At 44.8% G+C, this 210,736-nt stretch overlaps 4 protein-coding genes, 3 long non-coding RNA genes and 1 other non-coding gene across 22 annotated transcripts; 4 read left to right on the top strand and 4 right to left on the bottom strand.

Moving 5' to 3' along the window:
• Positions 1-4,786: 4,786 nt before the first annotated feature.
• LOC114680027 (small nucleolar RNA SNORA11) lies at positions 4,787-4,915 on the top strand. The gene has a single exon (XR_003732103.1). It is a non-coding gene; the product is annotated as a small nucleolar RNA SNORA11 (small nucleolar RNA).
• Positions 4,916-11,291: 6,376 nt separating this feature from the next.
• Positions 11,292-27,504, top strand: SLC10A1 (solute carrier family 10 member 1). The gene is made up of 5 exons (XM_001110268.5): positions 11,292-12,229; positions 17,402-17,612; positions 23,990-24,168; positions 24,830-25,026; positions 26,972-27,504. The coding sequence occupies exons 1-5, from the start codon at positions 11,874-11,876 to the stop codon at positions 27,076-27,078; spliced, it is 1,050 nt and encodes a 349-aa protein (XP_001110268.1). The 5' UTR covers positions 11,292-11,873; the 3' UTR covers positions 27,079-27,504.
• A 3,800-nt stretch (positions 27,505-31,304) lies between these two features.
• On the bottom strand, positions 31,305-36,178 carry SRSF5 (serine and arginine rich splicing factor 5). 12 transcript variants are annotated; one of them, XR_013396383.1, is made up of 8 exons: positions 35,940-36,178; positions 35,039-35,183; positions 34,655-34,725; positions 34,433-34,531; positions 34,077-34,146; positions 32,769-33,814; positions 32,205-32,315; positions 31,305-32,118 (listed from the first exon to the last, which is right to left on the bottom strand). XR_013396383.1 is itself a non-coding variant. In XM_015143975.3 (8 exons), the coding sequence occupies exons 2-8, from the start codon at positions 35,162-35,164 to the stop codon at positions 31,851-31,853; spliced, it is 819 nt and encodes a 272-aa protein (XP_014999461.1). In that variant the 5' UTR covers positions 35,165-35,183; positions 35,940-36,178; the 3' UTR covers positions 31,305-31,850. The 12 variants fall into 12 exon arrangements, 6 of the variants coding, with proteins under 6 accessions (XP_014999461.1, XP_001110146.2, XP_014999460.1 ...); XR_013396386.1 differs by having other exon boundaries at positions 31,305-32,115; XR_013396382.1 differs by having other exon boundaries at positions 36,065-36,178.
• A 32,134-nt stretch (positions 36,179-68,312) lies between these two features.
• On the bottom strand, positions 68,313-82,194 carry LOC144330341 (uncharacterized). The gene is made up of 2 exons (XR_013396408.1): positions 82,016-82,194; positions 68,313-70,099 (listed from the first exon to the last, which is right to left on the bottom strand). It is a non-coding gene; the product is annotated as an uncharacterized LOC144330341 (long non-coding RNA).
• Positions 82,195-85,206: 3,012 nt separating this feature from the next.
• SUSD6 (sushi domain containing 6) lies at positions 85,207-190,608 on the bottom strand. 4 transcript variants are annotated; one of them, NM_001194447.3, is given in 6 exon segments: positions 85,207-89,370; positions 91,226-91,653; positions 95,550-95,688; positions 96,689-96,886; positions 143,050-143,250; positions 190,373-190,608. In NM_001194447.3, coding segments are annotated over 5 exon segments (912 nt in total). In that variant the 5' UTR covers positions 143,171-143,250; positions 190,373-190,608; the 3' UTR covers positions 85,207-89,344.
• Positions 93,242-95,017, bottom strand: LOC144330335 (uncharacterized). The gene is made up of 2 exons (XR_013396401.1): positions 94,232-95,017; positions 93,242-93,799 (listed from the first exon to the last, which is right to left on the bottom strand). It is a non-coding gene; the product is annotated as an uncharacterized LOC144330335 (long non-coding RNA).
• LOC144330348 (uncharacterized) lies at positions 122,673-142,249 on the top strand. Its single transcript, XR_013396416.1, has 2 exons — positions 122,673-122,903; positions 140,121-142,249. It is a non-coding gene; the product is annotated as an uncharacterized LOC144330348 (long non-coding RNA).
• LOC144330327 (uncharacterized) lies at positions 178,270-190,623 on the top strand. The gene is made up of 3 exons (XM_077941292.1): positions 178,270-179,421; positions 182,412-184,419; positions 188,089-190,623. Exon 3 carries the CDS (start codon positions 189,680-189,682, stop codon positions 190,457-190,459), a length of 780 nt encoding a protein of 259 aa, XP_077797418.1. The 5' UTR covers positions 178,270-179,421; positions 182,412-184,419; positions 188,089-189,679; the 3' UTR covers positions 190,460-190,623.
• The last annotated feature ends 20,113 nt before the right edge of the window (positions 190,624-210,736 follow it).

Raw genomic sequence — 210,736 nt, 5'->3', positions numbered from 1 at the left:
ACCCCACCTTTCAGCATTTTTTTTTTTTTTTTTTTTTTTAGATGGATTTTGCTCTTGTTGCCCAGGCTGAAGTGCAATAGCATAATCTCAGCTCACTGCAACCTCCACCTCCCAGGTTCAAGCGATTCTCCTGCCTCAGCCTCCCAAGTAGTTGGGATTACAGGCATGCACCACCACACCCAGATAATTTTTGTATTTTTAGTAGAGACAGGGTTTCACCATGTTGGCCAGGCTCATCTCGAACTCCTGACCTCAGGTGATCCACCCACCTCAGCCTCCCAAAGTGCTGAGATTACAGGCATGAGCCACCTCACCCAACCACTTTTCAGCATGTTTTATGCCTACTTTGGAATGGGATTTGTCCTCTAAGAGCTTGTAAAAAGCAACTTGTATGCTATCTTCACTGAGTTAGTAGTTTGTATACACATTTCCCAACCACTTGTTAGAACCTTGGATCAGTACCATTTTGCTTTAATTTCGACAGATACCTAAGAGACAATGCATAGGATTGTATGAACCCATTCTCTTCATCCCCCTTCTCTAACCCACCACCCCCCAGCTAGTCTAACCCTGGAATCCCAGGTTAGAAAATAACTTGGTAGTCTCCTTGTCCGGCTCTCTTCTTGGTACTTGAATCGCCTGAAAAAATGGTCATCTCTTCTTGAACGTCTCCCACCCACCTGAGCCCCAGTAGCAGGTACTTCCAAGGGGCTTCATTCCCTTTTTAGACAGTTGTAGGTTGAAATTTTTCCTTATGTGGAGCCCAACAAAAAGTCACCTTCCCAACTCTGAAATATCCTAAATCCAAAATGTTCTGATTTCTAAACTTTTTTTGGTAACTCCTTTAACAGCAAATTCTGTTCTAAACTGATGTGAGACTAGTTATGGTTTTTGCTTCCCACATCATATGGTTCACTGCAGAAATATCAATGTGTTTCATTATGAACCCCAATTAAGATATGACATAATATTCAGTATATGTACTATATCAGCTTTCCAAACTTTGAAAAACTATAGAGAGTTTTGGAAAAGATATTGTAAACCTGTATCTGCTTTTCTAAATATGATATTTAGGTTTTCTATATCCTAATTTTTTTTTCAGTTGATCTATCATTGACTGTGATGGGTGAATTAAAGTCTCCTACCATCTGTTTGTCTGTTCTTACCCCCTGTATCTCTTATAATTTTAGCTTTATGAATATTGTGCTTTGTTATTTGGTACATAGATATTCAGAACTGTTATATTCATTGTGGATTCCATCCTTAAGTATCATAAAGTGACTTTTTTTTTTTTTGAGACAGAGTCTGACTCTATCACCTAGGCTAGAGTGTAGTAGCTCTATCACGGCTCACTGCAGCCTCAGTCTCCCAGGTGCAGGTGATCCTCCCAGCTCAGCCTCCCGAATGGCTGGAACTACAGTCATGTAACACCACACCTGGCTTTTTTTTTTTTTTTTTTTTTTAATGTTTTGTAGAAACAGGGTCTCTCTATGTTGCCTAGGCTGGTCTCGAACTCTGGGCTGGAGTGATCCTCCCACATCAGCCTTCCAAAGCACTGGGATTACAAGCATGAGCCACAGCACCCCACCTTAAAGTGACTTTCTTCATCTCCATCTAGTGTCACGTTAAAATTATGACCTGGGCTTTCATTTTTTTCTTTGTCTTTTGTTTTGTTTTGCATTTGCCTCACCTATCTTTGTATGTACTTTTATTTTCAACCTTTCTTTTTTTTTTTTTTAAGATGAAGTCTTGCTCTGTCACCCAGGCTGAAGTGCAACGGCAATCCCAGCTCACTGCAACCTCTGCCTCCCGGATTCAAGTGATTATTCTGCTTCAGCCTCCTGAGTAGCTGGGATTACAAGCATGTGTCATCATGCTTGGATAATTTTTATATTTTTAGTAGAGATGGGGTTTCACCATATTGGCCAGGCTGGTCTCAAACTCCTGACCTCAAGTGAGCCACTCACCTCGGCCTCCCAAAGTGCTGGGATTACAGGTGTGAGCCACCACACCTGGCCTATTTTCAACCTTTCTGAAAACATTTATTGTTTCACTTGCTTGAGCTCAGCATGAAGGTGAATGTTGCCTAAGAATACTCTGAAATATTATTTCTTTTAATAGGTGAGTTAAGCCTATTTCAACATCTATTCATATGTCAAATAGATTAGCATTAGTTCTAACATAGTAACATTATGTTCCATTTTTGTTTTTATAGTTTTTTAAAAACAGTCACTATGTAGTCTGTTGTCTTTGTTGCTGTGAATAATTCTTTTCAAATGTCAATAGGTTTTCATTTTTGCTCTGTTACTTTTATAATAAAACTTTTAAAAATACCTCTAGTTTTCTATTATTCAATAAATGTCGATTAGTGCCTAGGAACAATGAAAAAATAAGCACACTTCCTCTTCCTCTCTTCCTCCTCTCTTCTACCAAAGAGAACATCTTTCTCTGAGTTTAATTTTGTATTATTAAAAATGCGTATGCTTCTATTACTTGGTTTTTCAGTCTTGAGTAATATTTTTTGACTCCCACTCACTACAGATGTAGCAATCAGTAACCTTAATCTTCCTCTCGCCTACTTTCCCCCTTCCTCCACCAGTATTTGTTCAGTGCAGTATTTGACAGTATACTGTCAGGACATGTCATTTTTATATTCTTTTCAATCACTCTAAAGTGTGGAATTATTTTTGCTTTAGTCTACATTACATATATTCAAAGTTTGCTTCCAGTCTTTTTTCTATAATGTCCTCAGTTATCTCTTAGTTGGCTGGCATCTATCCTCTGATTGTTTCTTCAAGAAAGATTCAAAGAATCAACATCCCCTGAATTATTTTGTGATCAAGGCAATCTGTAGTCTTTATGGATGAAGGATAATTTGGCTGGATTTGAATTCCATGTGTAACACTTTTTGTTTCCTTGGACATATTTTTTAAGTATTGCATGACCATCTTCTGACATTGAATATTGCTGCACAGAACTCTGAAATAATCCTGCTTCCCCTGCCCCTCAGTGACTTGATCATTTTGCTTAGTTATCTTTGAAGTTTAATAACTTTACTAGGACACATCTCCAGGTTGGCTCTCCTGCATTAATTTTCTCTGATACATGATATAAATTAATGTCTCTATTTCAAAAATTATGTTTTTGTCCCTTGCTGTGGTTTTGTTAATTGCCTATTCTTTGTACCCTTTCCATTTCATCTTTATTTCTCTGATACTTTGATCTGAGTTCTGCCCGCTCATGTTTCATCTCATTCTGTTATCTCACAATCTCATCCCTGTGTTCTTTTTCCCTTCAATCTTTCATTTTGAAAAATTGCAGAGCTACAGACATGTTGAAAGAATAATGCAATGAGTAGTCATATACCATATACTTCACATAGATTCACCAATTATTATTATTTTGCTATATGTGCTTTCACTGTCTCTATATTCACAAACAGTACATATATGCATTTTTCCAAATCATTTTTAAATAGATTGTAGACATCAGAACACTTCAACTATAAAAACTTTAGTCTGGGCTGGGCGCGGTGGCTCAAGCCTGTAATCCCAGCACTTTGGAAGGCCGAGACGGGTGGATCACGAGGTCAGGAGATCGAGACCATCCTGGCTAACACGGTGAAACCCCGTCTCTACTAAAAAAAAAAAAAAAATACAAAAAAAAATCTAGCCGGGTGAGGTGGTAGGTGCCTGTAGTACCAGCTACACGGGAGGCTGAGGCAGGAGAATGGCGTAAAAACCCGGAAGGCGGAGCTGGCAGTGAGCTGCGATCCGGCCACTGCAGTCCAGCCTGGGAGACAGAGCGAGACTCCGTCTCAAAAACAAAAACAAAAAAAAAAAAAAAAAAAAAAAAAAACTTTAGTCTGCATCTCCTAAAATAAAAACATTCCACTATATAACCCCTATCTTAGACCATTTGGTTTGCTAGAATAAATTGCCATAGACAGTGTAGCTTGTAAACAACAGAAAATTATTTCTCACAGTTCCAGAGGCTGAGAATTCCAAAATCAAGACACCCACAGATTCAGTGTCTGGTGAAGGCCTACTTTCTGGTTCACAGATGGTACCTTCTTGCTGTGCCCTTAGATGGTGGAGGGGGCAAGGCAGCTCTATGGGTCCTTTTTTGTAAGGCCACAAAACCCATTCATGAGAGTTCTGCCCCCATGACCTCATCACCTCCCAACACCCCCACCTCCCATCACATTGGTGATTAGGTTTCAACATATGAATCTCAGGGGGGCACAAGCAGTCAGACCATAGCAACCATAACACTAATTTAACAATAATTTTATAGTATCATCTAATATATAATCTATACTCAAATTTCCCCAATTACCTCCAAAAATGTTTTTAAATACTATTCCAACCCAGTATCCAATCATACATTGCATTTGCTTGTTATATCTCTTTATTCTCTCTTTTTTTTTTCTTTTTGAGATGGAGTCTTGCTATGTTGCCAGGCTGGAGTGCAGTGGTGAGATCTCAGCTTACTTCTACCTCCACTTCCCAGGTTCAAGCAATTCTCCTGCCTCAGCCTCCCAAGTAGCTGGGACTACAGACACACACCATAACACCCAGCTAATTTTTGTATTTTCAGTAGAGACGGAGTTTCACTATGTTGGCCAGGATGGTCTTGATTTCTTGACCTCATGATCCATCAGCCTCGGCCTCCCAAAGTGCTGGGATTACAGGCATGAGCCACCACGCCCAGCCTTTATTCTCTTTTAATCTAAACTAGATCTCCAACTTTTGTTATGACATTTACTTCTTTAAGAGTACATGCCAGGGTTTGCTTAGAGGAGGGCGGTTGAAGAGTGGCTCCTCTGTTTACAATACACCAAACAGGAATCTGGGGTCATTGTGACAAGGGGCACAAAACTTGTGTCCTCCCTACATGTGAAAAAAAGAGAGAGAGAGAATGCATGCCAGTTGTTTTATACAATATCCCATAGACTAGATTTGTCAGGTTGTTTCTTTATATTTCATTTGTTTATCTAGCACTTGTATTTCTGATAAATTGCCAGCTAGGTCCAAAGACTTGATAAGATTCAGATTAAACATTGCCTATAATGATGTTGTGAATTTCATATTGCATTCCATCAGGAGGCATATGAGTTTAGGCTGTCTTGATATCAGTAATTCCAAGTTTGACCACTTGGTTAAAATGGGTAACTGCCAGGTTTCTCCAATGTAAAGGTATATCTTCCCTCTATAATTACTCCATGTGGTGATACTTTATCACCATGAATATGCTATTCCCTAATTGCCTTTTACTCAAGGGTTTTCACATCTATTGATGATCCCTACCTAAACCAATTGCTATATTAGGGATTGCAAAATGGTAATTTAAAAAAATCTGTTAATATATTTCTGTTTTGTGGTCTTTCTTCATAAAAGCAATTACTGCATTCACTTTTTAAAATTGAATTGCCTAATGTTCGAACAGTTTTCAGCTGCTGTATGTCAATGTTTTTCTGGTAAGTATTCTTCAGTTGTTGGAAATGTTTGCCACTCTTTTCCTCCTTCACCTTATAGTGGATTTAATTTGATGCCATGTGTCACTCATTATTGAGTGGACAAGTGATTTGCATGAAGCTCCATTGGGGGGCAGGGCAAGGTATCCTTTTAGGATAGCTGGCTTCCTTCCACCACCATCAGCCATAGACACAGACTGCTTCATACAACTACTGCTCATCCATTTGACTTTTTGTGTAGCCCCATGTGGACAGTTAATGATGGTCGTAAATTATTTGCTACTCTTCCCATTTAGAGGTGGAGTCTATTTCTCCCATCCCTCAAATCTGGGACACTCTTAGTAAATTGCTTGACAAAATATAATGTGCTGAAAGTGACATTGTAGGGCTTCCATACTAGGTCATAAGATGCCTTGCAGCTTTGACTCAAGCCTTGTGGAACAATTGCTCTGGGGTCATCAGCTACCAGATAAGAAGTCTGACTACTCTGAGATCACGATGCAGATGACTAATTCTCAGCAACCATATGAGGACCCCAAGCAAAACCCATCTGCTGAACCTGTCATATCCCAGAACTGTGAAACAGAATAACAAATAGATGTTTAAAATCACCGAGTTTGGAGGTGGTTTGTTATACAGCAATGGATAGCTAAAACATCCACTTCTACGGGCCGTGTGAACCTGAGCGGGGTGTGAGCTGGCTTCTGCTGTCAGCCTTGCTCACCCAGTTCCCATAGCTGTTGTTACAAAGGAAGGAGATCTCTTTTGCATTTGAGGTTGCATCCTCCACCTGCAGGAGGTGTACATATTCCTAGAGCTTCCCGACATCCACCCCCTCTGCAACCTCTCTTTCTCCCTAGTGAGTGCTGGTTAATGGTGACACTGGCAGCCTTCTCACATATTCTGGAGTCTACAAATGATATGCGTCCCCTAGTTTCACCAAAAAATTATTGTCTGTGAAGTTTTCCCCATTTTCCTTGTTGCGTTTGAATGGTTTCCAGAAAAGGAAGGGAGAAATAGCCTCTTTCTTTCTTTCTTTCTGATTTGTTTGTTTTAGACAGCGTCTTGCTCCGTTACCCAGGCTGGATGCAGTGGTACAATCACAGTTCACTGCAGCCTCCACCTCCTGGGCTCAAGCAATCCTCCCACCTCAGCCTGCCAAGTAGCTAGGACTACAAGCATGCACCACCACACACAGCTGATTTTTAAAATTATTTTTTGTAGGGACAAGCCCTCACTATGTTGACCAGGCTGGTTTCAAATTCCTGAGCTTGCGTGATCCTCCCACCTCAGCCTCTCAAAGTGCTGGAATTACAGGCATGAGCGCCTGAGCCCAGCCATCCAGTCCTTTTTTTCTTTTTAGCATCAAGTTTCACTCTGTCACCCAGCCTAGAGTGCAGTGGCGCAATCATAGCTCACTGCAGCCCTGACCTCTCAAACTCCTGGGCTCAAGCGATCCTCTTGCCTCAGCCTTTTAAGTAGCTGGGGATATAGGTGCATGCCACCACACCTGGCTAATTTTTTATCTGTGTAGAGACTAGGCCTTATTATGTTTCCCAGGCTGGTCTGGAACTCCTGGACTCAAGCAATCCTCCTGCCTCAGCCTCCCAAAGTGCTGGGATTACAGGCATGAGCCACCATGTCCAGCCTCTACAGCCACATTTATACCATAAGTCATGACCATATTTTTTTAATGGCTACATTCTTTTAAATGGGCCATAACCAATCACCTATTAATAGATACTTAGGTTATTTCCAATAGTTCACTATTACAAAGCAATGCTGCAGTGAAAATCTCTTTACATAGATCCTCAAGCAATTATTTCTATAGGATAATTTTCTACAAGTAGAATTCTGGTGTCAAGAGCAATGGCTGATTGAAGGCTTTTTATGCCACTTCAGAATCTGGGAAAACAGCTCACTTTTGCCAGAGGTGACATAAAAATGTCCCTTAAGTAAATTTACTCAGCCACCACTACCCTCATGATTGTTTGGATGTTATGTTTGTTGTGTTGTTTGGTACAGCCTGTGAAAGAACGAGTCTAGGCCAGTTTGGAAAAAATATGCAATCACAGGAGCTTTTCCAGTCAAAGCTTTCAGGTCTCCAAAAGCAGGTTAACTCGGGAGACAGGATGAGGCAAAAGAAGGAGCAGGTCAGAAGAGCAGCTGGGGCGCGGAACCAGGCTGGGTGTGAATACCAATCGTACCACTCACTAGCCACGTGAATTGGGCAGATTATTTAACCACTCTAAGCCTTTTCCTAACCTATAAAATAAGGATAGAAATAGCATCATATCTCATAAGGCTATTATGAAGACTAAATAAGAAATGTGGGCATTTAGTGCTATAAATTTCCCTCTTAACACTGCCTTCGCTGTGTCCCAGAGATTCTGGTACGTTGTATCTTTGTTCTCATTAGTTTCAAATAACTTCTTGATTTCTCCCTTAATTTAATTATTTGCCCAAAAGTCATTCAGGAGGAGGTTGTTCAATTTCCATGTAAATGTATGGTTTTGAGCAATTTTCTTTGTATTCAATTCTATTTTTGTTGCATTGTTGTCCAAGAGTGTGAATGGCATTTTTTTTTTTTTTTTTTTTTGATGGGTGGAGAGTTCTATAGATGTCTACTAGGTCCATTCAGTCAAGTGTTGAGTTCAGGTCCTGAGTATCTTTGCTTTTGATTCATCTTGCTTTGGCGATCTGTCTAATACTGTCAGTGGGGTGTTGAAGTCTCCCTCTGTTATTGTGTGGGAGTCTTAAGTCTTTTCATGGGTCTCTCAGAACTTGCTTTATGCATTCATCCCCTCTGGAGGATGCAGCAACAAGGCATTATTTGCAGAGAGCAGCCCTCATCAGTCACTGAATCTGCCAGCACCTTGGTCTTAGACTTTCCAGCCTCCAGAATTATAAAAAATAAATTTCTATGATTTAATTTTAAAAAGAACTTGCTTTATGAATCTGGGTACTCCTGTGTTTGGTGCATCTATATTTAGCATAGTTAGGCCTTTTTGTTGATTTGAACTCTTTGCCATGATGTCATGCCCTTCTTTGTCTGTTTTCATCTTTGTTGGCTTACAGTCTGCTTTGTCTAAAATTAGGACTACAACCCCTGCTTTTTTCTGATTTCCATTTGCTTGGTAGATTTTTCTCCATCCCTTTATTTTAAGCCTATGGGTGCCATTGCATGTTAAATGGGTCTCTTGAAGACAGCATGCTGTTCGGCCTTGCTTCTTTATCCAGCTTGCCACTCTGTGCCTTTTACTTGGGGCATTTAGCCCATTTACATTCAAGGTAAAGGGGATACTTATACACTGCTGGTGGAAGTATACATTAGTTAAACCATTGTGGAAAATAGTGTGGTAATTTCTCAAAGAACTAAAAACAGAACTACCATTCAACTCAGCAATCTCATTACTGGGTATATACCCAAAGGAATATAAGTCATTCTGCCATAAAGACACATGCACACGTGTGTTCACTGCAGCACTATTCACAATAGCAAAGACATAGAATCAACCTAAATGCCCATCAACAGTAGGCTGGATACAGAAAATGTGGTACATATACACCATGGAATCTATGCAGCCATAAACAAGAATGAGATCATGTTCTCTGCAGGAACATAGATGGAGCTGGAGGCCAATATTCTTAGCAAGCTAATGCAGGAACAGAAAACCAAATACTGCATGTTCCCACTGATAAGTAGGAGCTAAATAATGAGAACTAATGGGCACAAAGAGGGAACAACAGACACTGGGGCCTACTTGAGGGAGGAGGGTGGAAAAAGGGAGAGAATCAGGAAAAACAACTACCAGAATTATCAGGTACTATGCTTAGTACCTGGGTGACAAAGTGGTTCGTGCACCAAACCCCCATAACACAAGTTGGCCTGTAACAACAAACCTGTACATGTACCCCTAAATCTAAAATAAGAGTTAAAAAGAAATGTGATTTAAATCACAGCATCCATCACACAGCATGTGCCCAGCAACTCCCAGGTATCATTAACATAATACCAAAAGATCTTCCTGTCCCCAAAATTGTATGAAATTAGAGTAGATTCAGAGGGGAGATGGGGAAAAGAATGGAGGGTGTCAGGTTCCTAGAAGAGATTTTTCCATTCTCTGCAAAGGCACATTGCTAGGAACAGAGCGAATGGGGAGGAGTGGGAGGAGGAGTAGCCAGGGCAAGAAACTGTGTTTTCTCAAAGGGAAAAACTCACAGTAGGAGGTGGAAGGATTTGGGGTTTCTGAGAAGAGGTGAGGAGGGAGAGTTGATAGAGACTACATGATTTAGAGTCCAGGTTATGAATGTGTTCATGGGAACTCTTCCCTTTGGATGTGCACAATCGGATCAATAGACACATGCCCAGACCCTACTCTTTAACAGATATTGGTCAATTCCTCGTCACCCTTTGGCACCAGGCAAGTGTGTAAAAAGCTAACTTCTTCCTTTGACTTTAAGGCCTCATGTACGGTTGCACAAGACATCTGTAGAGTGGCGTCCCTGGCATTGTGCAGTGCCCAACCTGAACAGGTGTACTTGGCAGCCCTGCATGGCCTCCACCCTCACGAGCTTCCATATTGCATTGTGTACCATCTGGCTACCTGTGGTCTTACACAGACCATCAGGTCCCTGAGAACAGGAACATGAATTATATCATTTTTGGTTTTTGGTTGTTTTTTTTTTTTCGCCTCCCATGGTGACTGGTACTCAGTTAGTGACCAATATTTCTCCCCTAGCCACTCTGTTCCCTTCTGATTAGCCCCAGAGAGAGGAAGCAGACTCCTTTGAGACTCAACCCTACCCTGTGGGAACACTCAGTCCAGGCATCACATCCAGTGCCCAGTCCTCTGCCTGCCCTCCCTTTGATACCAGCCCAACTCAAGCACCTGAAAATCATTAGCAGAGACTCTCAAAGGAAAAGGGGCTTCAAGTTCATGTCACCCAGGGCCACAGTATACGGCCCTGCAAGCTGTCCACCGCGCAAGCCCAGGGAGCACCCTTTTCTTGGATACGATGCAATATGTATGGATCCTGCCATCCAACCCATCCAAGCAGGATTCCAGAGACCTCAAGGCCATCCTTGGAGAGCTCTCATTTTCAGGTAGTTCCTTGCACCAAGCCAAAATCTGTCCCCACATCCACCCAACAGTGGTTCACACCCTGGTCCCTATTCTGCCCTCTGGAGTCCTACATACAAAGCCTAATCACCTGTTTCAGACCCCACCCAGGCCTCCTGGGTTCCAACCAAGCCAAGAGGCAATTGTGTTTCTGAAGGAGACCCCTCCCTTGTCCCCCCTCTGCAGTGGGGATAGATGGAAAGAGCAAGGCTTAGGATAACCTCACACATAGGTGGCCCTGCCCCTGGCATGCCCACCTCTCTCTGCTGCTGCTGCACACCTCAAGCCTGTCTCCCAGCCTGAAACACACAGGCCCAGTGCAAAAGTAAAGCAGTCAGGAAGTCAGGGAGAAAACACTGCATTCCTGCTTCCTTCTCAGCAAGTTTCCCAAGCAGTGGGCCTCCTCGGGCACAAAGCAATCTCCACGGCCAGGGTTCCCTCAGGATGCTCTTTGGGGAAAGAGCCTCCAAGCTTCCTGAGAGCCCACCCACCATCCCAGCTGGTTATTCCCTCTGACGGTAAGCATTCCAGGGAGTGTGGAGCAGCCACCACCAGTATTCCTCCCTGGGACTCATACAGTCCCAGTTTGGGGATAAGACAAAAGTTTCCCTGGGAGGATGCCAGGGAGGACACTGGCATCCTCTCAGCTCCCAGGAAAAGGGTCATGGACACATCCCCTCCTGGAGGCCAGTGACATTTGCCTGTCCCACACCCCCTTGGGCTATGCTACCTATATCCAGGAACCAAAGGCAACACCCAGCTCCTTTCACTGTCATGGGTTCTGGGGACAAATGATAACCCACTGGACACAGGCAGGACGCCTTTCCCCAACCAAGAAATTAAGGAATCAAGGGCTGAGCTGGGAACAGGAGCTGCAGGGAAGGAGATGGACTGGACCTGGATTCAGGTGGGCCCTGGGCAGGTCCCCAGGAACCGAATGCCTATGAGGCACACTCAGTGGAGGGCAAAGGGGAGAAATAAGCCCAGAAGCAGCAAAGTGACAAGAGAGGACTACGAGTAGCATCCAGGAATTCAGCAGAGGTCAGCGAGCTTGGGAGAGCTAGGGCAGGCAGATAAGGTTCTGGGCTGTTCCTCTTTGGGGCAACAGCCAGAGAAATAGCTCAGCTAGTTGCATAACCCTTCTATTTGCCCAGAGCTTTTGTCCAGAAACTCTCTGTCCTGAGAGGTGATTAAAGAAGACATTCAGCAAGAACTGCACAAGAAACGGAGTCAGCCGGAGAACAAGGAGTGGTCTTCCACTGCCTCACAGGAGGATGGAGGCCCACAACGCATCTGCCCCTTTCAACTTCACCCTGCCACCCAACTTTGGCAAGCGCCCCACAGACCTGGCACTGAGCATCATCCTGGTGTTCATGTTGTTCTTCGTTATGCTCTCGCTGGGCTGCACCATGGAGTTCAGCAAGATCAAGGCTCACTTATGGAAGCCTAAAGGACTGGCCATCGCCCTGGTGGCACAGTATGGCATCATGCCCCTTACGGCCTTTGTGCTGGGCAAGGTCTTCCAGTTGAACAACATTGAGGCACTGGCCATCCTGGTCTGTGGCTGCTCACCTGGAGGGAACCTGTCCAATGTCTTCAGTCTGGCCATGAAGGGGGACATGAATCTCAGGTAGGCCTGGGGATGAGGAGGGAACAGCCTGGGACAGGAGCTACATTAGAGATGTCACAATTGAGGGGAAGAGCTGGACTAAAGCCAGGAAGGAGTGAATGCAGGCTGGGTGGAGGCTAGGGCAGGGGGAGGCTGGCATTTATTGCCAAGAGCTTATGCTGGGATGGGGGCAGGAGTTGGGGTATGTCTGGTTTAAGCACCAAGCCAAAGGGACCATACTGGTCCAGGAAGCTCGTGGTGATCTCCTTGCTTCCAGAGGTGTCTCAAGGATTGTCTTAAAGGAGCATTGATTTAAGCGAAAGGAACCTCTGGAGAACTGCATCCACCTACAACAGTGGACAGGTTGCCTGCTTTGAGCCCAGAGATTTAAAAGGCAGTGTGATTCGTTCCAAACATCACCAGGAAGATCAAGGTGACTTGGAAACAAATGAGCACCTCAAATTCCTGCAAAGCAGGCAAGAATTTCCAAAAGGTCCTCCCAATTACCTGGTCATCTGAGATGTTTTCTCTTTAAAGTCCCTCATTCCCCATCAGATGCAGTGACATTTCCATGCAAAGGCACAACCAGGGAGATCCCAGCGTTTCCCAGCACCCACTCAGGATATGCCAGCCCCATCTCAGCCACCCTGGTAAGGGGAAGACAGCAGCACCCCCTAACGCCCTGCCCAAAGCATTATAAGCAGAAATCAGCAAGGGCTCGCTCCTGCAGACACAGTATGCAGGGGCTGGTTGATGCTCATCCTTGCAAACGGGGGGACTCTAGTCTTGAACATCTGCCAGAGGAGCTACTTCAGACCCGCTCCAGCTCCAGCAGCCTGTGCTGAAGCTAAAGAAAACTCACTAGCAGAAGCTCTTGCTTTTAGCGAAACCTCAGTCTCAAGCCAGTCCCTCTAACTTTTTACCATTAAGTTTAGTGTTTAATATACTTTTCTAATAGATTTCCTTTCAAGTTAAGGAATTTTCATTCTGTTGCTAGGAATTTTCATTCCGTTCATTCAAAATCATGCTAAATTTTTATTATGTAAGAACATTAAATTTTGTTGAATGACTTTTCTGTATCTACAAAATTATACCATTTCTTTAATCTAATAATACAGTAGTATGTATTAATAGATTATCTAATGTTAAGCCATTCTTATCTTGTTCAATTGTATTGCTTTTTTAAAGCACTGCTTGATTTATTTGCTAATATTTTATTATTTTTGCTTCTATGTTCATAAATAAGAGTGGCCCCCAATTTTCTTTTCCCATATCATTCTCCAGCGTTAGTTCCAAGATCATATCAACCTTATACAATAAATGGGGGCATGTTTCCACTTTTTATATTATCTGGATAGATTTGCATAATATTGCTGCAATCTGCACGTTGCATGTTTAGTAGAACACTACCGTAAGACAGTATAAATCATGTGGGGTTCTAGAAGATAGGTTTTGAACTGCTTATTAAATGTCTTAAATAATTCTAAGTTGAATCAGGTTTTTGGCTTCATATTGACTTGGTTTTGTAGGTTATATTTCTCATGAAATTGTCCATTTAAGTTAAAAATGAAAGTATGGCCGGGCGCGGTGGCTCAAGCCTGTAATCCCAGCACTTTGGGAGGCCGAGGCGGGCGGATCACGAGGTCAGGAGATCGAGACCATCCTGGCTAACACGGTGAAACCCCGTCTCTACTAAAAATACAAAAAACTAGCCGGGCGCGGTGGCGGGCGCCTGTAGTCCCAGCTACTCGGGAGGCTGAGGCAGGAGAATGGCGTAAACCCGGGAGGCGGAGCTTGCAGTGAGCTGAGATCCGGCCACTGCACTCCAGCCTGGGTGACAGAGCAAGACTCCGTCTCAAAAAAAAAAAAAAAAAAAAAAAAAAAAAAAATGAAAGTATGAAAATGTCTGTAGTTTATTTTATTACTTTTTAAAATCTTCATTGTCTCTGTAATTACGTTCCCTTTTTCACACTAACATCAATTTGTGCCATCTCTCTTTGCCCTGGTCTGTCTTGCCAGAGGTGTCTATTTAACTGGCCTTTAAGAAAAATAAGAAAAACAAACAAAAAAAACCCTACTTTTGGTTTTACTGATCCTCTCTAACAATTTACAAAACTTAAAAAATTTCTTCCTTTTCTTTGTATTGGGTTTTTCTCTTTCTAACCTCTTGAGTAAGGTGCTTAACTCATTAATTTTCAGTCTTTCTTCTTTTTCGATATAAATATGTAAGGCTATAAATTGCCCTTTAATAATTGCTTTATTTACTCCTGGCATGGTTTTTAAATTACTTTTTATTGAGATATAATTCACATACCATAAAATCCATTCTTTAAAAAGTACAATGCCTTGGTTTTTAGCATATTTCCAAGGCTGTGAAACTATCACCATTATCTAATTTCAGAACATTTTCAATACCCCAAAAAGGAACTCCATCCCATTTAGCAGGAGTCCCCATATTTCTCTCCCCTTCTAACCCTTGACAACCACTAATCTACTTTCTGTCTCTATGGATTTCACATAAATGGAAGCATTCAGTATGTGACCTTTTGTATCTATACTTCTTTCACTTAGCATAATATTTTCAAGGTTCATTCATGTGACAGCATGTCACAATACTTCATTTGTTTTTGTAATTGAATAATATCCCATTGTATGGATATAATACATTTTGCTCATCCATTCATTCAGCTGATGGACATATGGGTTGTTTCTACTTGTTGCCTAGTATGAATAATGTCTATGGAAGCTCACAGGCAAGTTTTTGTGTGAACGTGCTTTCTGTTCCCTTGGAATATATACCTAAGAGTAGAATTGCTGGGTTATACGGTGACTCTGTGTTTACATTTTTGAGAAACTGCCAAACTATTTTCCAAAGCACTATTTTACATTCCCACCAGCAGTGTATGAGGATTCCAAATTTTCCACATACCCTGCAACACTTGTTATTGTCCATCTTTTTAATTATAGCCATGCTAGTAGATATTAAGTGGTATCTCATAGTGGTTTTGATTTGCATTTTCCTAATAAGTAATGATGTTGAGCGTCTTTTCATGTGCTCATTGGCCATTTGTATATCTTCTTTGGGAAAACATCTCATTCAAATCCTTCGCCCATTTTTTACTTTTTTATTATTGCATTATCAGAGTTCTTCATATATTCTGAATACTAGACCCTTATCAGATATATGACTTGCAAATATTTTCTCCCATTCTCTGGTTGGCTTTTCACTTTCTTGATGGTGTCCTTTGAATCACAAGTTTTTAATATTAATAAAGTCTGATTCATCTGTTTTTTCTTTGGCTGTTTGTGCTTTAGACGTCATATATAAGAAACCATTGCCTAATCCCAAGTCCCCTCACCATGTTTTTTAAATATGTATTTTACTATTTTTATGTTCTAAATACTCTTTTTCCACCATGATTTCATATTTGATTGATGATATAATTAGAAAGTTCCCTTCCCCCCACCCCATGATCCTTTTATTATTGGTTGCTCAGTTTCAATGCTCCTCCCATCCCAGGTCTAAGACCTCAATTCTGGTCCCTCCCTCGGGCATGAAAGAGTGCCAAGACTAACACTCCACTCCCCTCGATAACCCCTCTATACAGTGAAACTGTTTGTTCGTTTGCTCGTATGTAGAGATAGGAGTCTTACTTTGTTGCCCAGGCTGGTCTCAAACTCCTGGCTTCAAACAATCCTCCCTCCTCGGCCCCCCAAAATGCTGGGATTATAAGCATAAGCCACTATGCCACACTTAAATGTTAATTTCTTACAAGCTCAAGTGTGTATTTGTTCATGGGGGTTGGGGAGTTCCTATTATCTAGTTCACAATTTTCTTTGAGGGACTCTCCTCACCTCTAACAGCTCTTATCCTTATGACATGTCTACCTATTGTTCTTGATAGCTACGCTCTGGAACCGTTGATATAGGCTGCTCTTGATGCATATTTAAGCCATATTCCATCTTTATGGAAATAATGAAAGAAGTGTAGATGGAGGGTGGGACTGTGGGGAGGAGGAGGGACACACTGAGTGTGGTTTTCCTAGGGTCTTGCCAAGCCCTCACCTCCCAACCACCTTCCCACTGGAATAAAAGTCAGAGTCATATATTTTTAATGTGAATGTCCATAAATCCAAGGAGATGCCCTATCAGCTTCCTTCTCAGTTGACCTTTCCGGAGGGCCTCTCCCTAGACAGGGTCCTGGGACTAACATATATAAGATTCCAAATGGAAAAGGAAATTGAACAAGTAGGATACATATTAGAGCTGGAAGGATATATTATTCAGGCTCTGAGTATCACACTCAATTTATTTTAAATAGTATCAGGAGGAACCAGAAAGTAAAGAGCATGAGAACACCAGAGTTGGGGACTGGAATACTATCCAAGATGCAAAGCAAGTCTGACCAAGTTATCTTGTCACTTACTCAACATGGGTATCTATTACTGCCTTCTCTACTACCCCACCATTATGGCCCTTCAATTATTCTGTTTCGTACTGCTTCACTATTTCTTTTACAGTCCTTTTAATCATGGTATCTGTTTACTGATTTTTCTTAGTAGGGTTTTTGGCTTCTGCCTGACCATCACTCCCATGCCACCCATCTCCAAAGACCAAGTGCCCTGTCATTGTGTCTCACACTCAGACTCCCCACAAGGTAAAATGTGCTGATATAGCTAATCGTTATTGTCTCCGTTGGACAAAGCCACTACAACCAGCCATTCCCTAGGCTCTAAACCAGACATTTAGTAACTGTGGGTCAGGTGCTATTCCCTGGTCCAGTGGGCTAATGATCAGAGTAATGGGATCACACAGTTAGCTTTCTACAAAATGGGCTTGGCATGGGGAAGGTGCTCAATGCAAAAAGGGTTCTATTACAGAGAAGGAGATCAGAATGGCTCCTTCCACAATGAAGCACACAGGGATTGAAGCAGTTGAACCAGCCTAAGTTCAAATCCTGCCTTGGCCACGTACTACCTTGTGTGATTTCGAGCAGGACACAACTCTTCTAGTCCCCAGCTTCCTTGTCAGCAAAAAGAAGATAGTATGCTTACTGCCTAATGATATGGGGGAAAGGAACTGAAGTCACATATGTCAAGCACTTAGCACAGTGACTGGCACTTAGCAGGCACTCAACAAAATAGTCTGTATTTATGGGCTCTCTTTCTCCCCTCTTCCCATGTCTCCCACCAGCATTGTGATGACCACCTGCTCCACCTTCTGTGCCCTTGGCATGATGCCTCTCCTCCTGTACCTCTACACCAGGGGGATCTATGATGGGGACCTGAAGGACAAGGTGCCCTATGGACGCATCATATTATCACTGGTCCCGGTTCTCATTCCTTGCACCATAGGGATCGTCCTCAAATCCAAACGGCCACAATACATGCGCTATGTCATCAAGGTAAGAACCTGGGGGCTTGACAAATTATGGCAAAAGAATAAAAACACCATATGCAACTACACGGTATAATCACTATATTAATAATAAACACATATATGCTCCTACTAGATGCTAAGTTTTATGCCACGCACTCTGAGGATTCATTGTCACCAGAGTCTGATGTTTGCACAAAGTGAAGTAACACATGAGGCCGGTGCAGTGGATCACACCTGTAATCCCAACACTTTGGGAAGCTGAGGTGGGTGGATCACTTGAGGTCAGAAGTTTGAGACCAGCCTGACCAACATGGCAAAACCCCATCTCTATTAAAAATACAAAAAAAAAAAAAAAAATTAAAAAATTAGCCAGGCATAGTAGCAAGTGCCTGTAATCCCAGCTACTCAGGAGGCTGAGGCAGCAGAATCGCTCGAACCAGGGAGGCGGGGGCTGCAGTGAGCTGAGATCGCGCCACTGCACTCCAGCCTGGGCCACAAAGCAAGACTCCATTTCTAAAAAGAAAAAAAAAAAAGAGAGAAGATCCAATTCCAGTGTACACACAAGTATTTGCAGAAGGCAAGGAGATGGGAACAGTGAGGGCGGGAGTGGTAAAGGAGGCTTCTTAAAAAGGAAGGGCTTGAGGCATTTAGGTAAACCTGGGGAGAAGGCTGAATAGAGGAGTTGAGAGGGCACCAAGGTCAAATTTGGCTGATGTGGCAAGAAGCTAGAGGAGAAAGGTAGTATACCCATTCCCAGCATTTCAGGAGAGGGATGGGGTGGGAAGCAGAGTGAATTAAGGCCACAAAGGTTTTGAGGAGCACTGTGGTCACAGACAGGGCATCATGCCACTGCCTTGTGTGCAGAAAAATCCCGGACTCTTAGAGTGCAGCTATGGTCTCTCCACCAACATTTTCAACGTTGGAGTTCAGTCTCTGCCAGCCTCCCGCTTGGCTCACTGTTCATCCCACAGAGCCAGGGGGTCATCCTGGTCCTCAGGAAGGACTCGGTCTCCTGACATCCTGTACTGTCTCTGCCCTTGCATCAATGCCTCTGGCCTGGTCTGTAAGGCATGCTGCTGAGAACCCCAAAGTTTGGCAGCAGCTTTGGGCCTGGAACAAAGAAGCCAAGAGTCCAGTTTTCAGGGGGGGTTTATTTTCACACTACTATTGTCTCAAGAGTAGTTTTGCCCTTTCCCTGTCCCAGTGCCATGGCCGCTTCCCGCCTGCTGGAGGACATGGAGGAATCATCCCTCCTCCTTTCCCTGGCCGGTCACCCCACCTCAGCATCATTCTCTCCACCCTTGTACTCAGAGACCTCCTTTTATTGATTATGCCCCTGATCCAGCAGCCTCCCCTCTCTCACTCTCATTTCTAAAACATCTCTGTATTGGTTCTTCACAGTCGGCTTGGACACAGACTCACATATCTCCTATCTTCAAAAAAACAGAACAAAAACTATCTCTCACTGGAATTTCTTGTGGAATCCACCTCCCATTCCACCTAATACCTCCCCCTTTGCTCCCCTTCCTAGCCAGGCTTCATGAAAAATCACCCTCACTCCTCTCTCTCTCTCTCTCTGTGTCAATCGCTGCCTCTCAGACATCTTCCATTTCCCCCATGCCACCACCAGAGCTTTCTCACGAGTGACCAGGCCCTCAGCCATTCGTTTCCATTATTTGAATCCCTCTCTTCTCTCCTCCTTGGTCTCCCATCCACCCAGCATCTTGATGACCACCTGCTCCACTTTCTCTGCCAAATCCAATGGACATTTCTCAATCCTTTCTTGACCTTCTAGCAGCATTGGACAGAATTGACCACTGCCGCCTCCTCAAAAGCCTTCTCTGTCAGCTTTAGTGACTCTAAGCTCTGCTGCTTTCCTCCTGCCTCTTGTGACCTCCTTCGGACTCCCTTATGAGTTCCTCTGGTCAAAGGCACTTCTCTGCATTCAGACCAAGCTTTCTGCCTTTCTCACCAGACCTCTCCTAGCCCAGGATCTGATCCCTCTCAGGTCTGCAATTACCATCTGCAAGCTGAGACTTTCAGAACAGCATCATCCGACCTCAACTCTCTCCTGACTCCAGAATCCATTTATTATCTACCGATCTTTCTATCTGAATATACCTCTGGCATTTAAAACTCAATATATGTTAAATAAGTCATCTCCTCCCCCTGTGTGGTTATCTCAGTCGGTGGCACTGTGTGTGTGCCCAATTGCCTCAACCGGAAACTGGAAGTCATTCTCAACGTTCCCTTCTCCCTCACCACTCACACCTATCTAATTAGTGACCGTCGATTCCACCTTCTGTTGCTGGAATCCATTCATTCCTCTCCATCCTTACCTCTCACTAGACAACTCAAATGGCCTTCTCATCCAACCTCCTCACCCAGTTTTAACCTGAGGGTGAAGATGTAAAGTACAAACTCTATCATGTGTCTCCACTGCTTAAAGCCTCTCATTGGCTCCTTCCCCCTAGGATAGAGTTTAAACTTCTTAATGTGGCACCAAATCAAATTGAGATTTGGTCTCAATTGACCTTACCAGTCTCAGCTCTTTTCTCTTTGCACATGCCCTTCCCTTCACCTGAAACACTCTTCTTCCCAATTCTCACCCCACTCACCATCTTTCACTGGGTCACTCCCACTCATCCTTTAAGTCTCAACACAAATAGCGCCTCCTCCAGGAAGCCTTCCTTAAACCTCTTAAGCCGGAGTAGGATGCTTGTTCTATTCATTCCCACAGCACCCAACACTCCAGCCAACCCCTGTAGAAATTATTATACTGCATTAAAAATGTTCATGTTTATTCCCCACTTATTTCTCAAGAAGCAAGACCATAAGGCTATGTCTTAATTAACACTGAATCCACAGCACCTATCACAGTGCCCCCATAGCCAATGCCTGAGAATAAATAAAGGAATGAAGGGCAAGTCCTGTCTGCTGCTCTTCCACACACCAGCAGAAAAACAACGTACACAGAGAAACATGTTTGTGTGCATCATTTCATTTCTTTAAGGTAGTTTGTAGGGTGCATAAGATTGCTTTTTTAAAAATCCTATACACCCACAAACGATCTTAAAGAAATGCATATAAAATATAAAGAATATTAAAATGTGAAGTGACCACTACTATCATTTAATGCTACTCTACCCTCCCGTTTTATAGGTGGGAAACTGGGGACCAGAATACCAAATCACAGTGCTAATGACAACTGATGCAAGAGCATGTCTCCTTTCTACTTCAGAGTAGCTTTAGAAGTGTTTCTCTGAGGTTGCAAAAAGTGGAATCTCAGATTTTAAAACTGGAGAAGCCTTTAAGATGAAGTTCAGTCTCCTGCCTTATTCTCAATTTGCAGATAGAGTAACTGAGGCCCGGAAAAGGTACTTGGCAGAGCCAGGATTATCTCAACCAGTCTCTGTTCCTGTTGTGTTGCACATCCACTACTCAATGCCAAAGAGGAAATGAAGTCAAAATGAAGCCAGAGAACATTAAAAGGGCTAAGAAATACCTTGGCTAGAAAGACAGAGACTAGTAATAAGGGACTACATAAAAGGTGATCTAAAAAACCCAGGCATGCCCTGGACCCATTTTGTCCCTGGCTAAACCTCCAGGGTTAAACAACCACAAAGTCAACAGCTACACTGATTTTCCTATTTTCCAAAACTGGAATCACTCCTGTGAGGATGCAGAGACGAACATGTGGGTCAAGCTGCAAAGGCTGAGGTTCCCTTGTTTCTATGGCTCTTTGAGGACTATGTTCATCCTTTGTCACCCTGTCCCATAAATAATACAGTGAGTGCCACACTGGAAAATGAACAAATGATTGTCCTGGCCTCTTTGCACACTTAACCCTCCTAGGACCTTGCAAATCAAAATAACCCAACTTTCAATAACTAGCTCTGGCAGCAGGTATCTGCTCACACTGGGTTCAACCAGTTGCATTCGCTGGTGGAAGGTCACATTTAGATATACCAAGATACGATTTCAGGGATGCTCATTTTGAAAGGCAATTCAAGAAATTAACTTAAGGCTATGTGGTTAGAAGGCTGATGAATCTGAGAATGACATAGTCCACAAGCCACTTTCACAAGCCATCCACTATTCTTTAATAAGGATCCCACCATTTCATTGACTCAACACTCTACTCATGCATTTCCCACACCTGCTGCTACTGATGAACTGACCCCTAACTCTCCTTTGTCTTATAGTTTCTGCCAACTTGTGGCTTCTGTTCCTCCCAGGCCTCTGTGTGTTTTGACACTTGTCCCTGCTATTGCTTCCCTCTCTGTAATCCTGCAAACTTCCTAAGTGAGAGAAACTGATTATTTCTACTACTCACCAGCCTGTGCAGGCCACCTTTGTGGGTAGCGTGTGGACATGTCATCTCATGTGTCACTGGTAAGCCAATGGATTGGCTGCTTATTAATGGACACTCATCCCAGTTGTGAGCAGGGCAATGAAGTCAGGTGGTACCAAACATGGTGGCCTATGGAGAAGCAACTACCGAGGGCCACTTGTCTCAGCAGGGGTTGTAGACAGGATAAATTTCCAGAGATGGCAGCGGTGAGAGTGATGAAACTCTAGAATGTTACATTCCTCCCCTTTGAGTAATAATAGGAGTTAGTTTAGTGAATGCTTCTTATATGCCAGGTCCTATGCTGTCAACCTCACTCAGGTTGAGTGACTCCCCAAAGCTTACACACCTGGAGACTAGCAGAGCCAGCTTTCCCACCTGGATCATATCAAAGTCTGTGCTCATAACCACAACTGTGCAGCCCCCAAGAGTCAGAGACCATGAGTGAGAGAATAAGAGTGAATGCCTATACAGAGGAATAGGGCTTCAGGATTCGTGGACAATTCCTGTAGCCCAGTGCCTCCTAAATTATCCACTACACTCTTGATGGAGACAAAAACTATTTGACTGTTGGGTGGAGGGCAAATTCGAAAGACAGAAATCCAAAAGGGGAAATCAACTAAAAATGCAAAGGTAAACTGAGAAGCTCATTAGCTAATAAGACTTTTAATAAAACTTGAAGCACATGGTTATTGAAGAGATGTGTGAAAGTCCTTCCTATGCTGGGATAGGACCACTAATTGGTATAGGTGATGTTTTATATGATCGTATCAGTTGCAACAAGCATTAAAAACAGAAACACAAAGCTGTGCAGCTGAAATGTGAGCAACACAAATGTTAAAATGTCATTAGGACATTATGAATGTACTTAATGCCACTGAACCGTGCACTCAAAAGTGATTAAAACGGCAAACTTTGCTATGCATATTTTACCACATTTTTTTAAATGTTACTAGGAAATATAAAATGCAACACATGTGAATGAACCAAAAAGTGAACCATCACATATAACTATTACAAAATAACATGGTATGTTTGAGAAACATTTGCAAAGGAGATAAAAGGGACAGTCTTAAATTTACACATACCTGTTTATCATTTTGGAGCATGCAATTCTCTAAAATGCACACTGGAAAGTACAAAGTGCACGGAGGTGCACTTTGAAAGGTTGCATCCTATGTTGCACAATGAAAAATCCTATAATTTCATTCAGAGTAGACCCGCGTAGTTTCCAATGATGTTGTTATTACCCAAGACATTTCTGAAAGTTATTTTGGGAACTTCCTTCATATTCAATTTGCAGATCACTCAAGAAAGTAGGTTTATCCCCTTATTATTAGACATCATTTTGGGTTTAAAACCGTATTTACGGGCTTGATCATTTACCTTGACCAGCTTTGTTTCAAATGACTCTTGGCAATTTCCAGAAGTCAAATTGATCCTAAAATGGATAAAATCCCTATCTGTAACAAAGGTATTTGAGACAAATATGTATGACAAGTTCTAATGAGTTTCAAAGTATGTGGAACAATGACAGTATTGTAGGAATGTGTATATAAGTTCCAAAAATACTTTGAAACTTTTAATATATGCATTTTGCAGGAGGCCTGAATAGCCTCATATAACACTTCACTCAGTTTGCTATCTAGAGATGTGTCAAAAGCAGAAACTGTGCTTGGTTGAGTTTGTAATAATCAAAGTGTTAATCAGCTGTCCCCAGGCTTCCTAGCTACTGATAAGAAATCTAAAAAGATGGGCTGGGTGCAGTGGCTCACACCTGTAATCCCGGCACTTTGGGAGGCCACGGCAGGAGGACCACCAGAGTCCGGGAGTTTAATACGAGCCTGGGCAACACAGTGAGACCCTGTCTCTAATATTAATAATTTAAAAAAAGAAATCCAAAAAGAAGATAAAGGTCTTTCATATTCCCTTCCACTCCATGTTTTATTGCAATGTTTCCCACTTCCAATTTCTACCTGTGCTTCCCTCCTCTCTGTTCCTTTCTATCCCCAACTCTTCTAATTGCCTTTTCTTCTTGTCTTCATTCCCAGGGAGGGATGATCATCATTCTCTTGTGCAGTGTGGCCGTCACAGTTCTCTCTGCCATCAATGTGGGCAAGAGCATCATGTTTGCCATGACACCACTCTTGATTGCCACCTCCTCCCTGATGCCTTTTATTGGCTTTCTGCTGGGTTATGTTCTCTCTGCTCTCTTCTGCCTCAATGGACGGTAGGTATTTTTTTTTTTTTTTAAGAAAGGGTCTCACTGTTTCCCAGGCTGGAGGGCAGTAGCACATTCTCGGTTCGCTGTAGCCTCAACCTCCTGGGCTTAAGTGATCCTCCTGCCTCAGTCCCCCAAGTAACTGGGACTACAGGCACAAGCCACCATGCCCAGCTGATTTATCTTTTCTAGCGATGGGGTTTTACCATGTTGCCCAGGCTAGTTTTGAACTGAGCTCAAGTAATCCGACTGCCTCAGCCTTCCAAAGTGCTAGGATTACAGACGTGAGCCACCACACACCTGGAGATAGTATTATTTTAGGTCCCACTGTCCCACGGGCTTCATTCTTGTCCTAGTCTTTCAGGAAAAGAATAACAAGCTAGGAACCTGAAACCTGGGCAAGGCATTTTCCTGGCAATATGTTCAGATGCACTAACTGGACAAGAGACTTGACTAACTGGCCAAGAGACTTGAAAAAAATTGAGGAAAGGTATTGAACGGATTAAAAAGCCAGACACTAAAGGTATCCAAACACCAATAGCAACAGCAAAGTACCCCTGTCTAGGGTCTAGATTCCATCTGCTGACAAACTCCTTGGTAGCGGCACTGGGACAAAGTTGCTCCCTCCAGTTCCTTCTGAGTGTATGTGGCATTTTCTTCACCAACACAGGTGCCGACGCACTGTCAGCATGGAGACCGGATGCCAAAATGTCCAATTGTGTTCCACCATCCTCAATGTGGCCTTTCCCCCTGAAGTCATTGGGCCACTTTTCTTCTTTCCCCTCCTCTACATGATTTTCCAGCTTGGAGAAGGGCTTCTCCTCATTGCCATGTTTCGGTGCTATGAGAAATTCAAGACTCCCAAGGGTGAGTACTGAATGATCCCCACTTCAAGTTCTGCTCCAGTATTGGACCTGAGCCTGCCAACAAGCAAGTTTCTAGTAGGGACTTTTTGGATAGGGCTTTAGCTTTTATCAAGCCACTAAGAACCAGGTAGCCCCAAGAAGCATCCAAGAAGCTTTAAAGATCCAAGGCTACTTCCATCAACTGCACTCCATTTCTTCCTTCTAGCTGGGAGAATGAAATTGTGGATGCAGTTTACCTCATGAAACTGAAGGAATTTGGGCTGCTTTGTCTCAGTAGGGAGACATCATAGGACAGAACTGCCTTGAACAACTGAGATTATTAGTTGTGTGAAAGACCTCTACTCACAAGAGTTGGGGAAGTTTCCATTTCTCAGGACTAGGCTCTCATCTCCTGGAACCAGGTCAGAGCCACAGCACCACTGGCACCCCCATATGAGGTAAAACATATGAAAGCATTGCAGCCTAATATAACCCAGAAGAAAAAAAAAAAAAAGATTCCTCAACTCCAGTTACACAGTAAAGGAAACTTAAGCATAAGATTGTTAAAACAGTGACTACCTCCATAATAAACTTGATTAATATGATTTATACTTTACTCTGATCACTATGGGGTTAACATAGCATCTCTTCTCTAAAATGCTCAGAGCATAACCTTTCAAAATAAAATTGAACCTCAAGACAGACCAGAGACCAGTGTCTTCCTCAAAGTGTACTTTAACACCAATTTAAAAAAAAAAAAAAAAAACCGGACATTCAAACATCCAAACCTACTTTATAACACACTTCATTGTAACGCTAAACATGAGTATATTCTTCCTAAGTACTTTCCAAATCCTTCAACTGTCCCTTCAAATCCATGAATTGAAGTCCCCTTCAAAACCTTGTCTAGACCCTAGGGACTGTGATTTACACCCTAGGAGAAATACACAACTTTCCCTGTTGGAATTTGTTACATTATACTAGCAAATACCGATTCTCTTTCCCTTTGCAATTAGCTAAGATGTAATTAGGTTGCCAAGCAGCCAACAGGAAACAAGTACAGGCTGACCATACTCTAGAATCATTTTTGAAGCTTTGGTTCAAAGCTACAGTGGAGTTGTGAAAAAGAATCTAGTCTGATGCTTACCTGAAACGAACGCATGAGATTTGCTGCCCTCTTACAAAAAGTGCACAGAAGTTTCTAGACCAACCAAGTTCCCAGATTTGAGGTTTTAGTGCCAGAAAGGCCTGGAGTGACCTCAAAGGACAATACTCTATGGATCTTTAGCTCTCAAGACTTATAAAGAACTTTCCTCACAATGTATCTCAGAAGACCCCAGTGGAAACACTAAATCAAAGCAACTTCTTTGGACCTAATGGCCCCAAGAAGCTATTCTCAGGGGAAAGAATCTGTCAAGTTTTTATACTTTTGATTCTTGTACCTTTCTATACAGATGGAAGCACTCTGTATAGGGAACTCTCCCATCTGTATAGAAAGGTGCAGGAATCAAAGCTATCTTCAAATTTGCATCACCACCTACACGATGGGCAAGAAAAGAGGCAGAACAATTGGGTGTTGGGGGGAAGAACTGGAAACTCTCTTGGTTAGACTCTCTCAAAGATCTTTCCTCCCTGCCTCCTCATTCCCTGAATGCGACACAGTCCTTGCATACATAAACTCATCTCCCCTGTTGTTTTACTGTTATGTACAGAGAAGTTAGAGGTGAAGTGATGATGAAGACTCAACAGTCTAATTCATTAAGACTTTTATTACTAGTACTACCATTAGGGAGATTGAAGGGAAAGTGAGTTTAAAGAGTAAACCACGGGAGAGATGACAGAGATGGAAAATATATACATAGCACACCCTAGGGCTGAGTTGGTATTCTTGTACTTTCCAGATTAAACAATGTTCATTGTTCACTCCTCTTGTTCTGTCTCTACATCTATGACCCTTAACTTTACAGATAAAACAAAAATGATCTACACTGCTGCCACAACTGAAGAAACAATTCCAGGAGCTCTGGGAAATGGCACCTACAAAGGCGAGGACTGCTCCCCTTGCACAGCCTAGCCCTTCCCCTGGTGGCCTGGATTCTGGTCCCAAAGCAATTCTGAAAGCCAGTCTGGTCAACTACAGAGAGCAGCAAAAACAACAGTCTTGCCTGAGTCTCTCTCCAGCATTTCCAGTACATCTATCAGAATCATCAAGCCTTGGCCGGGAACACAGACAGGGTGTCTGCCCAAGAAGCCTCAACTATCCCCAACTTAGAATTTGCTACTTATTTCAAAGACTTGTTCAGTGACTGGAAATTCTATGAAACCAGAAACCAAATCTGCCTCTTGCCAGGATCTCTGAAACAGTGCCTGATAAGCATCTTAAGTCACTCAATTCCTGAACTAATCAATATATATGTTTAACCCATTACTCAAATACCCAAATCCCATTCCAAGTTTTGTGACCCAAAAGAGAAATAAATAAATGCTCAAGAATGCTGTAGAATTAGACTTCAGAAGTTCTAATCTAAAAAATTCAGATCCCATTCCTTCCCTTTTGACATGATTGGGATGACGCTCCCAAAAAGTCAAATTTGACATCAAGTATGCAAAAGTGAACACAGTAAGATGCAATTAGGCAAAACAAACTCAAAAATAGCTAATGAAATGAAAAAACTGGGCAAATGCATCATGTTAGTAGAGGAGAAAAACCTTTGACAAGGAAAAACCAGGAAACAAATACATACAGTAACACAATGTCACCTAAGAATCTCTTTTTTAAGTTCAGTAGATATCTGGTTTTAACACAAAGCACCCCCAAAACTGGGTACAGCAAACTAAATGAGTGGTTTCCCAATTCAAAGAAAAATGTTCAAATACCTAGAATTCACAAATTTCAAACTGTCTCTAATAAAATTTAAACATTTTGCATATCATATGCAAATAAAGATCAAGTAAATGATTAACAACGAATATTAACACTTACAAAAAGTCAATCATGCTTAGTTACTTGGGATTTTTATCATTTTGTATGGTCAGGTACGAATGAAACCAAGACAATATAGTTTTCAGGTGTCAGTTTGGCAAATGTGCAGGACTAACAAATACTCCCAACACCAAAACGAGAATCACAGATTTGGGTCACTAACATCCTCTTAAAAAAGCAGTTTTTGAAAAGGCTACTATCATTTTTACTAATTATATCCATATATACCTAACTGTTCAAATTGTTTTCTCTATTATCTAACCAACATCATCTGCTAGGAGACTTGGTTACATACAAGTTATATAAGAACACATTTGTTTAGCTTCTGAAGATAGGGTTGGCCTCAAACTGCCCTTAGAAAGGAATAAACATGGCCAGACGCAGTAGTTCACACTCGTAATCCCAGCATTCTGGGAGGCCGAGGTGGGCAGTTCATGAGGTCAAGAGATGGAGACCATCCTGGCCAACATGGTGAAACCCCATCTCTACTAAAAACACAAAAATTAGCCAGGCATGGTGACACACGCCTGTAGTCCCAGCTACTCAGGAGGCTGAGGCAGAAGAATCGCTTGAACCCCAGAGACAGAGGCTGCAGTGAGCTGACAGAGCGCCACTGCGCTCCATCCAGCCTAGCGACAGAGCAAGATCCCGTCTCAAAAAAAAAAAAAAAAAAAAACAGTAAGGAATAAAGATGAAAGAAACAGAAAACAAAGGTTACACCGTGCCCTACAAAGGCAGGTCCTAAACCTTTCCTTAGGATTACATCCACACTCCTCATATCTCAAGCCTGGTTTTGCGAGTCCCTTTTTGAGACATAATCGTTATCTCCCTGCCATTTTTTCAAAAGAAGGAATTTATTGTATTCCCTAACACAAGATTAAAAGTAGCTTAAGTCTTGGCTGGGCACAGTGGCTCACTCCTGTAATCCCAACACTTGGGAGGCCAAGGTAGGCAGATAGATCATTTGAAGTTAGGAGTTCGAGACCAGCTTGGCCAACATGGTCAAACCTCGTCTCTACTAAAAATACAAAAATCAGCCAGACGTGGTGGTGGGCACCTGTAATTCCAGCTACTGGGAGGCTGAGACATGAGAATCACTTGAGACTGGGAAGTGCAGGTTGCAGTGAGTCACCACTGCACTCTAGCCTGGGTGACCAAGCAAGACCCTGTCTCAAGAAAAAAAAAAATTAAAAAAATAAAGACTGGCAGAGTAGTTCATGCCTGTAAACCTAGCACTTTGGGAGGCTGAGATGGGTTTATCACTTGAGGTCAGGAGTTTGAGACCAGCCTGGCCAACAGGATAAAACCCAGTCTCTACTAAAAATACAAAAAAAAAAAAATAGCTGGGCATGGGGGTGGGTGCCTGTAATCCCAGCTACCCGGGAGGCTGAGGTAAGAGAATCACTTGAACCCAGGAGGCAGAGGCTGCAGTGAGCCAAGACCGCCCAAACTGGGCAACAGAGTAAGACTCCATCTCAAAAAAAAAAAAAGTTTGTCTGATTATTTAGAGGTAGACAGGAAAAACAGCAACCTACCACACTGCCCTGAGAAGCACATTCTAAAAGCCCAAGGGGGTAAAGTTGCTTTTGATAGCAACTTCAGGCTGACCAAGTACTGCCTTCAGAGACACTGAGAAAATCTAGAATCCACCATTTATTAAAATAAACCTGGTTCCCTCAACTAATTCAACAGGTATATACCAACTCCTAAACCCAGCCTCTTATTACAATTAGCAGCTTTAAACGTCCATAACCTGTTCTAGTCTTAGAAACAGCCAGGGAGTGATCTTTTAAAAATTAAGGATATCAAAAACCTTTCAATTCTCCCAAATGGAGATTCCCACTTCCCAATCCCCACGCTTTCGGGAAGCTAAAAGCTTCTAATTCTTTCTAGTGCTTCTAATTCTGCCGTTTTCCAAATCCCTGGACGGCTAGAGGCAAAAATCCTTGTCAACAGTGAGTATAGTGTGGGGGTCTTGGAATCAGACTTCCTGGATTTTAATACCAATCCATCCCTTCTTTGAAGAATTCCTGAATTCTCACCAGTAAAATGGTATTAGATTCAGTCCATACAGAGATACGGCACTTAAAACAGTGCCTGGCTATTAGCATCAGAAGCTACATAGATGTTATTCACTGTTTCCCAGTATTTATGTAGTCTAGCCCCCACAGAACTAAGAATATATCTAAGTGTCTTGAGACTCCTGTATTAATATAGCTCCTTTTCTACACATCTAAGGCAGGGCTTGAAAGCTCAAATATAGAAGTCTAAGGTTAATATGGATATAGGACCTTAGGCATTTTACACTACTGTTTTCCCTTAAACATGTACTATCCCATACGTATCTCAAGACAAAAAGTACCATGTCAAAGTCCCTTAAGCATTCATGTTACCCGACCACCAAACTGCATCACAACTGGACACAGCAGTTCACACCTATAATCCCAGCACTTTCGGAGGCCAAGTTAGATCATCACTTGAGTCCAGTTCAAGACCATCCAGAGGAACATAGCAAGACCGTCTCTAGAAAAACATTAGCCACACGCAGTGGTGCACACCTGTAGCCCTTACTCAGGATGCAAAGGCAGGACGATTGCCTGAGCCCAGGACATCAAGGCTGCAGTGACCACTGATCACACCCCTACCTTCCTGCCTAGACAACAGAACAAGATCCTGCCTCAAAAAAACAAAAACAAGGCTGGGCACAATGGATCATGGCTGTAATTCTAGCACTTTGGGAGGCCAAGCAGGTGGATCACCTGAGGTAAGGAGTTCAAAACCAGCCTGGCCAACAGGGTGAAACCCCCATCTCTACTAAAAACACAAAATTAGCTGGGCATTGTGGCACATGTCTGTAATCTCTGCTACCTGGGAGCCTGAAGCAGGAGAATCACTTGAACCTGGGAGGCAGAGGTTGCAGTGAGCTGAGATCGCGCCATTGCACTCCAGCCTGGGCAGCAAGAGCAAAACTCCATCTCAAAAACAAAAAAACCTATCATAACCTTTAAGGTAGTCAAGAAACACTGCTTCCCACACTATCCTCCTCTTGACTCTAAGTAACCTGATGCCAATAAAGTCAGGAGATAAAGGAAACACATGGGGGGGTTGGGGGACCCATGAACACAAAGAAAACTCAATTGTGATTTTAGCATTCGCTTACATCTTTGTATTTTGAATAGCGTGGAGACATCAAAAACACTTTTTAAAAAGAGACCATAACGACTCCAGGATTCTGGATGTGTTTGGTGTTTTAAATGTACTGTATGATGATAAGGATGAGAAGTAAACAGCATAGGACTTCTTCAGACAGACAAAAGGAGTTTTATAATATTTTATTATCAATAACAAACAGCTGCTTTAATGTGTCTGTCCCGCAGCTGTTAAAGAGTGAAGGACACCCTTGACCCTAACAAGGAAAACAAATTAAGCCTTTATGTACAAGCAAATTTAGAGCTCTTTTAAGTGTCCAAAGCTATTAATTAGTTTAATTGAGGCATTAAACTAATTCTGAATTAACATATTTTAATAACCAGGAACTAAAATGTTCAAATTTTTTTCTAGTACAAAAAAATTAAATTTGCTTTAGTTATAAAAGAGCTCTGTCAATATACACAAACTATATACTTCAGACATTCACAAAAATGTGAGCAGAAGGCTTATCAAAAGACATTTAATACAATTAGTTTTCAACAACCCCTTGGTGGTCCACATCTACAAAGATATCCAGCCCAACCCAACCCCCCTTCCAAATCCCACCCCCACAGAAAAGCACATACTTACCAGAATTTTTAGCAAGTATGGTTTGGGAATTTTTGGAGTTTTTGTTTTTTAAAAAAAGGCCCCCAGGGCAAGTTATTTACAGTTTAATTGCCACTGTCAACTGATCTGGACCTTGATCGGGACCGGGACCTCTGACGATCCACAGATGCTGGAGACTTAGATCTACTTGAAGAACCACGTTTCTGGCTCTTCTCAGGCACGGGAGACCTACTAACAGAACGGGACTTGCTCCGGCTCCGGCTCCTGCTCCTGCTTCTTGACCGGCTGTAAGATTTGCGACTACGGGAACGGGATCGGCTACGAGACCTAGAGGAACTTCTGGTCCGGGATCGAGACCTACTTCTTGACCTACTATGAAAAATGAGAAGAAATTAGCCTAGGTAAGACTCTACAGCAAACCCATTAAATACAACTTTTGACTTAAAAATTAGAAATACCTGTGCCTTTTGCTGCCTTCAATTAATTTTATTTTTCTCCCATTTATTTCCTTTCCAGAAAGTTTTTCAATAGCATTCTTTAAGTCACCATAAGAGGCAAACTCAACCACCCTAAAATGGAAAAAAGCCACTTTTAAAGTATACACATCCTGTAGTCGCACACATTGCACATAGCAGTCTAGGTTAAGTTGTTTCTATGTTCACTTTAGCTATCACTACTGAGTCTCATTTCTGCATAATGCAGTATTAAAAGAGCAAAGTTTTGGCACTGTTATACTTTGAGCCAATTAATTGTTGGGGAGGGTTCCCTATGCATTGTGGGATGCTTAGCGGGATGCCTAGCCCCTAGCGACTAGATGCCAACAGCATCCTCCCTCAACCAGTTGTGACAACCAAACATGTCTCCAGACACTGCCAAAGGTGTGGGGGGGAGAGGGGAGGCGGCAAAACTGTCCCTGGAGAATCTCTACATTATAACATGTTCAAATTTTAAGTCCTCAACACTAAGTTCACAGTAAAATTTTCAGGATATTTTTAAAGAGTTTCACAATTTCCAGTACATACCCTTCATTTAATTTAGGTCGGTGTGCATCCGCAAACGTTACTTCCCCAGCTTGTCTCATGAAATCTTTGAGATCCTTAACACAAGATAATTGTGTTAAGCAAAGAAGAGGAAAGGGGACACACAAACAATCACATGATATAAAAAAAAACAAGACTACTGAAAGAGAAGATGTTAGATAAAGTACAAACATGGCATTTACCACACTTGTATTCTATCAGAATTCAAAAATTATCTATGTCAGGGCACGGAATAAGGAAATAGCATATTGCTTTTAAGCAAAATGCTAAAGGAAATTCAGATTTTAACATTAAGGTAGTATTAGTCTATGCTGAGCTCAGTACAAAAGAAAAAAAACAAACAAAAAAAACAAAAAAGGAAACAGTACATATTTTTAAAGTAAAGACTAAAGTAGAGAAGTTTTATTTAAAAAAAAAAAAAAAAAAAAAAAAACAGAACATTTACAAGACACCAGTTATTTTGTGCCCCATATGTCATTAAAAAAGTTTACTTTACCTTTATTATTATTTCCCTAGGCTAGTCAAGCAGCAAACCATTAATCGGTCGGAGAAACCTTCATGACATATGCCCGACTGGCTCTTCGCCACCCACTTGAAGGACACTACCCAATCGATGGAAGCCTTTAATCGCACAGCCCTCCCTATTAGCAGACTATTGGCGGATGCAGACATGTTCTACTCGAGCAGTTACCAAGGACCACTTTACTGCGATCAGGATTCCAACGACCACCTAATTTCGTATCTTTCAACTCTTTTCGACCGGACCTCTTATTCGGAAGCGTTACAGGAAGACAGGTCTCAACTTAGGGATCAGATCACGTTATCAACGCTCTGGGATCGCTGCAACCTGGCACTTCAAGGAAGTGCACCGATAACGTCTAGACCGGCAAACACAGATCTAGAGGTGGCCAACTGATCACTGTAGGAGCTGACTGGCAAAGTCAACCAGGCCCAACCAAGAGTGACCAAGACAACGATTAGGATAACCCACAGGCACTCCTCGTCATAAGGCCAACGACACAGACAGGCTGGCAAATAAAGGGTTTAATATTTGGTTAAAAATTGATTTTAAAAAACAAGAAAAATATCCTCAAAACATTTACATTTGATCACTAATATTAAAGTTCAAAATATCCCCCAAATTACATTTAATTAAATGTTTAAAATTACAATTCCATTAAATCCATTAATTTAAGATAAAACTACTTTTAATAAAATAAAACATTAGCTACCCATTAACTTTTTTTAAAAAACCACATTAAAATAACTCAAAACTGTATTTCAACAAACCTGCCAGCTGACTCTTGAGGATAAATTCTCAACTATAAGCCGATTTTCTGTTCTTACAGGTGGAGCATTTCTGAGGAAGAAAATTCGTATTCACAATGGAAGAAATGCAATGACAGCACTTGTGTTCAACTGTGGGCAAGTTCAAGCCATCAGATATGACAAGCCATCCTAATGACTTCCGTCAACAGATTCTGTGTTCTACGACTCATATAGATTCATCAAGAACAATGGGCTTACGTGGGAATAGAAAAACACATTATATGGCAGGACCCCGAATCATCACTGCTAATGTCTCCTGAACCTTAAATGCTACCCCTACAATAATTGTTCAATGCAGCCGTCCCCCCTTCACATACCGTCTATCATTTCGAGGTCTGCGACTACTAAAACGGTCAGAGTATCGTCCTCTACCTCTTCCACCTCGTGACCGAGCCCTAGCATGTTCAATAGTAACCCTACAAAAGAGGAAGAAAAATCTCCGTTACACACTTAAGTTATATAGATCTACTTAGAAAAATATGCCAGCAGACCCAGTCTGCTCTATGTCCCAAAGCTAACTAGTTACACAGGAGTCTCACCTTTCACTACAGAGTTCTTTTCCATCAAGCTCATACACAGCATCATCTGCATCCCTCGGATCCTCAAATTCCTAAAATGTAAGTATAAACATGGGCTTTAGAAGAGTATTCTACAACATAATGAGCATTGAAATCAGGAGACAGAATAGGAAAAGAAGTATCTTAACAACACTGCCACATAGTCAAACCTAATCAAGGAGCCACTAGGAGTGGGTTCCAGTGAGCCGGCAAGTTCAAGTTGTTTTCAGCCTCAATAAAACTCACACACAAGGCTGGGTAACATTTTCTGAACGCAAATATTCTACCTGGACTCAAGATCGAAAACAACTGCTTATCAAAACTCTACCTACTTAGCAGATAATTCACCCAGTTCTAAATACTTACCACAAAACCAAAGCCTCTTTTCAGATCAATATCTCTTATCCGTCCATATCCCTTGAAGAATCTTTCCACGTCCTTCTCCCTGGCCGCTGGATTTAGTCTCCCGATGAATACTCGACAGCCACTCATGATGTCCGGCTAGTACTTCCTATTAGAAAGTAATTCAATCGAGATAACAGCAATGACTGTCACAGAGAAACGCCTGATCAAAGAATCAAAAACATAAACAGCGTAAAATGTTTACCCAGTGATGTTATAAACGGGATTGCCAAGAGTGTCTCTAATGAAGCCAGGTTAACTTGCAGACAAAATTAAAACCCAGCTCCCTCCCAACACGGTCCGTTACTGGGCCCAGACCGCAGCAACCGCAACGCCCACTGCCACCTCTCCAACTGCGCAGCCGCACACTCTCCACAGCTCTCCGACCCCCTCCCATCTGCCGCAGTTAGGAAAGGCCGAGAAGTGCGGGCGGAGCCGCCCCCGCCCTCCGCAAAGCCAGCCCAATGGCGGCCTCGCGGGCGCGTCACAGCGGGTGGAAGCCGGATTCTCGCGACGCCACGACCGCGCCTGCGCCAACGGGGCGGGCGCTCTGCGGCCACAAAATGGCGGCGGTGGAATCAGCAGCAGCACAGCCGCGCGTGCCAAATTCCCTTTTCCCTCCTCCTCCCAACTCCACCGTTCTTGGTGTCACTGCGGCCGCCCTCCAAAAGGCCCAGCCGCATCGCCAGTCAGGGAGATCCCGGCCCACTACTCTACGGGTCTAGGAGATGAAGACGTTAAGACCGGCAGGGAGGGGCGCACAACCGCTGTGTAAAAACGTAAAAACCACCCTAACAGTGACCGCCCTTCCACCTCAGTACCCCTCAAACAGTATGCCAAAAGGGAGACGTGCCCCAGCGCCCACCTCGAATCAACTGCGCTCATTAGACGCCGTCCTCCGCAAAGAGAGCAGCCCCAGCCGCTCACGAATTGAGCGGCCATGAAGAAGCCTCGATCCGAGAAGGCTTGCCCTCAAAGTGAGCCACTCACCTACCGGACGGGGTCTTTAGCGGCTGAGACCCAGACAGGTCCGTAGTCTGCCACGGAGTCGTCGGCCTCCACGCAGACCAGGACTTAACTCGTCTACGCCTCTCCACAACTGACGCACTTAGCAGCTCTGGCACTCCACAAAATGGAGGCCACGTCTCTGCGTCACTTCCGGGGACGCCCCTGGGCCTTGGGTCCACCCTGTTGGACCCAGGGAAGACGGAAGTTTTGGGAGGGCCGGAAATTTCGGGGAACGTGGGTCTCCTTATCTTGACACTGTGAGTGACCGACCCTCCGCCCGCGGTGGGTGGGGCCGGGGGCGGGAACTCGCTTGGGCACTGCCGGCAGGTGCCGGAGTCTGGAGGGACATCGGTTGAAGTTGTTCGCCCCTTCTAAGTCCTTGGCGTTCGGTTCATCATCATCTCTCCCAGAAGAGTCTCCTGGGACAAGTATCAGCCCTTCTTGTATCTAAAGTTTTTCTTAGACACACACAAGATTACTAATTAGAAGAAACTTAGCTTTGCAGAAATACCTGGCCTTTCCTTATCTCTCGCCCTCAAAGCAGAGAGCTCCTAGATGTTCGAGTTCTTTTTTCAGCCATGCCACAGCTCTATGGTTTTGTTGTAGTGAGAAGACTAAGGAACTGAAGTATTTTTTTAAATGAAAGGGTTTTGACTGTTGAAATGTTGAAAATGGTACTGCAACTAGAAGGCTGTCTTGAATTGAGGCTGGAATACAGATTTCTGCATTTCCATCACTCTGGGAGAGTGGCTGGAAGAGGTTTCAAGCTGCTTTTTTTTTTTTTTTGAGACGGAGTCTCGCTCAGTCGCCCAGGCTGGAGTGCAGTGGCGCCATCTCGCCTCACTGCAAGCTCCGACTCTGGGTTCACACCATTCTCCTACCTCAGCCTCCCGAGTAGCTGGGACTACGCCGGCTAATTTTTTTTGTATTTTTAGTAGAGACGGGGTTTCACCGTGTTAGCCAGGATGGTCTCGATTTCCTGACCTCGTGATCCGCCCGTCTCGGCCTCCCAAAGTGCTGGGATTACAGGCGTGAGCCACCGCGCCCGGCCTCAAGCTGCTTTTAAGTCGAAATGGTATTTGGTTAATCCTCCCCGTTGAGATTTCTGTAATGTAACACATGAAAGTTTGCAATTCTTTTTTTTTTTTTTTTTTTTTTTTTTTTTTTGAGATGGAGTCTCGCTCTGTCGCCCGGGCTGGAGTGCGGTGGCCGGATCTCAGCTCACTGCAAGCTCCGCCTCCCGGGTTCATGCCATTCTGCTGCCTCAGCCTCCCGAGTAGCTGGGACTACAGGCGCCCGCCACCTCGCCTGGCTAGTTTTTTGTATTTTTTAGTGGAGACGGGGTTTCACCGTGTTAGCCAGGATGGTCTCGATCTCCTGACCTCGTGATCCGCCCGTCTCGGCCTCCCAAAGTGCTGGGATTACAGGCTTGAGCCACGGCGCCCGGCCGAAAGTTTGCAATTCTTTAGAAACAGAGAATGCCGTGCTTTCAAAGTGGGTGTGAAACACAGCCCTCCATATTAACTCCCCCGAGGTCCCGATAAGGTTGGTAGACCTAGAAACTTAGGCATAAAGAGATTGGTTAACTTTGCTTTAATGCTTTTATGTAGAACCCAGTGCACCCGATTTTTGAGAAGTGCCTGGAATGTGGAGTTGCATGCTTGCAACTAGAGTTAAACAGAAAAAGTAGTTCAGGAAGAAGGAGACAACTGACACTTAACTCTGACCTCAGGGGCCCTTAGGCACTCAGAACTGAAACTTGGATAGTTTGTATCGGTAAGTTTGTCCATTCATAGTTATATGTGCAAATAAAAAGAGTCTCAGTGGGTACATGACAAAATTGTAAAGTTAGTTACCTATGATGTGGGAGTTAAGGATGGGTTTATAACACAATATGTATTTAATGTATTTGTTCAATTAAAAGAAAAAAATGTTATCTAGTTGTTGGCCTGATGAACATTGGCATTTTATAATGCACAAATTGTCCCAGACCAGTTTGTATTTAATTACATTTGTTTGGTTTCCGCATAATAAACAAGTCTTCCCGATTACTTTCTACATTTTATGTTTACTATGAAAGCAACTCTTTTTATTTCACTCACTACCACTTTTTTTGTTTTGTTTTTAAGGCTAGTAAAGCAGTGGGACTGGAGAAGGAACTAACAACTACATTTTATTTTGGCTGCAATAAGAAAAAGTAATCTGGAAAAGGTTTTCTGGGGGTGAAAAGTAAAAAAGATGGTGCTGTACACCATGAAGAAGTTGCTACTTTCAGCTCATGTTGATTTTCTTCAGGACCAATTTTTTAATGAACACTTTTCTCTGATTTATTTATTATTTAAAAGTTTATGAGTTCCACAAAAGTAATTTTTCTTTAGTAGTGCCTAGAGACAATATTTTAAAACACTTGTCTTCTGCATTGTTGGCTTTTGCCATGACAACCATCTAATCTCAAGTCTCCCTATTTGTATTAGTCCGTTCCCACACTGCTATAAAAAAACTATCTGAAACTCGGTAATTTATGAAGAAAGGAGGTTTAATTGACTCACAGTTCCATAGGCTATACAGTAAGCATCACTGGGAGGCCTGAGGAAACTGAACAATCATGGCAGAAGGCAAATGGGAAGCAAGCACCCTCTTCATGCACGTGATGGCAGGAGAGAGAGAGAAAGCAAGGGGGTGAAGAGGGCTTCACTCACACACTTTTTTTTTTTTTTTTTTTTTTGAGACCAAGTCTTGCTCTGTTGTCCAGGCCGGAGTGCATGGTGCGATCTTGGCTCACTGCAAGCTCCGCCTCCCGGGTTCACATCATTCTCCTGCCTCAGCCTCCCCAGTAGCTGGGACCACAGGCGCCCACCACCATGCCTGGCTAATTTTTTGTATTTTTAGTGGAGACGGGGTTTCACCGTGTTAGCCAAGATGGTCTCGATCTCCTGACCTCATGATCCGCCCGTCTCAGCTTCCCAAAGTGCTGGGATTACAGGCGTGAGCCACTGCACCCAGCCGTGCCTCACACTTTTAAAAACCATCAGATCTTGTGAGAACTCACTATCACAAGAACCGAATGGGGGAAATCTGCCCCATGAGCCAATCCCTTCCCACCAAGTTCCTCCCCGAACACTGGGTATTACAACTCAACATGAGATTTGGGTGGAGACACAGAGCCAAACCATATCACTATTGGACTGTTTCTTGCCAATTTCTCTAATAAATACAAAGTCATCTTCCATGATCAGAATTACTCTTCCCCTATGTGATCTTACAATATTCTGGATTTTTTTGTTTTTTTGTTTTTTGTTTTTTGAGACGGAGTCTCGCTCTGTCACCCAGGCTAGAGTGTAGTCGCAAGATCTCTGCTCACTGCAAGCTCCGCCTCCCGGGTTCTTGCCATTCTCCTGCCTCAGCCTCCCCAGCAGCTGGGACTACAGGCGCACGCCGCCACACCCGGCTAATTTTTGTGTTTTTAGTAGAGATGGGGTTTCACGATGTTAGCCAGGATGGTCTCAATCTCCTGACCTTGTGATCCGCCTGCCTCAGCCTCCCAAAGTGCTGGGATTACAGACGTGAGCCACCATGCCCAGCCTACAATACTCTGTTTATACCCCTGTTATACAGTCATCACTGATTCATGTATGTTATTCATGTTTTCTAGAAATGCATAGCACCAAAAAGACTCAATATTTATAGACCTGGATTTGCATGAGCATTTTTTTCAGGTCGTCCTATTCCTATATGAATGTTTCAACAAAATGGCTTGGCATCCTTTTCCTAAGACATCCAAATTAGAAGCAATCTTTTTTTTTTTTTTTTTTTTTTTTTTTTTGAGATGGAGTCTCTCTCTATCGCCCAGGCTGGAGTGCAGTGGTGTGATCTTGGCTCTCTGCAACCTCCGCCTCCCGTCTCAGCCCCCCGAGTAGCTGGGACTACAGGCACACGCCACCATGCCTGGCTAATTTTTTGTATGTTAGTGGAGACAGGGTTTCACCGTGTTGTCCAGGCTGCTCTCTTGATCTCCTGACCTCATGATCCACCCGCCTCAGCCTCCCGAAGTGCTAGGATTACAGGCGTGAGCCACTGCGCCCAGCCTAGAAGCAAATCTTTAAAGGAAAAAAGATGCAAAGAAATCACAGATTGAAATAAATACAAAATTTACTGGCATCTCTCTTGGAGACTTTCAGTGTAGCTGTGGTGTGTTTCATTCATTGCCATCCTGATTTCATCTAATTCGGAAATGAGCAAATTATGGCCTATGGGCCTAATCCAGCCTCTTATCTGTTTTTATATAGCCAATGAGTAATTTTACATTTTTAAATGGTTGTGGGGGAACAGAAGAAGAAGAATATCTGAGCACATGAAAATTACATGAAATTTAAAGGTCAGTATCCATGAATAAATAAATTTTTGGAACATAGCCACTCCTGTTCATTTACTTATTGCCTATATCTGTTGTGCTACAGAGGCAGGGCTGAGTAGCTATGGTAGAGTCCATATGGCCTGAAAGCCTAAAATATTTACTGTCTGGTCCTTTACAGAAAACATTTGCTGATGGGGTGGGGGAGATAAGAGATTAATAGGTACAAGCATACAGTTAGATAGGAGGAGTAAGATCTAATGTTCAATCACAGAGTAGGGTGACTATATAGTTAATAACAATGTATTTTATATTTTAGAACAGCTAGAAGAGAGGACTTAAAATGTTCCCAACACATAGAAGTAATAAATACACAAAGTAATGAATATCCTAAATACTCTGATTTGATCATTACACATCCTATGCATGTAATAAAATATTTCATATGCCCCCATGTATAAATAATATGTATCAATAGAAAAATTTTTAATTATTTTTAAAAATCATTTTCTGACCCTTGAACTGATTCCTAGATTTTCAACTGCTCTATGAATGCTCCACCCAACCCCCTTTGTCAGATAATAAAACTGTAAACAAAAACTGAAAACAAAGAAACATGATTTGATCTTTATTTTTAAAGTTTGATTCCTGTTATGAAAAAGAAGTATACATATATGCTTACTATTCAACAGGAAGATATTGAAAGAGGAAAACACAATCCTGTCTCACCAACTCAACCTCTGATTGTAGTTTGCTGTATTTCCCTCTTGTGGGCTTTTTTTTTTTCTGTTTAATGTTTTTCAGTACAAAAGTAGTACCTCATCTTTTTTTTTTTTTTTTTTAAAGACAGATTGTCGCTCTGTCACCCAGCTGGAGTGCAGTGGCACGATCTTGGCTCACTGCAACCTCCACATCCCCGGTTCAAGCAATTCTCCTGCCTCAGTCTCCCCAGTAGCTGGGACTACAGGCGCCCACTACCACGCCCAGCTAATTTTTTGTATTTTTCAGTAGAGACGGGGTTTTACCGTATTGGCCAAGCTGGTCTCGAACTCCTGACCTCGTGATCCACCCACCTCGGCCTCCCAAAGGTCTGTGATTATAGGCGTGAGCCACCATGCCCGGTCAAAAATACTGAAAGAGGAAAACACAACCCTGTCTCAGCAACTCAACCTCTGATTGTAGTTTACTGTATTTCCTTCTAGTGGGTCTTTTTTTTTTTTTTTCTGTTTAATGTTTTTCAATACGAAAGTAGTGCCTCATCGTTTTTTAAAACACAGATATGAGATTTTTAAAAGTCATCCCTATTCCCAGCCCTTAAGGGAAAACTACTTGGCATTATTGAACTTTCCCTTTCGTGTTTTTCTATAAGAACAATTGTATTTTCAAAATATGAATCATCATCATATATACTTGGTTTTATGAGGGCTTCTTAATTCCTAAAACTTAATCATGTACATTTTCCATGTTTCTTTGTCTTAATATTTTATGATCATGAGTGTATATTCAAATTTTTACCATTATTTTCACTTAACATTACACAACTACGTGCTTAGGGAAAATATTCATTCTGACCAACTTTTCTGTTTTTCAAAAATGTTCTAAATATCACCAGATGCTTAAAAATTGCTATCCAAAAAAATTCCAACACGAAGAAAAAGTGTTACTTCCTTGCCTCCACCTTATAATTCTAAAGATTTTTCAAAAGAATTAACTATACTTAAGTAATTTCTCTTAGAAATATATGGATTTTTTTTTGTTTTTTTTTTTTTTTTGAGACGAAGTCTTGCTCTGTCGCCCAGGCTGGAGTGCAGTGGCCGGATCTCAGCTCACTGCAAGCTCCGCCTCCCGGGTTTACGCCATTCTCCTGCCTCAGCCTCCCGAGTAGCTGGGACTACAGGCGCCCGCCACCTCGCCCGGCTAGTTTTTTGTATTTTTTAGTAGAGACGGGGTTTCACCGTGTTCGCCAGGATGGTCTCGATCTCCTGACCTCGTGATCCGCCCGTCTCGGCCTCCCAAAGTGCTGGGATTACAGGCTTGAGCCACCGCGCCCGGCCTATATGGGGTTTTTTAATGTCCAGTTTTTTACTCAGGTTCACCTTTATATACCTATCTGACTTCCTTAGGTTGTTACATTCTGATTTTTGCTGCTGTTTAACTTAGTGTACAATATTTAAAATACCTCTGAACTTACTAATTTGAGTGCCTAGATCAGAAGGCATCCCATAGCAAGAGAGTGTGTAACAGACAGGGCAGGAGAAGGCCGAACTCACTTTCATGAGAAACCCACTCTCTCAATAACAAACCCATTCCCATTATAATGGCATTAATTCATTCATGAGGGCAGAGCCTTCATGACCTAATCCCCTGGTAAAGGTCCTACCTCTCAACACTGTTACGTTGGGGATTAAGTTTCCAATACACAAACTTTAGGGAACACATTCAAACTGTAGCATTCAAGGCATTTATGAAAAAGGGAAATAACCAGACAAGGGCCATATCTACCCAAGAACTACCCCCTAATGCCTACCCTCTAAACCCCCTCCACCCCCACAAACTCTCAGGAACTGGAAACTGACTAATTACTGGGCTATTTCCTTTTTTGATATCAAGAAGGAGGCCTCAAAAGCATGAACTCCCTAAAGCAATTCGTAACAGTGCCATTGTAGTGACCCTGCCAAATCAGCCCCAATCCTGGAAATTATTCCTTCCCTGATATAATTATTAGGGGCAAGGTACACAGAATTAATCCAGTGAAGAACATTTGATATCTTATCTGTTCTATAAATCAGACCACCCACAAGTGGGCCATGTTTAGTCCAGAAAAAAGTGGCTTACTCTTGCACAAAAAGTATGGAAGGGAATGGGAAGCTCTACCATATTTTTCTTCCTGGCTACTGTACCTAAAACAAACAGTCTCCTCTTTTAAAAGCTTGGATATTAGGGCTGGGCGCAGTGGCTCAAGCCTGTAATCCCAGCACTTTGGGAGGCCGAGACGGGCGGATCACGAGGTCAGGAGATCGAGACCATCCTGGCTAACACAGTGAAACCCCGTCTCTACTAAAAAATACAAAAAACTAGCCGGGCGAGGTGGCGGGCGCCTGTAGTCCCAGCTACTCGGGAGGCTGAGGCAGGAGAATGGCGTGAACCTGGGAGGTGGAGCTTGCAGTGAGCTGAGATCCAGCCACTGCACCCCAGCCTGGGCGACAGAGCAAGACTCCATCTCAAAAAGAAAAAAAAAAAAAGAGCTTGGATATTGAGTACTCATCCAAATGGGCCATGGCTTGGGTTAAGGAGAACTGAACTAAGATATCCCACTGCTGAAGCAATTAGACTATCCTATTGAGCTCTGTAGAGAATTGGTTGAATTCACAGCAAAATACCCTTAGGAATACAGGGCTACAGAAACTTGGAGCCTGACTAAAAGCCAGTATCTTAGTCCTGCCATCACAGAATACCACAGACTGAATAATTTATAAAGAGCAGAAATGCATTTCTCACAGTTCTGGAGGCAGGAGTCCAAAACCAAGGTGCCAGCATCTGATGAGGGCTACTCTCTGTTTCCAAGATGACACCTTGAATGCTGCACCTTCTAGAGGAGAGGAAAGCTGTGACCCCACATGGCAGAAGACAAAAAGGCAAGAGGAGTAAGTTCCCTCCAACAACCTCCTTTATAACATCATTAATTCATTCATGAAGGTGGAGCTCTTATGACCTAAACCCTCCCAAAAGGCCCCACCTCTCAACATTGTTGAATTGGGAATTGCATTTCTAACACATTAATTTTGGGAGCTGCTTCAGACCATAGGTACCAGTGACCCGGAAAGGCCCAGCGTCTCCATCATTAGCACATAAAACTAAGACAGCTTCTGGGTCTAGGTCTGGGGCATATAGCTACCTTGATCAGGCTGGGTGTAGTCCACTCTCACGGCTTCTACTGTGCTAATTCCTGATTAAGCCTCATGAGCTCCCAGCCAAAGGCTCTGTTTCTAATATCAGGGTATATGGTATAAATAGCTGAGTGTTGCTCAAAATAGAAGCAAGGAAAAAAGAGGCCGAAGGTGGACATTAGGAGGATGGTAGTAGATCTCGACTACCATATTAATGAGCTTGGACTCTACCCAGTGGGCACCGAGTAGATGCCACAAGATTTTTCACAAGAGATAACATGATCAGATTTACATTTTAGGCAGGAAAGGCTGTGCCGGGGACAGTGGCCAAAACCAGTTAGGACTCTTTATATAACAAGGAACAGAATCCCAGTATAACCACCTTAAGAAAAGTGTTGGCTGGACATGGTGCCTCATGCCTGTAATCCCAGCACTTTGGGAGACCAAGGCAGGCAGATCACCTGAGGTCAGGCGTTCAATACCAGCCTGGCCAACATGGTGAAACTCTGTCTCTACAAAAATATAAAAGCTAACCGGGCACGATGGCGGGTGCCTGTAATCCCAGCTCTTGGGAGGCTGAAGCGGGAGAATCGCTTAAACCCGGGAGGCGGAGGTTATAGTGAGCTGAGATTGCACCATTGCACTCCAGCCTGGGTGACAGAGTAAGACTCCGTCTCAAAAGAAAAAAAAAAAAAGTTGTATTTATTGGTTAGTATAACTGAACATTTTATACACAGGCACACTGTGGGCTTGGCTTGAGAGAGAGCTCAAGTGGCAATGTGGGAGGGGTTGTTTCCCAAAGGAAAATCAGTGATTGTTTTACCAAAAAAGTGAATTGACATTGTGGTGGCCAAACCCCAAAGTGACCCTAAGGATCCTCACATGCTGGTCTTCACACACACCCTCCCACATGCACTAAAGTTTACTCTATGTAGCCAATAGAATATGACTGAAGTGAAAACGCTGGCAATTAGGTTTTAAAAAACTATGGCTTTCCTGTCTGTCTCGCACTCTCTCTCTCTCTCTCTCTCTCGCACACACACACACACACAAATATATACATTACTCACTTGGGGAGAAGCCAACTGCCATGTCATAACACTCAGGCAACCTACACAGAGGCTGACTGAAGCCTCCAGCCAACAGCCAGCAAGGAAGAGGTCCTGCCCACACCATGTGAGTGAGGTTGGAAGCAGTCTCCAACCCCAGTTGAGCCTTGAGATGATGGTGGCCCCGGCTGACAGCTTGACTGTAACCTCACAAGCAACCCTGATGCAGAACCATCCCACTAAGCTGCTCCCAGATTCCTAACCCCCAGAAACCATGTGAGATAATATGATTGCTGGTTAAACTGGGGGGTAATTTGTCACATAGCAGTAAGTAACTAACACAGACGGTGAGGCAAAAATAGTTGCGCATTAAGTCAATAATGGGATTGATGGGGCAGCAGCAAAGGGTGGAGACAAATTGGAGAAATATTGAGAAGACCAATTACAACAACTTGGTGATCAACTTGACATAATAGATAAAGAAGAGATAAGAATAAAATTTCAAGCTAGGCACAGTAGCTCATGCCTGTAATCCCAGCACTTTGGGAGGCCAAGGCCGGCAGACTGCTTGAGCCCAGGAGTTCAAGACCAGCCTGGGCAACATGGTGAAACCCCATCTTTATAAAAACTACAGAAAAATTAGCCTGGCATGGTAGCACACCTGTAGTCCTAGCTACTGGGGAGGTTGAGGTGGGAGGATCGCTTGAGCCCAGGATGCGGAGGTTGCAGTGAACCAAGATTGCGCCACTGCACTCCAGCCTGGGTAACAGAGTGAGACCCCATCTCAAAAAAAATTTTTTTATTTAAAAAAAGAATAAAATTTCACTTCCAGGCTGGAGTATGGGTATGTAGCATGGGTGCAATAGAGGGGTCAGAGAATAGAGAATGAATGGGTAATGCCCATGAGTTCCCTCAGGCTCACCGATTTGGAAGTTCCTGGGCCATACTAGGAGAAGATTCCCTCAGGCAGTAGGATGCATACGTTTGAAGCATAGGAGACAAATATGAGCCATTTTTTTAAAAAATTGAGAAAAATCCCCATATATGTGACAGTTGATACCATGAAACCAGATAGTCACCCAGGTTTTCGTTGAGGCAAAGATTTGAAGGGAGAGCTGGGCACAATGGCTCATACCTATAATCCTAGCTACTTGCGGGGCTGAGGCAGGAGGATCACTTGAGTCCAGGACTTCAAGACTAGCCTGGGCAACATGGCGAGACCCAGTCTCTAAAAACATTTTAAAATTAAAAAAATTAAAAATAAGTTTTTTAAAAAATTCAAGATGTGGAGGGAGTATTCTGTGCACAGATTAATAATGTGTTTGCCTTGGAAGGAGCTTTCCAATGACCAGTGCACAAAGGGCCATGAGCCCAGAAGAGCACAAGCATAAATACTATGCGGGGTGAGAATTCAGGGAAGACAAGCTGACCAAAGGCTTATAATTAGGGCTGGGACTAAGGATCAAAGGAATGTGATTAACTTGCCTTAGAATTCAGACAGAACCTTGGCACAATTGGTTTGTGTCCACTGTTGACCTGGTATATTCGTATATGTCAGTGTGGCTCACATGCTATGGATTAGTCCATCAAAAACACATTCCTGCTTTATTGCATTTTACATTTAATTTTAAATAAATGCTCCTTTTGGCTGTTATTACAAGGTATGGTAAGTGCATATTTAGTGTTTTATTCCGGAAGCCATTTGCCAACCATGACCTGGTCTGACATCTGGGCCATAGTCACCACTCCTCAAACGTATCTCCCCTTTCTCTAAATTCCTGTAGTACTTTATGCTTGTACATTTCCTCTAGCAGTTATCACAGACTTTCTTGGAATGTGATTATTTGTAGACAGATTATAAATTCTTTGGTGTTAGAGACCCTGTTTTACAGATCTTTGCACCCCTCTCAGTAAGAAGCACAGTTTCCTGCTCATAAGTTATAAACAAGTGCACAAACAAGATTGTAGAGGACGTCACTTGGACTGGCTGACCAGTGCCACTCGCTGTCCTTGGGTAATGGCATATCCTGTTCTCATGGTTAAACTCTCTTAAGCAGCTATATCTCTGCTGTCTGAAGCTACCCCTACCCATTACTAATTGTCTCATCATAGAACAATGAGATTCTCTCTACCCTAATAATTTGCAGTTTTTAACTGAGAAGCCCAAAGGTGAAGCATCTTAATGACAGCAGGTCAGAAGGAAGGTGACTTTCCCATCTGTGGCTGAAGTACCCAGGGCTGCCCTTGTACCAGCACCTCCTAAAACTGGGTTGTTTAAGCCTCCCAGATCTCACGAGATGCCCCCAACACCTTCCACTAATTTCCTCTCTCTGCATAAGATGGCTCAAGTTGGCTTCTGTAACTTGAGAGCAAAACAGCTTAACATACAACATGATCCAGTGTAAGCAATCAAAAATGGATTTATCATTAAGGATTCAGAAGTGTCTCATGAAATCCAAAGGTCAGAATGTGCTCAGGCCTGAGGAGGAGTCTGAAACAGGAAGTGGGAACTGTCAAGAACTCAGATATGTACAATTTCCATCTCCCTCTTCTGTTTTTTTATGTCATTTGCTCACCTTCTGCAGTTTGGCTTTCCTCGCCTCTCAATCTATATGGGAGAAGGTGACCACACCCTATCACCCAGTTTTCATATCGCTTCCATTAAAAAGTAGATCCCGGCTGGGTGCAGTGGCTCACGCCTGTAATCCCAGCAGTTTGGGAGGTCAAGGCAGGAGGATCACCTGAGGTCAGGAGTTCAAGACCAGCCTGGCCAGCATGATGAAACCCCCTCTCTACTAAAAATACAAAAATTAGCTAGGCATGGTGGCAGGCGCCTGTAATCCCAGCTACTCAAGAGGCTGAGGCGGGAGAATTACTTGGACCTCGGGGGCGAAGGTTGCAGTGAGCTGAGATCACACCACTGCACTCCAGCCTGGGTGAAAGAGCGTGACTCTGTCTCAAAACAAAACAAAACAAAACAAAACAAAAAAGTAGATCCCAGAATGAGCATGGAACCTGTGAGTCTCAATTCCAAGTTCCCTGGAAAGGAAAATCTGATTGGCTACGTTTGGGTGAGGTGTCTATTCTGGTCCAATCAAAGGTGAGGTCACATGATACAAACGTGGCTGCCAAAGAGCTCACCTCATAGATAAGGATGATGTTTCTGAGGATTATTGTCAACAAAGGTGAAACCTCAAATGTTGAATAAACAAGCAGCTCCACTTCAAAATGGCCCTGACTGCCCTAGATTAAATTCCCAACCACCCACCAACCTTTCCCCAAAGTAGGCCAAACCAGCTTATCTTCCAGCACTAGGCTTTGCTTTGGCAAAGACATGTGAAGCCATCTTATCTGCCTGGGTCATGCCTATCTTCCTCGCATAACTAGGCGCAAGAAGATATCCTAATGGTTACCTACTGTAATTGTAACATTCAGGAATAATCAGAGGCCTGCTATATGCCCAGGTACTGTTCAAGGAGTTCCATAGGCTTCTTTCATTTGACCCCCTCAACAGCCCTAAGAGAGGTACTGCTAATCCTATTTTATGGTAGAGGAAATATATTCTGAGAAGTTGGTTTCCCAAGCTCAATAACTATTAGTGACAGTGTAGGATTCAAGCCCAAGAGCTCTTCCAGTGGGCCAAGGTCAACTCTGGGATGGAACAGAGGAGTGAACAGAGTGGAGTTGAGTGCCTTGGCCAGGGAAGCAGAGGCTAAAATGGATACCGAGTTTAGGCTGAGGGGCTCAGACACTGTGGATGCCCTGCTTAGTTTCTGAGGCTCTGACACTGCCCACAGTCCTAACTCAGCATATGCCTCTCTTACTCAACCTTCCCCAGTAAAACAGGGCTAATAAGGAGCAGAGCAGCATGATGATACAGTGACTTATCTTTTGAGTCTCAAAGCATTTTATAAGCATTGCCTGTCCTGGGGAGATTTAAAAGATAGACCAAATTTAGACGACATACCAATAATAATAACTCACATTTATCATGTGCTTACTGTTCCTGACACATGCTCAGAACTTTGTGTGCATTAAACCACCTACTTCCCCAAAACACAACAAGCTTTCATAAGAGGAGACTGAGGCTTAGAAAATAACTTCCAGGCAGGGTGTGGTGGCTCACATCTGTAATCCCAGCACTTTGGGAGGCCAAGGCAGGCAGATTGCTTGAGCTCAGGAGTTTGAGACCAGCCTGGGCAACATGGTGAAACCCCGTCTCTACAAAAAATTAGTCGGGCGTGGTGGCACGTGCCTGTAGTCCCAGCTACAGGGGAGCTGGGATAGGAGGATTGCTTTGACCCAGGAGGTTGAGGCTGCAGTAAGCTGAGACTGCACCACTGCACTCCAGCCTGGGTGACAAAGTGAGATTCAGTCAAAAAAAAGAGAAAGAAAGAAAGAGAGAGAGGGAGGGAGGGAGGAAGGAACTTTCCAAATTTCAACAGCAAGTATGCATTTGAACCCAAGCAGTTTATCCCAAAGAGCCTCAAACTTTTATCGTATTTCAAACAAATAAATATTGGATGTAGGGCTGAGCACAGCGGCTCTTGCCTGTAATCCCAGCACTTTGGGAGGCCAAGGTTGGAGGATCACTTGAGCCCAGGAGTTTAAGACCAGCCCAGGCAACATAATGAGACCTCATCTCTACAAAAAATTCAAAAATTAGCCAGACGTGGTGGTCTGCACCTGTGGTCTCAGCTACTCAGGAGGCTGAGATGGGAGGATCGCCTGAGCTCACGAGGTCGAGGCTGCAGTGAGCTGTGATCATGCCACTACATTCCAGCCTGGGTAACGGAGTGAGACCCCGTCTCAAAACAAACAAACAACAACAAAAAAAAAAAAAAAAAAAAAACACTAGAGGTAGGCTGAAGAAAAACTTAAGAACATATCCAGAGAAGTTTAAGAAAGGAATTTGTTACACAAGAGGAAATAAGGCCAAGGAGACATTCTCTCTAAAGGGAACCAGCAGAACGGCAAGGCAGCTCTGGGTTATGAAGAGCAGCTTCCACCTCCTCCAGGAGGTCAAGGTTATCTTTACATCAAGCTCTTAACCATGGCACCTGCTCTGCTCAGCGTGCCTCTGTGTGAATGCGGGGGGGATGTGAACCCCTGGGGAACACAGCATGACTTTCCAAGGGGTATTTGGAATTCCATTTTAAGAGACCCACCTACCATTCTAGATCCTCCACTTCGAAAGAATGCTTTCCTAATTTGATTTGATGGTGAACTCTCCCGTGGTCCAGGTGTCTTTTTTTTTGAGACAGAGTCTCACTCTGTCACCCAGGCTGAAGTGCAGTGGTGCAATCTCCGCCTCCCAGGTTCAAGTGATTATCTTGCCTCAGCTTCCTGAGTAGCTGGGATTACAGGCGCATACTACCATGCCCAGCTAACTTTTGTATTTTTAGTAGAGATGGGGTTTCATCATATTCAAGGCCAGGGTGATCTCGAACTCCTAGTCCCAGGTGATCTGCCTGTCTTGGCCTCCCAAAGTGCTGGGATTACAGGCATGAGCCACTGCGCCTGACCCAGGTATCTCCTTTTTAACAGCCCTTTCCCCTCTAGACAAAGATTCAAGATGACTGAGAGGTTACCTTTCTTTTTGTCAGGTGAGAAAGAAGCACCTCGGAGGCCCCAAACAAAGGGACACATTGGGTGGCATTGAGAAAGCCAATGAGTCTCATGATGAGATAACAAATCCTTTCAGAAATCAAATGGTTTTCAATCTTTTTTCTTTTTTTGGAGACAAGGTCTTGCTCTGTCAGCCAGGCTGGAGTGCAATGGCACAATCATGGCTCACTGCAGCCTCAACCTCCAGGGCTCAAGCGATCCTCCCCCTTCAGCCGCCTGAGTAGCTGGGACTACAGGTGCATGCCACCATGCCCAGCTCAAAAAAAAAGAAAAAAAAAAGAAAAACATACATAACCAAGTTGCTGGCTACTGTATCAAGTATAATTTTTTATCATTCAAGGAATTTTAAAAATCGAGTGACTTTGCTTTAACAAAACTCCATCCATCCCCACATCCTTGTTTATATTAATATAAATGTTCCTTAGCACTTACATGTATAAATATCTTTCTCCCGATGAATATTATTTATCCACAGTTATATTTTAAAAGCTCTATCTACCTCATTAAGACATGTATTTCTAGTAAAATTACTTTGGAAATGAAATAATTCTCAAAATTTTTATTATGTTTATGTTGTTTTGCTCATAGGCAATTAAAATTCACTATATACATTTACAGATATAATTTTAATGCATAGAATATGAAAGGGTGTTTTAAAACACTTTCAGAGATAAAAACATTATATTGTGATAAAAGTCTGCGAGTGAAGTAGAATGACAGTGAGTTCAAATGGAAAAGGAATGATATAATTTCTGTCATATTAGAGAGGCTGGTTTCTATGTATTAAAATGAATCTGCCGGGCACAGTGGCTACACCTGTAATCCCAGCACTTTGGGAGGCTGAGGTGGATGGATCACGATGTCAGGAGTTTGAGACCAGCCTGGCCAACGTAGTGAAAACCGGTCTCTACTAAAAATACAAAAAATTAGCCAGGCATGGTAGCAGGCACCTGTAATCCCAGCTACTCGGGAGGCTGAAGCAGGAGGATTACTTGAATCTGGGAGGCAGAGGTTGCAGTGAACCAAGATCACAGCATTGCACTCTAGCCCAGGTGATAGTACGAGACTCGTCTCTGAAAAAATAATAAAATGGATCATCATCAGTATCAAATTGTGATAGAGGCCAGGCATGGTGGCTTATGCCTATAATCCCAGCATTTGGAGAGGCTAAGGCAGGAGGATCATTCGAGGCCAGGAGTTGGAGCCTAGTCTGGGCAACATAGCAAGACCATCTCTTAAGAAAAAGGAAAAAATGGTGATGGTATGCAGGTTTCAAGGGATTTATCTAAAAGAGTGATATAATGGCTTTATTCTGAAATGTCAATACTGTTTTGTTTTGTTTTAGCCTTCTGGTAGCCTGAAGCCCAGGTTTTTAGTTTCTGTCTCTAGTGATAAGCAGAAAAGAGGGATGAGGAAGGGGCTTTACTGGCCCAACCAGAAACAGAAACTAAGAACCCGTGATTATATTATCTCTCGGACACTTAAAAGGTAGGTGAACAGTAAGATTGGAAGAGCACAGGCCTGAGCTAAGGAGCTCAACACATTAACACAGGGAAGTGGGCTTAAAAGGGTGAGTGTTATGGGAGTTACCCTGGCCCAGGGAGAGTGTAGACACTTGGCCTCACATTAAATCCTGTCCCTGACTTCCCTCATCAGATGACATTCTGTGAAGCATATGGCTTTTCTTAAAGGGCCATTTCATGCCCTCTCTTGGGCACCTCTCTCCTTCTTTGCAGTGGGTCACTAAGCCTATAGAAGCACTTTCAAAGTCACTGATTCTCTAACTCAGAGAACCACCAGAGTTGGACCTGTCAGGCCTCTGAGCCCAAGCCAAGCCATCGCATCCCCTGTGACTTGCACGTATATACGCCCAGGTGGCCTGAAGTAACTGAAGAATCACAAAAGAAGTGCAAATGCCCTGCCCCGCCTTAACTGATGACATTCCACCACAAAAGAAGGGAAAATGGCCGGTCCTTGCCTTAAGCGATGACATTACCTTGTGAAAGTCCTTTTCCTGGCTCATCCTGGCTCAAAAAGCTCCTCCACTGAGCACCTTGTGACCCCCACTCCTGCCTGCCAGAGAACAACCCCCCTTTGACTGTAATTTTCCTTTACCTACCCAAATCCTATAAAACGGTCCCATCCTTATCTCCCTTCGCTGACTCTCTTTTCAGACTCAGCCCACCTGCACCCAGGTGATTAAAAAGCTTTATTGCTCACACAAAGCCTATTTGGTGGTCTCTTCGCACGGACGCGCATGACAGGACCCATTGGAAGGTCTGCTTAACAATGCGATTTCCAGGTCTTCCTTAAACCCATGGAATCAGATTCTCTGAAGTCTTTGAAAGAAACTGTCCCAAACAGAAGCTGGAGTAGAGCGCTGTGGTTGGTGTAAATAGCTGTTGCTTCCTGGAAGAACTTTGCATTCCCAACAAAACTGAGCAAATTTCTAACAGACTTTAATGAGTTTAAGATCCCTTTCTAGGAGCCTCACCCAGCTCCTTGTGGCCTTGGGAGGGGCCTAAGGACCTTTCACCAATTCTAGAAGGCCTCTGATAATCTTTAACCAGACATTCTTTTTTTTTTCTCCCTGGTCTCTAGTCTAGCAATGATTATCTAAACTACAACTGTCCAATGGCAACATAATGCAAACCACAGAGGCAAGCCACATATATAATTTTAAATTTTTTAATGGCCGTATCTTTTTTTTTTTTTTTTTTGGAGACAAGGTCTCACTCTATTACCCAGGCTGGAGTGCAGTGGCACAATCTGGACTCACTTCAGCCTCTGCCTCCCAGGCTCAAGAGATCCTCCCCCCTCAGACTCCCAAGTAGCTGGGACTACAGGCATCTGCCACCATGCCCGGCTAATTTTTGTATTTTTTGTAGAGATGAGGTTTTGCTACATTGCCAAGGCTGATCTCAAACTCCTGGGCTCGAGCAATCTGCCTGCCTTGGCCTCCCATAGTGCTGGGATTACAGGCGTGAGCCACTGCACCCAGCCAGCCATATCTTTTAAAAGGTAAAATAAAACTAGTGAAATTAATTTTGAATAATATATTTTACTGAATTTGATATATCTAAAATATTATTATTTCAACATACAATAAATATCGAAGTAACAGATGTGATACTTTACATTTTTACCAATTAAGTATTTGAAATCTGGTGTGTATTTTACACTTCTAGCACATCTCAATTCAGACTAGCCACACTTCAAGTGCTCAAGAGCCACATCTGGCTTGTGGTTCCATATTGGCCAGCAAATATTTAAACATTCTTATTTTTTCCTTTTAAAATGTCTCTGCCCACACCAGGCAAGGTGGCTCATACCTGTAATCCCAGCAGTTTGAGAGGTCGAGTGGGGAGAATTACTTGAACCCACGAGTTTGAGAACAGCCTGGGCAACATAGCGAGACCTCATCTCCTCAATAAATAAAAAATTAGCTGGGCATGGTGGTATAGGCCTATAGTCCCAGCGACTTGGGAGGCTGAAGTGGGAGGACCACTTGAACCCAGGAGGTCGAGGCTGCAGTGAGCCTTGATTGTACCCTTGTACTCCAGCCTGGGTGACAGAAATAGACTCTCTCTCTCAAAAAAAAAAGTCTCTGCCAAGAGAGAAATCTTTGAGTTCGTTTCTTCTCCTTTTAGAAAGCCTCCTGCCTTGCAGCAAGTTTGAAACAAAGCTTCGACATGTATTTGTAATCAGTGTGTGGGAAAAATTGCGGGGCTGGCTGGGAGAGGGGTGGGTTCCTAGAAATCTGACTTTTAACAGCTGCCCCAGGTGATTCTTGTGCACACTTCAATTTTTGGATCACTCTTCTAACTAGTCCATGTCACATTTACATCCAAGTTGGTGGCTAGTTGTGCGTGGTGGCTCACACCTGTAATCCCAGTACTTTGGGAGGCCAAGGTCAGTGGATCATTTGAGCCTAGGAGTTCAAGACCAGCTGGGAAGCATGGGGAGACCCCATTTCTTTTTTTTTTTTTTTTTTTTTTGAGGCGGAGTCTCGCTCTGTGGCCCAGGCTGGAGTGCAGTGGCCGGATCTCGGCTCACTGCAAGCTCCGCCTCCCAGATTTACGCCATTCTCCTGCCTCAGCCTCCTGAGTAGCTGGGACTACAGGCGCCCGCCACCTCGCCCGGCTAGTTTTTTTGTATTTTTTAGTAGAGACGGGGTTTCACTGTGTTAGCCAGGATGGTCTCGATCTCCTGACCTCGTGATCCGCCCGTCTCGGCCTCCCAAAGTGCTGGGATTACAGGCTTGAGCCACCGCGCCCGGCCCGAGACCCCATTTCTACAAAAAAAAAAAAAAATTAATTAATTAGGCAAGTGGGGTGGCACTTGCCTGTAGTCCCAGCTTCTTTGGAGGCTGTGATAATTGGATTGCCTGAACCTGGGAGATAGAGGTTGCAGTGCGCCATGATAGTGCCACTGCACTCCATCCTGGGCGACAAAGCAAGATTCAGTTTCAAAAAATAAAATAAAATAAAATAAAAAGCTGGTGGCCAATTCTTCCCCAGTTGTCTCTATAGAAACCTGTTTGGGCCGGGCACGGTGGCTCATGCCTGTAATCCCAGCACTTTGGGAGGCCGAGGCAGGGGTGGATCACCTGAGGTCAGGGGTTCAAGACCAGCCAGGCCAACGTGGTGAATCCTATCTGTACAAAAAAATACAAAAATTAGCCAGGCATGAAAGGCTGGGCGTGGTGGCTCACGCCTGTAATCCCAGCACTTTGGGAGGCTAAGGCGGGTGGATCACAAGGTCAGGAGTTCGAGACCAACCTGGCCAATGTAGTGAAACTCCGTCTCTACTAAAAATACAAAAATTAGCCGGGTGTGGTGGCACATGCTTGTAGTCCCAGCTACTCCGGAGGCTGAGGCAGGAGAATTGCTTGAACCTGGGAGGTGGAGGTTGTAGTGAGCCAAGATCGTGCTCTCTAGCCTAGGCAACAGATTGAGACTCTGTCTCAAAAAAAAAAAAAAATTAGCCAGGTATGATGGTGGTGCCTGTAATCCCAGCTACTCGGGAGGCTGAGGCAGGAGAATCGCTTGAACCCGGGAGGCCAAAGTTGTAGTGAGCCGAGATGGCACCACTGGACTCTAGGCTGGGCAACAGAGCAAGACTCCATCTCAAAAAAAAAAAAAGAAAAAAAAAAGAAAAAGAAAAAGAAAAGAAAAGAAAAAAAAGAAACCTGTTGGTCAAATTCTTTCATACTTGGGAAGCAGTGACAGATATAGGAGCTCAATGTACTACTTCTCTGGGAGTACTGGCCTCAACAAAGGAGTATCAGGGTCCTGACTCTGGCCCTGCTACATGTCTCAAACATAAAACCTTTAAACATGTGCCTTGTACATAGAAAAGACTCAGTAAATGGCATCTGGTTGTTTTTTGTTTGTTTGTTTGTTTTTGTTTTTTTTTTTGAGACAGAGTCTTACTCTGTCGCCCAGGCTGGAGTGCAGTAGCGCAATCTTGGCTCACTGCAAACTCCGCCTCCCAGGTTCAAGCAATTCTCATGCGTCAGCCTCCTGAGTAGTGGGATTACAGATGTGGACCACCATGCCCAGCTAATTTTTGTATTTTTTGTAGAGATGGGGTTTCACCATGTTGGCCAGGCTGGTCTCAAACTCCTGACCTCAAGTGATCTGTTCACCTCAGCCTCCCAAAGGGCTGGGATTATAGGGGTGAGCCACCACACTGGGCCATGGCAAAATAGGCCAGAGCCACCACACTGGGCTATTTTTAGGTAGTCTGGCTTCAGAACCAGGTTCTACCATGTATAGTTGTGATCTGAGCACATTACTTGACTCAGAGTCTTCATCTTTACTATGGGGATAACATCATTCTATTTCACAGTGTTGTGATAAGACCCATTAAACCCCACTGGTGCATACCCATAGTTTATTTATTTATTTATATTTTTTTGAGATGATGTCTCATTCTGTCACCCAGGCTGAAGTACAGTAGTGTGATCTCGGCTCACTGCAGCCTCCACTTCCTGAGTTCAAGCAATTCTCCTGTCTCAGCCTCCTGAGTAGCTGGGACTACAGGCATGCACCACCACGCTTGGCTAATTTTTGTATTTTTAGTAGATACATGGTTTTGCCACGTTGGCCAGGCTGGTCTTGAACTCCTGACCCCTGGTGATCTGCCCACCTCGGCCTCCCAAAGTGCTAGGATTACAGGCATGAGCCACTGCACCTGGCCAACATACCCACAGTTTAAAAAGGTAGGGTGATAAGGAAAGACACATACTATGACCATCCCTGGGCATCTCCTCATAAGGGAGTGGGAAAAGACTTTTATAGGGTTCGGAGCTTATGCTGAATGATTTGGGGATGGAACAAGGGGAAGCAGGAGCAGCTCTGGATTGAGTATCACAGTGAAGCAAGGACAGTTTGGCAGCTGGGTTTGTCAGGAATATTTGTTCAGGAGGCAGGAAGAACCACGGTATCACTGGTATAAAAAAATGTAATAATGGGAAAGGAGAGAGGTTGTGTGGCCTTGGCCACAGACCCTTAGAAACACTGGTTGAGGTTCTGTTAGAAACTTTGACTGCCAGCAGAGCTAGGAAGTGAATTCAGGACCATCTTTCCCGGACAATTACAGAATTAAGGTACATGTGGAATGCTGCATCAAAAACCCCTTATCTGAAGCTCTGCACCTAGGTTGAAAATCGAAGTTGCTGCGTGTGACAGTGACCTGCACAGCTCAGAACTTTCAGGCAAGAATGGGATGTTCCATGTTCATTGAAAAAATGTCTAGTAGCAACACTTCTCATTGTCCATGATTTTAGAGAACAAGGTTTCTCAGCACTAGGTCATTGATGTTAAATAACAAAAACAGCCAGGCACAGTGGCTCACACCTGTAATCCCAGTGCTTTGGGAGGGTGAGGTGGGTAGATTGCTTGAGCCCAGGAGACTGAAACCAGCCTGGGCAATATGACGTAACCCCATCCCTACAAAATATACAAAAATTAGCCAGGCATGGTGGCATGCACCTGTAGTCCCAGCTACTCGGGAAGCTGAGGCGGGAGGCTCACCTGAGCCTGGGAGATTGAGGCAGCAGTGAGCCACAATTGTGCCACTGCACTCCAGCCTCGCAACAGCATGAGACCCTGTGTCAAAACAAACAAATAAAAAAAGCATCCTAGAGGATCCTGTCCTAAGACTCCCAGCAAATTTCCCAGAGCTAAAGATTCTCTTTTTGGCCCGGCACAGTGGCTCACGCCTGTAATCCCAGCACTTTGGGAGGCCGAGGCAGGCGGATCACAAGGTCAGGAGATCGAGACCATCCTGGCTAACACAGTGAAACCCCATCTCTACTAAAAATACAAAAATTAGCCGGGCGTGGTGGCGGGCGCCTGTAGTCCCAGCTACTCGGGAGGCTGAGGCAGGAAAATGGCGTGAACCCAGGAAGTGGAGGTTGCGGAGAGCCAAGATCACGCCACTGCACTCCAGCCTGGGTGACAGAGCGAGACTCTGTCTCAAAAAATAAGTTAATTTAAAAAAAAATAAAGAGGTATCTTTTGTGGTAAGAAAGCGTAGAGAAATAATTTTATAATAAAGAGGTATTTTTGTGGTAAGAAAGCTTAAAGAGAAATAATTTTATATGAGAAAGAATCTTGTATGATAAATTTAATCCTACTTAAGAAGGAGGGATGTTCAGGACAAACCAGAAAGTCCAAGCATGTCACGAATGGTCAGTGTAAGTCACAATCAGAGGATTTATATTAAAAAACAAAAACAAAAACTTTAATATGGTCAAGTTGTCATATTATTATTAAGTTTTGGTTCACTTAGGAAAAAAACTGAGATAAAATTTTTCTTGCCTGGGTGCAGTGGCTCACGCCTGTAATCCCAGCACCGCACTTTGGGAAGCCAAGGCGGATGGATCACTTGAGGTCAGGAGTTTGTGACCAGCCTGGCCAACATGACAAAACCCCATCTCTACTAAAAATACAAAAATTAGCCAGGTATGGTGGTGTGTACCTGTAATTGCAGCTATTTGGGAGGCTGAGGCAGGAGAATCGCTTGAACCTGGAAGGTGGAGGTTGCAGTGAGCCAAGATCACGCCACTGTACTCCAGCCTGGGCAATACAGTGAGATTCCATCTCAAAAACAAACAAACAAACAAACAAATTTTCTCAATTAAGGTTATTACATCTATGTATCTTCCTGTATGTGCTTTTAAAGTTCTTGCGACATTGGGTTACAGGGCTTTGATTCCTGGGTCTGAAAAAGATACCAAGCCCTGCTAAATCTTAAACACTGACAGCAATTAAAGCCTCATCTTCAGGCCCCATAGAAGTTGCCAATCAAAGTAAACTGCATTCCTGAGACACAGGGCAAGAAATTAGTTATTCAACTCCTCAAGGTCCAGGGACTATTGTGGAAGAGGTAAGCACCTAAGATTTTAAGCACCAATTTTGAATGATAAAATAAGTTCAGCTTCTCTATAAATTCATCATTAATGTCAAAGGCACACTGATGCAAGACCAGCATATGGACCATGTCAGATTAACAAGATTTTCTTGGAGCATTAACCAACTCCTTAATAAAGGTTATAAAGGGTATCAAAGGTCTATGTAAGTTATCTTATGGTCAAGATTAAAATTTTATAGATTGTTTATAAAATTTTGGCTTCATGCTGGTTTTTGGTTTTTGTTTTTTTTTTTTTTAAGACAGAGTCTCTCTCTGTCACCAGGCTGGAGTGCAGTGGCTTGATCTCAGCTCACTACAACCTCCGCTTCCTGGGTTCAAGCGATTCTCCTGCCTCAGCCTCATGAGTAGCTGGGACTACAGATGTGCACCACCACACCCAGCTAGTTTTTGTATTTTTTTTAGTAGAGACAGGGTTTCACCATGTTGGCCAGGATGGTCTCGATCTCTTGACCTTGTGATCCTCCCGCCTCAGCCTCCCAAAGTGCTGGGATTACAGATGTGAGCCACTGTGCCCAGCCCATGCTGTTTTTATTAGGGCTTATTGTTTGGAAAATTTAGTTGTGTGTCTCAGAGAATAAAGGTTTTCTCTTTTCTTTTTTTTTTTTAATCCTTGAGTTATCACTTTGTTTAAATGAATGACTTATTTTACAATGACCTGTGATCCTATTTTGTAATATCAAGTGTTTAAAACCTTTGATATTTGACAAACTTTCCAAAATTGGATTATAAATTATGTCTTTTTTCTAACCTAATTAATCCTTTAAGATATTTAGTTTCCCTAAAGTCCAAAAAAACCCATAATTTGGCTTATTTGGTATAAAAATTATACAGGAAGCATTGCCAAATATGAAATGGTGTTGGGTTTTCTTTGAGCTGTATTTGCATAAATATGTTATTGGTATGTGTTCAAAATTAGGGAAAACTCCTATAATTTTGATATAATTTAGTGTACATTATCAGTAATAATCATAATTATTATGTTAAAATTATTGTGTGCCACAGAAGTAACAAATTTCTTCATCAATTGTGTCTTTGACTCTGACTGCCCTAAGACTTTGTTCATCCATGGACAATTGTTGTCTTGTTTTGCTTCTCTTTAGAAGGTGGTCTTATAATCAGCTATAAAACTATAATAGGTGCTCTTGAATGGAGATTTCTGATAACTTTGGAGATTGTGACATTAGAATAGAGGAAAAACTTTCAGGACTAATGGAGAGCTAAAACGTTCATGAGTATCAAGCAGAACAGGAATTAACTGCCTGGACTGAACTAATCATACTGACTTTTTGCTTAAAATGTTTGCTGATCCTTTGTTTTGTCTTTCAGAGCCTTAAAACTTTTCTTTTGAGCTACTGACAGCTTTTAACGGTTCAGTATAATTCTATGAACAAAATTTGGAGCATACTTGTTTCTCTCTATATAATTTCTCCAGAATTTGGAAACTATTTGTAAGTATTTTTAATTTATGGTAGTATGTTATTTGCATAAGTATAATAAGAATATGTTTTTATTTGTAACAGGACACAATTGGAGAAACTAGTTATTATACCAAGGCTTTGACTGGAGTGGCATGCTTTCCTTTAAGGAATCAAACTTGACTTACACAGTCAATAAAGCCCTTGGGAAACTGGCCTCATATTTTGTGTACACAGTTCAGGTACAGGGTTTCTGTCCTGTGGTAAATAAAATATGTCACTTTCTGACAGGCGCAGAAGCCCCAGGTTTATCTGGGAATGTCAAGAGGAGAGAAAATTCACTCAACTCATAGATATTTGATGACACAGATTCATGGCTGGGCTTGGCTGTAGAAAGTCTCACCTGAGATTCCTCTTATGGAACAAGTTCCATCAAAGCCAATTTAAAAGCCTATGAAAAAAATAATTATTCTCATTGCACTGTATGCAAATAATTAGGCTGAGTGTAATAAAGCAAACCAGTTCTACCATGATTTATCTTTAGTAAAAATGGGAAACTGGAGAGAGAAAAATTGTGTTTCAAAACTATAGTACACCTATTGTTAGATTCTAGTCTTGCTTAATGTTTTTTCAATTTTTGTTATTTTCTACAGTTTGAAACAAATTCTAATTTTTCTTGGCTACAAGTCTTCAAAATAATATTTTCAGATTTTTTTCCTTATTTTTTTTTCCATTTTGCCTAACTTGGCGTTACTGAAAACTCAGCTGTGCTTTCTTAAAGCCCTGTGAACTGAAGCTAGACAACTTAAACTTCAGAAGAAAATAACAGCAACCTATTTATATACATAATCCACTTTCATACCTGCGTACTAATATATGAACTTCAGTGTAATGTGGCCTATCTCAATTTTTCGAGGATTGTTCTTTTGTTCGTTGTTGTTTTTCTCCCTTCCTCCCCGCATTTTCTTTTCACAGCACATGAGACTTCACAAACTGCTAAAAATGAGTTTTTGAGACCTACCCATCTAGGAATAAACTGTCCTTGCCATGAGAGATCGGATGAAACCTGAGACCAGAGACTCATTTTCTTCTAAATACTTTCTCCAAAAGATTTTGAAAAAGAAAAGGGGTGAAATGTGAAAGGAAAATATCTTGGCCCCCTCAAACTGGGAACCACTCAGGGCAAACCTGTCTTCCATTCTATTCAAAGTCATCCCTCTGCTCACAGAGATAGGTGCGTATTCTGATTGCTTCCTTTGGAAAGACTAATCAGAAACTCCAAAGAATCTCCCATAGACCTGTGACCTGGAAACCTGGGGGAGCGGTTGGGGTGGGTACTAATGTACTACTTACATATATTGATTGATGTATCATGTCTCCCTAAAATGTACAAACCAAGCCTCTGCCCCAACCACCCTGGACACATGTCATCAGGACTTCCTGAGGCTGTGTCATGGGCACGTCCTCACCCTTGGAACTAAATTTTCTAAATTAACCGAGACCTGTGCAGATTTTCTGTGTTCACTCCATGTACAAGCTGCTTAAAGTCTCCGTGGGGAATGGAACCTTGTTTTACGAGGAGCCAAGCACTCATTTCAACCCTGCTGCACTAGATTAGGGCCATTTGCCCAAAGTGCCACTCTCTTGTGTGTGCGCATGCACAAAGGACTCCCTAGGTTCTATTGGGTGTTTTGTTTTACCTGTGCAATGCCCACACCTGTAACCCCATCTCCACCCTCTCTGACATCTGAGGAAACAAAGCCATTTCCAGTGTCCTCCCTCAAACCTGTCTGACAAAGACAGGTTTTTCATCAGACAGGTTCGTCCTCAGACAGGTTCTTCCAGCTCAGGACCTTAAGTAGAGCACCCAGTTGCACTTCCTGCTTTCAGATACAATGACACTGAGATTCATAAAATAAACCTTTATTTATTTTGGATGTTTAAGTTGCTTTCATTTTTCTATATGCACCGCATAGGAAAGAAAAGTAGACTATACAGATAAGCAAGAAGAATCCAAGCTATTACAGAAGCCCAGCCCACATAACAGCACTGCTAACCTTTTGGCATCCATCCAAGCCTCCTTCCTATGCTAATATTTTATCAAAATCAAAATTAGGATCATCCAGTTGATGGCATTGTAACTTTTTTTTTAATTTAGCAAGAATATCCTGCAGACATCTTAGTCAGTCAAATATATTTTGACACCATGACTTTCAGGGGCACCTGGCATTTATGAGTTCAATCGGCGGTATTACTGAAGCCCCAGTCGCTTTCTGTCACAGTGCTGTTTTCTTCAACACCAGAAACATAATGCTGAGTGGGTGAATGGTGGTTGGCAGAGTGTTTTGAAGCAGGCGACAGACAGCTGTGCATCTCTCTGCCAGGACAAGAGACTGCCTCACCCTGTCCCTCTAAACAGGACACATTCTTTTAAAAAAAATAAGCTGCCAGAGGCTCACACCTGTAGTCCCAGCACTTTGGGAGGCCAAGGCGGGTGGATCACGAGGTCAGGAGATCGAGACCATCCTGGTTAACATGGTGAGACCCTGTCTCTACTAAAAATAAAAAAACTTAGCCGGGCGTTGTGGCAGGCTCCTGTAATCCCAGCTACTTGGGAGGCTGAGGCAGGAGAATGGCATGAACCCAGGAGGCAGAGCTTGCAGTGAGCCGAGATCATGCCACTGCACTCCAGCCTGGGCAACAGAGCGAGACTCCGTCTCAAAATAAATAAATAAATAAAATTAAGAAAAATTTTAAAAATAAGCCACCAGAACAAGTCACAGATACTAAGTACTCAGCAGTAGTCCATCAAGCACATTTACCTTGTGGTAATCTGCTGTTCCAAATGTCTAAAAGTGCATTTTAATATGACTGAAATCACACTACAATAACTATTAATATTTCATAAACTGTCTTTTTCCATAAACCAAGAAGATCTTTCCCTGGCAGTAAACATAACTTCAAAAGCTCATTTTTTAAAAATGGCACAAAATTGGCTGGGCGCAATGGCTCAAGCCTGTAATCCCAGCACTTTGGGAGGCCGAGACGGGCGGATCACGAGGTCAGGAGATCGAGACCATCCTGGCTAACACGGTGAAACCCTGTCTCTACTAAAAAATACAAAAAACTAGCCGGGTGAGGTGGCGGGCACCTGTAGTCCCAGCTACTCGGGAGGCTGAGGCAGGAGAATGGCATAAACCCAGGAGGCAGAGCTTGCAGCGAGCTGGATCCGGCCACTGCACTCCAGCCTGGGCGGCAGAGCGAGACTCCGTCTCAAAAAAAAAAAAAAAAAAAGGCACAAAATTAATAGAATATTGATAACCATTGAAGCAGAGCAATGGGTACATGAAGGTTCATTGAACTATTTTCTGTTGTGCCTATTTGAAATTTCCCATAATAATTTTTTTTTTCTTTTTTTCTTTTTTTGAGACGGAGTCTCGTGTCACTCTGTCACCCAGGCTGGAGTGCAGTGACGCAATCTCAGCTCATTGCACGCTCTGCCTCACGGGTTCACACCATTCTCCTGCCTCAGCCTCCCAAGTAGCTGGGACTACAGGTGCCCGCCACCACACCCGGCTAATTTCTTGTATTTTTTAGTAGACACGGGGTTTCACCGTGTTAGCCAGGATGGTCTCCATCTCTTGACCTCGTGATCGATCTGCCCAACTTGGCCTCCCAAAGTGCTGGGATTACAGGTATGAGCTACTGTGCCCAGCCATAATTTTTAAATAGGATATAGTTTGCTTTTACATTGCATCTTTTGTTTTCTGAGACCACACCCCAGGGTCAGGGAGATTAAGGAATCCTCAAATTCAGTAGTTGAGTGGCAGTATTCTTCCCCAAGCTGTCACTTGGAGGAGAAAACCAATCACGAGGTATGGGAGCTGGCGTTTCTCACTCTAGAAAAACTATTGTACGATCAGCAGGGCATGAAGAAGAGGAGGACGCAGAGGTGGAGCTGGTTATACTGCGTAGCTGCCCAGGTCTCTTCCTGGGAGGAGCCACAGTTGCTTACTTTCTTCTGCCTCCTGAGTCAGCCCAGGCTTCAGATGCCATGATCTGTCATTAGCAGCTGGGCCCTCTGGGAGGAGCTGCCCTGTGCACCCACTGGAGGCAGGCCATGGGTGACCCAAGGATGCTTGGGGATGGGGATGAGGTGGAAAAGATGTTCCCAGGGAACACTTTTCACCTTCTGCTACTTAAAGCACCCTTTGCCTCCAGTGACTCCGTGGTTACAAAGCTAACCCAGATATGCTGAGTGAGGGAAGCGTGCTTGCAAACAAGACTGGGCTGAGGAGTGGATCTGGAGGTGAATTAAGCAAACACGCACCCTCTTCTAGGCACAGGGGTCTTTCTGGCTGTGATTCTGCTGAACTGATTTGGTATAGGACAGGCCGGCAAAGGTGAAGAAAAAGAGGATTGATAATTTACACAGATAACTAAACCTCTGGCTATATAAGTTTCTCTCTCTCCCTCTCTCCCTCCTGCTATCGCTTGCTTGCACAGTATTCAAAAATCAAAATGACAAACTTTTTATATTGGATTTAAAACCAGAGTTAATACCTGCTAACTATTAAAAATGGGGAGTTATTTCACCTAAGACACTGTGATTTGGGCTTGTTTAAAAGCATCTGGAGATCTGCCTTCTAACCTGCAGGCTGTAGAGGCCGCCCAGGACATCACCCCTGCTTCCGCCCTGCCCACCCCTTCATCTGTCAGGCCTGGCCCTGGGGATCTGAGCTCAGGGCCATTGGTTACAGACCCACAGAATGTCAGTGGATCATTTAGCCCAAAGATTTCCAAACTGGGGGTCTCAACCCATTGGTGGCTCTTGAAATCACTTTAGTGGGTTTCAACCCATACTTTATTTTTAATGAAATAAAATAGAAAGAGGAAAAGGGAAGAGGGGGTTGGAGCAGAGAGAAGAGAAAAAGAAGGGAAGGGGGGATGGGAATGGCGGGGGAGGAGGGGAAGAGAAAATAATCTAGGCTATTAGAACACATTCTTTAAAACTGTGTAAAATATATGTCTTACAGTGAATTACAGTTAAAAATAAAAAGGAAGGTTTGAGAATTGCTGAATGAGCCTAATTCTCTTGCTTCACAAATAAAGAAATTAAGGACCAGAGGTGAGTAACTGACCGAAGTCACACAGCTACCTAGTAAGAGAGTGAGGAGGAGAACCTGGGGGTCCCTGACCCCAGCCCACTCATCTTGCCTAAGGAACAAGACTACTTAAACCAACTCTAAAGTCAGTGAGGCTCGAGGTAATACCCTTGATGTCTTAAGCAAAATCAAAGCTCCCAGTGTATTGTAACACAGTATTAGGGTTAAAATATAATGTATTTTAACAAATTATTTCTCCACAGAAGAGACCACCTGTACCTGAATCACTTAGGATGCTGTGAAAATGCAGATTGCAGTCTCAGCCACTTTTTAACCATAGCCAAGTTCCCCAACCTCTCTAAACGCATTTCCCATCAGTAAAATGGGGATAATGAGAACACCAGCTTCCCAGGAATGCATGGAAGGTGCTCCCGTGCAATTTCTGACATAATGGTGGTTACTATTACTTCTTCCCAACTACAAGCCAAGCACTGTGCTGGACCCCGGAGAAGAGGTGTACCAGGCAGTCTGCCTTCTTCGGGAGCTCACCATCTAACCACTTACACACTGAGTCCTCTTTCTTCAATCCAAAACTCCAGCTCCTAATTATCCAGAGGACTGTGCTGCTTATAGTTTCCCCAGAACAAAAAAGTATGTGCATCAAAGAAATGAGCCTCTGCTAGGAGGGGATTCTGTGTCCTAAAGATAACAAAGTCCTCCTCAGAAATGGGCTTTCTCAGTCCCCAGGTGGGGAGGACAGGCATGACTGAGCTATGCAGAAACCTGGAGTGCTCTCCAGGAAGGTGGCACTGGCAGGAACGAGAAGTCACAGAACCACACTCTGGTTCCGCCAGGAAAAGCCCAGAGAACCCAGGACCTGGTCTTGGCCAACAAAGCCAACTAGGTGGGAAACTCAGGGGCGCTGGAGAAGAGTCCCAGCCCTGAGGCTCCGCCCAGCCCACCTGGCCAGTCAGGGCAGGAGACACCTGGCCATCCCCAGGAGTTGCTTCCCCCCGCCCAGGAGTTGCCTCCCCCAGACATGCCCCTATCCCCGGCACCAGCAACAAAGTCATTCCTGTTCCCCACAGTCCTACAATGGCTTCAACTATGGGTGCTGTTCAGAGAAAAGCCTGGTTTATGCTTCCAAATGGAAGATGTGCTTTTCTCCTATGGCAAGCTTTCTTAATTTAAGGCATTTAACTTTGAATGAATGTCAAGTGATCATTTTAACTAATATATGGCAAATCATTCAACTTAACCCTCACATAGTCCTGTTCTTATGTTCAGCTGAGAGCAGAGATCCCCAGGCTGCCAACAAGAACACATCCGGTACATGTGACCTCCAGAGAGATCATTTTTCAACGCTATCCTCCTCCATACAACAAAATTATTTGCAACAACAATCATGGAATGTGAAATAATTTGGCTCTGTGACCCCACCCAAATCTTATCTTGAATTCTACTCCCATAGTTCCCCATGTTGTGGGAGGGACCCAGTGGGAGATAATTGAATCATGGGGGGCAGTTTCCTCTATATTATTCTTGTGGTAGTGAATAAGTCTCACGAGATCTGATGGTTTTATTAGAGGTTTTGCTTTTTTTTTTTTTTTTTTTTTTTTTTGAGACAGAATCTCACTCTGTCACCAGCCTGGAGTGTAGTGGCTCCATCTCAACTCACTGCAACCTCTGCCTCCTGGGTTCAAGTGATTCTCCTGCCTCAGCCTCCCAAGTAACTGGGACTACAGTTGTGTGCCACTATACTTAGCTAATTTTTTGTGTTTTAGTAGAGACGGGGTTTCACCGTGTTGGTCAGGATGGTCTCAATCTCCTGACCTCGTGATCCCCCCACCTCAGCCTTCCAAAGTGCTGGGATTACAGCTGTGAGCCACCACGCCCAGCTGGTTTCTGCTTTTGTCTTCTTCATTCTCTCTTTGCCTGCTGCCACCCATGTAAGATGTAACTTGCTCCTCCTTGCCTTCTGCTGTGATTGTGAGTCTTCCCCAGCCAAGTGGAACTGTAAGTCCAGTTAAATCTCTTCCTTTTGTAAATTGCCCAGTCTCAGATATGTCTTTATCAGCAGCATGAAAATATACTAATATAGTAAATTGGTACCAGTACAGTGTGTGTTGCTGAAAAGATACCCGAAAATGTAGAAGCGACTTTGGAACTGGGTAACGGGAAGAAGTTGGAACAGTTTGGAGGACTCAGAAGAAAACAGGAAAATGTGGGAAAGTTTGGAACTTCCTAGAGACTTGTTGAATGGCTTTAACAAAAATGCTGATAGTGATATGAACAAAAAGGTCCAGTCTGAGGTGGTCTCAGATGGAGATGAGAAACTTGTTGGGAACTGGAGCAAAGGTGACTCTTGTTATGTTTTAGCAAAGAGGTGGCAGCATTTTGTCCCTGTCCTAGAGATTTGTGGAACTTTGAACTTGAGAGAGATGACTTAGGATATCTGGTGGAAGAAATTTCTAAGCAGCAAAGCATTCAAGAGGTGATTTGAGTGCTATTAAAAGCATTCAGTTTTAAAAGGAAAACAGAGCATAAAAGTTTGAAAAATTTGAAGCCTAACAATGTGATAGAAAAGAAAATCCGATTTTCTGAGGAGAAATCCAAGCCAAGTGCAGAAATTTGCATAGGTAACCAGGAGCCAAATGTTAATCCCGAAGACAATGAGGAAAATGTCTCCAGGGCATGTCAGAGATCTTCACGGCAGCCCCTCCTATCACAGGCCCAGACGCCTTCGCAAAAAACTGGTTTCCTGGGCTGGGACCAGGGTCCCTAAGCTGTATGCAGCCTAGGGACTTGGTGTCCTGTGTTCCAGCTGATTCAGCCATGGCTGAAAGGAGCCAATGTCGAGTTTGGATTGTGGCTTCAGAGGGTGAAGCTCCAAGCCTTGGAAGCTTCCACATGGTGTCAAGCCTACAGATGCACAGAAGTAAAGAATTGAGGTTTGGGAATCTCTGCCTAGATTTCAGAAGATGTATGGAAATGCCTGGATACCCAGGCAGAAGTTTGCTGCAGGGGCGGGGCCCTCATGGAGAACCTCTGCTAGGGCAGTGTGGAAGGAAAACATGGGGTCAGAGCCCCACACAGAGTCCCTACTGGGGTACCACCTAGTAGAGCTGTAAGAAGAGGGCCACCACCCTTCAGGCCCCAGAATGGTAGATTCACTGACAGCTTGCACCATGTGCCTGGAAAAGCCACAGACAGTCAACACCAACCCATAAAAGCAGCCACAAAGGAGGCTATACCCTGCAAAGCCACAGGGGTGGAGCCTCCCAAGACCATGGGTACCCACATCTTGCATCAGCATGACCCAGATGTGAGACATGGAGTCAAAGGAGATCATTTTGGAGCTTTAGAATTTGACTGCCTCACTGGATTTTGGACTTGTGTGGGCCCTTTATCCCCTTTGTTTTGACCAATTTCTCCAATTTGGAATGATTGTATTTACCCAATATCTGTACCCCGATTGTATCCAGGAAATAACTAGCTTGCTTGTGATTTTACAGGCTCGTAGGCAGAAGGGACTTGCCTTGTCTCAGATAAGACTTTGGACTGTGGACTTTTGAGTTAATGCTGAAATGAATTATGACTTTGGGGGACTATTGGGAAGGCATGATTGGTTTTGAAATGTGAGGACATGAGATTTGGCAGTGGCTGGGGCGGAATGATATGGTTTGGCTCTGTGTCCCCGCCCAAATCTCATGTTGAATTGTACTCCCATGATTCCCAAGTGTTATGGGAGGAATGCAGTGGGAGATAATTGAATCATGGGGGAAGTTCCCCCATACTGTTCTCATGGTAATGAATAAGTCTCATGAGATCTGATGGTTGCACCAGGGGTTTCCGCTTTTACGTCTTCCTCATTCTCTCTTTGCCTGCTGCCATCCATGTAAGATGAGACTTGCTCCTCCTTGCCTTCCATGATTGTGAGGCTTCCCCAGCCATGTGGAACTGTAAGTCCAATTAAACCTCTTTATTTTGTAAATTGCCTAGTCTCAGGTATGTCTTTATCAGCAGTGTGGAAACAGACTAATACAGAATAAAACAAATAATAAAATGGCCAGAAAAGGCTGGGCACAATGACTCATGCCCATAATCCCAGCACTTTGGGAGGCCAAGGTGGGGGGATCACTTGAGGCCAGTAGTTTGAGACCAGTCTGGGCAACATAATGAGATCCCTTGTCTCTATAAAAAATAGAAAAAAATTAGCCAGGTGTCGTGATGGCACCTGTAGTCCCACCTACTCAGGAGGCTGAGGTGGAAGGATCACTTGAGGCCAGGAGGTCGAAACTGAAGTGAGGTATAATTGTGCCTCTGCATCCTAGACTGGGCAAAAGAGCAAGACTCTGTCTCAAAAGAAAAAAAAAGGCCAGAAAATAGACAGACAGTGAAGTTTTTCTTGTATTAAACTTTGTATAAACAATCATCCAAGGCTGGATTACTAAACAGCAATGTGACCTTGGCAAGTCCTTGGTGACACTCAGTAAATACCGGATGGATGGATGGATGGATGGATGGATGGATGGATGGATGGATGGATAGATGCATGAACCAAAGCATTTGTCTGTTTCATCACTCTGGATTGATTATCTCTGTAAAAACAAGCAAGTCAGTCCAGGCACAGTGGTTCATGCCTGTAATCCCAGCACTTTACCCATCCAAGGCTGGGTAAAATAAGGCTGAGACCTACAGGGCTGCATCCCCAGACAGTTAGGCATTCTAAGTCACAGGATGAGATAGAGGTTACAAGATACAGGTCACAAAGACCACACTGATAAAACAGGATGCAGTAAAGAAGCTGGCTAAATCAGCTACTCAGAAGACTGAGGCAGGAGAATCGCTTGAATCGGGAGGCGGAGGTTGCAGTGAGCTGAGATCGCGCCATTGCACACCTACCTGGGCACAAGAGCGAAACTCCATCTCAAAAAAAAAAAAAAAAAAAAAAAGAAGCCAGCTAAAACCCACCAAAACCAAGATGATGATGAGAGTGACCTCTGGTCATCCTCATTGCTCATTATACATTAATTATAATGCATTACCATATTAAAAGACACTCCCACCAATGCCATGACCATTTACAAATGCCATGGCAATGTCCAGAAGTTACCCTATATGGTCTAAAAGGAAGAGGAACCCTCAGTTCCAGGAATTCCCACCCCTTTCCTGGAAATCTCAAGAATAATCCATGCCTTGTTTAGCATATAATCAAGAAATAACTATAAATATACTCAGTTGAGCAGCCCATGCCACTGCTCTGTCTATACAGTAGCTATTCTTTCATTCCTTTATGTTCTTCATAAACTTGCTTTCACTTTACTCTGTGGACTGGCCCTGAATTCTTTCTTGCGGAAGATCCAAGAATCCTCTCCTGGGGTCTGGATTGGGAGCTAATAACATATTTAACTCAGATATTAATGGATAGAATGTATCAGACCAGATTACAGTCCTACACTGTCTCAAAAAATAATAATAGTTTTTATTTATAAGATAGGATAGTCTATGGACCTCTGTTTCATGGGTCTCTGCCTGTTGCACCTTCTCCACCCCTGGTAATTATGACACCTAGCACATGCTTTAAAACCTTCTAGGGTGCCCACCTACAAGATACTTCAAGCCAAGAGAATGGCTCTAAAAGCCTTTCACCATAGAGCCACAGTCTCCAGGTCTGAGCCATTTGACAGCACCTTGCCCCCACACCCTCCCTTCCAACCACACCCGGCTCCCAAACTCCCCAACCTCACGACACCACTCTCAACTGGGCATTGCCCACCTGTTAGCTCTGCCTAGAATGCCTCTCCCCCTGGCCCATCTCTTCTGCCTGGCAACTAAACTGCTATTTGTTCAAGACCCAGCTCCAAAAGCACTTGCTCTGTAAAGCCCTAGCCAACTGCTCTGCACCCACTTCCCGGCTGCGTGGTCTCCCTGCATCATTCCTGCAACCCTTCTTTCCTCTCTCCTGCCCTCCTCCATCCTTCCTTCCTAATTCAATGAAATACAGGGCTTCTGGGCCGGCCCTGCTAGGCACTAAGGAGTCAAGGTTGAAGAGGGACATGGATCAGTGATAACACTATTAGTGTCAGTCGTGAGAACCTCAAGGACAGAGCAGCTCCGTGTGCCCAACCCTCAGCACCAGCCTGGCACCTTGCAGGTGCTCCAGGCACATCTGTCGAGCGAAAAGATTCTATGGAGGGTGTCCTAACCTCTGGTTCCTCTGAATGTGATCTTATGCGAAAATAGGCTGTGATCAGGTTAAGATGAGTCCTACTGGATTGAGTGGGCTCTAATCCTATAACTCATGCTCTTATAGGAGGAGGGAGATCGGGGCCTGGACATACAGGAAGACAGAAACTGCAATGAGGAGGCATCTGTAAGCAAACCCACAACAAGAACTGCGGGCAGCCGCCAAAAGCTAGAAAAAGGCCAGGACAGACTCTCCCTAGAGCCTGAGGAGGGGACACGGCCCTGCCCAAGCCTTGATTTCAGACTTCTGGCCTCCAGAACTGTGACAGAAGACACCTCTGCTGCCTCAAGCCACCCAGTTAGTGGTAATTTGTTACCGCAGCTCTAGCAAACAGAATACAGAGTCCAAGCAGGACTGGCTGTCACACCCCCGACTCCCCGCTGATCCCCGTTTTGATAACCTGGAGGCTAACTCACCCCAAGCCCAAGCGTCGCCTCCAGCCGCAGAAGGCCGCCTCCTCACTCGACACTAGATGGCGCCAGCGGGCTGAGCCGGCCCGGCTTCGTGGGCTCCTGGTGGGTGGGGTGAGTCGCCCGCAGGCCGAGACCCCAAATCCAAGGTGAAGATCAGACATCCAACTTCTTCGAGTTCTTCCCAGGGAGAGCGGCTTTTTTTTCCAGTCAGAGGGAGGAAATCGGACCCTCTGCCCTGGCCCTGCCTGCCCAGCGCGCCCTTGCGCCCTCGGGTCTGAGCTGCCCGTGGTGCTTCCTCCGGCCTCTGCTGCAGGCCCGGGCGCTGCTGAGCCTGCGTGAGGACGCGCACGCGGACCGCGAGGGTGGCGAGCACCCCGGCCTGCGCAGGCAGAAGAATTTGCCCTCGTACTCCGAAGCTGGGGCTTTCTGGGCGTGAGGACGGCTGCCTGCCAAAGGGCATGGCAGCGGGGAAGGAAGACGGGGTGGATCCACTCCTCTTCGTGGATCCTGTATTTTCTTCTTTTTTTTTAATTTTAAAATTTTGCATCATTAGTTTTGTTTTGGTTTGTTTTTTGTTTGCTCGTTTTGAGACAGGGTGTCATTCTGGCGCCTAGGCTGGAGTGCATTGGCGCGAACACAGCTCCCTGCAGCCTCGATCTCCTGGGCTCAGGTGATCCTCCCACCGCAGCCTCCATACTCTATCCCAGGAATGAAAAACTAGGCCTGCAACAGACCCCGCAGAGCCGTCGGCATGGTGCCCCCAAGATCTGGCCATGGAGAAAAATGGGAGGGGCTAAATTACTGCCTCTCACAGGTGGGCTGTACTCTGGTCCTTCAAGTTCCCTTACATCTTCCTGTGGGAGACACACCACTTCTATTTCACCTCAGAAGCAATTTCCTGAAACAGGCTTTGGTCCTTCCCTCTGAACAAGTGTGGTGGACCCTGCTCCACGTCCTGGTCACAGTCCACAGACCCATGCGCTCCAGCCCTCTGCACAGGTTCCCTGCACACACTCTTCCAAATCAAAGCAATTTGTTCATTTCTCTGTCTTTCCCGCCTTTCTTCTCCTTGCTATGCATAGAGATAAGCAGCCTTTTTGATCCCTTTGTTTCTCATTCCTTTCCATACAGTCAGCCACAAAGCTCAAGACGCTTCACCTGAATGATTTTCCCAAATACATGAGCAATTCTGTGAATTCTAACTAAGTCAAGCCCCCCTTCTGCTCTCATCACCTGAGGGCTAATGAACATCTTTTACCAGATGCCTGCAGCGGTCTTTCCAGTTGGTGTCCACTCCAATCCACTGTCCATCAAGCTCTTTCCTGATATGTTACACTGAGAGCACACCATTCTTCTCTTCAGTATCCTTCAATGACTCCCATTTGCCTGCAGAATCACATCCATATCCTTAGTATGGCATTCAAAGTCCTGCCCCACTGGGTGCCTTCTTCCCTTTCTCACTAGTTCCCTCATCAGCTCCCTCCATGCTGGCTGCCTGCCCATTCTCTGAATGTGTTCTTTTTTTTTTCTTTGACAGAGCCTCACTCTGTCACCCAGGCTTGAGTGCAGTAGCACCATCTCAGCTCACTGTAACCTCCACCTCCTGGATTCAAGTGATTCTTCTGCCTCAGCCTCCCGAGTAGCTGGGACTACAGGCAAGAGTCACCATGCTGGGCTAGTTTTTGTATTTTTAGTAGAGACGGGGTTTCATCATGTTGGCCAGGCTGGTCTCAAACTTCTGACCTCAAATGATCCGCCCACCTCAGTTCTCCCAAAGTGCTGGGATTACAGGCATGAGCCACCGCACTTGGCCTGCATGTGTTCTGGTCGTGGGAAGAAGCCCTGGTCCAACCCCCACTTCTGAGACTGAATGTATGAGTTTGCTAGGGCTGCCATTACAGTCTTCCATAGACTGGGCAGCCTGAACAGTCCATAGACTGTTGTTTAAACAACAGAAATTTATGTTCTTACGTTCTGGAGGCTGGAAGTCCAATAGCAGGATGTCAGCAAGTTTGGTTCATCCCCAGGCCCGTGAGGGCAAAATCTGTTCCAGACCTCTCCTTGGCTCATACAAGGCTGTCTTCTCCCCGTGTCTTCACATCATCTTCCATTTCCTCTTCTTGTAGGGACACCAGTTATATTGCATTAGGGCCATCGGGTGACCTTATTTTGACTTAATTACCTCTTTAAAGACCCTATCTCCAAATACGATCACATTCTGAGGGACTGAGAGTTAGGACTTCAACACTCCAACATATGAATGGGGGGAAGGGGGAACAATTCCATCCATAATACTAAAAGTCCCAACAAATAATTTTATTTTTCCGGATAAAGTAGATGAAAATAGCAGGCAATGAGAATTGTTTATTGTTCTTAAGCAAGGCCCTGCAGGTAGCTGTGTGACCTGTCCCATAAGGCAGATTACTAATTTGCAACAAGAGATCAGATAAATTTTTAAAATTTCTTGTTAACTTATTCCTTCTATTCCTTCTGTATCTAGGTAGCATGCCCTTTTGTTTGTTTGTTTGTTTTTTGAGAAGGCGTCTCGCTCTGTCACCCAGGCTGGAGTGCAGTTGTGCGATCTTGGCTCACCACAACCTCCGCTTCCCGGGTTCAAGCAATTCTCCTGCCTCAGTCTCCCAAGTAGCTGGGATTATAGGCGCCTGCCACCACATCCAGCTAATTTTTCTGTTTTGAGTAGAGACAGGGTTTCACTATGTTGGTTAGACTGGTCTCAAACTCCTGACCTTGTGATCTGCCCGCCTCGGCCTCCCAAAGTGCTGGAATTACAGGCGTGAGCCACTACGCCCTGCCCTTTTGTTTTGTTTTGTTTTGAGACAGGATTTCTCTCACCCAGACTGAAGTGCAGTGGTGTGAACCCAGATCACTGCAGCCTCAACCTCCTGGGCTCAAGCAATTCTTCCACCTCAGCCTCCCAAGTAGCTGGGACCACAGGTGTGCACCACAATGCCCAGCTATTTTTTCTAATTTTTGGTAGAGATGAGGGTCTCACCATGTTGCCCAGGCTGCTCTTGAATTCCTGGGTTCAAGAGATCCTCCTGCCTCAGCCTCCCATGGTGTTGGGATTACAGGCATGAGCCACTGTGCCCAGAGCGTTTCACTTTTTAATATATAATTTTAGTTTAATTAATTTATTAAACAGGTAATACATTCACTTGCTTAAAAATTCTGAAGTACAAAAGGGTGTAGAAGATTCTTCCTCCCATGTCACTCTCCCAAGCACCAGAATCTCTCTCCAGAGTCACCCAGTGCTCTCAATGTCTGGGGTGTATTTACAGACATCCTCTGTGCATACAGAAGCAAGCACATTGACACTGTTTCTCTCTTTTTGTATACAAATGATTGCATTTCTATACTTGGCCTATTCTATACCTGGCCTATTTCTTCTATTCCTCCATACTTGGCCTTTTTCATACAATGTATTCTGCGATTGGTGCCAGGCTGTATTATTCTTTTTTTTTTTTTTTTTCTGTATGCCTTTTATGTTTGGATATATCATATGTATTTAACCAGCCCATGTTGGTGATTATTTAGGTTATTTTCAAATCTTTGCTTTATTAAACCATTGCACTGAGTAACTTATATGTAACACATATGAACAAGATATCTCTAGGAAAAATTCCTGCAAGTAGAATGCTATGGTTTGAATGTATGCGTCCCTCCAAAATTTATATGTTGGAACTTAAACCCCAAGGTGATGGTATTAAAAGGTGAGGCCTTTGGAAGGTGATTAGGTCATGAGGGTTCCACCTGGGAGAATGGGATTCATGCCCTTATGAAAGTGCTGGAGGGCACTAGCCAGGCCTCTTTGGGCCCTTCCATCTCTTCTCCCACGTGAGGATGTAGGAATCAACCCTTTTGCCCTTCCACCACAAGAGGATGCAGCCAGAAAGTGCCATCTTGGAAGCAGAGAGCAGCCCTCACCAGACACCAAATCTGCAGGTGCCCTGCCCTTTGACTTCCCAGCCTCCAGCACAGTGAGAACTTTCTATTGTTTATAAATTACTTACTCTAAGGTATTGGGTTATAGTAACAGGAACAAACTAAGTCATACAATTTCTAGGGTGAAAGAATTTCATATCATTTCAAAGAGTGCATTATCTACATAATGTTGTTTAGAAATAATCACAAATTTACAGAACATTTCCTGAAGCATTTGAGAGTACTTTTCCCAATCCCCTCCCAATACTTTAATGTGTGTTTCCCACCGGCAAGGATATTCTCCTACATAACCACAACTGTCAAATCAAGAAGTCAACATTGAGACATTACTACCATTGAATCCTCAGACCCTATTTGAGTTTTGCCCCAGTAACATCTTTATGGCAAAAGGACCCAGTTCAGAATCATATGTTAATTTCTTTTTATTCATGTCTCTTAGTCTCCTTCAGTCTGGGACAGTTTCTCAGATTTTCCCTTTTCATGACCTTGACATTTTCAAGATTACAGGCCAGTTATTTTATGAACTATCACTCACTTTGGGTCCGTCTCATTTTCTTTTCCATTATTAGTGTAGGTTGTATTCTGTAGGAATATCATGGGAGTGACGCTGTGTTCACTTGGTGCCTCCTGTCAGGTGGTACACGATTTTGATTTGTCCCACTGATGAAAGTAATGTCTGCTGGGTGTCTCCACTGTAAAATTTATCTCTATGGATTCATGGTCTTCTGTTTTATTCAATGGATTATAATCCATTATAATCATTATTTATTTTGATGCTCAAAATGTCCCTGATGTGGCCAGAAGAAGCCCCTTCAATGGGAGCCTTTCGGGCATGTCCCTATCGCTCTTTGAGCACTTTCTTGCTTTCTGATACCATATGTTCCAGGTTCATCTCACAGTCTTCCTGCCTGGAATCAGCCATTTCTCCAAGGAGCCCTGGGTCCTTTTCAAGGACAATATTAATTAATTAATTAATTTACTTATTTTTTGAGATGGAGCCTCTGTCGCCCAAGTTAGAGTGCAGTGGCACCATCTTGGCTCACTGCAACCTCCACCTCCCAGGTTCAAGTGATTCTCTTGCCTCAGCCTCCCAGGTAGCTGGGATTACAGGCATGTGCCACCACTCCCAACTAATTTTTTTTTTTTTTTTTTTTTTTTTGTATTTTTAGTAGAGATGAGGTTTCACCATGTTGGCCAGGCTGGTCTCAAACTCCTGACCTCAAGTGATCCACCCGCCTCAGCCTCCCAAAGTGTTGGGATTACAGATGTGAGCCACCACACCCGGCTGAAAATACTATTTTAAAGCAAAGATCTGAATGCCAGGTGTACTCACTGCTATTGGGGTGTCACTGCTAGCAAGTCCTCTGGGAAGAGCTGGGGAATCTGTGTGTGTGTGTGCATGAGTGTGACTGTGTGTATACCAGCAAACCCACAGTACTCTATATTTATTTCTGTATCAATTATGTATATTGAAAACCATAAGTTCACATCAATATCTCCAATTCCAATCTGGTATTGTAGGGTTCATTCTGTTTGTTTTGGTTGGGGTCGTTCCCTCTTTCTGAATATGTAACTCTCTGCTCTGCCCTCATTTATTGTCTTTAGGACTAAATGAGTCCAGTAAGGGAAGAAGATAAGGAACTACATTGTAATTTTTTTTTTTTTTTTTTTTTTGAGACTGAGTCTGTCTCTGTCACCCAGGCTGCAGTGCAGTAGCGCAATCTCGACTCACTGCAACCTCCGCCTCCCAAGTTCAAGCGATTCTCCTGCCTCAGCCTCCCCAGGAGCTGGGATTACAGGCACGCGCCCCCACACCTGGCTAATTTTTTTGTATTTTTAGTAGAGACGGGGTTTCACCATGTTGGCCAGGCTAGTCTCAAACTCCTGACCTCAGGTGATCTGTCCGCCTCGGCCTCCCAAAGTTCTGGGATTACAGGCGTGAGCCACTGTGCCTGGCCCTACATTGTAATTTTGATGATTATTGCCAAACTGCCCTCCATAGACAACGTACCAATTTACACTCCTACTGGATACTTTTAAGCCTTTTCTTTTCCCAACCTGAGGTGAAAAAATATTATTTCTGATGTTTTAATATGTATTACTCTTATTATAAGATAACTTGATTTTTTTTTAATGTTTCTAATAAAAAATAGAAAAAGTTAACAAGGAGAGAATGCTGTAAATGGGTGTAACTTCTGTCTCTCATTTTCCGCCCTATGGAAAACATTAAAAAGGGTCAAAACATTTCTGCATTAGAATAGCTGCCTGCCTGTGGCTGGCAGGAACTTAGTTATGAGTTGTGGGCGTCCTTCTGTTGTCCGCCTGGAAGAACAAGTGCATTGGTGCCGTCCTGGAGACTTGAACAGCTCACGCGATTTCTCAAAACGCCTCCCGCAGTCAGCCGGCAGGAGCTGGCTCATGGTAACCAAAGAGTCAGCTACGCTCAGTGCTCTGTTACGGTGGGGCATAGGCTCCAGGACAAGAAGACTTTGGACACTTTGGGTGTCCTGGAATTTCCTTCTTGTGATTAAAATAATTAAAATGTAGTCTCACTCAGAGAAGAAAGGCATCCCTAATTTGAGCAGATCTTAAGACAATTATATGTTAGGTTAAAATTGCCCATATCTGAACTTTTTTTTTTTTAAACCTGCAAAAATGGCAGTTTCATGTGGTTTATATTTTAGATGTTAGTACATCTGGCCGGGCACAGTGGCTCATGCCTGTAATCCCAGCACTCCGGGAGGCCGAGATGGGCAGATTGCTTAGGCTCAGGAGTTCAAGACCAGCCTGGGCAACATGGTGAAATCCCGTCTCTACCAAAAAAACAAAAACAAAAACAAAAAATTAGCCGGGCATTGTGGTGGGTGACTGTGGTCCCAGCTACTCGGGAGACTGAAGCATGAGAATTCCTTGAACCTAGGAGGCAGAGGTTGCAGTGAGCTGAGATCGCGCCACTGCACTCCAGCCTGGTAACACAGCAAGACTTTGTCTTAAAAAAAAAAAAAAGATGTTTGTACATTTGCTTCTATGGGTCTCTACAGCCTGAAAAGTCCTCTTCTTCCCATCCCACGCCCCTCATTTACTTACTTATCTATCAATAATATCGAAACACAACAATTTAGACCCAATGCAAGCGGCACCTTTCTAGGGAATCTTTGCTCATACCCTAAAGAAATTAGCTCCTTTCTCATCACTCCCAAGCACTTTTCTGGTGTATCTTTTTTTTTTTTTGAGGCAGAGTCTGGCTCTCTTGCCCAGGCTGGAGTGCAGTGGCTGGATCTCAGCTCACTGCAAGCTCCGCCTCCTGGGTTCAGGCCATTCTCCTGCCTCAGCCTCCCGAGTAGCTGGGACTACAGGCGCCCGCCACCTTGCCCGGCTAGTCTTTTGTATTTTTTAGTAGAGATGGGGTTTCACTGTGTTAGCCAGGATGGTCTCAATCTCCTGACCTCGTGATCTGCCTGTCTCGGCCTCCCAAAGTGCTGGGATTACAGGCATGAGCCACCGCGCCCGGCCTGGTGTATCATTATAGGTTTGTTTTTTGTTTGTTTGTTTCAATTTTAAGTTCTGCCTTAACTTTTAGAAAGCTGTCTAATCTCTTTCTCCCCTATTGGACTACAAACTCTTTGAGGGCAAAGACTGAGTCTTGTTCATCACTATGTTCCTAGAATCTAACAGCAGGCTTTGTGTAAAGTCCTCAAAATGAATATGAATCAACAAATAAAAGTTTGTTGAATGAATTAGCAAACGAGTCAATGAATGAGGACTGCAGCAGGAATGGGGAATGGGCTTCCCAGAGAGAGGCTACAGTGCCAAAAGTCCCTAAAAGTCTCTGGAGCCCAGCTGCTCAAGGCCCTCAAGAGGCCAACCCCAGAAGCCAGGGCAGCCCCCATGCTGGGTGCATTTGTGTTGAGCCATAGTCTCGTCGCATACCCCAGTCCCTTCAGATGCTGAGCCCTGCTGGCACGCTTCATCTGCAATAGGCTGCCTTTGCTGCAGGCAGGGCTGCTTACTCCCCCAGAAAACCTCTGCTATGGGGGAAGTCCACACTTGCCAAAAGCTCTGCAGGAAGAACCATAGAATCATCTACTCCCCCAGGTTCAGAACAGTGTACGCTGTCCCAGACAGCCTGCTCGGGACATTCCTAGCTTGTGAAATTTCCTTTTCTAGGGGCACTGGAGCGTCACAGGAAATGCCAAGCAGCTGTTCGCCTCTTGGGTGTGGGATTGGACGGTCCCCAAGCCCGGTAATGCTCCTTCATCATCAGGCAGCTTGAAGGACGAACCTAGGCTCAACTTGGGAATGTGTCATGTCTCACCCCAGGTTCACAGCAGATGAAATTCCCTTTTCAGTAACAAAGAGAAAAGCCTGGCAAGTGCCCCCAGCTCTAGTGCCAAGGAGAAGCGGGAAGACCTGAGAATACAGAGCGTTCTCCTCACCTTTCAGAAGCAAGGCCCAGGGAGGAGACATGGGCTGCCTGGGTCTCCTGGCTTTGCCTGATCTTTCCAGGGACCGAGAACCCATCCTGACTGCTGAGACTGTTGAGCACCTGGGACTGCATTTTTCTAAATGGCTTGGTGTCCTGGCTTTGGGCATTGCCGAGAGGGATTCTTGGGTAGGAGAGTAGGTGTGAAGGGGTCAGGTGAACCCAGGGAGAAAAGCTGGGGAGTAGAAGAGGAGAGTGAGTCAGCAGTGTGAGGTGAAGAGGCCCGGAGTGGCACACCTGAATTCAAACCCCAGCTCAGCTGAGGATTCATGACCTATGTGGTCTTGGACTGTACTTGAATCTGTCTGAGCCTTACTGTCCTCACCTATAAAAAGGGCAATGACATCTGCCTTGCAAGACTGGCTGAGTTGATTGAGTAAAAGAACACCTCTCTCTCTTTTTTTTTTTTTTTGGTTTTGGAGACAGGGTCTTGCTCTGTTGCCCAGGCTGGAGTGCAGTGAAGCAATCATAGCTCACTGCAGCCTCAACTTCCTGGGCTCAAGCAATCCTCCCACCTCAACCTCCCGAGCACCTGGGACTACAGGTGCAAACCACCTCACCTGGCTAATTTTTAAAAATTTTTGTAGAGATAGGATCTTGCTCTGTTGCCCCGGCTGGTCTCAAACTCCTGGCCTCAAGTGATCGCTCCCACCTCAACCTCCCAAAGTGCTGGGATTGCAGGCATGAGCCATTTCTCCCGGCCTAAAATAATATCTTTAAAGCACCTTACCCAGTCCTGGGAACCTATTAGGTGCTCAGCAAACATCAAGGAAGGTTGGGGAATGGGAAGATGTGTGGTAGATGTCCTGTGGAGCCGACACTCCCCCACATGCTCCCCACCAGACCGAAGCCCCTATTGGGGCACAACTGCATTTGCTGCTGTCACCTCTCATCTTGAAGATAGACCGTGAGACCCACTCCATATGTAGCTTGGCTTCTGGGATCACTTGAGTGGGGAAGGTTGGGACAGTGCCATTTCCCCCACCCTGGGCGGCTACCATGGACTGGGCCACTCAGAATCTCCCTGTGATCCCTTCTTCCCATTCCAAAGTCTGTGGAGAAAAGAAGGAGTCTCCTTTCAGCTGGGCCTTGCCACTATCAGAGTGGAGGATTCAGCAGCTGTGCCTCTGGCCAGCCACTACCCGTGCCTCTGAGCTCCCTCCTCTCCTGCCACTTCCAATGCAGGGGAAAGAGGCTGCCTGTCACCCAGTGAGGAGGAAGCAGGTGATAAAGGAGGCAGCTGTCTTCCTTCCCCAGTCTCCTCTCCATAGTCTAGGCTGCAGATGGGCCACAGCCTCAGGTTGAGATCAAGACAGGAAGGAAAATAAAGTGCTGCCCCAGGTCTTGAACTCTGGGAAGTATTCCCTATTCATACTGGGGCTCTTTTCCTTGCCTCCTGCCCAGGCCCTGATCTGAAGGAACTAGGAAAGGAGTGAAGAGCTTCTCAGAACTTCCCCTAGATACCTAGGCTGCCTCAGGAGGTGGTATGGTTTGGCTCTGTGTCCCCATCCAAATCTCACCTTGAATTGTAATAATCCCCACGTGTCAAGAGCGGTACCAGGTGGAGGTAATTGAATCATGGGGACAATTTCCCCCATGCTGTTCTCATGATAGTGAGTTCTCACAAGATGTGCTGGTTGTTGTTTGTTTTTGGTTGTTTTGTTTTGAGACTGAATCTCGCTCTATTGCCCAGGCTGGAGTGCAATGGCGCGATCTCAGCTCACTGCAACCTCTGCCTCCCGGGTTCAAACAATCCTCATGCCTCAGTCTCCCAAGTAGCTGGGATTACAGGCATGAGCCACCACACCTGGCTAACTTTTGTATTTTTAGTAGAGACAGGGTTTCGCCATGTTGGCCAGGCTTGTCTTGAACTCCTGACCTCAGGTAATCCACCCGCCTTGGCCTCCCAAAGTGCTGGGATTACAGGCATGAGCCACTGCGCCTGGCCGATGTGATGGTTTTATAAGGGTCTTCCCCCTTCACTTGGCACTCATTGTCTCTCCTGCCACCCCGTGAAGAGGTACCTTCCCCCATGATTGTAAGTTTCCTGAGGCTTCCCCAGCCATGCAGAACTGTGAGTTAACTAAACCTCTTTTCTTCATGAATTACCTAGTCTCATGTTATTTCTTCATAGCAGCATGAGAATGGACTAATACAGGAGTTTGTCCTCAGGTGTTGCTCCTCCTTCCAACCTCCCCAGGAGCAGCATTCAGGGCCAAGAAAGCCACAGTGACTCTGGCATACTCTGACACAATGAGTCATGGGTGTTCAGGAGGCAGAGGGAAGCTGTGTTGGAGAACAGGATGGGGCCGGGCTCCAAAGCCAAGCAGAAGAGAGTGGACTTGTGAAGATGGTGGGACAGGGACACACACTGGACCCGGACTAGGGGCTTGGAATTTCAGCCCAGCTCTGCCACCAACTAGCCGTGTGGTCTTGATCAAATCAGAGTACAGCCATGCACATCAGTGCCCTCATCTGTAAAACTGGGCATTTGAAACAAATGACTACTGAGGGTTTGTGATTTCTTTCCTACTCTAAACAATAAAGCAAGACTCATGAAGAGTTTCTGAGAAAGAAAATGATGTCATTCAAGCCAAGTCTTGGTAGAATTAGCCTGGAAGTGGGGTGCTGGGTGTTGAATCAGCTGCGCATTGTGGTTTAAGCCAGTGGGGTTTTCTGTTCTTGCAACATAAAGAAGCCTGCATGCTGGGCGCAGTGTTCTTTAAGGCAGATATTAAGACACTGGGCAGTGAGACAATCATGTTTGAGTCCCAATTTCCATATTTCAGAACTGTGTGACTTTATAATAAAGCTTCACTACACTATTTTGAGCCTGCTTCTTCACCTGCAAAGTCAGGGTTAATCAGAATGCCCATCCCCTAGTGCAGCTGCCAGATCTGGAGTTACTGCAGGCCAAGAGCCTAGAAGGGCGCCTGGTACATACGGAAGCACTCAGTAGACACTGGCTCGCGTCAACATGAATCCTGGCATGTTGCCAGCTATCTTTTACTTTTGGCTTTCCTGAATGCATTCCCACCACTTCTCCCTGTGTTCCTGCCCTCCTCACTGCTCCTGCCCACTGAATTGCCAGCAATGCCTACTGTTGCCATAGTTTCCCCAGATAAATAGAATGCTTCCCTTATTTTAACTTGGGCCTCACTGCCTTCTTCCTGAAACCCTTGGTGTTTTGGGAGCCATCACCACAGTTCCTTCTCTCTTCCCGTCTGCTCCAAGACATCTGCTCTTTCCAGGAATATAATCCAAGCAGCCTTGATTCTGTGAGCTCATTTCAAATGCCCTCCTTGCCACACTGAAGCCGTGGTGGCTTTCTGTCCGGTTTGAACCTCCCTTTGCTGTCATCCCTCCCTTGCCCAAGCACCCGCACCCCACCATACTGAAGATTTGGTGGCCAAGACTTTTTTTTTTTTTTGAGACAAGAGTCTTGCTCTGTTGCCCAGGCTGGAGTGCAGTGGTGTGATCTTGACTCACTGCAAGCTCTGCCTCGCCAGGTTCACACCATTCTCCTGCCTCGGCCTCCTGAGTAGCTGGGACTATGGGTACCCGCCACCACACCCGACTAATTTTTTTTTTTGTTTTGTATTTTAAGTAGAGACAGGGTTTCACTGTGTTAGCCAGCATGGTCTCAATCTGTTGACCTCATGATCTGCCTGAATCGGCCTCCCAGAGTGCTGGGATTACAGGCATGAGCTACCGTGCCCGGCCAAGACTTCTTTTTTACATTTATTTATTTTTTGAGACAGTCTCGCTCCGTCACCCAGGCTGGTGTGTAATGGTGCAATCTCAGCTGGCTGCAACCTCCGTCTTCCGGGTTCAAGCGATTCTCCGGCCTCAGCCTCCCAAGTAGATGGGATTACAAGCATGCACCACTGCACCCAGCTAATTTTTGTATTTTTAGTAGAGATGTACTTTTGCTATGTTGGCCAGGCTGGTCTCAAACTCCTAGCCTCAAGTGATCCAACCACCTTGGCCTCACAAAGTGCTCTCCATCCCGGCTCCTCCACCTCTTGCCAGGCACCCTCCCTACAGAGCTAGTGCCTCATCCTTCCATGACCTCCGGCCCACATATCCTCTTTCAATCTAAGGTTTCTGCAAAAGCTTTCAGGAAGGATTACATTTCCCATAATTGCCTTCATAAGAACTTTTTTTTAATTATTTAGAAATGCAGTTATATACATAGAACAATTAAAATTAAATTAAACTTTGTACAAATATTAAAATACTATCTTCACACCCACTGCAATGTACAGGATACCAAAAAATATATATATATATAAAATAAAATAAAGCAAACCCAAACTGATTGAGTGACATCCTGCACAGAGCCGATTATGAATGTGTTGTTTTAAACCATTACATGAGTACCATTCTGCAAAGGATTCCATAGTGGTGCGATAACCTGAAGAAGCCAGGGCAGGGTGTGGGGACTGCCACACAACCCACGTACATCTCTCCTCCTTGCTTGGCAATTGAGTGCTTTGCCCCTGCATCCCCTTCTGCTACCTCTGCTGCTTGGCAGAGGGGCTCAACTTTGGGGTTTTCATTCACAATTCTACTAGGGTTTCAATGGGAAATTAAGAGCCATTTCCCAGCAAAGCTGGGCCTGCCACCTTTTCCTCTCTAGGGAACCAGCAACTATATCATTCAGACCAAACATATGCCAAGCAAAATATTCTCCAAGTCCCACCTTGGGGCACCAATAATGACTGTCCCTATTCCAAGAGCCTAGAGACCCAGCAGGCCTAAAAGAAGCTCCCAGCCTCACTCGCTGTCCTTGGCATTAAGCTGTGAAGCCTGCATGCTGCTTCCCTGCTAGGCCTTTTTTTTTTCTTTGGGGGTGAGGAGTAAGGATGCAGAAATGTTTGCAGCATATTTCATTCTCTATACAAGGATGTTCCTCAGAAATGGAGGCGACAATGTTATGTGGGAACCAAGTGGTTTGAGTGCTCAGCTGGGACTGGGAGGGAAAGGGCTAAGAGCTATCTATTCCCGTGCCACCACCCATGAAGCAGGAAGAGTATACCTTTGTCTGAATTGCCATCTGGCTTCTCCACTGAACTTTAAAGCTGGCGGGAGGAGGAGGAGGGCAAGATGAATGGGAAAGAAAATATTAGCTTAAGATCTGTTTGCAAATGGAGTGCTTGTATTTATAGAATGTACATTGAAATGCCTTATAAAACCAAACTCATAAAGTGGCCAGGATTCAGTCCATTTCACAGTTCATACCCAGTGAAACGGGAACACAGCACATATAATACAGAAATGGCAAAAGATAGAGCCCACCTGCTAAACGAAGGCATGGAAGGGACGGATATTTTAAGTGATTTTCACCATATTCTGGCCCTTGAAAGTCATTAGAATGTGACTGCAAGTCACCAGGATATTAAACCGTCAGCTCAAGTGTGCAAAACAAAACAAAACAAAACAAACAAAAACAAACCCAAAAACTCTTTTAAATGTCCTTTGGTGCTGGCCATTCTCCCGCATCAGCCTTCTGCTGGAATGCCCTAGAGGTGAGCCTGGGAAAGCAGGGCTGTGGCCGGTTTCTACCACCTGTTTCCACCTGCTCCGGGCTCCTTAGGCAGCCTCTCTTCTAACAGCCTGCCACCTGCTGCTGCCCTTGTCTCTCAGCCAGGCCCTACCTCAAGGCAGCTGTGGAGTCCCTAATCCCTCAGTAAGGGACAAAGCCCAGAAGCCCTAGAAATAGCAGCACATGGCTGATGGTTAAGAAGAAATTGCTTTGGAAGAAAGAGAAATAACTAGGGGAAGAAGCTGTCACAGACTTCAGCAGCGAGGGGAGAATGAGCTCCTGTACTCACAGGCCCAGGAGCCTCTGGGAAGTGGGCCTCATCAAAGCCAGTGACAAGAAGGAGGGGAGGAGCCAAGGCTCCCATTGTTCTGATTTCCTTTCCTACCAGGTGGGCAAGCCTGGGCTTGCCCTCCTCAGTGTTGTTAAGTGGAGGGCAGGGCGGAAAGAGGTTTCAGGAGAAGGAAGGCTTTTCATTTCACCAGGGATCAAGCTGGTCATCTATGCAGCTGAATAAACCCCAAACAAAAAGTGCAATCTCTTAGTGGGGAAAAACCCCAGAGTAACAAGATAGAAAAAGGCAAGATCTTCCATTTTAAAACCATTCTAGAATAGAATTCAGGTTTTGAAACAGTGAAAAACAAAAGCTGAAGGCTCAGTAGTGAGTCTTCGGACTACCACCCCTCCCCCATTTGTCCCTGCTTTCTTTTTTGGAGGAAGACAAGGGCACTGCTGTGGGTGTGGTAAGGGGACTGGGGCCATTAGGGACACCTCTCCAGGTGGGCCAATGCTAGTCTCATCTGCCTTCTGGTTCTAGCACCTTCTCCAACCAGCTCCCTACCTACCTATGCTTTCCTGGACTCAGCACAGCAGATGAGGGCTCCTGGGGGAGGGGAAGTGTGGGAGTGGCCAACAGGCACAGCAGGCACTGCCCTTACCCTGAGAGGAAGGAAGGAAGACTACAAGTGGCAGCAAGAGGCCAGGGAATGACTGGGTGGTAAAGTGCGTGTGTAAGCGCGGAGGCAAGAGGCAAGAGGGTAACAGGCTGGGAGAAGACCACTCCCCCTTATCTTCTAGGCCACCCACGCCTGGAGCCAACCCTGTTAGGTAAGGTACTGAAAAATATACTGGGATTTTTATTATTTTTACCACCCCCAAGCAGAGAGGCTCAGGGGAGGAGCAGACATGCAGCACAGGGTCCGCTTCGAAGTTTCCCAGCCACAGTGCTTCAGAAAATTTCAGAAAAAAGCGAAACAAACATTCCTTACTGCTGCGTCTATCTTCTGAAGATGATAGCAGCTGGCAGAGTTCGTCCACCCCAGCCTAGTTAGCATTCAACACATGGCTATGGGAGAGTGCCCCTCATCAGCGGGCTCCTCCCCCAGGGCCCTGTACTCCAGGCTACTCCACACCCCTCTGCCCACCTCAGGCCAGTAAGGTCAGGGTGCACATGGACTGTTTCTCAGCCCTTCCCCCAGGGGGCCAGGGAAGACAAGGAATCGTTTGTCAGCCGTGACATGCGAGTGGTGGCAGGGAAGGGCAGGAGTAGGAAAAGCAGCAGCACAGCAAGCAGCAGGCCACTTCCTGGGCACAGTTACTAAGGCACGTGACCATGGTGAGGAGGATCCTCAGGACTGGGCTAGAGCTGCCTGCAGCCACCCGGGGACTCAGTCTGCGCCCCTCGGCCTCCCCTCCGTCACCACAAACCCAGAAAGGGGCAACCTGGCTAGATTGCCAGTGACCAGATGGGCACTCCATGGCATCTCAGCAACTCTCCTTCCTGCCCCAGGCCCCTGTGGGTAGCAAGAAAGCCAGAGCTATCTGGGATAAAACCCAGGAGGCAGCATGCAACTTCCCCTTATACTCCAGGGAAACAGAAAAAAGACAAGGCCAGGAAGGCCGACGCTGGAAGTAGGAAGTGAGAACTTGCATATTAGGAAGACAATCATTATCAGCCATTTTCCTTCTCTCCCTTGGGATCTTCTGGATGCTTCTTGGAAACACTCAACAAGGCCAGGAGCTTGCGCCTTTGGGCCAGATGGCTGGGTCCTGGGCCAGCTTGGGCATGATTTTCCAAATCTTCCATCCTCGGCCAAGGAAATGTGCCACCAGGGTCAACCCAGGGCAAGCCCAGGGACTACACTCTCACCCCAGTTAGAGCCACTTCTGCCACTCCTGACTCAAGAGCTCTCACACCTGGATCTGCTCCTGCAAAGGGCAGCAGGGGCAGCCCTCAAAGGAAACAGGATAGACCCAGGCCTGGCCCCCTATGTGGCAGGGGGCAGCAGTGCAGCCACTAAGGCTTGTGGACAGCAACAAGCCTGCATGACAGGGAAACTGGACAGGGTGGGGGAAAGGCACAAGTAAACACAGCAGCACTCAGGCCCACAGGAGCTGGTGGGGGCTGCTGCCAAAGAGCTGGCTGGAGGGGACCCAGAGGCTTAGGAAAAGGGAGGGTTCGATCCAGCACATTCAAATATGTCTCCAACAGACGGGAAGGCTGGGCCAGGCAAAGAGCCAATTCCTCTAGCTGTCCAACAGGCAGATGGTGAGAATCTTCCTTGAGTTTCCAGCAAGGTGGGCCTATAGGGCCCTCAGAGATACACAGGTACACAGGTGGCAGCTCAGGTATCCAGGTAAGGTGGCTGGAGAGTACAGGGTGCTCAATCCCACAGGGAGAGGGAGGAAGGGCTGAGAGAACCTCGCAGAGAGGAAAGGCTAGCCGCTGCCCTCATGCTTCTTTCAACAGTGGAATATCTGCAGGAAGACCAGAAGAAAAGCACAGTGGTTACCTCGTGTGGGTCTCCAGAGCACTCTCGACCCCACTGCAAATTAGGGGCTATCCCACATAGCCCGTAATTTAAAGAAAGTAAATGTCCCACTCATACACTTCTAGGTAGGCAAAAACTCCCTACTTCCTTTTTATGACTTTCTAGCTTATCTTTCTCACTGCCTATGTGAAACAAAACTGAATGTTCAGCCTGGTATTCAAACCACCCTCCTCTCTGCTCTCTGCCTTAGCTCTGCTGGTCTAGTCCCTTCCCTTTCTCTCCTAATTCCACCCTATGAGGCTACAAAGCCCTGTGAAGTCCCACTGCCTCCTAAAGCAATCTGCCAGTCGTGTGACTTTGGATAAATCATTTCCCCTCTTTTGGTTTCAGCTTCTTCATATGCTGTGGGCCTCAAGCTCCCAACTTCCTAGGATATTATCAGTCCCAAACAGCTCAGGCATGGCCTGCAAGGAACTCACTGACTTCTGGGTCTTGTTTTCTGAACCCCTCATTTTGACATAGATGCTACAATTCCTGGTTCTATTATCTCTTGAGTATAGGCCCCACCATCTTCCCAAATGGCTGATACTCCATGCAGGAAGATAGCACATTTCATATTTTCTCTGTATCACCCCTGAAACCTAATCCAGCGTTAGGCACAAGATGGCCTCTCAAAATGTTTGTTAAATACAAAAAACAAAGCTAGGTAGCATGGAAGAGGAGGAAGAGGAGGGCCCCACCTTGGCTCCTTGGGAGGGTAAGGGCTATGATATACACTTAGACACATCTCACAATATATGTGGCTGACTGTGGGGTTACTGGCTTCCAGATTCAAACCTGGGTCAACTATTTTAATGGCCAACCAAGAAAAAGGAAGGCAAGCTGTTGATAACCAGGAAGCTCCATAAACATGATCTGCCTTCAATAATTTCCAACTTCTTTGCTTTCAGATATTCTAAACCTTAGACATTTACTATGCCCAGGATACCCAGGAAGCATAAAGTTTCCTCTAAGGCTCTTTTAGGGAAGCTTTCTGAGTGTACAAGTCTTCACTGTAGAAAGGGGCATCTAGGGTTAGTCTCATCCTGAACCACACTGGGATTTACCTTAAAGATAGCTTTCAAAGTGACAGACTCAAGCCCAAGGTAAACTGGGCTCTGGCAAAGGCAGAAACATCAGGAGGCAATAATTTCATTCTATGATTGTTTGCCACAAGGGTGCTAGAGCCAGCTGGAAGGCAGCATCTGGCTTCAAATCCCAGCTCAGCCATTTACCAAGTGGGCCAAGTGACTTACCTTCTTTGAGCCACAGTTTCCTCAGCTGTAAAATGGGGATGTCAATAAACACCTATGTCTTAGGATCATTGTGATGTTTAACTGAGATAGTGCAAGCAAACGAACTAGCATAGTACCCGGAACACTCCTGTTCAGAAAGCAGCAGCTGTCTGCTTTGGATAGGCTCTCATTTTTCCATAAAATAACCTATGCCTCCTTGTCACTCCCGACCTTTCAGGAACATAACATTTATAACAAGAGGACAGACCCCATCCGCAACTCCAACAAGCTGTCTATCTTTTGATTTAGCAAGGCTCTGTGACCATGAATGGCCTTAGAGACTCCAAATGATCAGAATTCACGGGCAACAGTGAAAAGTCTCACTAGAGAGAGCCCAAAGCCCTACTCAGTACTCTGAGGGTGAAATTCTATTTTGTAGGCAAATATCCCAGGTACTATCTTTTTTTGCTAAAAATACACCAATTATTAGAGAGGCTCACAGTCCTTCCTCACTCCCAGCAAGGACCCTAAGCAGCTAATAATTCATGTTCAGCTCAGACCACTCACCATCTGTGTACTCCTCTGACGTGAGGGATAAAAGGCTTTGTATGTCACTGTTCTCTGAATCTGCAGCTTCTTTGTGTGCCAGTTGGCGGTTCCCTGAGCCGGCCACCCAGGAAGAGGTGGTTGCCTGATGCACCATCACAGTCTCTGAGCCCCGAGAGCCCCAGACTTCACATAGTCCAGACTGGCCTGGGGCCTCATCCTCTCCACCTGCAGAGGAGCAGGCCCCCTGGTCCGGCGGCTGTTGCTCCCTTGACACACTCCTCCCACTGGGCCCAGACCCTTCTGACAGCACAATCTGTACTCTGGGGTCAGCGGGTGGCACACAGTGACCAGAACTGCCATATACAGCCTCCTCATATGATGGTAGTGCAACCTGGACTCCATCCACCATGATGGAGACCTGGTCCCCAGATACTCCCTGGTCACGCCTGGAGTGGAGGAGGAAAAGACAAAGGATGAATTAGAATAAACACACAGATAAACAAGTACAATAATAATAACAATAGCAGCAGCCACCAGTTTCGAGCACTTACTATGTAACAGGCAAAGCACTAAGAATTTTAAACATCTTATCATGCTGGATTCTCACCTCAGCCCTTTCAGGTAGGGATTCGCCAATAATGCAAATGAGGCTCAGAGAAGTTAATTAACTTGCCCACGATCACACAGCTGGTAAAGGATGGAGCCAGGATTTGAATCCAGTTCCATCAGCCTCCAAAAACTGTGTTCTTAACCTCTGGGTACACAGGCACCTGGCCCTTTTGCCCTGTGGAAAAACTAGGAGCCTAGAGACCCAGAAATAAAAGCATTCATTGAGCATGGCTAAGATAAGAAAGTGAGAGAATGACGGTGGCATATATCTGTGAATATACTAAAAACCACTTCACTGTACACATTAAATAGGTATATTGTATGGTATGTGGAATATATCTCAATAAAGCCGTTAAAAAAATAGGGAAGCACTATGGCCTTAAAGTGGGATACTGGACTAGAAATCACAATAATTTTGTTCTGACTCAGCCATACTGCTTGATTTTTTTTTAACTTTGTAAACTTTTTAAAAAATTAGAACACAAATACAGAAAAGAGAACACAAGAAAAATCTATGTACAGCTAGCTGATTTACTCCAAAAGTAACACTGGTATAAAACTCCTACATAGGTCAAGAAAAAGGACACTGCCCAGACCCTAGACCCTTTACACCTGTCCCAAAATCACTCCCATTGCCTCACCACAAAAAGTAACCACTATCCAGACTTTCATGAAAATCATTTCTTTGCTTTTTATTTTAACAGTTCTACTACCTAAACATGAATCCTTCAACACTATGGTTTAGTTTTGCATATTTTTTTACATAAAAAAAATTGTTTTGCTTTTGAGAAAGGGTCTTACTGTTGCCTAGGCTGGAGTGCAGTGGCGTGATCACAACCCACTACAGTCTTAATATCCTGGGCTCAGGTGATCCTCCCACCTCAGCCTCCCAAGTAGCTGGGACTAAGGCATGCACCACCATGCCTGGCCAATTTTTTGTAGAGATGGAGTTTCTCCATGTTGCCCAGGCTGGTCTTGAACTCCTGGGCTCAGGCAATCCTCCCACCTCCTCCTCCCAAAGGATTACAGGCATGAGCCATGGCACCCAGACAGTTTTGCATATTTTTAATCTTTACTTGAATGGGATAACGAAGTAAATTTGTGAGAGTATATATCTGTTTCTGGCTTCTTTTATTCAACATCATACGTGTCATGCAGATACCTTTTTTGGGGATCACTTTTGTTATACACATAAATATGCCTTTTTCTCCCTGAACCTTAAAAGTAAGGTGAAGACGTTACTTAACATATACTTCCTAAAAGTATCCTTTCTGATATAACTACATTATCAGATCCCAGAAATTCAACCTTGGTGTAATACAATAATACACATTTTCCTAACTATCCAAAAATATTTCTACTTCAGCTGCAGTCTTCTTTGTTTTCATCCAGGACCCAATTAAGTATCTCTTTCATCTCATTTAATCTGTTAAACAGTCCACCAGTTTTTCTTTCATTACATTGACTTTTTTGTTTTTAAGAGTCCAGGCCAGCTGTCTCAAAGAATGTCCCACAATCTGGACTTGTCTAATAGTTTCCTCAGGACTGGATTCAGGCCAATCCTAGGTGATGCTGTGTCCTTTCAGCTCATCACTTCAAGAAATACAGATGCTCTGCTGCCGGACCATATCATTGTTGCTAGATTGCTGTTAGTAGTTCTCAATTTCCTCACCTGCTCTTGGAAGTAAAATCTGTGCTACCTACACTCTGAGAGGAGAGAAGTGGCAGAGAGTTTTGGAAGGAAGGGAAAATTTGATGGGAGCACTTTAGGAAGCTGAGGTGGGCAGACTGCTTGAGACCAGGATTCAAGACCAGCCTGGCAACATGATGAAACCTGTATCTACAAAAAATACAAAAAAATTAGCTGGGTATGGTGGCACATGCCTGTGGTCACGGCTACTAGGGAGGCTGAGGTGGGAGGGCCACCTGAGCCCAGGGAAGTTGAGGCTGCAGTAGGCCGTGATCACGCCACTGCACTCCAGCCTGGGCAACATTAGTGAGACCCTGTCTCAGAAAAAGACAAAAAAGAAAGCAGTGTATACATGGGTATGCGCTTGATTTTTATTACTCAAAATAGTATTTGGCTTAAAAAGTAATATATGTACACAGCACAAAATTTAAATGGGGTCTACAATGAAAACCAAATCTTCCCTCAAATCAAGCAAAACTAGCCAGTTACTTTTAACAAACTTACAAGTTAACTATAGTGGGGGGGAAAACTCCCTAATTTAGATGAGATGCAGAACTGATCAGTTTGACTTTAGGTGGAAATAGCTGATTATTTCAAGTAAACAATCCCCTTCAAATTCTCTTCATCCTATTAATTAATAGCCTTTAAAAATAACTGCTAGCCTCTTCCCAAAAACAAAGCAAAAGAAAGAAAATCACACATAGTACACAGAGATTAAATCCAGCCTGGTCCTTGTCTGTAAATCCAAACTTGGAACATTTTACTGACTGCAGTTTAGTTTGGCCTTTTATGTTTGTGAGTTATAACAGTGACTGATGAAGGACTATGAAGATACATAAAAAATGTTACTCCTCAAGAGGGAATGAGGAACTGCCAGGAAGGGCCAAGCAACTGCAGAAGCCACAATGGCCTGGAAGAAAAGTCCATCATTGGGAATCCACGCAGGGCCAGCACCATCAGCCCCACCCTTCATGCTCCCGCCCCTAGACAACTTGTGGCTAAAGCACTAGACTGGAAAAGGAAACTGATAAAGGCAGGCAAGAAAATCCACTTCCTCTGTTTCTCCTCAGTGTCGTGCAGTGCTTCTCAATCCTAGCCGCACAGAAAAACTGAGAAGTTTTTTATAAAAAGTGAATGCCAGGGTTCCATTCCAAACCAAATAAATCAGAATGGGAATGGAGGCCCAAGTGTTGATACTTGTTTTTAAACTCCCCCAGGTGCCTCTATATTGCAGCCAGGACTGGGAACCAAGAGTACAGGATAGTGGCTCACAAACTTAAGTGTGCATCAAAATCACCTGGACAGCTTGTTAAACAATATCACTGGGCCTCACCCCTAGAACTTCTCATTTGGTTGATCCTAACAAGCTCCATGATCCTGATGCTGCTGGAACCACGCTTTGAGAACCACTGGTGTAGGCAAAATGACATGGCTTTGGAATTGAACAGATTTCAGTTTTTATGGGACAGAGTCTTACTCTGTCTCCCAGGCTGGAGCGCAGTGGTGCGATCTCGGCTCACTGCAAACTCTGCCTCATGGGTTCAAGTGATTCTCCTGCCTCAGCCTCCTGAGTAGCTGGGACTACAGGTGCGTGCCACCACACCCAGCTAATTGTTTTGTATTTTTAGTACAGACAAGATTTCGCCATGGTGGTCAAGCTGGTCTCGAACTCCTGACCTCAGGTGATCCGCCCACCCTGGCCTCCCCTAAGTGCTGGGATTACAGGCGTGAGCCACTGCGCCCAGCTTCAGTTCTGAGCTCTGCTGTCATCTAGAGGTATAACCCTGAGTGAATAACTTAACCTCTCTGAGCCTCAATTTCCTCATCTGCAATGTTCCTATGAGGATTAAGATAATGTATGCAAAGCAATAAGCACAACGCTAGGCACATCTAGGAGTTTAACACATGGCAGGGTCCTCCCCACTCCCTGGACACACACAGACCCACAGAGTGGCAGGCCACCAGCAACCCTCCACCAAAGACTGGCCCCCACAGTGATGCTTGCACCTGCCTGTCCCACAGCAGCTCTGCCACTGGGCTCACCTGCTATGATGGAAAGACTTCAGCTTTGGCTGCAGCAGCACAAACAGCACCACGAGGAGGAGAATGAGCGCCACGGAGCTGGCAGTAGAAGCCACTATAGACAGCGTGGGGACCCCAAGTGATGTGTGGGTGTCTTTATCTATAAAAACAAGCCATCATCAGAAGGGTTTTGTACCCAAATACACAAAACAGCTGACGGGCCCCACAGCTGATCTTGTCAAATGCCTCCTGAATGAGGCAATATAGACATCCTATGGACAGGGTCATTTCAGGAATAACAGCTTACAATGACCTATATATACACAGTTCTCCTGGAAAAGGACCATTTCCCTATCCTGTTTCCTGAATAAAAATTCCCTTCACTTCCAATCTTTGAGGTCCATCTGATACATAAACTCACTTAACACTAGAGATTTTACCTTTATAAACCACTTTGATCCCATCCTCAAAAGCAAGTTTGTAAACATGGACCATTTAACTGGGCACATCCTTCCACCATCTTAAATTCTACCTATGTTCTCCCCAAGTGGCAGGATTAGTTTACAGAAACTGGGCTGTAATAAAACCTTGTCTTAAGATCCACAGCTTTAATTGTAACTCTCAGGTTGGTTCCCACCCACTTGTGGGGTGTCGTGAGTTAAACATGCTCTGGTCTTGAAGCCTGAGTGGGAAGCACAAAGATGGGCATGTAACACACTTTCCTGCAGTTGGCTTTTCCTGTCATGCAAGACAGGAGGAAGCAGGAAGGGTGGGAAGTCTTTTGTCCAGCTGGTCTGTAGCTCCATTCAAGGAAAAATGAAATGGAAGAGACACTAGAGAAGTATTAGCATTGTGCTCACTGTGAGAGCAGAACATGGCCAAGGATCACCAGCACTTGGTCAGGCGAACGAGATCTTGAACATCAAAGGGGCTTTACGGAGCACGGCAGATGGCTCAATGAAATGCAATAGGACATGCACCAGCAACCTCAAGTATCTTCCATAAAGACATGAAGACCCAAGAAAGGGAGGCTGCAGAGCATCAAACGGGTCTGGGCTGCACCACAGCAAAGGGTGCTCTGGAGGAAGCATGCATTGTGTCCTGTGAGTTAACAGAAAGCAGAACCCCAGCAGCATCCCTTTTCCAACTGCCAGACTGACCCTCGTTGAGACGGCAGCTAATCTCCATGGCTGGTTTCCACTCGCCATTCTTACACGTCAGGTATTTGTAATCGCCCTTCAACATGTAGCCTTCAGCACACAGGTATTCGATGACACTGCCCGCTGTCAGGGGGTCTCTGCAGGGCCGGGGGTGGCAGATGTAGCCACCATTCTCTGGCTCCGGTGGTAGGGGGCACACTGCAAAGACAGGGAGAGCGCAGGGGTACAGTGGTGAGGTATACAGTAGGAGTCTGCTCTCAGTGACACAGCTCTGAAGGCCTCCACAGGAAACACAAGAGGAGCAAAGAACCCTTTCCTTGGAGGAGTTGTTAACCAAACCCTGGAAACTCAGGCTGCCACTGACAGAGGGGAAGTACACTGGCAACAGGGGAAGTGTGGCTGCTTGCAACATTTCCCCTCCCTCCCCACCATGCCTTAAGAGAATTCCATCCATAAATTAACGGCCGACTCTATAAAGTCTTGAACCTATAGAGATCTAGACATAATATGTTTTAATAAAGCCTGTATTATGTAATAAAGTTTGTAACACACACAATAAATCAGAGTGAAAGGAGGTAAAATGTTGGCCTTGTTTCCACTATCAATGTCAGAAAAGACTCCATAATATAATAAAAACATGCACTCTTGGCCTGAGAGGGGATTTCTGATGGATTCCCTGGGAGGCTTCCCAAACCCCCTGTGCATCTTCCATTCTCTGACTATAGTAGTCAATGGCACCACCTGTCTTTATCCCGTAATAAATCCCACATTTTTCACTGATATACAGGACTGCCTAGTTTCAAAAGCACCTTCACCTCCTATCTTATTTGTCCTGACAACTCTGTGAGACAGCTATCATTACTCTCCTTTGAAGATGAAGACACTGAGGGCCACAAAAGTTAAGTGACTTTTAGCCAAGCTTATAGCAGGGTAAATATCAGGCTTGGGGTCACATTCAAATCTTTTGATCCTAAACTTCTGCTCTTTCCACTAGCAGACACTGCTTCTACCCCATGAGGAGCACGGCCTTTAAGGGGTATGGGTGTCAAGGTTACCTCCCCTTTGCCCTCTTGAAACTGGTTAGGGAGATGGCAGGCAGTGCCCAGGTGTGGTGGGAATGCTGACAAGTTGCAGGAATGGTAAGTCAGAGGATCTGGAAGGTCTGAGTGACCCTGAGGAGGAAAAGGACAGCCTCTGATTCCACTCTGGACACACACTGCAAAACTGAAGTCCCCAGGTGGTGGACTGCTGGGCATTACCAGCCAAAACAGTAAAAGTGGGGGCACTAAAGAATCCCTGTTTGGAATGTTGGGCGAGGTAGAATGGCCAGGCAACCATGAATGCACTAAAGACCAAAAGTTTTCTAAACGAAATTCAATTTTGCTGACGAATACCCTGCCCCCATCCTGAATATCACAAGGACATCTGTATGAGAATAAGAACGGTCGTTTTCTTTTTCTCATTTCCTCTAACAGGCCTGGAGTGACTGGGAGTCACACCGCAGTGCCTGACTGTCCAAGATAAGGCAGTTTCTCATCCATAAGATGGGCAGACCACACCACCCTGCGGCTGTGCGCTCACAGCCTCTCTCACCCATGCCACTTCTTTCCAATCTACAAATGGCTGTTAAGCAAGCTGATTGCCAGCCAGGTTGGGGAGCGGACACCAAATGAAAAAGAGATGATGGCTCCCTACCCTCAACTTGCTTATCACTTGAGATGGGGAGAAAAGACACTTTTTCTTTTCTTTTTTTAGGTGATGCCACTAAAAAAAATGCTGTTAACAAAACAAAGCTGGGTAGGTGCCACAGGGATCCAGAGAAGTCTGGCAGCTTCTCTGAAACTAGGAGATGAGCCCCAGTAAGCTCCCCCGAGTCCCCTCTAAGAACCCAACTTGTCCCTATTCTACTCCACCACCAGGGTCTTGAACAGGAGGAAGACAAACACAAACACTCCTTCTGGTGCTCTTTAACTTTGGCTAAGTAGTTCAGAGCACTGGCCAGCTAGATTTCCAAAGAAACCTCCGCAAACTGCTTTAGCCTTTACACTTTCCCTCTTTTGTTCAGGGCAGCAGGCCTGCCACAGATCTCCCTGACTTACTCCCTGGCTCTCCCTGGACTGTGTCTAATTGGTTCATTTCCTCGGCATAATTAATGCTGAGCACCCCAGGGCAGCTCCTGAAAGCAGGCAGGACCCACGCACAAGTCCAATGTGCTGGGAAGGATAGTCTCAGGGGAAGAGCTGCTGATTCTAAAGCCACTCCTGCTTCGCTGGGTATCTCTTTCCATAAAGCGCACATCTCCACAGAATCTTTGAGTGGGACCCTGGAGGTCACCTAGCACTCATGATAAGTCAAAAAAAAAAAAAAAAAAAAAAAAAAAAAAAAGTGAGGCCTGCAAAGAAGTGACTTGCAATTCAGTTTCATTTCAATTCAACTAATACTTACTGATTCTGAGTAGGGGGTCACTGTGCTATGCTCTGAAAAAGGATAAAAATATAAGCACCTCAGGTCCTTCTTGCCAAATAGGGATATGACCATTAAGTGCACACATATATTTAAAAAATCATTCTCTTTATGGTTTCTGGTTTAAGGACATTTTCTCTACTCTGAGGTTATAAACATACTCTCCAGTATTTTCTTGTAATGTTTTAGGGATCAGGTTTTTGTTATTTAAAATACTTATACAAAAAAACAAAACAAAACAAAAAACAAAAACCAAAAACCAAAACAAAACAAAGAAAACAGACTCATGGGAAACATACACGGTATAAAATTCAAAGAGTACACAGTGAAAAGCAAGCCTTTCTCCTGTCCCCTGGTCACTTGGTTCCTCTCTTCAAAGGCACTGCACCAGTTTCTACCACATTCTTCCAAAGATACTCTATATACAAATTTATTCTAACACATGTCAAATAATGTGATTTGTGCCACAAGTGACGAAGTTCAAAGCAGGAATAGGGGAGCCTAGAAAAGAATTTCCGAGGAAGGAGCATTTCAGATGGGGCTTCACTTCATCAGGAAGGGAGCTGATAGTTTGAAGTAAATGCACTGAAGTGGGAAAATGTAGGTTAAGTTCAGAGAACAGCAAGTAGCCCAGTTTGGCTGGGTTGAATAATTTTTTAAAAGTCCAAAAAAATAACATGAAGAGTGATGAAATCATGTTGTAGAGGACCTTCCTTGCAAAAGGAGATATTTATAATTATAGTCAAAGAAAAGGGGAAGCCACTGAAGGTTCTTGAGAAGGGTAGCATTATAAGAAAAGCAAATTTATAATTTGATGTAAAGGGACTAGAGGTAAGAGAGACCCCTTAGATTATGTCAACATTATAGCAATCCTAGTATTGATACAGGAGCTAGAAAGAAATTATTTAGGCAGATAGCGAGGGCAAAAGAGTCCTCAGCAAGGTTTCCCTTTTAAGGAAAAGCAGCCTCAAAATCATTTCTTTTCTAACAAAGAGCAGCCTGAAAAATCGAGCTGCATAGATGAGCAAGCTGGAAGCTTGCACAGGTGAATGCCAGCAGCTGTGCCAATAGAAAAGGGCTACCTGGAAGCCAGGTATGTTCAACGTGGAAGCTCCATCTTCCCTTTTCTTTGTCACCACGTGTACAGTAAGGACCAGGCAACATGGTGCCCACCAGGTAGAGAACTTATCTGCGGCCGGGCGCGGTGGCTCACGCCTGTAATCCCAGCACTTTGGGAGGCCGAGGTGGGCGGATCACAAGGTCAGGAGATCGAGACCACGGTGAAACCCCGTCTCTACTAAAAATACAAAAAATTAGCCGGGCGCGGTTGTGGGCGCCTGTTGTCCCAGCTACTCGGGAGGCTGAGGCAGGAGAACGGCGTGAACCCGGGAGGCGGAGCTTGCAGTGAGCCGAGATCGCGCCACTGCACTCCAGCCTGGGCGACAGAGCGAGACTCCGTCTCAAAAAAAAAAAAAAAAAAAAAAAAAAAGAACTTATCTGCATAACAAAAGATTAGGGTGGGACAGCCAGCTATTCTACAACTATGCAAATGGCACACCTGGTCCAACCAATCTTTCGTCCCCTATGTAAATGGTCTCCTCAAGTTCATCTATAAAACCTTCTTCATTTTACTGCAGAAGTGGCAATCCATTTTCTCTGGGATCCCTCTCTATGCAGAGAGCTCTTCTCTTTCTTTTGCTTATAAAACTTCCACTCTTAACCTCACTCTGGTGTGTCTGCATCCTAATTTTCCATGGCTGTGGGGCAATGAACCTCAGGTTCAGACAACACCACTTCAGTATGGCAAAATAAACTGAGTACAAAAATTCTTTTATGCCCATCTATGAAGGTCATAGAAAAGAAATAAGTTGAAGTATGTCATAAGATGCTGCTCCAGGTTCAAAGAAGAAATAAGGAGACCTAAGAAGAAAGGGTCCCCCCCAAAAAAAGGCAAGTCATTTTAAGACACTAAGAACATGTGAAAAGGCCGGGTACAGTGGCTCACACCTACAATCCCAGCGCTTTGGGAGGTCAAGGTGGGCAGATCACTTGAAGTCAGGAGTTCGAGACCAGCCTGGTCAATATGGTGAATCCCCATCTCTACTAAAAATACAAAAATTAGCCAGGTGTGGTGATGCACAACTCTAGACCCAGCTACTCAGGAGACTGAGGAACAAGAATTGCTTGAACCCATGAGGCAGACGTTGCAGTGAGCCGAGATTATACCACTGCACTCCAGCCTAGGCGATAGAGTGAGACTCTGTTTAAAAAAAAAAAAAAGGCCGGGCGCGGTGGCTCAAGCCTGTAATCCCAGCACTTTGGGAGGCCGAGGCGGGTGGATCACGAGGTCAGGAGATCGAGACTATCCTGGCTAACATGGTGAAACCCCGTCTCTACTAAAAATACAAAAAACTAGCCGGGCGTGGTGGCGGGCGCCTGTAGTCTCAGCTACTGGGGAGGCTGAGGCGGGAGAATGGCGTGAACCCGGGAGGCGGAGCTTGCAGTGAGCCGAGATCACGCCACTGCACTCCAGCCTGGGAGACACAGCGAGACTCCGTCTCAAAAAAAAAAAAAAAAAAAAAAAAAAAAAAAGAAAGAAAGAAAAGAAAAAAGAAAGAAAGAAAAGAGAAAAGAAAAGAAAAAGAACACGTGAAAAAATACGATCCTCTTGACCAAGAGCAGAGTCCTGGCCAACGGCAGGTGTTGAAGAGGACCCTCTCAGTGATGCCTGGGAAGAACACTAAAAAAAAAGCAAAACTCACATGGCAAAGAAATTGCCCAAAGGCTTCCAGAAGCCACAGTCTAGGCAAGAAACTGTCTTGATCTGTGCACCAGGATCATTCTCTGACAATTCCAGGTCAGCAGAAGGAAGCTCCATACTTAACTCTGGGAAGGCAATGAACTCAACTGATGTGGCAGTTTCACATAATTTTAAAAAGAAAAGGAGAAAGCCAGACAATTTTACAGGGGGGAAAAAAAATCAATGAATTATCTTTAGCTTCCTCTGCTTTCCATTCTGTCCCACAGCCACTTAGGCTTTCAGTGAGCACAGGGAGTGCACACGGTAGGCATTCAGTCAAAGTCCACCCTGGTAACAATTCAGATGAGACGCAAAATGATCTAGTTGATACTTCCATCACCTCCATCGCCTCAGCCTGACACCCTCAGCAGAAACTAAGTGCTGAGGACCCTCACCAGCCCTTTTAAAGGTTCCCTGCTTTTGTTGGTTTTGCAGGCCAGCCTTTCAGAAGGAGGAGGCAAATTAAAACAAAACAAATTTTTACAACATTCCAAAACAAGCAAAGCAAAATAACCTCCAAGAAAGGCCCCCAAGGTCAAAGCACTCAATTTAACAAACAGAACAAAATGGGGTCAAAGCATTCAATTTAACAAACAGAACAAATACTTGAGCTCCTACGAAACAAGGTGTGGAAAGTAGGGAATATAAAGATCAGTGTAACATGTGTGCAGCCTCAAAGGGATTGGGGTTGAGTTGGGGAAGGTTACATTTAAATTATCTAGAGTGCATTTTTTGTTTGTCTGTGATGAGTCTGGCCCTGTTGCCCAGGCTGGAGTGCAGTGCCGATCTGGGCTCACTGCAAGATCTGGGCTCACTGCCTCATGGGTTCAAGCAATTCTCCTGCTTCGGCCTCCTGAGTAGTTGGAACTACAGGCATGTGCCACCCACCACACCCGGTTAACTTTTGTATTTTCGGTAGAGACAGGGTTTCACCATGTTGACCAGGCTGGTCTCGAACTCCTGACCTCAAGTGATCTGCCTGCCTCGGCCTCCCAAATTATTGGGATTACAGGCATGAGCCACTGCACCCAGCCCCTTTACTTTCCTAATCAACTTGTTTTCACTTTACTCTATGGACTTCCCTAAATCATTTCTTGTGTGAGATCCAAGAATCCTCTCTTGGGGTCTGGATCTGGACCTCTTTCTGGTAACAGAACCATGCCCCGTCAAAAGCCTACGACCTAGAGAAGACAGACATGGTCACAGCCAACTCTACCCTAAACCAATGAAATGTAAGTGTTAAATGTGACACAAGATGCTCAAATATGAGCTTTTCTAATAGCCTGGGGTGTCTTTCTGGCCAGATGATCATTCATCTGCACCCAGGAAGGTTAAGAGCCTGAGGCAAATAAGAAAAAGTAGAAACTGAGGAGGAAGGAATGGAAGGAAATCATAAACCTAGCACAAAGCTGTCCAAAAGAAATATAACATGGCTACAGATGTAATTTAAAATGTTCTAGTAGCCAATTAGGCACATAAATGGAAACAGGTGAAATTAATCTTAATATTTTATTTAACCCAACATATGAAAAAATACATGACTGATTACATCACAACATGTAGTCAACATAAAAATTCACTAATGAGGCCAGGCGCGGTGGCTCAAGCCTGTAATCCCAGCACTTTGGGAGGCCAAGACGGGCGGATCACGAGGTCGGGAGATCGAGACCATCCTGGCTAACATGGTGAAACCCCGTCTCTACTAAAAAAATACAAAAAACTAGCCGGGCGAGGTGGCGGGCGCCTGTAGTCCCAGCTGCTGGGGAGGCTGAGGCAGGAGAATGGCGGGAACCCGGGAGGTGGAGCTTGCAGTGAGCTGAGATCCGCCCACTGCACTCCAGCCTGGGCGGCAGAGCGAGACTCCGTCTCAAAAAAAAAAAAAAATAAAAATAAAAATAAAAATTCACTAATGAGATACTTTATATTCTTTTTCTCATAGTAGTCTGTACACTTATATAAGAGGCATCTGAATGAAAGCGACTCCATCTTGAATAGGGGCTGGGTAAAATGAGGCTGAGACCCACTGGGCTGCATTCCCAAGAGGTTAGGCATTCTAAATCACAGGATGAGACACAAGATACAGGTCACAAAGACCACACCGATAAAACAGGTTGGGCAGAGAAGTTGACCAAAATCCATCAAAACCAAGATGGTGATGAAAGTGACCTCCGGTGTCCTCACTGCTCATTATATGCTAATTATAATGCAGTAGCATGCTAAAAGACACTCCCCCACCATAGCCATGACAGTTTACAAATGCCATGGCAACACAGGAAGTTATCCTATACGGTCTGAAAAGGGGAGGAACCCTCGGTTCCAGGAATTCCCACCCCTTTCCTGGAAAACTAACGCATAATCCACCCCTTGTTTAGCATATAATCAAGAAATAACCACAAATATACTCAGTCGAGCAGTCCATGCCACACTGCTCTGTCTGTACAGTAGCCATTCTTTCATTCCTTTACTTTCTTCATAAACTTGCTTTCACTTTACTCTGTGGACTCGCCCTGAATTCTTTCTTGTGGGAGATCCAAGGACCCTCTCTTGGGGTCTGAATCTGGACCCCTTTCCGGTTACACTTATAGCACATCTCAACTCAGACTAAACACATTTCAAGTTCTCAGTCACCACATGCGGCTGCCTAGTAGTGGCTATCGTAGTGGACAGCAGAGTCTCAGTGAAGGAGTCCTTGGCCAACAGTCAAGAGGATAGGTCTGGGGATCTGAAAACAGTGGAAAAGGTTCAGAACCACACCACAGGGCATGAAATGTGAGGCTGAAGATGTGGAAAGGAGGAGGCATTTAGCACTGAGGGTCTCTTTTTTTTTTTTTTTTTTTTGAGACGGAGTCTCGCTCTGTCACCCAGGCTGGAGTGCAGTGGCGCAATCTTGGCTCACTGTAAGCTCTGCCTCCTGGGTTCACACCATTCTCCTGCCTCAGCCTCCTGGAGGGTCTCTTAAAGTTTAGAAAAGCACTGTTTATGTGCTTATTCTCAAAACCCTTTCTTATATATAAAGGTTATATTTCTACTTCTAATCTTCAATGGTTTGTAGAAGCAAAGAGATCCAGAGAAAAAGCAAGGTCAATACAGAGAACAAAGGTGTTTAAATGTATATTTTTGTTTGTTTGGGACATAAGATAAGGAAAACAGTAATTATTGCGAACAGATAGTTTATTACCTATGCCAAGTACTCTTCTGAGTTCTCTCTCTACATGAAGCAGGTACTATATTTTCTCTGCTTTACAGATAAGGACAATAAGGCTTAACTGAGTTGAGTGATCTGCCTCAAGCCACACATTTGTAATTGGCAGGGCTGGATTCACCAGGAACTCTGGCTTCTAAGCTGCAAGCCTGACCACTAAGTTAAGCAGGGCCTGCTGAGGGGTGCAGGGCATCAGGAAACCTGCCAGGTTCTGTTCTGTGGCTCATTTCCCCCTTTGATGTGCTCAGCCTGCAGCTTTGGAGACATCCAGCTACTGTATACAGCATAAAAAAGAAAGTTATACCCTAGTTTGAACAGTCTTTTTCTAAGGGAAGGTGATTCCCCTAAAGAAAGCCTCCCAGGCAAGTTGGAATTGGAGCATTCCAGACAAATACAAAGAAGAAAAAACAAGTGATCACATCTGATACGGTCAAAAGGTTTCTTCTGAAGCCTCCTAATAATAACAGCTCGCGTTCACTGACTATATAGGCCAGGCACTATCTGAGCACTTTACATGTGCAACTCATTTAAGCCTCACAAAAAACCCTCTAGAAACATAACACTGCATTACACAGATAAGCAAATTGAGCCAGGGGTTGAGATACTTGCTCAATTTCACCCAGCAGGTGGGTGGCACAGTTAGGATTTGAACCCCAGAAGGCTGTATTCCCACTCCACAGCACTGGGCAGTATCAGAGGGTCTCAGAGCCAGGCTTCTGCCACACCCATAATCTGTCAAGGAGTCAGACAGCACAGTCCAGTGACAAGGACAATCTAGGTACTGCCCATAGACTCTGGGCCTCAGTTTCAATCCACGAAGGCCCTGAACCAGATCACCTCTGAGATCTCTTCTGACATTTACAAATGTGTCTCAAGTTGGCGGGCCTCACTACCTCCCCAAGGTTCCTTCACAAAAGTCCCGCAACCACTGTGGTTTTGGATACTGCACAAGGTGTTAGGGGCTAGAGATCATCCTGTCCATGCAGAAACTCCTGCATCGGGACAGATTCCTGCTGTGGATTTGTGGTGAGAGCCGGAAAACAGGCAGGAGTCCCATTACTTAAGAGATACCTGGAGCTGCTCTGGTCCATGGCTCTGCCCAGCCTTCTGGCTTCCTGACCCCCGCAAATAGTGAAGTCTAAAACAGGCTGCAGTGAGAGGGAAGTGAGATGGTTTCTCATGCCATTTGCAACCTTCCTCTCCTATGAGACAAATCTTCCCAGCAGTCAGACAGGAAGCCTATTGTCCAGCCAGGATCCCTTTTCTCATGAGAACTTCCCACTCACTGGGGGAGAGCCAGCCTGCAGTAGCTCAAGCCTTTTTCAGGGTGTGGTACCAGAGCTGGGGTGGGAGAACACAGGGAGAAACCACCCATGGCTCAGGCTACCTCCTGTGGCTCTTCCCGGGCCCCCACCACTGCCTTCCTAAAAGAGGCTCAGCCTAAGCCCTCCTCGGAAGATCAGCAACAGACAGGTGGGACAAGCCTCGGACCTGTCCATCTTGTTTTAGGTCTGGGCCCCTCAGTTCCTCCCTGTCACCTGGAGTTTTCATGTTTGAGGCACAGGTTCAATAAAAGAAAGTGCTTTTGGCACCTAAGCCTCTGAAGTCCTTAGTCATTCAGTAAAAAGCACTGTTTCTCTCCCAGCCTAGAAACCCTGACCTGAAAGCACATGCAGTCAGCTGGAATCCCACCCATCTCCAAGGTTCCAAGGCCACCTTCCCAGGCATGGCCAGAGAGAAACAACGAGTAGCACAGGGTGGAGCTTATCAGCTTGGGCTGAGACTTACACTGCCTGGGGTTGCACATGGCTCCAACAGTTACCCACTGGGTAGTCCTGGGGAGATCTGCCTATTCCTCAGTTTCCTCATTTGTAACATGGGGATTCAAAAGGTTAATCACAACTATGCAGGTAAAGTACCTGGTAATGAGTCTGTCACACACTAAGTGTTCAATAACAGCAGCTTCATTATTCCTCCTCTGGGTTCCCTTTACATTGTCTTCACTCCTATTTGTAACCTATCACCATGTTGCAGTCTCTGCAGGTTTTCTCACAGGTTGGTCCTTCCTCCATTTCTCCACTAACCACCAATTTGCACACCTAAGCCACAGGGCAGAGACTTGTTCTGCCCATTTTTGTATCCCTAGTACCTGACAAAGAATCCAGCAGATAGATGCTTAGTAGAAAACCAACGTGATTTGCAAAATTTTGTCATTTCAAGACACTGTCTTGTTTTCAACTGCAATGAGCCACAATGATTTTTTATTTGAGATGAGTCAATAACAGACAACGGCAAAGAGAATCCCTCTCCAGCGTACAACTTGTGTTCTCCAAATTGGTACCTAACTGTGAAAATACACTGCCTACCTAACAGGACCAGAGCCACATGGAGTACTAGCATGGTCTTGGGGGTCAGACAGATGAATCTGGGTTTGACCCAGGGGCCTGCTCTGCAGCCTTGTCAACTGCCGTAACTCCTCTGAGCCTCAGTCCTTAGCAGCCAATATCCAGCTCCACAGGTTTTTTTAGTGGACTAACAAAACTGCATACTTGAAAGGGTCTTGTACCATGCCTGGCACATTATCAGGCACTGATAGATTTTCATGTAGCAAACTAAACCCTTATCTCTGATTTTTGGAATGGGCAAAGACTTTGGTAAAAAGAAAAAGGATTATTTCAGAAATTTCTGGATATTTGGAGAGGTGGCAGGCAGAAAACAGAGCAGGGTAAGCACTTTGGGGGATGCTGTTTGCTCTCTCCTTGTTTCAGCTCAGTAATAAGCCAACTCCTTTTTCACTTCCCCTTCTCGACAATACAGCCCAGGCTGCTCTTGGCTGACAAATGGACTCCATATGGCCTGTTACCCTTTCACCTCCTCTTGTTCTTACAGCTCAGGGACACAGGGAAACAGGCTGCCAGCTGGGGTTGGGCACCCCTCCTCCTCCCACTGTTACGACTGCTACAAGGAGGGGCAGGAGGACCACTCTCCTTTATCCTGCTGCTCCAGGTACAGGGCTAGGCCACTCAATGCCCAAAGCCACTACCACCGCTAGGTCAGTACAGTGACCTACAGAGCAGAGCCCACAGCTGTCTCCTACCTCCTCCCCCAGGATGGTGGGATGACACTGGAGATAGGGAGCCAGGCTATTCTACCTGTATTAGCAAGTGTTACTGTTTCCCTTGACAGTGGCAGTTAAAGGCTTAAGAAAAAGCAGAGAATGCTTATTTTTCCCTCATCAGCAATGGTCACTTCTTGTTCTCATCTCCTTTACCATATTACCTACCTGAGCTAAAGGATGTGTTTGCTCTCCCCTCTCAGAATTCCTCATCTCCCAGAGGAGGTGGCTGGTCCTCTCAAGAAAGGCCCAGATGGCTGCTTAGGGCAGCTCAGAAGGAAAGCTGATGAGCAGGTGATAACTGACTTAGGAGTCTGGCTTAGAATTTAAAACAGGGTTGGACTCTTGGGTACAAAGACCAAAATTGTGGTTTTGTTTCCAATTCTACCATCTAATGGTAACTCCTAATGCTAAGTACAGTGCCAGGCATACACAGCAGGGCCTCAAGAAACACACAGTCAAATTTAAAACAAATTTAATGATCTATGTTGCCGAAAGGATACAAGTAAGGGAGAGAATTAACATTTATCATCAGGCACTGCACTGGTACTTTAAAAGCGTTATCCTATTAAATTCTTCCACCCTAGGAAGAAGGTGGTATAAAACTTGATTTGTTCAGAAAAAACTGAGGCTCTGAAAAATTTAGTAATGGACTGAGGTCACCTGGATACTAAGTACTAGAGTCTGGATTCAAACTCTGGCTGGCCCGTCTACCTATTATAAGGAAGCTTCTTGATTTTTTCTGATACCACCAGAAAAAATTTACCCCAAGACCTACAAAGTGTAACATAGGGGTGGGATACATATGGACAAAAGCTGCTATAATTCCTCTCTGGAGAAGAATATGGCCTGGTAAGTTTAGCTGTACCCAGATGACTCAGTTCATATCTCAATTGGGGCCACATTTTTCCAGAGAAATGGAGAGAAAAGGCAAGACAGTTTCCTTACTAATTTCTGTGTACTACACACAATGGAGCTATTTAAGGATCACAGACACCAAAGCTGCAAGTGGGAGAAGATACGCGGGCATTTTCAGCTGAGAACTGACTTCTTTTTTTTTTGAGACGGAGTCTCACTCTGTCACCCAGGCTGGAGTGCAGTGGCACAATCTCAGCTCACTGCAACCTCCGCCTCCCGGGTTCAAGCGATTCTCCTGCCTCAGCTCCTGAGTAGCTGGGACTACAGGCGTGTGCCACCACACTGGGCTAATTTTTGTATTTTCAGTAGAGACAGGGTTTCACCACGTTGGCCAGGATGGTCTTGAACTCCTGACCTCAGGTAATCCACCCGCCTCAGCCTCCCGAAGTACTGGGATTACAGGCGTAAGCCAACATGCCCAGCTGAGAACACAAGACTTGTAAGAGGGATATGTGAAAGGAAGGTTGTCACTAAATGCAGAATGGGGATGTGACCTGGAATTAGAGGGCTGCCTTTCTGCCACTGCTCAGAGCACACGAGGCCACTGGATTATCACTGCCAAAGCCTGAAATAAACAGCCTCTGCCACATACCCCCAAACAGGGGGTCAGGCAGTGTGCTGATTCTCTTAGGCACTCAACAGGCCACTGCTATTCACAAAGGCCTAGACAACTGCAAAGAAAGAAAGGAAACACCAGTAAACTCTAGTTATGGATGGTAACAGAAATCCACTGAGGATGCAATGGTCCAAAACCAGCAAACACCACAGGTCTTTGAGAAACACTCACTAGCAGTTGAGGGGTAGAGGTCTGAATGGGTTTTTTGTCGTCGTTGTTGTTTTGAGACAAAGTCTTGCTCTGTTGCCCGGCTGGTGTGCAGTGGCGCGATCTCGTCTTGGCTCACTGCAACCTCCGCCTCCTCCCAGGTTCAAGCAATTCTCATGCCTCAGCCTCTTGAGTAGCTGCGATTATAGGTGCATACCACCAAGTCCGGCTAATTTTTTGTATTTTTAGTAAGGACAGGGTTTTGCCATGTTGCCCGGGCTGGTCTTGAACTCCTGACCTCAGGTGATGCACCTGCTTCGACCTCCCAAAGTGCTAGCTAGGATTACAGATGTGAGCCACTACGCCCAGCTCTGAATGGTCTTTTCTGAAGAAGGAGATGTGACTGGATCTAAGGCATGCCATGAAGTGAGACCTGTGCATTCTGAGGGGCAGGGTCCCACCATGAGACAGGGACTACAAATACAAAAGAGACAATAAAAGGTGTGTGGTTTTTTGGTGTGGGGGGAGGAGGCTGGATGAAGCCACAAGTCTCATCTCTATTGCCTCTGAAACAACAAGCCTAAGGAACCCTGGACTTGCTGTGCACACACAGGTGGAGCGGAAGTTACCAAGTCCATTGACCTAGATATTCTTCCTCCTCCATCTTGTGCGGGATGAGAGTCTCTGTTTTGAACAATCTTAAACCACAAAATTTTAAATCAGCTTCTCTCAAATGACCACCACAGGAAAAGCAGTTTGCCATGCCTTCTCGATTTCCTTTGCACTTCCCTAGAGGGGAACTTTCACCAACTGATTCTGGACAGTGAGGAGTCAAATCCCCCTAGGAGTTCTCTTCTTCACTATTTTGAACTTTTGTATCTTGCTCAGCATACAGTGCTCCTGGAAGATTCCTCTGCTCCTCCTACAAGCTTTCTCTGTGAATCCTTCCCACATGCTTTTCTCTGAGGAAGCCACACTTAGCCTCTTTAAGGATCTTCCAAAACAACATGAATGCATTCAAGCCTGCTACAAAGTCCAAAGAAGGATGGATGCGTGGCCCTGAAGGTCTAGGACTTGCCTTTGATGTTAGCCTGTGTACATACTGGTCAGGCTCTAGTAAAACAAAGTAACCTCAAAATAGTGAAATTTGGGCCTAAACTAGCTAACAGTCAGGAGTAGAGTCTCAACCACGCTTATTTATCAGGGTGAGGACCATGGCCCTGTCACCTGTCATGGCCTGTCTGGCTCTTTGGACCCTAGACTCTCACAAGCCACTTTTGACTGACCAGTCTGAGATGCCTGGTCAGAAGATAATGCCTCAGACAGCTTCACACACACTGCATGTTGGTAGATAACTATGTCTAAATGCCCCATTGATGTACAGAAAATACCTTTAATCTCTTGTCCTCCAGACAGCAGGTTTAATAACTTTCACTCAAAAGAGAGTAAAAAAACATGGGCATGGTGGCTTAGGCCTGTAATCCCAGCACTTCGGGAGACCAAGGCAGGTGGATCACTCGAGACCAGAAGATCGAGACCAGCCTGGCCAACATGGTAAAACCTTGTCTCCACCAAAAATACAAAAATTAGCCAGGCGATGTGGTGCACACGTGTAATTCCAGCTACTCGGGAGGCTTGGCACAAGAATCGCTTGAACCCAGGAGGCGGAGGCTTCAGTAAGCGGAGATCGCGCCACTGCACTCCAGCCTGGGTGACAGCATCTCAAAAAATTAAATAAATTTTAAAAAGCATTTCCGAGTGCTGATTCTTATTCTCGCCGGGTTTCACTTTCCTAACAAATTCCTTCATTCATTTAATGAATTTCTACTAAGCACTAACTATGTGTTAGGCTGGTGCTAGAAATTCAAGAGCAAATAATACACATGGTGTGCCCTTGAGGAGATTTCAGTCTCTTTGGGAATACAGATAAGGTGCCCCAACAGGATTAAAATAATAGTAATATCTACTGTTTCTCTTCCAGAATCCATGTAAGGATTATATTTATCCATTCATTCTTCTTTTTTTCTCTTCCCTCAGCTTAATTTTACCATTCATTTTTTCCACAAGTTTTTACTAAGTACCAAAAGCACTGCGGCAGGCAATGAAGGTAGGCAAGTGGAAAGATAAAAAGATATTGGTCCTACACTCTAGGAGCTTTCTAATAAATGACTATAATGGACATATGTTAGAAATCAATATGGACTACAGAAAGTTCTGAAGAAGGATTAATCCAATGGGGAAGAGACCAAAGAAGATTGTAGAAATGGTATTAGAGCTCCAACTTCAGGGGAAGTAGGATAGTGAGCACGGGATAAAGGATTCTGATGGCGATAAAGTAGAGTGAGAAGAACCTGGTGGGAGAGATATAGGCACAAACAAAGGCAGAGAAGCAAGAAGAGGTGGTATGTGTATGGAGAAATTAGCAAATGTTTCCAGGTTTAGCAGGAGATAACTAAAGATTTAGAAAATCAGGCTGGTGCCAGAAGAGGGTAGGCCCTGAATGCAAGGCTAAAGAATGTGGAATCTTGGGTTCCTCTTCCATGAGATGAGATTTTAAGGACACTTCTAGGCCTATAATGCAAAGCCATGTTTTTCATAATAAAATGAAAGCCTGCTAAATACTACCAATCCCACTGAAGAAGTTGCCCATATAAATCTGCCTACATCCCCTGGAAACTATTTTCCAATGAGCTGGATGTGCTGACAGGGTGGAGTTGGGGAAAGGGGAAGAAAACGGAAAACCCATTGCGAGTTTTCCAGTGCAGATTGATCATGCCTCTTGAGTTTGCCTAGGTGAGAGGTGACAGGAAAGAACTAAAGGGGTTGGAGCACACAGAAAAGGAATACAAAGATATCTTGTGGTCAGTTTCTTTCCCAGGGTTCTCTCACATGGCAGCAGATGGCCTATCCCTGGAGGACTGGATCCAGAAAGCAGCTGCTCCCAGGTCCTGGTTCTAACAGCTGGGGTCACAGGTCCTCTATGCACAAGCTGAATGCCAGAAATCAATGGGTCCCATTGTGCCTGCATGCATGCGTGAGCTCTCACGTCCAGGCTCAAGCTCTATAACTGCTTAGAACAGAGGACTGGGAAAAATAACACTACACACTTTGAAGGACTACATTTGCAAATTAATCGAAAGATAGAGTATTATACAATCCAATTTTATTTAAATTACCTTGACTTTGCTAGGTAACTACTAAGATGCTAATTATTTGGGAGATAGAGGGTCAAGAGGGAGGTGGAAGAGGAACAGATGTAGGGCAGATCACAATCAGAGGCTAATCAGTGAATACATCTAGTCCTCCTCTTTCTGCCCAATGCAGAATGGAGTCTGGCTCTACCACAACAACCAAAAAGCAGGCTAGATGTTTCATGTATTAGAAAAGGGGATACAAATTCATAAAACAATGTATGTGTACACAGAAGAGTATAACTGTATAATTACATAATTAGGCACATTATAAAGTATTTATACTGCTGAGACTAAAAGCCCCTACTCAAAGGCATTCCACCAAAGTTGAAAAGGGAAAAAAGAAAAGAAAGAAAGAAAAAAAATCATCTAATTGCAATCTTCCACAAAGCCAGACATCCCCAGCTGGTGCCACAGCTGAATTCTCTTAATTAACATGTTGTAATGGCAAGTATGAAAGACACTGTATGCTTATCAACTCCATGTCATGGCCAGCTAGGCGTGGGAGAAGCCCGCACTACTGCTATAATTAGAGAGATTTTTCTCTTTTCTATTATAATAGTACCCCAGAATGTGGTATGTTGGTTAGTTTTTCTTAAAAACTTTGTCGTTTAAAGCACATACATAACAAGTTTACCCAGTGAGGGATTAAGACTAGAGAGTATGAGAAAGTTCACAGTCTAAGAGCCGGTTTACTTTTTGGTTGTTTTCTCTTAACTCCCCAAACCTGGGGTTTTAAATTATAAAAGGCTAGCAATGTTTGAGCAGGCCAGCCTTTTAAATAAAAGCCCATGTGACAGCTTAAAATCATAGGCTAGGCGCGGTGGCTCACGCCTGTAATCCCAGCACTTTGGGAGGCCGAAGTAGGCAGATCATCTGAGGTCAGGAGTTCGAGAACAGCCTGGCCAACATGGCAAAAACCCAACTCTACTAAAAATACAAAAATTAAGCCAGGTGCAGTGGCTCACACCTGTAATCCCAGCACTTTGGGAGACCAAGGCGGGCAAATTACCTGAAGTCAGGAGTTCGAGACCAGCCCGGCCAATATGGTAAAATCCCGTCTCTACTAAAAATACAAAAATTAGTCAGGCATAGTGGTGGGTGCCTGTAATCCCAGCTACTCAGGAGGCTGAGGCAGGAGAATCGCCTGAACCCAGGAGGCAGAGGTTGCAGTAAGCCAAGATTGTGCCATTGCACTCCAGCCTGGGTGACAAGAGCGAAACTCTGTCTCAAAAAAAAAAAAAAAGAGAGAAAGAAAAAAAATTAGCTGGGCATGGTGGCAGGTGCTTGTAACTCCAGCTACTCAGGAAGCTAAGGCAGGAGAATCACTTGAACCTGGGAGGTAGAGGTTGCAGTCAGCCAGGATCATGCCACTGCATTCCAGCTTCAGCAACAGAGCAAGACTCTGACTCAAAATAAAATAAAACAAAATCATAGGCTAAATGTATCTAAATAGAATAAAGATGGCAGAAATTAGCATATAAATGAGTACAATATGTGGGGAAAAGTACTAATTAATACGCGAAGAGACTAGGTCAATGATATGGTTTGACTCTGTGTCCCCACCCAAATCACATCTTGTAGCTCCCATAATTCCCACATGTTGTTGGAGGAACCTGGTGGGAGATGACTGAATCATGGGTGTGCGTCTTTCCCGTGTTGTTCTCATGATAGTGAATGGGTCTCACAAGATTTGACGGTTTTAAAAACGGAGTTTCTCTGCACAAGCTCTCTTTTTGCCTGCTGTCATCCATGTAAGATGTAACTTGCTTTTCCTTGCCTTCCACCATGAGTGGGAGGGCTTCCCCCACCACATGGAAATGTAAGTCCAATTAAATCTCTTTCTTTTGTAAACTGCCCAGTCTCGGGTATGTCTTTATCAGCAGTGTGAAAACAAACTAATAGTCAACATATAATGTATACTCAGGGCTCTGGAAGGGCCTTTTACACTTACAAAAAGGGTTTTGTTTTTGCACACCTGTTGCAGGTAGTCCCCCTACTTCCCTAGCAAGGAACCTCATAGTCAAACAATAGGTCTACATATTATAAGAAAGTCAACTCAGAAAGCCCACAAAGATAATAAAATACCTAATTATAGCCTGCCTTTTAGAAACAATCTTGGACAACATAACCCAGGTTATTCTTTGGCTATGTGTGTTTTTTCCTCTTCGCAACTGAGCAGGGCTGTTGACTTAGAAAGAGTGTTCAACTGATACTGAAGATTTCTCACTTCTGGCACATTCATTGAATTTAAAAATCTTTCAATTCTATCAACTTTAGAAGACCTACCCTTACAACTACCATTAGTAATTTCATTTGTCCATTTTCAACTCATCCTTACAAAATCAAGGTCCAATAATGCAAGTTACCGCTCCAGCACACGCGGCTGCACAGAGGGAGCTGGCGAGGCTGCTCAGAGTGTGCTGCTGACTGGCAGGCAGCCACACCACACAACAGCTCAAGAGGTTCTTTCTCAGCTGCTGCACAAAAGTCCAAATTCATTACACAAAGGCAATCGGGGTGTCGATTTACAACGTACCAGAGTACAGGCTGTTCCTACGACAAATGTTTAAAAGCAGACTGCTTGGAGCTGCTTCAGAATCCCCACTACCTCTACCCGCTCACCCCCGACCACAGGTTTATAAAATTTAGATTTCTTGCCCCTTCACTCTCCTGGCCCTAAAGGCCCGGAATCACTTTGGTGAACCCAGAGAAAACATATTCTTAGGTAGGCCCACATACAAATGAGGAAAGTATCTAGGCTCCAAAATCTCTGGCACTCAGCAACACACACACCTGCATTTTACAAAGAGACCAGGACTGCATACAGGGCCCCAAGGTTTGCACTGAATCAAGGGAAGTCAAGCTAGTCAGCACCTGCACAAGCCTGTTACTCAGAATGACAGCTCATCCTGGGTTTCCCCGAACTCTATGCCTTGTTGATGGAAAAGACTTGTCAAATGTGCAATCAGGGCCCTGAAGTCTTTGCAGATGCCTCCAGCCAGACCTTGCAGTGGAATGATATTAGTAGCACAATGGTTTCTTCCTCAACGGGGAACAAACATGGCCTATGGGAAACAATGAATGTGTCTCATGCACTCTATGCATGTGGGTAATGTCCTTTAGGGCTAGTCCATTTGTACTTGCAGCCCTTCCCTTGAAAAACCAAATGAAATCACCACCACAAAAAGACAAGCTGTAAGGCAACCAATTCTGAACTCTGGGTTTGCTGCTCTCTCTCAACCCTTCCTGAGTCCTCTCAACTGTCCCATCGTAGAAGGTCAGAGAAAAATGTGAAAATTTCCCGCTGTGACTTCTGCAAATGTGGGCAGAGCCACTGAAAGTCAGGCCTGTTTAGGGGGCACCCTGCTACTCAGCCCTAACAAAGTGATAACACAGAATGGTATGAACAGTTTATCTACCAGCAGTTTGAAACAGAGGAACAGGGACTTAGAGGCTTTAAAGAAAAGTGGGTAAGAAAGTGCTGGTCTTTAAGGGCAGTAACTTGAGGTGAAAGTTGAAGACTCAAGGCTCCAAGCTAAGTGTTTCTTCTTAGCTCTTCTGCCATAATGGCCCCACATCTCTTGGCAGGGTGAGTCAAGGCTAACAGTGGCGCCTCGGCCTGACATGCCCCTTGGCCTGGCAATAGGCTGAGCTGACCCCTAAAGAGGAACTGCTCATTCACGGGGCTACAGACATGATGTTTCCACTGGCCACACCACGGTCTGTGCCAGGGCACTTGGGGCAAGTCAGCTGGCAGTGGCAGGCCCAGCCCAGGGACAGCAGCTGAAATTGAAACTGTCATTCATTTTCTGACTATTAAGGAAACTGGGCAGTATCTCCCTTGGCAATAATTTACTCTCCCTACTTCTACTGGAAATTAACAGATCTTGGGATAATCATAACATGTTTATGCTTGTTTGTCCCCACTGATAGAATCTGACTCAAAATATTTTCCCAATTTCCATTTTTCACAAAGAGTCACTGCTAGATACATATTCTACTAAGAACACTTTTTGACTGATCCTCCTTTATTTTACATATCAAATTTCTTATTTAAAATCTTTAAGGGGGTCCAAGGCACAAAGGAAGGTAGTAACACCCAACATCGGCAAGGGTTTCAGGAAACAGCACTTTCATTGCTGATTAGGCATGAAGTGACTGGTGTCACCTGGACCTGGACAGTATCCCCTGGCCAATCTCATTCCCCAATGACCAGCAGAGGCTTGAAACCTGCTACACATTGTACCTGACCCCACTGGGCCCACCAGGGGACATCACTTCCACCTGCAGCAGGGCCTGATCAAAGCTTTACTCAGGATGGTGCCTGAGAGCTGATCCTACTCAGCCAGCAACAACCTGATGGCTCCAACTGCTGTGCCCTGCCAGGGGGACTGCAGAAGGCCACTGGGCCACAGGCACCATTATGGGACCACACTCACCCAAGACAAAAGAAGGAGACTTCTACCAGGCCATTTTCCCCTCCCACTATCTTACAGCATGATCTCCTCCCAAAACCCATGGACAGAGTTGGGGCTCCTTCCTGCAGCCCACCAGGAGGCATACTATAATTTACCCTCATATGCAAATCTTCCCCCAAAACACATTTTTCCTCATGATGATTTTCAGAATCTTCCAAAGGCTGCCAATTTCTTTCTACAAGTCTAAATGCTTCTGCTGGCTATGCATGTCTCCACACTTTGGCTTGTTCCATTTCTCCAACATCAAGTCCAACTAGGCAGACCCCACTGGCCTCACTCACCCATAATCATGGCCTCAGTTCAGCCTTCTAGCTCCTCTCAGTTCTTTCTCCTTTCTCTCTTCCTCAACATCCTCTAGTTTTTCCTCCATCAACTCAGACCCAACCCATAATGCAAGGCTCAATCTTAGTGCTCTCTTTTACAGGAATATCCTTCCTTTCTAAACAAAAGCATCTATGTCTACACAATCTAGTAGTTAAATACCATTTTGTTCACCATTTCTAAATGTGACATGGTCCTCTTCATGAATTCCTCAAAAGGGCAGAGCGCCCACCTTTACCATCCTGGGCATATTTAAGGCACTGGACAAATACCTGATGGTGTCCCTGTCTGGAAGGGCTGTTACCTCTCACAACATGTATAAACTAAATGCTTAAAAAGATCCCAGCTCTTGCTTCCCAGGGAGTCTCTCCTCCTACACCCCATTCCAGAACCCAGTCCTGGCAAACTCTGAGACTTCTGCCTGTAGACAGCCTGCATTTCAGCTCACATCAAAGCATGAAACAAAGGACTTCACAACACCCCCACCCCCCTTCAGGCTCCAGAGCTCTTCAAGGGCACCCTGTTTAAACAAGAGGTACAGTATATTTTTGGGAAATGATGAAGCAACTTCCCATAAGAGGAAAGTAAAAATTCCCCAAGTGAAAAAAAAAAAAAAAGCTTCTTGGAAAACAGAACAGCTTCCCTGCCAGGGCAGAGAGAAAGGATTTGACATCCAGGCTTTTCATCCTTGGCAAAGCCTGTTCTAGGAGAGACAGGGCTGCAGGGGAAAAAAGGGAGGCAACTTCTTATGACCAGATGTGGAACTCAGCATAGGTTTCAGAGTTGCAGGCTCAGCCAAACACTTCATCTGATATTGCCCAAGGTGCCACTGGGACTGCACCCTCCTACCTTCTCTTTCTCTTAGATGCCTTAAACAACAAATGTGATTATAAAAAATTAGGGGAAAATGTAATCTTATTATAGATAAACCAGAGCACTTGCTATTTAAAACAATTGCACAGTGACTTCTTCAGTGGATGGTAAAATCTTTTTTGCAATAACTATACTCTGTTTTTTTTTTTTTTTTTAATTGGGGAGAGTGTTAAATTTGTATTTCATACATTTGGTTTGATTACAAGGATTATTTTTCTCATATGTTCCAGAGGGCCTGGGTTCCAGGGGAGGAGACATGGGCAAAGTAGGGCAGAATGAGAAAGTTGGTACCATTCTGCTTGATATGCGAGGCTTACCTAATTATTCCTCGTATTTTACCACTTCTTCTTTCTTTTTTTGAGACAAGGTTTCACTCTGTCACCCAGACTTGACTGCAGTGGCATAATCATAGCTCACCACAGCCTCAAATTCCTGGGCTCAAATGATCCTCCCGCCTCAGCCTCCTGAGCAGCTGGGATTCCAGGCATGCATTACTATGCACGGCTAAATTTTAGAAATTTTTTTTTGTAGAGATGGGGCCTCGCTGTATTGCCCAGGCTGGTCTTGAATTCCTGGCCTCAAGTGATCTTCCCACCTTGGCCCCCCAAAGTGCTAAGAGTAAAGCGTGAACCACCCCACCAGGCCCATATTTCATTTCTCAAACTACTACTAATCAAACATTACAGCAACATTAGCAGTACTCTTCAAGTAACAAGACAAGCATTACCCACAAAGGAAACTTCTCTCTGATCCATGTCCATATGAAAACATATTTTTCAATAACATTTAACACAGTGTTTAACACAGTAACCCAGCATTTGTGAGTGCTCAGACCCTACTTCTTTAGCTGTAAGCCCTTTTCATGAACTTGAGAATTCATACCCACCTAGCCTGTTTGCAACAGACTAAAAGGCAGCATGCAACAGATCCAATCCTACCTTTGCATTGATTACAGCAATGTGAGCCAGGGAAATAATTTTTCCCCCATTTTATTATCTTACTTTCCCTACCTTTATAGCAACCATTCTCAATAACTAATGAAAGGGCTATAAAAAAGTTGCCAAAGAAAGTCAACTCTTTCAGATGTTAACAATGACATGAAGATTCGCCATCCAAGTCTCCCACTTCAGATCCCCCTACGGGGCCCTCCCCTTCTCTGGCCCATCTCAACCCTCCTATTGCATGCCACTTACGTCAGCAGTCTTCCAAGCAGGAGCCCCCTTGTCTCCACATCCATGTGGATTTCTGCTATAAAGCTCTTTCAGAAAATAAAAGTTAATCTGCTTAATTTGCATGTCTAACAGATGTCCAGGGTTTAGGGATTTTTATTTTTTTAGGCTGCTAAAGGGGAGGCAGGAGGCTAGGTGTGGCTAAACGGGAAAAACAGAGTACCATCCAGAATTCTTTCCCTGAGCAGGACCTTTCTGCAGACAGCATTAATGCACACATGTATTTCATGTACCATTTTTAAAATGACAGATGTCAATGTACTACTTTTTCAAAATGCACAATAAGTGAATTGGTGGTAGCGAAGGGTGAGGGACTAGGTGTTGCCATCAGACTGTTCAGTGTATTCCCTCCCTGTAGGCAAGGCATACTAAAAGACAATTTATTAGGATATCAACATCAGCTCTTAATCACAAAAAAGGTATCTTCCTTTTTTGCAGCTACTGAAGAATTAGGCTGCAAAACCACTAGGGCCAACTCTGTAAACAAAATTTATGGGTAAGAAACTTTTGGTGAAGGGATGGAGATGTATCAGCCTTCCCCTAACAAAGCGACAAGTGCAACAAAGACAAAGATAACTTTGCTGAGTCTTCATTTTGACTGAAAGGCTATCAGTGGGAAGACTAAAGGAATCATCTTCTCAGAATTCATACTTGTTGAGTTTTGTAGGGTCTGAGAGACAAAAAAAGATCTCCCCCAGCAGACAAAGGGTGAACAACACTTGAGTTGGAGGGAACAGCATAAGCAAGGCTTTGGGGGCACATACCACAGCATGCTAGCAAAATGAATAAAAATGAGATGCCTGGTGAGATTCCAGGACAGAGGATAGGATACAGAAGCGGCTGGCAAGAAAGCTGAAAGCACAGATGAGGGTTATATTGCTAGAAGAATGGACCTTACCATAAGTCTTATGGGTCCCTGAGTTTGTTTTCTTTTAAGAGGAGAAGTAGCATCATGCCAAGTATGAGATTCTGAGAGTTACTCTGGCAGGGTAGAAGACAGATTTGTGGGGAGGGGGTGAGAAAGACACTGGAGACAGGAAAACCAGTAAGAGCCTGGTGAGAGATGATGGAGCCCTGGATGTCAGCAATGTAATTTTTTTTTCTTAGAGGAGGCCATTGTTTATATCCTTGACTGCAGTTAACCAGCTAGCTGCCTATACACCTTCCCACCCCAGCACAAACACAACCAGGAGTAAGGGCACTGGTGCCTCGACAGAAACTCAAGTATCCAGTGGAAACTGGGGCATGGGGGTTAGCGAGTGCAGAGAGGGATTTTGCTTCCAGAATCCCTGTCGCTTGTGGGTTCTGGGCCTCTGAGCAGCCAACTGCAAAATCAGTGAACCCAAGGATCCAAAATGAGAGCGTACACCATTCTCAAGGAGAGACTGCTGCACTCTGCAAAATGCTAGGAGGCGCTCTTGAACAAAAGGGATCTGCAGAAGGCGGCTAAATCCCTATCCCCACATACTGCCCTCCCAAAAAATTATATTCAGATAGGGAAGATGTTCCATTCAGGCCATATAAGTGTTTCGGAGAAGGCATAAAATTAAAAACTATTCCTAGTGGCTGAAGGGCCTGGGAATTGGCAGACACTGCCCATAAAAATACATTCCAAAACTTCTACAAGAAAATACAAAAGCCCATCTTTATGAATTTGGACAGAAAATAATTTCTTAAACAAGAAGCATACTAGAAAGGAAAAAAAATTTTTTTTAAATCGACACAGTAAAGTAATAGTGGTTCTCAAACTCTTGGCTTTCAGTTTCCTTTACACCAGGGGTGCCCAATCTTTCGGCTTCCCCGGGCCACATTGAGAGAAGAATTGTCTTGGGCCACACATGAAATACACTAACACTAACAATAGCTGACGAGCTTTAAAAAAAAAAAAAAAGCAAAATAAACTCATAATATTTTAAGAAAGTTTATGAATTTGTGTTGGGCCGCATGCAGCCCATGGGCCGTGGGTTGAACAAGCTTGCTTTACACTACTAAAACTTATTGAGAATGCCCAAAGAATTTGTGTGTTACACCTATCAATATTACCATAATTGAAAATAGAACTAAAAAATTTAAATATTTAGAATTCATTTTAAAATAATAATAAACCCACAGATGTTAGCATCGATGATCACAACACATGCCACATAGCTTTTGTAAACTCAATTATCCACTCATGAAACAATGAGTGCAAAAAAGGCAAACAAGATCTTAGTATGTAATATAGCATCTAAATATGAAATTAGTTTCAACCCTGTCAATCCCCTAAAAGGATCTCAAAGGTCCTTGAGAACCACTGCCGTAAGAAAAGTTTAAAAAATCTACAAATTGCGAGAAGATAATCATGGAAATGCAAAATTAAAGCCATAAGGAGACTCCATTTCATGTCCATCAAACTGGTAAAAATTAATACCTAACAATACCAGTTGTTGTAAAGCATATGGAGATATAAGAATTTTCTTATACATCAGTAGTGGTGTAAACTGGTACAACTACTATGAAGAACAATATGCAGAAAGTTGAAGTTGTGCATTTCCAACAACCCAGCAACTCTCCTGCCAGGTGTAGGTACCAGAGAAATTCCGCACACATGCTTAGGACACATGTACAAGGATGTTCCTTGCAGCACTGTTTTTTTTAACAACTTTTTTTCTTTTGTTAACTCTTTTTCTTTTTCTGAGATAGGGTCTTGCTCTGTTGCCCAGGCTGGAGTGCAGTGGTGCGTTCATGGCTCACTGCAACCTTGGCCTCTGGGACTCAAGTGACCCTCTCACCTCACCCTCCTGAAGAGCTGGGATTAAAGGCATGTGCCACTACACCTGGCTAATTTTTGTATTTTTTGTAGAGACAGGGTTTCACCATGTTGGCCAGGCTGGTCTCAAACTCCTGGGCTCAAGACATCTGCTCACCTCAGCCTCCCAAAGTGCTGGGATTACAAGTGTGAGCCATTATGCCCAGCTGCAGCATTGTTTTTAACAGCGAAAAACTGGAGTCGCCCATAGATCCATCAGTGAGAGAATAGTTATAAATATTTTATTATTAATACAATTATACTGTTACATATCATCACTATAAATAATTGCAACTTATAATTTACAACTATAATTTGTAATCAATAGTTATATTTATATAATTATACATAATTATAAATTATTATAATGTTACAATATGTAATATACATTTACATTAACACAATGGAATGCTATACTGCAGGTAAAAGAAATGTACTAACGGCCGGGCGCGGTGGCTCAAGCCTGTAATCCCAGCACTTCGGGAGGCCGAGACGGGCGGATCACGAGGTCAGGAGATCGAGACCATCCTGGCTAACACGGTGAAACCCCGTCTCTACTAAAAAAAAAATACAAAAAACTAGGCGGGCGAGGTGGCGAGCGCCTGTAGTCCCAGCTACTCGGGAGGCTGAGGCAGGAGAATGGCGTAAACCCAGGAGGCGGAGCTTGCAGTGAGCAGAGGTCCGGCCACCACACTCCAGCCTCGGTGACAGAGCGAGACTCCGTCTCAAAAAAAAAAAAAAAAAAAAGAAATGTACTAACATAGCCAAATGTCAAAAGCAATGTTGAGTGAAAAAAGTATGCTACGGAAGGTTACATACTTTTTTTTTTTTCCCCCCAAGAGAGTCCCTGGATCTGTTCCATCCAAACACCATTGAAGCAGGAACACCAAATGTGCTGCACATTTTTAAACACATAAAACAATATTCTGTATTGCTTACGAATACATGTTTAAGTATCTAAAAACAGAAATGGTTGGAATGATGCACATCAACTTAGGATACTGGTCATCTCTGGAGGAAAAGGTCTGAAGTAAGTGTGGCAAAATATTAAATCTGGGAGGCAAGTATCCATGTGTGATTACACTTGCCTCTATTTTTTTAAGTTTACAGTGGAACACATGACATGTTTATAAATGTTAATTCTTTTCACCTATAGTATTTTTATAATGCCTCCAACCTAAGGCATATCACTTCTTAACAGGGTATTTGGTAACTTTGTGATTGTTTTCTAATCTTTACAACTATCCTAGGTACCACATGGTCATAAAATACAGAAATAAATCATTGGAGTCACCAAGACTGCTAAATCTTCTGGCAGACCTGTTTCTACTCACCCGCTGATTGACCATGCAGCTGTCTCTGCTGCTGCCACCCACCCCGCCCACTCCCCTCTGCAAAACAGTCATCTGAAAGCTAAGCTACCAAACAGGATCTGTAAAAACACTTTTCTTAACAGAGTAACCTGAGTAACTCTGAGCAAGGCCAGAACTTTGTTTCAAAGGTACTCAAAGACTCAGTGGGTGTCCCCACCTGCGTTCAAATCAAGCTGGCAGACAGACTGACCCAGGTGCTGTCAGAGTCAACTTAACTTACACCATTTATTATCCACTGTCCCCATTCCTCCTTGGTTTTATCCTAAACACTCTAAGTCCCCTTCTCATCAAGTAGGACCTCTATGGTATCAAAACCCAGATCCTCAGTTCCTAATGCTTTCTGCAACACTAAGGGCACCAGAACACCCTTGGGTTACGGTGTTTCTCAAAGCCTGGGCCGCCTCACCACCTGCAACATAACGATGGGGGCAGCTGATTGACCAAACAGTTTCTGCCTCCGGAAAGGAACAAATGAAATCTATACCTTTGGGTTCTTCTCTTCAGGCAGGAGAATTGAGAGGCTGGGGAAACTGTTTTACATTATTAGCAAACTTTCAAAGAATGCAGATTGCTGGGCTGTACAGAGTTCTACTGAAAGGTTCTTTGTGGGCAAAATATATGGGAATCTCATTTTAAAAGCACAGTAAAGGCCGTGGGCAGTGGCTCACGCCTATAATCCCAGCACTCTGGGAGGCCGAGGCACGAGGATTGTTTGAACCTAGGAGTTCAAGACCGACCTGGGCAACATAGTAAGAGGTCATCTCTAAAAAAACAATTAAAAAAAAATTAAAACTTAGCCAGGCATGGTGGCATGCACCTGTAGTCCCAGCTACTCAGAAGGCTGCCGTGGGAAGACTGCTTTAGCCCAAGAGGTGGAGGCTGCAATGAGCCGTGATTGCCCACCACACTCCAATCTGGGAAACAGAGCAAGACCCTGCCTCAAAAAGAAAAAACAAAACAAAACAAAGAAAAAGCACAGTAAAGTTGGAGAAGCATCATCCCAGAGGATACTGGTTTTCTAAGTCTGAAGAAGGAAACAAACCTCACCACCTTCTTTGTATCCCAGAGTCTGAGATAGTCAAATAGGAACCAAAACTCCTCCTCAGCTCTCCCCTGGTTTGAGTATTGCCTTTCCACCATGCCAATTCAAGTCTTGGCTCTTCTGGAAGCGTCCCTAGGCAGACATTAGGGTTAATTCTCTTCTTTCTAATAGCATTCAGTACCTGAATCATTCAAGGGGAACTAAGATGAACTCTTATCTTTTTCCCCCAATTAGATTGTGAGACCCTGATTTCCTTGCACAAGACCCAATGCACACATAACGGTTCTTAACACTTAAGTGGTTGAAGTCATACTAAAGACAATGGCATGGGAAGTCAGCGTTAAGAACAAAACCAAACCATCAAATAAAACAACATAGTACAAAAAGCAGAGCCAGGCATGGTGCCTCCCACGTGTAATCTCAGCCACTCAGGTGGGAGAATGGCGTCAGGCCAGGAGTTCGAGACCAGCCTGGACAACACAGTGAAACCCCATCTCTAAAAATAACAATAATAAACAAAAAGTATTTGATTTGTAATGGGAAGACATAGGTTGAATCCCAGCTTTGTCCTTCACTGGCTGTGATAGGTTTACTGTGAGGATAACAATATGACATGATATACAAGCAAGTGTTTGTACATCTTGTCAACTTGCCACTAGTGATTAGCTGTTACAGCTATTGCTACCTGTTATTTCTCTGACATCAAGAGGTGGTCCATATTATTTCTCTTTAGGGCGAAGAAAAAAAAAAAAGCACAGAAACTGGAGTTGCAACTATAAAAACACATACAGAAAAAAAGCCCCAGAGACCACAGTTCCCAAGGTTTGAGTTTAGCCACCACCCTGCTGGAATCTCACCTACCTAGGCCTCTGGACTTCCACCAGGGCCAGGAGGAGGTGCTGCGAACACACTCAGTTACTAGGACAGTGCCTGGCACACACCCCAGGCAGTCTGTAAATGTTGAGTGATGAAAATGAGTAATGAAAAGCTTGCATATATACTGCCTGGGATAAAAAGAATGCTCATGGGGACCCTCTTCCACCTGCACATCAAGAACTAAGCAGCTTTATAGGAGCAAGGTGAGCAAAACTGAGGCCCCCAGGTGGGTGTGAACTTAAGCAGAGCAACAGTCTTAGCTTCTGGAAATAGTGTCAAAGCCAGTCATTAAAACCATCTTCAAACCATTCTTCCAGTAAATGAAAAAGCTGAGTGCAGTCTCCAGCTGACTCAGATTAAAGCAGAGTGGTGGGGGGAAATGAGAAACAGAGTCAGGGTTTCCAATTACTGCTAACAGGAGCGTGTTCAGAAGGGAGGAAATTAATGAAATCATCAAAAGCCTGTTGATTTTACTTCAAATGAATCAAATCAACTTTAATCTGTCCCTGTTTCAACAGAGACTTCAGGCTAGTCAGTGCCTGAGCTACCTGAAAGTTGCCCAGGCTGGATCAGAGGGGCTAAGTAACAATTAACCAAGGCTGAAAAATACTTGTTTTGCCCCTTCAGATAGAGGCTGAAAAGACAGGGCCAGACAATGGTTCTGAGGCAGGCTGTACTAATTCTCTCCAAGCCAGGAGTCTTCTGGCTTGCCAATACAAACACCATCAGGCTCCGGTGGGAAATAAAGGCTGAAAACAGGGTCAAATTCAATCTGAAGAACAGCAAATTCCCCTAGGACACTGAAAACATTCACAGCTACCCTAGACAAAGTGGGCAGAAGACAGAAGGAGGGAGGAAGAGCGAGGAGCTCTGGAGGAACCTCTCACACAGACGGCTTGCAGAGGGTCTTTTATGATTGTCTTGTGTATACTTTAACCCCCAAAGCACTCAACGTACATGCTAGCTCTGCCAGAGTGCTGAGGAGTAAAAATGGGTACAAAGGAAGCAGGGAGGAAGGATGGAAGGGAGGAAGGCAAAGGAAGACAACTGTACCAAGTTAAGAAGAAGGAAGAAAATGAAGAAAAGAAGAGGTAGCTGGATACAACCCCTTATTCGATACATCCAGTAAGCATACACACAGGCCTACGATGAGCCACACACTGTGCCAGGCAATGGAGAATGTCAAATAACAATCCTGAGCATCCTGGAAACCAGAGCTGATCAGACAGCCTATGAAGCTGGCAGTGAGGTGAAACGAGCAGGCACGACAGTGATGCTAAGTTATTCTCTCTGCAGGCAGGTGTTATGGCAGCAGCATAAGTGCAGGTGCCAATGACTCCAAAAAGAAAAGTTATTCTCTCCAATTCCTAAACTTGTCTCTAGTTTCACTTTTGGTGAGCCAGTCTCTGGATGGGATTCTGATCAACAGAAGTTCTCGTACACAGAAAAAGAAAAAACAGGTAACAAGCCAGCAGAAGTTCCTGACCCTGAGGAGGAAGCTGTCAGGGTAAAGCATTAGAGAACCCAGAGTATCAGAGCACAAAAGGCACCAGAGAGCTAATCCACACTCACATTACCCTTGAGTAACATGAGGTGCCTTCAGTTACTGTCCATTAGAGGCGGCGCTGGGGCCGATGCCCAGGACCCCAGCTCAGGGTCCCATTCTTCGTACCGCAGAGCCCAGACTGAGGAAAGGCATCCAAAAATGCAGACTTTTAGAACTCACTGCTGCCTCAGGGGGCAGAATAGGAAATGAAAGTGACCCAGCCCCGGGGCTCACCAGGTCTAGCTCCTTTCCATAGGGTAGTATGCAAGGACCAGACCAGCCTGGAGAAGAGATACATCTGAAGGCATCCTCCCTTAACCTCTTCTCAGTTTTATAGGTTGGCCCACCTGTAGTAGCCTATTTCTGAGAGGGCCACTTGTCTCCCTCGTGGGTTCAAGATTTCTCCACCCCTCTGTCCTCACCTCAGCAAAATTTGCTCCGAAAAGAGTCAGACAGGTTTTTTTCAGTCCAAGTATAAATTGGTGGTTCTCAAAGTGTGGTCTTCAGACCAGCAGCAGCTGCTGCTCCATGTCTACCAAGTTCTTCTTTAGAGAACTTTTAAAACCACATCCCAGACCGACTGAACCAGAAACTCTGGGGATGGGACCCAGCAATCTGTGTTGAACAAGCCCTCTAGAGGAATCTGATGCTAGCTCAAATTTGAAACTCACTAGTGCAAATAACCTCCAAGGTTCAGTCTGTTGGTTCTCTCATGAGTATGTGCCTCTTCACTGGCACACCTGAATGACCTCTAGAGTTTCAAACCTGAGAGCCCACACATCTGCCACTGGGGGAAGGAGGAGCTTCCCAACTCAGTATATCCTTCTCCTGCTCCTAGGGTTCAAGACTTTGTGCATGAGAGTACAAAAGGTGACGATGGAACTGCCCTTTAAGCCTTGACCAGAGGCAGGGAAGCATAAGCTTGGAAAAAGGTCCTGATGACTCTGAATGGCCTCACCTAGCACTATGAACAAAACAGGACCTTTCCACACCAGTTCTAGGCTGGTGAGGCCAGCCTTTGGAAGGGACACAGGTGGACCAATGCACGTAGGCCTTTCCTTGACTGAAGAATTGGCCTAAGGCTGATCTGCCCAGATCCCACCCTGCCAAACTGGACTGCAATACTTGGTCTGTGGCAAAACTGGTCTGAGCAGGACACTCAGGGGGGTCTGTGAAGTTTCAACATGAGACCTGCAGAATACACCAAGCACCTGCTGTGGGTCCCCCTGACACTTCCTGGTACACACCAGAGGAGAGAATGTGTTTCCACTGGCATGTGCCAGGCAGTTAGCACTGTGATGCAGAACCTGGCATCTCAAGTACTTCCACCACAGTCTAATAGAACAGAATTAAGAAATCTGCCAGCTCCCTCTCTTCTTCCCTGTTCTTTGCACCAAAGCTGCTCTTCTTAGCCTTCTGCTTCTCCAGCTCCTATCAAGTTTCATTTCCAGCAGGAACTCTGGCTTCTCAGAGGAAAATGAATGACTGACTTCTAGGTCACTCAAAATCCTGACTATGACAGCCTTGTTTGACATGACGAGTTATTCACGAAAAAAAAAATTTGTAATGATCCCTCCTTTCTCTTTTCACCTTCTTTATTCCCAGGAATGAGGCATTATCACATTTAGAAGTCCAAGCTTTAGATTTAGATTCCACAGGTTTGGGCTTCAAGCTGAAGATGCGGGAGTTTGTTGGAAACTTGTGTTTGATCTTGCATTCAAAGAGGGGCTATTAAATGCCAGCCTCCAACCAGGGATGGATGGTGGATTAACCAGTTAGTGTTAACGAAGTGCTCTGAGCAATTCAGAAAAGAGATGCTGACTGAAAAAATAGTATTATAATAATCCCTTCCATTGGAATAGATTTTTATTGTTTACCCAGGACTTTTACACATATTATCTCACTTAATCCTATTATTCACAATCTTAACTATTTCTACAAGGCTAGGGTCTGCGTTACTGGTGACAGATTTTCTGAATGCCAAGGAGAGGAGTCAGTTGAACAGCAAAGCCTCTAAACTGCCTAACAACAAGGTATTGAGAACAATAGCACCAAGAAAGGGTTCCTTTGTTGAAAGCCAGTCTAAGAAACCTGAGACACATCTCTGCTGGAAGTCACAACAGTTCTCTGCACCCTTGAACACATCAAATCACAGACAGTCCTCACCCCAACTTCTCCAATTACCCCAGCCTGATCCAAGATGACAAATCCTGGAATACATCTGAAGGGCCCAGACGCCAGCTGCTCCTCCATTCTTCTCGCTTCCCCAAGCAATTAAGAACCTCTGACACCCTCCAACCTCCCCATGGAATTTGTGACGCCAGTTAAGACCCACATGGGACCCCACACGGTGCATCAGACTTGCTGAAATAAGGAGCCTTTGTCAGACATGCCTCCTAAGAGTTGGCTGAGCTGAGGCCAGGTGACAAGGGTCAAGAAGCATCTCCTGTGGCCTGCCCTGAGTGACCTCTCCCCTCAGACCAGAAGGGCAGCCTCACCTAGCCCATCACTTCCTGTCTCATGGGCAAATAGGTGCCCACTGCTATTCTTCTCATCCCCAATCCTCTCCCACAAGTTGTACCTAAAATTAACATCCTCCTTCCAACCCTTTTTCCTTTCCTGTTTAGACTCATTCAACTTCTTAATTTATTAACTAGTGTTTGTTTTTTCTTTAACTCTTTGATCCCTAGGATACTCCAGGAGAGCTTATTTCTCTTCTTCTTCCTCCTCCTCCTCCACAATTCTGACAATTCAACCAGGACAGGCACCTGCCTCCACTAGCAGCATCTCAGTCCTCTCTGGGTGCTTCCTCAAACTGTGCTTTTGGTGTGCTCAACCTAAATCCCTGAATTCTCAGGCTAAGGTTAGACTTTTTCTTTTTTGAAACTACAGCTACTGAACACACTCCGCCAGAGTGAAAGAGACCACTCCTTCATCCACAGGGCAAGAAACAAATCAGTTTAGGGAATACAGTATATTGGATTCAAACACTGTTGAAAATTCCGAAGTTTCAACAGTGACATGGGAAGTTCCAAGGAAAGGAAGTGCTGAGATGAACAGAGCAGACACTATACTCTCTTCCTCTCCTCCCTCCAGACTCCCCACAACAGCAGGCTGTACCTGCCACTGGCAAGTGCCACATTTTAACAACCATGATGATGATAACAGCAACATTTCATCTTCACCACAACCCTATATGGTATGTATGTTATCATCCCAATTTTACAGATATGAAGAACTAAGGGACGTAGAGTTCAAGAAGCTTGCTTAAAATGACACACTAGGCCGGGCGCGGTGGCTCAAGCCTGTAATCCCAGCACTTTGGGAGGCCGAGGTGGGTGGATCATGAGGTCAGGAGATCGAGACTATCCTGGCTAACATGGTGAAACCCCGTCTCTACTAAAAATACAAAAAACTAGCCGGGCGTGGTGGCGGGCGCCTGTAGTCTCAGCTACTTGGGAGGCTGAGGCGGGAGAATGGCGTGAACCCGGGAGGCGGAGCTTGCAGTGAGCCGAGATCACGCCACTGCACTCCAGCCTGGGTGACAGAGCCAGACTCCGTCTCAAAAAAAAAAAAGACACACTACTGGCAGAACTAGGATTCAAACTAGCGTGTCTGGCCCAAGAGACTGCCTTCTTCACCTGACTATGCGACCTTGTCTTCCCCTACCCGTTAACTCCTCCTTGCCTTTAGATCTCAGTGCAGACTTCTCTCCCTCAGAAAAGCCTTCCATGACCAACTCAAACTGAGTCAGGAAACCCCCTAATGAGTATTCCTGTGTAGTGCACTGACTTCCCTGATTATAGCATGTATCACATGGAATTGTTCTATTTCCAGTAGCTGGCACAGTCTTGGCATTCAGCAGAAGCTCAATGAGTACCGGTAGAATAAATCAGAGTGCTAAACCACAAGCTCTGCATTCCTCCAGTGCAGAGCACAGTTCCTGGCTGCTGCTGCCCTCCTCTCACAGGCTTACTAAATATGATTAACTTCTGTCAAGATCCAGACTAGTACCTCGTCCCCAGAAGGCCCTCTGTGGCATTACACAGCTCCTGCCCACCTTATGTCAACACATACTTGCTAAAGGAGTTAACGGTCATGAAAATACGAAACCCAATCAACCCCACAGCAACCCTACAAACCCAGGGTCGTCAGGGTTTGGAGCAAGTCTATAGCGTTCATGTACCATAATGTACAGAACAAAGGGTTCAAGTTCCCCAAAGCTGCAATTCCCAGAGGTCATAACAAGCTGGCCAATCCCGTCAAATCAGTCAGTCAAGATTCTAAGAGTTGGAATCCTGCTCCTAGGAAAACCTGTCTGACATCCTCCCAAAGAAAGAACTAAGACGAGGAGCTCTTGTTAATTCCATTCAATAAATACACTCAAAGCCCACTCTCCTTCCTTCAGACCCTATTAATTCTAGTGGTAAGAGAGATGGGTGATGTCCCACAGAAGAAGCTGAGTAGGACCTTGAAGGATAAAGAGAAGCATATGAGGAAAAGGCAGGAGGTAGAATTCTAGCCACAGGAAGAACAGGGTGAGAATAAGTTTGAAGGTGCTAATGTTTCGAGGAGAAGGAACTGTCTGTCCCTTAGCCTTGATCTTTCGAAACAGACGTAGAGGTAGAGGAAGCTGTGGCTGCAAAGGCAGTAGGTAAGAAAGTGAAGCCAAACCCACCCAATTGGCAATTTCCGAGCCCCTCTCTAATGTCAGGATATGTTTAGAGCCAGTATGATTTTCATATACATTCCTCCTTATCTTCACTTCCCACTGGCAATGAAAGCCTGCCTTTCCTCCCTCCTTGAACTAGGCAATTCCTACTCTGCTATAAAGAAATACTTGAGGCCGGGAGCGCTGGCCGAGGTCTGTGATCCCAGCACTTTGGGAGGCTAAAGCAGGTGGATCACAAGGTCAAGAGATTGAGACCATCCTGGCCAACATGGTGAAACTCCGTCTCTATTAAAAATACAAAAATTAGCCAGGCATGGTGGCACACGCCTGTAATCCCAGCTACTTGGAAGGTTGAGGCAGGAGAATCATTTGAACCCGGAGGTGGAGGTTGCAGTGAGCCAAGATCGCACCACTGTACTCCAGCCTGGCGACAAAGCGAGACTCTGTCTCAAAAAAGAAAAGAAAAATACTTGAGACTGGGTAATTTATTAAAAAAGATATATATTTTTTAAACTGGCTCACAGTTCTGCAAGCTGTACAGGAAGCATAGTGGCATGTGCTTCTGGGGAGGCCTCAAGAAGCTTTCAATCGTGGTGGAAGGCAAAGGGGGAACAGGCACATCACATGGTGAGAATGAGAACGAAAGGGAGAAAGTGGGGTAGGGAGGGGGTGCCACATATTTTTAAACCACCAGATCTCATGTGAACTCAGAGTGAGAGCTCACCATCACGGGGATGGCCCAAGTCATTCATGAGGAATCTGCTCCCACGATCCAAACACCTCCCACCAAGCCCCACCTCCAACACTGGCAATTACAATTTAACATGAGATTTGGCAGGGGTATACTTTCTTTCTTTTCCTTTTTTTTGAGACGAGTTCTTGCTCTTGTTGCCCAGGCTGGAGTGGCACAATCTTGGCTCACTGCAACCTCCACCTCCCAGGTTCAAGCAATTCTCTTGCCTCAGCCTCCCAAGTAGCTGGGATTATAGGTGTGCGTCACCACACCCGGATGATTTTTGTGTTTTTAGTGGAGACGGGGTTTCACCATGTTGGCTGGGCTGGTCTCGAACTCCTGACCTCAAATGATACACCCGCCTCGGCCTCCCATAGTGCTGCTGGGATTACAGGTGTGAGCCACTGTGCCCGGCTCGGGGCATATTTTCAAACTATATAACTCTTCATCACCTAACAGGATCCACACTGGGTTCGAAATCCTCACCCAAGCTATAAGGTAGCATACTCTGCAATGTACTCTTCCAGGCAGTTGCTTGGGCCCTCTCTTCTCCACAGAAGAGCCCCATCACCTGCATCCCTGAGGCATGAAGACACTTTCATGTGCTTCTCCACTTCCTCCCCCAGATGGCTGGGGACTATGAGGAATCATCACTCAGTGGGGAGCCCCCACACACTGCTACTGCTCACAGATCCCTGGACTTGCTCCTGCTTTCCTCACATGAAGGACAAGCCATGATTCTGGATCGTCCTATGGGGTAAACCCACCTATGGAGTACCCTTCCCACGATGTGTGTGTTGGATCTACTGGGATGATCGCTAGCCTGGTTGTAGCAAAGGAGCAACATACAAAAGATTTTGTCTCTGTGTTCAATGAGCTTATATGCAAACACATCCGGAATCAAGAACAAAGAACAAGAATCAAGAACAAAGAGCAAAAACAAAGAAATAAAACTGAAAGCAGTGTGTATAGATATCAAAGCTCAGAGAGGTGTGTGAGAGGTATAAAGCAGATAGCCACACAGCCTACTGAAGGACTCCAGCTAACTTCATGGGCCGCTAATCATAAACTGTGAGCAACCACTGGGCGCGGTGGCTCATGCCTGTAGTCCCAGCACTTTGGGAGGCTGAGGCGGGCGGATCAAGAGGTCAGGACATCGAGACCATCCGGGCTAACACGGTGAAACCCCATCTCTACTAAAAAATACAAAAAAAAAAATTAGCTGGGCATGGAGGCAAGCGCCTGTAGTCCCAGCTACTCGGGAGGCTGAGGCAGGAGAATGGTGTGAACCCAGGAGGCGGAGCTTGCAGTGAGCCAAGATCGCACCACTGCACTCCAGCCTGGGTGATAGAGCGAGACTCCGTCTAAAAAAAAAAAAGAAAGAAAGAAATCATGAGCAACCATGCATAGTTATCAAGGAGCCTTAGTGGGGCTGCACTGGCTCAAGACTCCACTGGGTCCTTTGCAATCCAGCCTCCGGATCATAATGAGATTAACTGGGAAGAAGAGAAATCTAAGACTTTTCTCCCATCTGCCACCAAACCTCTCTGTGCCTAGACCGGTGCTCAGGAAACACTGACAGGCTGATCCTCACATCCACTCAGTCATAGTCTAGTGTGCAACAATCCCAATGACATTCTCTGGTGCCTCTTACCATAGCCAGTGTCAACAAGGCTGAACCATCAGAACCCAAGCCAGTGACAATAAACACAAAGGTCCCACCCTCTCCCAAGGAGACATGTGTCTACTACATGAGAAGAATTGATCAAGCCCTTTGTATTTCAGAGAGTGTCACTTGTTACTCAGAATAACAAAGGATGAAGCAGAATTATTTTATAGCCCTGTTTTTACTTGGTCATAACTTCCTGAAACACATTTTGTGCCCCCTCCCCACAGAAATACCAAACATACTTTTGTGATTTAAAAAGAATGAAAAAAAAAAAAAAAAAAAACTTGGCCAAGAAATCTTGAAGAGAATCTGTTTACCTTCCCTGCACTACTTCCCAGAATTTTGGATGACTAAACAATTCTCCTTTAAGAGATTTGGTTACTGGCAAAGCTAATAAGTCAAAGAAGTTAAACAAGAAAAAAATCTCCATCACCAGGGATGCCAATAAGTTGAAAGGGGCTCCTAAAAGAAGAAATACCAATATAGCTAAGAAAAGCAAGAGGAGGCAAAAGGACTACCAAATGGGAAAGATATTTCTTATTTTTTAATTCTAATGTTATATTCTCCCAGTTGTGTTTTGGAATCATGTAAAATGCAACCTTTCAATCACATCACTGTGCTGATTAAATAAAAAATGTCTTTAAAAGAACAGAACCTTGGCATTCTCATATTTAATATGTAAGGTTTCAAAAGTGACTCCAAATGTTCCTAACAAATAGCATCCCTGAGGAACATCAGCTCTGAAATACCAACAAGGCAGCCTCCCTGAAGAGAACAAACAGTTCACAGTGAGATCACTTAGCTGATCTCACTCCAGCACCAACATCTCAGAAGGGCATTTACCACTCTTTGCTACTCGTCTTCATGTATGGGAAACCAACATGTGTTACTTGAGAATTTAGGGACTCAGAAAACCTCATGAATATCAAGGATCTCACTCTAATCAGTAAGCACTGAATTGAATGAAACAGAATCCAAGAGATACAGAAGAAACGGGGAGCACGTTCCAACCCTGAGTCTGCCACCCAAGCAGCTATGACGTCATAAAACCAGAAGTGTGGAATGATATCAATTAGTGCTAGGATCTGATCTTCCAATATGGGAATATTTATTTGTGTACCCAGCAATGTTCCAAATGCCTTACATACTACTATCTTATTTGATCCCCAATACAATCTTATAAAGCAGACATTATCATCCCCTTTCTGGTGAAACACAGACAGTGAGGTCACAAAAATTATCCAAGGCAACAAAAGTAGCAAAGAATACAGGCAGTATTCAACCCAGACAATCTGACTCCAGAGTACATGCTTTTCATCAGACCATGCAGTCATTCCAAAAAACAAGGTGAAGAGCTGAAGCACAATGGTAGCTAGATATAATACTGAGCTATACTCATGACCTCAGTGGCTCCATAAGAGCTGCAGGTGGTATTTACTATTTTGAGGGGTGTACATAAATTGAATCCCCCTCCACCTCATAAGAGACAGCTATGTGAAGAAATCCTAGGGACAATCCTGTTCTAAAGGTTATAGTCAGTCGGGTGCAGTGGCTAATGCCTGTAATCCCAGCACTTTGGGAGGCCAAAGCGGGTGGATTGCTTGAGCCCAGGAGTTCAAGACCAGCCTGGGCAAACCCAGCAAAACCCATCTCTACAAAAAATACTTTTAAAAAAATTAGCCAGGTGTGGTGATGCATGCCTATAGTCCCAGCTACTCAGGCTGAGGAGGTGAGGTGGGAGGATCACTTGAACCCGGGAGGCAGAGGCTGCAGTGAGCTGTGACAGTGCCACTGCACTCCAGCCTGGGCAACTGAGCGAAACCCTGTCTCAGAAAAAAAAAGTTATAGTCACACCCTCATCTTCCAGTGAATTCAGATTTTCATGTGTTAAATTCGCTTAAGATGAGGTCAATGAACAGGGCTGGAAAGAAGTCAGCAGCCAGGGTACTCTTCATTCACATTGCACACAGAAAGGTTGTCTCTAAATGTTTCTGTCCCTCTGGGCCCCAAAGCTAAATCTGAGGCAGGCCAAGGTCTCTCCTGATCTGACCCCAGTCCAGGCAGCCAGGCACACCAGCACAGGCCACCTGGAATGGAAGGGCTCCACACACCCTCTGCAGGCTCCCACTCCCAAGTGATGCACTGGACTCTTCCAGTGGGTAAGAAGTGGTGAGAGGTGTTCATCTGGAAACCTACCTAGAATCACTGAAGACTCCGAGTGCTAACCCTAATTGTTTTATTAGCACCCTGTGCCCCTCTTTTGCAGAAAGTCAGGTAGGTAAGAAGAATAACCTCTAAGCTGGCAAGTTAGCAGGGTAGTGGGGCACCATTGCTCAGCAGATGGAATCTGTGTTTAGTGAGGGCTTTAACCCAATAGAGACCTAGTTATGTGGACTCCCGGTTTCTTTTATTAGAAAGTTACAATGCAAGGGTGGTACCATGTATTGTCAATGTTCTAAACATGGCACAACAATTAGTGTGCAGAGGGTAATTTATCAATGCCTTTTCGTGACACTAGGGCTCAACAAGAACTATAATGACCCATCCAGCCTCCCACCACAATCCCTAAGTTTTTTTATAGTCACAGGTAATTACACCATGGAGAGATTACATCACTTTCATCAACAGGGTTTGCAGCTGACAGGAAGATGCTTTGCGGATGTTTTGGGAACTGTTTGCTATGGTCCCTATTGTTCCTTTCCAAGAATAGAACCACCTTGGCAAACCTTGTGCCTAAACTGGAACCAAACAACCAAGAGCCACAGTAGATGAGAACAGAAACAACCACAGAGGGCCGGGTGCAGTGTCTCACGCTTGTAATCCCAGCACTTTGGGAGGCCGAGGCAGGCAGATCACGAGGTCAGGAGATTGAGACCATTCTGGCTAATATGGTGAAACCCCATCTCCACTGAAAAATACAAAAAAATTAGCTGGGTGTAGTGGTGGGCGCCTGTGGTCTCAGCTCCTCGGGAGGCTGAGGCAGGAGGATGATGTGAGCCCAGGAGGCGGAGCTTGCAGTGAGCCAAGATCGCGCCACTTCACTCCAGCCCGGGTGACGGAGTCAAAAAGAAACAACCACAGAGGGAAACATGGTAACCCACAGATGACTCCTGTATCCTTTTTATCCATCAGGAGAAAACATGGTCTCTTTCTTCCTCCATCAGAATAATTTTCTGGAGGCTGATCTGAGCACTTCAATCAGGAAACACAAAAAACAGGTCTCAGTGAAGCCTGTCACTCAGCACAGGTAGTGGGGCTCCCAGAAAAGACCATGGGCAAGAGTCAGACATACTGAGCACAAATCCCAGTCAGCCTCACCACTTAAAATCATCAGTCTCTGAACAAGTTATTGAACCTCTCTCTGGCTCAGTTTCTCTTTTATTAAATGATTGCACATCTGCCTGGAATGATAACGGAGCCTGACACATAAATGATGCTCTATACACATTAGTTTCCCATTTGTCTTCTCCTCTCAACTCAGTGTACATTATCTCTGACTCCAGGGTCCTTCCGAGATGAGGTGAGCCAGGGCCACCTGCCAACATCTCTCTGCTACAGGCCAAAGTCAAGTCATCTCCCAGAGAACCTAGTTCTCAACATTTTCCATTTTCAATGAAAACTAACTGCCTGGCTTTCTGTCATGTAGAAATGCAGATGGCTGTTTTCCTTACTATTCTAAAATTGTTTTAGGTGATGGTGTGATGTTTAACATGGCCTAACATGTCATGGCAACATTTTAAGGGGAAAAAAAATCAGAAACAAGTAAAATACTGACTTTGTTTAGTAAATAAGCTCAGGAAAGAAAGAGAATGCAAACAAAAACTTTTTATGAGTCAGCAAGCCAGTTGGATTGAGATCAAGCTATGCAAATATGAGCTTTCTGAAGGCAGTGGGGATTCCTGAAGTAAATTAATCCCTCCTCACTGGTCAAATTTGATAACTGCTCCAAAAATCTCTTATCCCCAACTCAAACAGTACTTTGCACCTTAAGTTTTGTGTTTCAATGACAGCAAAGAATATCATCTGCATAAAAAGTCTACTGTACCTCGTGACTCAACAGTAGGTCACATACCAATTTTGTTGTTGTTATTTGGGAATTACATCACACACTTCATTTTATATGCCAAGAGCCTTCCAATCATTTTTATTAGTCTACACAACATCAACTTAACATTCTTAAGGATTATTGTTTCTGTTTTGCAAAAGACACAAAGAGGTCATGTGATTTGCCTCAGGTCATACAGCAAGTTTCTTAAGACTACAGGTAAAATGAAAGACTTGGAGACCTGAGAAAGGCTGCTACAGAGAAGAGATCTTAATTCTACCTAGCTCAAGAAAGGCAAATTGGGTAGCATGTGCATAGATTTTATTTTTAATTCTGGTCTATCCACTGCATGGTGTGACTAGGTGGGAAGAATAAGATATGCTTCCTTTTGCCATTCTTAAAAAGGAAACTTTTCAATAATTCTCCCCATTTAAAGGAATGGACAAGGGAAAACTGGACCCAATGCCTGTCTAACACCTTTTCTGCTATAACTGCAAATCTCGAGCTGTGGATGAGAGAAACCAGTATAGAAACTGAACTTTAAACATGGTGTAATTTTACTCCAGAACTCTGAAGTACCTCTTCATACATGATTCTTCCTACCTTAGATTGTGATCAAAACTGTGATACTTGATGAGATGATATAGATTATGATAACTGTGGTATCTACAACCAGAGATGATGCAGACAAATTGTCTCCAGAGGATGCCCACTTACCTATGTCTAGTGGGATTCTCAGAGTTGTGAATGTGCATGCACACACGCATATAGCCAGGGTCTACTACAGCCCACTGGATAGCAAGGCTGTATATTTTACAAGCACCCATTTAAAAACGTCTCTGAGGTGGGTGTTCAGGAGCAGCTATAAGCACAGGTAAGAAATGCAAGGAGGAGGCCAGGCACAGTGGTTCATACCTATAATCCCAGCACTTTGGAAGGTAGAGGGGAGAGGATCACTTCAGCCCAGGAGTTTGAGATCAGCCCGGGCAACATAAAAAAACATTTTTTTTATTAGCTGGGCATGGTGGTGCATGCCTATGGTCCCAGCTACTCAGGAGGCTGAGGTGGAAGGACTGCTTGAGTCTGGGAGATCAAGGCTGCAGTGAGCTATGATTGTATCACTGCACTCCAGCCTGGCAAAAGAGTAAGACCTCATCTCTAAAATAAATAAAGAAAAAGAAAAAAGAAACACAAGAAGAGGAAAAGAGGCTTTTCCTGAACTAAACTGTGTTTCCTCGGCTTCAGAGTATCTGAGATCCTGGTTTCTGGACAAGCCTGCTTGGCATGCTGCTTATGGCAGGCACAGCCATACAGGTGTGCTTTGGGTTTCAGGCCTAGAAAGGGTACCTCCTCCCCTAGAAGCCGCTCCAAAGAAAGGGAAAAACATTGGTAGCAACTTGGTACACTGGATCTAAGCAAAGGTGAACCCCTGTCCCCTGCCAGTACACATGTTTTATGGGGGGTAGAAAAGACTTGGAGGTTGGGGTGGCAGGGAGGGAGCATTCTTTGCAGGTGGGGGAGGGGAAAGAAAACAACAGAGCCAACTTTCCCATCCTGGTCTGAGCCCACACTACAAACAGACACATTTTTCCACAGTGGAAAATAATAATCCCTTTATCTAGCCAGTATGGAACCTGATAATTGATTTCGGACCTTGAGTGGGAAGTTGGGAAGGTGTGGGTAGTTGGAAAATGAGGTGGGGAATGGGAGGGATGCAGCCAACAAAAGGGAGGGTAGGGGTAAGTAGGATAGCTTAATGACACTCAAGAGGCTTCAGACACTTAAGGCAGACATTCTGCCACTAATACCATATGCCAGGGCAGTTTCCTTAGAGGAGCCTTGGAAGAAGCAGGTCATGGTGGTACGCTAGGCACCAGGTTAGGTCTTGGCCTTACCATTAGCTGTGAGACTCTGGGCAGCAAGTGCACAGTTCTCTGAAGCCCAAGCTGGTTCTGACTAGTACTTCCTTTCTTCCTGCTCTGACAGTCATTCCATTCATGTGCATACTTACTGAGCACCATTTGTTCTGGGCTGGGGGAGAACCTCTTTTACAAAGACCCAAATATTCTAAAGCCCCAACATTTTAGGCTTTTCAGGCCACATGGTCTTTGTCACAACTACTCAACTCTGCCACTGTAGCATAAAAGCAGCCATAGACAATACATACATGAATGAGCACTGCTGTGTTCCAATAAAACTTTATAGACATTGAAATTTAAGTTTCATATACATTTTTACAAGTCATGAAATATCTGATTTTTCCAACCATTTAAAAATATAAACAGTTAACTGCAAGGCTCTACAAAAGCAGATGGCAGGTAGGATTTGGCCTGTGGGCCAGTATGCCAACTTCTGTTCTGAAGACACACTGGTGAATAAAAGAGTCACCACACTCTGCGGTTCTGCAACTAGCACTTCTAGAGGCTTCCTCTGGTTTTGGGGTGACCCTATGAAAGGAGGCTGTGCTTCCTTTTGTTGCACATTGATGCAGCCTGGTCTTCTCTTCCTTTGAAACCTCATATAACCTTGATGGCCACATTGTGGCGTCCCAATCATTATGGCCCCCCGGGTTGTGCCAGGAGTTCCTCATAACTAGGGAGAAAAGATTTGGGTTAAGTGTCAGAATGGGGTGGAAGGAAAGGCAAATCTACATGTTGGTAGCAGAGAAGGCTACAATGGAACAAAAAAATCTGTAATTGTTTCTTCCAACAATTCAGGGAAAAAAAAAAAAAGATTAGCTGAGACGGTGCCATTATCTGTTTATGCTGGGTAAGTGGGTGGTGGGAGCTGATAGAGAATGAAAGAAGTAGCACTAAACTGTGGAGGCTCTACAGCCACAATATACCACTCCCCTACTGTCCCTACCAAAGTCCCCTTCCAGGATCTAGTTCTGAGATCCCTCTCCAGGAAGCACTGGCCAAGGAAACTGCCACGTATGTGCTTCTAATAAAGTCCAGTAGGAACACCAGTACTGGTGAGTTCAATGATGATTCTGGAGCTCACAGACACAGAAGTAGGTTGTAGCACACCACCCAGAGGCCTACTGTACACACCCAAATACAGCCTTTCTAAAAGAACATTTTGTCTAGAAGACCACACAAAGACTGCCTAGAAGGGTCTCTGGAGCACTGTTGAAGGCAACAAGGGCTGTACAAACACAAAAAGGTTCAATGGGCCGAGCACGTGGCTCACGCCTGTAATTCCAACACTTTGGGAGGCCAAGGTGGGTACGGGTGGGTCACCTGAGATCAGGAATTCAAGACCAGCCTGGCCAACATGGTGAAACACCATCTTTACTAAATAATAAAAATATTAGCTGGGTGTGGTGGCACGCACCTGTAGTCCCAGCTACTCGGGAGGCTGGGGCAGGAGAATCGCTGGAAGCCGGGAGGCAGAGGTTGCAATGAGCCAAGATCGTGCCACTGTACTCCAGCCTGGGCGACAGGGTGAGACTCTGTCTCAAAACGAACAAACAAACAGGCTCAATGGTGCATTTCTAGCCCCTGCTAGGGCCCGTCCAGCTCACCAGCTTCAATCGCAAAGTCCTTAGAATCATGAAAGCATTTACTGAGGGACAAGGAAGTGACTTTAAATGTTATTCCAGGTAGACCCATTCATGGGACAGAGGGAAAAACTGAGCCCCAGGATGGTTAATTAGCTTGCCCAAGATCACAACATTTGTAGTGTCAGTGACCGGGTCTTATTTCACTAAATTGTAATACTTCAACTAATTCTGAGAAAAAGCACAGAATGACGAACAAACAAAAGAGAGCTAACAACCATTACATACTTATTACCTCAATCTTCACATCCACCCAATGAGGTAGGTACTATTATTATCCCATTCTGCAGCTGAGGAAACAGAGGCTTGCAGCAGTAAAATAACTTGTTCAGAGTCACAGGGCAAGCAAGTAGTGAGAATGAGCGCTGAACACAGGCAGTCTGATTCCAAAGTCTGCCCCCTTAACCCGCATATCATGCTCTGAACCCTACACCTTTGTCCTCCCGATGATGATTATGGCTGGGGGGAAGGGGTGACAAGGTTACCAGCAGCAGGCTGCCATACATCCCTCCTCCAGCTGACTCATTAGGCCCCAGAAGGACTGGCTCCCTGCTATATTTACCACAGCACAAAAGCCCTCCACCCTCTGCTCTCTCTGAAACTGCCTGCCAGGAGGAGAGTCCCCTGTCCTAGTCTTCGAGAGAAACAATAGTATTAAATATTTTCCCACCCACACACAGAAGGCAGGTCAGGACTTACCGGAAGCAAGTCCGTCTCCAAGCAGGGTGCAAAGGATCACCAGTGGAAGGAACACTCCATGTCCCACGGAGGCCACGGCAAACACTGAGGTGCTCTTTGGTGCTATCCTGCCATGGCACATCTTTTATCCGTCCAAGTTTTTTTAAAAGGAAAAAATTTAAAATCCAGAAGAATCCTAAAGTCCGTCGGGAGCCGATTCACCTGTAACAAACAAACAAGGACATAGATAAACTGAAAACTTCAGCCATAAGTTAGTCAAAAGCAGCCACTTTGGTAAGGAAGTCATAATCACACACAAAGTTGAGAGAATTCTAGCAACTGAATCCCTGCTGCCAGGAGAGGCAAGTACACAAGTGGCTTTTCAACTCCTCCCTGGGGAAACAAGGCCTGCAGCGTGCAGAAGCCAGGAGGTGAGCTCTGTCTCACCTGGATATCGGTCAGGCACAGCAGGGCTTTCAGAAACTGCCCAGTTCTGCCCCACCGCCTGCCTGGAGGCTCCAGCAGAGAGGCGGCTATTGACACAGAGCTGCTACACCCAAGTCAGGCTTTGCCTTTGCCACTTGGATTCAGAACAAGTTCAACTAACCAAAAGGAAAAAAAGAGAGAGAGAACACGTGTCATAAAGAGAGAATACACCGCCTAGAGAAGGAATGCAGCAGTGGGAGCTGAGGGCCCCAGCCTGCTGGCTAAACTGCCAAAGGCTGATGAGCCGGAGGATCTGACTCGACAGCCATGAATCTCAAAAATTGACTAATTAATCAAGGCTCACCCAACACACCTGTGACCACATTCTGTTGGCTGTCCCTGAAAAAGATGGGGCGGAGGGGAGGCATGGAGAATGGGCTGTAATTGCTAAATAGTCCTACCACCTACCCACTCTAGTTCAGACAAAGACTTCAAAAAAGTAGGAACCAGTGGGGGGCGGGGAGGGGAGGGAGGTAGAGAGAGAGAGAGAGAGAGAGAGAGAGAATGTGTGTGTGTATCAGAGGTCAAGACTTTAAAGATTATTTTCTATAAGCCTTTAGGGAGGCAACTGGGTTGACAATACATATACATTATAATACATTATGATGTGGGCCTATTATATTTCAGTTAACTTATTTAATTTCATTTGCCAATTATTTTAGTTTATAACAGGTATTCCATATAATATTACACCTCCTTTTTTAAAGTTACACACACACACACCCTTCTCCATTAATAAGGCTTTATATGCACAGATTAGGGAGTCTGCCATCTATAACCCTAATAAAGGATGCCCCGGGACTCTGCCAGGAATACTACCCAGATCTGATTTTGGTTTTTTTTTTTGAGACAGAGTCCTGCTCTGTTGCCCAGGCTAGAGTGCAATGGCATGATCTTGGCTCACTGCAACTTTCACCCCCCGGGTTCAAGTGATTCTTCTACCTCAGCCTCCCAAGTAGCTGGGATTACAGCTGCCCACCATCACACCCAACTAATTTTTGTATCTTTAGTAGAGATGGGGTTTCCCTATGTTGGCCAGACTGGTCTCAAACTCCTGACCTTAAGTGATCCACCATCTCGGCCTCCCAAAGTGCTGGGATTACAGGCGTGAACCACTGTACCTGGTACGAGATCTCATTTTAATCTGTGCCTGAAGCGTGACTCAGGCCTACTCTCCCCTCCTAAAGAAGGTAACTGAAAACAGCAATGTAAGTTGTCTCTGTCCAAAACAAGACTGAGAGTTGTCAAAGGTTCAGGAACAGAGCTGGCCACTGATCCTCACCCATTTCCCTCTAATAACTGTGACTATAGCAGTCTTCTGTCCCCAGCTTTCACCCAGACTCCAGTTTGAGCCTTTAAAACTGTAGAACAGGGATGGTTCATGTAGAGGTCTGGGGTGGAGTCTGTGAGTGACCACCAAACAGTACACAAAACTGTGTGTGGAATGTGTGCCCATTTATGTGGCTAAGAACAGTAAAGTCAGAATGCCTGGATTCAAATCTGTTTCCTTATTATGACCTTGTGGTCAAGTTGTATAACCTCTCTTAGCCTTAGTTTCCTCATCTGTAAAATGGGGATAGTAACCATACTAACTTCGTAGGGTTGATGTAAGAATTAGGATAGACAAAGTGGCTGGCAAAGTGCTTGGTACTTTGTAAGTCCTCAGTAAACACTGGCTGCTGCTGCTGTTTTAATCATTAATAAGACCTGCACAGCAGGGGCCTTAGAGTTCCTCAAGTTTCACCATCTCATTTGATAGAAGCCAAATCAAGGTCCAAAGGAGTTAAGGGATATGCACAGAGGCCTCAGCTGGTCACTGACAGAGTTGGCAATGGGCCCTTTGGTATTGCTGTTTTAGGTGCAGCCACACCAGGTAACCCTACTGGGCAGTTGTCATCCCCTCGAGGCAATAACCAGTGGATCATCAAGAATGACACCTGCATGTGCCACATCACAGCACGTGCATGAAAAACATTTAAGCAGTGAATAAATGAGGCCACATAAGGTAATGCTTAGGTGTTCTGTGCATAAGTGGTGGTAGTCAGGAAAGACTATCTACAGGAGATGATGCTAAGCTGAGTCCTAAAGGACGTGAGAGGGAGGGAGGGAGGGAAGAATGGAGGAAGAGGGAGGGAGGGAAGAATGGAGGGGGAGAGAGAGAGGGATGGAGGGAGGGAGGGAGGGAGGGAGGGAGGGAGGGAGGGAGGAAGGAAGGAAGGAAGGAAGGAAGGAAGGAAGGAAGGAAGGAAGGAAGGAAGGAAGGAGAAAACAAAGAAGGAAAAGAAAAAAAAGGAAGCACCAAATACAAGTGGATGAGAGTACTATGGGAGCACATTACTACTGGCAGAGGCTGGAGGCAGGGGCTAAGCAGAGGGGTTTAAACTTTACCCTTACAAGGATTCTAAACAGGGAAATTAAAAGACGAAACTCATTTAGGAAGATCACACTGGCAGGGATTTTAAAGGATTTTGGTGGGGAGCGAGGGGGCAGGCAGGGGAAGAGCTGTGGGGCTGGCCAAATGGTAAAGAATCTTAAATTTAGTTTTTTGGTGTGTTTTTTGGTTTGTTTTTTTTAAGAGACAGGGTCTTGCTCTGTCATCCAGGCTGGAATGCAGTGTTGTGAGCACAGCTCACATGAACTCCTGGGCTCAAAAATCCTTCTGCTTCAGCACCCCAAGTAGCTGGGTCTACCGGAGTATGCCACCACACCTACCTTTTTTTTTTTTTTTTTTTAAGAGAGAGGGTGACTCACTGTGTTGCCCAGCTGGTCTCAAACTTCTGGCCTCAAGCGATACTCCTAACTCAGCCTCCCAAAGGGCTGAAACTAGAGGGATGAGCCATTCCGCCTGGCTAGCATTTTATAATCAATATAGAACCCTTCGGAGAGCAACCTGTGAATATCTATTCCAAAAAAATGCACCTATACTCTGACCTATCAGTTCTAGAATGTGTCCTAAGAAATCACATGTGCAATGACATATATGAAAGATATTCACATATTGTTTGTAAGGGCAAAAGACTGAAGCAACCTAAAAGTTCGTGAAAGGGGAGTACTTAAATAAGTTATAGTACACCCAAAATAATGGAATACCGTGCGGTGGTTTAAAAAGAACAGAGCGCTTCAACCTGTGCTAATATGGAATGACTTCTAAAATTAGTATGTGAAAAAAATAACTTGTGTACATGCATGTATTCTTAAAAGACACCCCCCACCCCCACAAACACTGAAAAACTCACCTGGAATAAAGCATAGGAAATTGGTAACTGCTGGGCACAGTGGCTCACACCTGTAATCCCAGCACTTTGGGAGGCTGAGGCAGGTGGATCACAAGGTCACGAGTTCAAAACCAGCCTGGCCAAAATGGTGAAACCCTGTCTCTACTAAATATACAAAAATTAGCCAGGTGTGGTGGTGGGCACCTATAATCCCAGCTATTCGGGAGGCTGAGGCAGGAGAATCGCTTGAATCTGGGAGGCGGAGGTTGCAGTGAGCCAGTATTGTGCCACTGCACTCCAGCCTGGGCAACAGAGTGAGACTCTGTCTCAAAAAAAAAAGAAAAAAAAAAAAGAAATTGGTAGCTAATGATTGCCTTCAGGGAGGGGAACTGAGCGGTTAACGGTGAAGGAGAAAAACATTTTTCACTGCATATATTCCCTTTTACTATCTTGAGTGTTGTACTTTGTACATGTATTATCTATTCAAAAACTAAATATAAAGTTAATGTAGCAAGGCCTTCCTATAGACCACCTGTCTCCTCTCTCAACAAACTGCCATTAAAACAAATCTCAAAAACCTAACTGCTCCCTCTCCCAGGAATACAGTCATTTTAGGGGCTCAGCACAAGGGTCATCTAGAGGAATTCTTTCCTGACACTTCACACCACACCCACCTCCAATGCAGAAATGACCCCTTCTTACTTTGCTGTGACTGTACCTTTAACAGGTTATTATATCTATCTGTTTATCTGTCTCATCACACCAGGCTGAGAGTTCCTTGAAGGCAGGGACAGTGAATTACTCAACTCGGAACCTTCAATAGCCAGCACAAGGCCAGGAATCTGACAGGCAGGTAGCAAAGGTTTGCCAAAATCGTGAATACTGTGGGGAGGAGCCAGTATGGAACTGGAGAAGACAAGATGTACATGTATGAGTTCCTGATTGGTTTTAAGTTTTTTGTTTGGTTTTGCTTTTGTTTTGCAGGAACAGCTGGCTCCTCCCTTACTGCTTAAGCAGCTACCTGAGTCAGGGAACAAATTCCACCATGAAGCCTAAGACAGGACAGGTGCAGAACAGATGGGGTGATGGAAATGGGGGCTTTGCAAAGAAAAGATAAATGGAAAGTAGTCAGTGGGGTATTTACACGTAAGGCTAGGTTAAGGGTTACTGCTTCAGAAATAAAACAGAAGAAAGCTAACCCCTAAATCTCCAAAGTATTACCCAGAATGGGAGAACCCAGCTACTGTGGAGAAAAGGCCACACTATAAATCTAATCATTTTAAGAAATGATCTGCCTTGAATATAGAATTTAAAAAAACAAGACCTGTTCTTGGATGGTGGCTTTAGTACACCAAGCAAAAAGAAAAACGTTTCACTAGGTATTCATTATCTCTAGAGAAATACTGAGACTAAAACTTTGTTTAAACAAAAACAATCCATTTCACTTCAGTATTCCTTTGGCATGTTAGTGACTACTTCTCCTAATTAAAAAAAATTACCACTGAAGGGAACCTAGAACTAAGCATCAAGGTCAAAACCAGTACTCGGCCATCCTCAAAAGGAAGATCACATCTGAACTTAGAGGTGAGACAGAGGAGAGGGCCTGCAATGACTCAGTCCCACCTCTGCCACCAGGCAGGGGGCTGGTCATGAAGGCTCTCTGCCTTCTGTTTCCACATCTGAAAAAGGCTCTAAGGCCACATAATTCTTCACTGCTTCTACCCTTCTCTTGCTGTAATCCATCTCTTACCCCAGTAGCCAGCTTTCCTCTTCAAAACACAGGTGAGGAGAGTCACCCTTCTGATTTTATTTCTTGGGAACTAGTGCTGCTGCCCCAAGGGCTGGTGGTAACAGGAGGCCTCAGCTAGACTGTCAGCCCCAAAAGGGCAGCCTCTCCCACCTCTGTAAACTCAGAACATCAACAGCTGGGTGACTGTGCCCTGCTGAATGTGATATTGTGGACACACACTTCCTGTCCATAAGTTCCTCCAATGAGGAAGAACACTGCCCTCAAGCCACAGCTCTGACCTTGAGGAAGTCACTTACTTCATCTCTGCCCATTTCCTCATTTGTAAAATGGGGCTGTTACTTGCTTTGACTATCTCCCTAGACTCTATTGAGGCTCAAAAGGAACAAAATATGAGGAAATGCTCTGTAAACTAGAAACACCTGGGGCTTATGTTTACTGTCTTAGCCAGAAGCCAAGACAGCAGAGGGCTGAGAAATGATGACACGCATGGTGGGTTTCTGGTGTTAAGGGCCTGCAACACAAGCCCAAAGTTCACATGGTTTACTTGCTTGTTGTTGCCACAGATGCTTCCAGGTTAACCCAAGAGCCTGCTAATAAGATTAAAAGTGCCCTGGAGTCACCTTCAAAAATGGCTCCGGCCTTGGGAGGCAGCGTCAGCAGCAGCTGGGGCCAGCCAGTAAACAGCCAGGGCCCGCTGTTCCCAAGGCGGCCAAGGTCCAGATCTCCTCAGTCCACGTGTCTGACTACCCTGGGGCCCACCCCTCCCAAGAATGCTATAGTCTTGCTGAAGGTGCAAAGTCATCTTACACTATTGAACTCTTCTCCTGAAGGCAAGAGGGGTCTGATTCAGTCAAGCGTGGCTCCCAGGTGCTGCGTGGGTAAAGTCAGACTCCGTTTACATGTTACTTATTTATTTATTTATTTATTTATTTATTTATTAAGACAGAGTCTCGCTCTGTTGCCCAGGCTGGAGTGGCACAATCTTGGGTCAGTGCAGCCTTCACCTCCTGGGTTCAAGTGATTCTCCTGCCTCAGCTTCCTGAGTAGCTGGGACTACAAGTGCACACCACCACGACTGGCTAATTTTTGTATTTTTAGTAGAGACAAGGTTTTGGCATGTTGGTCAGGCCGGTCTCAAACTCCTGACCTCAAGTGATCTGCCTGCCTCAGCCTCTACATGTAATTTTTAGAACAAATTGTTTCCTAAACCATGGCTCCTCTGTCCATTAGTTAAAAGAGGGAACTGGGATGACAAAACCAACATAAATCCTTTTCTTGCCTCAGACTAATCTAGACAGGGGATAACAGTAGTAGTGGTAAGAGCCCAGAACAAGAGTTTATTCCTTTAATTAACCATGTTCACCAACCTTGATCCTGCTACATGAAGAGAAAGGACAAAGAACGGTTCCAGAAACATGAACAGAATTTAACCAGCTAATTACATTTCAGGTTGTAATGATAAGAAGTCCTAACACTTTGAAGTCCAAAGTTCCCCAGAGGGGTGTGATAAGTAAGAGAAATGACTAATACAGCCAAAGCTGCCCAGGCCCTTCCTTAACCTCTCTTTCTTCCCTGCAACATCTCCCCTCTGTACCCCTACTCACCCTGAAATGGCCAGGCTACAGCATCAAAAGATATCTAAACACTTATTGGAACTTAATGCCTCCTACCCCCCAAAATTCAGTTATTTATAGATGCCTTCTGTCTTCTCCCACTGTGGATCAATGGATTCTTCCAGTCCTACTAACTTGTGTATCTTCCCCTTTCCTTTGTGCCACTAACACTTGAGTGCTTTGACAGCCACAAATTCTACTGGACTCTGACATCCTTTCAGGCCAGAATATTAACTTATCCATTTCCTTTAATCTCCAGCTCCTACTTAAAAAGGCAAACATCAAACTCCTGTTAAAATCACACCCCCTCCAAATCACAAGCATTACCCTCAGCTTTCCTCTTAAGCCACTCAGAGGTTTTTCTGAATTGCTTTGATATTCCCTGTGCCCTTGTCTTTCACCCCCAGAATTGCTCACCACATCATCTGGGCAACACGCTTTCCCCAGCTTCAGACAACAGGAACGCCAGTCGACACACTATCACCCCACCTAAGTTTTCTTTTTAACAAGTCTCTAACACCTCTCTTCTAGCACCTAACAGCAGGATGGCTGCAGCAGGGACCTGATCACAGGACAGGAGACACAGCCTAGGTCCCAGCCACTGAAAAGTGGTTTGGCCTCGGGCAAGTCAGTGAGTCTTCCTGTCTCAGGGGTGAACCTGGATGATTCCCAAAGGACCTTTCAGTTTTAAGAAAACTGGAATGTCTTCTAGGGCATAGGAGGGGCCCAAAAGTATTTCCTCTAAAAAGTAAGTCAACACAGGCTCTGACTGGAAGGAAGCAACATTAACTTTATCCTCATTGTTCTGACTGACAGCACATTCCCCTACATCTCCAAGACAGATCCCTAGCATCTATCTTCCTCTGCATTGCAGCAAACCCAGGACAGTCCACTTTCCCTTTAGGGTTTAATCAATCCATCAGCACATTCGTATGGACTATCCGTACACAGTGTTCCTAAAATGCTTTCTAAAAATAACACACGTCTTAACAACACAACAACAAAACCCAGCCTCTGCACACACTGCAGAGCTACAGGGGCCCAGGGAGAAAGGGAGAAAAGATGTAAGAGAGAAAGGCAAGAGAGAACAAGTAAGACCAGACAGAAAAAAGGGGGAGAGGAGGCAAAATGCCTGTAAGCAGGAACCAAGCCTGTCATAAGTTCCTGACCTGAAGGTAGGAAACCCTTTCTTCAGTCCCAGCTTCAACATGACTGATGGGCCAACCTCAGACAAGCACTTGGCTTCCATGCCTCTGTTTTCTCATCAGTAAAATGAAACAGTTGAACCACGTATCTCTCAGGGAGGCCAGTATCATGGAAAAATTTTGGCAGATATTATCAGTTGGGTGGCTAGGGCAAGTTATTTTCAGTTGCCATCTGTAAACTGGATAAACGATACCACTTCATTGGGTTGTTGTGCAGTGAAATTAAGACAAACGTGAGACACGTAGGATGATGCATAAACAGTGGGTGCTCAAATTCATGCTGGCTAAGCCCCTTCCTGTTCTAACAGGCTGTGACTGACCCCCACTAGACAACCAAAGGGCACCGTTTCAGCTGGTTTGGAAACACTGCCTGAGACTAGGCTCAAAACACAATGTTAGTTTAGACAAGAGAACAGCCAACAGGTTAAACAAGTGAGCCTCCCACATTCTTTCCCATCAAATTCTTAAAAATTCTTTAAAGCACTTAGCACTACCTCCCCTCCAAATTAAACAGCTAATGTTTGTGACTATCCTGAAATATTAGTTTCTGGGAGACTTAGGGAATATACACATACACACACTCATTACCTCATTAAATAGGTGGTATTAGCCCCATTTTACAGATAAATGGAATCCAAGGGGCCTGGAAGTCTTTCCTCCTCCTGCTTCCCTAATAGGGCTCCCTGCTCTTTCGTTTTCCAAATAAAAGGGCAAGCTTAGTTCCTATCTTAGTTTTGGAAGAATTTCTCAGTTCAGCCCAAAGGTATGGAAGGCTCTTCCAAACCCTCAGCATCCCTGCCTGGACCAGGAATAGGACAGTCAATCATATCGCTCCCCAAAGGCCACTCACAGTTATTTAACTTTTGTATGCTGCATTTCCACAGGTAATAAACTCCTGCAGAGACCACCAATTCTCTGCCCCCAAAGTGCTCAACAATACTTCTCGAGTGAATGAGAAAAAAAGATAAACTCACAAGATATAATTTGTATAGAAACATACAAAATGGCAAAATAGCAGCATGTATAAAACAAGAGGGAAAAGATTATATAAATCCTGAAATTTTGGCCAGGTAGCAAAACAGATGCTTGGCAGAGGCAACTGTAACTGGTTCCTAGACCCTAGAGATATATCTCATGTGTCATCACATCTCTCTGCTTGGTTCCCATCAGGGCTGAGTGGAACAGGCTTCAATACCCAGTTGGCAAATAAAGTCCGGGAAGCCGATTTGCTAAAGCTGACTTCTTAGGGCTCTGTGTTTCCAATGACTATACTGCAATTCAGCTAATATTTACTGGCTGTCTTCTGTGCAAGGCTTGGGTGATCATAGAGATGAATTGGGGCACAGTTCTTACTCTCAAGGAATTCACAACTTACGTGAGAGGAATTATGTTTATCTATATAACACTGTCAAATTGTTACTAGGGCCCAAAGAAGGTTTTTTAAAAAGTGCTCTGAGAACACAGAGGACACAGGAACAAAGACTTCTGATGCGAGTAGGGAGAAGTGAAAGAGAAAGCTTTGAGTTGGACCTTGAACCCATGCACACATTTAGAGCTCCCAGGACAGTGTTTTGCATGCACAGTGATACTTACAAAGAAAGATAAATAAATGGAAGAACAATTCACCAAAAGTGTGGCAGAGAGAGGAGGGAAAAAAACTGTTAATTTTGTCTGTCTAGAATCACTGAATGCTGCTGTCTGGTAACAAAAAATGTCTGTCTGTCAATATACCTTCACTCAAGGAATGTTTAGGAGATAAATTTTGGTATTCTGAGTACTTATAGCTATTCAGGAAACACCTCCTCCAGGTCAAAAATAGCAAACCCTAGAGAACTGGCTGATGCAGTTATGTTTACTTTTCACCATCTCTGTGGATCGTTTTGCAAAGGCCCCAGAGTGGGATGGTATAAACAGGTCTGTGTCACTTCCTGGTTCTCAGGCCTTCTGCTACATTCCCAGTCAGTCTGGGAAAGCTGCCTATTTAAAAATAAACTTTAAAAACTCACCAAAAACCCCAACTCTAAATCACCCTTCCCTCTATTTCATTCAATTTCACTGAAATTAAAAGGATAGTGAGAATAAGACAAAAATGACCACAGAAAGTGAGTTCTCAGGTCAAAACAAAAAACAGGTGCTCAACTGAGCTCAAGGTCAAGAGACTTGCGTTCCACTTGTATTTCTCCTTTAACTGGAAAACTTGATCTTGAACAAGGAGGATGCTCCATCTCTCTGCATGATAGCTACTTCAGCATTCTCTTTACCTCAATGTAGTTATCCAACCTTTCAGGACCTCTATTTCCTTTCTATAAAATGGTACTAGTAATTCCTATCTCACAGGGATATTTTAAGTATTATACGGGGAAATGTATATAAAGTACATAGCATAGTGCCTGTGACTTAGTAAGTCATCAAAAATGGTAGTTACTATTATATTAATCACCATCTATCATTATTATTGTCATCATCATCTGAAAATGCAGGGCTAGACTAGACCATCTCTACTTGAAGAGTTTCTCTGGTTCTAAATCCTGATTATCCTGATTCTTTATTTTTTTTTTTCCTGAGATGTTCTGTTGCCCAGGCTGGGGTGCAGTGGCGCAATCTCAGTTCACAGCAACCTCTGCCTCTCGGGTTCAAGTGACTCTCATGCCTCAGCCACCTGATTAGCTAGAATTACAGGTGTGCGCCACCAAGCCCAAATAATTTTTGTATTTTCAGGAGAGACAGGTTTTCACCATGTTGGCCAGGCTGGTCTCAAACTTCTGGCCTCATGAGATCTGCCTGCCTCAGCCTTCCAAAGTGCTGGGATTACAGGTGTGAGTCACAGTAGCCAGCCCAAATCCTGATTCTTTAAGTCACTTTCTCCTTTTTTCCTTTTTTTTTTCCCCCAGGGGGCTGGACAACAAGAAAAGGGAGATAAACTTGGCAAAATGGTTAAATACACATCATCAGCCTTTATGTTAGAAATACTAGGATACAATTAGGAAATCCATTAGTGAGTGAAATGGGGCATATTACTCCCCCCAGCAGAAGAGCCTTGCCTATTTCTTGCATTAAATCCACAGCATTGTGGCAAGTTCACCAACAATACACTCTCTGTACTCCCATGAGCACCATGGACAACCCCACCCCCACTCCACCGGCCAGCACAATTTGACTTCACCCACCTCACCTTTAACTGCATAAACAAATTTCTCAGCAGTTCCTTAGAGAGTCCTATAAGATAGTAGAGTGGCCAATCCACCCCTTTCTAATAATGACTAATCCTTCCAACAAAGTATTTATCTTTAAAAAGAGTCTTCCTGATATAATTTCAATGTGGCCAAAAATCAAATGACCTTCCCAAAAGTTAGTGTAACCAGGAGCATTCAGCTTCACCAAGGCCAAGGTATGTAATTGTAATTAAATTTCGATGAAATAAACAAACATTTTCATCCATCCATCCATCCATTCATTCAGTGCCTGTGATGTGCCAAATGCTATCGAATATATCAAAAACTAATAGGATGGGGTGAGCGAGAACAATAAAGGATGATGCCTGAGGCTGGGCGCAGTGGCTCATGCCAGTAATCCCAGCACTTGTGGATCACGAAGTCAGGAATTCAAGACCAGCCTGGCTAACACAGTGAAACTCCACTGCTAATAAAAATACAAAAAAATTAGCCAGACATGGTGGCGGGCGCCTGTAGTCCCAGCTACTCGAGAGGCTGAGGCAGGAGAATGGTGTGGACTTGCAGGCACACCATTAGGGAAGGTCACCTCTTTGGAGGCGGAGTTTGCAGTGAGCCAAGATCGTACCACTGCACTCCAGCCTGGGTGACAGAGCGAGACTCCACCTCACAAAAAAAAAAAAAAAAAAAAAAAAAAGATGATGCCTAAGTTTTTGGCTTATGCATAAATGGTAGAAGCTACCACAGGAGAAAAAGAATACAGGTAAATAAGCAGGTTTTGTCAGGGAACATAATGAATTTCATTCATTATTCTTTAATATATTGAGCTGGGTGTACCTGAGGCATAACTGGTAGAAAGGTCTAGCAGGCAAATTAGAAATGAATGTGAAACCCTACAGAGCACTCTGAGCTTCGGATGTAGCCCTGGAGTGATCAACCTGTAAGTGACGGTTGAAACCATGCAAAATAGATGAGCTTACCTAGGAAAGAGGGCAGGTTGAGAAGAAAGTCAAGGACAGAATCCTAGGGAGAACGCTAACTTATAATGCACATACTGAGGAAGGAAAGCCTATGAAAGATACTCCAAAAGGTACATGGAAACCAGGGACATGTGCAACAGATGTCAAGAGAGGGACAGAGAGACTCAAGGAAAACATGAAAAGTGCCAGATGCAACAAAGGCCCAGAAAAACGAAGACTGAAAAAGGCCCACTGGATCTGGCCACTAGGAGATCACTGGTGACCTAATTAAGAATAGTTTTATCGAAGTGGTGAAGGCAGATTATATCAAATTTAACATGAATTAAAAGTGGGAGGCTGGGCACAGTGGCTCACGCTTGTAATCCCAGAACTTTGGGAGGCCAATGTGGGCGGATCACCTGAGGTCAGGAGCTCCAGACCAGCCTGGCCAACACATTTTTAGTCTCTACTAAAAATACAAAAATTAGCTGGGCGTGGTGGTCCGCACTTGTAGTCCCAGCTACTCAGGAGGCTGAGGCAGGAAAATCGCTTGAAGCAGGGAGGCAGAGGTTGCAGTGAGCTGAGATCACGCCATTGCACTCCAGCCAGGGCAACAGAGCGAGATGCTGTCTCAAAAAAAGCAGTGAGAAAGTGGACACAATAAGGGCAAAACTATTTGGGGAAGGAGGTGAAAAAGAAGGGAGAAGAAAGACTGGATGATAACTAGAGGGGGTTTGTGTCTTATAAGGTATACCTTCTCAGTTAACCCAATGATCAGAGTTAAGGCTTCCTAAACGGTACAGATAGCTCAGAGACACCCTCCACCCCTTCCATGGAAAGTCTCTCTGAACTAACACTTCCATACTCTATGTTTAGCAAAAGTTACGTAGAAGTTGGGCAGACAGCTTAAAGAGTTTCCTGCTTCCTTAGTTGTTCATCAACAACAAAGTCTCTCTACCCCACCATCCCCTCCCCTGAAATTGCTACCTCTTCCATAGGATTAATGAATGGAAAAAAATAGCCTAGTGGCAGGGCCAAAGAGGTGACCTTCCCTAATACATCTGAGGCCTTAAGTTTCTCCATACATATGGTCCCAGTTTTTGCCATTTCCCTCCTTTCTACTCAGAAAGTAACCTGAGTTTCTTCCCTGAGTTTCAGGTTTAGGATTCCAGGGACAAGTCTTCACCTCCATCTAATGAAGCTTAGCAGCCCCAATGAGGTGCACACTCAAGCCAAACAAGATCCTGTTTTCTGGCTCCAAATGTTCTCCATCTTGTGTAACTTCCAGGAAGCCTCCTAATTTATAACCAAACCATGATTCCTCCTGTCCTCTTCATCATAAATTACCCAAACTTCCTGTAAGCTGTCAAGGTTAGACTGTGAGGTACAAACAAAAATGAGAAGTAGGAACTTGCCCACTCTTCCTTCTCTTTGATTAGCCCCATGCCCCTGCCGCCACCTATACCCACCCTTACATCACCTTCTAATTGTACAAAGTCCCTCTGCCAAGGCCTATATATTCTAGTTCTAGTCCTAGTCATACTTCCAGTTCCTTGCATGTGGGGCCCTAAGTCAGGAATCAAGAAGGAATTTGCTTAAACTAATTCATATAAAGGAGAGTCCTTCAAATGTCCAAATAGAGATTCCAAAAGTAATCACAAATTAGTCAAAGTTCAGGCAAAGGCACCAAACAAATAACTTTATAAAATCCAGGCAAATCAGATGAGAACACATCCTGAGAAAATAATTTTTTTTTTTTTTTTGAGACGGAGTCTCACTCTGTCGCAAGGATGGAGTGCAGTGGCATAATCTCGGCTCACAGCAAGCTCCACCTCCCTGCTTCAAGCAATTCTCCTGCCTCAGCCTCCCGAGTAGCTGGGACTATAGGCCCCCATGCCCAGCTAATTTTGTATTTTTAGTAAAGACATGGTTTCACCATGCTGGCCACGATGGTCTCGATCTCTTGACCTCGTGATCCACCCACCTCAGCCTACCAAAGTGCTGGGATTACAGGTGTGAGCCACTGCGCCCGGACATAATTAATTAATTAATTAATTCAGGCAACATTCTGGAATATGGTAAAAGGGATTATGACAAACACAGAGAAGATGAAGAAGAAACATCACAAATTAATGAGGGAATTTGATATTTCCCTCCAGACAGGGCTTCTGAACTCATTCCTAACACACTTCTTTCTTAAGGAACTCAGTGACTATTCAACACATACATTGGGCACCTACAGGTACAAGATTCCTTGAGACGTACAAAGACGGGAAGGAAGCATACGCCCTTAAGAGTTTACAGTCTACTGTATATTGTGTATATATATGACACAAACACAAATAATTACAACATGAGGTACAAAGTGAAAAGTCAAGGGAGATATACAGCCAACGTGTCAAAGATAAAACAGGAAGATAAGCTGGAGTCCAGAAGAGGGAAGTGACAGAGAAAATTATAGGGTCAATCAATGTAGTCTAGTGAATAGTACATAGTCTCTGGAGTCGCACAAAAGGGAATTCAAATCCTGACTCTGCCTCTAGCTTCTCACAGGGCCTAGGTATGCTGCTTTACTGTTGTGAGCCTCTGTTTGTCACATATAACATTGAGGTAATAGACCTATACTTCATGGAATTACAGAGTCAATGAGTCACACATTTTTGAAATTGAATATAGTATCTGGCACAGAATAAGGCCAGGTAAAACGGAGGTGACCACCCACACACAGAGACTTAATGCTCTCTTTCCTCCCCGCACAGGGCTGTCTGGGTCTGACTCATGAATAGGCAGACAGCCAAGCACCTGCTGTTTGCTCACCAATTGTGACTAGTTAGTTCAGTTGTTTGCCCAGGTTTAATGGGACTATGATCAGGAGGTACAGGAAGAAGACTCAAAGTGTATCTATGTCACGTGCATGTCTAGTTGCACAGAATCTTCTGCTAGAAGGTGCAGCATTAGAATACAGGTAAAGTTACAGATTATACCACATTCAGCAAGATACTGGCCATGTCATTCTTTTGGACATAGCAGGTGCTAAATGTTTGGCAACTTGACATGATGTGAATCTAACTGAATTACCATAAGATTTGTCTAAATGATCCATGTTTCAATAAGTGAACACAGAAGGAAAATGACATCCAAGGCTAATACCTGATTGGAGGGACAGCCGAGGAATATCTACCTCTAGTCATGATGGAATAATGGGGACTCAATTTATTCTCCTTCCCTAAACAACTGAAAAACCACATAAAATAACGGTTTTCAGACACTGGACAACAGGCAGCACAGGGCAGTAATCCTTGAGATATGTGGGAAAAAAACGCAGTGAGCCCTACTACTGCCCCACTTAACTCCCTTGAGAGTTTCCAGGCCATAGGGTAGGGCAGAGAAACCTGAAAGAGTTCAACAATCTCAGTTGAAAAAAACAGAGTTGGAAATTTGGAGAGGTCCAGGTGGCTAGAATTTGCAGAGCAAATTAATTGAAAAGGAGAGAGCTGCAAAGAGCAAAACCAACAAACACCTGCAGATGGACCCCTTTGAGTTTTGGGCTAAGTACTGATGTGTGCATGCCTGTGAGGAAACTAGCAAGGGTGGGAAAACAATGGTCACAAAGAAGTGGGTGGCACAACCCCTAGAACTCACTCAGAGCCAGAAATAGTTCATGCTCTGATATGGTTTGGCTGTGTCCCCACCCAAATCTCAACTTGAATTGTATCTCCCAGAATTCCCATGTGTTGTGGGAGGGACCTGGGGGGGGCGGTAATTGAATCACGGGTGCTGGTCTTTCCCATGCTATTCTCATGATAGTGAATAATTCTCACAAGATTTGATGGGTTTATCAAGGGTTTCCACTTTTGCTTCTTCCTCATTTTCTCTTGCTGCCACCATGTAAGATGTGCCTTTCACCTCCTGCCATGATTCTGAGGCCTCCCCAGCCATGTGGAACTATAAGTCCAATCAAACCTCTTTTTCTTCCCAGTTTTGAGTATGTCTTTATCAGCAGTGTGAAAACAGACTAATACATGCTCCCACCAGCCAAGGCAGGAAAGTCTTCTAATACACAGGGCACTGTGTATCTTCAGAAGGGTTTTGCCTCCAAGTGGGACCAGCTTAGTTATCTTAGCTATTCTGGACTCAGCCTAACAAAGCTTAAAAGTAAGCCATGAAAGGATCAAACCAATTCCAAGTAACTGAACTGTTCCTGAGAACAAAGCCCAAAAGTATTTTTAAAAATACAAATAGTTCCAGCACCCAGTAAGGTAAAACTACGACTGGCTTTCAATAAAAAATTAACAGGCATGCAAAATAAAGCCCAGAAAGATATGAGCCAAAACTAGGAGAATAATCAAACAACAGAAACAGATCAAGAAATGACAGAGATGACAGAATAGACAAGGATGTTAAATCTCTATTATAAATATACTCCATGTGTTCAAGAGAGAACAAGGCACGAGCATGATGAAGAGAGAAAAGCTGTAAGGAAGATTTGAAGTGGCTAGGCACAGTGGCTTGTGCCTGTAACCCCAGCACTTTGGGAGGCCAAGGTAGGAGGATCTCTTGATTCCAGGAGTTTGAGACTAGCCTGGGCAACAAAGGATTACCCCCTCCTCTCTACAAAAAAAAAATTTTTTTTAATTATCTGGGTGTGGTGGCATGCACCTGTAATCTCAGCTACTCAGGAGACTGAAGTGAGAGGACTGCTTGAGCCCAGGAGGTTGAGGCTGCAACGAGCTACGATAGTGGCACTGCACTCCAGCCTGGGTGGCAGAGCAAGACCCTGTCTCAAAAAAAATAAAGATTCAAATATTCAAATTGAACTTCTAGAGAGAAAAATACCAATATCTGAAATAAAAAGTACACAGGATAGGCTTAACAGCAGATTAGACAATGCAGAAGAAAAAATAATAAATTTGCAAAAGAAATTATCCAAAATTATATACTGAGAAAAAAAGACTTAAAAAAATTAAAAAAAAAAAAAAAAAAAGAAAAAGAACAGAACATCAGTGAACTGTGGGACATAACAAGCAGCCTAATAGAACAGGAGTAATGGCTGGAGAGAGGTAGCAAGGCACAGAAACAATACTGAGAAAAGAATGCCCCAAATTTTCCAAATTATATGAAAATTATACACAAACAGATACAAGAAGCTCATCAAACCCCAAGAAGAAGAAGAAACACAAAAAGAAAACACAAGGTACATCATAATTGAAATGTTAAAAAAAAAATAGTGATAAAGAAAGTCCTAAAAGTAGCCATGTGCCAGGGAAAATTAGACACATGGCAGACAGAGGAGCAAAGAATTACAGCAGATTCCGTGTCAGGAATGATGCAAGCCAGGAGGCAATGGAGGCTCTATTCCATCACTAATGCTTTTTGTGCACTGGAATAATATTTAGGAAGGCCTAGTGTTGAGGACAAGGTGCGAACTCTGTGGCCTTAAAACATTTGCAAGTACAGTATCCTCTGAAAACTGAAAATGGATAAAAACCCTTTCTAGGCCGGGCGCGGTGGCTCACACCTGAAATCCCAGCACTTTGGGAGGCCAAGGCAGGCGGATCATGAGGTCAGGAGATAGAGACCATCCTGGCTAACACAGTGAAACCCCATCTCTACTAAAAATACAAAAAATTAGCCGGCCGTGGTGGTGGCGCCTGTAGTCCCAGCTGCTCTGGAGGCTGAGGCAGGGGAATGGTGGTAACCTGGGAGGCGGAGCTTGCAGTGAGCCAAGATCGCGCCCCTCACTCCAGCCTGGGCGACAGAGCCAGACTCCGTGTCAAAAAACAAAACAAAACAAAACAAAACCCTTTCTTAGGCTCACATCTAAAAAGGGCATTTACCGATGTTTTATACCTATGTCCTCAGAACATTACAGACTATAGTTCCAGTCTTATAGCAATAATCACTTAACACACTAGAAAACAGACAGGAAAAGCTATCAGAAGATTCAACCCATATCAGAATAAAATCAAAGTAGAAATAAAAAATAAGGAGTTAATCTACCAATGTCAGGCTTGAGTTTGTCTCTCTCCATTCAAGGGTAGACATTTGTTGGTTAATGTGTCTGACTGCCCTCTACAAATTCAGATAAAATTTATTTTTCACACCAGGTGCAGTGGTTCATGCCTGTAATCCCAGTGCTTTGGGAGGCTGAGGCGGAGGGATCACTCAAGGTCAGGAGTTTGAAACCACCTGGGCAACACAGCGAGACCCTGTCTCTACAATAAACAAAAAGAAAATCAGCCAGGTGTGGTGGTGTGCACCTGTAGTCCTGGCTACTCGGGAAACTGAGACAGGAGAAATCACTTAAGCCAAGGAGTTCAAGGTTACAATAAGCTATGATTGTGTCACTGCACTCCAACCCAGGTGACAGAGTGAGATCTTGTCTCCAAATATATATATTTTATATATATATATAGTGTGTGTGTGTGTATATATATATATATATATAAAATTTTTTTTCAGAATGGAAGAATTCTCCTAAGGAGTAAGTGAAAGATAGTTACTCAGTTCTTAGCTACGCAATCCAGCCCAGGACAGCAAAATATCTTCCTCATTAAGCACCCTGGGCTTGCACCACATTCTTCTGAGTCCAGCCTGGGTCTCTACACATCCTGGAGGAGGCATTAAGGTGGGAGCTTTCCTGGGAGTCTACAGTTAATAGTTTTGTGGTTCCCCCCTCCCCCACTAAACTATAAACTAAACTGTAAATAAACTCCCAGGGCGGCCGGGCGCGGTGGCTCAAGCCTGTAATCCCAGCACTTTGGGAGGCCGAGATGGGCGGATCACGAGGTCAGGAGATCGAGACCATCCTGGCTAACACGGTGAAACCCCGTCTCTACTAAGAAATACAAAAAATAGCCGGGCGAGGTGGCAGCGCCTGTAGTCCCAGCTACTCGGGAGGCTGAGGCCGGAGAATGGCGTGAACTCGGGAGGCTGAGGCCGGAGAATGGCGTGAACCCGGGAGGCGGAGCTTGCAGTGAGCTGAGATCCGGCCACTGCACTCCAGCCTGGGCTACAGAGCGAGACTCCGTCTCAAAAAAAAAAAATAAATAAATAAACTCCCAGGAAGGCTGGGACCCCACGCTTCCTTTATAATCTGAGATTAACATACACTCCAAAAAAAAAAAAAAAAAACCCAGTGTAGGTGCCCCAGAGGGAATCTCTTCCCCAAAATACTAGTTGCCTGAACCAGTGGTTTCTCAACTGGGAACAACTTTGTGCCACCTCCCCCATTTGGCAATGTCTAGAGGCATTTTTGATTGTCACAACTTGGGGGTAAGGTGCTACTGGTATCTAATGGGTAGAGCAAGGGATGTCAACTAAACATCCCACAATGCACAGGACAACCCCATGCAACAAAGAATCACTTGATCCAAAGTCAGGGGTGCTGCAGCTAAAAGCCCTGGCCTAAGTGAATAAACAATGGGCTGCCGAGATGTCAGCTGATCTACCTTAGTTGTTCATGTGGTGCAAAATTCCCCCAAACCACTGGAAAGCCTTTTTGTTCAATCAGCATGTCCCCAAACCAACATTCTGATTCTCTCATCTCTAACTCAGATTTATACTCCCTCAGAGAGGGGCTTGGGAATTAAGGTATCTGGTTTTTCATCCCAGCTCTGCCCCTAGCTGTGATTCTGGACATTTAACAAAAGCTTTCTGGGCCCATTTCCCCCTCAGTAAAACAGACTGGAAAAGATTAAAAGTTCTTTCAGCTCTAAACTTCTATTTTAAATGCTAGGTTTGGCCTTATCTATTTCTAATAATCCAAAGAGAAAGGGGCAAGGACCCAATCTTGTTGTGAGTATGCACACACACCCTCCGAAGGGCTGTAGCTCTTATACCTTGGAAACCAAACTGGACCAAAGGAGCTCAGAGAAGCCAGGAGCTTAGACAAGAGGGACTTGCCTATAAGGCTCTATAGACACTGGCTGAGAGGCCAGCCCAGAGCCTTGGGTTTAAAATATGCAAGTCCTGACTAGTCCCTGTCTTGCCTTCCCTAGGTCAATCTTTTAAATCAACTATTAAAAGGTGGAATAGGAGGAACAGAGCCTTACTATTCAAAGTATGGTCCATTAAGGGCAGCACTGGCAGCACCTGGGAGCTTGTTAGAAATGAGGAATTTCAGCCCTCATCCCAGATCTACTGAATCAGAATCTGCATTGTAGTAAGGTTCCCCAGGTGATTCATATGCATGTTAAAGTTTGGGAAGTCCTGGTTAGGGCATGCTGTCCTTCTAGTCCCTGCTATGTCACATCTTCATTTTGGTAAAGGTGGCTTTTAAGACTGTCCACAATTCTCATCCGCCAATCCCATCTCCTTGCAGTTTATACACACACAGACACACACACACACACACACACACACTCTCACACTCCCCTCCCCACCCCAGTTCAGAACCTTCAAACCCACACCAAGAGTGATGGGGGTAGGTTACTTCCTTTTTGCGTCTCTCTTAGGTCCATACAAGGTCAGAAAGAGGCAAGGTTTGAAGCACAAGCTAAATTACAGTCCTTCCAAGTGAGTGATTCAGCCCATCCCTGCCATTCAAAGGCTCCCCAGGAGGAGGGATGGAAAACGGGGTGGTGAACACAAAAGTACAAACTCTGATGGAAAGAGATTCATCATTTGCATCTGAACAGAAAACAACAACGGTCCAAAGTTTCGTTTCTAACATTTTTTGGTTTTGTTTCTGTTTTTTGCTGCTGCTGTCTTATGTAACATAAAGATTCTTGGAGGCATGGGCAAAAGGGCAAAGCACACACAGAGATAACAAAAACACAGCAAGAGTTCTCCTAGCAGAGTGCTGGGGGGCAGCAGCTGGAACAAAACCAAGACCTGGATGAAGCATAGCATAACAAAGAACTGGAAAAGAAGACAGGACGTGGGGAGAAGGGAGGCTGAACTCTGTCACACAGTCAGTGCACTGAAGGAGACTAGGCTGCTGCTCACCCCACACTCCCTCCCCTGCACAGGTCACTCACCCCTCTCACCCCACCCGCTGTCACAAGCAGCAGATGGCCCAGCCCCAGGCAGCTGGGCAGAGGACAGCAATCTGCACATGCTTGCCTGCTCCTCCCCCAGGGCTGGAGATGAGGAGGAGCAGGGCAAAGTCAACGCCCATCCCTGGTGGAAGCAATTCTTGCAAGCGTACCCTGGGGGTGGGGATGGCAACATCACCCAATGCTTTGCCACAATGAGACACTTCAAAAACAACTCAGCATTATCCAAGGCTCTCCAACACCCACACACAGCTCAGAAAAAGAGAGCCTTAGGCAGGGTAAGGGTGGAGAGGGTCAGAGAACAGTTCCCAGAGTGCACTGGGGTATGCTGACCCTGGTTAGTGGGGGACATTCATTCCTTCAACATTTGCTGTGTATATACCACATCCCAGGCGCTGCACCAGTAATGAGGGATACAGTGGTGATGGCAGACAGTCTCTGCCCTCAAGAAGCTCAGATAAGGTCAGGAAGAACAAGGAAACAGACAGTAATACAGTGGGGTAAGTGCTGAGCACAGGGTGTAATGGCAGCACCAAGGAGAGGCGCCTACACAAGTATGGGGCAAGCGGTAGTCTAAGCTGATACCTGGCTTTAGGAAGGTATTAGCCGGACAGAGCAGAAAGAGGTGGGTACAGGGAGTGTGGGGCATTCCAAGGAGAAGAAACATCAAAAAGCTGGGAGGCAAAAGAGAACTGGGAACTGCAAGCTTTCTGTCCCAGCCTTTGCCAACCTTGGTCACCTACACCAGGGGCAGACTCCTGGGTTTGTCATGGAATCCTAACACATTACTGTCTAAAGGAAGTCTGGGATCATCTTATAAAGTCCAATCTACCCATTTTAGGAGGGGAAAACTGAGGCCTATCAAAGGATCATGACTTCTTCAGAGAATGGCTGAACCAGAACCCCATTCTCCTAACTCACCAAAGTTCCCTCATATATCTCGCAATCAGAATCTGACCACTGACTGAGTGCTTTTGGACACAGTGGCAGCCCCAGGACTGTTCTCCACTAGGCTAGGTCTGTTCTGAGAACCCAAGAAATGGCTCTCATCCAGGCCTCTGCCAGATTAGAGGTCCAGCAGCACTAGTCTCCAGGAGCTCCAACGAGGCAGGAACAGCTCATAAGAAAAAAAGAGTGGCTACCTGCCTCTTCTGGAAAGGAGGCAGAAAGCACACACAGCAGTACCGGGGATAGGCTCTGTGAGTGTGTGCTGGCAACAATGGGTTCCCCCTGGAAATGAAGAGTTGTTCTTAGAGCTGAAGGAAATTATCAGCCAACACAGAAACAGGAGGCGAGTCTGAGGTACTGCCAAACCAGGCAGGCTTAATTAAGGCTCTCCCACCCTCTTCCCCAGGAAGCCTGTCCCCACCCCTGGCTGGTCACACTACCTTAGCTGTGAGAAGCACTCATTTCAGGGAAGCTGAAGGCCTTCCTCTTGGTCTCACCTCAGGAGGTAAGCCATCAGCCAGGGTCTGAGCCACTGGAATTTCAGGGCTTAGCTGCCCTTACCGTCACCTCCATCTATGCCTTCAACAGCAACAGTACTTGCTCTATTGCGGTCCTCCAGCCTGCCGCCCACTCCAGGCAGCAGGAGTGTGTGCAGAGTGGAAGAAAGCACTCATTAGCTTTGAGTGTAACCCTCCACAGAATCTAAATAGAAGGCACAGTATTCAACTGCTAAGGCACAATTCTTCCTCTTCTCATAGTAAAACAAAGATGCATGTCAACACCCACTAGCTGACTAGAAACTCTGCAGAAAGAGACTAAGAGGCACTGGGGTTAAACCAACTTACTAAATTCATCTCAGTCCCTGGCAATCCTCAGTTCTATGACCCTGAAGCACAGGTGTGATGAAAACATCCTAATAATCAGAAATCTTTCCTGTCCAAAATGCCCTCAGATGCTGTCCCTGACCACATGCTCAAGTGCAATCCCCAAAGGCTGGCCCTGGCCTTCAGAGCCAATGCCAGCCCAGGGCCCTAGACACGGATATGAAGGGCAAGAAAGTGGCCTGCTAGAAAAAGTTTACTCTGGGGCTGAAAAGCCATGTTTGGTCTCGTACAACAAAGGGGTTATAAAGGGAACCCTGTGTTCTAAACTCCTTCACATCTGCCACAAGGAACCTCTGGGTGGAGGTGAATATGAGTGTGTGTGTGGTGTGCCTTGGTTGGAGTGGGGGCAGAGGAGATGACTTCCTTCTCTTCCACCCAAACAACAACCCTTTAGAATATGTCCTCCTGAAAGGCAAATAAGTACAGTTCTGATTTCCAAACCTCACTGTTTGAGAGAACTTCTTGTTTTCTCTGCTTTTTAAAACAGATGAATGCTCCCCTAGGGGAAAAGCAGCTGTAAATATAGAAGAGGGTGGAAAAAGAATCCTGCTATGAGTTCCAGAGGAACTATTGTACTATTGTAAAAGGCCTTCTCAAAAGAAGCAATACACCCTATTCCAAAAAGAAAACACACGACTTCATCCAAAGTCCTTCTCTAAAGTGTGCCTTTGGCCAGATGACTCCACAGCTGCTTCCTCCTCTACCTGACACTAAGGCCTTCACATATAAAGTGAGTTAGCAATTTTCTTCCTGGGAGCCTTAGAAAGAACTAGTCCACAACTCAGTACACTGCTACTGAGTGTCCTCCATCATCATCAACATTATCATCATCATCATCATCAAAGGACTTAATTTATTACCAAACTACTGCTGACATTTAAATAAACTTAAGCCATTATCTTTTTAGGCAAACTGAGGCCACAGTATTTACTAGTTGAGAATAGAATGCGAAGAGGGTATAAATCTGAAAAAGGCGGCCTGGCTTCTATACTTATTACTTTTCAAAAGCAACAGCATTTTTCAAAGGCTCAGGATTCTGTGAAATCTCAAATTGGCTTGTTATATCCCTTCATCCCAACAGTAGTGGGGATGCCACCCCAAAATCCATTTACCAAAAATAAAAGATATAAAGACATGTTTTGCATAAAGTTTGCGAGAAAAAAATTCCAGCTGCTTCTATTTTCATACAAGCTACGATCACATGAGTTTTGCCTTTGCAACCACACTTCCTATCTAGAATTCCAGTAAATTTAGATGTGCCTCATAAATCTAAACTATGTAACAGGGAATTTAGCTGGCTGAAACCGTCCTAGCCCACAGATGTTACCAACCTGTTTCACAGTCCCAGGTGGATCTAAGAAATGAAAGGGAGATGGAGGGGAAAAGCGAGCATGATGCTTAAAGCCCTACCAAGTCAGAAGTGGAGGATACTGCTTTTAATTTCATGCAAGATGCTATTATTCAAAGAAAAAATGCAACATAAGCCTATAAACCACATCAGTGACATGACAAAAGAAAATGTTTGTATTTGCAAAATACATTCAAATCCCCAAACTCCCCAGAAAAATCAATACAAATGCCAGTAATACAAATAAATCAAATCCTCAGTCTGACAGGTCTGCTTACCATTGCTCCCAAGAGTTCATTCCCTGAAGCTATAAGCTTCACTGTGGCCAGGCACCTTTCACACCCTCCTTCTGGGGTGATTCACCATGCAGAGAACCTGGATCAAACAGAGGCATCTGGCCTCACCATCATTCCCCAAGAACCGTAGTTAGTCAACTTCTAGGATAAGCACATTTTCCACATGAACCAGAGTTTCATGAGAATCCCATGATAATACAAACTCTTGGGAGACAAGACTGACCCTTCCTGACCTTTCCAGTTTCTCTCAGGTCTTGGTTACCACAGTCCTAAAACTGGATGGTCCCCAGCCTCCAGCCCCTGCTGTGCTCCAGGCCACCTAAAATACGACTGGGAACCACACTCCCAAAGTACTATCAGGCCGCCTTCCACCTCCAACGGTTCACATTTGTTTATTCTATGTATCATCATTTCCTGACAATCTTCTATACACAGCTTTAAAATGCAAAGAAGGCACAATCCCCAGCCTACCAAGAACTTCAATGGAATTGAAGAGGCTGCAAACCCAGACAGCAAACAATCAAGACACACAATAAGGCAAGCATATCTACTTCAGTATTCTATATGGGCGCAATAAAATGCTAACCAGTGAGATATGAATGAATAGAACATAAGGAAGAATAAGCTGCAGCTATTTGTGAGTTACGAACAAAATAATGAAAAAATTGGAAAAAAGGAAATTAATCTGAACCAAGATAATCAAAGAGGGCCTTAAAAAGGAAAGAAAGGAGATCTGACCTGAAAACTTTGAGGGCTGAGTAAGTATGAGGATGGAAAGACGGAACATTCCTTCTGGGGCAGGAATGTTGAAGCAAGCATGCTAGATGGGGGGTGGCAGGATAAGGTCGGGGAGAGAGGCCAAGGATCAGGGAAGAACAGAAAATAAACTCCATTCAGAAATCTGTCAGGGCAAGAGACAGTTCTTGCTGGTTTTCTTAGCATCCGTCACATAGCAGACTCTGGCTACTCCACAAAGTATTGAGCATTCAACTGAATATTTAAGGTAAGGCTAGTTTGCACAGCCATGAAAAACAGGCAGAGAAATTCTGCCTTGGGTAAGTAGTGGGAAGTCAACAAATATTCTTGAGCAGGAAACCTGACCTAGTCCAGTTTAACAAGCATTTCCCAAAGGCCTCCTACATTTGAGGACCAAGAATACCCTCAAGGAGCACCTCTACCATGGGAAGGGATAGCAATGCTACCTCCCATACACATAGGGCTTTTTTCTCTTACCTAGTCTCACCGGAGAGGAGAACCGTGTTCTACGGGGGTGAACCTGGCAAGAGAGACTAAAACAGCCTAGAAGGCCAGCGGATGACAAGGTCTGGCTAGAGTGGTGGAGATAGGAACCTGTGAAAGAAAGAACTGGCAGGGCGGGTCACTGACTAGATTGGAGAAGTTCAAAAGAGGGGAGTTTTGGATGAGAGCAGGAAGACTCAGGTTTTGATTTCCAGATGGTGTCATTATCTTTAGGCAATGCTTTGGCTCAGTGAACACCAAATGCTAGGGTCAGTCAGTTCAGCCATTCTGCCTATTTCTGAGAACGGGGGTTACACATTCCATCCTTCCCATCTGCCCAGTGTTTTGTTGTTGTTGTTTTATGTTGTTTTGTTTTAATGCTAGTTGTGATTTCCTGTAATTCTCATTTGCAAGGGGGTAAGGGGGGGATCAATGAGATGATACAGAAAGGAGGAGCTGACAATTCTTTTGTCCATCATATCATGACAAATACATCTCAACAGTCTGCACTAAAGTTTTACTGGCAGCTCTTATTCTGGGAAGAGAAAAGGGGAAGGAAGCATTAGTTTTAAAACCCAGAAGGGAAGTGTTCTCCTTACACAATGAGTTTTCCCCTTCTAGGCAACCCTCCCCAGCTGCATTTACTGAGGGAGGAGGGATGAGACAGAGAAGTGTCAGCCCTGAGAGCAACAAGAGGGCCAGTCTGGCTCCCAGAAATGCAGCCCCTCCCTCTGAAGCCTGACCCCTCCACCTGCCACTCTGCCATCCCTGACATCCTAGACCAGGGAGAGAAGCAGCAGGGTAATAGCAGTGTGAACAGTGGTGCTCTCTGGAAGGGTTGCCATTAACCTGTATTTCCTAATCTTTCTTCCAAAAACAAGTATAAATTGTAATTTCTTAAAGCTTTTTAAAAAACAAGCTACTATGGGGAACAAATTTGAGATGTGCACCTTTACAAAGGAAATTTAGCCCTCTTTCCTAACCATTAAACAAGCATAAGGGGGAAAAAGCCCAGAATGAAGAACAAATTGTTGTTGGTTATAACACCTTGGTGGATTCTCTGCCATATTCTAAACAAGTACTTCCCTCCCACCTGTGACAGAGTCTGACCACCCTAGAACAGTCATGCTGTGTACCCTTTCCACACAGGGGCCTCAGAAAACTAAAAGGATGTGACCTGAGAACACCTGTTTTTGCAAGCATTTCCCAGTGCCCTGTGTTAGGCTTCCTGGGGATGGCAAACATTCTTTTATAAGCCTGTGACTTGGCTATGTCAATGGGGACAAGGATATTTTATCACCCTGCAGGACTTCATTCTGTAAATGTCATGGTCATAATCCTACTCCAGGAACATGAAACCTCAGGACAATCACAGAATCATTATCATTAACTGGCATTTGAGTGCTTATTCACTGTGCACAGATATAAGCATTTTACATCTAATATCTTATTTAATTCTTGCAACAACTTTACAAGGTAGGTACTGTTATCTCCATTTTTAGGCAAAACAAAACAAAACAAAAAACAGAAGCAGGACACTAAATAACCTATCCAAGCTTACACAGATAGAAAGTGATGAGACCAAGATATCAAACTAAGCAGTCTGACCCAAAAGCATGCAATCTTGGTAGAGCTGAAATTTATTCCACATTATATAACACAATTCATTTTAAATGTTAAAATTATCCTAGATGTATTATGGACTAGGAGGCATCAGTATAAAGAGATGGGAAGTTCTGAAGATTGTTCCCCTGCTGCTTGCAGCTATGCACCCTCTTGAGGTGGGGTGGGACTTGGACTTGAGCAAGCAGCAGAAAGCCAGTTGAACATGCACATGTGAGAGCTGATTTTGAAAGTCTAAGGTAGGCCAGGTGATGCTACAGCATACTTTTGAGTGACACTGCCTTGGGGCATTCTAGGAGACTTCTGAAGCCGCTGCAAGCTTTGGGGACACAGGTCACTAGATGATGGTTAAGTCCCCTGAATTGCTAAGGAAACAGATCATCACTTTAAGTCACAGGCACCTCATGTTAAGAAAGCTGCTGACAGAATTGAGTGGAGTAAAACAAGAATTCCAAAACATGAACTCTCAAGAGTCCTTTTTACAGACATGCATTTAAGATTGCCTTTTCCATGATGAGCAGGTGTGCTTGCCCCCAGTTCTCCACAACTGAAACAACCTGGCTAGAAGTTGCCTCAAAAAATGAGCTTGGCTTTTCTGCAAAATAACTGCCAAAGATGGATACATTGCATATTAATGCTCAAATTAATATATTCTTAATAAAAACTTAGAAAAGGGTTGAGAGGGGAAGAGGTTTTTTTCTTTTTTTTCCATATGTATTCTTCAAGAGTCCAAACACAAAGCATGCTGCCTGGGTCTTTGCACTTGTTTAGAAATTGAATAAACATGATTCACTTTAAGGTTTTTCCTCTGCGTTTTAGTCAGAGTCAATAAGTGTCCATCTACATATGTGAGCTCACCAATTTGGTCCTTCCTCCTTGGCTTAAATTATCTGTTTCAATTGTATTACTCTCCAAGAAAGATGGCTCCAAGCTCAGAAAAGGTTTCAGTAATTTAATTAAGTTGTGCAGAAATGCTGATGCTTTCTGAGGCACCAGCCTGACCTTTCTCTGCTCCTTGCTGGTCTCTGAGGGTAGGTCCTGGCTGCTGCCTTCCCTTGGGGAGACCACCTCTACTCCCTGACTTCCACAAGATCTTTACAGTGGCCAGTGTTTGGCCAAACATTCAGACTGCCTAGCTCTGCTACTTACTGCTGTGCTATCCTCGGCAAGTTTTTTTTTTATCCTCTTTTACCTACAAAGTGGGTACACAAGCAATCTACTTCGAAGTTGCTATAAAGATTAAATAAGCTAACATGTAGAAAGCACTTAGAGCAGTGCCTGGCAAATAGAAGGCATTCAATATATGTTAACTTTTATTATCAGCCTGCCTAGTAATACTGAAGAAAGTTTTACATAAATCGAGAGCTTAATACCTTTAGAAGCAGTCTCAATTCATTACCACTATATTCAAACCTCTCAACAACCATGCAAATGAGACAAGACAATGTTTATGACACTTCCTACGAGAAGGAAAAGGAACTGGCTCAACTGCCAACTGTGGGAGCTGTTTGCCCATCCTCCCTCATTTAGGTCAGAGACCTGCCTCCATCATTTTCACATACCACCCCCAACACACACACATACTAGCAGGTGCTCAATAAATCCATGGTGAATTGCACTGACTTTAGGGTTGGTTGTGCTGTAAACACAGCAACCCCAGCCTCATGGCAAGAAGCTGGCAAACCAGAATCATCATTCCTGGGCATTCCTGGCCAACCTGAACAGAAACAAGAGGGCTGCCTTTCCCAGTCCCAGCTCCAACTCATCCCTGAGAGGAAAAGGAGTATCTGCAAGAGAGGGGCAGCCAGAGGTCATTCAGAGAGAAACAGCAGAAGTGCCCCTGAACAACCTCTGAGGTAGCAAGGCATTAGGATAACATAATGGGCATTATCCAGACCCTCCCCCTGGGCCAAATGGGAATCCATGGAAGTGGTGTTTCAAAGGCAGATAATGTTGCCTTCGCTGACTGAAATGGTAGCTGCCTTTCAGTAGCGTACAGGCCAGTCTATAAATACCAGGGATTAAAAGGCTTCCTGTGGGGGCCCAACGGCCATCTACCTAAATACAGAGGCTATCTGGTCCTGCAGGCACTCTGGTCCATCCCTCACCCTTCAGGGAAGAAGTGTTATCATCCAACATTACACCCCCTCCAAGGGACCCCCAACCTCTCTTTCACTTCAGCTTGTTTTTGCTAACCAACCCCTCCTTTCCACACCCTCACCAGGGCCATTCGCTCCCACCTGGCCCTACCCTCCTCTCTCCAGGCATTTGTTCTCTGCCTCCCTCACCACCTCATCCCCCACCCAACTTTCTAATCCACATATGCTTTACCTGCCATAAAATAACCACAGGCAGAACTGAGCTCAGTGGCTCATGCTTGTAATCCCAGCACTTTGGGAGGCCAAGGCTGGCAGATCACTTGACTCCAGGAATTCAAGACCAGCCTGGGCAACATAGCAAAACCCCATCTCTTAAAAAAATACAAAAATTAGCTGGGTGTGGTGGTGCGTGCCTGTAGTCCCAGCTACTGGGGTTGAGGGCTGAGGTAGGGAGGCAGAGGCTGCAGTGAGCCCACATAGACCCACTGCACTCCAGCCTGGGAAACAGAGTGATACCCTGTCTCCAAAAAACACACACACATACACACACACACACACACAGGCTTTGGAATCACTCCAACCTTGGTTCTAGTTCCAATACAGTAAATTACAGTACTTAATGTTTCAGAGCTTGGTTTCCTGATTTATCCAGTGAAGATCAGCCTAGTGAGTTAAAGCACTGAGCACACTGCCTGGCATAGGGCACACATTCAATACTTTCTGCCTTGTCCTACTCCCCAGGGGGATTTTTCTTCTTTCTTTTCTAGGACACTCTCATATAGACACTCTTTCTAGGTATAATACCTGCTAAATACAGATGTCTTAACCCAAAGGAATGACTCAAATGTTACATAATTTCATCACCAGCAGTATCTCTGTAGGAAGCACACAGCCTCATCATCAACACAGCCCCATCAGCAACCTTCAAATTCTACTAGAGAGAAGGCTGGTCACTTTGTACTTTGCCACCACAAATGACACATGTGCTGAGAGAAAGTGATCAGAAGGGATGGGAAAACAGAGTTAAGAGTCACTTTAGGGCCGAGCACGGTGGCTCACGCCTATAATCCCAGCACTTTGGGAGGCAGAGGTGGGTGGATCACCTGAGGTCAGGAGTTCCAGACCAGCCTGGTCAACGTGGTGAAACACCGTCTCTACTAAAAATACAAAAATCAGCTGGGCGTGGTGGCAGGTGCCTGTAATCCCAGCTATGTAGGAGCTGAGGCAGACCAATCGCTTGAATCCAGGAGGCAGAGGTTGCAGTGAGCCAAGATTGCGCCACGGCCCTCCAGACTGGGTGACAGAGTGAGACTCTGTCTAAAAAAAAAATAAAAAATAAAAAAAAAGTCAAGAGCAAGGGATAAATAAAGTCTCTGTAAGGTAAGAGCAGCACTTCCATATGAGACTAAGACCCCCCAAAAAAGAGTCCCATAATCCCACATTCACATGTAAAAAAATTAAAATTAATTCCAACAGCAAGAACATCTGCCACTTTTACTACAAATACCATCTGGTTAATTTCTGATGAGGTGCAGGCACAACTTTACATAGACCAAGGACTGCCTACAGTATGTCCCTAAAAGGTAGCAGCATCCTAATGACAGCTCCAAGGCAGTGTGCCATGCCTCTCTCCCTGGTGTCCTGAAGCTGCTCCTGCAAATTCATGATTAGCCCTGAAATAAATCCAGAGCTTCATTCTTTTCTAAATACCGCTTCCAAAACTTTTAGTCATCACTCTTGAAATCAGAATTAATTCAAGCAAGACTATCTTAAAAAACCAGATAAATACTAGAGCAACATAATAAAAGTCCTGAACAACCTGTGTTTTATAGGGACTTCTACCATGGTAGTGGGAGGGTTTCTTTTCCAATGAAGATTCTTATTTTGCAATAAGTTAACAGGGTCCCTTCCATAAGGTCTTTAACATCCTCTAGGATCCACCTGTTGCCAAGCCAAAGGGAGTCGGAGCAGAGTCATCTAAAGAAGTGTGATAGGTCAGTTGCAGTGGCTCATGACTGTAATCCCAACACTCTGGGAGTCCAAAGCAGGAGGATCACTTGAGGCCAGGGGTTCAAGACCAACCTGGGGAACATAGCAAGACAAAAAAAAAATATATATATATATATATTTTTTTTTTTTTTTAATTAGCCGGGTGTGGTGGTGCTTGCCTGTAATCTGAGCTGCTGAGGAGGCTGAGCTGGGAAGATAAGCACTTAAGTCCAGGAGTTCGAAGCTACAGTGAGCTATGATCAAGCCACTGCACTCCAATCTGGGCAACAGAACAAGACCCTACCTCAAAAAAAAAAAAAAAAAAAAAAAAAAAGTCTGGTGACTTAGTTGGTATTAAGCATGAAAAAATGGGTGCTTCATAGGTAGGCCCCTTCATACTTTTCAGATCCTGATGGGGAATTATTAAATGTAAATCTAATACCCATAGCAAGAAGATATTCAAAGAATATCTACAATGAAAAATGAAAAGTGAACTATGGGGGTTTGCCAGCCACTATTAAATGCATATTTGGAAAAGTGAATATTTGAAACACATGCACACCCAAAAATGATCACACAAAAAAGATAGCACATGCCATCTTCCAATCCACTGTGCAAATTGAGATTTGGTAAAATTTGACACTGCATTGTCTGTATTTTTCACTAATTGGCATTTCATGAACCCTGTGCAGCAGGAAGAGAGCAGGGCACATGTGGGAAGGTCTGATAAGCAGAAAACAGAAAGGGCAAGGATAAGAAGTGTACTGTAAAAACCCAAGGTGGGAAGGTGAGAAGCCGGGTGCTTAATCAGTTCTGGCCCCACGACTGAGTTTGAGGAGGAGAATCTCGCACTCTCTGGAAACCGTACTGGGCAGAAATCACTCAGGGCTTTTTTTCCCCCTCTCAAAATGCAAATATGCAGAAGAGGAGCCCACAGAGAAGCTCAAAACCAATTTCCCACCAAGACTGGCTTCAACTCAACCATTCAGTCCCACCAACAGGCAGATTGTTCCAGGAGCAGGTAGAACACCATGGGGAGCGCTAAAGTGGTATAAGGAAAAAGGCCTTCCTTACGGAAGCAAAGACGTCCTCACACAGGCCACCCAGGTTTAAAGCAGGAGAGGATGAGCAGACTCGGGTGGTGTGGCTGTCCGTGTGGACTCCAGCAGCAGGGACGGTTTCACAGAGAAGGCCAGACCTGAATTTTCTAGATGTGACAGAGTTCAGAGAACTGAGACCACGAAGGGAGTGGTAAAGAGTGTGCCATCTACAAGACCAGGAGGCAGAAAGGAGAGGGGAAACAAGCCTCTCCCTTTGATCACTCTGGATGTGGTCCATCTGCCCTGGAAAGTGGGAAAAGGATGTGGTCCTAAGCTGGCTTCTCTCACTCACTCAGCCCCACAGTGACCCTTGCTAACCCCCTCTGTCCAGACCGGCCATGTTCTGCTGAGTTTCACCTCCACAGGCCTGGCCAGTGCTTCCTGTCTGCACATCCGCGAGGCCTCCGTGGTTTGCTGCCACCCACTCTGACAGGGCTGCACTGAAACATGAAGGAGACCATGTAGGCGTCAGTCCCGTTTCTGCTGCTAACCCAACATCTAGCCTTAGGACAAGTCATTCACTACTCTGTGCCTCATTTTCTGTAACTTTAAAGTAGATAAAACTGCCTCCTCTCTTCAAGCATAGTTGTGAGGATAAAAGCTGATAACAGCTAATATTTACTGGGCACTTACTACGTGCCAGACACTGAGTTAACCGCTTAACCGTCTAGAATCATTTAATCCTCAAAAACCCCCATGGGATAGACACTACTCTTAACTCCCAATTTCAGTTAAAGAAGCTGGAGCTTAACAAAGTTAAGAGAGTTACCCAGAGCCACATAGCTAGACAGAACATCTAACACTACAAAAGGGTCAGCCACTAATTAATACTTCCCCAATCTACCATTTGAGTATCTCTTAGCTGTCAGGCACATACACATCTTTTTAAATATCCCATTTCATTTGATTTTCATAAAATTCTACAAGGGAGTACTTTTAAAAGTAATTTTAATAAAGTATTCAAGTTATATATGCCAATAGTAAAAAATTCAAATGAAACAAAAAGTTTAAGAAGTTAAAGTCCCCTTTATCCTTTACCATTCACATGCAGAATTCCCCACACCAGGCAATCATCAATACTTTGGTAGCCACCCGTCTATAAATTGGTAGTGTTAATATCATTTCCATCCTACAAATGATAAAACTAAGTATCGGCCAGGCACGGTGACTCACGCCTGTGATTCCAGCACTTTGGGAGGCCAAGGTGGGCAGATCACCTGAGGTCAGGAGATCGAGACCAGCCTGAACAACATGGAGAAACTCTGTCTCTACTAAAAATACAAAAAAATAGCCGGGTGTGGTGCCGCATGCCTGTAATCCCAGCTATTTGGGAGGCTGAGGTAGGAGAATCACTTGAACCTGGGAGGCGGAGGTTGCGGTGAGCCAAGATCGGGCCATTGCACTCCAGCCTGGGCAACAAGAGTGAAACTCTGTCTCAGAAAAAAACAACTAAGTATCAAAGAGGTTAAATTTGCTCAAGGTCATATAGCTGATATGTGGCAGAACTGACACTGAAGCAGGGTCACTCTGATTCCATGGATATTTTCTGAGAACTGTGTCATTAGGCAATGTTGTTGTATGGAAATCACAGAGTGAACTCACATAAACCTAAATGGCATAGCCTACTATACACCTCAGCTACATGGCATGGCCTAGGCTACAAACCTGTACAGCAGATACGTTACTGAATACTGTAGGCAACTCTAACATGATGGTAATTGTGTCTCTAAACATACTTAAACATAGAAAAAATACAATATGGTATAAAAGATAAAAAATGGTACATCTGTATAGAGCACTTACCATGGATGGGGCTTGCAGGACTGAAAATTGCCCTGGGTAAGTGAGTGAACGAAGACTGAGTGTGAGGGCCTAGGACATTACTATATACTACTGTAGACTTTATAAACACTGTACACTTAGGCTACACTATATTTGTAAAATTTTTTTCTTCCATAAACTAATCTTAGCTTACTGTGACTTTTTTACTTTATAAACTTTTTAATTATTTTAAACTTTTTGACTCATTTGTAATAACGCTTAGGTTAAGACATACAGCTGTGACAAAATATTTTCTTTTTTTATATCCTTATCTATAAGCTATTTTCTATTTAAAAAAAAATTTTTGTTGTTAAAAAAACGAAGACACAAACACACACATTAGCCTAGGCCTACAAAGGGTAAGGATCATCTATATCACTGTCTTCCATCTCCGCATCTTACTCCACCAGTAGGTCTTCAAGGGCAGTAACAGAACTGTTATCTCCTATAACAATGCCTCCTGGAAAACCTGCCTGAGGCTGTTTTACAGTTAACTGTTTTTTGAGTTTTTTTTTTTTTTCCTAAGTAGAAGGAGTATAGTCTATATTGACGACAAAAAACATAGTATAGTAAATACAAAAACCAGAAACACAGTTATTATCATCGAGTATTATGTACTATACATAATTGTATGTGCTAGACTCTAATATGACTGGCCATGCTGTAGATTTATTTACACCAGCATCACCACAAACAGGTGAGTAATGCATTGTGCTATGACCTTACCATGGCTACAATGTCACTAGGTGATAGAAATTTTTCAGTTCCATTATAATCTTATGGAGCCACCATCATATATGCAGCAAAATGTCATTACACCACACATGACTGTAGGCACATGTTTACATTTTTGTTCCATTAGTACACAAAAACATGTTGACCTTAGGGTACCTGTGCCAAGATGGGGATGGAGGAACCAAAAAGGGGCTATTGCTATCATGTTGCTGGTTGCTGTTCCTTGGCAGGTTAATCAAGCCTGCAAATCCTAGGAGGTTTCCCATCTCTCAACATGTGCTACCATACCAGTGTCTGATTTAGCATTTGAATTCTAGCTGACTTAACATCACTACTACATATAAGTACAGTTGCTGCCAAATGCATACCGGTTGCCAAAGGTCTTATCTTTCCCATTTGTAAAATGGGACTACAATCTTCCTGACAGTATGTGATGTCTTACATGAAAGCAGTTTGGCCAGGTGCTGTGGCTCATGCCTGTAATCCCAACACTTTGAGAGGCCAAGGTGGGCGGATCACTTCTGGTCAGGAGTTCAAGACCAGCCTGACCAACATGGTGAAACCTCATCTCTTCTAAAAACACAAAAATTAGCCAGGCGTGGTGGCAGGTGCCTGTAATCCCAGCTACTCAGGAGGCTGAGGCAGGAGATTCGCTTGAACCTGGGAGGCAGAGGTTGTGGTGAATCGAGATCGCACTACTGCACTCCAGCCTATGCAACAGAGACTCCATCTCAAAAAAAGAAAAGAAAGCAGTTTGTAAAATGAAGAAATCTTTACTGCTATCAATATGGATGTTCAGTCTGCACAGTAAACATGGAGAAACGTAAACCATCCTCAAGGGGGTTGAAATCTATGAGGAGAAGAGACTAACCAAAACACGAGGCCAGGGGTGGTAGCTCATGCCTGTAATCCCAGCACTTTGGGAGGCTGAGGCAGGCAGATCACTTGAATCTGGAAGTTCAAGACAAGCCTGGGCAACATGGCAAAACCCCATCTCTACAAAAAAATACAAAAAAATTAGCCGGGCATGGTGACGCATGCCTGTAGTCCCAGCTATTCAGAAGGCTGAGGTGGGAGGATCGCTTAAGCCCGGGAGGTCAAGGCTGCAGTGAGCCGCGATGGTACCACTACACTCTAGCCTGGGCAACAGAACAAGATCCTGTTTCAAAAAAAAAAAAAAAAAGCCAAAAAACACTAGAGAACAATTCAAAAGTATATAATTAAGTGTTAAACTTTTGTGCTGCAAAGAATTCCTGTGGTGAGATAATCAGTATATGGGAAAGAGCATCTGATAAATACTTGATCAATTAATGAGGTCAGATGTGTTGCTTGAAAAACACCTCATCTGCTACTTTAACATTAGACTCCTAATACCTTCACTATTCACAGAAAGTGACACCAACACCAAAACCCCGAAGTCTATTCATTCTACCATTGCTCACGTATAACCCAAGAAAAAAGCATGTCAGCATTTGTACAGAGCACCCTTCTTTCAACGACGTGCTTTTAAAAAAGCATGGACAGACCTTCAAAGGAGATGACCCACACAATTATGTAATTCCAGAAGCAGTAGAACTGCCCCCCCCAAAAGAGTTCAATTGTGGAGAACAAAGACAAAAGTCTTCCTCGCAACGACTTCCTTGCCTGCAACCTGACACACTGGATACTAAATATATTTCTCTCCAAACTACAGAGGCAAAGGTGTAAGTTGGCTTTCAAGAATGAATGATGCCTCCCGAGGCTTTTAAAAGAACAGAATTCTAGAAACAAAGACCTGCTACCTAAAAATTAGCAGGGATGACTTTCTGGTCTTCAGCCCTGTAACAAGAGGGCCCTATAGTTTGTTTTTGACTGGCCTTGCTAAAACATTCTGGAGAACCTCCAATACCCTCTCTCTCCTTCACCTCCCACTGCCATGGATCCTGAGCTGTCTTCTTTTCCTGCCACCAGACAAGGTGAACATGGTGAATGTTAACAGCTTTTTAACACCCTGTTTATATTTGTTTTTCACTCAAACCAGGCCTTCCTCCAAATGACTCTATTTTTAGAATTCATCAATAATACCACTCTTTCATTCCTTTTCATCAAGGTTCATAACCTCAAAGTCACCCTGCCCTCCTATACTTGTTATTTTAATCCCCTACACCTGATCAATCATTTATTAATCATCCAATTAATCCAGGAGGGGGTACAAGGAAGTGGATGAGACAGTCACCGACCTCAGGGAACTTCCAACGTCAGCTTGGAACCAGGGCCTACACAGAGATGGCCACCCAAAGAGGTAAAATATATGGGGAGGGCGTATGTTTACTGGGAACTAGGTCCTTTACTGCCCCCAGCAGGTTGTAAAGCCACAGATATATCAGGAAAAGAGATCTCACAAATCCACATTTCTATCTAAAATTGAGGCTTGAGGGAGATGGAAGAAGAAAAAAGATTCCCTAAGGAATTCATGCCACTGATCCTCTCTATTCCCTTCTCCCAGTTTCTCATAGTTGAACCCACATCTCCTTTTTTCTTTTAATTAAAAATAGGATAAGTCAAGGACTGAAAACATTCCCAGATTAAAAACTAGTTGATTAAATAAAGCAAGAAACAGGAATCCTCAAAGCACACCAAACTCCTAGACCTAGCTCACTGCAGAGAAACACAATTCATTTCTTTAATAGGGAGCCTGGGGGAACTCTCTAACAATACTTTTCAAGTTTTTCCCTTCCAGGATGACTGTGGTTTGGACCACAGAAGTAACTGACAAATCCCAAACAGTCAAGCTGAAGGTCTACTGTACACAAAAGACTCCTCCAACACTACTCTCAAATTAAAAACCTCATGAGTATTCCCGCAGTATGCTAACTCCACGCCAGCAAGTACTATGTCCATTTTGTTCTTTGTTCACAACTGTATACCTAGTGCCTAGAACAGGCATCCACTAATTATTTGCCAGACAACTAGACTTACTTCCCTTTGGTTTCTGCAGCAACCACCTACCAGCCTCCCACCAGCCTGACATCACAGCCTAACCAGATTATCAGCTCACAAATTATTATGACTTGAGGGTACATGTAAAGGAAAGATGGATCAATGAATTCTTATGAAACTCAGAGCCTGTTTTTCTTGCTATTCTGCTGTGTAACAAGCAAAATCCCCACAGGACAGAAACAAGGATGTAGACGGTCTTCCCATGGCAGAGTTTCTACCTGGAGGCAGATGGAGGATTGATAAAGGGGTGGACCAGATAACATACCACTGGTTAATTTCCTAGCAATGCCTCAAGCATGCCAACTGAAACAGCAGCACCCACACTAAACACAAGACTCTGTTCACTGGTTTTCTGGGATGGGGAAAGCCAGTATATATGACCTGCTTCCTTCGTGCCTGGTTAGAGACATACAGTTATAGATGTGTGGTCACGCTGCATTTAGGTGGGTAGCTGATTCCACATACCATAAGTCCAAGGAAGTTGAGACACAGCTCTGAAGGGTTTGGTCGGTTAATGGGGTGTGGGGGCAGGATCGGTTCTCCCAGACAGAGAACACACCCATTGGCCTGGGGTCAGGTGGGTTTTGTTTTTTTTTTTTTTGAGACAGGGTCTCAACTGTGTCACCAGGCTGGAGTACAGCAGCACCATCATAGCTCATTGCAGCCTTGACTTCCCAAGCTCAAGTGATCCCCCAACTCCAGCTTCCCAAGTAGCTGGGACTACAGGTGTGTGCCACCATGCCCAGCTAATTTTTAACTTTTTTTTTTTTTCTCTGTAGAGATGTGGACTCTCACTACGTTGCCTAGGCTAGTCTTGAACCGGTCTTGAGCAATTGTCCCACCTCAGCCTCCCAAAGTGCTGGGATTACAGGTGTGAGCCACCGTACCGGGCCAGGTGGCATTTTTGAATGGCAAAGATACACAGCACAGAAATTTAAAAGTTAAGTAGGCCCAGTCTAAACACAACTACAACAATTTTTTAAAGTGAAAGCAAGTTTATTAAGAAAGTAAAGGAATAAAGAATGGTTACTCCACAGGCAGAGCAGCCCTGAGGGCTCTGCACCCATTTTAAGAACAGTTTTCTTTCAGAAGAATTGGACTTCAAGACTCATTTCCTTTGTAATTTCACTATTAGATTCAAAACTACAATCACAGAAGTAACTTGAATTTGTTCCCAAAAATATGAACCACAACACCCTGCTGGACTCCCAATCCCCATTCCTGGTCCAGGCCCAAAGGAGGGGGAGAAACAAAGAGTTGATCACACCAGGAGAGAAAAGCACTAGACTAGGAATCAGGGGCCTTGGCTTCTCCACTAGCCCTTTCACCTCTCAGGCGAGTCAGCTCTGAGCATCCATTTCCCATTTGCATTTCTTTAGAATGAGGAGGTAGAATAAAAAGAACCCCAAAGTCCCATTTTTCCAACTCTAACATTTCATGAGCCTAGAGTCTCTCTTCATATACTTTGTTATGCAGGGAGTTTTGGTAGCATCTAGATACCAACAGTGAAAAATCTGGATCTTCAACTACGAGTCTCGTCTCACTTCACCCAACCTTTGGAAACTCTTAGGATTTGGGAATCAAATTTGCATTAACAGGTAGGGCCTGCTCCAAATCACAAAATTTTTGGCAATGAATTTTGGCAGAGAAGTTACGGCTGCATTCACACACATTTACACACACACAGGAGGGAACTTTCTAGAAGAACTGATCCTTGGCCTTGGCTCCAGATACAGGAACCCAGAGAAGAGAGTTCAAGTTCCTAGCTTTTGTCTGTCTTGCTGGACAAAGGGCATGTGCCCTATCCCTTCTGTTTCTCTGCAGTGTAACTATCTTGATCCTCTGTTAAATCACTAGGTAGCCTGCATATGCACACTTTCGAGAGCTTTTATTGGGGATCTAGGAGTAGGGAAAGCAGGACTAGCTGTTGAAAGCAAGACTAGCTGTTGGTCACAAGTGCTAGTACAGGCTGAGTGTCCCTTATCAGAAATGCTTGGGATCACAAATGTTTTAGATTTTGGAATATTTGCATATATATAATCAGGTATCTCAGGGATGGGACCCCAGTCTAAACACAAAATCCATTTATAATTCATATACACCTAATACACACAGCCTAAAGGTAGTTTTGACTGCGACCCAAAACATGAGGTCAGGTGTGGAATTTTCCATCATGTGGGTGCTCAAAAAGTTTAAGATTTTGGAGCACTTCATATTTCAGATTAGGGAAACTCAACCTGTGGTTCCAATTACAACAAGGGCAAAAGGAGACATTCTGTTGCATTATTTCATTAATATGGTTGGCATGATGTAAAACCACCCAGGGACACATCCTGTAGAGGAAATGACACTCCAAGCAGCACCATCTGCTCCTTTTTGTGTCTGGCATGATCTGTTTTTAACCTCAGGTCACACCTGAGGTCCACCTGGAAAAGCCCTGTGGCAGCTGCTCTAAAGAGCACTCTTTCTCGGATCTACATTTTCAGGGCACTCACAGCCCCTCTCCCACTTCCCTATCTTGCTGGCTGGCTCTCTAGTCAATAAGCATTCCACTCCCCAACCTAGCAGAAGCCTCTGAGCAGGTGCACAGAACCCTGGCATGGAATTTTTCACAAGAAAAGGAAAAGCTTCTGAGAACTATAAATCACATCTGATAAGGAAGGCTTTGGGGATTCATGGTAAAGTTCTCTCTATAAAACACAAAGATGAGATTTAGAGCTGAGGCTTTGCATTGAAAATCCTCTTTATTTTTTTTAAAGCAGCAGTACATGTGCATTGAATTTAGGCACTATTGCGTCTGTCAACTCTCACCAATGGTTAAAGTTTTGCACCAAATATTTGGAAACAATGCTACTGGAGAGTTCAAACTTTTTTTTTTTTTTTTTTTTTTTTTTTGAGACGGAGTCTCGCTCTGTCGCCCAGGCTGGAGTGCAGTGGCCAGATCTCAGCTCACTACAAGCTCCGCCTCCCGGGTTTACGCCATTCTCCTGCCTCAGCCTCCCGAGGAGCTGGGACTACAGGCGCCCGCCACCTCGCCCGGCTAGTTTTTTTTTTTGTACTTTTTAGTAGAGACGGGGTTTCACCGGGTTAGCCAGGATGGTCTCGATCTCCTGACCTTGTGATTCGCCCGTCTCGGCCTCCCAAAGTGCTGGGATTACAGGCTTGAGCCACCGCGCCCGGCCGAGAGTTCAAACTTAAAAACAGGATTCTCTCTTTTTGTTTTTGGGTTTTGGAATTTTTTTGGTGGCACCTTTTCTTGATCCAGGACAATATCCGCAACACCACAGTAGGGCCAAGAGTTTACTATAACACTGTTCTTCCTCAAACAAACTGCATAACCTAGTAGAATGTTAACCTCAAAGTAGAGATATGGATGGATGCAGCTTTAAAGATACCTCCTTGAGAAATGAAAACATATACCCACAGAACAACTTATACACACATGTTCTTAGCAATACTGCAATATTATTCGTAACCAAAAAACAGAAACAACCCAACTGTCCATCAGGTTATGAATGGATACACAAAATGTGGTATATCAATATAACAGAACAGCATTCAGCAATAAAATGGAATGAAGTACTGATACATGCTAAAACATGAATAAGCCTCAAAAACATTATGCTAAGTGAAAGAAGCCAGTTATTAAAGACCACATATCATATGATTCCAGCTATATGAAATGTCCAAATAGGCAAACCTATAGAGAGAGAAAGATGAATGGTTGCCTAGGGCTAGATGGGATTGTAGAGAAATAGGGAGTGACTTTTTGGGGTGATGAAAATGTTCCAAAAGTAGGTTATGGTGATAGATGTACAACTCTGTAAATATACTAAAAACTACTGAATTGTACTTTAAATGTGTGAATTTTATGACGTGTTAAAAAAAAAAAGCTAAGTGAAAAAAATACAAAGCTGAATGTACAGGTACTACCAGCTGAAGACAGAAACAACAGAATCCACACTATGTTTATGTTAGGGTGGTAGAATCATGCTGATTTTTTTTCCCTTTTATTTTCCAAGCTATCTGTGATCTTGCGCTTCCCCACCAAAAAACATCTCTCAGTCTTCCTTCAAACAGTTTGCATAGACTGCTATAATTTAAAAAGGAAATTAAGTAAAATCACCTTGTTCCCTTTTTGCAGTTACCTTTTACAAGCCTCCGTCCATTTAGTTTGTTGAGCTCAACTGAGAATAATCTAAAGGAAGAATTGGATAAACAGGCTCTTATGCCATTCCCAGAAGCCAGTTTCATTTTACTGTCTTTGTCAGAAGCTGAAGCCTAGTCTAGCCAAAGAAAATTTCAGCAAGGACAGTTTACATAAAGGGCAACTCCACACTCTAATCTTAAATTTCTGTGGGTGAAGGCAAGTCACTGCTGGCAGTAGGTTGGACTTGGAAAGATTAGACATTCCCTCTACTCTACAAAGGGTGGCAAGAAAGGGGAGGCTGGGAAAGATCTCTATTTGTGTCTCTTCTCTGAGGTTTTGTATCCAATCTCCAACTGCAGAATCCTGCATCATTTTTCATCAGAGAAAATCCTCTTCTGAGTAATAAAGAATTGTCAGTCACCACCTCTGCCGTCTGCGAACCCACTGAGAATCTATTACTGTCATCAGGAATCCCAGGCTAACTTCCCTTAAACCAAGCGAGGAGGCTTTGCCAAAAAATAAAATAAAATAAAACAAAACACTTGTGTATGTGTGTAGGGGGGGAGTACATTTAAGGGCACACTGCTATCAGGTAATTTTAAGGATCTACTAACACTGGCGACAGTAACAGGGAACTACATCTGTTTCTGCTTGAGAAAAATGCTTCAGTAATATCCTGTTTCAGGAGTACTGTGTGAATTCTTGGCACGCAGCCTTCAGATGTTTCAAGGGTGGTTATTTTCCTTTTTTGAGATACAAGAGCCAGGGAGGGAGACTACATCACAGGCAACACCACAGTCTGTGAAATTAGTTTCAGTTCTCACTGCTGCACTTCCTGCTGTCGCTGTATCCAGTACCTTCACAGACACTTAACTGTCCCAAGCCTTGATAGTAGCACAGTTGGCCTTTCATGGCTGAAGTGATCCAGCTCAGTGCCACTGCAAGGTCCACCAGCAGAGCGACTTCCACACTCAAGTAAGAACCAGAGGACGAGAGAGCAAATGGAGGAACCCTGCTAGTTTCCAGGCCAAAAAAACTAAAAAGGCAAGAAAAAGGACACCATCGCAGACACATGAGCACAAGAAGAACACAGGTGCCTAAGAGGCTCTGCCGCGAAAACCTAAGCCTTGTAAGAGGTACCTCTTTCCCCAGAACTTGTACTTTTTAAGATAAAAGGTTCTTACACAGAAACACAAACTCACACTCATCCAAGGGACACACAATGGCTGTTGCCTTGAATCCAAGCCAGCGGTGGAGTGAACAGATCTTCATGCGCAAGGACAGTCCACCCAAAGGTTCCTGAGTAGTATGGAGCTCATGAGAAACCTGGGGAAAGTCTCTATTTTCCCTAGTTTTGCATTTGTCCCAAAGCTTACCCTTAACCAAATGTCCTAATCCTCAACATTCAAGTCTGCAACAAAGCAATGTTTGCTCTCAAAGTTGAAAAAAAGACAAGACATGGGGTTCCTTCCTCTATTGGCTCCTTCTGATCTTTCTCCTACTGCTTGAGCGAACACCCTCTAACAAGACTTCCATAGTGTCCAGACAGAAAGAAGAGGGAAAATAAATCCTGCTTGTCAGCTTCAACTAGAAGACAGCATGTCAATTCAGGAGCTTAATAACTCACTTCATGTATGGCAATTACACAACCTGGGCCCAGTGGATCTGCTGACGTTCGGGCCTGCAAGTGTGAACTATCTCTTAGTAAATGGGGAACTAGAGGGGAAAGACAACCATGTGTGCCCTCTGGCCTTCCCTCTCTGCTGGCAAGTGGTTCTGCTTCATTCTCCACAGTTCACTTGTTTGGTAGTGAAATAAGGAAGAGTATGTACCTCACTTTTTTTTTTTAAAGATGCTGTATTTCTCCCAGCCCACAAATGATACCAGTAGTAACGTGGTTGTCAGAAGAGCTAAGGATATGAAAAAAGGGCAGAAGAAATATTTGAAGCAAAAGTCAAGTTTTTATGTGGGAAACGGACAAGCAAAGAGGGAGTAAAACAATGTTTCGTAGCAATAAACTTGAAAGAAGTTCTAACTTTTAAGAAACCAGGTGAATTATTACCTTTTGGAAGGGGGGTGTGTGTGTATGTAGAGGGAAGGCTGCCGCAGGAATTGCTGCCCCAGCAAAAGAGCAAAGGAGGATATCCCCTACTGAGAGATGCACCATTACATAAGAACACAAGCTCAGGCCGCACACGGTGGTTCACTCCTGTAATCCCAGCACTTTGGGAGGCCAAGATGGGCAGATCACCTGAGGTCAGGAGTTTGAGACCAGCCTGGCCAACATGGTAAAACCCTGTCTCTACTAAAAATACAAAAATTAGCCAGGCGTGATGGCATGCACCTGTAGTCCCAGCTGCTCAGGAGGCTGAGGCAGAGAATCGTTTGAACCTGGGAGGCGAAGGTTGCAGTGAGCCAAGATTGCGCCACTGCACTCCAGCCTGGGTGACAGAGTGAGACTCTATCTCAAAAAAATAAAAAAGAACACAAGTTCAATCATCACACCTCAGAGACTGGCCAGGAAAACAGACAAAGTGCTGAGATCTCTTTATCTGCCAGCCTGCATCTGTAACACCTCATTCCACCCTTCTTCCTCTTCTATCTCACCAAATTCTGGGCTTTCAGAAGGTAGGCTTCAGCGAAAGAAGTCAAACTCAGCCATTTGACAGTGGATTTGCTCTCAGGTGTTCCAACACTGAGCATCCTGGCACCTGGCTCTATCTAGGTGTAAGTGAGGATTTGTTTCATATGCCATTTCTACTACAATATCCAAAAAATTACTCTGTAGACAGGAAGTCCTATCTATCAGGACTCATACCAATACTGTCCTCTGTTTAACTCGCTGGGCAGAAGTTCTTTCAGCAGCAAATGGCCAACAATGAAAGCTAACAACATAAACCAAAACAAATTGACTTAAAGGCTGTGAGTCCATGAGAGCTGGATTCTGACTTATTCAATGCAGTACCTGCAATACATAGCACAGTGCCTGGCATACATTGTGTATCACATAAATACTTGGGAGTACTGAAGGAAAGAATGAACAAATGACTCTTATGCAAACATACCGTAAGTGTGTACCCTGGAGAAAGAGTTTAGAATGCTCCTGATCTGAGAAACAGCCTGAAGCAGCAGTGCTTTGAGAAGGTTTTAGAAAGACTCCAGGTTCAATTTTACCAAAAGGTAAACAAACCGGAAACCAGCAGTATAATCTAGTAGTTCAGACTGTGGGCTCCACCATGAGATACCTAACTGACACGGGCGAGTTATTTAACTTGTTTGGTTTGGGTCTCAACTAGAAGAATGGGGATAAGAATATCTACCTCAAAAGTCTGTTGTTTATTAAATAAGTTCAAAAAAGTAAAGCCCTTAGCACAAAGCTTGGTACTCAGTAAGTCCTCAAGAACCTTTCCATATCATTGCTGCTTAATTAAACACCTTCTTTCCTGAGATGCAGAAATACCTCACCCAACTCCAGGAAAATTTTAATTTCTGGTTGAATATGCTTCTAGCTAAAAACATAAAGCCCAGAGAACTCAGAAGTCAGTGCCAAGCACATGTCTCTACTAGCCTCCACTAGATGGTGACAATTTGGGTGTGGAATTCCCAAAACAGAAAAGGTGTGTGTGCGTAACTCCTATGTATTTTTTTAACACAAGAAGAACGAAAACAGCAAGAAATGAATTAACTACTGTGAAGGGTGGAAAGCCACGCTTCCCATCTCTGTAGATCAAAAAAGGGGGTAAATCCCTAGGCCTAATTGAACCGAGTAATCTTACTGCACCTCTGGAAGAGCACACAGGAGCCCAGTTAGCAAGAGCAACAAAGCCCAGCATGTCGCCTGCCACCGAAAGAAAATTTTGTGGGAACAACAGCTTTAGGCCTCTTTGCCCAGACGCCAACTTCCCTTTAACCAGACCAAGACTTTATTTTGACGCCTCTTTGCTTCTGGGTCTTGCTGTCCGCATAACCACCTCCCCCTCCTGCTCCTAAATTCATCCAGAGTAACTTTTCTCCACTTCAGCAGCTCCTCAGCCACGACTCCCATGAGGGAGAGTCAGATCCACACTCATAGCTGGGGTCTCAAAACCAAGCGTAAAAAAGGAAAGTCTGTATGTACGTGCCTACTTTTTGAAAGAAAAGAGCTGGTTTCGGGGAGTTTAGCCTGGTTAACAAGAGACGTTTTTGAGATTAAAGAGCAGCCGAGGCGCGGGGGCTCCCGAACGCTGCGGAGCGCACAGGCGAGCTCTGAGATTTCCTCAGGAAATCCACCTTCTCTAAGCCAGCCCTGCCCGCCCCAGCGCAAGCCCCGCAGTTTTGCTGGGCTGAGGGCAGTAATGACAGTGGCACAGAGGGCCTCTGCCTACCTCCTCCGCACCCACCGGCACGGCGTCTGGCTCTGCCGGCGCTGCCCCGGCAGCGACGCGGGACGGCGCGCCCCGGACCGCAGGTCACTAAGTTCCCGGCCGCAAACCAGCCGCTGGTCCCCCCGGCCGCGCAGCCCCCACTGCCGGCCCGCCGGCCGCGCCACGCCAGCGCGGGGCTCCCAGCGGCGCGGTTCGCGGCCGGGTGACAGCGGGCCGGCGCAGAGAAGAGCGGGGAGCCGCCGAAGCCGGCCCGGGCTCCGGCCAGCGTCAATCCTGGGCGGTGCGCGCTGGTCCCGCGCCCCTGACAGCCGGCCGGGCGCGTCGGGGGCACAATGCCTGCCCCGCCGCCCCCCGCCCGCCGTGACAACTCACCCGGGAGCCGGCGGAGACCTCCGGGATGGGGGCGCTCACCGCTTCCACGCCGCCGCTTGCGCGCGCCCGCAGCCTTCTCGGGTCTAGGGGAGGCCCCGCGTGCCCTTGTCTAGCTCGCTCTGGCCGGCGCTGTGGGCAGAGGAAGCGGGCGGGAGGGAGGGAGGTGGCGGGGCGGTCGCCGGCTTGGGAGAATAGAACTCGGCGGTAGCGGCGGCTGCAGCGTCCGCGTCACTAACCCAGCTGTACCGCGCGGGCGGGGGAGGCCCCGCGGAGGGGGAGGGGGCGGGGAAGGGGCGGTGCCAGGCGCGCACGCAACAGCGACGGCGTCGCGCCGGCGTCGCGCCGCCGCGACCGCCCCGACCGCCCCGCCGGGAGGCCCCGCACGCACGCGCCGCCGGCCGGGCCAGGTACCCACGGGAGAAGCGACGCGGTTGGGGAGGTGGGGGGTCCTTAAAGGGACAGTCCCTCTGCGCTGGAGTGGATGGGGCGGTGGCACCGACTCAGCTGGACTGTGCGGCGTTTGCAGTGCGCTCTTCAGTTCGTTTACTATTATTATTATTTGCATTATTGAATTACTATGATTTGAAAAGAATTGTACTGCCGTCAGGTTTACAAGGCTTTTGACGCATGTTGCCTTGTTACCTGTTGAATTGCTCGTCTGACCTATCTCTGAAGCAGGTTATTATCTCCCTGTTAAGCAGTACTCTAAACTGGTTCCTAGTCTGCCAACATTAAAGCTGCCCGGGGGGGTGGGTGGGGGTGAAAATGCAGATTCGGGGCCCCACCTCCAGCCATTGTGGTTCAGTGGGGTCGGACTTGGGAATCTGTATTTTCACTAGCATTCCGAAGTGAGTGATCCTTCAGCATGCTAAAAGCACACAAGGGATCTCAAGGTTGAGAAAACCGCAGTTGAGGCACGACTGGCAGAGCCCGGGCTAGAGGCCTGCCACATTCCTAACTGTATTTCCCCTCTTGAGCCTTGCCTCCTGGGGCTATTTTCTAGCACATACTGAGTGAGCAGTTTGTGCACTGTATGGCTACATCGTTTATTGGTGATCTCTCATGCAGTGTGTCCTCGGTTTATGTGTTTACAGGGCCCGTGGCGCCTTGATGGGGAGGACTCTGGCTTTTTATCTTTGTGCCCCAGGGCCTTGCACCTTGTAGGTCTCCGAGGTCCTCAATAAATGTTAAGGAACTCCTACTTGTAAATCAGTGGTAGAGTTCACATCTGGACCTACAGACTTGTGTCTTTGCTGCAGCTTGGGTCAGGCAGGCCTCTTCTCCCAGATGCTCTTGGACAAAAGGATACACCTTCTCAGGGCCTCTCACCAGCCCTAGTTCTAGTAGGCTTTCAGGAAAAGTGCTGTGAATTAACAGGGCATGTCCTTGTGAAGTAGCTTGAACCAAATAAACAGGATGCTCCTCCCCATGCACACAGACCCATCCCCAAAAGAACCCTTCCCTTCTGGGCCCCACAGCAACCTGTGGCTTGTTGCCTTTTTCATAAGCCTATCCTTGTTCTGCCTTCTTTCGTCCTTGCCTTCTTGGGTCCACACTCATTAGAGAAGATGGGCACCCCTCCCTTCCTGCTCATTTGGGGCCACACTGCCCAGACCACTAGAAGATTGAAAAGCAAACTTCAGAACTACCTGGGTCTGCAGCAGAGCGCAACCAAATCAGTGTGGGCAGCAGGAACACGCCAGGCAGACCCAAGGCTCAGGGAGGGGACAAGGAGGGAAGGAAGCAAGGGAAAGGGATGGAGGAAGAATTGGAGAAGACGAATGGAGAGAAGGAGAAAAAGAAAGAGAAGAAAGGGAAGAAAGCAGGCATGGATGGTTCAGGTCAGATCAACTGCTGAGGTAACTGAGCCCTTGGCTGTGCACTGAAGTCAGTTTGGCCACTAAGAGGCTCAGTAACTTCATGCAAGAACTGCCACCTTATAAAATCCCTTATGAGACCCTATGCAGATCTGTCCATCACTACCCAAAAATCCTCAGCCGGGCACGGTGGCTCACGCCTGTAATCCCAACACTATGGGAGGCCGAGGCGGGCGGATCACGAAGTCAAGAGTTTGAGACCAGCCTGGACAACATGGTGAAACCCCTTCTCTACTAAAAATACAAAAATTAGCCAGGCATGGTGGCACATGCCTGTAATCTCAGCTACTCGGGAGTCTGAGGCAGGAGAATCGCTTGAACTCAGGAAGCAGAGGTTGCAGTGAGCCTAGATTGTGCCATGCACTCCAGCCTGGGTGAGAGAGTGAGACTGTCTCAAAAAAAAAAAAAAAAAAAAAAAAATCCTCTCCCTGACCTTCAGGGTCCACAGAATGAACTCAAACTCATCAGCAAGGACTGTAGTATCCTGTGCTCTCCACAATTGGGCCCAAATGCTCTCCATCCCTCCACACACCCCACTCCAGCCTCCCCATACCACCTGCTAGTCTCTAACAAGCCATTCCTGTCACATCTCAGTCACAAACCAGGTGCCCATGCTGTTTCCTCAATCTTGAAGGCCTTCTCCACTTACCCTTCAGAATCTTCCCAAAGCTGCTGCTTCTACTTTTCTGTGGCACTTTGGTTGAGCCCCAAAGTGCCACAGAATAGTATTAAATTAAAAATTTTAAACATTTTAAATATGTATGTATGTATGTATTTTGACGGAGTCTTGCTCTGTCGCTCAGGCTGGAGTGCAGTGGTGTGATCTGAGTTCACGGCAACCTTTACCTCCTGGGTTCAGGGGATTCTCCTGCCTCAGTCTCCTGAGTAGCTGGGATTACAGCTGGGATTAGCATCCATTTCCTTCTGCTTTGAATTGCCAGAATCAGGGTCAAGTCTCCTCCCTTTATAAATGCCGGCTCACCAGCCTTTTCTGTCTTCTCTTCCTCTCCCATCTGAAGTTCCATTGGCCTCCTCTGTTGAGCTGATGAAAAGCCCCTGTTACATTCTACACATAGCCCTTGCTCTTCTCACCTGCAAAATGGAATGGTGCTTCCTTGTCTGGGGTGAATATCATCTTTCTGTCATTGAAAAGATCTCACAAGATGAAGGTTAAAAATAATTTAGACAGACATTCTCAAGTGGGAGGGATCATAGATTTTTAAAAATAAAATTGTTTAAAATTTTTAAGTTTTTTTTTTTTTTTTTTTTTTAACAGCTTTCTCACACTGTAATCCCAGCATTTTGGGAAGCTGAGGCAGCGCGATCATTTGAGGCCAGGAGTTCAAGACCAGCCTGACCAACATGGCAAAACCTCATCTCTACTAAAAATACAAAAATTAGCCGGACATGGTGGTGCACGCCTGTAATCCCAGCTATGTGGGAGGCTAGTCAAAAGAATTGCTTGAACCTGGGAGGCAGAGGCTGCAATGAGCCAAGATTGCACCACTGCACTGCACTCCAGCCTGTGCGACAGAGTGAGACTATGTCTCAAATAAATAAATTAATTAACAGTTTTATTGAGATATTCACATACCAGCAAGTTACAGTTTAAATTTGTATATTTATTTTGTATAACTTTACAAATTGTACAAATTTGTACATGTACAATTGTACATTTAGAGTGAACAATTCAATGGTTTTTAGTATATTTACAGAGTTGTACAATATTTTAGAACATTTTCATGACCCTAAAAAAACTCCTATACCTATTAGCAGTCACTACCCATTTCCTCCCTCCCTACCACCTTCCCTGCCTCCCTCCCTAGGCAATCAACAATTTACTTTCTGTCTCTATAGATTTGCCTATTCTGAGCACTCCCTATAAATGGAATCATACAAATATGTGGCCTTTATAATTGATTTTTTGTTTCTTCCACCCAAGATAATGAATTTTAAACCAGAGCTAATTTTTTATTTTCACTTTTTAATTCAGACCCTGCCTTACTCTAAAAGGACTTAAGATGGCTCTTTGAACTAATATTCCTGGGTCCTTCCAGATTTCCAGCATAAATCTTTTTTTTTTTTTTTTTTTTTTTTTTGATGGAGTCTTGCTCTGTAGCCCAGTCTGGAGTGCAGTGGCGTGATCGGAGCTCACTGCAACCTCTGCCTCCTGGGTTCAGGGGATTCTCCTGTCTCAGTCTCCCGAGTAGCTGGGACTACAGGTGCGTGCCACCACGCCCAGCTAATTTTTGTATTTTTAGTAGAGACGGGGTTTCACCATGTTGCCAGGCTGGTCTCAAACTCCTGACCTCAGTGATCAGCCTGCTTCTGCCTCCCAAAGTGCTAGAATTACAGGCGTGAGCCACCACACCCGGCCAATTTCCAGCACAAATCTTAATACTCTGCTCTAAATCTAGGTGCTGGAAAATGGCATGGGGGTTAGATTAGTCCCATTTGGTGGTGAGTAGAATAGCCAGCCATCCCAGTTTGCCTGGGACTAAGGGGATTCCTGGCACGTGGGACTTCCAGTGCCAAAATTAGGACAGTCCTGGGCCAATCAGGATAAGGTAGTCATTCCTATGATAAGAGTCAGGAGGCATGGTACTCCTTTCATCTCCAAGGAATCTAACAAGGGGTGTGTGCCTTTACTGCTTGTAGGCAAAGGAGTTTGGCTCTCTGAAAGTGAGAGAAAAGGTTCAGAATAAGTACATGGAATCTCAGTTGCTATGGTTATTACATACAATAGTAGTAATGACAGCTACTATTTACAAAGCACCTACTGTGTGTCAGGTGCTTGGTAGGGACTTTATGTGTAACCTCAATGTTGGCAACAGTCCTCCAAGTTAATTATCATTAACACCATTTTACAAGCAAGGCTTAGGGAGATTTTTTTTTGACATATCAAAACCACATAGTATGTATGTTGCAAAACCAGAATTCATTCTTGTTTGTCTGTTCCAAAGGTCACACTTTTCCAAATAAACCATGTGGTTCCTCCCACCCCCAATAAAAATAGCAAATAAAGACTGAAATTGTCCTCATAGATCTCTTGCTTTTTAAAAAAGTGCTTTTTTTGCATATCAGCTAGTTTTTTTTACAACATCCCCATAAAATGAAGCGACATTATTGTTCCCAGTTTTACCTATAAGGAAGTTGAGGCACGGAAAGGTCACTAGCTTATCTGATCTCATATAGAAATTAGCATGAGTTTCATGTTTTGATTCAAGATTCCTCGGGCAGCCTTCAAAGCCCTGTGAAAGTAAACCCATTTGACCCCAGAGGAGGTGGAAGTATTCAGCCCACCCTCACCGCAGAATGTCAGAGTCCAAAATGGGTGGGTTGTACAGGGCTAGGCCAACAGGAACTGAGAAGCAACTCCCACTCCAGAGGAGGAATATCTGGGCTCAGGTGGTTATCTGAATTTGTGAGCCTGCACCATCACCAGGGGCAACCCTTCTTGGAGCTTGTCGGGAGCCTGTGAGAGCCAGGCTTGGTGACGCAATCCCTGCCGGCCACCGGTCGGAGGGTGCTTTGTAGAGGTCATAGTTCAGGGCTTAGATCTAGGCTATTCACAGCAGCAGCTATGATTCCCTATCCACTCCAACTCTGACCCTAGCCCTAGAAAATGTGCACTTGAGGCTGCCCAATTAGCAGGTACATATAAGAGGGCAACCTATCCCTTCCTGCTTTTCTGAAGCATGTCTTTGACAACATTCTTTCCCTGACACAGATCAGGTTAACTGGTAAAAGTGTTGGCCCCATATTTCACACAAGGAAAAACTAAGGTAGAAAGGGAGCATCTACCTGCTATGTCCCCAGATGGTATTCCAGTGGAAGATGAATGAATACCAAATCCCCCCACCCCTGGTGCCAGCCAGCCTGATATCCTGCTGTTCCTCTTTGCCTTTTGCCCAAGGGCTGGGCAGTGACTCTGGGAGACAATCTGCAGGGAAGAAGGAAGGGACTGGGGATAGCCTAGGGCCTGAGGCCTTTCTAGACACAGCCAGCCCACAAACCTCTCCCATATACATGCACACACACACACACACACACTCACACTGCTCCTGGTTATTGGACTCTGTATTCCCTCCCTGATGGTTCCTTTTCATGTGATTTAATGGGGAGAAGACGGAGATGTGAAGCTCTGGCAGATACACCTCAGAAGGTCTTGGCTCTAGGACTTGTTGGCTGGATCGATAGGGTCAGTCCCTCTTTTTTGCTGGCCAGGGAGCTTCAAAATCAGGGTATTTTGATACCTCCAAAATCAGGGTATTTTGAAGGTGCTGATGATGGACCCCAAGGTGCAGGTTTTCCCCCAGGCATGTCAATGAACCCCCTGAAAAAAGCTCCAATACATTAAGTATGTACTGTCTGCCAGACACTGCTAGTGGCTCCACGTATATGATCTCATTTAATCCCTGCAATAGCCTCTGAAATAGGTATTAATACTATTATCTTCATTTTGCATATGAGGAAACTGAGGTACATAAAGTTTAAAGATGAGGCCAAGGCCACAGTTACTAGTAGCATGTCCTGCTTCTTACGGAATACAGCTGTAATTTGCACTGTAAAAAGCAATGTGATTTTTAAAGGGGGACCAGAGCAGGTTACCTGCAGTGGTGTGCTGAAGAGTGCTCAAACTGTCAAGAATCAATTCTAAAATGTCCAAGATTTTCGTAAGCTAGCTGTTAAACACAGCCTTTGTTAAAAATTAAATTATGGCCAGGAGCAGTGGCTCACGCCTGTAATCCCAGCACTTTGGGAGGCCAAAGCAGGAGGATCACTTGAGCTCAGAAGTTTGAGACCAGCCTGGGCAACAGAGACCTCTTCTCTACAAAAAATACAAAAATTAGCCAGGTGTGGTGACAGGTGCCTATAATCCCAGCTACTCAGGAGGCTGAGGTGGGAGGATTACTGGAGCCCGGGAGGTCAGGACTAAAGTAAGCTGTGATTGTGCCACTACACTCCAGCCTAGGTGACAGAGCAAGACTCTGTCTCAAAAATAAATAAATAAATAATATATATGTAAAATTAAATTATAGTTGTTAAAGTAATAAATACTCAAGTTACCACTTCCTAATTATTAGTTATTTTACTACATTATATATTTTTTTTACTTTTTCTGCCTCCCTCATCTTTTTTTTTTTTTTTTTTTGAGACGGAGTCTCGCTGTGTCGCCCAGGCTGGAGTGCAGTGGCCGGATCTCCGCTCACTGCAAGCTTCGCCTCCCGGGTTCACGCCATTCTCCTGCCTCAGCCTCCCGAGTAGCTGGGACTACAGGCGCCTGCCACCTCGCCCGGCTAGTTTTTTGTATTTTTTAGTAGAGAGGGGGTTTCACCGTGTTAGCCAGGATGGTCTTGATCTCCTGACCTCGTGATCCGCCCGTCTCGGCCTCCCAAAGTGCTGGGATTACAGGCTTGAGCCACCGCGCCCGGCCTCCCTCGTCTTACATTATACTCTTATCTATGCTTTCAAGTTTATTTATGTCTCTTATATCTATATGGTGGAAGTACATCATATTATGCTACTTCTCATCTCTTCTCAACTCCACATTCAGTGACATCACATTGATAGTTTGAAATCAGATACAGTGGAAGTATTTACACCACAGAAATTACCAAATATAAATCAGCTCCCACCTATAGAACAAGTTGCTAAACATTTACAATTGAAATGTGAAACATTTACGTCTGGAAAACTGAAAGCTTCCAGCACGAGGGTCTGTAGCAGTAGTAGAGGAGGTGAACCCAGGGCTAGCTGAGCTCACCAGCAGAGCCAGCAGGGTGAGTGGGTGCAGGGCGCATGTGGAGTATCTCTAGGAGGCAGCCAGACCACGTAGTCTCCATTTTACAGGGAAGGTGAATCCTCAGACCAGGTGAGAAATGTTTGATGCCTCAAAAGTATGTCGGTTCCTGCCGGGCACAGTGGCTCATGCCTGTAATCCCAGCACTTTGGGAGGCTGAGGTGGGCGGATCACCTGAGTTCGGGAGTTCTAGACCAACCTGACCAATATGGAGAAACCCCGTCTCTGCTAAAAATACAAAATTAGCCGGGCATGGTAACACATGCCTATAATTCCAGCTACTCGGGAGGCTGAGGCAGGAGAATGGCTTGAACCTAGGAGGTGGAGGTTGCGGTGAGCTGGGATAGTGCCATTGCACTCCAGCGTGGGCAACAAAATAAAGATTTCTTACTTTCCATATCCCCCAATAGAGTGTGTTCGCCAGTTACCAAGGGAGATGGAGGAACAGGAACCTGAGAGGAAGCCTGCCTGGAAGAAGGGGGCCGCTGGTCCTCAGTCCCTTGTGAATGCCTGGCCTCTAGTGGTGGGAGTAAGAATGCAGCCTCTGCCCTCCAACCTTAGGTCAAGACGCTGAAACCCTCTCCCTCCACAGAGTACAATCGTGGCATTTCCCAGCACAGAGCACAGGACAGCTGGGACAATCCTTGTGGGAAAAATGGACGATGGACAGAAGCATCTGCTTCCAACAGGAGGGTCTCCACCATCCCCTTAGAACCTATGCCCCCTTTGGATAGTATTTTATGACACCCCCCATCCCACTACCATGAAATGAAAATCAGCATAATCTGCCTACACACATAATTGCAAAAAATAAATGCATGCATAGGTTCACCAAAAGACATGTACAAGAATGTTCACAGCATCATTATTCATAATGGCCAGACTCTAAAAACAACACAAATGGATATGGTGTGTCCACATGATGAAAACAAACAAACTTCTGCCAGGCGCGGTGGGCACAGTGGCTCACACCTGTAATCCCAGCATTCTGGGAGGCCAAGGCGGGCAGATCACTTGAGGTCAGGAGTTTGAGACCAGCCTGGTCAACATAGTGAAACCCCGTCTCTACCGAAAATTCGAAAATTAGCGGGGCGTGGTGGCGGGTGCCTGTAGTCCCAGATACTCGGGAGGCTGAGGCAGGAGAATCACTTGAACCTGGGAGGCGGAGGTGGCAGGGAGCTGAGATCGCACCACTGCACTCCAGCCTGGGAGACAGTGAGACTCTGTCTCAAAAAAAAAAAAAAAAAAAAAGAAAACAAACAAACTTCCAATTCACACAACAACATGGATGAATCTCACAAATATGATTTTGGCTGAAAGAAACCAGACATGAAAAAAGCATGCACCGTATGATTCCATTATATCAAGTTCAAAGGTAGGCAAAATTAATTTCAGGTGTTAGAAGTAAGGAGCGTAGTTATCTAGAGGAGTTGTGACTGGGAGGCACCATGAGTTGGACTTCCAGGATACTGAGAGTGTTCTGGTTATGAAGGTATGTTTATTTTGCAAAAATTCATAGAGCTGTACTCTTAAGATTTGTTCACCTTTTTGAAGTATGTAGTTATTCAATAAAAAGTTTACTTAAAAAAAATCAATACAATGCCCTAACTATAATATAAAAAAGAAAAGGCCGCTTGCACCTAAAGTCAAGTCATAGCAATTACAAATGCAGACAGATGTAGGTGTGGGATTTTAGTGATGCAAATGCCTTCAACAGTGTCGCTGTTATGTTCTGAAATGTTCAGCTCTTGGTAAAATGCTGAAAAATAAAGCACATTTTTCCTGTAGTTGTATTATTATTATTATTATTTGTTTTTATTTATTTTTTTTTTGAGATGGAGCCTCACTCTGTTGCCCAGGCTGCAGTGCAGTGGCGCCATCTCGGCTCACTGCAACCTCTGCCTCCCGAGTTCAAGCGATTCTCCTGCCTCAGCCTCCCGAGTAGCTGGGATTACAGGTGCCCGCCACCACAACCGGCTAATTTTTGTATTTTTAGTAGAGACAGGGTTTTGCCATGTTAGCCAGGCTGGTCTCAAACTCCTGACCTCAAGTGATCTGCCTGCCTCAGCCTCCCAAAGGGCTGGGATTACAGGTGTGAGCCACCACACCCAGCTCCTGTAGTTGTATTCTGATCATTATAACAGGGTTTTCATTGTTGTTTGTTTGGTTTTCCTACAGAAACATCTAGTGGAAGGCATACAAGGGTCTATGACTTTGTATAGGCACACAGGATGGTTCTATGCTGTACAGGGCTATCTACTGCAGACTATGCCCCTTTGTCTGTGAAATGGGAGTGACAGCAGTACCTGCTTCATAAGGCTGTTGTGAAAATGAAATGAATTCACTTCAATAAAGTGCTCAGAACAGCAGTTGACACACACGAGCACAAAATAAGCACTTGATATTATTTGTATCATCCTGGGCCCTACCCACTAAATGTCAATGGTGCCTTCATCGTCATAACACCAAAAACACTCCCACAGATGTCCAAACAGCCTCTAGGGTTGACACTGCCCATAAAAACCATGACTTTAAACCTACTGGATGAACTGTACTTACAGCAAGTAGCAGTGCCATTCATTCATTCATTCATTCATTCATTTGCTCACAAAGCAGTCTGTGCTGAGGACTGCTTTGTCCAGCTCCTGCCCTCAAGTTTCTGAGTGGGGAGATAAAGGTCTCCACAAGTAATGACAACACAATGCGACAGTGTTTACATAGCCCAGAGGCAGCAAATTGTCTCTGTCAGGTTCCAGCCCCCTGCAGAGAGGTTTGATCTACTTTGTGGTTTGCTTTCATTTATTATTATCATTTTTATTTATTTATTTTGAGACGGAGTCTCGCTCTTTCACCCAGGCTGGAGTGCAGTGGCACGATATCAGCTCATTGCAACTTCTGCCTCCTGGGTTCAAGCGATTCTCCTGCCTCAACCTCCCGAGTAGCTGGGATTACAGGCACTCACCACCATGCCCGGCTAATTTTTGTATTTTTAGTAGAGACGAGGTTTCACCATGTTGGCCAGACTGGTCTCGAACTCCTGACCTCAGGTGATCCACCTGCCTTGGCCTCCCAAAATGCTGGGATTACAGGCATGAGCCACTGTGCCTGACCATTGCTTTCATTTTTTATTTAGTTGCCAGTATTTGAAGATGAGAAGATTTCCTGCTTCTCTTGAAAAATCGATCACTTTGTAAACATCAGTCCTGCATGTGTATGGTCAGTAGAGCTGTCTTTGCCACAGCCCCCACCTGACCTTCATTTAGTTTTCCTACCAAGCCTTGGCAGACCTTGGGGCTTGGAGCCATCAAGAAGGTCTGTCTCCTGATAGCTACGGGAACTCAGGACAACTAAAAGCTTCCAGAAGGGGCAGAAGAGTCCCAAAGGCTCAGTGCAAGGCAGATAAAGTGGGAAGGGGCTTTCTGGGTGGAAGGAGTGGCATGTTCTAAGGTCCACGCTATAAGAGCAGTGGCATGCCCAAGGGCCATTCCCTCGTTCATGGAGACACTTGGCAGAGTCCTGAGGCCCACTACAGCAGGAGGCCAGGGGTGAGCTAAGAAAGAGGCCTGAGCTTTAAAGTTCCCAGGTCTGACACCAGCCTGCTCTCCTGCTCTGCACACTTGCTTGGCAGAGATACAAGTTCAAAATCAAAGTGAGTTCCAGGCCTGAGGTGCTGTGGGACAATGCTCACAGTCTCCTTGCCCCTGGGACAGCCCTAAGAGAGTGAGGGAAATAGCAGGAACAGCCTGGTCCTTAGGTCCCTGCAGGGCTGACTTAACGTGGTGTGAGTGAAGGGGCAGGAAAGGGCTCCCCTCACGTCTGAAACATATCATTAGGGATGTGCATCCCCTAGCTTGGTGCTTCTCAAACTTTTATGTGCACATGAATCACCTAGGGATCTTGTTAAAATGCGGTAGTTCTGAAGTGGAGCCTAAAAGTCTTCATTTCAAACAACCCACCAGGGATGCTGTGCTGTTTGTCCAAAGACCACACTTACACAGTCGCTGGAGCAGGGTTCTCAAATGCAGCACTATTGTGTGGGATAAGCATTTGTATGGGCTGTCTTGTACCTTGTAGGACATTTAACAGCACCTTTGACCTCTACCCACAAGATGTCGGCAGCAGTCCCCTAGTAGTAACAAGAAAAAAATGACTTTGGGCTGGGTGCGGCGGCTCACACCTGTAATCCCAGCACTTGGGAAGGCTGAGGCGGGTGGATCACTTGAGGCCAGGAGTTCGAGACCAGCCTGACCAACATGGTGAAACTCCGTATGTACTAAAAAATATATGAAATTAGCAGGGCATGGTGGCACACACCTGTAATCCCAACTACTTGGGAAACTGAGGCAGGAGAATCACTTGAACCTGGAAGATGAAGGTTGCAGTGAGCTGAGATTGTGCCATTGCACTCCAGCCTGGGCAATAAGAGCGAAACTCCGTCTCAAAAAACAAAGAAAAAGAAAAGAAAAGATGACTTCAGACGTTGCCCTGCCCCGTCTCCCCTACCAGAGAAGCAAAACCCTCTGTTAAAATTTTAGAGGAACTCTTTTTTTAAAAATGTATACATAAGGTCTTCTGTAAGGCAGTGGTGTGATCACAGTCACTGCAATCTTGACATTCTGGGCTCAAGTGATCCTCCCACCTCAGCCTCCCAAGTAGCTGGGACTACAGGCACATGCCATCAAGCTCATCTAATTTTTAAATTTTTTGTAGAGACAAGGTCTTCCTATTTTGCCCAGTCTGGTCTTGAACTCCTGGGCTCAAGTGATCCTTCTGCCTCGACCTCCTAAAGTGCTGGGATTACAGGTGTGAGCTACTAAGCCCAGCCTGGAACTCTTAAAAAAAAAAAAAAATGCATATGGGCTTTTCTGCAATCTAGAGAGACTCCAAGACACTGAGACAGGGCTGACCATATACTTTGTAAAGCACATTACAAAATAAAGATGCAGTGACCTTATTCAAAGAGCAGGAAAAAGGTGTTGCTAAAGGTACTAGAAAACATAAAGCTTTTGCCTTTAAAAATATTTTATTACGGCTGGGCATGGTGGCTCACACCTGCAATCCCAGCACTTTGGGAGGCCAAGGCGGGCAGATCACAAGGTCAGGAGATCGAGACCATCCTGGCTAACACAGTGAAACCCCGTCTCTACAAAAAAAAAAATACAAAAAATTAGCCAGGCGTGGTGGTGGGCACCTGTAGTCCCAGCTACTCAGGAGGCTGAGGCAGGAGAATGGCATGAACCCAGGAGGCAGAGGTTGCAGTGAGCCGAGATTGTGCCACTGCACTCCAGCCTGGGCGACAAAGTGAGACTCCATCCCCCCTCCAAAAAAAATTTTTTTTATTACTTACAAACATAATGAGGTAATAGTGATACATGAGTAACAACATAAACTCACAAATGACAAAAGAGTACTTTGATGTCATATGTCATGTAATGCAATAAATGTTAATACTTTATTAATATTATAGTATCTTGACCAGATTATCCGGGCTCACTTTTCTGCAAGTTTATTTATCAGGTTATCAAAATTTACAATTTGAGCAACTTTATTTTCAATCAATATAACTAACACTGAAAGCAATGTTAGTTGCCATTGGCAAATCCAAGATCACAAATAATTTCTGATTATTGTGAGCAAATGTACTGCACAAAAATTACCTGGGCATTGGCCGGGCATGGTGGTTCACCCCTGTAATCCCAGCACTTTGGGAGGCCAAAGCAGGTGGATCACAAGGTCAGGAGTTCAACACCACCCTTACCAATATAGTGAAACCCCGTCTCTACTAAAAATACAAAAATTAGCCGTGCATGGTGGCGGGCCCCTGTAGTCCCAGGTACTCAGGAGGCTGAGGCAGAAGAATCGCTTGAACCTGGGAGGCAGAGGTTGTGGTGAGCTGAGATCTCTCCACTGCACTCCAGACTGGGCAACAGAGCAAGACTCCGTCTAAAAAACAAAAAATTAGCTGGGTGTTGTGGCAGGCACCTGTAATCTCAGCTATCGGGCAGGCTGAGGCAGGACAATCGCTTGAGCCTAGGAGGCAGAGGTTGCAGTGAGCGTGAGATCACGCCACTGCACTCCAGCCTGGGTGACAGAGACTTGTTCTTACAAAACACAAAAAAAGCAAAAAACAAACCAAAAAACCCCCAAAACAAATAATTTCTGATTATTTAATTCTTAGGGTTTTTTTTGCCCAGCTAATTTTTGTATTTTTAGTAGAGACGGTGTTTCACCATGTTGACCAGGCTGGTCTTAAACACCTGACCTCAGGTGATTCACTGGGCTTGGCCTCCCAAAGTGCTGGGATTACAGGCACAAGCCACCATACCCCACCAAATTTTATTACATTTAGAGATGATGATTCTCATGGGACAATTTTTCCAAACAAATTTAATTCATACAAATCAGCTTCATGTAGATCTGAATTAATTTACTTTAATTACTATTTTTTATTTTAAAAATTAAAAAAATTATTTTGAGCTAATCTATGGAAGTGGCATAAATTTAGTTTTAAATGTAAGTTTACATGGCCGGGCGCAGTGGCTCACGCCTGTAATCCCAGCACTTTGGGAGGCCAAGGCAGGCGAACACTTGAGGTCAGGGGTTCAAGACCAGCCTGGCAAACATGGTGAAACCCCATCTCTACTAAAAATATAAAAAATATTAGCCAGGCATGATGGCGGGCGCCTGTAATTCCAGCTATTTGAGAGGCTGAGGCAGGAGAATTGCTTGAACCCGAGAGGGAGAAGTCACAGTGAGCCAAGATCATGCCATTGCACTCCAGCCTGGGTGACAGAGTGAGATTCTGTCTCAAAAAATAATGAATAAATAAATATAAATGAAAGTTTATACAATGGCTTTTTTTTTTTTTTTTTGTAGACAGAATCTTGTGCTATCACCTAGGCTGGAGTGCAATGGCACGATCTTGGCTCACTGCGACCTCTGCCTCCCTGCTTCAAGTGATTCTTTTGCCTTAGCCTCCCGAGTAGCTGGGATTACAGGCGCCTGCCATCACACTCAGCTAATTGTTGTATTTTGCGTAGAGACGGGGGTTTCGCCATGTTGGCCAGGCTGGTCTCAAACTCCTGACCTCAGGTGATTGCCCACCTCAGCCTCCCAAAGCACTGGGACTACAGGCGTGAGCCACTGTACCCAGCCCCACAATGGCCTTTTCATATTTCCTCTGACATATCCCATAATTTGTGGAGGTCACACAGCAAACTAAAAGTGGCTTCATCTTTTGCGTATAATTTAAAACACCTACTATTCATTCTTTCATTGTATCTTCAATTATAAGAAAAATTAATTATGAAATTGTTTTGCTTGTTAAAAATTGGTTTCTCCAAAGCTTCATATCAAAGTGTTCTTTTCCATTGAGTACAACGACCTTTAATTTCCCTCTGTAAGTCTGTGAATATTTGCTTGCAATTTTGCAGCACTTTTCAAAACTGAAAATTCAAAATTTTTAATAGATTCTAACAATTGCCTGATATGCTTTATTACGATGTCCATATACATGCTTTTATTTTCTAATCATCTACAGACAAAGTTTACTGCCTGAGAGCCAACAGTTCTTGTCCTGGAACTTAGACCTAAGAGTTATTTATTATTACTATTATTTTTGAGACAGAGTTTCACTCTTGTTGCCCAGGCTGGAGTGCAATGGCAAGATCTCAGCTCACTGCAACCTTCACCTCCTGGGTTCAAGTAATTCTCCTGCCTTAGCCTCCCAAGTAGCTGGGACTACAGGTGTACAGCTGATTTTGTATTTTTAGTAGAGATGGGATGTCACCATGTTGGTCAAGCTGGTCTCGAACTCCTGACCTCAAGTGATCCACCTGCCTCGGCCTCCCATAGTGCTGGGATTACAGGTGTGAGCCACTGCACCCAGCCCTACAAGTTATTTTTTATACAGCCAGGGACAGACAAGCAGACTTCCCATGGTGGGTTCCAGCACTGATGTCTCATGTAGCCCCTTCTCTTTCCTACGGTTGCTGATGCCATCACTGTTGCTGCCACCGGTCTGGGCTCAGGTTCTGGCCCCCTTGGGGCCCAGCATTGCTCCAGACTGTTTCAGGTATGCATGTGCTTGCAGGGCCATCTGGCCCTTTGTTCCATGTTTCTGGTGCTTGCCCTGCCCTGTGTGTGCTGTCGCCAGGTGTCTAATCTCCACTGCTCACATCCAGCCTGCATCAACCCACTGGATTTCACTTATAAAACCCAAATTCGGAGATAAAGTTATTAAGAATTTCAAGATAGAGACAGCAGCAGATTAAACCAAGACAGGGTCCTTCTGGTACAACTGCACAGGTCGCATGCCCAAGCTGGCTCTGCACTTTGTAGTGATGGGCAGTGCATGAGATTGCTGATGCATCTCAATGCAAAATGCATGTGGCAACGCTGATTTGTATGAAGAATTAAATTTGGAAAAATTGTTCCATGAGAATCATGCTCTCTAAATGCACTGAAATTTATATTTTGAAATAATTTATCAGAATTTGGGGGGTAATTTATCAGTATTCCAATGTTGTCACATCCATAAAATACTTAGTGAGAGCAGTGCTTACTGAGAAGCTTAGTGAGACCAGTTACCATGAGAATGCGTTGGCCTCCCAGAGGCAGCAGGAGGGCAGATAGAAAGGGGAGCCAGAAGACTCAGGACAACTTTAGAATCTACATGGAGGCACCTTCTGCACAGCTCCATGGTGGGGCTGGCTGCTTGGCATCCCAGAGGGCACAGGAGTGCTCAGTTGTGGCCAAAAGCCTGTTCATAAGGACTGCTTCTTCTCATAGTAATTCAGGGAGCGACCCACCAGCTACAAGGCCTTCTACCTATCACCTCTTAACTTCCTGCATTTTCTCCATGTGCCGCTATCACATCTATTCCTTTTCCTGACTTCCCTCCAACTTCAACTTTTTCCCTCTTTGTGCTTCTCTTCCAAGTCTTCCAGAGCGCCTGCACGACTCACCTTTGCAGAATGTCTGGGAGCAGGCTCAGATCTTCTTTGGTGGTAAGAAATACTTTCAGAGAGGCCGGGCGCGGTGGCTCACCCCTGTAATCCCAGCACTTTGGGAGGCCGAGGCGGGCAGATCACAAGGTCAGGAGATCGAGACCACGGTGAAACCCCGTCTCTACTAAAAATACAAAAAATCAGCCGGGCGCGGTTGTGGGCGCCTGTAGTCCCAGCTACTCGGGAGGCTGAGGCAGGAGAATGGCGTGAACCCGGGAGGCGGAGCTTGCAGTGAGCCGAGATCGCGCCACTGCACTCCAGCTTGGGCGACAGAGCCAGACTCCGTCTCAAAAAAAAAAAAAAAAAAAGAAATACTTTCAGAGAAAAGTTTATTTCAGGGGAACTAGAGAGATGAAAACCCTTCTCTCATCAGCCAAGAATAAATGGGAAAAACATGACAAAGGGGAACGGGCCTCAAAATGCAAGTATCTTTTGAAGGCTTCAGTGAAATCCAAGCCTCCAGCCTCTCAACAGCTTTCAGGGAATGTCGTCTCAGCCTCTGAAGTCACCGCCCAAGAACAAGCCCAGGTCTTGAGCTGAGATGAACAATGACAGCAAAGAGAATTTGCTTAGTTAATGGAACATCCCAGCCCCAGACACGCATTGTCAGTGATGACTCTTGGGCCGCTTCTAATAAATTATATGTGTGTGCAAGGTCTCAGTTAAAAGAGCGTTTCACATTCATAGCTACCCAATAAGGCAGGGATTATCAGCCTTACTTTAGCAATAGGAAATGAGGGCTCAGAAAAGTCAAGTAACTAGTTCAAAGTCACCAGCTAGTAAGTGTCAGAGCCAGGATTCAAACCCAAATCCAATGCTCTTTTTTTTTTTTTTTTTTTTTGGAGACAGAGTCTCACTGTGTCACCCAGGCTGGAGTGCAGTGGCATGATCTTGGCTCACTGCAACCTCCGCCTCCCGGGTTCAAGCAATTCTCCAGCCTCAGCTGGAGGTAGCTCCCAAGTAGCTGAGACTACAGGCGCGCACCACCGTGTCCAGCTAATTTTTGTGTATTTAGTAGAGACTGGGTTTCACCATGTTGGCCAAGCTGGTCTTGAACTCCTGACCTCAGGTGATCCGCCCACCTTGGCCTCCCAAAGTGCTGGGATTACAGGCATGAGCCACCGCCCCCAGCCTCCAGTGCTCTTTTCTCTGTTCTGTGGGATAACGTGTCTTTTCCCTAAAGCTGCTCTTAAGTAGATCAGTGTAGTCAGCTAAGTGTATTTTTCATCATGTGTGTTAAGGTCCCCTGGCTTCTCCTTTTTGCCCCCTTGTTTGCCCAGACTCAACTGCCCAGTGCTTCAAACTGAAGTGGCAGAATTTCAGGCAGGCCCAGGGAAAATGGCTTCTAATTGGCATACCTCTCTGGTCCCTCAAATCACCTATTCCAAAAGGCAGTAAGATCAGCTCTGAGTGGCTGGGCTTTGTGTGCAAAAACGTGGTTAACGGATATAGTGCCTACATTATTTCTATAATTTCTCAAATCCTGACTCCTTTGCAAACTTCAGGCATGAAGTTGTTCCCATTTTTAAAACAGGGAGGCCGAGTGTGAAGCTGGAAGAGGCAGGAATATCCGCTGAGTCCTCCGTGGGTGAGGTGTCGGGGAGGTGTTCACATGAACACTTGTTCTGTGCCTTTCTTTCACTTTGGAAATGACTCACTGTGATTCTAGTCTCTTGGGGGGACTGACGGGGGCGCTCCAGGAACCCCTGATGACCGCTGACCCTTCCTAGGTCTCTCCATTGGCGCAGTGTCTGTGGGTCTTTGTTCAATGGTTTTTTTGAGCTATCCAAATCTCAGTCCTTGCCTGCTGCCTGCCTAGCTCTCTGAATGCTCTCGATCCACAGGCAACATCTGCTCCAGAGGCTTAATCCCACGTTTGGAAGGTTTCCCTTCTAAGATCTCTGGCCTGGCACCACTCCCAGCCCTAGTCAGCAAAGAGCTGCAGCGTTTATGTGGCTTTTCCAGCAATAGCTTTGCATGGTGTAGGGGGCAGCTTTGATCTTCGTGTTGCTGGGAAGGGCTGAGAATGGAGGAGGTATACAAAGAAGAGAAGAAAGGAGGGCCTGCACACACTTGTTCAGGCTCAAGACCTTGCGCCCAGCACCTGAAGGCTCCGTACAGCCCTGAGGAGTCAACAGGTGTGATTTACACATTTAAAATGCAACTTTGATACTAACCCTGAGGCAGAAATATTTATCAGTTCTAGGAGTATACTGTGGAATTTGGAGTTAAGGGGGGTGTCTATCAACGCATCTTATCTTTTGGAGTTAGGGGATGTCTATGAATGTACCTAGTTTTCATCTAGTTATGAGACATTTAAATGTTTTGTGATCATATTAACAAAGACACTATGTCTACAGTCCTACTCTCTGGGTGCCTCAGCTTCATAGATTATTCTAAAGTCTTGCTGTATAATACGCCTCAGAAGAGGACACGGCTTTTGTGACAAGTGATAACACAGATGCTCAAAAACAAGAAGTAATTTGACAAGGTTACAGAAATTTTGCAGAGCAAACCACATAATTAACAATCCATGCCAGGCGCATTTGGGAGGCCAAAGTGGGTGAATCACCTGAGGTCAGGAGTTCGAGACCAGCCTGGCAAACATGGTGAAACCCTGTCTCTACTAAAAATACAAAATTAGCCGGGTGTGGTGGTGGGCGCCTGTAGTCCCAGCTACTTGGAAGGCCGAGGCAGGAAAACGGCCTGAACCTGGGAGGCAGAAGTTGCAGTGAGCCAAGGTCATGCCATTACACTACAGCTTGGGCAATAAGAACGACACTCTGTCTCAAAAGAATAGCAAAAAACCAACAAACAAACAAATAAAAAATCCAGTGACTCCCAGACCCCCCAGATTTAACAAACTCAAGGACCCAAGTTCCCCATGGGTCACCCTAGCCTCAGAACCCTGCAGCAAGTCCTCCAGACCCTTCTATCTTGTCCCAGACCCCAAAAACCCTCCTGCCCTCTTCCAGCAGGCCCATCTATAGCCTTTCTAGAGGCACTGAATATTCAGTTTGGGAATCCATCCTTGGATCTCTCAGACTCCCCCCCAACACACATGGTCTGACTCTAGCCTTCCTGATGTCCAGTTCTCCCTAGAGCCCCTTGGAGCCACGAGTCTCAGTAACACCCACCCCCAACCCACCCCAACCTGTACAGGACTGATTCTTTCACTGGGTCCAGGAACAAGATTCAGTGAAAACCCATTGCCTCTGACTGGTCGCCTTCTGCAGCTTCCCTAGGGGACAAGAGCACCTCCCAGGCTCTTGCATCTGCACCCTAGAAGCCTCATTTTTCTCTCCCTGAAACTGGCATTGCTGGATGGAAAAATGGTCTACGCACCTGATGCCAGCCCTGGATAGGATCCTCTGTTCCCATAAGAGGGGCCTCAATGCCAGTGAGTGGTCCTCCCATCCCATTGTCACTTTGGTAAGGCACTACTTCCTCTCCATTCCACATGAGAGGATTTGCAAGGATCAGACCTTGGAAAAGATATCTGGGGTTCAGTGGGGGCCATGCCCATCCACCCAGAAAGACAGCCACTTGCATGTAAAGTGTGTGTTCTTCAGATTATCTCTTTGCTATCTTGAGGTCTTAACTGGCTGTTGGCCCAGCACCGTCTGTAACTGTGTTTGAGTGTGAATGTCTAAGAAAACCATGCTTGTTCGCAGCC

Source organism: Macaca mulatta, chromosome 7 (assembly GCF_049350105.2).
Source record: "Macaca mulatta isolate MMU2019108-1 chromosome 7, T2T-MMU8v2.0, whole genome shotgun sequence".
In the NCBI taxonomy this organism is placed as follows: domain Eukaryota; kingdom Metazoa; phylum Chordata; class Mammalia; order Primates; family Cercopithecidae; genus Macaca; species Macaca mulatta.
The sequence above is the reverse complement of the archived record's forward strand: the minus strand, read 5'-3'. Positions and strand labels throughout refer to the sequence as shown.

Bases quoted from the DNA above. Each gene is read 5' to 3' on its own strand.
- SLC10A1 (XM_001110268.5), top strand. From the start codon at position 11,874: ATGGAGGCCCACAACGCATCTGCCCCTTTCAACTTCACCCTGCCACCC. The intron at 12,230-17,401 runs GTAGGCCTGGGG...GTCTCCCACCAG, and splicing joins AAGGGGGACATGAATCTCAG to CATTGTGATGACCACCTGCT. The intron at 25,027-26,971 runs GTGAGTACTGAA...TTAACTTTACAG, and splicing joins GAAATTCAAGACTCCCAAGG to ATAAAACAAAAATGATCTAC.
- SRSF5 (XM_015143975.3), bottom strand. From the start codon at position 35,164: ATGAGTGGCTGTCGAGTATTCATCGGGAGACTAAATCCAGCGGCCAGG. The intron at 34,532-34,654 runs GTGAGACTCCTG...CCTCTTTTGTAG, and splicing joins AAAGAACTCTGTAGTGAAAG to GGTTACTATTGAACATGCTA. The intron at 32,316-32,768 runs GTATGTACTGGA...TTTCCATTTTAG, and splicing joins CGACCTAAATTAAATGAAGG to GGTGGTTGAGTTTGCCTCTT.
- SUSD6 (XM_077938422.1), bottom strand. From the start codon at position 143,170: ATGTGCCATGGCAGGATAGCACCAAAGAGCACCTCAGTGTTTGCCGTG. The intron at 96,887-143,049 runs GTAAGTCCTGAC...CTGTCTTTGCAG, and splicing joins TGGAGACGGACTTGCTTCCG to TGTGCCCCCTACCACCGGAG. The intron at 89,371-91,225 runs GTGAGTGGTCTG...GTCTTCCTGCAG, and splicing joins GTCAGAGGAGTACACAGATG to ATATTCCACTGTTGAAAGAA.
- LOC144330327 (XM_077941292.1), top strand. From the start codon at position 189,680: ATGAGGGAGAGTCAGATCCACACTCATAGCTGGGGTCTCAAAACCAAG.